The sequence below is a fragment of the Theropithecus gelada genome, chromosome 7a, assembly GCF_003255815.1.
Source record: "Theropithecus gelada isolate Dixy chromosome 7a, Tgel_1.0, whole genome shotgun sequence".
In the NCBI taxonomy this organism is placed as follows: Eukaryota; Metazoa; Chordata; class Mammalia; order Primates; family Cercopithecidae; genus Theropithecus; species Theropithecus gelada.
Window position 1 is genome coordinate 24169465 of NC_037674.1, and position 288358 is coordinate 24457822.

The 288358-nt window shown below is 39.8% G+C and overlaps 3 protein-coding genes and 1 pseudogene across 5 annotated transcripts; 2 read left to right on the top strand and 2 right to left on the bottom strand.

Annotated features, from left to right (window-relative positions):
* Positions 1–1093: 1093 nt before the first annotated feature.
* Positions 1094–142428, bottom strand: SHC4 (SHC adaptor protein 4). The gene is made up of 12 exons (XM_025389582.1): positions 141393–142428; positions 103587–103657; positions 69407–69470; positions 62448–62567; positions 50216–50269; positions 45922–45973; positions 35312–35435; positions 33562–33733; positions 28873–28933; positions 21057–21236; positions 12459–12712; positions 1094–3506 (listed from the first exon to the last, which is right to left on the bottom strand). Exons 1-12 carry the CDS (start codon positions 141975–141977, stop codon positions 3351–3353), a joined length of 1893 nt encoding a protein of 630 aa, XP_025245367.1. The 5' UTR covers positions 141978–142428; the 3' UTR covers positions 1094–3350.
* On the top strand, positions 55387–57997 carry EID1 (EP300 interacting inhibitor of differentiation 1). 2 transcript variants are annotated; one of them, XM_025389585.1, is made up of 2 exons: positions 56283–56445; positions 56515–57997. In XM_025389585.1, the coding sequence occupies exons 1-2, from the start codon at positions 56350–56352 to the stop codon at positions 56914–56916; spliced, it is 498 nt and encodes a 165-aa protein (XP_025245370.1). In that variant the 5' UTR covers positions 56283–56349; the 3' UTR covers positions 56917–57997. The 2 variants fall into 2 exon arrangements, with proteins under 2 accessions (XP_025245368.1, XP_025245370.1); XM_025389583.1 differs by having other exon boundaries at positions 55387–57997.
* Positions 142429–150766: 8338 nt separating the features above from the next.
* On the top strand, positions 150767–152319 carry LOC112627957 (annotated as a pseudogene).
* A 14985-nt stretch (positions 152320–167304) lies between these two features.
* SECISBP2L (SECIS binding protein 2 like) lies at positions 167305–225953 on the bottom strand. 2 transcript variants are annotated; one of them, XM_025390499.1, is made up of 18 exons: positions 225666–225953; positions 217305–217483; positions 215082–215406; positions 212628–212763; positions 207808–208037; positions 207504–207528; positions 206728–206843; positions 198465–198599; positions 196612–196692; positions 195882–196049; positions 195594–195735; positions 191555–191724; positions 190647–190779; positions 188129–188291; positions 179826–180046; positions 178786–178940; positions 175331–175550; positions 167305–171594 (listed from the first exon to the last, which is right to left on the bottom strand). In XM_025390499.1, the coding sequence occupies exons 1-18, from the start codon at positions 225687–225689 to the stop codon at positions 170912–170914; spliced, it is 3306 nt and encodes a 1101-aa protein (XP_025246284.1). In that variant the 5' UTR covers positions 225690–225953; the 3' UTR covers positions 167305–170911. The 2 variants fall into 2 exon arrangements, with proteins under 2 accessions (XP_025246284.1, XP_025246285.1); XM_025390500.1 differs by lacking the exon at positions 198465–198599.
* Positions 225954–288358: the final 62405 nt, after the last annotated feature.

The following is a 288358-nucleotide window of genomic DNA, read 5'->3' on the forward strand; positions in this document are numbered from 1 at the left end:
TGTAGAACTGTGTGTGGCATTCCCCTATTATTCTTTTGATGTTTTCAGAGTCTGTAATGATAAATTCTCTTTCATTCACAGACTAAAACCACTTGTCCCATTAGTAAGACTATGGCAAACTACAGACAATTCATTTGGAACACTAATATGTCGATATTTAAATATTTTCCACAGATGCAGATGGTATATTTCACATATGTTTGACATAGTGATTTCATATTATAATTTTTGTCGGTCTATAATTCCAATCATAAAAGGTAACAGGGTCAGGTTTGTTACTTTTCCATATATAATTACAAGTAATAAAATGGCAAAATTAGTAGAAGGAATTGCAAGAAACATGAAGGTGGGATTAAAAGGATCTCTGTAAGATTGAAATGCATTTGAAGTTGTTCTTGAGCAAAATAACCAATGCTTCAAAATACAGCTTGAGTTTTAATAATAATAACAAGTTGACATTTTTGCTGTAATTCATTTATGGTTACCTGAAAATCTGTACTTATTTCTCTGCAAATTAGCTTTGCCTTCCTGGCTAACCCAAAGCCACTCTAATGTTTTTAGAAGCTTGACTCTCTTCAAAGTCCTCTGTGCTGGATGTACTCCATTTATTTGCCCTTCCAGATCTCCCCCTCTAGTCTTTTCCATCCCCTCTGTTCCCAGGAGGCTGACCTCTAGAACTCCATCAAGGAGCTCCCTTGCTCTCTGTCTTCAAGTTGCTTGGGCCAGTGGACAATCCCAGCAGGAAATAGGGGGAACAGAAGAATGTTGGGTTATTAATATCCCTCACTGCCTCTTAGTTGAGTCAGCAGGGCTGACTGCATTCCTCCACTACAGGCCACAGCTCCTAAAAGGCAGCCCTTGCACACAGCTCCCTCTCCAGATTCGGTTAGCTGTTCTTTCCCTTTTTCCCTTAATTGGCCCCAGGGCACTGCATTCTCCCTCCTGATTTCCCTAAACTCTGTCCACACGTTTGTAAATAGTCCCTTTATTAAACTCACCTTGAATTATCCAGTTTGATTGAATCAATGTGTTTCCCTGATACATTTTACAAATGACAGTTTCCAAATCCCAAACATCAGACATATTCTGTCAATTGTCACAAAGCAATAATCATTTATTTTTTAAAGTCATTTACAGGTATTTGTAGGCAAATGGATTTCCACTTGAAGACAGATAAAGAATGTGAGATTAAAATAGCATGCAGACATTCCTTTTATTGTTTCCTTTTGTTTTAACTGTGTCTGTGGTATTTTTAAGTGCCGTATTTAACTACTATACTATTACAGTCAAATACTGATTATCCATGTGTACTGCTGACACCATTTACAGTCATTGCATCTATTTGTATCAGGAACTCTTGCTACCAAGTTAATACTCTGCTCAGCTAGACTGAGACCACAGCCCTGCTCTGTGTCGGATAAAAGTGGTTAGACTACCCATACATTTCTAATGTCTATACCCATGCTGATCCCCTTTTTAAGGACAAATGATCAAGACCTAAGGTATATGGAAAACTGGTGAAAAGTACATTAATTCTAGTTGTATAAGAGGAAACAAATCCATCTAAAAAGTTAATGGCAGTAGAAATAAAAATCATAAGCCTTTACAGTAAAATATTAGAGTATGCTTGGTTTCTAATGATTTCTATCCAAAAGAAGTTCTATTTAAAACTTAGCAAATATATCACAATCACAAAGACTAAGTTGTATCTACATAGCCAAAATGAAATGGAGTTAAGGCAATATCCAGATAACTCAAGATTTCTTAAAACAGACAAAAAACACACCAAAAAAAAAAAAAAAAACCATTTTTCTTGCAAAGGCAAGAAAAGGACAGAAGTAGTTTTCTGCTACTCAAACCAAATCCACTTTTATCATCATTCCCTATATTATTCCAAAGTTTCAATGTTTTAGACCAAATGGTTTGGAGTCTCAATTTTGTGAATGTTGATCTCAGGTGTGCCATTCATTCTGTGAGTATGGACACAGATTACAGAAAAGCTTAATTTTTTACCTTAACTGTACAGACTGGTTATCAATAACGACCTCGAACAAATGAAAAACTTGCTTTGTAGAGACTTGTACTAAGTTAGGACTGAAGTAGTCCTCCAAATTCCCCTACCCCATTTAGCTCATTTTATTGCCAAGGAAACTGGAAACCAAACAGATTCAGCAACTTGCTGAAGGTAACAGTGATAAGCCTCAGCGTCATGCTTTTCTGTACACCATGCTTAATCACTCTGTTAGTTTATCAGTTGGTCTACATGTGGCAAATCTTTCCAAGTGCTTCATTCAATATGTTTTTTTTTTTCTTTCTGCATTTTGTCTGATCATATGTATACAAGGTGCTAAGGATGTGAGAAACTATGATTCAGTGTCAGCCAATCAAGAAGAAATTTTCCTATAATTTCAAATAAATTCTGTACTTTTACTAAGAATGAAACAAATTTGAATAGTAAATATGAAAAATACTGGTTTTGTTTGCCATCTTTTAAATCCAAGCACTCATGAGGTTTTTTTTTGTTTTTTTGTTTTTTGTTTTGTTTTGTTTTTTTATAGCAGGAAGAGGGGAAGAATATAATGAAATCAGAAATGACTCATAGATTTGGCCTCTTCAGCTTGTCACATGCTGTACCTGAACAGTCTGAATAGCAAACACTGAGAAATGCTAGGCTAGAGAATTTGGGCCCCAATCCTTTTAACCAGCAAATGGGACAGTCCAATGAAACAGACAGCCACGTGAGTGGCTTTTGATTTGATTCCACTGACATCCACACAGTTCAAATTCAATGTCATATTTATTTTAACATTGCAGTGAAAAACGCTACTAAACAGAAAATGTAATAAAGTCAATAAGGCTCAAGAAAAATGCTTATTTTTTGTAGCAAGAAAAGCTTTTTTTTTTTTTTTTTTTTTGGCAAATGGTTCTGTAGTCATAGAACATGAAGATACTTAGAATTAATCTCCCAATATGAAAATGTCCCCAAATTATCAAGTTGAAAGGCACATACCACTGCCCCAGCAGTTCATTCAAGTTGTCGTTAGCATGTGAAATTTTAGTTGTGCTTTTAGCTTGTGATCAATGCAATATGGCCTTAAAAAGTGACATCCGTGCATACATATAATTTCTTTTAAAATGACCAACCCTCTTCCTCTTTTCTGATTTTCATTACTGAAGATCAATTTTTGTTAGTTCTTCATTTGATAGAGGACCTGGTCCATGATGGTCTCGGAAAGATGCACTTCACAGTTTGTGCTCTATTTTATCTACAAACAAAGTTTCAATTATCTTTGTGTCCTAATACAAAATGGGGTTTCTTGAAATATCAGTGTGATGGTGCTTTAATACTGTCATTTGTTGGAATGCAAAAGTGCTGGATTATTATCTTTTCTCACTGGTTGTTTAAGGCTTACTTCACTTCCAGAAGAGATGATTGGCAAACTGTTATCCATATGGTATCTGATTAGGTGGCCGACGTTATCAAATACATGATCCTTGGTCCTCACCTTGAAAAAGAAGTACAAATATATTTAGGTTAAATTATAGTAGTTCTCCTGAAAGATATAAACAATCAGGGGGGAAATGCCAGATATATCCCTAAAGTAGACACTTTGCTGAAGAAAAGGTCCTTTTTTTTTTTTGTGGAGACAGTCTCACTCTGTCGCCCAGGCTGCACTGTAGTGGCACGATCTCGACTCACTGCAACCTCCGCCTCCTGGGTTCAAGCAATTCTAGTGCCTCAGCCCGAGTAACTGGGACTACAGGCACGTGCCACCATGCCTGGCTAATTTTTTTGTATTTTAGTAGAGGTGGCGTTTCACCATGTTGTCCAGGTTAGTCTCAAACTCCTGAGCTCAGATGCCCACCTTGGCCTCCCAAAGGGCTACGAGAAAAGGTGCTTTTAAATAGTTGACTCTGTATTCCCTGGTCAACGATTTCCTCGTTCCTCATTACCATTGTAAAGCAACCAACCATTCCAATAGGTTAGGAAAATGGTAGGCACTTGTTACCCAATCCAAATTTGCAATCAGCCTCTTTGCAGTATTATCGCTTGGTATATTCTGTGTTACTATCTCTATGACTATTTAACTGGTTTGCATACAAGCATGAATCCCAGGATTGTAATTATCTTCTGTTAACCACAGTGCTTCCATATCACCTTGTCCCTGTCGGAAGCAGGCCTTTCTGGAGAAGTCCTACCTCCTGCCTCTCTTTGGAGGCTCAGCATTCCTGTGTTCTCCAAGAAGCCTCCTCAGACCTTTCTAATAGGCATTCATGTCTCCTTCCCACAGACTTCATGGTAGCTGATTCACAGATATTTGTTGCATGGAACTTACTTTCTGTATGCCAAAGAAATTCAATTTTCTTATGGCATGCCTTCTATGGAATTCCCTTCCTAGTACCCTATGCATAGACAGAAGACGTACATTACTGTCCATTGTGGCTCCACCAGTTTGGTGGCCTGGTTATATATGTGCTCCTGTTTGGAGGGTGGCTAGTAACCATCCAGGAAAGGGAAGATATGCAACAAGGCAGCACCTTGTTATGTATTTCTGCTAGTTCTCCTACAAGGGATTCTTGGAGTTCTGTCCAGATGGTTTTTGTCATATTAAAATCATGCGTAATTACTGGAATAATTAACACAATTTGAATATGGACTATGACTTAGATAATAGTATTGTATAAATGTTAAGTTTCCTGATTTTGATCTTTGTACCATGACTGTGGAAGAGAATATCTCTGTTCTTAGGAAATACACATTCAAGGATTTACAGGAAAGGACACAATGGCACCAATTTGCTCTCCAATGGCTCCAAACCTCAAAGAGGTTTTCATCTCATTCCCATCCCATACCAGATCAGCTGACCAATCCTGCCATTCTATGTTCTTAATGCCACGTTACTCTGCCTTCTTCTTTGTATTTCTTCTGCCTCCATTTTGCCTCAGGCTTTCATTACTTTTTACCTAGAAGCCTCTAATTACTTTCTCTGTCCCTGGTCTTTCCCGTTCTCTTTAATCAATCCTGTATACAAGTGTCAAATTAATCTTTCAAGTACAGAGATTGTAAACAGGCCACTCTGACCGAATGCCCCATACGCTTTAGTTTGCTAGGGGCTAGGATGGGGGAGGGAGGGTTATGCACAGAGAGTTTGAACCATTTTGAATTAAAAATAGGGAGATTTCCTATAAAACTCTGGTTTTATGACTTATTTGAAAAAAATAAAATCTGGTCGCACTGGGCCTCTGCTCTGCATGACAGCAATTGATTGGAGCTGAGTGGTGACTGCCCCCTTACACAGGATAGGTGCCTTTTTTTACTGTACCTTATGCTCGCTCTATCCCCTGCCCAGCTTTATTCACTTACAGTACTGGCCTAGCCCTGCAAACACTTGTGTTTGTAACCTCACCCACACAAGATTTTTTCCTTGTGGTAAGAAACATATAACATGAGATCTGTTATACATGTATTTAACAGATATATATATATGTATTTATAATATAATTCAATTAGTCAAGGATTCGTTTTATTTATTTATTTATTTATTATTTATTTATTTTTGAGACGAGTCTTGCTCTGTTGCCCAGGAGGCTGGAGTGCAGTGGCACCATCTTGGCTCACTGCAAGCTCCGCCTCCCGGGTTCACGCCATTCTCCTGCCTCAGCCTCCCGAGTAGCTGGGACTACAGACGCCCGCCACCTCGCCCAGCTACTTTTTTGTATTTTTAGTAGAGATGGGGTTTCACCGTGTTAGCCAGGATGGTCTCAATCTCCAGACCTCGTGATCCTCCTGCCTCGGCCTCCCAAAGTGCTGGGATTACAGGTGTGAGCCACTGCAACTGGCCAATATATGTGTTATATAACAGTTAACAAGACTGTACACTTAACAGATTTTTAAGTGTACAGTACAGTCTTGTTAACTGTTAAGTACAATGTTATACAGCAGATCTCTGGAACTTTTTCATCTTGCATGAATGACTGAAACTTTTACCCATCAAACAGCAACTACCCATTTCCTTGAGAACATTATAGCATGGGACAGGATTGCCTTCTTTTCTATGGTTGTTCTATAGTGTTCCACTGTATGGATATACTATATTTTCTTTATCCATTAGTTCTTTGGTGGATCTTTGTTTTCACCTCTTGACTACTGTGAATAATGCTGCAATAAACATGGGAGTGCAAATATCTTTTCAAGATCCTGCTTTCGGTTATTTTGTATAATTACCCAGAAGTGAGGTTGCTAGATCATATGGTAGTTTTATTTTTAATTTTTTGAGAAACCTCCAAACTGTGTTCCATAGAGGCTGCACAATTTTACACGCCCACCAATAGTGCACAGGGGCTCCAATTCTTCACATCCTTGCAAACACCTTTTATCTTCTTCCTCTTTTTTTAAAATAATGGCCATCTTAACAAGTGTGAGGTATTATCTCACTGTGGTTTTGATTTGCATTTTCCTGATGATTAATGATGTTGAGCATGTTTTCATATACCCGTTGGTCATTTTTTGGTCTTTTTGGAGAAATCTCTATTCATTCAAGTCCTTTGCCTATGTTTTAATTGGTTGCTTTTATTTTTTTGCTATCGAGTTGTAGGCGTTCCTTACATATTTTGGATATTAACTCCTTATCAGATACATTGTTTGCAAATAGTTTCTCTCATTCTGTAGGTTGCCTTTTCACTAAGCTGACTGTTTTCTTTGCTGTGCAGAAGCTTTTTAGTTTAACGTAATGCCACTTCTCCAGGGTCCCTTTTATTGCCTGTGGAAATACCACTTTTCCTTCTGCCTCTAGTTTCATTCCACTGATATGCGGCATGATGCCAGCCTCTTAAATTTGTCAAGACTTGTCTTGTTATCTAACATGATCTATTCTGGAGAATGTTTTGTGTGTACCTAAGAAGAATATGTATTCTGTTGCTGTTGGATGGAATGTTCTGTATATGTATGTTAGATCTATAGTGTTGTTCAAGTTCTTTTTTTCCTCATTGATCTGTCTGGTGGTCTATCCATTATGGAAAGTGGGGTGTTTAATCTCCCTACTATTAATGTTTTGCTATCTATTTCCCCCTTTAGTTCTGTCAATGTTTGCTTCATATACTTGGGTACATTGATGTGCATATATATTTATAATTATTATATCTTCCTGAAGAATTGATCCTTTTAACATTATATCATGTCCTTCTTGGTCTCTTTTGACATTTTGACTTAAAGTTTATTTTGTTTGATATAAGTATGACCACTCCTGCCCTCTTTTGGTTATCATTTTCATTAAATATCTTTTTCTAAACTTTCACTTTCAACCTACGTGTGTCCTTAAATCTAAAGTGAGTCCTTGCCAGGCGTGGTGGCTCATGCCTATAATCCCAACACTTTGGGAGGCCAAGGCAGGTGGATCACCTGAGGTCAGGAGTTTGAGACCAGACTGGCAGACATGGTGAAACCTCGTCTCCATTAAAAATATATAAATTAGCTGGGCATGGTGGCAAACCCCTCTGGTCCCAGCTACTCGGGAGGCTGAGGCAGGAGAATCACTTGAACCCAGGAGGCGGAGGTTGTAGTGAGCTGAGATTGTGCCACTGCACTCCAGCCTGGGCTATACAGCAAGACTCCATCTCAAAAAAAATAAAATAAATAAAATAAAATAAAGTGAGTTTCTTATAGATAGCATGTAGTTGGATCTTGTTTTTTTTTTTTAAATCAATTCAGTCACTCTATGCTTTTTGATTACAGAATTTAATATATTTACATTTAAAGTAGTTAATACTAGAGAAGAATTATTACCATTCTATTAATTGTTTTCTGAATTAAAGCTCTTTTTGGTCCTGTTTTTCCTTTCTTGCTGTCTTCCTTTGTGTTTCATTGATTTTTCCTAGTGAGTAGGCTTTAATTCCTTTATCATTTTGTTTTGTGTATCTTCTAGAAGTATTTTCTGTGTGGTTACCATGGGGCTGACATAAAACGTGGCTATAACAATCTATTTTAAACTGATAATAACTTAACTTCAATCACATACAAATACTCTACACTGTTATTTCTCCACACACAATTTTATGTTATTGATGTCACCAATTACGTTTTTAAAGTTCGTGTATTCATTAACGTATTTTATAGTTATATAGTTATTGCTGCATAATAACATTTTGGTTAACAACAGACTGCATATACAATGGTGATCCCATAAGATTATAATGAAGCTGAAAAATTCCTGTTGCCTAATGGCAATTGTCCTAAAGAATTGACTAATGAGTTGTTGGAACTGAAACAGGAAGGCATAGCTGAAGAGGAGGCAAAAGGAAAGGAAAGTGCAGGCAAAGAAAAAGAAGAAGAATCCCCTCAAAAATTAACAATAAAGAGTTTAGCAGAAGCTTTTTCAGACCTTAACAAGTTTCTTGAAAAGACTAAAAACATGGACCCCCAACACCAAAAGGTTTCCATTAATAGAAAAGAATGCTCATGTTGCATTATCTGCATATGAGCAAATCTATGATGAAAAAAGAAACAAAGCAAGCAAACTGCCATGGTCATATTTCTGAAAATAGTGACACTTTCTCAAGAGACTCAGGCAGGTCCTTTAGGAGATATTCTAGAATAAGGCATTGTTATCATAGGAGATGACAACTCCATGCAAGTTATTGCCCCTTGAAGACTGTGGAATAAAATGTGGAGACAGAAGACAGTGATATTGATGATCCTGCCCCTGTCTAGTGCTAGCCTAATGTCTGTGTTTCTGTCTATATTTTTAACAACAAAAAAGTTTAAAAGTAAAAAATATAAATAAAAAAATTTAAAATAGGGAAAACCATATAGAATAAGGATATAAAGAAAAATATTTTTGTACAGCCGTATAACCTATATTTTAAGCTAAGTGTTATTACAAAAAAGTCAAAAGATTAAAGTAATTTAAATGTTTACATGTTTACAAAGTAAAAAAATTACAGTAAACTCAAGTTAATTTATTATTGAAGAAAGAAAATTTTAAAAAATAAACTTAGTGTGGTCTAAGTGTATAGTATTTATAAAGTGTGCAGTAGTGTGCAGTAATGTCCTAGGTCTCTACATTCGCTCACCACTCACTCACTGGCTCACCTGGAGCAATTTCCAGTCCTGCTAGCTTCATTCACAGTAAATGTTCTATATAGGTGTGACATTTCAAATCTTTTATATCCTATTTCACTGCACCTTTTCTATGTTTACATACACAAATATTTACCATTGTGTTACAATTGTCTACAGTATTCAGTACACTAACATGCTGTACAGGTTTGCAACCTACAAGCAATAGGCTATACCATATAGCCTATGTGTTAGTAGACTATACTATCTAGGTTTGTGTACATATATTCAAAACTGTTTGCACAATGAAAAAACCATCCAGCAATGTATTTCTCATAACATTTCCCAATTGTTAAGTGATACACAACTTATTTTTCATACTTTTGTCTTTTAACTTCTATAACCAGAATTATTTACACACTGCCATTACAATATTACAGTATTCTGTATTTTTCTATATATTTACCTTTACCAGCAAGCTTTGTACTTTCATATACTTTCATGTTACTGTTTAGTATCCTTTTGTTTCAACTTGAAGGACTTTAGCATTTCTTGTAAGGCAGATCTAGTAGTAACAAACTCCTCATCTTTTGTTTATCTCAGAAAGTCTGTATTTCTCCTTTATTTTTAAAGGATGGTTTTGGCCAGGCACGGTGGCTCATGCCTATAATCCCAGCACTTTGGGAGGCTGAGGCAGGTGGATAACCTGAGGTCTGGAGTTCAAGACCAGCCTGGCCAACATGGCAAAACCCCGTCTCTACTCAAAATACAAAAAATTAGCCAGGTGTGGTGGCGGGCACCTGTAATGCCAGCTACTTGGGAGGCTGAGGCAGGAGAATCGCTTGAACCTGGGAGGCAGAGGTTGCAGTGAACCAAGATGGCGCCATTGCACTCCAGCCTGGGTGACAAGAGTGAAACTGGTCTCAAAAGAAGGAAAAAAAAAAAAAAAGAAAGGATGAGTAGTCTTGGTTGGCAGTCCTTTTTCTTTTAGCATTTTGAATATATTGAACCCACTGATAGTCTTATGGGGGTTATGATAAATGTGCTGATAGTCTTATGGAGGCTCTCTGGTACATAATGAGTCTCTTGCTGCTTTCAAAATTCTCTGTTTTTGACAATTTGATTGTAATGTTTCATGATGTGAATGTCTTTGGGTTCCTCATAGTTGGAGTCCATTGGTCTTTTTGAATCTGATGTTCATTTTCATCCCTTACTTGGGAAGATTTCAGACATTATTTCTTTAAATAAGCTTTCTGCCCCCTTTTCCTCTCCTTCTTCTCCTTCACTCTCTTCTCCTTTTTGAAATCCAATAATGCATAAATTGGTCTGCTTGATGGTATATCATAAATCCCTTAGGCTTTCTTCACTTTTTAAAATTTTGCTGTTGTTGTTGTTGTTCCTTTTTCTGAAGAATTTCAAATGACTTCTCTTTGAGTTTGCTATTTTTCTTCTGCTTAATCAAGTCTGCTGTTGAACCCCTCTAGTGAGTTTTTCAGTTCAGTTATTGTATTCTTCAGGTCCAAAATTTCTGTCTGCCTCTTTTTTATATTTTCTTTCCCTCTGTTGATATTCTGACTTTGTTCATGGATGGTATTATTGAGCTCATACAGCATCTTTACCACACTTATTTTGAATTCTTTGTCAGTTAATTCATATGCCTCTGTTTCTTTAGGATCTGTTTCTATAGATTTATTTTGTTTGTTTGGGCCATGTTTCCCTGATTCTTTTTGAGTTTCATAACTTTGTGTTGGGATCTATGCATTTGAAAAACAGCCACCTCTCTTTTTCCTTACAAACTGGCATCATACAAGGGAAGAATCACACCAACCAGCCCAAATAGAGGTCCTGGGGGTCTCTAAAATCTTCTGTGGGAGGATGTGACTTTTCTGGGCCTATGTGTTCAATTTTTCAATTACAGAAGTTTGCCAGTTTTTCAGGAACGTGTAATCTCTTGCTCCTTCTGATGTCTGTGGCACTGCAAGTTCTCTGGTTCTATAGCAGCAAGCCACCCCACTCTCCCTGTTCTCCGTGGTCACAGGCATCCAAGGTATGCCAGCTTCCTTTCAGTGCCCCAAGCGGCAGGACAGATAACTGGTTCATCAGGCATCCCTCCAAAAAGTTGGAATTCTGGACATACTTCACTCCCCTCCCTCCCTTCTGAAGGAGAACCTTCAAGTTGTGTACTTTCTCCTATTTCTAGTGAGGAGTGCCAGCTGCAGCAAGCTACCCTGTGCTCTTCTTTGTTCTCAGTGGCTCCTGGCATCCAAAATATGGCAGTACCATGAGCACTCTATGTGAAGTGAGACAGAAAGCAGTCCCTCAGGCAACCCACTGAAAAGCCAGAACATGGCATGCAAGCTCTACTCTTCTCTTTCCCCCATCCCCCCAAGGGAGAGGTCATGAGACATGGAATTCCTTCCTGACACTGAGCTATGCTGATGTGGGGAAGGAGTTGATGCAGATAAAGTGAAATTGTTCTTCTTACCTGTTTCAACATGACTGTTTTCAGCTCTATGCTCACCTGAGGTACTACAACTTTTGAAGTGAATTCTGTGGCTCTCATAAAGGTATTTTGGTCGATATAGGTTTGTTAATTCTTTGTTTCTGTTGGGGGAATGAGGGCTGGGACTTCCTATTCTGCCATCTTGCTGATGTCACCACTCACATGGGCTTTGATTGCATCATTTGTCTCAAAACTGCCAATGCCTCCCCACTGCCTGGTAAATTAGGCATTTCTGCCCCATATGGATGGCTCTAACGTGCCTTTCCCAGGATAATTTTCTGTCTACAGGCATCCTTTGCTACTGTCATTCATCTTCTCTTGGCTTAATACCATTCTATGACTCTGTCTGCACCTATGGTTCCTTCCCTATACTCCAAATGTCCCTCTTTTGAAATCTTGCCTTCTTTCAAGGTTTGCTTTACATGATGGACCCTATAAGGAGCCTTCTCAGTTTGCCTCAACCAGAACGACCTCTCTGTTCTGAGAAACACCATAATGCTTTGGTTGAACCGTTCTTATCTCATTCAGCTTTACATTATAATTATTTAAGCACCTGTTTTATGAAATTATCAGCACTCTGAGAGCAAGGACTATGTATGTGATACTGAACAACAGTCAGTTGCAAATTCCTTTGCTTCGATATAGCAGGTATTCATTTAATTCATTGAATTGAACTGAAAAGGGCAGAAAGAGTCTGTCCTCTGCTTGATACTCCAGGGTGGCCTCCTACCCTAACCCCTCCACTACCCTCTAGTTAGCATGTCCTGCTCCAACTGGAAGGTTCCAGAAAAAGCAAACACTTAGCCTTGAGCACTATTCAATACCAGGTTTTGGAAATGATTCAGGTTATGCTTAATAGAACAACATCCTGTGAAACCTCTAATGAGAAGTCAATGATACCTTGCCTTCAGGATCCACCAGAAGAAGATGTTTTGCTTGGCCTCCCTGTAGTCCACTCAGCACATATTGGCCAGGGGAGGTTGCACTCTCTCGAACCAAAAAGTCCCCATCCTTTACCAAGAGGCTCTCTGCCGCCTTCCTGCTCAGCTTGCCATGATAGCATTCTTCACTCCACAGCTGCTGCTTAATGTGTGGCAAAGAATGTGAGCTGGCAGGCTGGGCTGTGGCACCCGGCTGAACAGTTTCTGGTGCCTCTGAAGTCAGAACACAAAGAGAGACATCATCGAGTTACCGCTTCATCCATCCATTCATTCATTTATTCACTCAGCAAATATAACCTGAGGTCCTACTGTGTGCCAGACATTGCTTAAATAATACTGCTTGGGGAAGAAATGAGATTTTTGTTTTCAGAACTCCCAACAGGCTTTAATTTAATGGTAGATCCAAACATTGCCTTTGGCTTCTGTTACCAGGGAAGCCTTGCCCAGGTGCAGGAGTTTTTCTTTCAGATGGGAAATGGAACAGACCCACGAGAACTGCTTTTATAACTGCAGAGAGAGGCTCTTTATGTCCCAGGGGTTGCATGTTAAAGAGAAAAAAGCTTATGCTGTACCTGGATTACAAATAATTTCTACAATGTTTCCAAACGCTTTGAAAATAGCTATAATAACTTTAGACCATCCCCACTTTTTAGCATTTAGCTCTTGTCCCCCTTTTTTAAAACTGAATTACTAATGTGTGTCTAGTCATTCTTCTGACCCAAAACTTCAAAACTTTGCTAAACCTCACAGCATTCCTAGTGAAGGACCACTTTGTTGTTTGTATCATTCACCTGCCTGGACAAAGAGAGTTGATGAGGTAAAAGAAGACAAATCATCAGGGAGGAATAACCCAAGGCAGCTCCCCAAGGCGCTGCCTACTAAGTGTTGTCCAGAGTTGAGAGCACTGGGGATGGGAAGGGACCTCCAATTAGCAGTTTATAGTACTATCCACACTCATAATAGTGGTAATAGTTACTGCATAGTTCTCATTTATCAAGTATGATAGAAACTGCTAAATGCTTTACATACATTATGTTGTTTAACTCTCACAATTAGACAGGCAAGGAAATGAATCTTTAGAAAGGGTGGCCGGACAGGATGGCTCATGCCTGTTATCCCAGCACTTTGGGAGGCCGAGGCAGGTGGATTACCTGAGCTCAGGAGTTCGAGACCAGCCTGGGAAACATGGTGAAACCCGGTCGCTACAAAAAATACAAAAAAAAAAAAAAAAAAAAGCCAGGCATAGTGGCACATGCCTGTAGTCCCAGCTACCTGGGGGGCCGAGGCAAGAGAATCGCTTGAACCAGGGAGGCAGAGGTTGCAATGAGCCAAGATCGCACCACTGCACTCCATCCTGGGCGACAGTGAGACCGTGCCTCAAACAAACAAAAAGGAAGGTTCAGGGACTTAAATTTACACTGCTAATAGTTGTAGATCTGAAATTTGAAACAAGGTCATCTGACTCCAAAGCCTAGATTCTTAATTACTAAACTCTAAGGCCCTTGCCTTGGATGTGAAAAGCTTTCTTTTAGTAGAATCTAGCCACTTTACTTCAGTAGTATCCACAAAGATCCCTTATTTGGGTCAGCCTTCAGCATCTCCAAAAGTAATAACGTAAAACTCTTATGTCTGAAACCAGGTTCTTATGTCTGAAACTGGCGTGTTTAATAAGGCAAATTTACCAGGAAAATAATCATAGAAACTAGATTTTGTTTTGTTTTGTTTTGTTTTTAAACGCAAAGGGTCTTTTAAATAGAAACCAGTCTTTATCTTCATAAACTCAAAGAAGTGTTTATATGTCCTTAGGTAAGGGTCTTGCAAATGAGAAATTCTCTTGACTATGAGTTTGTATGACTACAATTTACACATGATCATCCCATGAAGTCACTGGTGGACCAGTGTCCTGTAGTCGTAATTCAATTCTATCAATACATTACAGTTTTGTCCCTACTTGAGGGCTTCTTTCTGCACACAGTTATAATGCAGTATTCACAAACAGATCTTTTAAAAAGTATCATTCATCTAAATCTAATGGCTGGAAACATTCTCTTCTACAATCAAATCTTTCTATTGTTGCCAGAAATAGCCTGACAAAATGTATGCAGATTTGATGAATAATACTTGTAACTGGCCTTAGTGCTGCCTGCTTTCAGGCACAATGGATAACTTCTAATGAGTCGCTATATGTGTGTTTGTGTGTGTGAAAAAGCGTGTGAGTGTGGGAGGAATGCATGCACACATTGTGTGTGGGTATACACATCTTAATGTGTGATGGCTTTGGTTTATTCTGAGATTATGGTGAAGAGCTTTTGGACAAAGACAAAACAATAGAAAAACAGACATTATATCATCTTGAAAAGAGGCAACGGATCATGGGCCAACCAGAGGAAATGGACAATGTTTTCCTAACAGTTTCCCAAATTAGCAGAAGGACAAGGTACTCCACTGGGAGATTTCAATCATCCAAACATTTGCGGAAAATCTGATTCTGCCAGAATAGATGACAATTTGTTTACTTTGTTTAATTTTAAAAGTTACACATACTAGCTTTTTAAAATCTAGCAAAGAGAAAAACAAATAAAATTAATTACCTATGGTCTCATCACTAAATAAAACTGCTCTTAACACTGTGGTACATTATCCATTATCTTGCTCCTTTTCTAATGCATAAGTTGACATTGACAATAATACTTATAATCTAAATATGGTTATTTATATATAATTTATGTATAATATTTAATAAATTGTTGAATTGATATAATCATATTTTCTCAGAAGGAGTAGTGAAGGTTAAGGAAGTAATAAGGAAGGCCAATCTAGATTTAACTGAAACCATAAAAAAGTGATAGGAATTATGAAAGACAGTAAATCATATCATCTTGGAGTTCCCATTGGCACTTAAAGACATATTGTTCACAATCAGACCTTAAAGAAAGCACAGTATAGATATGGCTATCCACATCCAAATGGATCCAACGGGCAAAACCTCTAAAAGGGAAAATATGGTTTAAGGAAGAGAAAAAAATCTAACATGCAAAATCTGGATTAAATAATTGAAAGCAATCTCAATGAGAAAGAAAGGATGAGACATTTAAAGAAACCAATATGAACTGTAAAGATGGCACACTGATGAATCCCATTTTTAAAAAGCACCTGTAAAACAATTTTTATAGTATTAATTATTATTTTAGCAAAGCACTGGAAAAATTGGTATGTCCTTCAATAAGGTACTGATTACGTAAATCATGATGCACTCATACAATACTATAGAGCAATTTAAAATAGTGAAGATCGTGTGCTTATATAGACAAATTTCTAAAATAAAGAGTAAAATAAGGAGGTATACAAGGGGATTATTATAACTGAGAGCTGAAACAAGAAAGTGGAACGTTGTCTTGTTTGACATCAGCTGAGAATGTGCATATTGGGTGACTGAAAATTTTTGTTGCTCCGTGCACGGCCACACATGACACAAAAGGACCATGAGTATTGATTTTGGACTTACAACTAAATTTTAGCAAGTAAGCTAATTCTCAAATATGGAATCTGTGAATAATGATAATTGACTATACCGTTTATTAGTATGGATTATTGGGGGTATGAAAACTCTAAAATAAAAATGTATTTGCATTGAGAGGAAAAATATGTTCATTTACACAAAGTATCTGAAAATTTGGTAGAAAAAGATGTTAACATGAAATGTTAAGCATAAATGAGAGAGAGGTTCAGATAGTACCCAGAGAAAAATTATTTGTAATGTAAAGAAAGAATTAAATGTCTGTTAGACACGTTACTAGGGCGTAGCAATTAGTATATAGTAATTAAGATGCTGGTTGAGAAAAGGCAAGGGGCCTAATAGAAAAAACATAATAAAGATCCCAGAAACAAATTCACATATATACGAAGAGTTTGATATAATAGAAAGTAGCATCAGGGAAAAGAGGAGACTACTCAATCAATAGTGTTTGGAAAATTGACAAACATGGATAAAATTAAGTTAGATCTCCAACTTCACATAATCTATAAAGGTCAAGGGGAATAAATATTTTATTGTGAAAATAAAACGATGAAGCCAATATTTTAAAAAATAGATGTTGGATAAAAAAGCGAAAATTTAATCCAAAGCAAGTAGAATGAAAACATAATCAAGATAAAATGGAAATCAATGAAATAGAAAACAAAAAACAACAGAGAAAATTAAACCCAAACCTGGGCACACTGGAAAGATCCATAAAATTAATAAACCTGAAAGAGGACTGATCAAGTAAAAAGGAGAAAATTACCAATAACAGGAAAGAGAGAATGGATATCACTATGGATGTTTTGGGCAATAAAAAGACAATAGAGAAATATTGTGGAAATCTTCATACAGAACTGCCTATAAGCTAATAAAATGGAATGCTGCTAAGTTTTCAAGGAAACTACATTGCCAAATAAATCACAATCCCTTCTTGTCCACGGCTTCTGGCCCCTGAAGCAAACTCTAATCTCTCATGACCACAGTGGGAAATAGGCTGTAAAAGTGGCAAAGCCCCCGAGAAAGGCACATTCTCCAATATCTACTTTAAGTGTGCACGTGGAGAATAATGGCAGCAACAACCCAGATGGCATGGTCTGGGTCCACAGATGACAGTGGACACCAAAAGTCCTCTCATAAAGCCGAACCAGTACCCAAGCAAATTGCTTTCTCCACTTCCAGCTCAGTCTTCAGAACTCTGGCCTGGCCAGATTTGGTCATCGCTGTGGACCAGTGGCTGCTGTCCCATGCTGTTGCATTCCTCCCTTTTGAGAATGTGAGTTTCTACTGCTATTATCTTATTCCTATTCCCCCATTAATTTGGGGTATGGAGGGTGGCAGACAACTTGGCAGATAGTAAGGATCTTCATCTAATCTTAGATGCTGTAATTGTATAAGTACTTGCAATGTCTTCCTTGGGGAGAGGGCAAATATGTTTTATGTGAAAAGAAAAGCTCACGAATATTTGAGTGGCAGATAGGTGTACTGTGGCAGAGACAGTTAGTCATCTACCAATATCTATCCTCCCTTTCATTACATCACAGAACTCCTAAGTTTAGCTAGGCACCCAGCTAGAGTAATTTTTCTAGCCTTCCTTGCAGCTAGGTGTGGCCACATGTCTATGGTCTGCCAATGGCAGGTAAAAAGAAATGATGTCTGCCTCTTCTGGTCATGTCCTTTAAAGAAATATATATGTGCTCCTCTTGCTTTTCTCCTTTCCCACTAGCTGCATGCAAATGTGATGATAAGGGCCCAAGCAGCCACTTTGGACCAGAGATGGAAGCCAGATGTTGAGAATGACAAAGCTCCCCTACCAATCCCGTGGCACCAATCTTTGAGCTTTTAGGTAAAATAAATAAATGTCAGCCCTTTTTACACTACAGCATTTGGTGGGGGCGGTATTTGTTATGGCAACTGAGACAGAAACTAACAATAAATCAAAATAAAAACTAGTACCGGAACTCATGGTATCTTTGTGCCATGTTTGGTGAGACTGTGTCGGAACCTTTTTTCTGTTCGTAGTGTGACAGGATGAACTGAGGAGCCCTATGAGCATGCCTGAGAGATATTTAGTAACTCTGGATGTGTTTTTGTTTGGTTTGGTTATACTGAATTATCAAAAGCTTTTTTTTCCGGCTAAGGGAGGCTAAATATGTCTAAAGAAGCTAAAGAGGATTTTCGAGGGAGGAAGGAAGAAAACAGAAGGATCCATTATGGGGGAAGGTTAAAGGTGAAGTTAAGACATTTTATTTAAAAAGTATGTATAAAGCTATCCCCACTCCATCTCTTTATTACTAGACAGGCGCTTTAACCAGGTAAGCCATGAAGCCTCACTCCATCTCTTTATTAAATGTTCTTAAATCAACATAATTTAAGGTTTTGGAGTGGATTTGTTTTGGAGGGAGCAATGTTGAATTTAATCTCAAGAGGGCAGCAAGGAGCCCAGAAGGGCTATGGTACATTAAATCCTAACAGGAAATAAAGAGGGAGAGCGTACCAAAGGCCTAAATTATTCAATATGTTGCCACCAAAGCAGGGAAAGGGAGAAAGGTGGGGAAAAAAAGGCTAGAGTCAGAGAAAATACATTTTGACATTACAATTTTGGACAAGGCACACTTTATTTATTTTCAATGAATGACAGGAATTTTGTTATGTATTAATTTTGCCATTTCATATTATTGAATGGCCTATGACAAAAGGCAAAGTTCCTTTGCTTGGATTATGAATAATTTTAACTTTGGAGACTAAATTATAAAGGAACTGGAGTTGTGAATCAAAGAATATTCCAAATCACGTAATTTGGGCCACCCACTAAATAAGTTCTCTGATAATATGTGTGGCTCTGAAAAGTCCATGAAATGAAAAGTATCAAGAATATACACTTATAAAATCTAAGGTCCAGAAAGGGTTTTTTCCCAAAAAGTTGTAACAAACATTACCTATCCACATAGGACATTGCCCATTGCACAGATGAGTAAGCTTAACAGCAAAAATCTAAATTTGTTTCACATCTCATCACCCGCCACATAAGATGTCCTCTGTGGTAGCCACGGAGATGCACTACCCAAGTCTCCCTTCAAGGAAGCACCATTGCCCCAGGTGTCAGCAGTCAGCCTGCAGCTAACCAGCCCTTCTGGCTCTGCCTCAGCTGCCAGGGTTTGACCTTCCTGGTGTGGCCCACATCCCAAGACTGAGATAAATGGGGCTATATAGGGCCAGCCATTTGGGCCCAATGTAGGACAACTCTGACAGACCACATGGGCTTTTTGGTGTTGGCCGAGGCTTTGTCAGTCCTGCGTTGTAGTCCCATCTCCCATTCCGGCCAATCCTACTTCCTCTCCATTGCTTCCTGATATTGATCATGTTACAGACCCTGCTGCCAAGCTTCATCTTAGCATCTGCTTCCAGAGAATCCAGCTTGGTTGGATAGGGTGTCAGGAGTGATCTTAGAAAGTCAGCATAAAGAGGGACCACTTGTCACCTGGCTGACAATGAGGACCCCTGGTTCTTCATCTAGACAGTTAAGACGGTCTGCTGAGGTCCAGGCTCAACAAAATCTTTTCAATTTTGTCTTGCATTGCAGCCACACTAGCTGGAAAGCTGTCTTTGGAAGTTCTGGAGAAATCTCCTAGACTATTAAAAGGATCTTCTCAGTGACTGGTTCAAACCAAATTTGACAGCATGCCAATCTCTGAACACAAGAAGCTTCAATATTTTATGAAAAGCATTTTTTGTTTGTTTATTTTTCCATTGATTATAGACTTTTGGCTTGTTTTATTTTTACTTATGTTCCTGTTTATGCATTTACCCCTGATAGTAATTTGACAGGAAAGATGTTTGTCTTATTGTGTTTTACCCACAGTACGTGGGTGAAGAAAGAAGCCAACTTATTTTAGTGCTTTATAGATGACTTATTAAGGGGTTTTGAAATGAATAAAATTAATGCTATCCCTAACAGAAACAGTAGCCACTGTGATTCATGCAAATAAACAAATTCAAAATTATCTCCCGGCCTTGACAGCCCTTCTTTCAGCAAAAGTACACAGCAGAAATCAAAAGTTGGAAGTAAATTTAAAGTATTTGAAAGGATTATTCAAAAATCAACATTTCCAAACCTTGAAACCCTAAACAACTCCACAAAGCTCTAATCAATATTAACTGTGGTGAAGGATAGAGGTAAAGAAAGATAACTCAACACCTGAAAATGAGACCAAGAAAACAGCCTCCTTGAAATGCGAGATAGTACAATTAGTTAAACAGTAACCCTCAAAAAGATAAATTCAAGGCCGGGCATGGTGGTGCCTGTAATCCCAATGCTTTGAGAGGCTGAGGCAGGCAGATGGCTTGGGCCCAGGAGTTTGAGACCAGCCTGGGCAAACATGATGATACCCTGTCTTTACAAAAAATACAAAAATTAGCTGGGCATGGTGTTGTGTGCCTGTAGTCCCAGCTGCTCCAGAGGTTGAGATGAGAGGATCGCTTGAGCTCAGGAGGCAGAGGTTGCAGTGACCTGTGATCATGCCATTGTACCCCAGCCTGGGTGACAGAGTCAGACCCTGCCTCAAAAAAAAAAAAAAAAGAAGATAAATTCAAATCCTAATCCCTGGTACCTGTGAACATGACCTAATTTGGCAAAAGGGTCTTTACAGATGTAATTAAATTAACAATCTTGAGATGAGATTAGTCTCATCTCATCCAATCATTTCATCTCCTCCTAAATCCAGTGACGGTTGTCCTGTAACAGGAAGAAAAGGGAGATGATGAAATAGAGACACAGGGGCAGTCAATATGAAGACAGTTGCAGAGATTAGAGTGATGTGTCTACAAGCCAAGGAACATCATGAATTGCCAGTAGCCACCAGAAGCTAGGAGAGATGCATAAAATGGATTCTCCTCCAGAGGTCCCGGAAGGAACCAACCATGCTGACACTTTGATTATGGACTTCTGGCCTCCAGAACTGAGAAAGAATAAATTTCTGTTTGTGGTAATTTGTTACAACGGCCCTAAGAAATGAATACAGACAGTGAGTAGCTACTTACTTCCGCAGTGCCAAGGGCTCCCCAGTGGTTGGGCTGAGCTTTGATTTCCAGCAGAGCCAAGTGTACTTTGAAGAGCCTGTGTATTAATGTAGCAGGGGTCATCAAAGAGATCTACTCGGCACGTGTGCTTCAATAATGAGGTATCTCGCTGGGACTGCACCCCTCTTGGATGGACATTACCTGTAGTGATTAGTAGTGATCAATACATTATGTTTTTTGCTTTGTAAATAGTAAATAGAATCATGTTTGAGTCCAGAATTCATAGAAACCTAAAGGCCATGCCCCACCCTATACAATGATTGAATATTAACTTTTAGGTTTGACCTGGAAAATCAAAAGAAGCACCAGTCTCTGAGAGAAAGCCACCCTCTCACTGGGCTTCTTTCCCCTCTCGGACCCAGCCCCCAGCCAACCAATTACATCAACAGCAGACAGAAGACGAGCAAGAAGATCTAAAGAGGACTGACCGGCCATGGAAGAAAGACGGCTGATAGTCTCAGCAAACAGCACAAACCCACACTCAACACTGCTCAGAGGGGTTGCCCAGGAATCAGGAAAACACACATGTCATATTGAACTTGAATATCTATAATTAAACTCCTTTTCAAAACTGATTAATTTTAAATCCTTATTTCCTGTGAACTAAATTAATTTATAAATAAGAAGTAAATGAATGAATACAATAAAATTCTTAAGAGTAGGAAGTCTGGCTTCTTTCTATGCTCAAAGTTTGCTCTTGCCAACCTCAGCCTTGCACCAATTGCTGATGTTTAATTCTGTTATTCAATGAAAAGAACTCAAGCCTCAGGTTATCTCCTCCTCCTCTATTAATCTGTCCTCTCCCCTTCCATTCTATTCTACACATTGTAGCTCAAATAATCTTTTGAAAACTGCAAATCCGGTCATATTTCTCAGAAGTTTCATATACCTCTTCAATTGCTTCCCACGCTCTTTAACAAGCTGTAGGCCCTGCTGTGTCTACCCAGCTACCCTTCTTCCTCTCTCCTCCCCAGCCTCTGCCTGGGATCACACTGGCTTTCCTGCAGTATGATCTCACATCGAAAGGCTGTCTCCTCTAATTAACATGTTCTTCTCTCCTTTTCTCCATCACCGTCATCCTTCAGATGTTAACTTAAACATCTCTATCTTTAGGAAGGCCTTCCCTGACCTTCCAGACCAGACTAGATCTCTGCTTTCCTAGCAGTTTTCACTAGACCTCTGATATGGTTTGGCTGTGTCCCCACCCAAATCTCATCTTGAATTGTAATAATCTTCATGTGTCAAGGGCAGGGTCAGATGGAGATAACTGAATCATGGGGGCAGTTTTACCTATACTGTTCTCCTCCTACTGAATGAGTCTCAGATCTGATGGTTTTACAAATGGGAGTTCTCCTGCACAAGATCTTTTGCATGCTGCCATGTAAGATGTGCCTTTGCTTCTCCTTTGCCTTCTGCCATGACTGTGAGGCCTCTGCAGCCATGTGGAACTGTGAGTCCATTAAACCTCTTTCCTTTATAAATTACCCAGTCTTGGGTATGTCTTTATTAGCAGCATAAGACCGGATGAATACAACCTCCAAAGTCCGTATCATGTGAGTAATTCATTCTATTATTTAAGTTCTATTCTATTATTTAGTTAAACAGAATATGTGCCAGCCATATAGCTAGCCAGCTGTGCTCAGGGTCATCATGAGGCTGCACCTGAACTAGTGACATTCCTTTGCCATAATGAAAGACAACATTAGTCCTTCTATTGCTTTAGTCATTAAACCTTTTCAGTGTGGTCCAAGGACCAACCACATACTGAATTTCACATCAGGGTGAATAATGCTATGATACTTGTAACTCATAGTATGGAAACTAAGAATACACCAAGATGGAAACTAAGAATACACCAAGCAGGAGAAGCCCAGTCAGAAGTCTGCAGTCTTACCACCTGCTTCTCCTTTACTCCTTGTCTGTCAGCTGTGACATGTCATCTTGAAATGTGCCATGCTCTGTATGTGGGGTATCCTAAAACAAGAGTGAGGTTTCTACAAAGGGAGGAGTTGACAGGGTGCCTCATTCGTTTTGTACATTTTGCACATATAAGACAGTTTCCATTTGCTTAAGTGGATTTATAAGTTATATTATCTAGTTTAAACTAAACTTGCTTTTACAAATGGAAAGCGGCTAAAAAATTACTGCAAAGAAATGAAAGATTAAGGATAATTCTTTTAGTACAAGCTCCTCCTTAGCTGCATTATGAGCTTATAAACAAGAATGATCTAATCAGATCAGAGCTTTGGCACCTCAAATGTTCAAATTATCAGCAATTAAATCTATTTTCTTTTTCAATAAATGCTCTAAATGCATACTAGACCTTGAGATATTATCTAATGATAGCATCCAGCTGTTGTAATTAGCAAGTCTTGGTAAAAAATGTTCATTTATCATCTACTCTAACTTTAAATTTTCCTATATTTGTGTGTTTTATGATATATGCATATTAATATATTAGCACATGTGTATACAACTTATACATTATTAAATAACCATTTATGTAGGAATGCCTGTTCATAAAAATTTACTGAAAGTGAAATAAAATCTAAAGTGCTTGAAAGTGGCTAAGTCAGTTTTGTTTTTTTTTTTAAGTTAACATCTCACCCTGTCACCCAGGCTTCAGTGTATTGGTGCAATCACAGCTTACTGCAGCCTCGAACTCCTAGGTTAAAGTGATCCTCCCACCTCAGCCTCCAGAGTCACTGCAATTACAGGTGTGAGCTACCGGGCCTGGCTAGAGGTCAGCTTTTAAATTTCATATGGACCTGAGTTCAAATCCCTGTGGTATCTCTTACTATCTGAGTGGTCTGGGATGAGTTAATTAACCTAAGACTCAGTTTTCATATCTGTAAAGTGTGGGTGCCTGGCTTAAAATACTGTTGTGAGGACTAAGTGAAATAATGTTGGTGAGACACTGAGCATAGTGCCTGCCTTATAGCAGGTATTCGATAAATAGTTCCCACGGATGCTCAGTTATTATTTAGTCATTGATGCTGGGCCTCCATACATGATGCTTATCTCTTACTGCAATATCCTCCCCCTCCTTTTCTTTACCTAATTCTTATTTATCCTTTAAGATTCTGCTCTGAAACCATCTTTTTCAGGAAGCCTTCCCCTGAATCCTTCCCTCCCCAAGGTCGGGAATGGTGCCACTTCATGATATACTGCAAGAATCTGTTTACTTCTGTCTTCCCCTTGAGACTGCAAATTCCTCGTGTCCTTGAGGAAAGACTAGAACCCATCTAGTCTGTGTATCTTCTGCACCTTCAGTGCTTGGGATGAAGCACGTGCTCAAAAGAAAAATGTTTATCAGCTAACTGGACAAATGACTGCATGTCTATCCAATCTTCCTTTGTTGGCATATTTAACCCCACCACGTTTTGAAGACTCTGGATCAACCCATAGCACAGGGTGATAACGCATCTGCCCCTCACAAAGCGTTAGCCTGAGCTAACCACATCAATTGTACCATCCCGTAGGATGACACCAAAAGCATCAGTGTTTATGTCCAGCCTCTCTTGAAAACTGCCACCTGTAAGTGCACAATAGCGTACTGAAAAAAAAAGAAAGAAACTGCCATCCGTTTCTTTTTCATATGTGCCATCATATTTAAGTTGGTAATGTTGCCTTAAATTTAAAAAAAAAAAAAGCCCACCCCAGACCCAAATTTAAAATCATTCTAGGCTGAAGTGTATGGTTCACGAGGGCTTAGACACACGTGCCAGCTAGTATGCTTTCCAAAAGTTCTTTGTGCCAAGTGTTACTCCAAGACCCTAGCCAACTTTCCTAAGAGAAGATTTGTAGAGGAAAATAAATACATACAAAGTGTATACACTGTAAGTAACAACATTTTAAAGTGTAAGCCCTTAGGGTTTGTGGGAACTTAATGTCTTTTTGATTAAAAATATCAACATTTCAATTTTAACTGGAAGGTCAGGGAAACATTATTCTATTTTGCTAATTATTGTTTTCCATGAGGGATTTTTTCCACAAGTATGAAGGATAAGGATCTTTTCTATGTCTAGTGATACACAGAATTAACTCTTTCAACAACCAGAGGCTACTGCAGTATTTATAATACACTGGAATTCACGTTTGAAGTCAATATTTGAATAAATGAATCTCTTGGGAGGTTACTGAAAATTTTTCTATAGGTATCTCTCAAATGCCTATATATGAATCTCTGGGAAAAGCCACAAAAACTACATATTTGCTATTCTGGCAACTGTTCTTAAATTACTCATTGGTAAAGAATTTCGGATTACTTTAAAAACACATGCCCAAGTAGGCCAAGTGCAGTGGGTCACGCCTGTAATCCCAGCACTTTGGGAGGCCAAGGCGGGCGGATCACCTGAGGTTGGGAGTTCGAGACCAACCTGACCAACATGGAGACACCCCATCTCTACTAAAAACACAAAATTAGCCGGGCATGGTGGCGCATGCCTGTAATCCCAGCTACTCAGGAGGCTGAGGCACGAGATCGCTTGGACCCGGGAGGCAGAGGTTGCAGTGAGCCGAGATGGAGCCATTGCACTCCAGCCCGGGCGACAACAGGGGAATTCCGTCTAAAAAGAAAACAAAAAACAAACAAACAAAAAAACATGCCCAAGTAATCACAGACAGGTCTCAAGGTAGGATTACCTGATTTATAGGTGCCTAGGGATAAAATGACACTGTAGTAGGAAAATCCCTCCTGCCATAGTAGGAGGGAGACCTTACACGTCATGGCCACTGGGACATGGGTTGAGTCCTTCTATCCCACCATGGTTTTACTAGTTAAGGTTTGGAGAGATAGCCTCTGAGCATTCTGGTTCCTCACTGGAACTCAGAAATGGCTTTTTTATGGAAACGATGTTGTAATTCAGTGATTTACGGGGGAGCAAAGTATCTAGGTGAGGGACTTCTCTTAACTGCAAACACCATCTCACCTCCTCAAGATTCTGAAGTTCCCAGTTACAATCATTATCTTAGAGCCACCATTAAGAAAAGTAGTATGCAATAGAACTTTCTATTGTTTTATCTGTCACTACAAAATATACATTTAAGCTTCAATATAGGCAAACCAGAATAGTAGAATATAGTACACTTGTCTAAGAGTCAACCATCATGGCTAGGATTAATTCTATAAAAATATATCCCAGGCTCCAAACAAACTTTTATTAAAGTTTGTTAATGTGTTTGGATCTTCTCATAGTGGCTTAGGGAAATATATATGCAAATAAGAATAAGGGGTTATATTGTTTGTTGGTATAAAGAAGAAAAAAAACTAAGACAATCTGAAACAATAAATTAAATTATATGGCAAGACTACACTTACAAAAAGAAAAATCTTGAATAAACGTGGAAATACTTTCATATCCATTAATTCCTTCATAAATTTATGTTTTTGGAGATGGGTGTTTTAATAATTTTTTTTAATTAATCAAGTTGAGAACTCTTGGGGGAAAAAAGAAGGGAAGCCATGTCCCCTTTTTCTTGTGGTAGTATTGTGATTTAGCCCATTCAACATAATTCTAGAAATGTCCATTTCTAGACTTTCATTCGTGAGTTCCCTTCAGAAGCTGGGTTATTGAGGACAGGACGGATGTGGCTATGCTGACTATTTAATGGAGAGGAGGGAAACAAGCTGCGAAGGGAGGTGTTTGGGCAGGACTGAACATTATGAAGATCCTTAGGACACTGCTGTAGGTTCGACACTCATCCTTCTCTCTTTACTCCTGAGCTCTCTCTCTGTCCCAGTGATCTGGGAACTGGTCTTGGCATGCTTAGTTCTGGTGTCCATTTACTTTTTTTCTCTCTCTCTCTCTCTCTTTCCCCTGCTCTCTCTTCCTCTCTCCCTATGTCCCTTTCCTACTTGCTTCCTACCTCCCTCTCTGTGCCTGGATAATTCCCACTCATCCTTCAGGCCTTGGTTTGATTGTCACTTCCTTAGAGAGAGCCTCTACAGCCCCCCAGATTAAGTTAGGTTTTCCCATTATTTCTTCCCATAGCATCTTGGGCTTTGAAGCACTCATCATACTTGTAGGCATTTGTTTAAGGTGTGTCTTCCTGGCTAAACTGCAAACTACAAGAGTGCCAGTTGTGTCTCTAGCTCTAGCACCTAGCACAGTGCCTGATCCATGGGAAGTCCTCAATAAGTAGTCATTAAATAAAGAGTTGAATAAATTAAGAATATATGCATGAGATAAAATAGGACATGGAGGTATTTCCAAGTGAGCTTCAGTACAGGGGAGAACATGGTTGCAATACCACAAGGCATGCGTGATACATTCCTGACTATTAAATCCTTGGGTTAAGAACCTCCAGGATGAGGGAAAGGAGAGAGGAAGGAAGTATGGCTGCCAGAGAGCGTAACTTTTAAGAGATTCATACTTACCATTAATTTAATTTGTTTAGTAATGTTATTAAAGATTGGTTTGGAATTTTAAATAACTTTAAAGAATGGCATGGAATTTTAATTTCTATCATAAGAAGGCATGCTTTTACAGAACTTAAAATACTGCCTTAGCCCTGGCATGGTGGCTCACGCCTGTGATCCCAGCACTTTGGGAGGCCAAAGGAGGCGGATCACTTGAGGTCAGGAGTTTGAAACCAGGCTGACCAACATGGCGAAACCCCATTTCTACTAAAAATACAAAAATTAGCTGGGCATGGTGGCGGGTGCTTGTAATCTCAGCTACTCAGGAGGCCGAGGCAGAAGAATTGCTTGAACCCGGGAGGCTGAGGTTGCAGTGAGCTGAGATTGCGCCATTGCACTCCAGCCTGAGCCACAGAGTGAGACTCTGTCTCAAAAAAATAAATAAATAAAGATAAAATAAAATAAAATAAAATAAAATAAAATAAAATGCTGCCTTAGTTCACTACTCTGTTTACAAGATAGAGGAAGGTGGTAATCATACCTATACCAGAAAGAATAAATCTTCATATATCCTTCATGATATAAAAATAATAAAATTAATATATTACATTGGTGTAATTCCATAAGAAATAAAAAAGTATCCTTGGAAGTGACTGTCTTGTAGATGGCAAGTTACTGCTAATTTAGTTTGAGTTCTTAAATATGGTTATCCATCTCTATTCTCCACTGCATTATTTACACAGTTCAGTCATCTCTCCCTCTAAAACTGTAAAACTTTCCTTCCTGAAGAAATAAATATGATCAACAACTAATAGGAATTAAAATGACTAACTCACAGTATAATTTGTTTTAATTAAAATATATTTCCAATCTGATAGTTGATGCTGTGGAAATGTTTTGTCCAACATCAATGATCACATGCAGTAATAAAACATTTAATACTCTGGCAAATATGGGGTGGACAAGCTCCTAATTGAGACTCTCACATTTCAGACATCCTTTCGTTCCCTGTACCATGCCAGAATAAAGGTTTTATCTTAATCCTAAAGGATCTGACAGGCATCAATTTTCACATTAGCTTACTCCTGATCTTTGAAGTAGAACTCCCTTGGGTTTCGAGCAGAGAAAGCACCTTTCCAGAGAGAGAGCTTTCATGATGTCAAGGCAGTAAAAGACTCCATAAAGCAAAACCATCAGCATGGCAGATTGCACAAGAGCAAGGGAGAACCATGAACCTCCCTAGTGACACATATGCAACATTCTGGGCTTCTCTGAGAAGCCTACAGCCAAAGGATTGTGTGTTTAGTGGTAGATACCTGACTTTTCAATGAAGTATTTAAGAGCAAGGGCCACACGTGTCCATAGGACTTACAAGGAATAAGGAGGGTGGCAGATGGAGAAGGGCATTGTACATACCTATTGCCCTGCTTTGTTCTAAACAGTTCTCATATACACTGCTGCACTTGGAGTTTCCAGGCTGCATGAACAACAAATTATGAAACATTTACAAACATAGTACACATTCATAAACTTAAAAGAAAAAATTAATAATACTCCCAGAAGAATATAGCAGACTTCACTTTCTGACACAGGAAATGTTTGACAAGTAAGAAAAGTAAACTGATATTTTGGGTGAACAGTGTACACTTTTCATGGTTCATCACCTTGGAGCTGCAGAGTTGGTTCTGATTGGGCTGCGGGATTCTAAAGGCTACCAGTGTCCTGTGTCCTGAGGGTTACTGCTTCTGCTTGAGAAGTCGCATTCCAGAACTCAATCCAAGTCTCAGCCAGAAAGTGATTTTCAGGACATTGCGATAAACATTGGCCATGTAGCCAACCTCTATCTAACTTTGAATTGGTAGACTGGATCTCTACTCTACTCAGGTTTGTGCCAGGCTCACGTCTCACCCTTGAAAATCTCATCCAGAGAGCTTCGATCATCCCTGTACATACAATCTCATCAGCAATATACTGGAGGGAGGGATCCGCTTGATGCCTTTGAGATGGGCAATGTCTTTGGAAAGATTAGTTTGGCAGCACTGTGCAGGAGGGTTTGAGGGAATGAGATTGGAGTCAGGAAAGGGTCTTTCAGAATCATCTAGGCAAGTGAGGACCAGTACTTAGAAAGAGGCAGTAGAAGTGGAAAAGTTTGGATAGACTCAAAACATATTTTCATGGTAGAATACTAGGTCTTGAAGACTGAACTGATATGGGGCCCAAAGTGTGAGAACAACAGAAGATTGTAGATTAATGAAAGATTGTCAGTGCCATTAATAAACACGAGTAAATCAGTAGAGGAATCAAGTTTGGAGTCAGGGAGAAAATGCTGAGTTCAACCTTGATATAAGTAAGCAATGTAGTGCAGTGCGGCATTACAGCTACAGAGATACATAAGAGCCAAAGACAGAGAAGTTAGAGGAAGTGTGTACACAGGTGGCCTGCCAGAAGCAGGGTAGAGCCTGGGAGAGTGCTAATGTGGTGGTATGGCAGGGCTTGTGTTTTTACTGGAGGAGATGAAATAAATGATAACGTAAAAAGGTACGACTTACTTTGAAACATATCAAAAATAAGATGGATCAATGGATGATAATCAGCTATATATGTAATAAAGCAAATATAATAAAATGTTAATTGTAGAACTGAGATGGTGAGTTTGTGAGTGTTCACTGCATAATTCTTTCAAATAGTCTATACGTTTAAAAATACTCATAATAAAATGTGAAAAAATGAAAGGACAGCAGCGACTAGAGATGCAGAAAGAGAATGATAAGGTGGAAATGTTTTGGAAGCTTACAGAAGAGGTCTCAAAAAATAAGAGGTGGGGCCAGATGTGGTGGCTCACACTTGTAATCTCAGCAATTTTGGGAGGCCGAGGCAGGCAGATTACCTGAGGTCAGGAGTTTGAGACCAGCCTGGCCAACATGGCGAAACCCTGTCTCTACTAAAAATACAAACATTAGCTGGGCATGGTGGCATGCATCTATAATCCCAGCTCCTTGGGAGGCTGAGGCAGGAGAATCACTTGAACCCGGGAGGCAGAGGTTGCAGTGAGCCGAGATCACGCCACTGCACTCCAGCCTGGGTGACAGAGTGAGACTCTATCTCAAAAAATAAATAAATAAATAAATAAAATAAAAATAAAATATAAAAAAATTAAGAGGTGGAAGTCTTAGACATAGCAATCAGGCAAGAGAAAGAGATAAAAAAACATACAAATAGGAAAAGAATAAGTCTATTTTTCTTCACTGACTATATGATTCTATACCTAGAAAACACTAGACTCTGCCAAAAGGCTCCCAGAACTGATAAACTTCAATAAAGTTTTGGGACACAAAAGCAATGTACAAAAATCAGTAGCATTTCTATACACCAATAACATTCAAACTGAGAGCCAAATGAAGAGCACAATTTGACTTACAATAGCCACCAAAATATAATAAAATAAAATACCTAGGAATACATCTAACTAAGGAGGTTAAAAGTCTCTACAAGGAGAAAAAGAAAACACTGCTGAAAGAAATCACAGATGACACAAATGAAAAAGCATTCCATGCTTATGGATTGGAAGAATCAATATAATAAAAATGGCCATACTAGCCAAAGCCATCTACAGATCCAGTGCTATTCCAATAAAACACCAACATCATTTTCCCCAGAAAATGATGGTTCATATGGAACCAAAAAATGAGCTCAAATAGCCAAAGCAATCCTGAGCAAAAAGAACAAAGCCAGAGGCATCACATTATCTGACTTCAAACTACACTATAAGCCTACAGTAACCAAAACAGCATGGTACTGGCACAAAACCACACACGTAGACTAATGGAACAGAATAGAGAACCCAGAAATAAAGGTGCACACCTGCAGGCATTTGATCTTTGACAAAAATAAGCAATGGGGAAAATACTCCCTATTCAATAAGTGGTGCTGGGATAGCTGGCTAGCCATACGCAAAAGAACGAAACTGGGCCCTTACTTTTCACCATATACAAGATGTATTAAATATATAAACCTAAGACCTCAAATTGTAAGAATCCTAGAAGTAAACTTAGGAAATCTATTCTGGACATCAGCCTTCAGAAAGAATTTGTGACTACATCCTCAAAAACAATTGCAACAAAAATAAAAATGGACAAGTGGGACCTAACTAAAGAGCTTCTAAGCACAGCAAAAGAAACTATCAACAGAGTAAACAGACAATCTACAGAATAGGAGAAAATATTCACAAACACTGTGCATCCAAATAGGTCTAATATGTAGAATCTATAAGAAACTTAATTCAACAAGCATAAAACAACCCCACTAAAAAGTGGGCAAATTTCATGAACAGTCATTTCTCAAGAGAATACATACAAGCAGCCAACAAACATAGGAAAAGATGCTCAACATCACTAATCATCAGAAAAGTGCAAATCAAAACCACAATGAGATACCATCTCACACCAGTCAGAATGGCTATCATTAAAAAGTCAAAAATACAGATGCTGGCGAGGCTGCAGAGAAAGGGGAATGCTCATACACTGTTGGTAGGAATGTAAACTAGTCCAGTCACTGTGAAAAGCAGTTTGGAGAGTTCTCAAAGAACTTAAAACAGCACTGCCATTTGACCTAGCAATCCTAACTACTGGGTATACACCCAAAGGAAAATAAATTGTTCTATCAAAAAGACATATGCATGCGTACGTTCATCGCAGCACTATTCACAATAGCAAAGACATGGAATCAATCTAGGTGCCCATCAATGGTGGATTGGATAAAGAAAATATGGTACATATACACCATGGAATACTATGCAGCCAGCCACAAAAAAAGAATAAAGTCATGTCCTCTGAAACAACATGGATGCTGCTGGAGGCCATTATCCTAGGTGAATTGACACAGAAACAGAAAACCAAATACCACATGTTCTCACTTATAAGTAGGAGCTAAATATTGGGTACTAATGGACATAAAGATGGCAACAATTGACACTGGGGACCACTAAAAGGGGGAGGGAAAGAGGGGGGCAAAGGCTGAAAAGCTATGTTACTATGTTCACTACCTGGGTGATGGGATCATTTGTATCTCAAACCTCAGCATCGTGCGATATACTGATGTAACAAATGTGCACACATACTCCCTGAATCTAAAATAAAGATTGAATTTAGTACCCATGGACGCAAAGACGGGAACAATAGACACACGGGGGCCTATGTGAAGGTGAAGGATGGGAGAAGGGTGAGGATTTAAAAACTACCTACCAGGTATTATGCTGGGTGACAAAATTATCTGTATGCCAAACCCCCATGACAAACAATTTACCCTTGTTACCAAACCTGCACATGGACCCCTTGAGCCTAAAATAAAAGGTGGAAATAAAAAAAACTAAAACTGAAATAAAATAAAATAAAAGTTGAAATTATAAAAATAAAAACAACAACAAAGAAGAGGCATCAAACATTATAAAACAGACGCAGAATACTGAAGAATAGATTTAGCAATTAAACCACTGGTGACCATTGGAAAAGTAACTTCCATCAAGTTGTCAAGCCGAGCTCAGCTCTTCCAGTATAGTACACATGTTAACACAAAGACAGGGACGATGCTTTCTAGAAGTTTGTGGGTGAAAGGAAGATGACAAGGAGGTGGAACATTATTAGGTTGGGTTGAGGGAGTCCAAGTTTTTGCAGGCAGAAGGAACCAATAGAGAAAGAGCGAAGACTGAGACAGAGGTTACTGGACAGAACTAGGACACAGAGTTGGCAGGAGAGGATTGGATGAGAAGCACAGGGAAAAGATTAGCTTTGGAGATAGTTGCTAAGGAAGAGAAGCAAGGAGAACATGGGCAGACTTAGAGCTGTGGAGGGGTGAAGCTGAGGATAACATGTTGGATCGCCTCAGTCTTCCAGTGAAGCGAGATATGAGATCATCTGCTGAGGCTACAATTGGGGGATTAGGAGTAAAAATGATCTAGTGCAGCCTCTGGCAGTTATTCACTCTCCAGCTCTGTATTTGAGGAAGACAGGACTTTCTCTAAACTAGCATTTGGAAATCCTCAAAGTAAAGGCTCTAGTGATCAGGGCAGAATTGCACTGCTGGGTCCAGTAACAATAAAACATTACATACCAAATAGCACAACTTTTCACACCGTATGGGGCAGTAAGCCATTTGTTCCGTGGCTTGAACTTTGATCCGCATATCGGAAACACCACCGGCTGGTGGCTGCTTCCCTGGAATTTCATTGTAATATTCATGATCTTCGCTCTCCTCGGCATGGCTATCAATACGCACCTCCTCACTGGGAAGGAAAAAAGAATCCTCAAAAGGCTGAGCGAAAATTCAAATACTGTAAGGGATGCAAGGGGATCAGAACCAAGCAAATCATCCTGAAAAACTTTGCATTCATGTTTTCAGTTTATAGCCGTGCTTCAGTGATGTTAAACATCTGGATGGAAGCAGTCAGATGGCTGAGTTGTTTAGCTTTCTGTAGACAAAATGGGGTAAGCCAATAGAAAGTGCCAAAGGGATGCTTCTGTGTCTCCTCCAGTGATAAAAACAATGATAATAACAATATATGAACTCCCTAAATGTAAGACATTTTTGTCATAAGATTATAAAAATATAAAGTATTCTTGAGTATCTCCAGCACACTTTGATTGTTCCATTTTGGAAATGTTTTGCCCACATAAAATTTAAATATTGTTCTTTGGGTACAGGGCCCGTCCCAGTTTATTAATCCAAGATGAAAAAAAAAATAAGAGAGCTATGGCCAGCTATCTTGTCTGCACAGAACTGGAGGGGTATATGGGATTAATAAAGAAATATTAGAACCATATGTGGTAAGTGGGTAGATTTATATAAACATGGAATTGTTTTAAAAATTGAAACAGGGCAAGACAAACAAACAAACAAACAGACTTTTCTTCCAAATTGGAATCAGGGATAGTTTCTTACAAAAAAAATAAATAAATAAATCAAGTCTATTTGGATTGAACTGATTCAACTGACAACTCACACAGTTTTGTTGGGTTCATTACATGCCAATAAAATGACAGCACTAAGAGAGAAGTGTTATCCTGGGAAAAATTCAGCATCAAAGCCTCCTGGTAACCCCCTCTCCTTTGCTACCCTAGACTACATCATAAAAGGAGATCTCCAAACTGAGTATTTGTTGATACACAAAGTGACAAACCAGAGGAAAATGCATTTTAAAGTACCAAGAGTTTTATTTCTCCAGCATGAATTGTGTGAGCCAGAGGCATCACTGCATTCCACACTTGGTGGAGTCTGACAGGCCTGAAAGGATTCAGCTTTCATCGCAGACTTTCTGTGCCTTAGAACAACCAAATTCTTGGGTCCCATCATGTTCCACTCCAACCACAGTTTAGCTGGAGCCTATCTATTTACGTTGCAAACCAACTGACAGGAATTCCTACAAGAGACATTTAATTCTTATTTGGTTCTTTGTTCTTGCTGTTTTGTTTTTTTTTTTAACTGATATGCAAAGGATCTGGGGTTGAATCAAATCTAAGAAGTTTATTGATGTTTATTATTTTGATTTCAATTAATTAATTCAAAGCTCTTTATAGTGCCAGAATAACAGAGATAATCTCTTCTTACTTTTAGTGAAAAGGGATCTACTCTTTTGATCTTGTTACAAAGCAAGAGGATATAACTGGATAAATATGAATGGAAGGAAAATATTATTTTGTACTGAGACTGTGTCTATTTGTAAGAAAAAAATTACTAATTTTATTAGCTCATTTTAAAATGCCACATGAATGTTATATACACACACAAATAAATATATACAGAAAACTGCACACATATATATATATATATATATAGTCAAATTATTATAAAACTCTTGGCTGACCTTTCACAAGACGTATCTAAAGAAGGATTTTTCAAGTACTGTTTAAACCGGAGTTCAAAAGCCTGCCCTATGGTATTTATGACGTCTTGGGCCATTCCACTGTGGCATTCCAATATGTGACAGGCTGCAAGAGGACATACAAAAAACAATATTATAATAAATTTTTAGAAAGAGAAGATTACATAAAATCAAAATACTTCAAAACCATTAACTGATAATTGAATAAAAAGGAGCAGGACTACAAGTTCTCTGCAGCCATGAAACAGTATAAAGAATACTTCACATTTCACATGAATCAAAGAGAAGAAACATTCACATTTTACATCAAAATATATCCAACACTTACAAATTGGGGGCTCAAGGCAGGGATTTGGGGGCCACATTTTCACAAAAGTACACTGATTTGACTAATAATGTGACTAATGTTTAACTGCTAGCTCTTGAATTCAATGTAAATGATGCTTAGGGCAGTAATCTACACAGAGGGCGAAGTTTGAGGTTTCATCTTTGTCCTCTTTGCATGGTATGTTTTGGAAGATTGAAAAAATATGACTTTCCAAATCGCTTCCAAAAGTGGGGAATGAGCTGTTGGTAAAGATAGGGGCTTTGGAATACCAACCTCCTCCCCTGCTGTCACCCCTTTTCCCTGTCATTGCTACTACAAAGCACTGAAAAATCCCCGTCTTTGAAATTCCACTAAAGAACTATCTTCAATAAGCATCAAAATCAGCATTGGGTGAAGGTGTCATTACCAGAAGATAAAAGAGTTTATATTAGATACTTTTTCTGAAACACAGTCACCGGGAACGTGCTAGTTTTCACACAAAAATAAACAAGTTGGGGCGCTGGCAGGCCTCCGACTATCATAAATGGGTAAGCAAATCTGCTGCTGCCACTGAAAAGAGGAGCTTGTGGTTAGGTACTGTAAATTAAACTCTCTACCATATGTAACATCATTCCTGCCTTGGTGAGAATATGGCCTTGCAATATGAAGATATAATGATTGAAGTTTCCTAACGATGACCTAGAAAGAGTTCTAAGGATGGTTCAAAGACAGAGGCAACATGTCTCACGATGAAGTTTTACAAAGGAACACTGGGATAACCCGAAGAATTGAGAGATGAGGAAAAGTCCAATAACAGTTTAATATACACAAGAGTGTTGTAAAAATTGTCAGCTATTCGCTGAGAATAGGAAAGCAGGGGAGAGGCAATGGGCTTAAAGGAGTGCATGGAGAATCAAATACCAGGGAAAGTATCTTGGGTCTCAGCATTTTGAAAACAAACCTGGAACACATTACTAAAAGGGATATCTGAGGAGAGGAGAGACAGCTGTCTTTACAGACTGATTTAACTATGCTAACTTGGAAGCATGATTTTATGCTTTGCATTGTCTTGGAAAAAATTCATATTTATTTGAAGTAAAAGGCAATTCATTCACATCTAATAGAATTTGTAGAGTTGATAACAGTAAGTTATAACAGAACCTGTAACAGTGTTTCTTAGCCTTATGTTAATAATCATCTCAAGGAATCTCAGATATTCTCATTCCAAAACTAATTTGACTTCTACTTAAAAATTTTGTCTGAACACTTTGGAAAGGTAGGGGTGTGTGTGTGTGTGTGTGTGTGTGTGTGTGTGATGGTGGTGTGGTGGTATTACTAAATCAAACAAGGCTAAGGTGTCAAATCTTCATTCTTATAAAGTTGCCCCTTTAAAGTACAAATTGGATCCTGAAATAGACTTAGGAGCTAATTCCAGTTTTGAAACCCAGTTAAGAATATCTATAAATTTGTATCTTTCCCACCAAAGGAAAATATTTGGTCTATCTTTAGACTGCCATTTTATATTGTTCCTATATTTTTCTCCACAGTAGCTTTACATAGTGACCAACAGATAGAAAGTGCTCTAAATATAGTTGTTGAATGAATAAATACTGATTTCTCTGAATCATATGAGTAGTTCCACTGTATGAAATTGTCTTTGAGTTATTTGAAGTGAGAACTGCAGTGGGTCCCTGCAGTGGGACATGTTCTTATAGCCACTAGGTGATATAAATTATTTCTTTGGTCATTTGTGGAAATAGTGTCCTTTTTGCTAGTCAGGCCTCATATCCCGAGACCTAAAAAGTACCCTTGGAGATAGATGTATCCTCCAGTTGAGCCAAAAGAAGCTGTGTTACATTATAAGAAAAGGTAATTCACTAGTCCCAGATACTTGGGAGGCTTAAAGGAGAGAGGAGAGAGGTTCACTTGAGCCCAGGGGTTACAGGCTCTAGTGTACTGTGGATCACACCTGTAAACAGCCACTGCACCCCAGTCTAGGCAACATTGCAAGACCCTGTCTCTAAAAAAGAAAGAAAGGAAGAAAGAAAGAGAGAGAGCTTCCATAATATCAAATATGGCTTAAATGATAAAATATCTCCTAACACTAATATGCTAGCAACCTAACCAAATAAATACTTTTTTTTAAAAAAAAAAAAAGGAAAGGTAATCCTTTTGTTTTTAATCTCATAAATTCTCAGTCCAATCAAAAATGAAGTCAAGGCCAGGTGTGGTGGCTCACGACTATAATCCCAGCACTTTGGGAGGCTGAGGCAGGTGGATCACTTGAGGTCAGGAGTTCAAGACCAGCCTGGCCAACATGGTGAAACCCCACCTCTACTAAAAATACAAAAAACAAAAAACAAAACGGCTGGGCATGGTGGCAGGTGCCTGTAATCCCAGTTAGTTGGGAGGCTGAGACAGGAAAATCGCTTGAACCTGGGAGGCAGAGGTTGCAGTGAGCCGAGATGGCGCCATTGCACTCCAGTCTGGGCGACAAGAGTGAAACTCCATCTCAAAATAATAATAATAATAATAATAATAATAATAATAAAATAAAGTCAAAATAAAAAGTCATATCAAAATGGAAACAACAATTTTTGCAATTTTATTTTTTCTTAGGATTGAGGAGATGTTGAGAGATAAAGATGAGGAAGACAATGAGAGAAGCAGGATACTTAAGTATAAATAAATGAATAAATAAATAAATACAAAAAACTAAACTGTACTTCCAGTGAGGGAGATGAGAGAATAGGATGTTCAAAAGAACTCCATGAAAAGATTCAGACCTGAGTTCAAGTTCCAATTATGCCACTATTTATGTGACCTTGAACAAGTCACTTTATGGCAAGGTTCTTGTCTGCCAAGACAATGCCCTGAGTCATCTTTGAAGTCCCTTTTTGTTTTACAGAAATCCTATTCTTCCTCTGTCACAGAAGCTCAAACTCTCTGAGGAACAGGGTGGCATGTGGGTACACAGAAATGAATGAATCAATCAAACACATCAACCAGCCTCTACCGCTTCTGGCGTACCTCTAGAATCTTTTACTTCTCTCAACTTTTCTGATTCTGATGCTTTAAGGTTTGGGTCCTGTTCATAGGCTGATGCTATCAACATAATTTTCTGCTTTTCTTTGGATTAGCCTATTACTACCATATTACGTTATTTGTTATAGAGACAGGTGTCTCACTATGTTGCTCAGACTGGACTTGAACTCCTGGGCTCAAGTGATCCTCCTGCTTCAGCCTCCCAAGTAGCTGGGACTACAGGCATGCCCCACCACACCCAGCTCGAGAAGACTGGACAAAAATAAAGGAACAAACAGTGGTGTCTGTCTGTCTCCAGGCAAGAAGCAACAGCAGACAAACAGACTGACCCCATGCTGATGTTCTGCCCAGTCTCACCACCTCCAGGGAGCACACGTACTTTCACGGTTCCATTGTTGCCACTCATAGATATGCTATGTTGCTCTATGGAAATGGTTTTTTTTTAGGTTGGTCATGGGACAGGATAGAGGTGGGCTTTGAATCACATATAAATATGCCCATTTCCCAGGATTAGAACCAATTCCAAAAGCTTGGCCAAGAATTGCCCAATTTTCAGCTAAAAGGAAACAAGAAAGACATATATATATATATGTCTATAAATAAAAAGAGCCAAGTTACAAAAAAGAGGGTGCCTTTTCAGTGATGTGGCAACTTTGTTACCAAGGCCTGAGCTTGGCTTTCCATGTCGGGAACCAGATGAAAGTCTGGTTTTTTTCATCCCACCTGTAGCAGGATGGGCTCACACTTCCAGCCCTGGGTATCAAGTACTACAGTAAGATTCAAAAGAACCTGAGATATATATTAGTCTGTCTTTTTTATTTAGAATTAGGTAGTCGAATTAGGTAGTCATAAACAAGAGGATTAGGTAGTCACAAACAAGAGGTTTACAACTATTCTTAAAGGATAACAGACCCTTCTTTACTAGTTTTTTATATATATATATTTGTGTGTGTGTGTGTGTGTGTGTGTGTGTGTGTGTGTGTGTGTGTGTGTCTTTGAGACGGAGTCTCGCATTGTTGCCCAAGCTGGAGTGCAGTGGCGCGATCTCGCCTCACTGCAAGCTCCGCCTCCCGGGTTCCCGCCATTCTCCTGCCTCAGCCTCCCGAGTAGCTGGGACTACAGGCGCCCGCCACCTCGCCCGGCTAATATTTTGTATTTTTAGTAGAGACGGGGTTTCATCGTGTTAGCCAGGATGGTCTCGATCTCCTAACCTCGTGATCCACCCGCCTCGGCCTCTCAAAGTACTGGGATTACAGGCGTGAGCCACCGCGCCTAGCTATATTTGTTTTTAATAAACAGTTTTTTGGTTTTGTTTCTGTCTTTTCCTTTTTATGCTTAGAAAACTAGAAATTCAAAAGTTCAGCTTTTCAGGTCAACCACTAGATGGTGCTATGGGATCAAAGCAGGGAATCCTCCATACTTTAGAAGAAACAACCTCAAAGAGGCAAGCCAGTATTCAGTTGATAGCGAATTAATACCACCAGGACAGTCGTACGCATACTTTATAACTATAAACAGAAATAAAAATAAGTGGATTAATTTAAGTTGGTTTTACTGGTTTTGGGTTTTTTTTTTTTTAAAAAACTTTCTTCAGAGACCCAGAAGCATGGCCTTCCTATATCCAGGTAGTCCAGGCAGTCCAGTCCCCTTCACAGACTACATTCAGAGAAAATATTAAAACATTCCTGGACTGCCACACATTTGGAGTAAGACAATGTGGATTTCCTCATTTACAGCAATTACAGAAGCAGAGTGTATTAATCACTAAGTAAACTCAAAACATTCTTACTGGAACTTACCTTTTCTACAGAAAAGGCCTTTGATAAAACGAAGAGTTCACTAAAAGGTCCTAGCCAAGATGGCAAAAGTGGAAACTGCCCTGATTTAAATGCACTAATGCTAAAAGCGAATCAAGCAAACGGAAGAGTGGGAAGCGTCAGGATTGTCAGCATGAAGCCCAGTCTCCTCTGCTCATCTCCACTTAATGTCAACCATACTCTCCTCATACCTGCAATCTGGCTCCTGCCTTTATAGGTCCACAGAAATTGAGCTTTCCAGAGTGACCAGTGGCCTGTTAATTGCTGGGTGGAATAGCATCTTCCCACCCTCATGCCCCTTAACTCCTTTCCAGTGTGTGACCATCTGAGATGTCTCCTTCAGAAGAAACGCTCTTCCCCTTTGTTAGGTAATACTCATTTCTTGATTTCCTCCCCTCCCCTGAATACTCCTTAGGCAAGTCGCTGTCTCCTGTGACTTTTCCCACTCCCTGACATCCTTAGCCCTCTTCTTTCTGGGTTCTGCTAAGAAGTTGTAGTTTTTTTCTGAACCTGCTGGCCTGGCCTGCCTCCCTCCCCTCCCTGCCAGCCCCAGTCCCAGCCCCAACCCTAGCCCTGGACCTACTCTCTGGGCTTCTCTTGTCTGCCATTTTATCCTGGATGAACCACACTTGCTAGTTAATTTTATAACATCATCTTTCTGATTTCACTATTTTAAAACATTTATTCAAGGGTTTAGGATTTTTTTCTTTTTATAAATGTAATAAATATTCACTGTAAGAGTTTTAGAAAACAAAAAGGCACCAAGAAGAAATAAAAATTACAGAAAATTTCACTATCCAGTGGTTATCTCAATAACCACTAGGAACATTTTGGAATATGTCTTTCTCATCTTTTTATAATGTGTATCTACCCAGAAAAGTCACCTGGGATTATACTACACACAATCTTCATAATATGTTTTTTGCATTAACAGCATTGTGAATATTTTTCCTATATAATTACTTATTTTTCTACTACTAGCTTTAATTGCTGCATCATAGTACATTCTATGAATTCATTTAATTTGCTACTCATGAATACTAAATTAATTTTGTCTTATGATATAAATAATATACAAAAATGATCTCTATTGCTTAATCTTTGTACATATCCTAATTATTTCCTCAGAAGTAAAACTACTGGTTCAAAGGCATTTACATTTTTAAGACTTTTGATGCAAATCATCAAATTGCTCTTTAAAATGTTTGAATTTAAACTCTTTATCAGCAGTGTTCAAGAATAACTACTACTCTAAACCACATCTTATCTTTTTTCAATGTTTGAAATTTGGAGATGAAATATGGTGTCTAATTATAACTTGTGTGTCTTTGATTGCTAGTGAGGCTAAACTTTTTTATTTTTCAAATGTTTCTTGGTGCCTTGTCATGTTCTTTTGTGTGCTCAGGACATGGAATCTGTCCATCTACTTATTGGCCGGGTAAACTTAGGAAAACTGCCTTATTTTTCTCACCTCCAGTGTTTTCTCCTATAAAAAAAAAAAGGAATGATATGTTTACATACCCCCTAGGGCTGCTGTGAGGATAAAATGAGATAATGCAGACGGAGTACTGAAAATGCCTGGCACATAGTGAGCATGAAATAAATGGTAGCCATTTTTCTTTGCCTAATTTTTTACTAGATTATTTGTTTGTTTTTTCTATTTATAAGAATCCCTGTTTCTTTAGTGGCAACACCACTCCATATCACACAGAATAGTAATAATAGCTACCATTTATTGCTTAGGTGCTATAAGCCAGGTATTGAGACATTTGCATTGCATACAATATCTCATTAAATCCTCGGGAACATCTGATTCCTATTTCTTCATCAATCTAAATATCTAAATAGTCATCAAGTACTATTAGTTCACAAATTTGATCCAAACTGTTCCTTCCTCCTCCAGTGCCATTTAGAACATTACACGCTGCCCGGGACTAATGAGATGTCCTCTAAACTGAACTCTGTAATTCCAGATGGCTTTGCTGCTTTCCAATACCATTTTTGTTTCGTTTCGTTTTTGAGACGGAGTCTCGAAGTCTCGCTCTCTGTCGCCCAGGCTGGAGTGCAGTGGCCGGATCTCAGCTCATTGCAAGCTCCGCCTCTTGGGTTCCCACCATTCTCCTGCCTCAGCCTCCTGAGTAGCTGGGACTACAAGCGCCTGCCACCTCGCCTGGCTAATTTTTTGGGTTTTTTTTTTTTTTTTTTTTTTTAGTAGAGACGGGATTTCACCGTATTAGCCAGGATGGTCTCAATCTCCTGACCTCGTGATCCGCCTGCCTCGGCCTCCCAAAGTGCTGGGATTACAGGCGTGAGCCACCGTGCCTGGCCTCCAATACCACTTTTAAAGACACAACTGCCAGAAAAATGACCATTTAGTAATTTCAGAATAGCAGAACCCATAATAATTTTTTTAAAGCTCAAAATATTTGATGGCTCCAGTGACCTCCTGGCCAGTATTCAAAGCCCCCCACAATCTGTCTCTGGTCTAACTTTTCAGCTGTGGGACCCCTACTTCCACTCTTTCCTTTCTCTGCAACCCTGCCTTTACACACACATTCACACACCCTGCAAACACTTGGCTGTAAGCTCTCATTATACTACTCTTTCACCTGTGTCTTTTTTCACTTAACTCCACAAATCCCAAGCATCTGCTATGTTTCAGGCACTGTTCTCTAGGCATCTCTCTTTCTCTATGCAAATCTTATGGGTTATGTTTCTCCCTCCTACTAAATGATATACCATGGTGGGATTTTCCTTCTATAATCATTAATAATTATTTGTGTATTCAAAAGCTGTGTCATCACCTCTTTGCAGGTACTGTTAGTTCAAGGGCTCATGTTGGGGGAAAAGATTTAGTACTACAGGAGTGTGTGCAAGCAGGAGGTATGTTGAGAACACAGTGTCTTCTCACAGAGATTTTTATAGCCAAGCTGTATGAGAGAGGACGAGGAGACCAGAAAAGGAGGAATAAGTGATAGAGACATATTAACTTTTAAAACCAAGAAAGCTACCCTGTTTCTAAGTTATCTTCTTGGACACACCCATTTTCCTACAGGAAAGAAAGATGTAATGAGGGAGGAAAGAAGACTATGCTTTCCACATGTTATGTAGATGTTATTATTCCCACTTAAAAGATAAGGAAATCCAGGTTTGAGGTTGTGAAACAATCTGCCTAACGTCATACAGTGAGATGATGAAATAATGATGATTCCAACCCAGGCTTTTTGTCTCCAGCATCAATCTTATTTCCTATACACAGGCTGATGGCTAAAGAAAGAAAAAACTGAAACCTTGATTTGGACCGCTTCTATCCTTCACCTCCCAGCCAGGACCTCGCTCAACAGTTCTCACGAATGCCTTCTCAAAATCCCCATGCCAGGATCCCCAGGGGTCCTCTTCAAGCAGCTCGCTCTGACAAATGACTCAGGCACCAGAACAGGAGCTTTCAAAGTGAATATGCTGCATCATAATTTTCTCTGCCTCTCTTGTTTCACTTAAGCAAAGGGAGAGCTTTGCAAGCATGTGGATCCTTCTTGGCCATTACCCTTAGCAACAACATTAATCTTTGAACACTTCACCATCATTTACTTAAGAGCAATGACATGCCCAGAGATATTCCATGACTGATGGCAAAGTTACTAAACATCTAGATTTCCCGATGCATTTTTTTCTTCCTTTCACCCTGTCATTTCCATGTTAAGACAAAAAGTGTTGTTGTTCAGAGGCCTTCCCAGAAATAGCAAGCAGTTATTATTTAGGGAAGTTCAGGCAAGGATTAGAAGAAGTTGCCCTTTTCTGGCATCCTTTGTTGCGCCCTGCTCCTACAACCCCACTGTCCCATTCACTAGTTCCTGTCTCTCCTGCTCACTCTTTGACCATGATTCATTCTTCTTACTTAGTTTAGAGTGGGTCAGTTTTAGTAGAGTATTTTATAGTGTTTATCCTCCGCCGTTCCTTCTTTTTCATCTTTTTGCTGCCACATTCTTTTGGCAAACATTTGCTGAGGATCTACTGCGTGCCAGGCTCTGTGCCAGCAGCTGGGCTTCATAATTTCATTTCTGACAATCACAATAGCTTCCAAATGGATATCCCTGCCTTAAGTTTCTCCCCGAATCCATCTACTACATCCTGCTGCCAAACCAATCTGTCTAAACTCTACTTTGTAAACAGTACTCTCCACCCATCTGTCCATGGGATTAAGTCCCTACTTATTAGCTCTCTTGTATCTGTCCTACAGATGCCTTTTAGACTTTTACATTGTGAGGTCCAGGGTGTTCTATTTATTTACTCCCCGGCATGCCATGTGCATTTCCACCTCGGTGTCTCATAGCTCTCTAAATTTTCAAGTCCTACTCCATGTCCACTTAATAAATGTTTGGGGGCAAACTCCATCCCTGGGACAGCAGAGGATGTGGCCTAACTAATACGTTCTAGTTAAGGAGGAGAACCAACTTAACACTTCTACCTAAGAGGAGTCTGAATGTCCCAGCCTTAGGGATGAGAAGCAATACTAACCATGTGACCTTGCTAAATCCTGAAACAAGAATTCCCATCAAATCACTCTTCCATTCACTCAGTCATTCGATAAAATAGTTTTTGAGTATCACCTATATGCTAGGCATCGTGATGAGTGCTAGGGAACAACAGCGAGTAAGAGAAACAGGTTCCTGCCCTGATAAAGATTTTAGCCTAGGAAAAAGGACACATTAAACATACAAACAAGTGCAATATGTGAGTAAATAAAATATTAGGTTGGTGCAAAAGTAATCGCAGTTTTTGCCATTAAAAGTAATGGCAAACTGTGATTGCTTTTGCACTAACCTATAATGGAAATGTGGAGTGTTAATGAAAAGAGAAATAAGTATTGTGATGCAGCAAGGTAGGATATGCTACTGGAGACAGGAGGTGCTATCAAAGAAGGTCTCTGAAGAAGAGGCATTGAAGCAGAAATCCAAATGGTGAAGTCAAGCATTCAAAGAGATACTACAGGCTCTTGAACAGCAAGTATACAGACTCACACACACAAACACACACACACACACACACACACACCCAAAGCCAATGCAGGTCAATAACCTCACTCCTCACCGGCTTTGGTCTTATGTGTAATTCTTTTGTTCAGTGGGGATGTGACAGCCAGCCCCATCTATCATAACCATAATAGCTTCTCTTTTGAGTACACAAACAGCTAAGCCTTTGGTTTGCGGATCTTTAAAATGATTTAAATTTCATCTATATAGTTTTTCTACTTTGCTGTGCTAACAGGGTGATTTATTTCCAACTCAAATTTGCATAATATTTCTAAAATCCAACATAGCACCCTGGTGATACTCATCACTCTGTACATTGAAAATAATTGTTGGTTACTTTTTAGAGTTGGTATATACCAGCTCTTTAAAAAATCTGTAAGTTGCTTTCCATACCTCGTTGATTAACTGGATCTTTAGCTACGTAGGCAACATAGTCTGTAGTATCCTATAAAAAAGGGAAAATGACTGTATTTAAAATGGATGAACTGCACTGTTGAAAGAAACATATATTTCGGACATGATACTGAGGCAAGGACTTAAATACAAATGTTTTTATTTAAAGAGACAAGAAAAGCATTGTAAAAGGGAACATAAACAAATATACACTACATAGTTTAACAATTATGGAGTCCATGTTCTCTGTCCATTGGGGAAAGAATCAGAAAATTAAAAACTTAGAGGCAGACTGTCATTAAGAATAAAATAGAAAGCAGATAGGGAATATGTTAGGACATATTCTTTAAAAATGGCTAGGGACTATGATGCTATCCTAGATTGAAAGTTGAAGTATCAGGGATTATGCAATCACAAAGGTGACATAAACTAAGATAGGGCATCATGATTTCCTGTTGTCCGAACATATACCACATATATCAGAAAGTAAGTTGACTAAAGAGACATGTTGGATTTTGTGGTTGTTAGCTTGCTTGTATGCAGTGCAAGTTAACTTAAGGGACGATAAAGTGAAAATACAATGAATTTATTTGATCAATATACAGAAAAAGAAAAATCATTTTTTAAAAAAAGAGAACCCCTGAAAAACTTAAGAAGTTCAAAAAGAGATGCACTGCTGACTTTGTAAAAACAAACAAACAAAATGCCACTTGGTAATCCCAGTTTTTATTGAAAACAATAAGCTGATGAATGATAAGGTTTTAATAATTAAAGATGCTTTTTGTTATCTAAGTTCTCGGGAAAAAAATACACACAATGCCATTTGCAGATCAGAAGTATGACTCTCTAGAGGGAAGATGCAATCAACTGGCAGGAAATAAAAGCCCATGTTTGTAATACCCTCAAGGACAATCACTTAATAACCCACAATGAATCACACAGGAAGCGGATCTCAGGGTCAGCATAACTCGTCTTGGGCAATTAAAAAAATAATAATAACACATACCTAAGTAAATTTCTCTTATGCAAAAAGAAAAAAGGTTTTAAATATCCGCTAAATAAATAACGCCATATCTATGGGCTTTGTTTTACGTGAATTTAGAAGGAAAAGCACAATTGCTGGGGACTTTGCCACTCTTATTCAAGTGACGAGGTGGTCTGATGCCAGTCATGCTGTCTGGTAGGTCCAATTATGGGAAAGAGGCTGTGAGACCTCTCCAGACCTCAGTTTCCTCATCTTCAAAACAGCCTCCAACGCTGGTATAGTTCTAAAATTCTATAGCTGTAAACATTTGGGAGAATTTACAGAATGCTAAAAGTAAAGCACAAATAGCAGGGGAAAATATGTTTAAACGTATTTAATTTTTGACACATTCACAATGCATTTTTTAAGTGGAGAAAGTATATATAGCCATAGAGACATTACCAACAAATGTTTTCAGGGCTGACGGATAGAAAACAAGTTAACTGTTTTTGCAAAGAGAGTAAAAATGAGGGCGAGCAAAGGCCAAGAGATGAGAAGACTATTCATTATTTTTGAAATTTTGGAGGAAATCTTGGAGAAAGATTACTATGTTGGACCACAGGGACTTTGAAGTCAGCTTCCTACCCTTGTATGTAGTTCGCCCTAAAGCTGTAAACTATCTCAGTTAGTATCCTAAAACAAATATGGGCATGTGTTAGCAATAGTGGTAGTAGTTACTTCTTGTGACAGTGTGCCAGGCACTGTGCTAACACTAACCACGCATCATTTCACTTAATTCCCACAACACTGTCAGGCAATAGGGATTATCCTCCATTTACACATGAGGACTCTGGAGTTTAGGGAATTTAAATAAGTCAAGTCTACTTGACTCCAAAGCCTGGCAGTACATCACACTGCCTCCCCGACCTGATGGTAAAACTTCATAGAGATGATTTCTAATGCCAGTGCTTAGGGTGGCTCCAGACTTCTATTTTACTAGACAGGTGCTTTAACCAACTAAGCCATGGCACTGCCGCCAGATTTCTATTTTAAATTTGAATCAACAGGCTTTCTCACCAGCTTCAGAGAGCACAGAGGTGCTCTCAATGCAGCAGGTACAAACCTTCCCCATAGTTGCCACAAATTATTTACTGTTTGTTTTTGATAGGAACGGTGCTTTGGTCAATTTAAAGAACTAAAGGCACGTGAAGAGAGTATGAAAAGATTTAAGATTCTGGAGAACAATAATAGAAATCATTCAGGGCATGCCTTGAGTAAATGAGTGTTTGCACACCAATCTAACATGATGACAACCCTGGAGAAATTTAGGGCAAACACCAATAATTATTTTTCATACTACACGTATAAACACTACTTTAAATCTCTTAAGAAAAGTATTTGAATTCCTTCATGGATGACTGAGCTAGGAAGACGAGAAAGTGCTGGTATTTTTCAGCCCGGATTCAGTTGACCCTCTCTGCCAGCCATCATCCTTGGTGTTGCTAATGAGGCCAGATTACAAGGCTGGATGGAAAAGAGTCCAGATAAGCTCTTGGGTTCAAATAGCAGCTGCTAAGCACCTGACACCTTGTATGTCCCTTATTTGCTAATGGGAATTCACAATTAGGCATCTGTGGAATTTCTTGGGGAAAAGGTAGAACTCTTAACATTTGGTTTACTTTTAAAAATGGCAGCATCATAGAACTAATATATAATAGTTATTTGAAAATAACTACACCCCAGGCTAAAAGATGAGGAAGTAGTAATGCCTAAAGGGGAAACTGAATAACCATTAATTAGAAAACAAGAGTTTGAAATCCTATGAAGGCTGCTTTTCTTCCATGTGCTTCGTGAGCCAAGATCATGCCACTGCACTGCAGCCTGAGAGACAAGAGTGAGATTACGTCTCAAAAAAAAAAAAAAAAAAGCATGTCTTGGTTTGACATGCTTAAATACTTTGGGTCATTGGTAGCCAATGTGAAGACAAGTAATTATTGAAGTGTTTTTAAGAATTGGCTAATTTAAATAGCATGTAGCTACATATTTTATACACAGGTAAGTTACACCAACACCCAAGTGGAAGAACCTGCTTAAATACTTTAGATGCCAGTAAATGAAGCAATGATTACAGAGTAACTTCAGAACTTTACTTCCTTTTACGATATACAATTATTTCTCCCCCATTGAATATTTAGCAAAAAGTTTAAAACAAATTAAAACTACCATGATATCAGCTGCCAGATTTAGTTTTTAGCATCCTCATATTTTCTTGGGTTTCTAGGTTATCATCCTATCATTGATGACTCTGCATTTTATTCCTCGATTAGAAGTGAAAAGTAAATGTGGTGGATAGAAAACAATCAATTGCTAAACTGAATTTTATTGGTTCGTTCCTGAAGGATATAATTTTTTTAAAAGAAATGCTTTGCAGAAAAGAAGGTAATACATTCTAAGAACAAGGTCTGTGTATGTTCCCCTGTTTTCTTGACATTACTGATGTTTAACCATTATGAAAGTCATACTCTGTCCTCTTCTAACCTTTCATCAAAACATATGGAAGGTTAGAAGAGGAAAGAGTACAATAAAAAGACCGATAATGTCACAGAGTGGCAAAAGTATTCTTCTACTCCCTCAGTTTAAACAGATTTGCTTCTTGCTCAGTTGCAGGCTCCCTAGCTTCAAAGCCCTTCTCCTTTTGCTCTGGTCCAGAAATGGTGCAGTAGGGAGTCAAGGAATGACACTCCATTCTGCAAAGTAGGCTTGGAGAAATCCTGTACAATTTCCAGGAAATGAGTACCACATGACCTCTTCTTAGTAGAGAAGAACTACAAGTTCTCTCTCCCCAGCTCAGCATTTCCTCCATGAGCTCCTGCAAACCTGGTTGCTCATTCCAGATTAGACTTAATTGACTTGGTTGATATACCAAGTCCAGTTGATTAGTAAAGTGTGCCAGAAACTCTGTGTTGAGAAGAAATTCTAAGGCAGGATTGAGCAACACATGTGTGACATACTTGCTTTTCATGACCTAGACATTATCAACAAGAAGCTTATTAGATGATAACTCCATGGCTAATAACATAATGGAGCACTACTAGTTTCATCTACTAATCCAAACATTTTAAAATTTAATGATAGGAAATATTTTGCCCAAGGCAAATTTTTTATTACCTGCTACATGTAGCTATTCACAGACTGTAATAGTATGTTAGGAAAAGACATGTAGTGGCTAATATGGTTTATGTAAAAGTTTTTTTTTTTTTTATCATCCAGCCCCAAACGTCAAGAAGTTATTTTAACTCATAAAAAGAACTTTTGTGAATCCATACTTACAGGATCTCCTCCAGAGGCAAACGAAATAGACTGCATATGATGATTTGCAATAATCTGAAAAACATAAACATGTATGCTAATATGAAGTAATCATTATTTCTAGTTATATACAATGTAACAGTAATAGACATACATTTGTTTGTTTTGTTTTTACCTGATCAGCATCCCTTTGGAAACCACCCCACCTACGCTCTATAATAATCTCATTTAAACCATGAGATTCTGGTGATTTTGTGATGCCCATCTCACTGCCCTTGCCTACCCAGGTGGAACATTATCTAGGGCTAGCCAATCAGAAAATACCATCTCTCTGGATACAGCAGAGCCAATCAATGTCTTTTGAGAAGAACTGAAATGAATAATAGGAGAGAAAGCATCTCTCTCTGCCATTAAAAACTATGTAAGCCCAAAGCTTCTGGGGGCCATATTACGCTGCCATGTGAGAAAAGTCTGCTGGAATATGAAGTTTTTCTTCTGATGAAAATCAGAACTGAGAACTAAAAATAGGAAAAAAGTCTGCTGGTAACATTTGTTCCATCACTTTAACCAATATATTTCACCTGTCCCTTTATATTTTTGTTTATTTTTGCAAAAGTTAGTTTGAATTTGATTTCAGTCATTCACTACTAAATGTATCCTGAGTAAGGCACTAACATTAAGACTTCTAATATGAATAAGAATCGCCAAGTAAACTGCATTAATCAGCTAAGAAGACTGTCCTTTATTTGAGAGTCTAGGATTGCTTGTTTGGAAACCACAGTATAATGACCATTTGCAGAGCCATATTTGTCATGCTATTTTGAAGGTTCATTAAAACACCAACTATGCACCTATTGACTAATCCTGTTTTCAGAATTGTGTGACAGAATCTACCAAAGCTGATTATATGAGATGACCAAGCAATTCTATTCCTAGATGTATATCCAACACGATTGTGTAAATATGTGCAACAAAAAATATTCTCAAAGAAGATAATAACTGCCCTGTTCATAAAGCCCTAAACTGGAAACAATCCCAATGATGACTATTGTAATATTCAAATGGTGGCATACTATATAGCAACAACATGTTTGTTGAGCAAAAGAAGCCTAATACAAAGAATATATACTGCATGGCTTAATTTATATGAAGTTCAAAACTAGGCAAAATTATGGTATTTGAAATCAGAATAGTGGTTATTTCTGGAGCACAGGAAGAAAGGGCAAACGGTTTTCTGGGATGCTGGAGTTTCTTGATCAGAGTATTGGTTATAAAACTGTTCATTTTGTGATAATTATTATGGACTTATTATCTGTGTACTTGTCTACATTTATATTTCAGTAAAAACAAAGTCAATATACAAAGATCAATGTCATTCCCATATATCAACAATAGTTGGCCGGGCGCGGTGGCTCACGCCTGTAATCCCAGCACTTTGGGAGGCCGAGGCGGGCAGATCACGAGGTCAGGAGATCGAGACCATCCTGGCTAACATGGTGAAACCCTGTCTCTACTAAAAATACAAAAAATTAGCCGGGCATGGTGGTGGGCACCTGTAGTCCCAGCTACTTGGGAGGCTGAAGCAGGAGAATGGTGTGAACCTGGGAGGTGGAGCTTGCAGTGAGCCGAGATCGTACCACAGCACTCCAGCCTAGGCAACAGAGTGAGATTGTCTCAAAAAACAAACAAACAAACAAAAGCCAATTAGACACTGTATTTGGGGGAGAAAGGTACACTTTGTAAGAGTACTTTAGTATAAAACCAATCAGAATCATGTAATGCTTTTTGGAAAACTTCATTGAAGAGTATAAATAAGACCTGAACAAATAGAAAGATATACATCACTTTCACGGATGAGAAGACGGTATGACAAAGGTGTCAATCCTACCCCAGATTAATTTATAAATTCCATGCAATCCCAATAAAAATGCTTCTAAAATTCACATGGAAGAATAAATGTGCAAGAGAGCTAAAGCAAATTTTAAAAGAACAAATGCATAAGAATTCCTTTATCAGATAAGAAATATTATAATATCATATTCAAGATGCCCCTAAATTCATATGAAAGAATAAATGAGCAAGAAGAGTTAGGGCAATTTTTTAAAGAACAAAGACAAAATATTCCTGATCAAACAGCAAGATATGAAAGTGTAGAAATTTCACAAGAATTCAAAGTCTAAAAATAGACTCATGTATTTAAGAACTTTTAGTCTATGATAAATGTGACACCAAGCAGCAGTCAGCCAGAAATTATGTGTCCATGGTGAGGAGAACTAGAGCAGAGGCTCCCAACTCCCCTGGCCACAGACCAGTACCAGTCCGTGGCCTGTTAGGAACCGGGCTGCACAGCAGGAGTGGGCAGTGGGCGAGCGACAGAAGCTTCATGTGTATTTACTGCTGCTTCCTGTTGCTCACATTACTGTCTGAGTTCTGCCTCCTGTCAGATCAACGGTGACGAACGGTGACTTCAGATTCTCATAGGAGAATGAACCCTTTTGTGAACTACGCATATGAGGGATCTACGTTGCATGCTCCTTATGAGAATCAAATGCTTGATGATCTCAGGTAGAGCTGAGGTGGTGATGCTAGCGCTGGGGAGTGGCTGCAAATACAGATTAACAATAGCAGAGAGGTTTGACTGCACAGAGACCATAATAAATCAATTGCTTGCAGACTCATATCAAAACCCTATCAGTAAGTAGCAAGTGACACTTAAGCTGCATCTGGTGGCAGGCTACATAGTGGCAAGTGAGTTGATGTACTTCAGTTTGTACAGCTGCAGCTGATGGCAGGTTTTAAGTCAGAATCTGACGATTTTAGTTTATGCCTGGCCCGCCCATTATCTTATTTACCACTTCCAGCCATGTCTCTTTCCTGCACCGTGCACTTTCTCAGTCACAGTTTTGGTAAGCCCATTAGCTAACCCTAGCCAAAATGAGTAAAAACCAAACTTCGCTGGAGAGTTTCTTTGAAAAGGGAGAAAGATCCACGATGAGACTGCAGAAGACTTTAAGGCTGCCAACAAAAAGAAAGCTGCATTTAAAAGAAAATACCAAGAGTCCTACTTAAAATGCCAGTTCATTACAACAGGTGATTCACATTCTCCAAGCTCACTTTGTATAATACGTAGCAAGTGGCTGTGTAACAAACCCATGAAGCCTTCTAAACTACTTTGTCACATGGAGACCAAGCACCCTGCATTAATACTAAGCCTTTGGAGTTTTTCAAAAGAAAACAATGTGAACATAAAGAATAGAAGCAATTATTGAAGGCTACCACTTCCTCAAATGTATCTGCACTGGGAGCATCATTCTTAGTGGCTAACCACTTTGCTAAAGCTAAGAAGCCCTTTACTATTGGTGAAGAGTTGATCCTGCCTGCTACTAAGGACATTTGTCATGAACTTTTAGGAGAGGCTGCAGTTCAAAAGGTGGCATGTGTTCCTCTTTTGGCTAGCACCACAACTAGATGAATAGATTAAATATCAGAGGATAATGAGGTACAATTGTTAGAAAGGATTAATGAGTCACCGTGGTACACAATCCAGGTTGATGAGTCTACTGATGCTGACAACAAAGCAACAATGCTTTTTTGAGTATGATATATTTTTCAGGAGGATGTGAATGAGGATACATTATATGCACTTTTGTTGCCAACCAGCACCACAGCTGCAGAACTATTCAAGTCTTTGAATGATTACATATCAGGAAAATGGAATCAGTCATTTTGCATCGGTATATGCATGGGTGAAGCAGTTGCCATGACTGGATGGCATTTTGGTTTCACTAATCAGGTCAAAGAGGTCGCTTCTGAATGTGAGTCTATGTACCGTGTCATCCATACAGAAATGATGGCTAGTTGGAAAATGTCACCTGAAGTTAACCACATTTTGCAGTATGTGATTAAAATTATCAACCATATTATACATGCCCTTCACTCACATCTGTTTGCACAGCTCTGTGAGGAGATGGACGCAGAGCACACATGTCTTCTCTTATACACAGAAGTGAGATGGCTTTCTAAAGGTAGATCACCGGCCAGAGTTTTCGAGTTAAGAGAGCTGCTGCAGAGATTTCTTTTTAGAAAAACAGTCACCATTGGCGGCACATTTCAGTGACACAGAATGGGTCACAAAACTTGCTTACTTGTGTGACGTATTCAACCTGCTCAATGAACTCTGTCACTTCAGGGAAGAACAACAACTGTGTTCAAGTTGGCAGATAAAGTGGCTGCTTTCAAAGCTAAACTGGAATCATGGGGGTGACAAATGAACACTGGGATTTCTGACATTTCAAACATTAGCAGAGATTTTGAAAGAGACTGAGCCAGGGTCTTCTTTCTCCCAGCTGGTGCATGATCACCTATCTCAGCTTTCCAGAGATTTTGAGCATTACTTCCCGTATTAGTCAGGGTTCTCTAGAAGGACAGAACTAATGGAATATATATATACACATATATACATATACACACATATATATACACCTATATATATGTAAAGGGGAGTTCATTAAGTATTGACTCACACTATCACAAGATCCCACAATAGGCCATCTGCAGGCTGAGGAGCGAGGAGAGCCAGTCCAAGTTCTAAAACTGAAGAACTTGGAGTCCAATGTTCGAGGGCAGGAAGCATCCAGCACGGGAGAAAGATTTAGGCTGGGAGGCTAGGCCAGTCTCTTTTCACATTTTTCTGCCTGCTTATATTCTAGCCAAGCTGGCAGCTGATTAGATTGTGCCCACCCAGATTAAGGGTGGGTCTGCCTTTCCCAGTCCACTGACTCAAATGTTAATCTCCTTTGGCAACACCCTCATACACACACCAAGGATAAATAATTGTATCCTTCAATCCAATCAAGTTGACACTCAGTATTAACCATCACACTTCCCATCCACAAAAGACAGAATGGATCTGTGACCCATTTGTGAATAAGCCAGGTGAATCCACTTTGTCCATGCTAGAAGAGGATCAACTGCTTGATATTGCAAATGGCGGTGGCCTTAAAAGTATGTTTGAGACAACTTCAAATCTCCATACGTTCTCGATTAAAGTCAAGGCGGAATATCCTGAGATTGCCACAAAAGTACTGAAAAGTCTCCTTTCATTTTCAACATCCTATCTTTGTGAGGCAGGATTTTCCGCAGTAACAGCAACCAAAATGAGATTACAGAATCCACTGGACATAAGGAACACACCTTGGGTGTCACTGTGTCTCATCACCGTCTAGTTGCAGGACCGTCTAGTTGCAGGAAAACAAGCTCAGGGCTCCCACTGATTCTACATTATGGTGAGTTGTATAATTCTACGTAACTACAATGTTATAATAATAGAAATAAAGTGCAGAATAAATGAAACGTGCTTGAATCCTTAAGTATACACAGTCATATAATTCATAGAAGTATATACAACTTAAAAGCAGAGGCTTTTAAGTTGAAGACAGGTAAAACATGTTTTTAAAAAACACACAAAATAGTATTTTGCTATGAATACATAAAGATACATGTAAATGCAAATAAAAAGAATTTAAAGAGTACACGCCGCGTTGGTAATAGTGGAAAAATACCTACTCGGAGAAAAGAAATGGGACCAAGTATTTCTTCGCTATAACTAAAAAAAGAAAAAGAAAAAAAGGACAATATATATGTCGTTTGTGAATTTAACTTTTTAAATGACAACACTAAAAGGACAAAATGGATTAGTTCTTAATATGCTGATCTGTGGTTATGGATGTTGTCTGGTTTGGAAACGTGGATTTAGAAGTCATCAGCACATAGATAAATTGCCCTGGGGAGGAGGAAGAAGGGAGGGGAGGCACATTAATGTTAGGAGGGCCATGTAAAGTTATTTTCCAGTTTGCTGCATCACAAGCAGCAGTAGGGTTAAGTAACACAGAAACTGTTACGCTCTTGCCTACAAGGTCCCTAGATACCAAGTTCGAATCGACGGAAACGTAGCTCAAAAAGCGCCGCCCACACCCCGGGAAAAACATTGAGCTACGCCAACCACAGTGGCGCGCCAAGCAGGAGGCGGTACCTGAGGACCACGCCTGCGCGCGGGGTTACGCAAGCGCGCAGCCTTTGCGCACGCGCACAAACGCACGGCCGCGCAGCATCTATCTTGCTGGAAGCTTTTTGCCAGAGGTTGAGCGGTTTGCATAATGTCGGAAATGGCCGAGTTGTCAGAGCTGTATGAAGAGAGCAGTGACCTGCAAATGGATGTGATGCCTGGCGAGGGTGACCTACCGCAGATGGAGGTAGGCAGCGGGAGCCGGGAGCTATCCCTGCGTCCCTCCCGCAACGGGGCCCCGCCACAGCTCGAGGAGGAAGGCCCAATGGAGGAGGAGGAGGCCCAGCCAATGGCGGCGCCAGAGGGGAAACGGAGCCTTGCTAACGGGCCCAACGCTGGGGAGCAGCCAGGCCAGGTGGCGGGCGCAGACTTCGAGAGCGAGGACGAGGGCGAGGAATTTGATGACTGGGAGGACGACTACGACTATCCCGAAGAGGAGCAGCTTAGTGGTGCCGGCTACAGAGTATCAGCCGCTCTTGAAGAAGCCGACAAGATGTTTCTGAGAACAAGAGAAGCAGCCCTGGATGGCGGGTTTCAGATGCATTATGAGAAGACCCCGTTTGATCAGTTAGCTTTTATCGAAGAGCTTTTTTCACTGATGGTTGTCAATCGTCTGACCGAAGAACTCGGCTGTGATGAGATTATTGATAGAGAGTAGTTACATGCTGTTAAAAGAGGAGGAAACTACTTGAGGAGGGACCCAACTTTCCGCTATCTTTTGGGTTCATTCCAAATAGTTTTGTGCCATTGAAAAACTTGACCTTCAAAAAAATTTGTTTTTCAGAATCGAAGACAATAGGACAGTGACTGCACAGTTGTGAAAAAGGAGGAGAATCATTAAAGAAAAAGGAAAAAAGATTTTAAGACTGTTGAAATCTGTTATCAAGAATGTCCTAAAACACCTATGGCTTTGACTTTGTTATTGATCCAGATTATTTTCCTTGCATTGGGGAAAATATCTTTCATATTTGTTTGCTGTAAAGATGGTTTTGCAAGAATAAGTCATGACCAAGACAAACTGCCAATACAAGAGCCCACTGATATTAATTATATAATGAGAAAAAATGTATCCAACTAGGACACATATCTTTTGAGTTATTTGGACTGAAAGTTTAAGAAAACTTGGGAAATTCTATTTTGTGATCTAGTCAAGCCATAGTTATCAAAGGCTAAATTTTCAGTGTAAGATAAATGAAGTATTCTTCATTATTCCAAAAGGATGAGTAAACTCAAAGATGTATCACGTGTGCTCTGTATCTTAAGATGTGTTTCCAAGAGCGTCTGAAATTTTGTTTGTACATGTATCTTGATCATTTATAAAGCCACTGTGATCTATAAATCAAGAAAATTCATTGTCATAACCATTTTTAAAAGTCAAAAATTAAGACATCTTTAAAAACTTTCAAATCTAGACACTAAATGTGTATGAATGTACAAAGAAACCATTGCTCACGCTGTTATATACTAGAGAAATTTTGTTTTGCTTGCTGTTTTAACTTGACAGGTGAAATACTTTAGTTGAACTTCATATTGTAAGAACTGTTAATAAAAAGTTGTCAAGTAAAAAGCCCTATATCTAAAAAGACTTTATGAACAGTTATTCTATCAACTTTTAAAGGTTTTAAACCTACCCAGAAATTACCTTGGTATCTGAAGTTTCCCTCTGTCTCCTCCTCTAATTAAGCTTGTTATTTGTTATGCACCAGCATTGGAGATAATAAAATTTCTTGTTCTGTGTATTTTGTTTGGCTAATAATATTGCATACATACTTTATACTAGTTTTTATTGTATGTGTTAACCAGTATTAAGGGAAAATAATCCAGCTTCAGCTATCTAATTCACAAATTAACTTCTGGAAATTAAACTTTGTAAATTAAGTTTTTGCCCTACAAGAATTTGCTGGTCTAGGAAAACCTGCCCTATCAATGAGTATGTTGCCATGGTTACCTTACTAAGATGCTGAGGTTCTAGGAGAGTAATGATTACATCAGAAGGCTATGTTCAGCAAAATGAGTGTATCAGCAGGTTTTATCATGATCAGTAAAAAGGTTCCAGATGCTTCTGCTCCATTATAGCAGTAAAGAACGAATATCCAATGCAACAGGACAATTCAGAGCCTTATTTATTTTATGGTCATCCTGCCTTTTGGGAGAGAGATCTGTAAAAGATAGGACTGTGACAAGGATGATCAGAATTGTTCAGACACTAGCTGGGTTGGGAGGGAGAGATGGTGGAAGTAAAGTGTTGGTTCTTAGACTTCTTAATCCTACCACTTCCACTGCTATCTCAATTAGCCTGTAGCTACGGGCAGATGAGTGTGGATAGATAATTAATTTCATGCGTGATGTAAATTAGTTTGGATGGGGGTATGCTAGTGCACAATAAACTGGCTGGTTGTATTTACCTCCAGATGTTTATCTTTACTAGGAAAGGTAAACTCTTGGGAAAAAAAATCTGACGTCCACAAACTAGAAGGTTGTGATTCTGTTTCTCTCTGGGACTAAGTAGGGCACAAGAGTTGGGGGTGGGAAACACTCCCTGTTACATCTGAAGGCCCATCTTAGGGAGAAAAACCTGGGCTCTGCAATTGGCTCGGTTGTTTTTCAGTCTTAAAAATAGGCAGTAAGCTGAGAGACAATGAAAATTGTAAATACTTATTTGTATTTATTGAGGATAGAAAATTAACATTTTAACACCCCTTTTAGGGGTGTAAAATCATTTGTATTTCCTTTACATGCAGTTACCACAGACAAACCAGACTACTTGGTTAAAATTTGGGTTCTACTATTTGTTAGCTCAGTAACTGGGAAATTAATCTCTCGGACTTGGGTCCTGAACTGAAAATAGGGACAATTGGATGTACCTTACAAATTGTGAGGACTAAATGAAGATGTGTGTGAGAGTGTGTGTGTGTTTGTGTGTGTGTGTGTGTGTGTGTGTGTGTGTATCTTCATTTAAGGGAACTAGAGAAAGGAGTTCTGGGGAAATTCTAACTGATTTTGCAAGATAGGGGATTTAAAGAAGCTTTTGAGTACACAGTGTGATTAGGGAGAGTTTTGCAAATTTATCCATATGTATTACAAATGTTCGCTTAGATCAGATATCCCATGTTGGCTATCTTCAGGCCACAGATCTATTTTGTTTGGTTCATGCTTATAATTTTAAGAGACCAACATCTCAGTACAGAGATAGCAGCTAAAAATCTAGATTCTTACCTTTTTATTATTTTTTTTTTAAAGTAAAAGATCTGGGAGCCTTTGACCTATAGACCTATGTAGCCAAAAACCAAACAGACAAAAAAGCAAACAAACAAACAAAAACATCTGATTCACCTTTAGACAAGGAAGGTGTTCTGTTTGCCAAGTGTCAGTGTTATCTCCCCAACATAGAGGCCAGGTAGCACTTGATATTTATCATTGGGCTTGCACCATTGTTTTTTCTTGTGTTTGCACAGCTTGCGTTACCTACTTGGCCTCTAAATATCTCAAGTTGCCTCTCCTTGTAGAGACTAAAGGATGTCTCAGTTTTTGCCTGTTTTACCTTAACTCTATTACCCTTCTGAATTCAGTATCTGTTAGAGTTGTAGAAATCAGTAAAGAATTAGTGGGAGTGTGAGCTACTGAGACTGACGTTTTTGCTTGAGGCCCTAAAATACTATATTAAAGTATGTCAATAAAGTCTGTCGCTTGAATTTTGAAACAAGGAAATACCTATAACTTACCCTTGCAAAAGTGTATTTTCCCATCCTGAAATATGGTAATATTTAAAAATTGCAAGCATTACATGTTTAATATTTTCTGCCTCTGGAGGTTTGTAAAATATTTTCTGGGAACGAATGGTTATATTCTTGATGTTCTCAGTGACCAAAGATAAATGTGAACTATCTGTTCCATAAATGCTATCATCTATGAATATATCCATAAACTTGAACCTTTGTTTTTAGTCCAAAGTATATCTTAGAAATTAAGTGGGGATGGGGAAAGCATTAATATTTCTTTGTATTTATTTTAGAACTTCCAGTGGTAGCGTTAAGGATTTAATTAATCCTTTTCTTGTGCTGTATCCACAAGGTCTCTAATCTTCGCTGTGTTCATTTCTTAAACATTTTAGTTGCCTTTCTCACAAGACATAAAGCTTCTTGAGTTGAGGCCTCTACAGTGGCACATCTCTCCCACCTTCCAGCCATTTCCCCTAGGCCTGCAGAAAAGCTCAACATAGTTACTAAAAATCAGCCCTCAGGTCTGAGATAAATGAGATCTTAACTTTGGTCCCCACTCCAGCAGTGGGCTGAATACAACCCCGTTCCATGGCACCAGTGCAGAAAAGATGTGGATTACTTTAAAAGGCACATCATATTACTACAGTTACTGGTAATGAAAATCACCCATTTTCCTCACCTCTGTTTTGCCTGAAAGGTTATGGATGGGTAGTAATACTTTGCCCTAAAGAAGGGTACTGAAGGGGAAAGAGAGACTGAGAATAAACTCTGCCCCACCACATACACCACAATCCCATTCTTCATAAATTCCTCATTCATTTCAGGAACCCCACAGAAAGGGTCATCTTAAAAAATGATCATTAGATTCTACCCAAAAGGCTGTCATTATGATGGCTTCAGCTTTGCCCACTCTTCCTGCCTTACAAAACTCCGAGATAATCTGAGGGCTCCTCTACTTAGTGAGATTTCATAACTAAAAGCATTGAACTTTCGTAGTACCATCCGTGTGAATGAAAACTAAAAATAAATTTTGCATCTACATATGTACTGAAGTCGAAATGTCAGAATGACTGAATGAATGTTTTACCACTCATATGTGTCATGTCTTCCAAGCACAGCCCAAAATGTTATGCTCTCTTTACACCAATGGCATCACCACTCTTGGAAGATCAATCAGGACCCAACTAGACAAGAATTTACTTGTAACTGTTTCATGTTAGCACTTTTCCTCTAAGGTGTTGTATACTACTGCTTAAACAGTGTATTTTATTCTGTTTTTTAATTTAGAAAATAAAATAGCCCTCAAAACCTGTACTTATATGTTACTGATAATTTTATAATCTTATAATATGTTCTTCCTATTAAGTACTGAGTATATGAAAAGGTCTCTGAGAATATTTGAGTAAATAATAATAATAGGTATTATGTGACTGGCACACACTATATAATTTACATCTATTATCTCATTGAATCCTCTAAACAGACCTATGAGACACTTAAAATCCATCCTCTCAGAAACCTTATAAATAAGTACCATAATCCTCATTTCACTGATGAAGAAAACTGAAGCCCAGAGTAGTAGAGTCACTTGCTAGTAAGTGGCAAAGCCAGCATTTCAACCCATATGTAACCTCAGAGCTTTTAGCATGTTATTATTATTAAGTACACATTAAACCTTGATCAACAGCACTCCACACAATAAAACCTTAACTGTAAAGAAACTTGGATCACAACATATTAGACAAAGAGGAAAATCAGATCCTAACACACATACATAACCTGATAGAAGGAATTTAGTTTAAAAAATTAAAAGCAAGCCAAACAAAATGTCCTTGTTAAGGTACATATTTAGCCCAATGCCTACGTAAATTCTACATTTGCTTCAGCAATGCTGTTCTTTGAGAAATGAGGTTCACAATGAAAACTCAGGCACACCACAGTATCATAAATTATTAAGGAAGAAAGCATTATCTTTTATACAATACCATTTTAGAAAGCTTCTCAACTACAAGAATTGGAAGAAAATATTTTCTGCTTAAATTTCAGTTTGCTAGAACACTAACCCTAACATCACCTTTCCCGTTTGTCCCTCATCTGCACCCTGGCCCAACACACAGTCTGTCAGTTGTGATAATGGAATTGCTATCCATTTGGGGAGGGTTGGTGGAGACATCAATGATCAATTTAAGGATATGAGTTGCTAAATGATATTTTCTATGTTCTTTGCACCTTAGTTCTTCATTCAAAGCCAATTAGGTAGGGGCACGTATGTAGGTGGTTACACGCCCCAGTGATGGGTTGGTAATGCTGTTGTTCTAATGATTGTTACGCATAAATCTTCAGCAGATTTTTCCCTTGTGCTGTCTTAAGTTGTAGGCATACTCTGTCTAAAACTTTATTCTTTTCATTATCCCCAGTCTTCTCTGGAAAAATAGATATGTTAAACTATAAATGACATTTGTGATCTTACCTGTTGGTTGTCAAGATTCATCAGTGTGAGACTGCATGTTGAGATGGTCAGTTTTATATTCATTCCTGAAAACTGAAGATTACTTTTGCCAAGAACTGTTGATAGGAACTTAACTGGAGGCTTTAAAAATTAAAGAAGAAAAACAAAACACTGTCAGGAATTTTGTCACAGAATGAATGTTAATGTTTTTTAAATGTTAAAAATGAGTCAAAGTCCAAACTCTTCCTTTCTATTTTACCTTATATAAATCAAATGAAAGGGAATGATTTTTATTAAATAAACATGTTTTTAAAATTAGAATGCAGCAAATTCTTTATTAAGTAGTGAAATTTAGGCCCTCAGAACTTTCTCCTAGTTTCTCTCCTCCCCAGGTGCTGGGAGTGGACTCCTGCTTGAATGTAAACAAATTCCTGTGAGAGTTTAGACCAGCTGAACTCTTGCGTCCTTTTCAATACTGCAAATCTAAAAGAAGAAAAATTTGACAATCCACTGAATCTAACGCCACAGAAGGCATTGATGAACTCTCCAATTACACAACTGCTTCCTTCTCTGAAGCCATCCCTGTTCCTCCCTCATCTTTCCCTTGCCAGAGTTAAAAAGTCCTCTCTACTAGTCTAATTGTTACCTTCAGATAATCATGATGCCTGAAATTCTAACATTGGGCATTCCTTTAGGTTAAATTGTTGTTTTCAGAAGGTCCTAATTGTTAAAATGAACAAATATTACTAGGAAGGCGTTAGCCCCTTCCACATTAACTCATTAATAAAGATGATTTACCAGAAATTACTAATAGAGATTTAGAAGAAGATCCTGAGGAAAGGGACATGTTTTTTTGTTTGTTTTGTTTGTTTGTTTTTTGAGACAGATTCTCATTCCGTCGCCCAGGCTGGAGTGCAGTGGCGCGATCTGGAAAGGGACATGTTTTGATAGAAGTCAAAATTCTGGACCAGGCATTTCTCAAGAAGAGGAGGTGTGGGGGTTTGGTGAAGAATCATGAGAGTAGGGGGTACCCAGGAATTATAAAGAAAAGCACTGGGGTCATATGTCCACAAAGGCATACCAACAGGGGGGCGAGAGGGTGGGCTGGTAGATTTCCTCAGGCAGAAATGCCACTTACCAACTGATGACCTTGGACAAATCACCTTTCTAAGCCTCAATTTCCTTTTATATAAAAAGTGGGGGAAAAAAACAGTAGCCACATCACAAGGGCTGTTGTGAAGATTAAATAATAACTGGAGAACATTTAGCACAGTATTTGGCTAGGTACATGAGAGCTATTATTATTATTATTATTACTTATTTTTGCCCTTCCCAACATTAAAAATTCTAAGAAATAATTTGAGAGATTTAAATGCTTTGATGGATGCTTGGATTAAGTCCTGAAATCCTCTGCTGGAAAGTGGACCAGTTGATGGAAATCAGTGATTCCTCAGCATATGAATCAATACTTTGAGGCAATCAGTGAAAACACAATTTGTTTCTGTCCTAGTTTTGCTCTCATTTGATTCATTCTGGAGCCATACCAAACTGTTAAACACACACTGTTGAAATTTTTTTTTTTTTTTTTTTTTGAGACGGAGTCTCGCTCTGTCGCCCAGGCTGGAGTGCAGTGGCCGGATCTCAGCTCACTGCAAGCTCCGCCTCCTGGGTTTACGCCATTCTCCGGCCTCAGCCTCCCGAGTAGCTGGGACTACAGGCGCCCACCACCTCTCCCGGCTAGTTTTTTTTTCATATTTTTTAGTAGAGACGGGGTTTCACCATGTTAGCCAGGATGGTCTCAATCTCCTGACCTCGTGATCTGCCCGTCTCGGCCTCCCAAAGTGCTGGGATTACAGGCTTGAGCCACCGCGCCCGGCCGCACTGTTGAAATTTAATGTACAGTTTTATTTTTAATTCCAAGCTCATTCTAAAATGTAGTGCAAACAATGTGAGGAAGGAGCCCTAAACCTCACAGCTATCACCACATCATAAAGCTGACTCTTGGTCTACTTTCTTTGCTTCTTACACGGCTCTGGGCAAAGCGAGGGATTTTGTGTTCCCCGCAGTGATTTTATTAACAGCAAGATGTTCATTTGCTTCTCTAGAGTTTCTTTTCCATGCTAGTTTAAAAAATATTATTAAGCGGCCAATGCGGTGGCTCACGCCTGTAATCCCAGCACTTTGGGAGGCCGAGGTGAGCAGTTCACGAAGTCAGGAATTCGAGACCAGCCTGACCAACATGGTGAAACCCGTCTCTACTAAAAACACAAAAATAAGCCAGGCGTGGTGGTGCGTGCCTGTAATCCCAGCTACTCAGGAGGCTGAGGTAGGAGAATCACTTGAACTTGGGAGGCGGAGGTCACAGTGAGCCTAGATCATGCCACTGCACTCCAGCCTGGGCAATAGAGCAAGACTCTGTTGCTCAAAAAAACAAAAACAAACAAACAAAAAATATATATATGAAATACAAATTAAATTATAACACTATCTCATAGTTGAAAAGCATTTTGTTATCTGTAAAGAACTTTTGTATAAGTCATCTTAATTTTGTTCTCACCATAACCTTAATCTCGTGGGATATGCCCAAAATGTATTTATTATATAGGAGACAAAGTCTTTCATGCCATTATTAGAAATGTCCTAACAGTTAAAAGACCCATGGAAGAGAAAGGAGTGGAAAGCACACAGGATGGGCAGTGAGGCAACTGGAATTCAAGTCCCAGGTGTGATCCAACTTGTCAAGGGACCTTAGACAACTCTGGAACCCCCTCAATGTCTTTGTTTACAAAACAGGAGTAATACTATCACTTCCATTCTTCCACCTCTAGCCATGGGAGGTCTTAGGAGAATCAAACTTAGTATTAATAATAAAGTATATGGAAATGCACAGTATACGGCGAAGTGCTAACAAACTGTAGTGATTATAATTACTACTTTCAAAATCAATTTTGGCAATTTTGCTACAGGATTTCTTCAAGAAAGAGATAGGGGAGAAACTGTAGACCCTGGCCTTGGGAGAGGTCATTATGGGAATGAGAGGAGAAAGGAACAGAAAGGGGAGGCTGAGGATGGGATACTGACCAACTTTTACAAAAGAGTGGAGGCAGACCTGGCAGAAGTGCTTATCCATATTTTACAAAGAGAAAAGCATTAAGATAGGGAAACATTAATTGACTGTATCTGGGTCAATTTATTGGTACTGACATAGCAGCCTAGCTCTTCTTACTCTATATGGCATAGTCTCTCAGGAATCCCCAGTTCTTTCAGTTATTCATTAACTTTTAGACTTCAAAACTCATAGGAGATCATATAAATAGATAAATCATTTATCCATTAGCACTCCAAACTGCTAATGATGCAGTATCTAACAGACCTAAGGAATCAAACAAAGATCTGACTATATTCAACTGGCCCTACATCGTTTTTTGGCTCTCTCCCTGCAGGGCAGATGCTTGGCAAAAGGGCAGATAACATCGTGATTAAGTGTGTAGATGCTGGACCAGACTACCTGGGCTTGACCTAGCTCCTCCACACACTGACTGGGTCACTGAGCAAGTTACTTAACCTCTTGGGGCCTCAGTTTCCTCATCTGTAAAATGGGGACAAACAATAACACTTGTGGCTAGGTTTTTTGTGATGATTAACAAAGTATAAAAACCACAGCATTCCAAAACTTATGGGATGCAGTGAAAACAGTGAGTGCTAGGAGGAAAAATCATAGACATAAACACTTTTATTAAAAAAGCAGAAAGATCTCAAGTCAAAAACCTAACACTGTAACTTAAGGAACTAGAAAAAAACAAAACCCAAAGCTAGTGGAAGCAAGGAAATCATAAAGATTAGAACAGAGATAAAATAGAGAATAGAAAAATAGAGAAAATTAATTAAACCAAAAGTTGGTTCTTCCAAAAGATCGGCAAAACTGGCAAACCTTTAACTAGATGAATTAAGGCAAAAAAGAGAAAAGACTCAAATTACTAAAATCAGAAATGAAAGTGAAGACATTACTACCAATTCTACAGAAATAAAAAGGATTATAAGAGACTACTGTGAACAATTGTATGCCAACAAGTTGGAGAACCTAGATACAATGGACAAATTGCTAGAATACCTATCAAGACGAAATCATAAAGAAACTGAAAATGTGAATAGGCTTGGTGAGAATATGGAGAAATTAGAATCCTTGTGCATTATTGGTGGGAGTGTAAAATGGTACAGCTGCTGTAGAAAACAGTATGGTAGTTCCTCAAACAATGAAAAAATAGAATAACCACATGATCCAGCAATTCTACTTCTGGGTGTATACCCAAAATAATTGAAAGGAAGGTCTCTAAAAGATTTTGTAACTCACGTTCATAGCAGCATTATTCATAATAGCTAAGCTGTGGAAGCAACCTAGTGTCCATCTACGGAAGAATGGATAAGCAAAATGTGGTCTATACATACAACGCAAAATTATTCAGCTATAAAAAGGAAGTAAATTCCGACATCTGCTATGACATGGATGAACCTTGAGGACATTATGCTAAGTGAATTAAGCCAGTCATAAAAGGACCAATACTGTATGATTCCACTCATATGTAGTATCTAGAGTACTCAAAATCATAGAGACAGAAAGTAGAATTGTGGTTGCCAGGGTCTGTGGAGATAGGGGACTGGAGAGTTACGGTTTAATGTGTAGAGTTTCAGTTTTGCAAGATGAAAAGAGTTCTAAAGATGGATGATGGTGATGGCTGCACAAAAATATGAATGTACTTAATATCACTGAACTGTACACTTAGAAAGGGTTAAGATGAGGCTGGGAGTGGTGGCTCATGCCTATAATTCCAGCACTTTGGGAGGCTGAGGTGGGTAGATCACTTGAGGCCAGGGAGTTAGAGACCAGCCTGGCCAACATGGCAAAACCTCATCTCTACTAAAAATACAAAAATCAGCCAGGCATGGTGGCACATGATTGCAATCCCAGCTACTCGGGAGGCTGAGGCATTGAGAATTATTTGAACCCCTGGGAGGCGGAGGTTGCAGTGAGCCGCTGGACTCCAGCCTGGGTGACAGAGTGAAACCGTCTCAAAAAAAAAAAAAAAAAAAGGTTAAGATGGTAAAGTTTATGTTATGGATATTTTACCACAATAAAGTGGAGAGAAAAGAAAAGAAAAGAAAAAGAGGTAAAGTGCTGGAAAGAGTCCCTGGCACATATTAAGTACTCAATACATGCTAGCTATTGGAGGAAACCAGCTGCTTTTCTGTTTTTCTCTGCAAGTGTACTTTCCGGATAGATGATAGCCAGGTTTGCTTTGTTTTATTTTGGGATGGGGAATCCCTGCTCCTTAGATGAGAAAATCTTGCCTGTTAGTTGGAATCATCCAGTTGAAGCATTCTAATTAGAAATTATGAGAAGCAGGAAGAGGTTAGAGATTACTTTGGAACCATGGGTTCTGTGAAAGAAACTAGTCATAGGGAGTCCTTAATAGAATTTAAGAGCCATTTGTCAGAATGTTTCATATCATGTGGGTTCTCTGAGTCACTCTGGGTGACACTGGTTCAGCCCTATGTAATATAATGAAGAATGATAACCGAAAACAGGGCAGAATGGTATAGAAATAGAACCCTAAGCTGGGAATCTGAAGACTTGGCTTCTACAGCTGGCTCTGACCTTAATCACCCTAGTGACTCAGACAAATACCATCTCTTGTCTCAGATTCAGTTTAGTAGCTGGCAAAATGAAAATGTTAGACCAGAAGATCTCTTTAAAAACCCTTCTCGGCCAGGTGTGGTGGCTCACACCTATAGTCCCAGCACTTTGGGAGGCTGAGGTGGGCAGATCACGAGGTCAGGAGATTGAGACCATCCTGGCTAACACGGTGAAACCCTGTCTCTACTAAAAATACAGAAAAATTAGCCAGGAGCCAGGCTTGGTGGCAGACGCCTGTAGTCCCAGCTACTCAGGAGGCTGAGGCAGGAGAATGGCGTGAACCTGGGAGGCGGAGCTTGCAGTGAGCCAAGATTGCACCACTACACTCCAGCCTGGGCGACAGAGCGAGACTCCGTCTCAAAAACAAAAACCAAAAAAACAAAAAGCCAAACAAAACAAAAAAAACCCTACACTTAAACAGTCTGCAATTCTATATGATTTATATAGTTATCTTAAGAGCTTTTGCATCGGCCCTTTGGACTTTTCAAACTAACAAAATATTCTAGGGCTCATAGCTTAATAGCAATAATACTAGCTACCATTAACACAGAAAGTGTAATAGATGCCAGACGCTGTGGTAGGTAGTATGTAGACATCACTTCATTTATTTCTTACATAACCCTGTAAAGTAAGTGCTATTTTCTCCCATTTTACAGATGAGTAAACCAAGGATCCAAGAGGTTAAGTGACTTGTCCAAGAGTACACCGTTTGTTGGTGGCTGAGGCAGGACTTCAATCCAAGTCTGTCTAACATCAAAACTTTCGCTTTCTTTCCACAGGGAAAGCTACTCTACCCATGCGTTATTACCTCACCTTTACCACTATCCATATTTATACTAGAAAACAGGCCAGGAAGCCTAAAAGGTCTAAAATGTTGTAATGCAGAACACATACATTATAAAATGTGGAAACTGGAAGGCACTAAACTGGTCATTTAGTTCAACTCCCTAACTCCACACTCCACAGGAAATAAGAACGGAGTCTCAGCAAGATGAGATTCCATGCTCCCTGGTCAGTAAGAGCCAAGTCCAGCACCCTACATTTCTGACATAAAGCCCAGGGGCTTTCTCCCCTCTGCAGCTGGAGGCATCGCCACGTCAGACAGCGTCAGGCAACTCGGAAAGATTTGAGGGACAAGAGTAGCTTTGAGTGCAGCTCTGATATCATGCCACCTAATAAAGGCCAGGCTGGACTTTGGGTCATACGGTGGGATGAACTAACAGCAATTTTCATACTCTCTTTGCCATCATGAGGGACACATAAGCAAGAAAACCACCGCAACATTTACCTTTCGCTTTTTAATGGCTCCATTTGCCCCGGGGACAGCTTCACACAGGCGACTTATTGCTTCCCTAAAGAACAGAAACCATACAAATAAAGACTTAGCATACTACCTCCACACAGTAAGTGTTTAAGAAATGTTAGAAATTATCACGACCAAAAAGTACACATACATAATAGTGAGTCCAACACACATGATATTCTCCCAGCCCCACAGGAGGAAATGCTGTACTTACTCCTTCTGCAGGAAAACCTAGCAGCACCCTAATAGTGAGCAATCGCTTCACAACAAGGAGCTCCACTGTTCGCTTTTTTCATCTCTGTTTTTCCTTGGATTTTCAGATTTTGGTTTTTGTGTTGTTGATTTTTAACCAAAAAGGAGGGGCAGGGCATTGTCATCTGGAAATACTTTGCAGTGTTACCTCTAGCAAAATCATCTCTGTAATGTTATGAATAAAAAGCTTCATAGTATCTCAGAACTAAAGACAATTAAATACAAAAATAACCTGACACTAGAGGAAATTTAAAAGGATCGGGAGAATGTTGAACTTCAAGGTGGTCTCAGATGGAGTTTTATTGACTAGGTTGCTGCTACAAGCCATTGAGCTTTCATGTAATTTCACAGAAGAAAAGAAATCAATATCGAATTTCCTCCTTTGCTTACTTTTCTGCCCTTCCTATATATTGCGCTTCCTGAGAGAAAGGCACCGCTAAAATAAGTAGTTGCTCCTTAATGGAAGTGGTGAAGGAACTGGCGCCCTCCTTTCCAGAAATGCAGTTAAAACTAAAAGCTTTTGTCTCTGGGACTCTGAGCATTCATAACTGCCCAAGCTTTCACTCTGTGTAATTTGAACCTTAGCCTTGTGGCTTTGAACACATATATTAAACTTTTCACAAGGCAAATGAAAATCTCTTCCGGATTCCCCAGAGATCATTGTTTAAATTAATAAACTATATTCTCACACACACGCACACCCCAACACACATACACATGCAACACTATTATAGTTTTTATATATATTATATTTCACAATAGTATTTTCTATAGTTTAGATTCCCAAAGGAAGTGGGGAGACGTCAGAGAGAGGAATGCAAACCCATTTTTGTTTTGTTTTGTTTTTGTTTTGAGACAGAATCTCGCTCTGTTGCCCAGGCTGGAGTGCAGTGGCACAATCTCAGCTCACTGCAAGCTCCGCCCCCCAGGTTCACACCATTCTCCTGCCTCAGCCTCCCGAGTAGCTGGGACTATAGGTGCCCAACACCACGCCCGGCTAATTTTTTTGTATTTTTAGTAGAGATGGGATTTCACCATGTTAGCCAGGATGGTCTTGATCTCCTGACCTCGTGATCTGCCCGCCTCAGCCTCCCAAAGTGCTGGGATTACAGGTGTGAGCCACTGCGCCTGGCCATGCAGACCCATTTCAAAAACTACAGCTATGATAGGTTGTAGTGCAGAGCAATATTCTTCTAGAAAATACTTTTGAAAGATAATTAGAATTCCCAAATATTCTAGGCATTATTTTGCACTTATAAATGTATGTTTTAGCTCAGATAATTTTTTCCATATAAATGAAACTCTTCTTCAAGGTATTGTCTTGTTAGATTTTTGCATAATTATCTGCAATCAAAGGATAGAATGGATCTTTGGTTAGCACATATTCTCAGGATTTCATATTTATTGTTTCTCTAGGATTCTATCCTTTGTTCTCCGGAGTCAAATAGAAGGATAACACAGAGAGTTGGGCTCTCTGGCTTGGTTGGTTGATTGATGTTTTGAGTCATCTTAATGATTACTCAGTAATTGATAAGACTCATAATTAATCCAAACTGGCACTGATACTGCCAAAATAGCTAGGCCAGGCACCCCACTATATTGACAGTATTTAATAACGAGGTATTATAAGATAGGGCAGATCCTTTACTCCATGAGAGCGATTTGGATATTTTGGTCTAAAAATACAAAAAATTAGCCAGGCGTGGTGGCAGGCACCTGTAATTCCAGCTACTTGGGAGGCTCAGGCAGGAGAATCGCTTGAATCCGAGAGGTGGAGGTTACAGCAAGCCGAGATCGCGCCATTGCACTCCAGCCTGGGCAAAAAGAACGAAACTCTGGTCTCAAAAAATAAATAAATAAATAAATAAATAAATAAATAAGTTGACTATAAATGATGTGAACTTAAAGTAAAAACAAAGGTGAATATTGATGCTGCCAAATATAATAACAACAACAATAATAATATAACAATAATTATATGCTAACTATAGTAACTTTTTATTAGAAGTTGTTACTTTTATATAGCAACTCGTAATTTCATAAACTGTTTTCCCACACATTTGTTTTTTTGATTCTCACACCAAGGATCAATGTCTTCTAACAAAAAGTAATGCAGTGAATCTAAGTTGAAGGGAATACTTTACAGCATGAATACCTCTCAAGGAGGTTTTAAAAGGATGAACCTTCCTGGAAGGGAGGGGATTAGAATTTCTCGACAGACAGAACAACATAGGTGAAGACACCAAAACACAAAGTATCATGATATGAGGGGAATTACAGGTACTTTGATGTTGCTGGAGCATAACATATGGTAGAACAAGAGTGAATATGAACTAAGAGATAAGAGTCTAAATACTGTTTCTGTGAAGTGCCGGACAGTAAATATTTCAGACTTTGCTCTTTTGCAAGTACTCAACTCTGCTATTGTAGTGCAAAAAGCAGCCTCAGACAATATGTAGACAAGTGAGCATGGCTGTGTTCCAACAAAACTTTATAGAAACTGGTGGCTGGCCAGATCTGGCCTATGGGCCACAGTTTCTTGACCCGTGGATCCAATAATTCACACAAAAGGAGAGAGAAATCATTCGGTTTTTTAAGATGGGAAAATATTCACATTCATTATAATTTTAAAATTGAAAATTAAAACAACAAGATACTTCACTCATTAAATTAGGGGAAAAAAATACAAAACCCAGTGCTGGAAAAGATGGGAAATATTCTGCTTTAGGCATATTTATCCATTGCCAGGGGCCTCGGTTAGTATTAATATAATCTTTCTAGAGAGTAATTTGGTAAAGGTTGACAAATGTCAAAATTTCTCAGAGCATGGGCGGGGCGTGGTGGCACACACCTGTAGTCCCAGCTACTTGGGAGGCTTGCTTGAGCCCAGGAGTTCAAGGCTGCAGTGCCACTGCACTCCCACCTGGGTGACAGAGCGAGACCCTGTCTCTAAAAACAATTTGTTTAAATAATTTATTACAGCCTTTGACAAGGTGGGGAGAAGCCTGTATTGGGATAGCATTGAGTATATAAGTAAAAGAAACACTTAACATAAGAAACCAACCCAAAGTCTTGCGATATAGAGATAAAACATATCAAAATGGATATTGCCACTTGGACTATAGAAATATGAAAAAGTCTACAGAAATTAGTGTGAAAAAGTAGAACTTGTAACAGTATGTACACATTAGTAGCAGCTATATCAAATTAATCCTGTGTAAATAGTAATGTAGAAAAAGCTTATGAACTATGGCTTGGTTTTAGGTGTTTTTTTGTGTGTGTGGTTTGCTATTTCGTTTCTGATTCTACTGGTGTTTAGATATAAACAATGTAAACAATGTTATGTTTTACTTTCATTGTGCACTTGATTGGATAAGTAATCCTTTAAAATATTGAAAATAATGCACAGTAAGTTCCTTCAGCAGGAGTTTTGCTAGTGTGAGGCAAAGGTGTTGAGATGTGAAGGCACATCAAAAATGTCCCAATGGAGAGGTGACAGCCATAGAGAGATGGGACAATGTTCATGTTATGGATACTAACAGGTGTTCTTTATTTCTCTCTCTGCTCCCATTCCAGCTTAGCTTTTAACCCCTCCATCTTTGTAGCCACTAAATCCATATTTCCTTTTTCAGTTTTTTTTAATAGAGCTACCTGTTTCTATTCCCAAAAGTTTCAAAAAGATAAAAAATCTTGAGTGCATTTAGTAAAGCCTTTTAGAATGGTACACCTTGCAGTAACAGCGAGCCCAAGCTTCAGTGAAAGAACAGCCCCCATTTATATTTATTTATTTAATTTTTTGTTTTTGTAGAGATGGGGTCTCACTCTGTTGCCCAGGTTGGAGTGCAGTGGTGTGATCATAGCTCACTGCAGCCTCAACCTCCTTGGGCTCAAGCAATCCTCCCACCTCTACCTCCCATGTAGCTGGGACCACTACAACTGGCAAGCACCACCATAATTGGCTAATTTTTTCTTTTCCTTTTTTATTTCGTGTAGAGACAGTGTCTCCCTATGTTGCCTGGGTTGGTCTTGAACTCCTGGGCTCAAGTGAGACTCCCACCTCAGCCTACCAAGGTTCTGGGATTAGAGGTGTGAGCCATAGCTCCTGGCCAGCCCCTATTTACTAAGCACTCTCTATGGTCAGGCTCAGAAGTGAACACCTTATGTACATCATTTCATTGAGTCATAACAGTATCATTCCAAGGTACGGACTTCACCCTCATTTTACCAATGAGGATACTAAAGTTCAAAGAATTTAAATAACTGTGTACAAATAAGGCAATTGACAGTGGGAGAGACAGAATGCAAATCCACTTCTGACTTCAAAACCCACAAGCACTGGGAAGGAACCACATTGCCAGATGGATGAAAAGGAGGGAGTCGTAGGCTCTAGAGGCTAGGGGAAGTAGTATATTGACTGTCCTTCCCTTGCTCACTCCCCTAACACAGTGAGGGGAGGCTCTTTGGCCAATCGCTAACACCAGCATGGCTGGGGTAAACTACCCAGGCAAAAGGACAAAGTGGTAGGGGCTGACTCTTCTTAGAAAAGACTTACTCAGATGCCCCTGCCCTTCCCCAGCCCTCTGCTGTCTATGCGCTGGCTGCCACCTCCTGGAAGAAACGAGCATCTGGAGCCAGGCTCTGCCCACATGGGCAACATACATGAGTACGCACTCACATGCTCACTCAGGACTGTATATTTGAGGCGTGTGAGGCTTTACAGAGCCCCCAAAATCTCTTGATGTACAAAACTCTGCTCAAAAGAAAAAAAGGGGAAAATTTGGGCTTATGAACTTGCTTTAAAAAGTAATTATCAGCCAGGCACAGTGGCTCATGCCTGTAGTCCCACCACGCAGGGAGGCCAAGGCAGGAGGATCCCTCAAGGCCAGGACTTTGAGACAAACTGGACAACATAGTGAGACCTTGTCTCCACAAATATATATATATATTTTAAATTGCCAGGCGTAGCAGTGCACACCTGTGGCCACAGCTACCCAGGAGCCCAGTGCAGGAGGATTGCTTGAGCCTAGGAGTTCAAGGCTGCAGTGAGCTAGGATCATATCACTGCACTCCAGTCTGGATGACAGAGCAAGACCCTGTCTCAAAAAAATAGTACTTATTAATTTTTTGAATTGGAGACTCTAAGATGAGCCATGCCTCTCTCCAATAAAAGGCCTATTTGTACAAACTTTTCTTTTCTTTTTTTTTTTATTTTTGTTTTTTTGGGACAGATCTTGTTCTGGTTGCCCAGGCTGGAATGCAATGGTGTGATCTCGGCTCACTGCAACCTCCGCCTCCAGGGTTCAAGCAATTCTCCTGCTTTAACCTCCCAAGTAGCTGGAATTACAGGCACCCGCCACCACACCCCACTAATTTTTGTATTTTTAGTGGAGATGGGGTTTCACCACGTTGGCCAGGCTGGTCTCAAACTCCCGACCTCAGGTGATCTGGCCGCCTGGCCTTTCAAAGTGCTGGGATTACAGACATGAGCCACCACGCCCGGCCGGTACAAACTTTTCTATTCCGTTTAAGAAGGTCCACTCCTCACCCCAAAGCTCCCCAGAACATTCTGTGGACCTCTTAGAAATCACAGATCCCAGGTTAAGAATTACTGCTTTAAATTAACCTCTCAAATTCCACTTGCCTTGCTGATAGCAGCGTTAACAAATCTGAAATCCCAGCGAGGAAAGGCAGATAGATGCCTGCATTCTGTTGCTTTTGTTCACAAAGATCTTTTCTTCCCCTACTACTGGGACCAAGACATTAACTGTAACATTTTCAAGAACAAATAGTACTTTCAGTGCTTTTCTGGAGTCTCAGCCACACCCTTGGGCCAACTTTACAAATGCTGAGGAAAAAGAAAAAGACAACAGAGCTGAGCGCGATTTCTCCTGGGACCGAGGGGGCCCCGCCATTCTTACAGCCCCCAAATTTCTGCAGAACCTTTTTGGAGCTGAGTGGCGGTGAGACTTTCTCCAGCTAGCAAACATTCAGTAAGTGTCTGCTTTTAGAGGAGCAGAATTTTTGGGCTTTCAATGGCTAAAGATTTCCATCTTGGGAGCCTGTATTAGAAAGAAAGAGAAACGCCCCAGTGCACCAACAGTGGCCACTTTGTTCATTGTTTCGCCACATGAGAGAGAAGGGGAGAAGTGGGCTGATGTAAGAGAATGAGAATGCCGTTGAAGATTTGCTTTTAAGCATATAAAACCCTGCCTACGCCATAAGACCAAAAAAAGATATTTTGTCTGTCTTAACAGAGTCCAAACTAATCATCCAAACAAAGCCACCTTTCTTCACCAACTCCTGGCCAGTACGACACTGAAGTTATAATTCTTCTGTGTCTTTAACCCTCAAACAGTTAAGCTCCTCTGGAAGCAATGTCGCCTAACACACACACACACACACACACACGTGCACACACATACACTTTTTAAATTTTTTTAATTTTGGAAGGCACTATCACGATCCAAGACAAAGGGGAGCATTTAATGGGAGGAGAGGCTGTGGGGCAGATTTCTTCTGGTGAATGTCAAGATGCAGTTCTTCAGTCAATAGGAAAGCCAGAAAATGTGCAACATGAAACCAGGCAAAGGGGCCCAGCTGGAATGATTAAAGGCAATGATCCCCACATCCCCCACCTTTTGACACATACACACACACACACACACACGCACACACACATCTATAGTCACATATGCAGTGAAGGAGTAGTTCCAGTTTTGTCCCTGCAAATAGGAATGAGAATAAAATTTTAATCACAGCAAGAGCCTTTCCAAAATAAAATGTCAATGATACTCAGCTAAGACAAATTCACCTGCCATTTCCCAAAGGACTTTCTTTTACTTTGCATCTCCAACGTAAGTCCTTCAAGAAATCAGTTACCAAAGTCTAAGGGACATGTTGCGCCCTAAATGTCTCGGATTGCCTTCTTGTTACGAATGAAGAGACTTAGAGTAATTCAGACTGCACATCCATGTGGTATTATGCTGTTCTGATTGTTCTAGGGAAACCAGTACCATCTTTTTTTAAATCTTTGCCTCCAGGACAGCAAGGCTCAGTGATCTATGTGTTCAATTTTGTCCAGCTTAGTGAAATTAAAGACATCCAAGAATTTGTGAAAGCCCTCAGACTGGACACTTTAGAACAGGAGCCTGCCTCTGCGGTGATAAGCACACAATGAATGCAGTCAATGCCCATAGACCAGTTGAAAATGGAAAGCCTCAAATTTGCTTTGTGCTATTATCAAGGGGCATCACCCGTGCACTCCAGGAGGGTGAACTCAGCTCATAAAATACATCCTTTCACTTTAGAAACAGGCACCGCGAGTCCCAGGATGGTCAAATAAAACCTTTGAGTACTGCCCACAGCATTTATCCCCACACTGACTTAGTGTACCACTCTGTTCACCTGAATTGTATTTAAAGTCTGATTCTAAAATACAATTGCTAGCCAACCCAGCTCAGTAACCATAGGAAATGGGTTTGTCTGTCTACTTCATGATTCTGCCCTTTGGCTCTGATGCAAATGTGAACCCATTAATCACACCGGAATGAGGTGAAATATCCTCTTGTCTAGAGTATCACATCTCCCCTATAAATCTCACTAGTTAACGGACATTAAGTGCTGGTTTTCTACTGTCCCCAAAGTGATTTCCTGTAATACAATCATGTATCTCAAAATTCAAACACCTATGTCCACAAGCTGATAGCTTATAGGCTTAAGGAAATGACAATAAGAAATAGAGTTGGTTTCATATAAAATACATGGGAATTTGTAAATTCAAAAGATTGTTCTCCTTTAGGATAAACTGGGCTTCTTTAAAACAACTCTGTTTTTGACAAAATATTCAAAATATTATGAAGGTGTGTCTCTTGGAGTTAAAGAGTGCACTGATGCATAGTGGGGTCACTTACGAGCCAAAGCTCATTAAAAACAAACAAACAAAACAAAAACAAAAACAGATCTTACTTAGTCACCCACTTTATTCACTCAAGGTCACTCTAAACAATGTATATCTACTTCCAAAAATTCTTCAGAGAATAATTGGAATTTTAAAGACATTTAAAACAGTTTGGCCAGGTGTGGTGGCTCACACCTGTAATCTTTGCACTTTGGGAGGCCAAGGTAGGCGGATCACTTGAGGTCAAGAGTTCAAGACCAGCCTGGCCAACATCGTGAAACCCCGTCTCTAGTAAAAATACAAAAATTAGCCAGGCATGGTGGTGCATGCCTGTAATCCCAGCTATTTGGGAGGCTGAGGCAGGAGAATTGCTTGAACCGGGAGGCAGAGGTTGCAGTGAGCTGAGATTGTGCCATTGCGCTCTAGCTTGGGTGACAGAGCAACACTCCATCTAAATAAATAAATAAATAGTAAAACAGTTTGTCATACAGGTGTCTATACCATTGAGCAAGACAGCAATTGCTGTAATGAATATATTATTTCTACCACTGTTTTTTTTTTTTTAAATAACTTTGGTTCTTTTAAAGGCTATTTGGCATATATGTTGTAAATCTTATTGGGAATTCAATTTTTTTTAATGTGTGTGCACCTCTGGAAGGAAGGAACAACTGGCCTAGCCAGTTAATCCACCTTGACAAATTATTTGTCAAGGACAACTTCAGCCTGCACATCCACAGAGAGTACACCATTAGGTAAGTGGTGATCAAACTGTAAAGTTCTTAAGAATCACCTGGGTACTGGTTAAAATACAGATTTCTAGGACCGTTCCTAGAGGTTTTGATTCTGAGGTGAGGCCTAGGAATCTACAATTTCACAAACCTTCCAAGTGATTCCGATACAGAGTTCATGAACCACACAGCTGATTAAACCTTCTCCTCAGACTCACTGCACAGAGTAACTGGTGCTGTGCTCTATAGCTTAGACCAGATGGTTGCGTTAGAGGGTGTTAAGGAATTAGGTCACCTATTCCTAGAGGTCAGAATAGGGGAGGTTACACTGCCTATATGTTTGATGATATTCCATTCTGGGAAATTTTGTTTTCAATGTAGTCGCTCTATATTCTGGGATACATATTTGGTATAATCCTCTCTTCTCCTCTCTGCCTCCCCCATCCTCATCTCCTCAAGAAGAAGGGCTTTATGGCTGGGTGTGGTGGCTCACGTCTGTAATCCTAGCACTTTGGAAGGCCAAGGTGGGCAGATGACCTGAGGTCAGGAGTTCAAGAGCAGCCTGGCCAATATGGTGAAACCCCATCTCTACTAAAAATACAAAAGTAGCCGGGAGTGGTGGTGGGCGCCTGTAGTCGTAACTACTGGGGAGGCTGAGGCAGGAGAATCGCTTGAACCTGGGAGGCGGAGGTTGCAGTAAGCTGAGAAGGTGCCACTGAACTCCTGCCTGGGCAACAGAGTGAGATTCTGTCTCAAAAAAAAAAAAAAAAGAAGGGCTTTTACCAGAGGCCACATGGAGGTCCTCAACATCTTTGCTTACATCACCCCTTGCACATACAAGCAGTGAGAGAGTGTCGGCATTATCTCTCTTATCTGGAGGCAGCAAGGACATCCTGGAGGCAGCAAGGTCTAATCCATTTGCCCCTCAAATGCATTCAACACTCTAGGCAGTGGTTCTCAGCCTTGGCTGCACATTGGACTATACCACCAAGAATGTTACGAAGTACTGAAGACTGGGTCTCAGCTCCAGAGATTCTGACTTAATTGGTGCAGGACAGGGCTTGGGGATCAGAAGTTTTAAGATCTCTTCCAAATGCTTCCAACAAGGCTAAGGTTGAGAATCACTCTAGCAGCAGTTGGCAAACTTTTTCTGAAAAGGGCCAGGTAGGAAATATTTTAGGCTGTGCAGGTTACGCAGTTTCTGTTACAGCTACTCAATTCTGCTGTTGTAGCTAGAAAAACAGCCATAGGCAATACATAAACAAATGGGTGTGCTTGTGTGCCAGTAACACTTATGGACACTGAAATTTGAATTCCATATGATTTTCATGTGTCACAGAATAGTCTTTTGGGGTGTTTTTTCCAACCATTTTAAAAATGTCAAAACCATTCTTGGCTGACAAGGTGGCAAAATCAAAATCAAGTAGCGGATGGGATTTGGCCTGCAGGCTCTTGTTCTCTAATTCTTGCTCTAAAGCAAACCAGAAACCAATGTGAGAAGATTTGGTGTCGTGGTCAGCTATTACCTAGTGCATGGTGCAAAGCTTATTAGAGTGCAATCTTTTGCAAGGATTGTTTATACATATTTTGAACTTTGTCTTGTTCGGTTTCTTGCTACAAGAAGTTGGGTATTATAAGACAAGGGGTCTTTCCCTATGTCAATATAAGAATTATGGAACTCCTTTTACACTGTAAATTATTGTTTTTCCATTCTTTTCTTCTAACAGCACTCAGTAGAGGCAGACGGAAACAAATTATTTTTTCCTTTTAATTATCATCTAACCTTCATTAAGTGATACTATGTAAATGAAACAGTGCAAAGTGTTTGGGCAAGCGTTACAGAAATAAACAAAAGTGCAAAATTATAGTAACTGTTAAAATTTGATGGCTTTAATTTATCTATAACTCTGCTTTCTTACAATAATAGAGAGTGAGGAAAAGTTAGTTAAGTAGACTCTGCAGTTAGATAGCCAGAGTTCAAAATCTAGCTGTCTCTTACAATCTCTGTCACCTTGAACAAGTTTTTAAAGCTCTCTATGTCTCAATTCCTTAAATATAAAAGGTAAGAATAATAATAGTGCTTTGGACAATACCTCAGTAAATGCTAGCCATTATTATTGCTTTATCCTTATAATGGCTATCTACTTTAAGAACTGGGTCTAGGCTGGGTGCAGTGGCTCATGCCTGTAATCCCAGCACTTTGGCAGGTGGATCGCCTGAGCTCAGGAGTTCGAGAGCAGCCTGTGCAACATGGCAAAACCCTGTCTCTACAAAAAATACAAGTTAGCCAGCTGTGTTTGTTTGCACCTGTAGTCCCAGCTACTTGGGGAGGCTGAGGTGGGAGGATTGCTTGAGCCCAGGAGGTCAAGGCTGCAATTAACTGAGATTATGTCACTGCACTCCAGCCTGAGCAAGGAAGTGAGACCATGTCTCAAAAAAAAAAAAGAACTCGGTCTAACCTAATTTTTACAACACCTACTACCCAACAAAGTATGCTCTGTGTTATAACTGGAATGCTATAGTTAATATGTTATATAGTAGGTCAAATTATTTCTATCATGTGTATAGTAATGGATAGTATACGTTTCTATAAAGGCAGAATGCATGTCTGGCTTTCTTCGGATATTGCATGGAACCTAGTAGGCTGCCTTGGAAATAAACAATGTATTCAATATATGAATGTTAGGTAGCTCTATGTCATCAAAACAAAGTGTAACCCTTGTCTCCCTGTAGAAATCAAATCCCCCTTCAGGACAGAGGTATTCATTCCCCAGTTGCTGGAGTGCTCACTTCTCGTGGATCAGAGCTGAGTTCCTTCCGCAGAAATTGTGCTCTCTAGGGGAAGTTGCCTTGCCCATGTTATGTCCCCTCCCCAGTGGCAACAGGCATCCAACAACCCGATTGGTCAATATGGGGTTCCAGGGCCTGGTCCCTGTCCCTCAATATGGGACAACTCTGAAGGGCCATCCTAGCTCCAGAACTGCCCACGGAGCCTGCTGTGACTTCATTGGTTTTCAGCCTCTCCCTCTGCCAGGCCCTGCTTCCCTCATTCCCTTGACGGTTGATTTCAAGAGCCCTCCCAGTCAGTCTTTTGCATTCAACTCTCCATCTCAGAACCTGTTTCAATATCCAGCCTGAGACCTGCTAACAAGCTGCAAGTGTAAGTTAGGCCCCCTTACACTTGCATACACTTAACTAGATGATGTATTTCAAGAATCTAGTTTGTCACAGACAACAGTGAAAAAAATCATTTTCAGAGAATTTCTCATAAGAGACACATGATCTGGATCAAAAACACCCACTTTTTAATTGTGCAAACATACACTACAGTTCACATTTCCTAAAGTAAGTGCAGCTCTCAAAAACTACAACTCAATCACATATAATTAAAGGGACCAGAGCTGTGCACTTACTCTATTAGGCATTTCTCAGCTTCCCTACTGAGAATACCAGCAGGAAATGGAACCAATCTGCCTGGCAGGTAGAGAGATGCACCAATTGTCCTGCATTGACTTTGGCACAAAGCTCTCCTTTTATCAATGAAAAGACTGTCTCTGGATGAGATTAGTTTAGTGGGTTTTTTTTGTTTTTTTTTTTTGTTTTTTGTTTTTTTTTTGAGACGGAGTCTCGCTGTCACCCAGGCAAGAATGCAGTGGCGCAATCTCCGCTCACTGCAAGCTCCGCCTCCTGGGTTTACACCATTCTCCTGCCTCAGCCTCCCGAGTAGCTGGGACTACATGCTCCTGCCACCACGCCTGGCCAATTTTTTGTATTTTTAGTAGAGATGGGGGTTTCACCGTGTTAGCCAGGATGGTCTCGATCTCCTGACCTGGTGATCCGCCCGCCTCGGCCTCCCAAAGTGCTGGGATTACAGGATTTATGAACACTGAAATTTGAGCCACCGCGCCCAGCGAGATTAGTTTTTGATGAATTTTGGGTGCCTCCCATCTAACTCACTCTTCCCGAAAGGAATTACATCATTATTTTTTTCTAGCTATTTAGGATGTAGCGTAGTTGAAACTCACTGCTCTCACATTCCCTGATATTCCCATTTTCCTTTCTTAAAAGCAAAAACAAAACAACAATTAAAACTTGCAGATGCTTTGGGGGATTTTCTGGGGAACCACCTGCTCACAAATAAGGAGCGTCCATGTAATCTGTGGTCCAGATTACATGGAGACCTCATTTTGAAATCACTGGATTCCCTTGCACATGTGGGCATCAAAATGCAATCCCCAGACCAGCAGCATTAGCATTGCCTGGAACTCATTAGACAGGCAAATTATTGAATCAAAAACTCTGGGGCTGGGGTCCAATATTATGTGTGTGTTTGTTTGTTTGTTTGTTTGTTTCAGAGACAAGGGCTCACTGTGTTGCCCAGGCTGGAGTGCAGTGGCTATTCACAAGTGTGTGATCATCACACACTACAACCTCAAACTCCTGAGCTCAAGTGATCCTCCCACCTCAGCCTCCCAAGTAGCTGGGACTACAGGTGCATGCCACCAAGCCCAGCTAACATTCTCTGTTTTAACAAGCCTTCGCATACTAAAGTTTGAGAACTACTGTCTCACACATTTTTTTTCTCGTTAGAAATCACAAAAGGACATTAAAGTATCTTTTCCTACAGATTTATGAGTATCTTTATGAAGCCCTTTCAGAGAGAACTCACCAACAAGGAATCTGGCATCTTAAACCCAGGATTAAACATTTCCCTATTCTGTCCCTTCTGGCTTTCAGCACTTCCGCAAGATTTGTTCCTTAAAATTATTCCACTTTGGTCCACCCATAATGCAAAAGAGGCAGGGCAGATCTGATTTCCAGTTCCACCACCTACTGACTTGCTAGATGACTGTGGTAAATTTTTCCATTTCTCTAAGTCTCAATATTCTTATGGACAAAACAGGGTTAATAGTAATATCTATCTTATAAATGTTAAATTTTGTGATGACAAAGTTGATAAGAGTCACTATAGATTAATAATAAGCTGCTATTTCAATAGCCCGCTAATAGTTGAAACCATGTTTGATCTCTTCAACTAGAAAGAGGTTAAGGCTCATCCAGTTAGTTCCACGTGATTGAAAAATCCTTCCCTTCATCTGAATCAACTCGTGGACCCCAAGGCTGTCTGATCCAAATGAGTATCTTCACGGAATTTATTTTTATTCCTTTGTTCAAAAATATACCTGGCTGGGCACAGTGGCTCACACCTGTAATCCCAGCACTTTGGGAGGCTGAGGTGGGAGGATTGCTTGAGGCCTGGAGTTTGAGACCAGCCTGGGCAATATAGCAAGGCCTCATCGCCACAAAAAAAAAAAAAAAAAAAAAAAGTAGCCAGATGTGGTGGTGGTGGTGTATGACTGTGGTCCTAGCTACTTGGGAGGCTGAGGCAGGAGGATCACTTGAGCCCAGGAGTCTGAGACTGCAAGGAGCTTTGATCATGCCACTGTACTCCAGCCTGGGTTATAGCATGAGATCCTGTCTCTAAACACGACACACACCCGCGCGCACGTACACACAGATGGCACCCATAAACCAAACACTCTCCTGTTGAGCCAGGGACCTGACCTAATTGTCCAAGAGCTCCTTGTTTTGGAATTTGGCCAGGTTCAGCATGTCAAATCCTATGTTTTAGATTCTCTAGGTCTTTTCTGCTTTTCTCTAACCAGCAGTGACCATGGAAACTTCAAGACCTCCGGGGGTCATCTCAAGATCTGTGATCCAGGCCTGAGACGCTTAGAAACCTCTCCGTTATTCAACAACTAATTATCAACCCAACTATGTCCTAGGAACTATGGCTCTGAATCCTTCCAGCTCCAGGGACTGGGCTTCTGAAGAAAACCTTCAAGCCCAAAAATGATGGATGATGGAGCCCTTGTGGTTGTTGCACTGAAAAAAGACCTTAGGGAACACAATCCCTTCCAGGCCAGACACCCTCCAGGGCACACTGAGCTTTCTCAGGAGGCTGCCTTTCAAATGCAGCTCCTGTGCTTCGCGGAACAATGGTTCAAAAGGCCTATTCTTACTTACATTGTAAAATGATTAAGACTAGAGGCTGGCCACTGTATCTATCAAAATCAAAATTAGAAATCCAGGCTTAAGGAAAGCAAAAAGGGGCCACCAAACAAGAGATACTAGAATGTATTTTCATCTGATTCTGCATGGTAAAGAAGGCCTGGGAAGAAATCACTGGAGAGAGCTAGTTCATTCAGCAATCAGGGCTAAAAATACACATGCATAGGCTTTAACATTCATGGGTTTTAATCTCTGAATTAATTTGTTTCTCTTCAAACACTTGAAGCCATCCATTACCATCTATATTTCAACATGGACAGATATATAACTATTCTTTCTTAGGCTAGGGAATGTGTATATATTGCCTGATTGAGGAGCTGTGTTTGTGTAATAATATCTGCACATCTGTATGTTTCTATAGATTTATATGGATAAATTAGCAGGCCCCACTTTTAGCCACAACATATTTTTAGAAACCACTTCATAATGTAGATCATATTTTCCATGGAAAAGATGTTATATTTGGGAGTTTCATTCCTGACCAAGGACTCCTCAGCAAATGAAATATAGAAACTGCCAACAGCTTGTCATGGAATGAAAACTATGACTATTTTATATACCCCTATAAATATCTAAAACACTAAAACAATGCCTGAAGTCCTATAAAAGGGACCTAAATATATACAGTACCTATACATGGAGTCTCAAAGTTTAGAAATGTTTACCCACCACATAAAAATACAGCTCAATTGAACTATGTTCTACAATTAACTCACCGCTATAATAACATCAAACATTTGATTAACAATTTTGCAAATATTAGATTTTAGTAGAGCATATTTAGGGATAATTTAAATAGTCCAAAGAAATTGATCTAATGTCTTCTTTTCCTTTTGAGGGGGAAATCTATTTTTTACTATATCTACCACCTTCATTTTACAAGCTTCTTTTTCCACCTGATTTTTCTTGTCCTTGTCCTTCCCCCATTTCCCCCTATTCTTCCCCTCTCCTACTCCCCCATCTCATCCCCTTTTTCCTACCCACTCCCCTTCTCAATACAGGATTATCATGGAATTACCATATTGCCACAATACAGTGCTGTCCTGGTTAAAGATGTCTGGTCCTGGGTTAAGCCTCAATTGCCATATTTACTGGGAATTAGTATTTGGAACGGAGAGAACCAGAGATGGGAGCATACCTGCACTCCTGCTGCCAAGGTCTCAGAAGACCTGGCCCCTGTCCTTTATTAGTTTGATTGTTTACTGCTCCTCAGGTTCCATGAGCTGCCCCAATATCCTTTGAAGGAATTCCCCTTTTTGCTTAAGCTAGGCAATCATTTTCTGTTACTTAAAACCAAGAAGTAAATATGCCTAGGGCAAGCAGATGAACCGAAAATTATTCCCTCTACCTTAAGGCTCAAATCAAAGCAATTACTGCTCAGACTCAATGACCTAGAAAATGTGCCCAACAAGTGACAAAAACATGTTACAAATTAATATGCACCATAGGATCTCACTTTAGTTTTTAAACATGCAATTAGAAAAACCATACATCAAACTGTTACTATGAGTTGTCTCCAGTGATTTGCCTTTTTTAAAAGTTTATTCTACGTACCCATTTCTACAATAAGCCAGATTTACTTTTCATAATCAGAAAGGAAATGCAAAAAAAAATTAAGTAGATGTGGCCCAGATGATTGACCTTACCGATGATAATGGTCATGGTGATGTGTGATTTCTTTCTCTCTTTTTTTCCTTTACTTTCTTTTTTCTTTTTTTTTTTTTTTTTTTTTTGAGACAGAGTTGTGCTCTGTCTCCCAGGCTGGAGTGTAGTGGCGCTAGCTCAGCTCACTGCAACCACTGCCTCCTGGGTTCAAGCGATTCTCCCCTCAGCCTTCCCAGTAGCTGAGATTACAGGCGTGCACTATCATGCCCAGCTAATTTTTGTATTTTTTCTAAGTCTATGTTTTTTTTTTCATAAGTTATTGGGATACAGGTGGTATTTGGTTACATTAGTAAGGTCTTCAGTGGTGATTTGTGAGATTTTGGTGCACCCATCACCTGAGCAGTATACACTGCACCAGATTTGTAATCTTTTATCCCTCGTCTCCTCCCACTCTTCTCCCCAAGTTCCCAAAGTCCATTGCATCATCTTATGCGTTTGTGTCCTCATAGCTTAGCTCCCACATATTAGTGAGAACATACAATGTTTGGTTTTCCATTCCTGAGTTACTTCACTTAGAATAATGGTCTCCAGTCTCATCCAGGTCACTGTAAATGCTGTTAATTCATTCCTTTTTATGACTGTGTAGTATTCCATCTCATATATATATATGAGATGGAGATATATATATACATTTCAGTTTCTTTATCCACTTGTTGATTGATGGGCATTTGGGTTGGTTCCATGATTTTGCAGTTGTGCTGCTATAAACATGTGTGTGCAAGTATCTTCTTCAAATAATGACTTCTTTTCCTCTGGGTAGATAGAAGGGAAAGTTGAGGCTCAGAGAGGTAAGTGGCCATTCTAACACCACTAGCAGATACCCAGTAATGGGATTGCCGGATCAAATGGTAGTTCTACTTTTAGTTCTTTAAGGAATCTCCACACTGTTTTCTATAGTGGCTGTACTAGTTTACATTCCCACCAGCAGTGTAGACATGTTCCCTGTTCACCACATCCATGCCAACATTTGTTTTTTGATGTTTTGATTATGGCCATTCTTGCAGGAGTGAGGTGGTATTGCATTGTGGTTTTGATTTGCATTTCCCTGATCATTAGTGATGTTGAGCATTTTTTCTATGTTTGTTGGCCCTTTATACATCCTCTTTTCAGAAGTGTCTATTCATGTCCTTAGTCCACTTTTTGATGGGACTGTTTGTTTTTCTTACTGATTTGTTTGAGTTTGTTGTAGATTCTGGATGTTAGTCCTTTGTCAGATGTATAGATTGTGAAGATTTTCTCCTACTCTGTGGGTTGTCTGTTTACTCTGCTGATTGTTCCTTTTGCCATGCAAGAGATCTTTAGTTTAATTAGGTCCTAGCTATTTATCTTTTTTCTTATTGCATTTGCTTTTGGGTTCTTGGTCATGAAATCCTTGCCTAAGCCAACGTCTAGAAGAGTTTTTCCAGTGTTATCTAGAATTTTTATAGTTTCAGGTCTTAGGTTTAAATCCTTAATCCATTTTGAGTTGATTTTTGTATAGTGAGTGATGAGGATCCAGTTTCATTCTCCTACATGTGGCTAGCCAATTATCCCAGCACCATTTGTTGAAAAGGGTGTCCTTTCCCCACTTTATGTTTTTGTTTGATTTGTTGAAGATCAGTTGGCTGTAAGTATTTGGGTTTATTTCTGGGTTTATTCTGTCCCATTGGTCTATGTGCCTATTTTTGTACCAGTACCACACTGTTTTGGTGACTATGGCACTATAGTATAGTTTAAAATCAGGTAATGTGATGCCTCCAGATTTGTTCTTTTTGTTTAGTCTTGCTTTTGCTATGTGGGCTCTTTCTTCATTCCATAGGAATTTTAGAATTGTTTTTTCTAATTCTGTGAAGAATGATGGTGGTATTTTGATGGGAACTGCATTGAATTTGTAGATTGCTTTTGGCAGTATGGTCGTTTCGTTTTCACAATACTGATTCTGCCCATCCATGCACATGGGATGTGTTTCCATTTGTTTGTGTCATCTATGATTTCTTTCAGCATTGTTTTGTAGTTTTCCTTGTAGAGGTCTTTTGACTGCTTTGTTAGGTATATTCCTAGGATTTTTTTTTTTTTTTTTTTTGCACTCTTGTGAAAGGGGTTGATTTAATTCTCTGCTTATTTGTTGTTGATGTATAGAAGAGCTACTGATCTGTGTACATTAATCTTGTATCCAGAAACTGATGAATTCTTTAATCAGTTCTAGGAGTTTTCTGGAGGAGTCTTTAAGGTTTTCAAGGTAAATGATCATATCTCATATTGTCAGCAAGTAGTGACAGTTTGACTTCTTCTTTACTGATTTGGATGCTGTTTATTTCTTTCTCTTGTCTGATTGCTCTGGCTAGGATTTCCACTACTATGTTGAAGAGGAATGGTGAGAGTGGGCATCTTTGTCTTGTTCCAGTTCTCAGAGGGAATGTTTCCAGCGTTTCCCTATTCAGTATTATGTTGGCTGTGGTTTTGTCATAGATGGCTTTTATTACATGAAGATGTGTCCTTTGTATGCCAATTTTGCTGAGAGTTGTAATGATAAAGTGTTGCTGGATTTTGATGAATGTCTTTTCTGCATCTGTTGAAATGATCATGTGAATTTTGTTTTTAATCTTATTTATGTGGTGTATCACATTTATTGACTTGTGTATGTTAAAACATCCTGCATCCCTGGTATGAAATCCACTTGATCATGGTGGATTATCTTTTTTGATATGTTGTTGGATTTGGTTAGCTAGTATTTTGTTAAGGAGTTTAGCATCTGTGTTCATCAAGGATATCGGTCTGTAGTTTTCTTTTTTGGTTATGTCCTTTTCTGGTTTTGGTGTTAGGGTGATGCTGGCCTCATAGAATGAACTAAGAAGGTATGCTTCTTTCTCTATCTTGTGGAATAATGTCAAAAGGATTGGTAACAATTCTTCGAATGTCTGGTAGAATTCTGCTGTGAATCCATCAGGTCCTGGAGGTTGGTAATTTTTAAGTTACCGTTTTGTCTGTTATTGGTCTGTTCAGGTTATCTAATTCTTCCTGATTTAAGCTAGGAGGGTTGTATTTTTCCAGGAATGTATCCATCTCTTCTAGGTTTTCTAGTTTATGTGTGTAAAGGTGCTCATAGTAGCCTTGAATGATCTTTTGTATTTCAGTGGTGTCAGCTGTAATATCTCCTGTTTTGTTTGTTAGTGAAGTTATTTGGATTTTCTCTCTTCTTTTCTTGGTTAATCTTGCTAATGGTCTATCAATTTTATTTATCTTTTCAAAGAACCAGCTTTTTGTTTCATTTATCTTTTGTATTGTTTTTTGTTGTTGTTGTTTTTGTTGTTGTTGTTTCTTTGTTTCAATTTCATTTAGTTCTGCTCTGATCTTGGTTATTTCCTTTCTTCTGCTGGGTTTGGGTTTGGTTTGTACTTGTCCCTCTAGTTCCCTGAGGTGTGACTTTAGATTGTCTGTTTGTGCTCTTTCAATCTTTTTGACGTAGACATTTAGGGCTATGAACTTTCCTCTTAGCACTGCCTTAGCTGTATCCCAGAGGTTTTTATAGGTTGTGTCATTATCGTTGTTCAGTTCAAAGAATTTTTAAATTTCCATCTTGAGTTCGTTTTTGACCCAAATGCTTATTCAGGAGCAGGTTATTTAATTTCCATGTATTTATGTGGTTTTGAAGGTTCCTTTTGGAGTTGATTTCCAGTTTTATTCCACTGTGGTCTGAGAGAGTGCTTGATATAATTTCAATTTTCTTAAGGTTTTTGAGGCTTGTCTTATGGTCTATCACATGGTCTATCTTAGAGAAAGTTCCATGTGCTGTTGAATAGAATGTGTATTCTGCAGTTGCTGCATGAAATGGTCTGTATGTATCTGTTAAGTTCACTTGTTCCAAGGCATAGTTTAAATCCATTGTTTATTTGTTGACTCTCTGTCTTGATGACCTGTCTAGTGCTGTCAGCGGAGTATTGAAGTCCCCCACTATTATTGTGTTGCCGTCTATCTCATTTCTTAGGACTATTAGTAATTGTTTTATAAATTTGGGAGCTCCAGTGTTAGGTTCATGTATGTTTAGGATTGTGATATTTTCCTGTTGGACAAGGCCTTTACCATTATATAATGTCCTTTGTTGTCTCTTTTAAATGCTGTTGCTTTAAGGTTTATTTTGTCTGATATAAGAATAGCTACTTCTGCTTGCTTTTGGCATCCATTTGCATGAAATGCCTTTTTCCAACCCATTACATTATGTGAGTCCTTATGTGTTAAGTGAGTCTCCTAAAGGCAGCAGATATTTGGTTGGTGAGTTCTTATCCATTCTGCAGTTGTGTGTCTTTTAAGTGGAGCATTTAGGCCATTTACATTCAGTGTTAGTATTGAAATGTGAGGTTTAGATTGAAGAGCATTCATCGTGCTCTTTGTTGCCTGTGTACTTAGGGTTTTTTTGTTTTGTTTTTGCTTTTTAACTTGTATTTTTGTTTTATAGGTCCTGTGTGATTTATGCTTTAGAGAAGTTCTGTTTTGATGTGTTTCTAGGATTTGTTTCAAGATTTAGAGCTCTTTTTAGCAGTAGTGGTGACTACTCTCAGCATTTGTTTGTCTGAAAAGGACTGTATCTTTCCTTCATTCATGATGTTTAGTTTTACTGGATACAAAATTATTGGCTGATAATTGTTTTGTTTGAGGAGGCTGAAGATAGGGCCCCAATCCCTCCTAGCTTGTAGGGTTTCTGCTGAGAAATCTGCTGTTGATCTAATAGGTTTTCCTTTATAGGTTACCTGGTGCTTCTGTCTCACAGCTCTTAAGATTCTTTCCTTCGTCTTTGACTATGTGCCTAGGCAAAGATCTTTTTGTGATGAATTTCCCAGGTGTTCTTTGTGCTTCTTGTATTTGGATGTCTAGGTCTCTAGCAAGAGCAGGGAAGTTTTCCTTGATTATTCCCCCAAATATGTCTTCCAAGGTTTTGGAATTCTCTTCTTCCTCTGGAACACCAATTATTCTTAGGTTTGGTCATTTAACATAATCCCAGACTTCTTGGAGGCTTTGTTTATATTTTCTTATTCTTTTTTCTGTGTCTTGGTTGGATTGGGTTCATTAGAAGACCTTGTCTTTGAGCTCTGAATTTCTTTATTCTACTTGTTCAATTCTATTGTTGAGACTTTCTAGAGCATTTCACATTTCTAAAAGTATGTCCACAGTTTCCTAAATTTTTGATTGTTCCTTTTTTTTAAAGCTATCTACTTCCTTGAATATTTCTCTCTTTACTTCTTGTATCATTTTCTGGATTTCCTTGTATTGGGCTTCACCCTTCTCTGGTCCCTCCCTGATTAGCTTCATAACTAACATCCTGAATTCTTTTTCAGGTAAATCATGGATTTCTTCTTGGTTTGGATCCATTGCTGGTGAACTAGTGTGATTTTTGGGGGGTGTTGAAGAGCCTTGTTTTGTCATATTACCAGGGTTGGTTTTCTGGTTCCTTCTTATTTGGGTAGGCTCCGTTAGAGGGAAGGTCTAGGGCCGAAGGCTGTTGTTCAGATTCTTTTGTCCCACGGGGTGTTCCCTTGATGTAGTTCTCTCCCCCTTTTCCTATGGATGTGGCTTCCTGTGAGCCGAACTGCAGTGATAGTTGTCTCTCTTCTTGGTCTAGCCACCCAGTGAGTCTACCTGGCTCCAGGCTGGTTCTGGAAGTCGTCTGCACAGAGTCCTGTGATGTGAACCGTCTATGGGTCTCTCAGCCATGGATACCAGTGTCTGTTCCACTGGGGAACTGGGGGCAGGGACAGGTGCAGTGGACTCCATGGGGGTCCTTAGCTTTGGTGGTTTGATGCTTTATTTTGGGGTTGGTTGGCCTCCTGCCAGGAGGTGGCACTTTCCAGAGAGTATCAGCTATAGTAGTGTGGAGAGGAGCCCTCAGTGTGTGGGGCCCTAGAACTCCCAAGATTATATGCCCTTTGTCTTCTGCTACCAGAGTGGATAGGGAAGGACCATCAGGTGGGGGTGGGGCTAGGCATGTCTGAGCTCTGACTCTCCTTGGGCAGGTCTTGCTGTGGCTGCTGTGGGGGATGGGGGTGAGGTTCCCAGGTCATTGGAGCTGTGTACCTAGAAGGATTACCACTGCCTCTGCTGAGTCATGCTGGTTGTCAGGGAAGTCAGGGAAAGCTGGCAGTCACAGGCCTCACCCAGCTCCCATGCAAACCGAAGGTCTGGTTTAATTCCCACTGTGCTCTCCCCAGTAGCCCCCAGTCCATTTCTAGATGGAGAGCGATGGGGGCTTGAAAACCTGCCCCAGCTCCAGGCTACCTGCCTCCCAGCTGCAAAAGAAAAGGGCTTGATTCTTTCCCCACATGTGGAGTCTGCGCACCAGATTTGTGCCCTGCCCCAGGTTCTGGCCAGGAGGCTTCTCACCCTGTTCAAATTGTCACAAAGGTCAACTAGAGAATTCCTTCTCCCTGTAGAGTTTTACCCCCTGCTCCTCTGGTCACCCTCCCGTGGATCCCTGTGGTTCCAGGCAGGACTGGCCTGCTAGGGAGTCCAGCGAGCTCCCAGGGCCTTTCTGCTGCTTCCTCTACCCTTGTATTTCGCTCAGCTCTCCAAACTGACTCAGCTCCAGGTAAAGTTGGAAACTTCTCCCGCAAACAGATCTTTGGCTTCTCCAGTGGGTGTGTTTGTTCAGGAGCGGATGGTGTCCCTTTCCCACTTCCGCATCTGGGGCACTCACAGTTTTGGGGGTTCTCCTGGGTCCTGCAGGAGCAATCTGCTTCCTTCAGAGGGTCTGTGGGTCCTCTCGAGATGGCTGGTTTTCAATTCTTGTATTTTTGGTAGAGACAGGGTTTCACCATGTTGCCCAGGCTGGTCTCGCATTCCTAGGCTCAAGGGAACCGTCTGCCTCGGCCTCCCAAAGTGTTGGGATTACAGGCATGAGCCACCGTGCCCGGCGTGATGGTGTGCTTTTTAAAGACTTGAGCCCTTTCGCTTGATTGTCTCCCACATTAGTTCATTCACAGCCCACAAGAACCATTTCTTAGTTTCAATCCAAAGCAATCTCACTAGGAAACATTAAGTGTGGTAGGGATTTGGAGTGTGAGTACATAGGTGTGAGTCCCCGCAAAACAGCTATGTGGTCTTAGAATGGCCACTTACCTCTCTAAGCCTTAACTTTCCCTTCTGTAAAAGGGGAAATCACTCCTTTCGGGGTGATTTTGCATTGCAGAAGCTCTGTGCAGTGCTAACAAACATTAGCTATTATTAGCTACTCTTTCATTGTCTTGTTCTGCCGCAGCTCCTCTCTGCCAGTGTGGCTTTTGGTTGGGATTCCCTGTCAAGAAATTACAAGAGGCCACTACACACTCCTTACCAAATTCTCTTTGCTGTGTGACCTGCTAGAAAGTTAAGCCCCGAAGCCTCAATTATCCTTTTCTTATTTGCTTTGCACCCTTTTAAAAAAATAAAATGTATACAATATTGAATACTTCAGTACTCCAGAAATATAACTCATCTAGTAACTACACTTTTAAATATATAATAAATATACACAATACAAAATTTACCATTTTAATAATTTTTAAGCATACAGCTCAGTGGCACTAAGCAGATTCATGTTGTGCAACTATCACCGCCATCCATCTCCAGAACAGAACTTTTTCTATCTTCCCCAACTGAAACTCTATAAGCATTAAACAGTAACTCCTCCGTTCTCTCCTTCCCCTACTGCCTGACAGCTACCAGTGTACTTCCTGCTTTGGATTTGACTACTGTAGGTACCCCATATAAGAGGAATTATGCATATGATTGTATACCTTCTTCAGAGAAACATCTGTTCAAGTCCTCTGCCCAATAGGGTTCTTTATTTTTTGTTGAGTAATAGGAGCTCTTTACATATTATGGCTATTAATCCCTTATCAGATATATGATTTTCAAATATTTTTTCCCATTCCGCGGGTTGCCTTAGCAGCTATGTTTCTTGACTTTACACCTGTTTATTCAAACAAATAGTAACTATGTGCCTGCTATGTGAACGACATTGGGCTAATGACAGAGCAAAAAGGTACAGTTGACTTTCATACCCTCTCTGTCTGCATTTGACTTTGTCATGCTATCAGAACCATTCCCAATTGATTGGAAATTATTTTTTTAATGACTAGTTCTTTGAAGTCTTCTAAAAGGAATTTAGTTGGCCATTTCAGTTATCTCAAGTATCTGAAAAGTGAGATCTTAGATTGGGCAAAACTGGAGAGCAGTGAAACCTGAAACTAGAAGAGGTGGTCACTGTGCATACACTCACACACAACATCAGATTTCCAGCAAAGGCTTCCTGACATCTGCACGTGTGTGAAAGGAAATCCTCCTTCCACTGACACCAGTGCTCGCTGAGGGGAGATCATCTTCGGATGTTATGTTTTATTGCATGGTTTATTGTTCTAATCAGCTGATAAAGGCCATGAACCTTGACCCTGGGACAGCAGACCGTTGTGGGGGTCTTAACACCCTTTCCTGACCAATGAACAACGCAACCTGTTTTAACCAACCGTGGACATTCTGCCTTAGCTACAGTGCTTGTTTTCAATCCTTTGCACAATCACTATAAATTAGAACTTTAAAACTCCTGATTTTTTTCTCCTTAACACTCTTCTCAGTAAATTTCTTCACTGGGGAGTGTTCCCTTGCCTGCTAAATTAATAGACTTGGCCTTTTATCTCCCTCTCTGGTGGTCTTTATTTCACATGACATGTGGCTGCAATCCTACTCCAAACTGCAACAAGTCAACACAGAATCCACATACCATATGTTGTTCAACTACTCCAAGGCTTAGCGGAGATACTCTCACTTATCCATGCATTGCTGTAACTAATCCTGTTCCTGCAATCCTCAGAAAATTTAGACAAATGCCAGCCTGTTTCCAAACAAACATATCTTAATTTAGCTACCTAATATACAGATACTTGACCTCTCCAGAATGCTTTTCCTTCTAGAGTTCACGTTTCTTGAGACCACATGCACAAGACTTTATGTAATTGTTCAGCTGCATCTTGAATCTGCTTTGCAGCTGATGGTTGCTCACATACACACACGCGCACGTATACACACACACACCGATAAGTATGCATTTGTCATTAAAGGCATTTGTCACTGCCTTTAATGTCCTGTTGAAGCCCAGTAATCAAAATTTTCAACATAGTGAATGAAATTTGCAGAATCACTGCTCAGCAGCAATAACATTATACACAGGAAATTAGTCCAATTACAATATCTTCTGAATGATGATCTCTGTTTCCTTGTTGCTTTAGCTAGTAGCAAATCACCCGGAGTGCCTCCTTACTGTCTATAGCATCAGTAAAAACAAACAAACAAAAAAAAACACCACTCAGGGTTTCTTCCTTCACAGAATGGAATAGGACAGATACACCACCAGGCACAGGTAGAGATCAGCTAGAGAAAATGAATCTGAAGCCAGGACCTCAAAAGGGAGCACTTGCCACCCATTCTTTAACAGTTCCCCATTTTCCTTCACCGACCCCCAGGTGGCAATCACACAAAGGAGGAAAACCCACTCCAAGCCACTGCTTCTTAGTTGCCCCGTAAGCCTGGCTTGGACAGATCCTGTGCTGGGAGCCTGGCTGATTTTATTACTGAATACAAGTTACACGTGTAAGGCACTAAATATCAGAAGAGTACAGTGTAGTAAGACAGTGATCTGGAGGTCCCTCCTGCCAATGGTGTGCGCTGCCCCTCGGGGTGAATTATGTACTGTGATGATGAACTAAACGTTCCCTTTGCAATCTCCTTGGGGATCAAAATGTATTCTGTTCTTCAGGGTTGAAAGGCAAGCCCTTTCTCACCAGCTCCACTTACTGGGTTTACCCTGATGTGTCTATTCCTCCTTCAGCGTTTGAGGCAGGTTCCCACCTAGACACAAAGAGGTAGCCATCCTTAGAGGAGAAGGAAGATTTTTTTTCTTCTTTCTTGATGTGGATGCTTACTTGAGGGAAGGAAGCTGAGCTTTAGGTTTTAGTGACCTGATTTCTTGTGTGTGTGTGTGAGATTCCTGATTTAGGTCAGGTGTGTTTTTGTTGTTGTTGTTGTTGTCATTTTATTTTCTTTAACTGTGTTTTTAAAAACATAAGGAGAACTTTTTTTTTTTTTTTTTTTTGAGATGGAGTCTCGCTCTGTCGCCCAGGCTGGAGTGCAGTGGCGCGATCTTGGCTCACTGCAAGCTCCGCCTCCTGGGTTCACGCCATTCTCCTGCCTCAGCCTCCCTAGAAGCTGGGACTACAAGCACCCGCCACCTCGCCCGGCTAATTTTTTGTATTTTTAGTAGAGACGGGGTTTCACCGTGGTCTCAATCTCCTGACCTTGTGATCCGCCCGCCTCGGCCTCCCAAAGTGCTGGGATTACAGGCGTGAAGGAGAACATTTTTATAGGAGAGATTAAATAGCAGTGTCATTCTTAGCATGATCTTCACTTTCTCTCTTCTCTTGTTTCCTTTCGATACAGTTCCAGACATTTTAAAGACAACCGTGGCTAGAAACCTTTGTTTTCCTAATGATCTTGTTTCTCTTTACTATCAGTAAAAACCTCCTCCTTTGCCCTTTTGCATTGAATATTCTATTATTAAAAATTGAGATCTGGTCCAGAATCAGTCAAGGGGATGAATGCCTGGGTGAGAATTAGTGGAGGAACAACAGTAAAAGCCACTCAAGTGGCTCCCCCAGGGACTAAATCTGGAGTCAAGGTAGGGAAGCAAGATGAGAGCTTTGAAAGGAGTGAGATCCGGGGAATGGCTAAAGAAGTCAATGGCCTCTTGTCTTTTTATTTTCCTCTGCTCTTATTTGAGTACTTTCTGTGTTCTAAGTCTGTGGATTCAGCCCTCAAATGGTTGGCAGAAAGGTTCCTCATCAAGACAAGAATTCTGCTCTTTCTCCTTTGTTTCAAAGGCTCACTCTTAATCATGGCTCCTCCTCTATTACCAGGAATTTCACATCGCTGTCTCCCTGATATTTGGAATCTAAAGAAGGTGAGATATTTACAGTGAGTGAGACATCAGCCTCCAATTGTTTGTATTTGTAATGGTAATTACTCACACCAGTTTGTCAGCATTCACACCTGAATTATTCTATGTTTGGTGATATGTCAATGTCTAGAGATAGCTGTGATCACACAAAATACAGTTTTTTTCTTGTGAAATCCTAACTTAGTCCATGGAAAATTTTTTTGAAAAAACACAACAGAAGATCCCGTCCATCTCCCTCCCACCCAAATCCCCCATATGTTAACTGGATGGGAATATTTTATTTGAGTGCAGTATCCGTAGGACATCCTCTCACCTTGACTTTAAACTGGCTCATTCAATAATGTGTGTTTCTCAAGGCCATATGGACCACTGTCTCAACAACCTCTATTTCCCACCCAACTTCCCAAATACTTCTCTTCCTTCTGATTTTTCCTTTTTTGTCATTCTCCTTTCTTCTTTCAACTGCAATGTATTTTTGATGTTCAACCACTGTTCAGGTTGTTTTGTTACCATTTGTCTTAGATGTTATCATTAAACATTACTGTTGACTCGTTTCCACTTTTTTATTTAAATTTTTTTACATTCATAAAGTCTTTTCGTTTAGCTCATAGTCCTATTTAGTTCAAGACCTAGAGTTTCAAAGAAGAGTTTCAAAGATCACCCTCTCTTTCAGCAATATGTGAGCTCCTGAGAAAAAATGTGAAAGTAATTTATTTCCATACCAAACGTTATTTGAAACACCAAGGAATTCACCATTTAAGGAAGTCAGAGGTGAATTTCACAATATATTTTTTCTGTTCAACAAATTTTGATTTTTGCTAATTCTTTAAAGTGAGAGATAATCTATTTTATATCTTCTCTCTCTTTTATTTTTTTTGAGACAGAGTCTTGCTCTGTCGCCCACGCTGGAGTGCAGTGGCGTGATCTCGGCTTACTGCAAGCTCCGCCTCGTGGGTTCACTCCTGCCTCAGCCTCCCGAGTAGCTGGAACTACAGGTGCCCGCCACCACGCCCGGCTAATTTTTTGTATTTTTAGTAGAGACGGGGTTTCACTGCATTAGCCAGAATGGTCTCGATCTCCTGACCTTGTGATCCTCCCGCCTCAGCCTCCCAAAGTGTTGGGATTACAGGCGTGAGCCACCGTGCCCGGCCCTTCTCTCTTTTTTTTTAATTTACCCTTCTTAGATGGGGTTTTTCCTTCTCCCTACTGGGTCAGGGAGTGCCAGGTCTGCTCTACACTCAAGTAGCCACAAGTCACAGCATTTCAAATTCAACAAGCCCCAGGGAAATAGTTCAGGAAGCTGGGACGGGGACAGGATTCTGAAGCAAGGGACTGATGTTTGGCTCTGGCACTTGGAAATCAGCCTCACTGCTTTCAAGGCCCACCGTGGATGAGGTCCCCAGTCTACTGGTGGCTGGAATCTCCAGACTTCAAGTAGGACCACTTGACACCATAGGACATTTTAAAACTTGATCCTCCCCTCCAGTCAGCCTTTCCCCCTCCTGAGTTGGTGACCACTGAATGTTTTTGCATCCACTCTTGGGAGAAGATGCACACCCTCTCACACTCTTTTAAAAATTTATTTTAATTTTTTTTCTTTCTTTTTTTTTTTTTAGAGATGGAGTCTTGCTCTGTTGCCCAGGCTGGAGTGCAGTGGTGTGGTCACAATTCACTGCAACTTTGACCTTCCAGGCTCAGGTGATCCTCCCACCTTGGCCTATCGCATATCTGGGACTACAGGCTTTTGCTACTCTTCTTTATTTTTGGTAGAGATGGGATTTCACTATGTTGCTCAGGCTGATCTCAAATTCCAAGACTCAAGTGATTCTCTCACTTTGGCCTCCCAAAGTGCTGGGACTATAGGTGTGAGCCACCGTGCCTGACCTCTCTCACATTTTTATCAAACTCCCTGCCCGAATGTTGCCACCATGGACCCATGATGTCCATGGCCATCTTCCCTCCACCTTCAGCTCTCTTCTCTCAGACACTTTCATGGCTGGATCCCTTACTTTATTCAGGCCCTAGCTCAAATGTCCTCTTCTTAGATAGGACTTCCTGACCACCAAATCTAAAAATAAAAGACCACCACCCTCGAGCTTCCATAACTGCTCAGAACACAATCAGCCATGCCTGAATCATGTATAGACACATCTACAAGAAACAATATCCAGATACCATACCAGACATCTTCACCTGGCTGTGTACATTAGACATAAAGTGAATCCTCATAGCAGAGGGGAAAAAAAAACAGTCCACCTTTTACTATTTATGAAATAATAGGGAAATATAGACTTAGAAGTTTACAGAGATTTTATTAAGTAGATAAAAATAGATAAATGCCTGGGAAAAGGGGGTATCAATTAGTACAAATAGTCTACAGAGCCATCCAGCAATACATATCAAAAATCTTTAAAACATTTATATTGCTCGACCTAGTGATCCTAATTCTAGAATTTGGAAATACAATCAAGATAATGTTAATCACAGCATTACTTATAATGATGAAAAGTAGAAGAGTCCAGGCACAGTGGATCATGCCTATAATCCTAGCACTTTGGAAGGCTGAGGTGGGAGGATCCCCTGAGCCCAGAAGTTCAAGATCAACCTGGCCAACATAGTGAGACCCTGTCTCTATATAGAAAGAAGAGGAAGAAGAAGATAAAGAAGAAGAGGAAGAAGGAGGAGGAGGAGGAGAAGGAGGAAGAGGAGGAGAGAATGTTATGCAGTCATTAAAATTTTAGAAAAACAACCCATATGTCTATTGACTGATGGGTGAATAGACAAAATGTAGTACAGACATACAATAGAGTAGTATTGAGCCCTAAAAAGGAATGAAATTCTGGCACATGCTACAACATGAATTAATCTTGAATACATTGTGCTAAAGGAAATAAGCCAGACAGAAAAGGACAAATACTGTATGTTTCCACTTTTATAAGGTACCTAGACCAGTCAAATTCACAGACACAAAAAGTTGAACAGTGGTTGCCAGGAGCTGGGGAGGAAGAGGAAACGGGAAGTTATCAGGGTTTTGTCTTGTTTTGTTTTGAGATGGATTTTTTGCTCTTGTTGCCCATTCTGGAGTGCAATGGCGTCATCTTGGCTCACTGCAACCTCCACCTCCCGGGTTCAAGCAATTCTCTTGCCTCAGCCTCCCAAGTAATTGGGATTACAGGTGTGTGCCACGAGGTCTGGCTATCTTTGTATTTTTTTTAGTAGAGACGGGGTTTCACCATGTTGGTCAGGTGGCCTCGAACTCCTGACCTCAAGTGATCCATCTGCCTCCGCCTCCCAAAGTGCTGGGATTGCAGGTGTGAGCCACCGCGCCCAGCCAGAAGTTACTGTTTAATGGGTACAGAGTTTAATGTGTACAGTTTTTCATCTTTGGGAAGATGAAAAAGTTCTGCAGATGGATGGTGTCGATAGTTGCACAACAATGTGAATGTGCTTAATGCCACTGAACTATACACTTATAAACGATTAAAATTGTAAATCTTGTTATGTATATTTTACCATGGTAAAACATGCTTTAGAATCTTTAGTAACAGGAAATTGCTCAATATGGGAGACTTAGTATATAATGTTGTTCAGATTTTGTGTAAAATTCTTTGTAAGCTCATGTGTAGAAAAAAATACTGGAAAGGGATTTCAAACACAGAATGTTAATAAACACACTCTTTAGGAAAGATTCTGAGTAATTTTCTCTTTCATACTTTTCTGTACTTTCCAAATCGTCTAAGTAAACATGCAATATTTTATAACTAGAAAATAAAATAAAATTTAAAAACCCACCACCGAAATCTCTATCCTCATTTCCTGCTTTATTGTTGCAGTAAATAAGCACTTCTTTCTCCCTGAAAGTATATTGCTTATTTATCTGTTTCCTTGCCTATAGTCTGTTTCCCCAGTAACAATGCAAATTCCATGAGGGCAGAGGCTTTGTCTTATTCACTGCTTGATCTTTAATGCTTGAAGAGTTTCAGGCACTTTTTGGGTACTCCATAAACATTCGAGTGAAAGAGAAAGAATCAATGAATGAATGGGTGAATGAACAGAAAATTAGTCATCCTCAGTGTCTTAGTCCATTCCTGCTGCTAAAACAAAATACCCCAGACTGGATAATGTATAAATAATAGAAATGTATTTCTTACACTTCTTGAGGCTGAGAAGTCCAAGATCAAGGCACCAGTAGATCTGGTGTCTGATGAAGGCTCACAATGCTTCTTAGATGGGTGCTTCTTGCTGCATCCTCACGTGGTAGAAGGTGCAAACAGCTCCCTTGCACCTCTCTTATAAGATAACTAATCCCACTCATGAGATCTCTGGCCAATGAATTAATCTCCTCCTAAAGGCCCTGCCTCTTAATACTTTCACACTGGGAATTAAGTTTCAATATATAAATGTTGAGGGGACATATTCAGACCATAGCTCTCAGGTTAGGACAGTGAGAATTCTTTTGTCCTGTGCCCACCTAGGGTATCAGCCCTCTTTCTCTCATCTGTAGCCTGCTCAGGATTGGAAGAAAAATTGTCTCAAGATTAAGAATCATCAAAATGGAGTAAACCCTGAAATACGTCCACCAACAGGCTAACAGTTTGGAAAGTAGTCTAGATACCATGTCATTTGAAGAGTAATTGAAGGTACTGAGAATGTGTAAGAGAAGATTTAAAGAGGAGAAGAAATGTAGCTGTTTGCAAATACTGGAAGTGTAGTCAGGTGGAACCATGAATTTATTCAATAAATATCCACTGAGCCCCTGCCATGTGCCAGTAACTGATGTAGGTACCAAGAGTACTAAACACAGGATTATATAATATGTTTGACTCCAGAGGAAATACCAAGGATAGGTTGAGAGAGGTTTGGAAAGGCAGATTTGAATGCATCATAAGGCAGAGAGTCCAAATCAGCATTTCCTAAGGCACATTTCACGGAACCCTTGGATGTACATTTCTTTTATATGAGAAAAGGATCCTAGGCCCAATACATTTAGAAAATCTTGAAGTAAGGCCATGAGCGGTGCCTCATGCCTTAATCCCAGAACTTTGGGATTCCAAGGCAGGTGGATCACCTGAGGTCAGGAGTTCAAGACCAGCCTGGTCAACATAGGGAAATCCCATCTCTACTAAAAATACAAAATTAGCTGGGCATGGTGGCATGCGCCTGTAGTCCCAGCTACTTGGGCACTACAGGAGAATTGCTTGAACCTAGGAGGCGGAGGTTGCAGTGAGCCGAGATTGCATCACTGTATTCTAGCCTGGGAGACAGAGCAAGACTCCATTTCAAAAAAAAAAAAGAGAGAAGAAAAAGAAAATTTTGAGGGGTAGAGTTTTTTTCAACTACAGCAGCATAGGACTTCTCGGTCTTTTTTTTTTTTTTTAAGAGTCAGGGTCTTGCTGTTACCCACACAGGAGTGTAGTGGCACAATCATATCTGACTGAAGCCTTGAACTCCTGGGCTCAAGTGATCCTCCAGCCTCAGCCTCCTGAGTAGCTGGGGCTACTGGCATATGCTAACGTGCCTGGCTATGTTCTTTTTACTTTTGTAGAGATGGAGCCTCACTATGTTGCCCCAGCTGGTCTTGAACTCCTGGTCTCAAGCAATCCTCCAACCTCGGCCTCCTGAGTTGCAGGAATTACAAGCGTGAGCCACTGCGCCAGGCTCAGAGTCTTCAATATACTATTGTATACTGTAGTCTCCTAAAGAGTGATGTGGCTCCTTTCCCTAAATTTTTGGACCACAGGACACTTCTTTTTCTAGGCCTAGAATTTCATGAGATGAGCATTAGGGAGAGTTATTTTCTACATGACAACATTCACCTTCAGAACAGGAGGCCTGCAAGCATGGATCTAATGTGGCATGCCCCTGAGACACACCTTGGCACCACATCCAATGGATGCCCAAGTCTTCGTTCTGAACCATTCATATCGACCCAGTCCTCTTACCTCATCTCCCTCACCTCACATTTTTCCAGTTGCCAGTCTGCACTCACTCCTTCTTTCCATCCTTGCTTTGGGCTTAGCTTTAATGAACCATGCCATGTATTTCTGCTTCTGACTTGAGCTCCACATAACAAGGATTCTGATTTCTTCCCCTAAGTTCCCTGGGGTCACCCTGGGTAAAGCTTCCCCAGTTCCACTGTTCCATTTGGCTCACTGTACACAGAGGAGGGAGAACCAGGCAAGGAATAAGCAGGTTCTCACATCAGGAAGAGCTTGGGCAAAGCTTGGGCTTTCTCACGTTGAAAGTCTTACTTGGTTTGATTTTCTGCTACCTCCTTGACAGGTCTGATTCTGTAAACGCTTCCTGCCAGGCATAATTTTAAATACTCTTGGTACCTGGGAAACCAGCTATTTCTGTAGACTGTATCATTTTAATCGCCCTTACATGAAACACAGATGCACTGCCACACACTTGAGAAATCTTTCACACAATGAGATCAAGCCACTCATTGAAGGTCACTGGACGAAACTTCTATGCTCCAGTCACATGAATAAAAGTGTCTAATGACTTGGAAGGTTTGCATGAAATTCCCGTGGGAGAAATTATTGTGACTTTAAACCATACTCCTCAAAGCCCCTCCCATTTTTGGCTTCTTACCTTGTAACTTGGGTTCTCATTCCAAAATCCAGTGACCTCATTGATTGCAGCACTTCAATACAGCCCATGTACTAGAATAAGAAGAAAAAAAAGAAGAAGTAGGACAAAAATTCCAAGAAGCTGTCTCTTAGCTTCACAATGACTTTCGGGGAAGCAACTAAAATCAGCTTCTGCTATCAAGTTACATTTGTACCCTCCGCCTACCATTGATATTTCTGACTATTAATGGACACACGCCTAAAGCTTCAATTCAATTACAAAACACCAGTTAAATCCGAACCATAATATAGATAACACAAGTAACAAAGACCAATATGGGTTCAGTGGTTAAGAGCATGGGCTCTGGGGCCAGATCATGTGACTTTGCATCCTGGTTCTGCTACTTCTTAGTTATGGAACCTCAGCAAGTTAACTTCTGAGCCTCACAGTTTTGTCACTGGTAAAGTGAGGATACAATAGGAATTGTTAGAAGAGTGAAATTATTTCCTACATGTAAATAAGCTTTTAGAACAACGCTTGGTACATAGAAAGGCCCAAATAGTAGAGGAAGCAAAAATAAAAGTGAGATAAAGAATACAGGAATGTCAAATCTAAGTGGATAGAACAAGCATATAAATGCATAGAATGCCAAACTTAGTAATATAAGATCTTATCATCCTTTGCAGCTGATTTAAATATTAAGGGGGTTCCTGAAAGGACAAAAGTCATATGCCGCATCAGTGATGAGTATGTTTAGCTTGAACACCATGTATTGCAAAAGGAATTGTGACTTATAAAGCTGAAAGATGGCTTATATTTAGTGTGGCAGCAGTGAGGATCCATGGCAGGCTGCTGGCAACAGCATGATGCGATTAGATCTGTGTTGGAGGAGGCTTAAGTCAGCGGCAGTATGAAGGTGGGTTAATGGTGAGGGAATAAGTTAGGATGATCCTGTGGCGAGGGAAGTAATGACAGCCCACACTGAAGAGGGATGGTGTCGATAGGAAAGAGGGGACAGATTCAAGTGACATCATGGAAACAGATACTACAGAACTCGGCAGTTGATTTGATACGGAGAATAAGAGAGAAGGATGAGTCAAGGATGACTCACTCAGACGTTTCCAGCCAGGGTAGCAGAGGGAACAGTGATGCCATCAACAGAAACAGGAAAGCCAGGAGAAGAGAAGATGATGAATTGGTTTGGGAGCCATTGACTTAAGGCACTGGTAGGGTATCCAGGAAATAACAGGCTGGCAACTGAAAATTGGATTCTGGAGTCCTGAGAGGATTCAGCCTAGGGACGTGGACTTAGTAGTCTTCTGTGTAGCTTTGCCAGGTGAGGCTGTGAGAGTCAATCCTCCCAGCAGAGCTTGGTTGATGAGGGAGAGTGCTTATTTGAGAATTGCCTTACAAATGTTACTAGAGCTAAGAGTTCCGATTGAAAGTGATCTGTTGGCTCCTTGGAAATGATATGCTTCCTGTTTAGCTTTCCTTTGGAGGCTTTCCAGCCTCTCTATGCTTGTGAATGGCAAAAGCACTGTCAAAAGATGTCAGGAGCTGGTGGGGAGGGGGTACCTGCCCAGACACTTCTTGTATAATAGTATTTCTTTTTCTTTTTCTTTTTTTTTTTTGTTTGAGATGGAGTCTCACTCTGTCACCCAGGTTGGAGTACAGTGGCACGATCTTGGCTCACTGCAACCTCTGCCTCCCAAATTCAAGCAATTCTCCTGCCTCAGTCTTTTGAGTAGCTGGGATTACAGGCACATACCACTGCACCTGGCTAATTTTTGTATTTTTAGTAGAGACAGGGTTTCACCATGTTGGCCAGGCTGGTCTTGAACTCCTGACCTCAAGCGATCTGCCCACCTCGGCCTCCCAAAGTGCTGGGATTCTAGGCATGAGCCACCACGTCCTGCTGTATAATAGTATTTCTGAACAGATTGTGCAGATAGAACTCCTCAATGCACCAAGTGCTGCCTGGAGCCTGATGCTGGGAAGAGACTCCTGTTAGTCACACTCAGTTACACTCCTCTTGGAATCTCTACTACTGATACAAGAAACATTTTGGATATTTTACTCTGTCCCCATCACTCTTAACTTCCCAAGCCTTGGGTACCTTAAGAAAGTGGTGTCTAGAGATTTCTCTTCAACCATAAGGGTTATTAGGAGAAGAAAGCTAGATATAGGAAGTAGGTTAGAAAGCCCATCTCAGAACTGTCAAGAAAGGAGATTCCAAGCATCCAAGCTTCACGTCCCAGTGGTGTGAAAAGATTGTCCATATGTCTTCACTGACTGCTCTGGCTTTTGGTGCCTTCCAATGCCCTCTTCCGCCCCAGAGCCTAGGTCTTGCTTCCCTATTTCCTGCACTCCTGGCCCTGGAAAGAGTGGACTCCCCACACAGGCTGGGGAGCAGGCCTGGATCCCCTCCAATACCTCCAGGAGGCCCTGTTGGTGAGGAGGTGGGTATCGCCTTTCCCTTTAGCTGTAAATCACCGACTGAAGACAAGGTGATACCAACTGGCCTATCAGTGCACACTTTTTGAAAAAGTGACCAAGCACCTACATTTTTCACACTCTGCCACAGTGTTTCTTCAAAACAGATTGATCAGATCATGTTCCTCCACCAGGTGAAACTCCTGGCATCTATGATCAAAACAAGCTCGTTACTATAAACCCCTAAACCCTGGGGTTCCTGGCCCCATCTCATCCCTTCAGCTTCATCAGTGTCACTGTCCCCTTGCACACTTTGCTGCCACATTGGCCTCCTTTCTACTCCTCAAATACACCCCAGCTCTTCCCTGCACCTGACATTCCCTCCGCCTGGCTCTCCTATACTGTTCTGCAGGACAGATCCCTTCTCATCTTTCAGTTTTCAGTTCAAATGGCACACCTCAGAGGCCCCCTCTTGCCACCCTTCATCTCAGCCCCTATTCATCACTGATTGATTATTGGTTTACTTGTTAATTTGCTTGTCTAGGACCTCTTTTTATTCCCTTGGCTATAACCACCGTAAGAGTAAAGATCATAATCACCGCCGTATTCCCTGCAACAGTGCCTAGGATCTGGTGGGCACTCAATAAACACATGCTGAAAGAATGAATGAAGCATCTTTTCTTCAATTCTATTGTACCTTTACAATGAGCGGGGGCTGGGGAGAGCCGAGGGACTGAGGGAGGTAAAGGCTTGGCTGGTCTTTCCACTCAGGAGTATAGGAGCACCAAGGACTCAGCCTCAGGTGCGACAGGCCAGAACACTGTCTTTGCAAGGTTTCTAGATTTCTCAGCAATGTACTTCATATTTGTTATTTTTGTTGTTCTTCATTTTGGAGTGGCAACACACAATCTAGACCGAGGAGGTTTTGTAGTGAAGTGGGAAGCTGGCAAGAATGTGCCCTACTTCTCAGGTGGGCTATAAGCTGTGGGTGGGAACAGCCCTGGATGATAGAGTTGACAGTGGGAACTTTAAAAAGAAAGGAGAGTAGGTTGCACGTCTGAACAGGAGCGGGACAAAGGGACAAAAAGAAACAACTGGAACAAGGACACTCGAGGCTGATCAAGTTTGAGACCCACGTGAGGACAGTGTCAAAGTGAAGGCTATTCTCAGCCCAGTTATTAGGTAAGTTGCCATTCATTTTGGTTATCAGTGAGGAGAGGAATTTTTAGTGTCTTGGGGGTGAGAGGAACCCCTTCAAGGTTTCGTTCTTAATCACACTTCATGGCTATAACGACCTTATCTGCTTTGGACTAAGGCAAGCCCAAGCATTGCTTCAGGATCCCCTTCCCTTCGTGTGAATCTCTGTTTTGATTCATACACTTGTCTGTCAGCTATGGCACAGGTGACTTCAGCAAGCCTCAGTATGATACAATGGAAGTTTCTGGAAAAACATGAGTCATGGCCTGAGATGATTGACAATGAGGATAAGTCCCCTTCCACTGTGGGCATGTGTCGAGAAAACCACAACTAATTTTTGCCACAATTACCCCAAAGACAAGAATGGAGTGGGTCTTCCCATTGACTCACACAATCCATTTCACTTAAAAACCACCGCTATGAGAAAGCGGGGAGGGGGCGGTGCATAAAAATACTCTGTCCACTTCTTTCTTTGGGTGTTTGATGACTGCATAAGCAGATAGTGGCTGAAGATCAAGGCCCGAGAGAGGAGAATTTTAGTTTGTTAGCTATAAACTGGAGATGACAATACTTCTCATTCATGTATTAAATGCGGATCTGCATAAGACATGGTCCCTGTTCTTAAGAAACCTGGCCCCTTTCAGATAGGACAACCATGAAAAGAGATGACTTATCTTTCCTTTTTATGAGGTTAGTCATTGTTGCTAACTTTATTTAAGAGATGAGGAAATTGAAGCCTATTAAAGAGAAGTGCCTGGCTCAGTTTCATTTATTCACTGGTACTGAATTAGGGTTTATTCTAGAGTCTGCAGTCCATTGCTAGGACCCTGTATAACAGAAAAAGTGAAAAGAGGAGTTGTCCTGCTGGCTGCCACTACCCTCCCTTTGGTCTACCCAGGAACACAGTGACACAGTGTTGAGACGGGGGGACCACAATGGTAACAGCAGATGTGAATCCAAATTGCTCTGGGAACTGCAGGAGGTGAGACAGAGGACACTCCCTAATTCCCTACCCTGTGGTGAGGAGAGGACACTGAAGACCTTTATTTGGAGCCATACAGGAACGGTGGGAACGCAGCGGTGCTCAGACAACCTGCCCATTCAGCCCCTGGCATGGGTTTACCTAACTCCCAGCTGGCTTCTTCCCTTTATGCCCCAAGGCAGTCATAATATTTTTGTACTGTCTGAGCTTCAACCACTTGCTCCCAGGGAGAGGTGAACAGCCTATTTATGGCCATGTGTATCTTGGGCTTTGCTCTCCGGAGAAGAAATTACTGGGGTTTTCAGAGAAAAGGAATGATAGTTACTTATGGGAAGTCTCATCCTAACTCTCTTACAGAATGATGACGGCAAGCACATTACCTAAAGAAAAAAAAGATACATATTCTTATACTCTTAGAAAGAAGGTCTGCAGGATAATAAGAAACTAACAGTGGTTGCTTTTGGAAATGGGAGAGAGGCAGATTTTTACTTTTTACTTTATACTTTTGTACTATTTATACAATAAGTATAAACATACTTATTTTTGAAATAAGTATGTAGTATTAGTTTAGATTTGAAAAATAAAATAAGCAAAGCTCACGACTTTGCCAAAAAGAACCACAGTTTTATTAAGTAGGGTGAAATCCCTTTTTATATGTGGTTTATTCCCTTTCTCAGAATATACCTGCCTCTTAGCTAGGAGTACGGGAGAATATTGTTCAAGAGAAGTTTAAGGCACAGGCCCTGCACTTGATAAGTTCATAATAAGAGTGCTAAGACAAGGAAGAAAATTACTTCAGCTACTTGAGAGGCTAAGGCAGGAGGATCACTTGAGCCCAGGAGTTTGAGGCTGCAGTCAGCTAAGATCGTGCCATTGCACTCCAGCCTGGGGGACAGAGCGAGACCCTGTCTCTAAATAAAAATAAATAGTTAACGAATTAAAAACAAACACTGAAGAACAGTATATAATCAACTGTGATATAAGGAGGGTCTGATCTTCATGCAATAAATGTTCAACAATGGTAGAGGCCACCAAAATGGCAGGAAAACACAGCAGGATATTTCTGCCACCTTTAAATAATTTTTAGTCTTTCCCATTCTTTAAAAAAATGGGAGAGTAAGAAACGGGGACATTCCCTTCATAACCTGGAAATATTGTCTCTACTTCCTTCCTTTCACTCATGCCTCAACTCACAATAGTAAAGTTTCTGACCTCAACACTCTAGTGAAATTGCCTGAGCAAGCCAACTGCTTCCTCAAAGTTCCTTTAGTGAACGGTTTTTGTTTTCCTACTCATCTATCGGGGTCACCTACCGCTGTTGACCTCTACTCAACCCCTTCATTTTCCTCTGAACCTTTCTTCTTTAGCTTTCCTGAGAACATTTTCTCCAATTCCTCATCTTTCTTCTCTGACTATTCCTTCTCAGTCTCCTTTGCTAGTTTCTTATTTTTTAAAAAACAATGGTTCCTTCTCTCCCTATCCCAGTGGTTCTCAACTCTGATTGCATATTAGAATCACTTGGGAAGTATTAAAATTCTGATTCCTAGGTTCTACTCTAGTCTAATAAAATCAGTCTCTAGCACGTATACTTGTTTGCTTTCAATTACTACCTCATGCTCATGCCACACACATTTTTAGCCCAGGTTTTCTCCCAACTTCAGATGTGTATCAGCATGTGAATATTCTAATTGTATCTCAAATTCAGTGCATTCAAATTATTCCTCTACTTACGTTTCTGATCTAAACCAATAGTATCACTATCCACCTAATTACATAAACCAGAAAAGTCAACTCTTTTTTTTTTCAAATCCATCAACCAATCAAGAGGCAAGCCCAATCCTTTCAATCTCCCTATCATTGTCATAACTTCCCTGTCTTCTTCCCTGAACCCTGCACACTACCCCCAACATTTACTATCCAAGTTTAGGCACATTCTGTTTCTCAATTGCAATACTGGGGTCTCACATTTATATTCATGGGCAAAGCATATGAATTCAACTGCATCCACTTGGCAGGCAGAAAGTGAGAGATTAGTCCCTTTGTTCATCTCCTCAGTCTTTCAACCCTACTTGCCAGAGAGTAGGGTAACTATCTGCCCCAGAGAAAGAGTATCTGAATTTATAGAGAGTTAAATAATGTCTTGTGTTTCTTTTTGCAATAATAAATGTCTTGTTTCTGTTTGCATTTTTGGAGACATACTCTGCCCCAGAGAAAGAGTATCTCTCCATAAATGCAAACAGAAACACAAGACATTGATTCTGACAATTGATCGTCCAGATGCGCGGGTGTTGGAGATTTCAAGGATGATCCAGTGTATTCTTTATTCTGAGTTTTATTCTACTGTTGACTTTAGAATATGGCCCTCCCTAAGATGGGGTTTCTGGTGTCCCACCTTTTGAATCTCTTTCCCAGTGCAGCCAGCACGTTACTAAAACACATATATGGCATGTTATCATTCCATCCTATCCCCCAATCATTCTCACTTAAAACACTCCCAAGACTCCCATCCTCAAAGCAGAGCTTCCCAAACTTCAGAGAACTTCAGAATCACCAGGGAAACTTACAAATCAGATTTTAAAAATAAAATTCCCAGGCCCTGAGAGATTCTTCTTCAGTAAGACTGTGAAACTGCATTTTAATAAGCACTCAGGTCCTTCTATTACAGGTTGTCCAGGAATCACACTTTGGAGAAAACACCAGTCTTCAGGAAAAGAGCCAGCTTTCTTAGAATGATGTACAGGGCCTCTCATGATTTGGTTCCTGCTGAACTCTTTATCCTTTTCCTCCCCGCTTTTGCCCTCTCATTTTACACTCTAGTCATTTGCCTGAACTCACCATGCTTCAAAATTCAGAACAACCCCTTCCTTTACTCCTTCCTCTTGAAATGTCCTTCTTATCCATGTCCATCTGATTAACACCTACTAATTATTCACAAAGAAATGCAAAAGTTACTTCTTTTATGATATCTCTCCTCTTCTTCCCCATCTCTACCTGCAGCCTTGACCCTCTTTGGGCCCTCTTCTATAATCTGTATAAACTTCTAGCAGACCTTTAATAAAACTTACATTGCTAATATGGAACTACTTCTTCATCAATGTGTCTGTATCTCTTTTATAGCAGAAACGGTGTCTGTTTCTTCTTTATATCCTCTGTGTAAAGCCTGGATCAACAATATTCTTGAGATGAGAAAGTAAGATACAGCTTGAGGTAACTTTTAAGAAAGAATGGGATATATATATAAAAACAATCACATTAAGGATTTAGATAATATTAACTGCTCTTTCATATTGAATCTCTTCTAACTTAGATTTCCCAAAAGAACAATCATAAAGGCCAAAAACTCAATGCTTAATAATAAAGATATTAATGAGTAAAGTAAACTAGATATAAGAAAGTAGCTAGATTAGGAGAAAGTTGGAACCATATGGCCTATAAAAAGAACAAGGCCCAAACCAATCATTCCAGTCCCTCGTTACTGTTTGGGAAACCAGACCCTATGATTTTTCAAAGAAGTTCAGAAATCAGACTTTATTTGTAAGTTTTCCTAATTTTTAATTCCAGCAAGTCGCAATGAACAATCCAAAATGAAATTTAGAAAATAATTTCATTTGCAATATGTGATCAAAAAGAATAAAATACTTATGAATAAATTTGATAGGATAAACTTACACTTTGAAAACTGAAAAACATTGCTGAAGGAAATTTAAGAAAAGTGAAATAAACGGAAAAAACATTCCATGTTTATGGATCAGAAGACTTAATAACGTTAAGATAGTAATACTCTTAAAAGCTGATCTAAAACTTCAACACAATCCCTATCAAAATCTCAGATGGCTTCTTTGTAGAAACTAACAAACTGATCCTAAAATTCATGTGTAACTTCAAATTCATGTGTAATTTCCTAAAATTTCATGTGTAATTTCCAAACAATCTGCACAATCTTGAAAAAGAACAAAGTTAGAGAACCCACATGTCTCAATTTCAAAACTTACTGCTCAGCTACACAATCAGGATAATATGGTACTAGCATAACGATAGACATACAGATTAGTAAAACAGAACTGAGTCCAAAAGTAAACCCCTGCATTCACTGTCAATTGAATTTTGATAAAGGTGACAAAATAATTCAATGGAAAAATGACATTGTTTTCACCAAAAGGCACCAGAGCAATTGTATATAAAAGTTGGACCTCTATCTCATACGATAAGCAAAACATAAACTCAGAATGGTCACAAGACCTAAACATAAGAGCTAAAACTGTAAAACTCTTTAAAGAAAACAGGCATAATCACAAGACCTCAGAATAGGCAATGGTTTCTTAGATATGACACCAAAAGCACCAACAACCAAAGGAAAGAAATATATAGGTTGGACTTCAGAAAAATTAAATTATTTTGTGCTTCCAATGACACTAAGAAGAAAGTGAAAAAACCACTCAGAGAATGGGAGAAAATATTTGCAAATGATATATCTGCTAAGAAACTTGCATCTAAAATATATCTTAAAAAACTCTTATAGCCCAATGATAAAAAGACAACTCAATTTTAAAATGGGCAAAAGATCTGAACAGACATTTCTTCAAGAAATATATACAAATAGACAATAAGCACATGAAAAGATGTTCAATATAATTTACCATTGGGAAACGCAAATCAAAGCCACAATGAGGTACAACTTCACACCCTCTGGAATGGCTGTAATTTAAAATACAATCCAGCAAACTGAAAATAAATGTTGGTGAAGATGTGGAGAAATTGGAACCATCATACATTGCTGGTGGGAATGTAAAATGGTAATGCCACTAGGGGAAACAGCTTGGCAATTCCTCAAACAGTTAAACATAGAATTACCTGTATGACCCAGCAATTCCACTCCTAGAAATATACCCAATAAAATGGAAAGCGTATGTCCACACAAAAACTTGCACTTAAATGTTTACAGCAGCATTATTCATAATAGCCATAAAGTAGAAATAACCCAAATGTCCATCAGCTGATGAATGGACAAATAAAAGGTGGTATATCATGCAATGAAATAGTATTTGGCAATAAAAAGCAATGAAGTATTGATACATGCTACAGCATGAATGAACTTTGAAAATATTAATTCTAAGTGAAAAAGTATAATCATAAAAGACTGATTTTATTTTATTTATGTGAAATGTCCAGAATAGACAAATTTGTAGAGCTAGAAGGTAGGGCTATGTGGTTTTTAGGGAATAGAGTGTGACCTCTAACAGGTACAGCATTTCTTTGGGGGTTGATAAAAATGTTCTATAATTGGTGATAGTTGCATAACTCTGTGAATATACTAAAAAAAAACCATTGAATTGTATACTTTAAATGGGTGAATTATATGGTATGTGAATTACATCTCAATAAAGCAATTACCAAGAAGTAATAACAACAGAAAGAATCCAAATAAGCAATATCTGCAGGCAGTGTGTGATCCTTGATATAAACTATTCAGGAAATATGTATGAATGGATGAATAATGGATAAATGAATGAGGCATCAGCAGTTACTACAGTTGTTTGAAATATTCTCCAGCCTTGAGGTAGAGTGTATTGCTCTTCCTTTGGGCTCCCAGAGCATCTCGGTCACACCACTAGGTTGCAGTCACCCAGTGGTGCTGCAATTTATCTGTTCCAATGTCTATGCCTCCTGCTGGACTATGGGCTTCTCAAGGGCAGGGAGTGAGTCTTAGTCATCATTATGCCCAGCACCTCTTACAGTGCAATTAAATGATTTATTTGAATGAACTAGCCAAGAAATGATGTTCAGGAAGTCTCAAAATAACCTGCATCCTAACTGGACCATCTGTAATGTGTTCCTTCTTAAAGGGGTATATTGTCAATTAAAATAATCCTGAAGTTAAGCTGGCCAAAGCCCTCTTTGTGCCGGGTTTGAGCTGGAATGTGGATCATGTAAGAAGGGAATGGAAAATCCTTCCCCTTTTAGTGTAACAACAATCAAATGAAAACCTGGGCAGGGTTTTGAAGCAGTGGGGTTAGGGGATCTCCTGCCCTGGAATTTGAGAGAGAGCTCAGTGAGATGGACAGAAAGATGGGCTGCTTGGAACACATCTTTAAGAAATAGGTGCAAGTGGTCTTGGCAAAGACTGACTTTTCTTAGGAAAAATCTTACAACACCTTTGAATGCTGTAATAATACCATTACATAAATATATATATATATAATCTATAGCATCAAGGAGCATAGAGCTGCTAACACTTTCCCCTTCTCCACTATTCTCTTATATTTGCTTTTCTACAGAGCACTTACTACTGAAATTATTATGTATTTTTTGGCTTGCTATCTGTCTCCCCCACTAGAAGATCAGTAACAAAGAACAGGGAGTATTGTATCCCCAACACCTAGAACATAGTAGACCCTCCAAATATATTTTGATTGATTGAATTGAATGTGTATTTTTAAAATATAAACATCTATTTTTGCTGAAAGCTCCTCCTTCTGCTCCAGGTTTAAAGCCTGAAAATGTGGATTTGTTCAGTCATTCCTATTGCAGACTCAGCAACCAGGAAATTTCAACCCTGTAAGTCATTAGTCATTACAATGATGGAACCTTCTAACAGTAAGTTGGGAGTTCTGTTTGCTCTTACGAAAGGAAGATCTCCCTTCTCCAGGTTCCTGCCCAAGTCAAAAGGCAGGGTTGTGAAGTGAGCAAGGCCTTTCACTTGGCCCAATCCCTCTCCTTCGATGTCTTTCCCTGCTAAGTGGACTCCACCCCAGCAGATGGAGAGAGTCTCCATTGTCTCCATCCCCAAGATTCTATTCCCAGTCCCCCTAAAGTAAGCTGAACCAAGATTGTGCCTGCTTCCCCTTTGCCTTCTGCCATGATTGTAAGTTTCCTGAGACCTCCCCAGCCATGGCTCCTGTACAGCCTGCAGAATTGTAAGTCAATTAAACCCCATTTACAAATGACCCAGTCTTGGGTAGTTCTTTATAACAATGTGAGAACAGACTAATACACTGGGAAATGAGCTGGCTACAATTGTCCAAATAAATCTTTCAATTTCTCTGAAAATAGTACTGGTCATCTGTGGGCAAGGAAAGTATGACAACCATCTGCATCCCATGAGGCAGCTATGCGCTGTCTCATTCCAAAAGTCCTACTCCCATTGAAAATTCCTTACACAGGGGAATTTCTTTAAACTAAGAGAGGTTTCATCTCTGCCTACAGACTTGAGCACAGACAAAGTCACCCAGCTGGAGGTCATCCCTGTGGCAAAAACTATACTGATAGCATTTGAGAGCTATGATTTCTCCTTGGAATAACTTTGCACCAATGTGTTGGGAGCCACAAATGGCTCTTTCTGCTGCTGGGCATGGCCAGAAAAGTTGTGCTGTGTGATTGATTGTGTGCCTCTGCACAAATAGAGATGTGTATTCTGTTTAGTCTCAAGAGTATTATATCATTTGATCCTCATAATGAAACTGTGATGAGACCTGAATAGGTAGGTGATCTCCTTTTATATTTATTTTTATTTTTGTAAGATGGGGTCTCATTATGTTGCCCGGGTGATCTCAAACTCCTCACTTCAAGTGATCCTCTCACCTTGGCCTCCCCAAAACCTGGGATTACAGGTCTGAGCCACCACACCTGGCCCTGATGCCTTTTTACAGGTGTAAAAACTGATTCTCAGAGGTTCAATGCTGTGCTCAAGAGCCACAGGGCTGATTAATGGAGAAGAACCCAGATCTTTTGATGTTTAAAGCTGCTGTTCCATGTCATCTCTCTCACCTAAAGAAGTTTACCATCTAGGGGATACTCATACCCTGCATATATTATATATGGAAGATAGTACTCCATCACACACACACATTGATAGATAGATAGATAGATAGATAGATAGATAGATAGATAGATAGATATAGATAGATATAAATGATATACATATAGATCTATCTATCCATATCATGAAGAGAAGAGGAGTGGTAAGGCCAGACACCCCCTGTATGTAGCAAATGTTTTACATTATCTAATAACTTATAGTGACTTGACAAAATATCGTTGCATCCAGTACCTAAGACAGTAAGTATTGTGCTCAGTTTTATACTATGTCAGCCATTCTGTGTTCTCCGAAAACAGGAACTGCTTTGTACAAAGGTGAATTCTCCTTGACCAAAATGTTCCCAATATATTCTTTGCAGAAATTCCTTGAGGGCTTGTATTTTATATTCAATTTTAATGTTGCTATTGAGATCTAAAAGTTGCAACCAATAGCTTTAACCCAAGTCTTTTGCGGGGAGGAACAAGTGTTGGCACTGTAGCCAAGCCTCCTAAGAAACTTTTAAGCTCTTTATCACCATGTAGGCCTAATCCTAGGAAACCAGGAATGCTACTCTGTGTTGTTGGAGAAAGTCTTTAACCTGGTGGGACTGGTTCTCCATAATGTAAATGAGAGTTGGATACTGGCTTGCAAAAGTTGACCCTATTCAGATTAAGATGCTTTTGTAATAGCAATTGACTACTCTCTCCTGATAGATCCAGCGAAATCCCAGGTTGTGTCAAAGTATTAATCCATTCAGAAGAGAAGAAGCCTTAACAATGCAACTTACAGGAAGAACAACTGAATAATTGATCCCAGCAGCCGTTTAACTGGAGACCTATGGTTTCAAAAGGCAAGCTTTCTCCTATTCCCTGGAAGGCCCTTATTCCTCTGAACACTTTATCCTCTATTATTTTCATTTCTCTATTTCCCTCACTCCTTTCTTTTATATTGTGGGAGTCATTAGTGCCGTGGCACAAATATTTCCAATTCTTCACCTTCCCAGTACACATTAGCATTGCACTTCTCCTGCCCCTTTGAAGTTGGGTACAGCACCTGATTCGGCCAATGATATCACTGTGGGAGTGATTTGTCACATCTCCTTTCTCTTGCAATTGGGGAGGCACAGATAGAGAGCCACCTTCAGCCTAGGTTGCTGAGTGAGAATGACATAGAGTGGATGCCCCCAGCCAATGTGCTACGGACCATGGCATAAGCAAGAAGTAAACCTTTTTGTCTAAGCCACTGAGATGTTGGAATTATTTGTTAACATAGAATGACCTGCCCTATCCTGACTGATACAATAACCATGAAAGGGGAGAAGGAATATGGCTTAGAGTCTAGGAGCAGGGGCTTAGACAATCAGAAATGCCTGGGTTTGAATCTCAGCTTTGTACATACTAGCTGTGAAACCTTGGACAAATAACTTTAATTCTCAAAGCCTCAGTTTCCTCATCCATAAAACAAGAATAATAGTTTATGTGTTTCATAGGGTTATTGTGAGGATCCAATCAGGTAATGCATGTGTGGTGCTAAGCACAGGGACTGGCACATAAAAAGGTCTCAGCATATGTTCATTATTATAGTGGGATGACTATACTGCTGTTCCTGATTGTCTTCAGTTCTACCTGCCTTAGTTTGGGGAGCTGATAAACGAGCCTCAATTACTGTGAAGGGACCTTAATCAACAGCGCTTTATAGGAGTGTGATGAGCACTGGGATGCAAGGGGCTATGGGAGTGTGTCAGAGAGGCTCCACATATGCTGGGGCGAGTTGTGAAGGACAGGCAATGAGAGGTGGCGGGGGGCGGGGAAGAATTTCCAGACAATGGGCACAGCACGTGCAAGAGGTAAGGCCGAAAATAAGGGGTGCTCCAAAAATACCAAATACTTCAATATGACTAATGTCCAGGGATATGGCTGAGATATCAGCAGGGGCAACATTATATTAATCATCCAATTAACCATCTGCCCACATAATTCAACGAGCTCTTGGAGGGCAGAAGCTGGTTCTCATTTTCCCTTTTGTTCTTGGAGTCTAGCACAATATGTGACACGTAGTAGGCTCTCAATACACTATGCTGAATATCTGAGGATGTGTAACCAAGTTTCAGGCCACCCTCGCTTAGATGTAATGCCAATTTCTTCTTATTCTTTCATGAGTTTCCCAACTACGCTTCCACCCAGCCCACTTCTCAGACCCAAATAAATAAAAGCTAAAAATACAGCCCAGGTCATGAATCATAAATGAGATGGAAGAGCAGTGACTCACAGAAGTTAATCTGCTTCCCAGGAGAGTCTTGCTGGATGTCCTTTGCTCTGAAAGGTTAGGCAAAAAGCCAGAATCATAGCCGTGCAGACAAAGCTAATCTAATGACTAGGCCTGCCATTGGAAGCCCATCTGGTATTCCAAGGCTCCTAGGCAGAGATGCCAAGAGGCAGCAGCCCTGTGCACCCCATCATGGGGCAGCAGAGGGATGGGCCCAGACACAGATGCTAACAAGGGTGCTCTAGGTGTCTGCTAAGAAAATGGCACGGGGCCCTGTCGATTTTCTCAGAGGCCCAACATGTCCACCATCAAGTTGGTTATGGTTACTGCTGTAGCCAAGGCAATGCCCTTGCAGGATGGTTTAGTGAATGACCTAGCAATTATATTTGGTATTCTTGTCTAGTTAAGTTGAGAATATGATATAACCTAATAGTGACACTGTGTTTATGGTCTCTCCTGCCAACACATAATCCACTTACTATTGAACATTTTTGGGGTATTGTGACCTTCATTCTCAATTATAAGCTCCTCCAAAAAATTAAATAATTATATCCTACCCCCTAAAATCACACAAACCTGACTCAGCTTTGAGTACCCAGGACCTCAAGTTTCTATTTAATTAAATATTTATTGGAGGAACTCTGTGTATTCACAAATAAGAGCATCTGCAAATACTGCCATAAGGTAGACAAACAGCAGCTCCATCAAACTCTTTCTTCTATTCCATTTTCCTCTTGACTCAGCAGTGTCAAAGGCCAAAATTTTTGTCATCAGTTGCTATGTCTGGTCAAAGATGATGTCCCTAGTGGTGGCATCAGTATGATGATGTCCCTAGTAGCAGCATCAATCTTCCCAGTGCTCTAGGACTTTGCATGTCCAATGTGTGGTCATGTCTGGAGACCATGTGGGCAAAGGACCTCATTGACGTCACTCTCTCTCTATGTCACAGCCTGAGGTCCTACATGAATGGTCAATGTTCGTTATACTGAAACCATGACTCACATTAGTCATTCTCCCACATGGTGATAAACTGCTGAATTATGCTGTACTAGTTTTCAGCTTTTATGACTTCTTTGAAAAAGCGGCAGTCAACAATACGGCTTTGCAGAAATGTTAATCAGCTCAAATGGTAATCATTTCTCATTATACTTCTTTTTACATGAAACACAAGAGTTGTCTGTACCTCGAGCAGTGAATTCTGACTCCTGATAACATGACTAAAAGCACACCAGGGCTTGAAGGGACCTTAGAGATGATCTATTCCAACTCCTCTACTTTTTGTGGATAAAAAATTAAATGGTTTATCTGATGTCACTCAGCATTTAAAGGGAAGGCAGAGAACAGTCTACTAAAGTCACAAAACAAAAGTCAGAGATGTACAAAGAGAATCAGAAGAGTATGACATAGCAGCAGCCAAAGGTACACAGAGCTCCATGGAGGAAGAAGTTGTTGACTGAATTCAGGGCAGTGGAGAAGGTCAATAGGCTAAGGAACTGGAAAATGTTCATAGGAGTTTGGCAACTGTTGGCTTTTGTGGAAGAATGTCAGTGGAGTAATCGAAGTAGAAGCCAGGTAGCAAGAGATTTAAAATTTGATATGGAGATGAGGCAGTGAACCGGTGAGCACAGTGCTTTTGTTTTTGTTTTGAGAAATTGGTATTTTAACAATAAGGGAAAGATAAGCTTAGGGGAGGGTGTTATTTTAAGGGTGGAACAGATTTGAGCATATTTGTTGATAGAAAGGTTGACAGTAACAGGAGAGAAGAGAAATGATGGCGAGATCACAGTCCCTGGGGAGGCAAGAGTGAAGACTACCCATGAAATGTGAAAGACCTGATTCTAATAAATTATTTTAATTATGATTCAGATTCTCTCAAGTGTTCAAATTAAGTAACTTTGAAAGTTGAAGAGACAGTTGCCCTTTTCACATGTCTGGATACCTTTTGGGGAATCTTCTTTTGGTGTTAATTTAAGGGGTACAAGTGCAGTTTGTTTCATGGATATACTGGGTAGTGGTGAAGTCTGGGCATTTAGTGTAACTATCACTCAGATAGTTCACATTGTATTCATTGAGTAATTTTTCATCCTTCACTTCCTTCATACCCTTCCACCTGTCTGAGTCTCCAATGACTATCAATTTCAACTCTATGCCCATGTGTACATATTATTTCATTCTCATTTATAAATGAGAACATGCAATATTTGACTCATATTCTTGTAAATAATCAGGATTGAGCCTGATTTTATGTAAATGGCAATGCTATGAGGATGGACAGAAGCAGGATCCTGTGACTTCAGTAACTGTGGGATTGCTTCAGGATTACATCACAGGGTCATCACGATCAGAGCTAGAATGAGGTGACCTGTTAGTCAGCATTTTTTTAAAAAACAAAAACCCTAGATTCATAAAAACTTTGTGATGGACAACACTATTTGTCCCAACCCCTTTATTTTCAAAGCATTTAAGTGACTTGAACAAGATCACACAGCAGCACAAAGCTCTAAGCAAGCATAGAAATTTACTAAGCTATTCAATCACAAACATCAGGTTCCCATTAAAATCAAACATAGATTTTTGAATCAAACTCAAATAATGCCCTTATAACTTAAATAACCAACACCTTCAGGATACAATGTAAATAGGATCCTAGATTCAAGTTACTTATTTTATAGCTTGCATTCTTTTAAAAAAAAATTCAGCGTTTTTAGCTAAGGAGAAAGAAAGGGCACAGGGAGATCTCTATTTTCCTTTAAAGTCTGCTAGCATGAGTGAATTATTATTAATTATTGGTTATTATTATCCAGTTATTTTTTACATTGCTTGAAGTTGTCATGATAATCAATTACTTTCTAGAAAGTAATGACTTTCTAGAAAGATACATAGATTGAGGTAAGTAATCAAAAATTTAGGAATGCTGAAGAGTCTAGGAGATGGGAGAGGTCAGTTGGTTAGAGCTAATGAGAAGTCTAGTTCAGGCTTGAGATTTTCATAGAAGTTAGGCAGCTTCTTTTCTTGCCCATACTGACTACACACCAAACCTTAAACCATTGCCCTGAATTCCCCTGACCAATGGCATTCATGAGTATACCAATGGAAACCAAGTGTAGGTGATACCACGCTGGCTCTAAGCCAGCCATTCCCATAATACCTAAAGACGGACTGCTGATAGCATCACTTCCTTTAACATTGTTCTGAAACCCCATATCCTCCAGAAAGTCTCACCAAAGAACTAAGATAGACAATTCAACCATTACCAAAAACAATCCTCTCAAGAATGTTTATGTATGTGGGTAAAAACACCCAACATCTACTCTCTTAGCAAATTTTTCGTCTGCAATCTAATGTTACTAACAACAGTCCTCATGCTGCACATTAGATCTCTAGACCTATTCATCCTACATAACTGCAAGTTTGGGACCCTTGACCTATACCTCACTATTTTCTCCCGCTCCCTGGCCTTGTAACCCCTGTTCTACTCTCTGCCTCTATATATTCTAACTTTACAAGATTTCACATGTAAGTGAAATCGTACAGTAGTTTTCTTTCTACATCTGGCTTATTTCACTCAGAATAATGTTCTCTAGGTTCATCCATGTTGTCACAAATGACAAGATTACCTTCTTTTTTAAGGCCGAATAATATTTCATTGTATATATACCACAATTTATTTATCCATCCATCCATCAGTGGACACTTTGGTTGTTTCTGTATCTTGACTACTGTGAATAATGCTACAATGAACATGGGGGTGCAGATAGCACTACAAAATGATGATTTCATTTCTTTTGGGTATATACCCAGCAATAGGATTGCTGGGTCATATGACAGTTCTATTTTGAATTTTTTGAAGAACCTCCATATTGTTTTCATAATGATTGTGCCAATTTACATTCCCACCAAGAGTGCACAAAAGTTCCCTCTTCTCCACACCTTCATTTATTGTCTCTTGTCTGTTTGATAATAGCCCTCTTAATAGGTGTGAGATGATATCCCATATAGTTTTGATTTGCATTTCCCTGATGATCAGTAATGTTGAGCACCTTTTTATATAGCTGTTGGCCATTTTTATGTCTTCTTTAGAAAAAGGCCTATTTATTTTTCAACAATCTAAGCCTACAAACTTTCAAATGGTAAAGGGATAGACTCTTGCAAAGCTCTGCCCAGCTCTGTGTGCAACACCATGTGGTGTCCACCTCTGTTGCATCCATCTTAAAGCATGAGAGCCTAGGCAGCCAGGGCAGAGACTCTGGGTGTCCTACCTACATCTTTTGCTCCTTTTCCTTTGACTCTTTCTTCCTTACTAACAGATCCCCAAAGTACCTAGCTTAAAAACTGCCATTTCTCAGCTTCCCTGGAAGCCAGGAGCCCAAGGAGATGTGAGAGGATGTTATTGGGTAGGATTTCAAGGAAAACTATTTAAAAGGGGGCTGACGCAGCCAGGAGGTACACCATTCGTATTTGACATTCCTTCTTCCTGCTGCTTGAAAAATGGGTATGATGCTGGGTGCTCCAGCAGCCTTATTGCAATCTTGAATGAGCCCAAAGATGGAAGCCATGTGTTAAGGATGGCCAAACAGAAAGCTGGAAGAATCCTGGGTTATTGATGACCGAAGCCCTGGCCAACCTACCTAAATGAACAAAAAGGGAAACGTCTATCTTGTTTAAACTCCAGTTATTTGAGTTTTGTAGTAATCTAATCTGAAGTGATAAGGGGGATCTTTTAAACTGTGCTTTCAGATGGCAGCTGAGGAGCCAGGGTTCCTCTGCAGCCCCCTTCCTACCAAAAAGGAGCTCTGTGAAAAGATTTCTTACTAGAATCAGTTCAGCAGCTCTTAAACAGACTTTCCTGTATGTCAGCAAAAGTAACGTTTTAATCCCCATTATCTGAAAGTAGAGTCTTTATACAATAACATCTTACTGAAAGTATTACACCTAACAACTTCAAATGTCCTAAGCATTGCTAAGAATACAAAAATAAGCACCCAAAAACATCTAAAAATACTACTAAGTCAACACTAACGTTTATGCTTATGTTCTTCTCTTAGGAGAGCAACCCAGTCTTTCATTCAGAGCCCATTTACCCTTGGTTTCGATAACAGTGGTAACAGGTTGTCCTCTCCAGAGCTCAAGAGACCAAATTGAAATGTTGGGTCCTCCCAGAGACAGACTCACTCTGGAAAGCAAAAAGTGATAGCTGACTGAACAAAAGAAATCTGAAAAAGTATAAAAATATAGACAGATGAATTCAAAAAGCTCAACCATTTGGGAACCCAGACTTCAGGGGCAACCAACCATTGCATTCCATGACTGTTAGAATGAAGGCTCCATTTCCATCAGAAAAAAAAAAAAGGAGATTGAATTCCAATCAGTATCCACTTCTGGGTGTACATCCAAGAAAGTTAAAAACACATGTCTGCACGCCGGGTGCGGTGGCTCATGCCTGTAATCCCAGCACTTTGGAAGGCTGAGGCGGGCGGATCATGAGATGAGGAGATCAAGACCATCCTGGCTAACACGGTGAAGCCGTCTCCACTAAAAATACAAAAAATTAGCCGGGCGTGGCGGCATGCGCCTGTAGTCCCAGCTACTGGGGAGGCTGAGGCAGGAGAATCACTTGAAAATGGGAGGCAGAGGTTGCAGTGAGTCAACATGGCGCCACTGCACTCTAGCCTGGAAGACAGAGTGAAACTCCCTCTCAAATAAAAATAAAAAAAAAAAAAAAAGCATGTCTGCACAAAAGCTTACCCCTGAATGTTCATTATAGCACTATTCATAATAGCCCAAAAGTAGAAGCAACTCGAAGGTCCAGTAACTGGTGAATGGATAACAAAATGTGGTATCGCCATACAATGGACTATTATTCTGGAATAAAAAGAAGGGAAGAACTGACACATGCTACAACTTGATGAATCTCGAAAACACTGTGCTCAATGACAGGAACCAGACACAAAAGACCACATATTATATGATTCCATTTATAAGAAAGAGCCAGAAAAGACAAATCCATAGAGACAGGAAGTAGATTAGTCTCTGCCGGGAGTTGGAGGGGAAGAAGAGGGAGTGACAGCTAATGGTTCCAGGGTTTCTTTTTGGAGTGTTAAAAATGTTTTAAAACTAGACAGTGGTGATGGTTGCACAATTTTGTGACTATATGAAAAACAATTGAATTGTACACTTAAAAAGAGTGAATTTTACAGTATGTGAATTATAGCTTAATAAAACTGTTATAAAAATAAACCATAGAGCTAGAAAAAAACCTGACATTTACCTCCCAAATTTTTTTCAAACAGAATCATCTGTCTATGGAGAGAAAGAAGCATATACTCTTCATTATAAAGAGGTTTCCATGTAAAATACTACATTTTTAGAAGACTGACATCTAAAGGGAGAAACTTCAATTATCTGAAAAAGTCAATGATTGCCTGGTGATGTCAACTAAATGAGCTTTACTGTGTCAAGATTCTTACTGGTGAGTGTTGACAATGTCTGTGGGCATCTTATTCAGAAGAAATAGCTCCCTTCTCCCTCTTATCACTTAAACAGTTGGGTGATGACTCACAGAGTTTCTGCTCTTTCACTTGCTTAGAGTTGCTCAGTGTGTGTAGGAAGCATTAACTCACTAGCAGGTGAGCCACCTCAAACCTTTTTGGAAGTCAGCAGGGTATAAATCATAAATAAATATATTCCCCATGACTGTGCACATTACGCTTCCTGGAGGCCTCCAGAATCAATACTCACTGCTTGCCAGGGCCCAGGGGCCTCCCACAGCAATGCCCACGTCCTTCCTCATCCTTCCTCTTCCTTCTCCCTCCTCTTTCTCCTCCCCCCTCTCTTCCCCCCCTCTTCCTCCTTCTTTTCTTAAGTGATAGCCTAGTTGTAAAATCGATTCTTATATTTTCTGAAGAGAAATTTGGAGATTTATCACACATCCCAGGCCAGAATCTCTTTCACTTCTTTCATGTTGAGATTTTCACTGGATGACTGTTCCCCACTCCCTGCTTATCATCTTTCTTGCTCTCTGGGCAATGCATTTGGAACATTCTCTCCCTAGAACATTCCTATCACTGGACTAGGCACAGTGATATGGTGTTTGCCTTTATTTCACAGAACTTTGCAACTTATTGCTGCTTGTCACAAAAGATAAAAAAAAAAATTCAAGATTTAGTGTTGAATAAGAGTTTCTTTGTTTTTAAGTGAATAGTAGATATCTATTTCAGATGGATTAACGTTTTTTTAAACTCACCTCTGCATTTGAAAGGGTTGAGAAGAGACACTTGACATAACTTAGACAGGTCCTGAGAGTCCAGCATTATGTAGATAGGCTGGTGAGCGCCTATGAGCTATATAGAATGCTTATGCTGGGGGGGGGGGGGGAGTTAGTGGATGAAGCTTCAGTTAGAGCTACTCTGAAAATTTTTAGTCTTTTATTTCCAACTGTCAGTATTTCCAAGATACATATTTTTTCAAATCAAAAACTATTTCTAAGTATGTCTTCATTTGGCCAAAATGAGTATCTTTAACATCATTTCAGAAGCCAAAAGAAAATCAGCATGAAAACAGACCAGCCTCTGGCCAGGGTCCTCCAGCACCTCTGGGTCTTGTCTTTCAATAGAGGAATGGCTAGAAGTGTGACCCCTTCCCCAAGACACTCTCCTGCCACTGATGAATCAACAGGTACTGACATGCAAGGGTGCCCTGATCCACAAGAGAGAGAGAGGAAAAAAAAACACACACATTGCAGACGAGCATGCACAGTATAATTTTCATCTGTGTCAACAATTATATTTGTGTGTATATACAAATATGCAACACTTAGGAAAAAAGTCTGAAAGAATACAAAACAAGCTGTTAATAGTGCAATTAGCCCTCAAAAAGTCATTGCTTGTTATTCTTTTTTCTTCTCCTGACTCCTCTATTTAAGAAATACAAGTGAGAGAACAATCTCATTCACCAGGATCCTGGAGGCCTTTGAGTCCCTAGAAGCATTGGGTAAATAAGATCTAAAATATATCCACTTTGTGGGTAAAGTATCTTGGTTTTTGACAGTGTATTTCTAATAGTTAACATCATCACACCTGAGAAAGATATGTATTTTTTTTTCCAAATGACAAACAAAAGCTCTTGAAAAAAATTACACCTGCTTTTGTAACACCTTTTATTGCAATTTGTTTAATGTTTACAGTATGCTATGGAGATGCAAAGGGCCCTCTAGAAGATTGAGGTTGTTATCAAGAAAAACAAAAATCAGGACATCTTCACTTAGTCTTCAGCTGATAAAAACGTTGACAACAGTGGGAGAAACTCAAAACTCACACGTTTTGGCTTTCTTTATAAAGGGAAAGGCCATAGATGAGTTTCTAAATTTAAACCTCTATCCCCAGAGATACCCTTGTAGTTGCTGATTCAGTTTCATCTCATGAATACACAGGGTCTTGGATATTATTCTGCATGGGTAGCCAAGATATCTGTTATATTCCTAGCTGTGTTTTTTATTTCTAGGTTGCCCTGGGACACTCTCTATATATCATTTTCCCTGAACAGAAACCACTGTGAGAGTAAGTAGTAAGCACAACAGCATTTGTTAAATGCTCTTTGCTCTTCAAGGGCAAGATGTTGTTGTCAAGTTTAGTAGAAAGGCAATTGAATGTAAAATGGGCTCATTGATTAAAGCTATACGACATAGCATGTATATGTGATGATAGGAAACGCATCATGAGACATATCAACAAATCATGTTGCTGAATTGTTAACACAAAATTCAATACCATAAAACTCTGCTGACTGATTTCCAGTTGACAACTTGCTTCATGAAGCCAGCAGGCTACCAGTATGTCTATACTTTTGGCTGTGACTATTTGAATTGTGGGCCTACCAAGAATTCTGCTGTGTTTGTGCAATTGCAATTGCTGTATATGGCACCTGTATATTGCAATTGTAATTGCTATTGAAATCACATAATTGAAGTAGATATTCAACACACTGGGTTGGGCGCCGTGGCTCACGCCTGTAATCACAACACTTTGGGAGGCCGACACAGGAGAATCACTTGAGCCCTGGAGTTTGAGACCAGCCTAGGCAACATAGCAAGGCCCAGTCTCTACAAAAATTTTAAAAATTAGCCAAGCCTGGTGGTGTGTGCCTGGAGTTCCAGCTACTTGGGAGGCTTAGGTGGGAGGATGGCTTGAGCCCGAGAGGTTGAGGCTGCAGTGAGCCGTGACTGTACCACTGTATCCCAGCCTGGGCGACAGAGCAAGAACTTGTCTCAGAAAAGAAACACACACACACACACACAGACACACACAGATAACATATGAGTGTGGATTTGGATAAGGTAGCCATTCTATAAAAATAAGTCAACAGCTTTGGCAAAACTTAGGAAAGCAAGTTGCTTTTAAAAATAGTATTAAATTAAAAGTAGATAAGACTATTTTAAAAGACATATTTAAAAAATGAAACTGCTTCTGTAGTTTCAGATTGCTTTGAAGATGTCTCTAACTGCTCATCTCACTTTAAAGAAACTGAAAGGAGGAATGTGGATTAGGCACTAAGGTCAGAATTTATGCAAGAAGGATGAAAAGGGATGTGAATCATTGTATCTATAAAATTCAGAGAAAGAGCCTTGACCCTACAACACAAACGCACATTTATGTACGTTTAATTTAAGGGTCAAAAGTATATATGTAACATTTTTATTTTCCTTCTACAACGACAAGTCTCAATAGTATCAGAGAAGACGTCTTCTACTATATAATATTAAGAAACACTCCATTCACCACCTAAAATCTCTTTGCCTTAACAGGATGGTTGTTAGATAAGTGTCTCCAACTGCTTGGCTTGACCAAAAAAGTGTACACCAGCCCAGATGTTCTCCCTAACTCTGCCTGCCTGCTGGTCACCTCCCTCTCACCTAGATAACTCTGCCACCTCGAACTCAACATGTTGGGAATGGAGCCTCACCTGTTCCCTCTCAACACGGCTTGTCCTGTAGTCCTGTGTCTTCCACTGGCATCTCTCCCATCCCATCCTAGGCCATGCATCTCCAAGTTTTAGGCAGGCTGGACTGAATTCTACCCTCTCCCGTTACCCTCTTCATCAAATTATTCTTCCACGATATCGCTATCTCTTATGTCATTATCTCTATCAAGACCCTGATACACACACTTCCCATCTTGACTATTGCTGTAATCTCCTCTTAATGGGCTTCTCCACCTCCAGGCACTTCGTTCACCAGTGCAAATCCTCATGCCTCTGCTCAGACACCTAAACTTCTTAGGCTGATACTTAAGACTTGTTATAATCTGACTCAAATCTCAGCATTATTATCCACCATTCTTTGCCAAGCAACCTTTACTCTGGCTCAACTAAAATTGGTGACCTCCCTTGTGGATAGCCTATAGTTCCTTATCTATGTTCCTCACTTAGAATACTTTCAAAAAATTATGTATATGTAAATTTTTTGATATTATAATTTTATAATTATAAATATGAATTATATAATAATAATATATATTATATATAATTATTATATAATATATATTACATATAATTTTATAATGTATATAAATTATAAATTATACATATAATTTATATAATATATTAACATGCAGATTTATATTATGTATAATTTTAATATATAAAATATAAAATAGGTTAAATATGAAATAATATGTAACATAATATGTTAACAATATTAATATTCTGATATTAATATTGAAATATTTATTAATAATAAATAATATAAATATAATGAATATAAAAATACAATGTATTTTTAACATATGATAAATATATATTAAACATAATTTATATATAATATATTAGATATATAATTATATAATATGTTTATTTTATATTATATAATTTTATGTATATTACTTTCTATTATATAATTGTACTTATTTTTTATATATTTATATTATTATATATTTACTTTATATTATATAATTATATTTATTTATATTATTATATATAAAATTTATATATTAAATTTCATATGTATTTTAGATAATATATAAAATTATATGTATATATTCCCTATGGTTAAATTTCTAACCGATCACTAGGGACCATCTCAGAGGCCATCTCCCTAGGAAGCTTTCCTTGACTACTCAGCTAGAAGACATCTCTACCAGATAGAAGACATATCTACTTCATCACACTGATGTATCTGACTGTTTTCTATAGGCGTATATCATTTTCCACTTTGTATTATGATTATTGATCTCCTAGTTTCAAATGAAAGCTACAACAGCAGAGTTTCCCAATCTGTGTGCCACAGAATATTAGCTCCATAAGAAACTGATCAAATAAGTTTTAAAATGCTGCATACTAGAGCCCACACCTTAGAAACTGCAGTGGGGATGGAGGAAAATGGGAGTGTGTGAGGAATGTGCTAAGGGTGGAATTGACAGTTCATGATAAAAGGAGGCTGCGTGTGGCAAGACAGGGTGAGTGGTCTCGAATGGCTCCCAGACTTCTGACAACAGGGAGGCACTAGTCACTGAGTGGGCGGAGGTGACAGTAGAGGTGTGGGATATCCAATGGTGTGCTTGGGTTGTGATGGTTGGCGTTAATATCCTGGAGGAGGGTAGGAGTAGGAAGACAAAAGACCAAGCCCTGTGGTTCTTTCTCAGTTCTCATCTTCCTTGAACCCTCCATGGGTTTTGACATGGTTTTGACCAATCTCTCTCCTGGAAATTCTCTCCACCCTCTCCCTAGGTGACCTGTCTTCTCTCCATCCTGCTCCTCATACTGCCCATTCCCTTCCTCCCTTTCCATAGAACACCTAAATCCTAAATCCTGCTCTACCCTCTCCTTGTGGCAGCCTTGTACATTCCACGGGCCTTGATGACAACAACAACAAAAATAATTTCTCCCCAATCCTAACTATTCTATTTTTTGCTGGAGATTTCCACCTGGATGCTTTGGGTTCACCTTGAACACAGCAGGTGCACAATGGGATTCATCCCCAGCCCCATCCATCCTGCCCCCTCACTTTCCTGCCTGTGACCCATTTCTGAAGGGGTGAGAAGCTGGTAGCTTCTTCCTCCTTTAGGTGTCCCATCTTTCCCCTCTCTTCCTAGTGCCACCGCCTTTGTTACCACTCTGTTTTTCTTCTGGTTGCCTTTCTCCAGGCCCCTCCTCTTGCATCCTCTCTGAGCATTGCAGCCCATGTAAACTTCCTAAAGCATATCTCTGTGTTTCTCATTCCCCCCTTAAAAAAAATATCCAGTGGCTTTATGTTGAAAACCCAGCTTTTCAGGTACTATACAACCTTGTTGTATCAGTCCATCTTATTTTCCCTCTGATTTCCTACATATGCCTCTTGCACTCTTCAACCAAGTCAAACCGCTCACTGCTCCCCAAATACATCCTCCACTTTCCCACCTCCATGCCTTCACTTTGCCTAGGGTCTCTCTCCATCTCAGCCTATGGAAACGCTACCCATTTCTTAAAACTCAGGTAAGATACCTCTTCCTCCATGAAACTTTCTCTAATCATCTCAAGTGGAAGGTGTGCCCTTTCTTCTCTGAACTCCCATAATCCTTCATTGGTATCACGTTGGTTTCATTTATTGTAACCTAACATTTATTATAGTAATTTATGTGGACATCCTTGCTTTACTTTCCTACTACACTTCCTTATGCAAGAATTATGTTTCATTCACATAATGTAGTGGAAAGGGCACTGGCTCGGGAGTAAGGAGATGTGAAATTTAGTCTTTGCTCTGCTGCCGATGAGCCCTGTGACCTTGGAGAGCTTAACTCACCATGAAACAGAACTTTGTAGTCTAATGTATCAGATGAGTTCTAAGTCCAGGGTTAAAGGAACCAAGCTGAGAGGGACGTGGGAGGGACAATGGCATTTCAAGGAGCCAGGATTGGCATTAGGTTAAAAAAAATTAAGTTTGAATTATGCATTTCACCACTTCCCAATAAATGATTCATCTATATAATAAATTATTCTCTGATGATATTGAGAGTAAAAATCCAATTTCTGGGGTTATCCTTAAAGCACATGGGTTTTTCAAATCTCCTGCCTTCTGGAATGTCAACCCCTCTAACTAGAGGAAGTTTTCAACCCCAAGACAGGCTCTGCTCTTAAAATTTACTTGTAAATTAGTTGTTAAAAATATTAATGCATTTCCCTGTGGAAATGAAGGTACTGGTAACAGTAGGATACCATGATTAAGATACAAAGCTATTTGCACAGCAAAAGAAACTATCAACAGAGTAAACAGACAACCTACAGAAAGGGGGAAAAGTTTTGCAAACTATGCATCCAACAAAGGTCTAGTACTCACCATCTATAAGGAACTTAAATTTACAAGAAAAAAACAAACCCATTAAAAAGTGGGGACAAGACATACATGAACAGACACTTCTCAAAAGAAGACATCCATGTGGCCAACCATCATATGAAAAAGTCTCAACATCACTGATCATTAGAGCGATGCAAACCAAAACCACATGCCATCTCACACCAATCAGAATGGTTATTAAAATATCAAAAAATAACAGATGCTGGTGAGATTGTGGAGAAAAGGGAATGCTTATACACTGTTGGTGGGAGTGTAAATTAGTTCAACCATTGTGGAAGACAGTGTGGCGATTCCTCAAAGATCTAAAGACAGAAATACCATTCAACCCAGCAATCTTATTACTGGGTGTATACCCAAAGGAATATAAATCATTTTATTATAAAGACACATGCGTGTGTATGTTCACTGCAGCACTATTCACAATAGCAAAGACATGGAATCAACCTAAATGACCATCAGTGATAGACTGGATAAAGAAAATGTGGTACATATATACCATGGAATACTATGCAGCCATAAAAAAGAATGAGATCATGCCCTTTGCAGGGACATGGATGGAACTGGAGGCCATTATCCTTAGCAAACTAATGCAGGAACAGAAAACCAAATACTGCATGTTCTCACTTATAAGTGGGAGCTACATGATGAGAACACATGGACATATAGAGGGGAACAACACACACTGGGGCCTATCAGAGGGTGGAGGATGAGAGGAGGGAGAAGATTAGGAAAAATAACTAATGGCTACCAGGTTTAATACCTGTGTGATGAAATAATCTGTACAACAAATCCCCATGATGCAAGTTTACCTATGTAACATGTACCCCTGAACTTAAAATAAAAGTTGAAAAAAAAAAAAAAAAACACTGTGTAAAGCAAACTACAACAGTGGAGTTGACATGTTGGACTCCCATTTCAATACTGACGCTTGCTACTTACAAGCATCAAGGCCAGATAATGGACCTCTCTTGGTGTCAGTTTCCTCCCCATCCACCCACTCCACAGGGTCATTGTGAGGTAATTGATGCAAGCTTCCTGCAACATACACAGAGCTCAACAAATCATAGCTATTATGTTAATGAGAATGTGATGTTGTGTTCCTATATTTCCAAACAAATGCTAATAAAATCTCATATTTCCATCCCCCTCCACAGAAAAAGAAACTAAGCTAGCCTGTCAATGCCATTTAGCCCGAGCGCCCCTGGGTTAAGGTAGAATCTGTCCTAATGTGGACATTCTTGATATATGAGTTGCTCATAGCAACATATGGCTCATGTGGTCCACGTTCATCCCATGACCTGAGATCCTGATATGGAAGCCACAGGAGTACTGTTTGGGTGGAAAGTGGCGTGAACTACAATTTTTAGAGAATCTGTAGATTTTAAAGAGGGGAAAGAAGAAAATGAGAACATTTAGAAGTGGCTTAGATTAGATTTACAGGAACCACTGAGCAGTTGTTTATTTTTCCATTTAATATTGCCTCCTAATCTACATGCCTGGTTCATACACTTCATCCCACTGGCTCAAGGTTTCTCAGCATCAGCACTTTTGACGCGTTGGGCCTCACAATTCTGTGTTCTGGGAGCTGCCCTGGGCCTTGCAGGCTGTTTAGCTGCATCCTGCCCTCCAGCCACTAAAGGCCAGTAGCACTCACCTCCCCTCCCAGTTATGACAATCAAAAACGTCTCCAGACATTACCAAATGTCCCTTGCGTAGCAAAATAATTCCCAGTTGAGAACCATTGCTCTGACTGGACTCAGCAGACATTCCCAAATCTTCTCTGCTGCAGAATCACATAAGGAGTTTGCCAAAAATGCAGGTTTCTGGGCCCCAGCCTCAGACATACTGGTCCAATAAGTCCAAGATGGGGACTGGGAATCTGCATTTTTAACAAGCATTTTTAACTGATACAGGTGGTCCTCAGCAAACTTTGGGAAACGTTACAATAAAGAGTCAGTGAAGTAAATAAACATCTTTCCAAAATGCAGATGCTTTTCGCTGTGCTGCACCAGAGGAGCAGGGGACTAGCGGATAAACATTAGGCAGCTTTAGAGAAGGCAGGCAGGCCCTCCCTGGTGAGCAGCACAAGGCAAGACTTAGGGAAGAAAGCTCTGCCAGGGTGGCGCTGCTGGCCAGGAGAAAGTATGCCAAAGGAATGCGGGGAAATGCCAAAACCAAGTTTAGTCTATCCTGAGTTTTTGGCCCAGAGGCACCCCTAGGTTACTGAAAATCCATTCTCGTCCTTCCACTTGGGACCTACTATGAGACAGGCTCTGTGCTAAGCTTTTTACATACAGTTTGTTATTTTATCCGCTCCCTAACTATGAGAAGGCTTATCAAGTTTTAGTTACATTTCTCTGGGAAATTTCATATCTCAAAGAACTGATGTACAAATTAACTCTTCACCCACAATCTCTTCATGAAACAGGAACAGCCTGTACTAATCCTAGAGTTCTACTACCCTTAAAAACTCTTTGTAACATTGTTAAATGAGAAAAAGCTCCTGAGCTGAGAAGGCAGGATCCCTGTCTTGGGTCTCACGCAGCCCCCAGTACTCTTTGTCCCTTTGCATAAAAGAAAGACGTCCCAGTATGTTTACCCAGGAAGAAGACGTTCTCAGCTTCCTTCCCACATATTCTGAGTGGACAATGAAAGACAAAGGGGCTAGAAATGTCTTCACATTCCAATGCCACTGGTGGGTGTGCAAACCTAGCCACCTTCAGATGCAGATGCATGATGTAAGTGAGTGAAGCTGGGTGGGGAGGGTGGGGCAGCCTGTATGCATCATTTAGATCACCCTCCTGGTGATGGAACTGTCATATTGGGATCCAGGCTTGGTTCGGTCCCTCCATATGATAACACTGTATTGGCTTCAGAGTAATATGAACGTGGAAATGAGAGGAAGCCATATTGGGGAAATGACCGTAAGGTCATTAAGGTTGCAGCAAATGAATGAAATGGGAGCCAGTCCATACATGTGGTAACAAGTCCTGGCCCAACATGAACCCACAGCCATCCACAGGGACCTCCTTAATCAAAAGGTTGAAACTGGCCAAGCCAGTGCTCTTTGGGCTCCTTGCCACTCTTCTATGCTCCCTCTTTTCTTCTCACTGCTATTTTAAGACAATTTTCCTATTAGAAAGAAGTTTTTGTAATTATCTTTCTAAAAAGCACACCCAGCATTTTAATCATGTAGAGGCATTTGGTGTAGCACATTTAGTTCAGAGAGTGGGGGAAGATGAAGCAAGATGGAGGTAGAAAATACAGTGCTGTACACAGAACTAGGAACTCTTGTCTGGGTTCCACCACTGGTAGATGTGTGGCTGGGGGCAAGTCACTTCACATGTCTGAGCCTTAGTTTCCTCAGCTGCAAAATGAAGTGTGTGGACTCACTGATCTCTAAGACTCTTCCTTGCAGTTAAGGCTCTAGTGTAGAGGGGCATGGAAGGACTGGACCAATCAAGGGATATGTGAAGGTCTAGAGAGAACAGGGGAATGGGTCAAACCTGCCAGGTTTTCTCTAAGTTCTAGCAGAATCTACTTCCACATCTACTCCAAGAAAGACATAGGAAGGAAAATATAATACCCTCAAAGCCAAGGCAACAGTTTTAGCTGGAATTGTTTCCTTCCATCCATACTACCTCCTTCTCAACCACCAATAACTTAGAAAAGAAGGAAATTTACAGAGGCAGAAAGCCATTTCCCTTCACTGTGGGTACCTGAGCGACCCAGCTCTGGCTTCATTGTGTAAACCATGGGACTGTCTTTCCAGGAGTCTCCTGGAGTTACAAATCTCCCTCTTTCAAGGTTAGAGTTACCAGGCTATGTGTGTGGCAAGGCCTTTTTTACTTGGCTCTTTTGTCCAGAGAAAATAGAGAAGGCTTAATTTCTGTCGCTTCTGCAGTCCTCCTGTTGGACACCAAGTCTAGTCCGACCTAACTGGCCAGACACGTGAGGAATGAATGCCATGTTCCCACAATCCCATCCACTATCACTCACCTCTTCCAACCCTGGCCTGCCCCTGAGCTAGCCCACGCTTCACCCCTCCCTGGAATCCTACTCTTGGATGCTGTTCTACCGCCCTCCATCTCTCTGAAACTTACTGCCTCCACCCATGCCAGTATAACACCCTCCTTTCTGCCTTACTGGTGAAGCCAGCTCAGTGTTAGCAAGAGGGTGCTAAAATAGAATTGAATGCATCCCTGAAGGACATTCTTTCTCTTCTCTGCTAACACAAAGCAGATAAACATTATTTCCTCAAGGTAACTCTTTCTAACCAAAAGAGATCCTAATAGTAAGGGGGTTCAAACAGGCAGGAAAAAATACCTGGCGCCTCAGGATTTTAAGCAGCATTTGTTCAAACTTCTTCTTCTTCTTCTTCTTTTCTCTTTTTTTTTTTTTCTTTGAGACAGAGTCTCGCTCTCTTGCCCAAGCTGGAGTGTAGTGGCACGATCTCAGCTCACTACAACCTCCACTTCCCAGGTTCAAGCAAACTTCCCACCTCAGCCTCCCAAGTAGCTGGGAGTGCAGGTGCACGTAAACATGCTCGGCTGATTTGTGTATTTCTAGTAGAGATGGGGTTTCACCATGTTGGCCAGGCTGGTCTCGAACTCCTGACCTCAAGTGATCTGCATGCCTCGGCCTCCCTAAGTGCTGGGATTACAGGCGTGAGCCACCGTGCCTGGCGGAAACTTCTTTCTTCTTTTAAATATGAGAAAATGAGGCCCACAGAGGTGAAGTGACTCACCCAAAGTCACACAACTTAGTGTCAGAGCCCTTACTTTAATACAAGTCTTCAAATTCCTAGACCTGTCATCTCCTATGGAAAAGCTACTTGAGGTAGACATAACATTTGGTACTGTGGACTACATCTAGTCTAGACAATAGATGATTGATAATACTAGTTTACTGGCTCAGTGATAAGAAACCTTAGACAGAAGATGGATGGTAAGAGTATACTGTGGGATTTACAAAGGAAGTAAAGAAAATCTTTCAACACAAATTTCTATTTGCACACAAAGATGATGAGCTTGATACCCAAGAAGGCCTATGTGAGCAAACACATTGCAATAAATGTTCTTGGGGACTGTTTTGGGTTGAATTTTGTCCACCAAAAAAGATACGTCCAAGTCTTAACCCTCAGAACCTGAGAGTGTGACCTTCTTTGGAAAGAGGGTCTTTGCAAATGTCATCAAGTGAAGATGAGATTAATCTAGATGAGAGTGAGTCCTAATCCAATGACTGATGTTCTTATAAAAAAGAGGGAAATTTGGCCATGGACACACAGAGAGAATGCATGTGAAGACAGAGGCAGAGACTGGAGTGATGCACCTACAAGCCAAGGAGCACCAAGAATTGCTGGCAATTACCAAAAGCTAGAAGAGACAAGAAAGAGCTCTAAGAATCCCCCCCTAGAGCTTTTAGAGACAGAGTGACTTGGCTGATAATCTTGATTTCAGACGTCTAGCCTCAAGAACTGTGAGAGAATTGATTTCTACAGTAGTAAGCCACCCGGTTTGTGGTACTCGTTACTGAAGCCCTAGGAAACCAATACAATCTAGGAAACAGTTGGCTGGGCTGGGCTGAAGTGAAGAGACTGAAATCACTCACATGGATATGACAAGGCAAGTTCCGTGGGCTGGTGCTATGATGAGGCTATCCTGCACAGTGTGGCCTTTCATCTATGTTACTCCATTCCCATACTTCAGAGATTGCCCGTCCTGCTTGGAGTCAAGTGAGAGGTTGGGAAGAGGAGAAACGTTGGAGTGAGACACACCTGGATAGGAATCCTCAGTCTGCTACTTACTAGTTGTGAAGTATCCTGTGGATCACAAACACCTGGGCTCTCAGTGGCCTCACCTGGAGAACACAGCCTTCCTCAGGGGGTTGTGGTGAGGGCCACTGCAGTTACCTGCCACAGCTCGTCGGGGTTGGTTTCTTTGCCTCTGCTTTATTACGTCTTTGAGCCAAGTTCAGAGGTGGAAAGGAAACTGACATTTTAAACACCTCCCGTATGAGAAAGGAACCCTTCATTCATTAAACACTGGTGCTGCGAGGGCTTTCAAGCCAATTCCCTCATTTAAAGAGGAGAACACTGTCACGGTGTAGATTTTCCACATTCCCCACTACATTGGGCACCTGGGAGACCTTTAAATGAATGTCTGCTGATGGATGAATGGACTTGGAAAGGCCTCTAAAGAAAACAGACTTAGTCTTATGAGGAGAATGAAGTCATATTTGACACCATTTAATGGGCTTTGCCCACCTCACTACTTTGCCCAGACTGGGATCTCACTGTCCTATTCCTGGCTCAATATCTTTCAAAGAATGGTTAGGCCCCCTTCCCTGAGAGACCTTCGGGGGGTCCAAAGTCTGAGTTTAAATTAAAGTTACTCAAAACAGGTGCTCAAGATTCATAAAGTGTTTTCAGCTGTATAATTGATTCTACATCATAAGACCAAACGAGCCATTTTTTAAAAAGAATATTTAACCCAAAGTCAACTCTAGCTTAGTGCAGATGGAAAATATAGTCCTTATTGTAAAGAGAAAAGATGCAAGAAAACAAAATAAAGAGTAGCTATAACAATTCCACTTTTTACCCAAAAGGAATAACTTCCATTCCCACCCAAGCTACTGCCTTTTTCACTTACCCCACTTTATCGCTCTCCATAGCACTTATTACCATCTGAAATAGTATATTTTTTCATTTATTCAATTGAACCTATCTCCACTCACTGGAGTGGAGATATATCACAATGAGTCAGACCTCTTTTGTTTACTGATGCTTAGAAGTGATTCGTTTTGTTCATAGATGCCCAGTGCCTAGAACAGTTACTGCTGCATAATTGATTCATAATGCAATTTGCATATTTGTATTATTTGTTGAATAAATGGATGAATGGATTAGTGAATAAGTTGGGGCAGGGAGAGGAACAGTCACATGATATGGATAAGAAGGTAGAATATTAAGTGGCCTTTTTCCTGTAAAATTTGCCCCTAAATCCACCAGCCCTGTGTCAACTAGCCATTAAGATCATCTTTCTCTCAGTTCTCTCCTCTGAATCCATTATTACCAAGCAAGGTTTGATTTAAATGTTTTAACGTGCTTTTCCCTACAGATGGGAATACAGAGTTCACAAGTTTGGTTCATTTGGTATGATATTTTTACTGTAAATTAATAGCTTGGCATTCATTTTCAAAATTGGTTCACATCTCAAAAGAATTCTGAGTAACAGAACAACAACCAGCATGGAAACTTGTGGTGAAGACAGGTGAGAATGGCACACAGGAGATTTGGGCTCTAGATCTCACTCTGCTTTAACTCACCTGTGTGGCCTTTGAAAAACCCCTTCTCTGGGGTTTGGTTTCACCATAAAGGAATTGACCTTGATAACTTCTGAGTCTCTTCCATCTTTCAAAGTTAGGATTCTATAAAACTTAATAAAGTAAGTTCTTTCACGTATTTTGACTTCATAAGAGATGTCATTAGCTTGTATTGGATGTCACAGATATTGGCAATCTTGTGAGGTTCATTTGGGTCATGGGGTCGGCACTTTTTCTGGGGTCAGTGATTATTGCCATAAGAAGACAGACGGTGGCCACATTAAAAATCTAAAACGCCAGAGGAGCCAATCCCTAGGGAAACTGGAGATCACATAGCAACTCTTTTCACATTTAAAATTGTACAGGTGTGTGGGTGTGGAGAGGTTGCAGGAGGTACAAGAGGAAAGGAAAGCTGAGGCAGAGGCTAGAGGATGTGTAGGTGACAGTAAGGCAGGTGCAGAGAGCCCAGGTTTGGAGAGTCACTCGTTTTCCCATGAGGGCCTGGCACACACCTAATCTTGACAAATGAGAATATGCCTGTGAACTCTGAGTAGAAACATGAAAGTATTTCCATTATGTGCCATGTCACTGTGGGGGAGGGCAAGAGCTGCATGTCCCATACATTTATTTGCTTTAGAGGTTTTAGTTACCCATTTGCCAGGACTGCCCAAGCCTGCTCTCTCTGTAACCCTTCCAGTGTTTACTATTTGGCCTTCCTTGAGATCCTAATTGTCTGTTTGTAATACAGTTATTGGGCTAGCTCTGTATACCTTCAGATCAGACATCTCACCTGAGTGCTAGTCTTATATGACTGTCTACCTACATACTAGCATTATTTAGAGATCATTACATTAAATTTAATATGTCAAAAACAAACTTAAAACGAGTCCACTTCCTAATTTTCTCTGCTTCAGTCATTGGCATCACTGACGTCATTCCGAGACTTCAATTTGAAAGGCTTTTCTTCACCCTTTACAACTCTCCATCAATAATCTTCACGACCCCAATAAACAACAATGGTAACAAACCAATCTACCCACTGCTCAATAAATGTTCGCTATTCTATTATTTATATTAGGATCTGAAATAATCTGCTTAATCTCCCAGGGTTGTTGAGGTTTCTCTCATTCTTCTCTCACAGAATGGCTTACCATTCACCTCCTTTCTCTCCTCTCCACCTTAATCAGTGTTCTCATTCCCTCATACCTAAACTCTCAGAGTATCTTTCTTACTGCCCTCCAAGTCTCTAATTTTTCCCTGCTTCAATCCATGTCAAATAAATCAACCGACTGGTCTTTTAAAAATTACTTTCAGCAAGTCATGCCCTACAAACCTAGGAGGATTCGCATTTACCAGTCAGAGTGTTTATAATCTCCTCATTCGGCATTTAAGAGCTTCGGTCAACTTCGGTCTCTCAAGCTACTCGTGATCTCTATTTGTCTTTATTCAACTCATACTTGTTTGAGAACTACCCCAGCCCCTCCCTCAGTCCCCCAGTATTCTCCAGCATTCCCCTTGCTTTTCCATAAGGCCCAGCCTGTGTGGTGCTCCCCTGCAGCCACCACAGTGACTTTGCTCCTATTCTTGGCCTACCAGGAATTTCCTCCTTTCTGCCAACCCGGATTTGACATTTCTTCCAAGATTCATCTTCTCCTGAGGGTTCCCCATGTGAATGAATCCCAGATCACAAAATCGTTCCTTTTTTCTGAATTCCCTCAGCATTCTCATATTAGCTATCTATTGCTAAGTATTATTATCTTAGTATTTCGCATGTATTCATTGATCTCCCTCATTGAAATCTGAGCTCCGAAAGGGCACAGGCCAAATCTTCATTTGCCCAAATCTTGATCGAGCAAGGACAGATGCAAGGCCAGCAAGGACCTTGATTTTGCCCATAGCTCATGGACAAGGCCTAGTTGCTGCAGCGTAGGCAGTAAAGGCAATAAATGTGCACTGGAGAGCTAAGACTAGCTCCTAGCACAAGGTTAGAGACTCAGACATGTTTTGAGAAGTGTTTGCTAAATGCTGAAATAAATTTTTAAAGAATAATTCAAGCCCCTTAAACACCATGTGTTTCTATAGCACAGAAGTCTTTACTGTATTCATCCAAAATACAATGGCCAGTATAACCTACCAACTCTCAATCACTGATCAGATTTGAAGTCCTTGACTCTTTTTGGCCAGAATACTAGGTCCAGTGGGGACAAAGTGGTGCCATCAGCTGCCTCTATCAGAACTTGCCTCTACACCTGCCAAGTACCCACAGGTTCATGTCCTACAAGTTAGCACCAGTTCATGTCCTTGAACCAAAGGCTGCCTGACTCCAGTACAAGTCAGATAGTTGTAGGGACATTTGTAAACCCAGCTCCCCTCCCCCTTGGTCCAGTCGAATCATGTCCTGTCCAAACACAGAACCCGGGTAGGTAACGTTAGACCCCTTGCAGAAAGCAGAGAAGATGCCCCCTTCCACAGAAGTTCTTAGAAAGAGTGCAGAGAGGAAAATGGACTTACCCTCACACAGTAGTTCATGCCCATCCCCAACAGGTGCTGTAGAAAGTGCCTGTCCTGCCTGCTCCTAAGGGGTGGCTCCCCAGGGCCAGGAAGCGGGCACGAATCAGGGGTTAGGGCGGTTGCCCTGTGGCCCACCAGGTCCGGCTGCGGTGGAGGTGCAGTCCCAGACCTACTTAGACTGGTTTCTGGGGAAGAGGGACTGCTGGAACCTGGGTCCCGGCTTTCCTGGAGCTTCAGCCGAGGCACCTCTTTGGTACCCAGGCAAAAGTTTTTCAGACTCAGCAAAGTGGCCGGGTTGGCCAGCTTCATGCTCGCCATGCGGGGGATCAAGGTGCACAGTGGGGTGGGGCTCTCCTGCGACGGCAAGGCGGCATCTTCAGCCGGCAGGTGAGGTGCCAGGGCGGGGTGGGGAGGCTGCGGTGAGCCCTTGTTCCCGACCGAGCCTCCGGAGCTACCTTCGTCCAAGGACGTGATCGACTCGTTCCGAAAGCGGCTGTACTTGGCCCTGTGCAGCATCCCGGGGTGCCCGAAGAGTCCTACATACAGCACGAGTCCTGCCAGGCTGTCCTGGCTGCGTTCTCGCATAGCCTTGGCAGTGCTGAAACAGGATACTGTTGCATAAATCGCCTCGTCGTCTGGTAGATAAACGGTGCAGACATCAAACGCCTCAACGCCCGATGCAACTCGCAGCAGCCACCTCTCCAACTCTGCTCTCGAGCTCGCCCACCTCGGCTCCCGGCCCCTTAAGGGTGACAGCCCAGCGGGGAAACGCCTCCCCTGCTCTGATTTCAGTCCCTCCCTGGCCCAGGCAGAGGCACCAGTGTTCTCGCCTTGGAATCCTTGTCGGGAGAGCCTAGACCCAGGCTCCCGGCGGCGGTGGTCGCTCACGGCCAACTCTTAGGCACAGAACCCGGGCGAGCGCCGGCCAGGGGGCCCCGACGCATCACTAGCCTTGCAGGAGCCTAGTAGAAATATTTAGCACCCCACTCCCACCCTTACCCCAGCGTTCTGTTCTGCACACAGGAACTTTCGAACCTGCTCCCTTCGGCTCCCACAGGGCGGGGCAAATGACTGGCCTATTAACCCTTTATTTGTTCCAGTGATTGTTCATTTAAAAAGAAAAAAAAAATTGTATCTATGAGCCAAAGGCCCTTCTGCCTGGGTTCGTTGATTCCGAAGGCTGCCCTCTCTTGGAAGATCTTGTCTTGCATCGTTCTGGGCCACCAGCCAGGAGTACTACTGACGGGCGCTGCTCCGCATTGTTTCACTGACTTGTGATGGGTCCGTGTTCCTCAGATCCCCTCCCAGCCTGCCTACCCTCGCTCAGAGCTTCCCTCCCTCCTGGGCTCCTCTCGGAGCTTTTTTCAGAAGCCCATTTGCAGCCGAAAGCTGAGATGTGCAGGATGATACGCAGCGTGTTGAAATTTTTATGAATGAACTTTGCCGAATGAATTTCTCTGTGTGTGTGCAAGCTAATAAATCTGTGAATGAAGCTGAGAATAGCTGTAATTGACTGACGGTCTCAGAGGTGCTTGGTTTTTATCCAATCAGGAGGCAGCTTGATGACTCATAGACCATAAATATACTAAACTAGTAGCCGAGAGAAATAAAGCTAGCGGGAGAGGAGGGACACATTTTATTTTGTGGTATCTGATGAATGAGTTAAAAGGAAAGGCAATCTTTACTACAGATCATTAGCTGGGGAGCAGCAGGTTAAAAGATCTATTTTCTTTCTTGTTGAGATGGCCGGGAGGGCAGAGCAGAGGAGCTAAAAATTAGACCCATTGTTCCAGGGATATTAGGACATATGGTTCACAACTCCTGTGGGAAGCCATGATGCATTTTTCTTAGAAACATAGTTCTTTTTTTATTGATTGTTGGTTCCATCTTCCGTCTGGTGCAACTTCCTGTACCTATCAAATGTATCCTGAAGACATGATGACAACTGCAAAGGCTTAGCACACAGGAAGCCAAAACCAGAGCTGGGAAAAGAAAATGCAGGTTCTTCAGGAATGGAGAAGAGGAAACTGCTGAAACACCGGGGGTGTGGGGTGTCAGGGTAGGGTGGAAATCACACATAGGAAGAGATGAAGAACTCTCAGAAAAGATTGCACTACTCCGTGGTTCAAGGCTTTGTCATCTGAAATTGTTCGTTAATTAAAAAATTAAGACAAACTGGCAACCAAAGGAATCAAGGGTGCCACCTTCATTATCTTATTGACCCTAACGCTGCATTAGGCTCATGTATATTGATGACTTTGGGAGCCTGAGCTCCCTTGGGATCCAAACTCAGGCTCTGAATTAAATGGTTGAGAGTGACCAGTGAAAGCAGCATCCTCCTCTCAAGCTCCCTGCTCCCCCAGGGAGATAATGCACCTATCTGCATCCCTTCTGCCAAGGCTGTTCAGACGTTTCTTTACCTGGAAAGGCTTTTCTGCGTCTTCATAAATCTTCCCTTCAACCCTAGCTGACCTCCTTTTCCCTCCCCTACATCTCCTCCTGCAAAACTGAGGGAAGTAGCTAAATCAGTTGGACCCCACATCCCTAGGGCTGAGGAGACAGGCTCTGGACAAGATTATTTACCTCTTATTCCTCCTCATTCCTCATCTGCTTTCTTCCTCTCATTTTTCTTGCCTTCCCCTGGGTCCCTGCCTTGCTTCTGCTATGCTGTGATGACCTCATCACATGCTTCCTTTAGAAAGTTACTTTACCTCTCCGTGGTTGAATGTCCTCATAGGTCGGCAGCAGCCACCTAATGGGGGTGTTATGAGGGCTTATGAATAATCCTCATCCCTGTAAAGTCTTGGCCCAATGCTCCACACAGTGCCTATCTCACTAAGTACCCGTGGGCAGTATGAGAAAATGGCCATTGGAACCAGAGCTGCCTCCCCCTAAGATCATACTCTTACCCCTCACACTGCAGAGTTTATATCATTCTAAGCAACTAAAAAGAAAAATTAGTACAACGTGGGAGAAGCCAAGAAAGCCAACATTGTCCAAAGAAAACAGTTTTTTAAATCAGCTGGGCCTGGAGAAGGCTGGAAAGGACAGGGGCCTGCCTGGCTGATAGGAATCCTCACAGAGGATTCCTGCAGGATGGGGTGTCCAGGGGAGCCAGCTCATCTAGGTAGGCACGGTGCTGGCCAGACTCCAGGAGCTCAGACCAGTCTACATTCCTCAGAAAGCCTGAGTCCTGGGCGGGTTGGGGGTTGCGAAGTGGGACTAGGTAAGGTAAGAAAGCAGTCATGGCCATTGTGGGCTCTTTCTCTTCTGAAAGCCTGGAGACTTCGGCTCTCCTGGGTAGCTCTGCCACAGCGTTTTATGAGGATGAAAGAGACCAGATCCCCAACTGGGAAGTGGGCAATAGCCTCTAGGCTGAGCCTGCCCAGCTGGACCATTCTCTCAGTCCTAACAGCCCAAGAGAAGGCTCATTGATTGAATTGCTTTTCATTCTAGGTAGATGGCTGGGCAAGGCAGATGGTTTGCTTTTTTCAAGGCATTAGAACATCCTCTTCAATTAGTAATGATTAAAACAATATTAATAAGAGCTACTATCTGTGGAACACCTGACAGTTTACCTACATTCTGGTTCAATTATTATAACAAATTGTGGAGGCTGGGATTGTGTTCCTCACTGCCTTACAGATATGAAAATGAGGCTGAGAGAAAGGGCAGTGACTTGTTCAAGGCGCTCCAGCTGTTGAACAATGATCCTGGGATCCCTCTGGGCCTGACTGCAAAGCCTGTGCTGGCAGCCACTGTACTCTGCCGCCTCCCAGGGACCAGAGCGCTCAAGTCTAGTTTCCAGGCCTATGATGGCTACAGGGCATCCTACTGCTTCCTAAAGCTCTGAGAAATGGCTAGGCAGGAAGAAGAGCTGGGGATTTGGGGAGGTTCTAGGGTTGTTTGGAAGCCTACCCCTGAGCTGGCCCTCACAGATCAATGAGATCAGGCTGGCAGAATATTTTCCTATCTATGGTTTTCCTGTATCTACCCCTCCAAAATCCCCAGGGAAAGTGTATTTAGCCCAAAGATCATTTATCAGAAGATAATACTAGACTAGATGTCTCAGGAAACTTTGATAACTGGGCCACTACCTACAAGCAGTATGCACTCACAGCAAAATGTAATTGGATGAACATTTATCTGGGAATTACAGAACCAGCTGTGGGATTTTGAGTAAGTTACTTAACCTCTCTGAGACTCAGGTTTTGTATATGTAAAATGTGCACAATAATAATCAATAATATCTGCTGAGCACTAACTCTAGAGCAGGTCCTGAACAAAGCGCTTCACATTTAAGCCCCCCAGCAAGTCTATATAGCAGGTGCTATCCGTCATTTACTGACTTGCCCAAGTCACATAACCAGGGAGTGGTATGTGTGGTGTAGAACGAAGCACTGACTCACTCCAAACTATGCCCTTAACCACCGTGATATGATCCAGTGTATATAAACCTGACTCCTACTGTATGCTCAATAAATGTTAGTTCTTGCTCCTTTCTCCTCCTTGGATAGCATACCTATAAAATTCACCCTAAATACCTCACAAGTAAAAACATGAATAATAGATAAGAAGAGCCATTATTGTCATTAAATCATCTGAGAACCATGAACGCCTCATCTTTGCCCTTGGAAAACAGAGTTCTGCTTAGAGCCCGGTGGTATGCCTCCTTTACTTTGAGACATCCCCCCTCCAAGGGCACCTGCTAGGAAACAACATGTCAGTTTCTTAAGAGACATCCTGTGCTGGCTGAGCTTCTTGAGTAGAACAGGCAGTTTCAAGGAAGACCTGGGTCAGGCTTTGCCACGCTAGAATTAGCCAGGTCCAGGAGGAGGAGAGAAGAGAACCTGGCAAAAGTGCCAGCCCAGCTTTTGAAGATAATCCAATGTGGAATTTGGGGTAGAGGAAGGTTGTGCTAGAGGATATGGGGGAAGAGGAGAGAGAACAAGGCAGAGACATAATAACTCTGGGGGGCTGTAGGCCAATCGCTACTTTGGAACAAAGTGGAGCAGGTGGTATCTGAGTGCTGTAGCACAAGGACTCTTACTCCATCCCTCCACTACAATTTCTATCATACAGAAGACCTACTAGCGAAGGATTTTCACTGAGCAATACCCACAATGCGTCTAACAGCCCATCAGTTGGGAATGAAAACATTGCTGAAGCTCTATTTTGGAGAAAAAATTCCACAAGAAAATATTATATAAAGTTCTTGGTAGAGACCAAAATATCATTTTCAGGATGGGGAAATGAGATGGTGAAGAAGAGTTGTATCTCCAAGGGTAAGGGCCTAGCCTCCCAAAACTCGAGGCAGGATCATATCCCCCAAAGTTGTCATTGATTCTGGAAATAATCACCTTTTGCTTCCTGAACCCAGTGTTTTCTGTTTTTTCACAGTCTCCAGCCCTATAGATCGACAGTTTTCTGATAGTTGCTGTTGATCTTACACTCCTAGAACTCGACCCAGCTAAAAAAAAATGTACAGGAAAATGGGTATTTTCCTATCTGTTGAAAAGAAAATAATGTACCTGGAAAGGCTATGTAAAGAGTTAGACAGCATGCAGATGAAAAGTAGATGAACTACTTAGGGTCAGGTTCAGTTGAAAATAAAATAAAAATTAAAAATTACAATGGATTAAATAGAAAGTTTATTACTCTGGAGGTGGGAAATCCAGGGGCAGTGTCAGCTCTTGGCTAGCCCTAAAGTATAGTCCTTCTCCTCATAGCCCAAAATGGCTGATGGAGCTCCAGATATTTTATCTGCACTCCAGGCAGCAAAACGGATGAAAGGACAAAGAATAATATGCTCTCTCTCTTTAAAGAAACATTCTAGATACCCTACACAATGTTTTAATTTATATTACATTAGCCAGAACTTAATCACATGCTGTACCTAGCTATAAAAGAAGATAAAGTCTTCTTCATCTGAGAATGAAAAAGTCTTTTGTCTGGGTGCATGGTTGCTGCACAAAAATCACAGTTCTGTTACTGGGGGGAAGAAGATAAAAATAGATATTATCTGCCATGGTAATATTTTTAGAAAACCTTCTACTTTATTAAATTTAAACCTAGCATAGGATTAAAATGTTCTTGGCCAATGTGGTCCAATTTCCCCCTTTTTCATACATGCACACACACATACACACACACACACACACACACACACACACACACGATGCTTATAAATGACCCAAGTGAAAACAGGCACTGTCAGAATAGAAGCTTACCTCTGCATAGCCAGGGGACTGATGGAGTCTCTAGGCCTTGCCTCTGAAAGGTGGTCAGGTGCTTCCAGGGGCCAGCAGCAAGAAGCAACAGAAAGTGCATCCAGGACATGTCAGATGGCAGGCCAAGTAGTTAATTGGGGCCAGGAATATTTTATAAGGAGTGAGTGGGTGTTAATGCAGTCCCAGTACAATCATCAGGTGTCTGATTTAGGAGCAGGATTTCCACTCTAACTGTGTCTGGCAAGAGAAAAAGGCAAAGATAGAGTCCTGATAGGTTGGAACTCTGACACTATGAATTGGCTAATCCAATCCTTTTCCAACTTTCTTTTCCTTTGCCCACTTCCACCAGGAGAAGGCTTCCTTGCAACTGCAGGGAATAGGGGCATTTGATACAGTTCTGATCTATGAGATGCAAGTGAAAATATGATGGGAACTTCTGGGAAAACATCTGCTTCCTAATTAAAGGGGCACACAAAACTGGAGCCCACTCTCTTCACCCCATGTCTTCTTGTCTTGAATGTGGATATGATAACTGGAGTTGTGGTAGCCACACATACAACTGTGGTTCCTCCTGCGACCATGAGGGAAAGACCAACCAAATGATGAAGCCAATGCTTTTACATCACTGAATCCCTGAACCAAGACCAGCAATCACCTCTAGATTTGTTATGTGAGAAAAATGAACCTCAATAGTTCAAGCAACTCAAGGAGCTGTTAGCTGTTAGTTATTACTTACGGCCCAACACATTGCTACCTGACAAAAATACAATGGCAAGAACAGGATCATAAGAAGAACAGGGCCTCCAGGCATGAGACACAAGCACAGTTATGAGAGGAGACTATGGAGTCAGGTGGGAAAAGTCCAAAAGCAGTCAGATCAACCTGGGTTCAACTCTGGATGTTGACAGTATGGTAAACAGACTAAACACTCCCAAAGATGTCCACACCCTAATCCCAGGAAAATGACAAAAGAAACTTTGCAGATGTGATTAAGATTACAGACCTTGAGATGGGGGAATTATCTGCGTGGGCCCAATCTAAACACACAAGTCTTTCAATGCAGAGAACATTTCCTCATTGTGGTAAGAGCTAGGAGATTTGAGACATAAAAAAACGGAGGAAAAATTTGAAGCATGAGAAGGACTCACCCTACTGTTACTGACTTTGGAGATAGAAGAAGGGATCATGAGCCACGGAAGGGGCCATGAAGACAGGGTCCTCAGCTGACAGCCAACAAAGAAACAGGGATCTCAGACATAGAGCTGTAAAGAATTTAATTCTGCTGAAAGTCTGAGTAAGCAAGAAACCAGATTCTTCTCTAAAGTCTCCAGAAAGAAATGTAGCCCTGCCAGTACTTTGATTTAAGCAGGTGATTGGAGAGACCTGTGTCAAACAACTACCCCAATCCTTACAGTAGCTAGATAATAAATGTGTGTTTTTTAAGCTAAATCGGTGGTAATTTGTTATGGCAGCAATTGAAAACTAATACAGATTTGGCACCACAAGTGAAGTACTACTATAACAAATATAAAATGTGAAGTGGTTTCAAAATTGGGCAATAGGCAGTGGCTGGAAAAATTTTGAGGAGCATGACCACAAAAGGCTAAATTAAGAATCAATATCATTGTAATAGCCAAACTGCCCAACACAATCTATAGATTCAATGCTATTCCTATCAAAGTACCACCATCATTTTTCCCAGAATTAGAAAAAACTATTCTAAAATTCATATGAAATCAAAAAGGAGCCCAAATAGCCAAAGCAACCCTAAGCAAAAAGAACAAAGCTACCCAACTTCAAACTATACTATAAGACTACAGTAACCAAAACAGCATGGTACAGGTACAAAAACACACACATAGATCAATGGAACAGAATAGAGAACCCAGAAATAAAGCCACACGCCTACAGCCATCTGATTTTTAACAAAGTTGACAAAAACAAGCAATGGGGAAAGGACTCCCTGTTCAATAAACGATGCTGGGATAGCTGGTCAGCCATATTCAGAAGAAAGAAACTAGACCCCTACCTTTCACCATATACAAATTAACTCAAGATAAAAGATTTACATTTAACACTTCAAACTATAAGCATCCTAGGAAACACCATTCTGGACATCAACCTTGGGAAAGAATTTATAACTGAGCCCTCAAAAACAATTGCAACAAAAAGAAAGATGGACAAGTGGAACATAATTAAAGAGCTTCCACAGCAAAAGAAACTATCAACAGAGTAAACAGACAACCTACAGAATGGGAGAAAATATTTGTAAACTATGCATCTGACAAAAGTCTAATATGCAGAATCTATAACTTAAGCAACTGAACAAGCAAAAGAATCCATACAACTCTATTAAAAAGTGAGTAAAGACATTAACAGACATTTCTCAAAAGAAGACATACAAGCAGCCAAAAAACATGAAAGGATGCTCAATATCACTAATCATCAGAGAAATGCAAATCAAAACCACAATGAGACACCACTCATACCAGTCAGAATGGCTATTATTAAAAAGTCAAAAAACAATAGATATTGGCAAGACTACAGAGAAAAGGGAATGCTTACACGCTGTTGGTGGGAATGCAAATTAGTTCAACCACTGTGGAAAGCAGTTTGGAGATTTCTCAAAGAACTTTAAACAGAACTACCATTAGATCCAGCAATCTCATTACTGGGTAGGTATCCAAAAGAAAAGAAAACATTCCACCAAAAAGACACATGCACTCATATCTTCATTGCAGCACTTCATTCACCATAGCAAAGACATTACATCTAGGTGTCCATCAATGGTGGGTTAGATAAAGAAAATGTCATACAAATATACCATGGAATATTATGCTGCCATCAAAAAAGACAAAATCGTGTCCTTTGCATTGACATGGATGAAGTTGGAGGTCATTTTTCTAAGTGAATTGATACAGGAACTGAAAACCAAATACTGCATGTTCTCACTTAAAGTGGTAGCTAAATATTGGGTGCTCATGGACATAAATATGGCAAAAATAGATACTGGAGACTATTGGGGGAGACGCCAGGAGTGAGGCAAGGGTTGAAAAACTAACTATGGGTCCTAGAAGTAGCTTCTCCGTTCGTTCTCGAATCTCTGCCTGGTTCAGCCTGCCTGCCTCCACTCCTGCCTCCACCATGTCCATCAGGGTGACCCAGAAGTCCTACAAGGTGTCCACCTCTGGGCCCCAGGCCTCCTAACGGGATCATTAGTACCCCAAACCTTAGCATCATGCAATATACCCTTATAACAACCCTGCACATGTATCCCTTGAATATAAAAGTTAAAAAAAATTATTGACTAGGCTTGTTGAGCTTCTCCCAAGTGAGCAGCAGCAGCTTCCGAGATGTCCTGGGCACCAGCATGGGTCTGTGTGGAGGCTATGAGGGGCCAGCGTATGGGAGGCATCACAGCCATCACAGTCAACCAGAACCTGCTGAGCCCCCTTAACCTGGAATTGGACCCCAACATGCAAGCCACGGACACCCAGGAGAAAGAGCAGATCAAGACCCTCAACATGTTTGCCTCCTTCGTTGACAAGGTACGGTTCCTGGAGCAGCAGAACAAGATGCCAGAGACCAAGTGGAGCTTCCTGCAGCAGCAGAAGACGGTTTGGAGCAACTTGTTCTCGGACAACGTGTTGGAGAGCTACATCAACAACCTTCTGTGGCTGCTGGAGACCCGGGGCCAGGAGAAGCTGAAACTGGAGGCGGAGCTTGGCAACATGCAGGGGCTCTGGAGGACTTCAAGAAAAAGTACGAGGATGAGATCAATAAGCTTACAGAGATGGAGGATGAATTTGTCCTGGTCAAGAAGGCTGTGGATGAAGCTTACATGAACAAGGGAGAGCTGGAGTTTCATCTGGAAGGGCTGACTGACGAGATCAGCTTCCTCAGGCAGCTGTATGAAGAGGAGATCCCAGAGCTACAGTCCCAGATCTTGGATACATCTGTGGTGCTGTCCACGGACAACAGCGGCTCCCTGGACATGGACGGCATCATCGCGGAGGTCAAGGCGCAGTACGAGGAGATCGCCAACTGCAGCCGGGCCGAGGCTGAGATTATGTACCAGATCAAGTATGAGGAGCTGCAGACACTGGCTGGGAAGCACTGGGATGACCGGCGTCGCACAAAGACGAAGATCTTTGAGATGAACCGAAACATCAGCCGGCTCCAGGCTGAGACTGAGGGCCTGCCTCAAGGGCCAGAGCAGAGGGCTTCCCTGGAGTCCGCCATCGCAGATACTGAGCAGCGCGGGGAGCTGGCGGTTAAGGACGCCAACGCCAAGCTGTCCGAGCTGGAGGCCGCCCAGCAGTGGGCCAAGCACGACAGGGCACATGGCGCGGCAGCTGCCTGAGTACCAGGAGCTGATGAACGGCAAGCTGGTCCTGGACATCGAGATCGCCACCTACAGGAAGCTACTGGAGCGCGAGGAGAGCCGGCTGGAGTTTGGGATGCAGAATACGAGTATCCATAAGAAGACCATCCGTGGCTATGCAGGTGCGCTGAGCTCCGCTACCAGTGCGTCACAAGCCTTGACCTCAGCTAAGGCCTGGGGCTCCAGCTTTGGCTCTGGCCGGGCCTCCAGCTCTTTCAGCTGCACCAGCTCCCTCAGGGCCGTGGTTGTGAAGACGATCAAGACCCGCGATGGGAAGCTGGGGTCCGAGTCCTCTAATGTCCTGCCCAAGTGAATGGCCACAGCAGCCCTGCCCAGCCTACCCCTCCTGCCGCTGCCTCAGAGCCTGGGAGGGAGGTCGTTATGCAGGGGAGCACAGGGAACAGGAGGCCCACCTGAGGTTCAGCCCTGGCCCTCAGCCCACCCGTGGGGAAGTTTACCGCCCCGGGGACCTGCCTTGCCCATGCCTCCAGTTACAATTCCATTTTTCCCCCCAAAATAAAACCTCAGTTAGCTCTGCCAAAAAAAAAAAAAAAGAAAAAAAAAACCTATAGGGTACTATGCTCAGTACCTAGGTGATGGGATCATTAGTACCCCAAACCTTGGCATCATGCAATATACCCTTATAACAAGCCCGCACATGCACCCCAGAATATAAAAGTTAAAAAAAAAATTGAGCTTGTTAAACAATGCTTCAGTATTACATTGAAAGGACATGCTGTCTACCTTTTTGCCTTATTCTTAAATTTTTAGTGATTTTTAAAAACCTATCACTAAAGGAGACCAAAATGAAGGAATTTCAGGCACCAGTCAATAGATGTATATGGATAGATACATACAAGTAGAAATATTAGAATTCTAACATATAATTCTCCCCTAGAAACCACCTATATGAATGACTTTGTTGATTAAGTAAATAATGAACTTAGAGAGGAACTTTCCTGAAAGGCTAATTCCATCTGATGAGCTCAGTGATTTTTCAATCAAAAATAAAATTTGACCCACTAGGTGTAGTCTGGTGATCCAAGCATAGCCAAGACTTTCATTTGCTTTTTAGTTAGGTTTTCTCTTGGTAGAATCACACTGGCAACATGGTTAGACAGAAGCAATCTGGAATAAGAAAAAGCCGCTGGGAGCAGACAGACTTGAATTTGATTCTAACCATTCCATCAGCCGATGGTCTGTAAACTTTGGCTTCCTCACCTGCAAGTGCGTAACTCTAAGTATCAAAAACAATGGAGCACTGTTCCCAAACCACTGATTGTCTGTAAAAATGTTTTCTCCAGTTTATATAGAAATGATAATATTCGTAAAATACATGGGGGAAAAGGAGGACCTTATAGTGAAGTTATATTTAAATACTGCTTTTTAAAAAAAGTTTTGAGATTGTCCTTCCTATTTTCTGTGTGTGGTAAAATGTCTTTTCTGTTATGAAGTAACGGCAAACATGGATACTAGGTAGTATCTAGGATACTAGGTAGTATACTAGGTAGTATCTAGGATACTAGGTAGTATACCAGGTAGTATCTAGGATACCAGGTAGTATCTAGGACACGAGGTAGTATACCAGGTAGTATCTAGGATACTAGGTAGTATACTAGGTAGTATTTAAATGGCTCTATGTGGCAAAACATAAGTTAGCAACCCTATGTCTATCTCCAAATGATTTTGGATATGCTCTGGGAATCACTGTAAGGGAGTCTGTGGATTTCCTTTGTGAACTGAAAATACATGTACAAAGTGAGCTATTATTACTGTAGTCTCCCAAAGTGCCATTGCTTGTGTAGTGATGAAAATATCATCCAGCTGGTCCTAAAGATTCCTGAAGAACCCACACCAAAAAAAATGCTTTTTCCTGGGAATCTAACTGGGACAGGCCTCTCACAGAGAGACACGTCAGGGTCTGCCTCTGGGTTAAGCCCCAGACTTCTTTTTAAGAAGAGGAATTTTATCTTACAAGACTTTTGCTTTTAGTGGGAAAAGTGAATAGCATGGTAGGATTCTGTCTTTATAGAGACTAAGGAACCTCTCTGGCTTAAGAGTAAGTGATGAGAAGGAGGAATGTGGTTTGCTGCAGGAAAGCAGGATAAGAGAAGTGAGGATCTAGTGCAAATTTGGGAACCTGTGTGGGGCTGGTGGAGCTGGAAATGGCCAAAAGGGGCAACACAGTAGTGTTTGTATGTGGGCTGGGAGAGCCCAGGACTTCTATCATGATAAATAGTGCTGAAATAATCCCAGGGAGCCTGGTCAGCTTCTTGAGTTGATCACATGTTTTAAATTTCTTTTTTTCATTTTGCATAGAAGTACTCCATAAGTCAGTTATGAAAACTAAATTCATCCATATCCTAATTTAGCCACAATCCTTATTCATATTTTAGAGACAAAAACCACCTCAGGCTGCTTTTTCTCCTATAAATAATTGCTTTTTCAAACAAAAATAACATAATATTGTGCATACGGTTTTCTACCTGCTTTTTTTTAACTTAAAAAAATCTCCATATCACTGAATACACGATGTTACTTTAAAACGGCTATATAGTACCATTGTGCAAATGTGGCATAATTTAACAAATCGGAGAGGGGGGATTTAGATTCCTACACACACATACAATAGGACAGTGATAGCCACTGTTGCTAAATCCTTCCATACAAAATGCTAATTGCAGACGCCAGATAGCGGGTATATAGGTGTCTGTTGTAACATTCTTCCAACTTTTTAGCATGATTGCAATTTTTCATAGAAAGATTTGGCTGAAGAAGTTTTTCTTGACATATCCTCTCACAGATCCCAATCTAATTATCTCAGAATCAGCTCCCAGAGGTAGCATTGCCGGGCTCGCGGCTGCCTGTTTTCCGTCTGAAAGGCGGGCCAGGGATGAGTTTCCCGGATGAGCTCCTGCTGCGTGGGCTCCCCGCGGGCAGGCGCAGCGCCCCCTCGGTGCGGCGGAGGGAGCTGCAGGCCGCCGGGTCCGCGGCCGCCGCGGGCTGTGCCCCTCTAGAGAAGCCCCAGCTGGCGGCGGGAAGAGCCTCTGGTCCGCGCTTTCACCCGGCTGCCAGGCGCGCAGCATCAAAGCTGCGGGCGCCCCGAGAAGAAAAGGGCCAGTGTGCATTCCCTGAAACTCCAAAGCCCTTCTCCAGGCACAGCGACTCAGGGGGAGAGGAGAGGGGGCTGGAACTGCGCTTTCACAGTGTGGGCAGTCAGGCCCCGGGTGCTCCGTCGGGACAATAGGGCCTCAGTGCTGGATACTAGGCGGCCCGGGGGCCTGGTGGGAGCATAAAGGGAAGCTGTGTCTCCGCAGCACTCAAGTTCACCTTTGTCTTCGGAGTCCAAGTCAAAGAAGGCTAAAGAAGGAGCCTGCAGGCTCTCCTCCCTCGTCATGGGTCTGTTTGATAGGAAGGGCCAAGTTCTTTCCCCAAGATGCTGGGAATTCAGATGAAAATAGAAATGGGCTTGCCTGCTAGCTGGGACAGCGGTCAGTGTTTTGTCGAAAGTTGTGTCCTCTGGCCAGGACCTACGAGGAGGGGGACGCCAGTACAGATTACTGGAGCCAGCGGTCCGGAAGGCGCCTGTGCACACGTGTTGTATAGCAATGTGAACTTGCCCTGGTTGGGGAGAAGTAGCGGGTGGGAGGTGGACAAGTTTTTTCCCACCAACTATCTGCTGTCCAGACTCGGCTACTGCCTCTTCCCCCAGAGAGAGAGGCCGCCCTGTATTCTAGCAGATAGCAGCGACCCACTGATCAGTGGTGGAAGGTGACAGGCTACGGTCCTTACACTTGGCCTTGGCCAAGTTTTCTCCTGGAGTTGACACAAGATCGGCTGGCCGGGGTCAGGTCTCTATTGCCACTTAAGGGAAAACAAAACCTGGCTCTTGGCTGAATTGCCTAAATAATTCCAACGGCTTGCACCAGACAGAGGAGTAGCTGTGATGAAAAGCAATTCACAACAGCTGCCCCGCAACACACGCACATCCACACAACCCAGTTGTACATCAATTTCCTAATCCTACTCTTTGTTGTAGAGGGTCAAGATAGTTAAAACAGCAACAACAAACAACTAAATCAAACACACAAACCTTTTTTTTCAACTTTTCTTTTAGGTTCAGGAGTACATGTGCAGGTTTGTTATATAGGGAAATTGCTTGTCACGGGGTTTGCTGTACTGATTATTTCATCACCTTGGTAAAAAGCATAGTACCCAATAGATAGTTTTTTTAAAAATTCTCTTCCCCTTCCCACCCTCCACGCTCACACAGGCCCTGGTGTCTTTTGTTTCCTTCTTTATGGCCATGTGTACTCAATGTTTAGCTCCCACTTATAAGTGAGAACATGCAGTATTTGGTTTTCTGTTCCTGCGTTGGTTCTTTTAGAATTTATGGCCTTCAGCTTTGTCCGTGTTGCTGCAAAGGACATGATCTCGTTCTTTTTTATGGCTGTGTAGTATTTCATAGTGTATATATACCACATTTTCTCCATCCAGTCCACCATTGATGGGCATTTAGGTTGATTCCATGACTTTGCTATTGAACACACAAACTTTGAACTCTTGATCTGAGTTTTGTTCTGACTTTACCACTTACTATGACTTTGGACAACTAACTTAACCTCATTCAATTGCGTTAGTTTGTGAAACAGGCATATGAAATCTGCTTTATAGAGTTGCTGTGACAATCAAAAGAGAAAGCATACGTGAACATTCCTAGCATGGTAGTAAGCTTTCAAACAAAGGTACCTATTTATTTGTTTTTCAGATAAAGATATCTTTTATTTGTTTTAAAATTTTTGATTATTCCTAATATTGTTCCAAATGGATTTGAGGCTACTTACACAAATACAGAGAGTGCGATGATGTAATAAATGAATACTTTCAAGTTTTGTTCTGTATACTTCTGAGTTCTTTTCATTATTTACAACAAGAATGTGTTATTCATCCATTAACTTATGAAATAAATGAATGTAAGAAGCAACTGATGGGAAAAAACAAGAAGGAACTTAAGATGAAAGCAGTGGTGATAGTATATAAAGTGTTTCACAGAAGGGCAAGTAAACTTTCTAAAAGTTTAGGCTGTCAATTTAATTCTGAGCTCCCAAGCAAACATGTCAAACAGGGGAACATGATCAGTTTCATAATTCATGCTGTTCACTGATGAAACCAAACCTGTTTCTCAGGGTCACAAGCTATTTCTTTGGAAATCTCTCTTGAAAGTTTTTGTGAAAATAAACACTGCAAGAGAGATTAATTTAAGCAGTTAATTGAGGAGAACCCCAGAGAGAAAGTCTTGGGTAAAATACCTGTGCTCAATGCCTTTAGGTGAAGGTGGAGGGTGGAGATTTAGGATGTAGTAGCTCTATTCGTCTGCTCAGACTACCATGACAAAGTGATACAGACTGGGTGGCTTTGACCACAGAAATTCATTTTCTCACTGTTCTGGAGGCTGGAGTCCAATATCAAGGTGCCAGGGTTGGTTCCTGGTGAGGCCTCTCTTCCTGGCTTGCAGATGCGCCTTCTGGCTGTGTCCTCATATGACCTTTCTTCTGAGCATGCTTAGAGAGAGAGAATTCTGGTGCCTCCCTCTCTTGTAAGGACACTGGTCCTGTCATATTAGGGCCCCATCCTTATGACCTCATTTAATCTTAATTATCTCCTTGGGCCTATTTCCAAATGCAGTTACATTGGAGGTGGGAGCTTAAACATATGAACGGAGGCAGGGGACACAATTCAGTCCGTAACAGGAGCCAAAGTGGGTATAGGGGAGTGTCACTAGAACATAGGGAAGGAGAGAAGTCCACACCTGCCATGAGGACCTTATTTCCTCAGGACACAGCCTAATTCTACCTGGTAAAGAATGTGGAGAGCTAAGAGGCTCTTTGTCACAGGGTGAAACTTGGGCAGAGTCTGACAAGGGGCCAACATGTGGCATCACTGCATGTCAACGTGAGGACCCTTCTGACCAAATCCCTGGTTCGGAAGCAAATGACCTCTGTGACCTCGGGCCAGTCACTTAAATGCTCACGGCCTCAGTTTCCTTATCTGTAAAATGGGACTGATAATACCTACCTAGTTTACCTGAGAAGGCAGAAAATTGAGCTACAGTGAGGAGTAGCAGTAGTGAGAAGTAATTCCCAATCTCTCCTGGCCCACCCACCCCAATTGTACATAAATGTTGTATATAAATATCATGTACAACAAATAAAAGGAAATGGTGGATGTCAAAAGTGCTGGGTAGACTAGAAGCTGCCATATAAATTAGATGTAAAGAATATCTTCAACAATGCCACCCATGACAGCAGTAGAAGCTACACGCTCAGCATCTTGTCAGTTCCACACCCTCCTTGTCTGTGGGTGTGAGAGGCGTTGCCTGGCCAAGGTCAGTGCTCATCACAGCTGTGGCAATGGGAGGCCCCCCAAGAGGACTGCCCTGTGATCTCTGGGTTGAAAAGAGACTTTCTTCCCCTGCAATAACAGGCCCAACGACTTCTACCTCTGCTCGTAGTCTCTTCCTCTCTACCCTCCAATCTCCCTCATAAACTGAGACGTTGGGAAGGCAAGAGCAGATGGAGGTGGAACCTCACATCTTCTTGAACCAGATCAGATCCGAAGCCAGGCACATCCCCTTCTGTCTATCATGGCTGTGAATGAATGATCAGATATGTAGTGAGACTTTGAGGTCTGTCCAGCCACGGGGATAGAAGCTCCTCAAGGACCAGAGTTGCCGTCTCTGCTCTGGCCCGGGGTGTAGCATAGAGGCTCGGGCACAACAGGGCTCAGCATACATCTGAGGATGTGTGAGCAAGTGAGTGAATGTCACCTACGAAGTGCCCCAGGTCCTTGACGTCTTGGTTTTAGTGACTCTTCTCTGGAGAGCCAGGTGATAAAAGGAGAATGAGAAGGGAATTGCCATTTCTGCCTATGCCTTGGAAGAAGTTCTCTGAGCCTTGATTTTCTCTTCTGTGAAAAGGGGGTAACACAGTTCACAGAGGGAGTTTGAGCATTCAGTGAGAGGATGCGTGTGAAACATCAACTACAGGGCCTGGTACATGGCCGTTCTCATGTCATCGCAAGGCTTGCCCTCTCCATGTGCCACCTTGGTGCCTTGTACATGTTTCTACAGTGGCATTTCTTCTATACAATTCTGAAAATCACCCTTTATTGAATGTCTATCACGTGCCGGACACTGTTTTAAGTGCTGTGCATTCTTTCACTTGATCCTCACAACTCTATATTATGATGCCTATTTTACAGACAAGGAAGCTGATGCTCACGGCAAGTTGAATAACTCATTCAAGATGAGATTGCACCCCAAGAATGTCTTGCCTGCAGGTAAGAGTCTATGTATGCTCTTACCCTCTTTGTGAACGACTTCCCAACCATTCTGCCGTAATATATATAAAATATAAAATATTTAGTATAACATAAATATAAAAATAAATAAAGTAAATTTGTTTGTTTAGATCTCCTTCTCCAATCTTCCGTTGTAAGCATTTTAAGAGCCGACACCTCTTTTCTCCAGTACCCAGGAGACTATCTGGCACATCATAGGCATACAGTTAAGTAGCCACCATTTATTGGACACGCTATGTGCTAAACATGTCACAGACACTGTCTCACTTATGTATTAGAAATCGTTATGTCCATTTGTCAGATGAGAAAACTAAACCCAGAGAGGTTTTGTCACATGTACATGATCAGTGTTAAGTCTGTCCTAGATCTGCCTGACTGCAGAGTGCCTGTGCACTTAACTGTAAGATCCACTGCCCACCTTCCACCCAAATAAGCATTATTGATCCCTTTGGAATGTAACTCTACATGGGCTGAAGTGGAAAATACATATGTTTAAGAGAATAAAAGCTCTCTCATTTGTGTTTATACACATGCACACATACAGATGTATTTCCATACACATATCTATTGTTGGGATGTGCCTAGATGGGCTCTGGAAGGCTGCATCTCTAGCTGCCTTTGGGGAACGAAGTGGAGAAGCAGGAAAGGGACTTGCTTTTCACTGTACATCTTTTGGTATCTTTGGAATTATGAACCATGTGTAGATATTGTCTATTCAAGAACAATAAAAAATTTTCAAAAGACTGCTCTGTGTTTGTTGGAAAAGATACTGGATCCAAGAGACTCGGGTTCTGATCTTGCCTCTGCCACCGGATACATTTGAAGAATAATCAGATTTATTTTCAGTTTCTTTATCCATAAAATGGGTATAAGAATCACTTCTCTTACCTCCCTCACAGGGCCACCTGAGATCATTTACACAAAAGCATTTTTCAAGGTGTGAACAGCCTTGCACATGGAATACATTATTGTACTATAGTTGGATCATTATGGTCAACTCCTTGCTCCACCCACTCTGGCAGCCTGAGGACCTCGTAAAGAGCCGCATGGCTTTGAGCAAGATAATGGGCGTTTCCAGGTTAGAAAAGAGGTTTGGAGGCTTTTCAGACATCTGCAGACAGAGGGCCGTGGAGCACCAGTGTTACATCTTTTGACAAAGTGTTTGCATTTCCTCTTCCATCACCATCACACACCTACAAAGAGCAGTCTCTCTCTTCTTGAGATTTAAGAACATTCTGGTCAGAAGATGGCCAGAGTGGGGGCAGCTCCTTTCCAACAATTGGAGATAAACATGGTGAGGATGGGAGACACGTGATGGTGGTTGGTGGTGCTGCCAATTGCTGATTTTTGCTTGGGAGAAGGAAGATTCTAGGTGCAGAGAAAGCGCAGCATCTGCGGTATCATGGGGTGGCAAAGTTTAGCAATATCTGCCTCAAGAGTTCTATGACCTCAACTCAGCAAGCACAGCTATTTTAGCCAGAAACAAAGCTTCTCTTAGAGAATGTGTTTTGCAAAAGTAGAACTGGGCCTTGGAAGGAGCCCGAGGGGAATTCTAGTTTCTGAGTCTCAGGATGGAGGGACAAGAGCACAGCCTGGGGATTGGTGGATCTGGAATCCCAGCCCTAATATGCCTCCACAAAGCTAAGTGGCCTTGGCCAGATTCTTTCACTTCCCTGGGCCTCAGTTTCCCCATCTGTAAATGAGGGGCTTGGACTGAATCATCTTTACGATTCCCTCCATATTAAAGATCCTCTAACCTGGGAACTCTGTGTTGGGGAAACACGCTGCCTGCCCTGTGTCTCTATTTGACAGACTTGGGGAGTGTGCTGCGTTTTCTTACCCCCGTCGTTGTATCCGGGGGCCATAGCCGGGAGAGTGGCTGTTCTGAGACATCAACACCCCAGCAGGGGAAAGTGCTCCTGACCTGCCTTTGCACCGGGAAACCTTGGTCCTTGATTCTCACACTGCTCTACTGGAGTTTGGGTAACAGAAAGACCGTGTGTGTGTGTGTGTGTGTGTGTGTGTGTGTGTGTGTATGTATTTATATGTGTGAGTAGGAGGGGCCAGGTAATTGGAAATGTGTACTTATTTTCCTGAATTATACACTTTTCTCCTAGAAACAAGGGGGATTCAATAACAGTTTCAATGTATGAAGCTGAAACGCATTTGTAGCAGCATAGTTTCCTCTAACTGTGGGTTTTCCCTATCGTTTCAGCTCCAACGTGAGTTATGGTTAAGGGTTTCTAGGACTTAGCTTGGGAATATAATGAGCACTTTAATATGGCTACTCTGGAATAACGTTCTATGTTTCAAGCAATTTAGGAACTCTCACTGCACAGCCATGTGTGAGATGGGGCAGCCTGCGTGTCTGTCAACTCTGCCAGGGCACCTAACTCAACCCTGGCCCAGAATCAGCATCAACCAACACTGATTCGATTAAAATGTAATAGAGGGTCCACGGATTGTGGCTTAGTAAGTCTCCCTATGTCTTTGAACAGTAGCGGGACCTTAAGAAGGGAGCTGCTTCTTTGTAGCCAGGGGCTTTGTGTTTCATGCTCTCCAGAATTACAGGAGCTGCTCAGGCATTTCCAAGCCCCTGTCCAGTGATTCTCCTGAGGAACTTGGTTCCAGGGCAGCCATTTGCTGAGAGGTGGCTGGAGTATCCTGCAGAGGCTTTCTTGTGTCTGCTTCAGGGATGCTACTCAGCAGGGCAGGCAGCTGGACTCCATGTCACTGTGTCTTAGAAAACTCAGTCCCTGCCACCTTTGCTTGATTCAGTTGTGTGATGGGGCCAGACCAGCGAATTCCTTTGGCCTCCTGTTCACACTTGAGTTGTGCTTTTCTTGGAGTGTTCACTGAGCAGCCCTTGCCAGAGGTGCCTCCTTGCCCTTTTGCTCCTCACACGCCTGCCCACATGATGGGAGGAAACAAGTGGGAGACATGGGAGGAGGTACTGGCACGTCATCAGAAGCTCCAGGTCAAACTCTCTTCATTCTCTTCCCCAGGTGGTTGAAAAAAACACTTTTTTAAAATAAGGCCTATTGTATCAGGAAGACCTGGATGTCTCTGGCTAAGCCAACTCTGGAACATTAGAGAATGTATAAACATGTGCCAGAAACAGAAGTCAAGAGCATTTGATAACTCACCATATGAACACATGCCCACCTAATTGGGGCCCTGAACCTATACGAGACTAATGCAGTCTACCAGGGTTGAGTTAGTGCAGGGCCTCTCAACCTCTGCACTGTCGACATTTCAGGCCAGATACTTCTTTCTTGTGGGGTGGGGTCGCTCTCTTGTGTACTGTAAGGTGCTTAGCAGTATCTCTGGTCTTGACCTGCTAGATGACAGTAGCCCCTTCTTCAGTTGTGACAATCAAAACTGTTTCCAGACATTGCCAAATGTCCCCTGGGGGCGAAATCGCCCCTGGTTGAGAATCTCCGAGTTACAGCAGTCCAGGCATTCCTTATGTGTCTCATCCTCCTGGACCTTCAGAGTTCATGCAACATAGATTTTGTTGCACATTACATGAAAAACTAGTTCCCCAGGATGTTCATAGTTCCTGCACAGAAAAAATGCTCTGTGACTAAATTTGGAGAACTCTGGGTGTCATGGTCCAACATGTTGAGGAAATGCAGCCTGATATATAATAAATCTTTCCTTTATGGAGAGTCAAAATACATTAGGATATTGGAGGCTGTAGAATGTCGGACAGTAAGGAAACCTGTTCAACACTGCCTAACCCAGATTTAGCTTTTTCTTGGCCAAAAATGACTTCAGAGATTCCTCTCTTAAAAGCCAGGCACCCCAAACCATTTGAGCCAAGCTCTCTCAATCCCAAGTCCAAAATTTCCAAGGATAAAACCCATTGGCTCAGCATAGATCAACTGTTTCAGGTTTTCCAGACTAATCAATGGTTTCAGGGTCATTTAATTGCCTGCTCCTGTTGCAATTAAGAGATTATATCGCTGGTGGGTGTGTGAGGCATACGTGTTGTTCCCCGAAGAATGGATGTACCAACCAGACAAAACAGCAGATGCCTAGTTGACAGTACTTTAGTACTGATTTCCTTTCAAAGTTCTTTTTTCTTTCTTTATGCTTTTTTTCTAAATGCCTGAGCAGCTTCATCATCTTGATTCGTGTTCGAATTTCTTGGAAGCTGGTGGCAACTAACCTAAATTGCTGCAAAAGTTACAAGGACATGGAAACATTTTTTAAATTCTGGAATTAAAAGAGACAGTTTGTTTTGTCAATATTTCCACAGACTAGGCCACTGCAGGGGCCACTGCAGCTGGCCAGGGTGAAGTTGGCTGTGGATACAGGTCCAGAGTTTTCACTACGTTGTATTCCAGGTAGTTGCCCCTTTGCTACCGTTTATAGGTTTGCTACCATGAACTGGCAGGTGAAAAATAGTGTTTGAAGAGGTGAAGCAGCCCTGAGCAGACCAGGAGCACCATGATCAGCTTACTCAATTTCTATTCCGAGCAAGGAATGTCATTACTTTAAATACTGTGTTCTGGTTGCTAAGGAAACCAAATAAGTGGGTTGCTAACACAATCTTAGAACTTTCTATGAAGATTAAAGCACTTTGCTCTAGCTAAAGAGCAGATGGGAGAGTCATAGATGGAACCCATATTTCTCACTACGTGGGGGAGGGTTAGGCCAGGGAAAAGATGAAGAGTTTTTCATTCGTGGGAAGAAGATAAAATTTGTAGCTCTTGGCTATTTAACAAATAGTCATTATTTGCTAAATCGATCAAGATAGGGGTTTAAATCTGGTTTCCAGTTCCATTTCCACTACTAATTTTTTTGTTGTCAATGTATTGAAGTCAGTGCAAAGTCTGGGAAGTCAGTTATGGGATAGAAAATAGTTGCGTTTTAGTTGGCCCATTCCTTTTGGTTATTCTTATAAAATATTTTAACTACATAAAAAGCTCTACACAATTAAAGAAAAGTCATGTTGATTAAAGCACAGCATGGGCTAAAAAAATGCAAAGTGGTCAGTCTTGCTTTGTTACTTTCATAGCCTCTCTACTTTATGCATACCTGCATACCACGCACCTGCACCACTCTGCTTTCTCCGGCCTCCAGTTCAAATTTTAGCAGGGGTTGGAGCGGTAAGAACTAAGGTGATCGGCTTAATTGCCATGACCCATTCTGGGGACAGGACCCTTCCAGGCCACCTTGAGGGTGCTGGCAGTCTTTGGCTATGGTAGCCTTAGGAAAGTGCCCAGCTCACATCCAACTCATGACCATCCTTGACCAAAAAATGGCCTCCATTTCTCTAAAGAGCCAAGTTATGATTCACCCAGTACATCCCCCGATAGAAGAGGAAATCAAGAACCACAGATTCCAGGGGCTTGCCCAATATTAGAGAATAGAGAAACAAGAATTCAGGCCTTCCCAAACCCCAGTACTGTCAAAGCATCCAGGCTTGCTTCTGGTGGTGCTCCTCCTATGCATCTGCATGTCTTCTACCCCTGGGCAGAGCTTGGTATGTTTTTTAATGTGTAAAACCACAATAAATGTATCATCTCTAGAGATAAAAGAACTGGGGGTGGGAATCACATGAGTGTAAAATGTTGGACATCATCTCAATTTTAGAGATTGGCAAACCATTTCTGTAAAGGGCCAGAGAATAAGTTATCTCAGGCTTTGCAGGCCGTATAAATCTCTCACCTCTGCATTGTAGCACTGAAGCAACCATGGACAATATGTAAATAATGTGTGGCTGTGTTCTAACAAAACTTTATTGACAAAAAGAGGCTGCTGGGCAGAGTTGGCCCACAGGCTATAAGGCAATAGTTTGCTTATCACCTTATCTAGAAGATTACATCATTTAATTGGTACACTTTATTAGGAAAAGAGAAAATTAAGAAAATAGTTTTATCTTTCTTGGTCGTCATGGTGTTTTGAGTATTTGTAAAATAGGAACACAGTAATTTCTTACCTTTCTAATTACAGATGTTACAGGATTTGTTAGAAGTTCGCCATTTTCCTTACAATGTTGGCTTTAAGAAGGGGGAAGCAAGGAAAAGGAACAATGAGAGGGATGATGACTTCTAATATTTCTGTGATTGAGAAGCCAATATTTTAGAAGTTTTCTTTTTATCCAGAGCTAACAAACATTAACTGCTTTAATTTCAATTCATTACTCCATTCTCAAGCTGAGGGTTTACAAGGGAATGAAATTCTCTAACTCAGTTAAACAGAGAGAAGGCTGAGAAGTGAAGGGTGAAAACAATTACCTGGAGAAATCCGCACAAGGAAGTAGGAACCGCCTTACTCACATCACTCATCTCCTGGTAGATGAGGATGCAACTGACACTGCCTCCAATCAGAGGCCTACCACGGGAATGCTGTGGCTATTATCTGCTCCCTCTGGGTAATTCAAAGCCATGGCTAGATGAAGCACTCATTCCTTCCACAGAAACCTATTACACCAGCCTCCAAAACCATAGCTCACCAGATCACAATTCCATTCTTTGGTTGGTTCCTCAGCAATTACATGAAGAACATCATGCTCAGCCAGAAGCTCCAAATTTCACGCAGCTCATTATCTTATTTGCTCCGATCCTCTGCTTCCAACTGAAACCTTAGATACAGGTACAGCCAGTTTATGGTCGCACAATTATCCAACCCATTTCTGCAAGAGTAAGGGTCACCTTGCTTGCCACATGGTTGCCAAATAATTACTCAAAGTGTCAAAATGGAAGGAGTGGGAAGGGAGAAATACAGAGATTGACACGGGTCCAGAACTGAAACACTTCCCATTTCCCAAACCATATTTGGCTCTGCAACCACAAGGCTGCCACTGATGCCTAACACATAAGTCAAGTGTAATATTTCATGACAATAACATCAGAAGAACCCAAATTAAGCCAAAAGTACTGACTGAATTGCTAATCTAGAAATTTCACGTGACCTATTCACCATGTCTAAATGTTCTTTCTAAAATGAAATGACACGCATAGGCACGGTTCCCAGTTCTGAGCTTAGACTCAACTAAGCACCTTTAATGGCAAGGCCCATAGTTCACGTTACTTCTCCTTCGCCTTTTCCTGCTTTAAAAAAAGCATTAATATTACATGTAGCTTTTGACTGTTTTCAGGTGTGACGCACACCCTCTTCTGGTCAGTTAGGAGAAAAACTGATCACTATCGGGAAAAAATTAGGGAGTGGTACACGTACTGGTTAAAAAGGAAGTATCTGATAACAACTGATGAGGCATCCTCCTTTTCTTTGTGATCACCAAAAAATTCATTTATGAAAATTAGTATCATTACTATTTTCTGGCAGATTAATGTACTTTTTCAGATTCCCTACATGTCACTGTGACACAGTGACAAGGTCTGGGGCTACTTAGGGAAAGAGCGATGAGGTAAGGCCCAATAACTTCAGTCCCCAAGGCCATCTTCAGTCCTCCTGCTCCACATTCCTGAAGACACCTGAAGGTGAAGGAAGCATGCTTGCTTTGCACACCCTAGGCACTTTGCGCCAAGACATAACAAAGTACAGTGACTGGGGCATGGGCTTTCGCATGGGCTGGGTTAACATCTCCATGACTCTTCCATCATCTGAAAACTGAGAAACAGTAACCAGAATCTACTTCACAGGATTGTTGTAAGGATTAGATGAGTTAATACTGGGAAAAGACAGTGCCCAGCACAGGGGAACTAATATAAAAAGGTGAAGGAATCTACAGAAGCCTTCTCCTAACACCAGGATGGTTTCTGGCTAAATGCCTGGGCCCGTGCCACAGATCACACCGACCACCCCAGATGGAGATTTTTATTCTTAACTCCTTCGTGCCGATTTTAAAGCCTTTTCTGGCAACCCCATGTGACCACCAATCAATACTTGAGCTGGACTCTTTTTTCTGTCTTCCACATGTGGGGAAAGTCATGAACTCTTCAAGTATCTCTTCTGAAAGGACAGATTTCATTTCAATAATCATTTTATTAGTACAGAAGAATCCCCACTAGTATTTACATAGTGCAAAAAAGCTGTTATTACCCCCCAAATGTGATGTAACAATTATCCTTCATAGAGCAAAAGATGAAAATCCCTTCATGTTATAACTCACACTAATTTTGCTAGTTTTTTATTAGAGCATTACAATTAAGACATTAAATTATAAACTTATGTGGTATATTTAGAAATTAAATTATAAAATAATACAAATACTTTCAAGGTGTGATGTGCCAACAAAGTTTAAATTTTTCTCATTAGGATTCAGATTTCAGATTAGGAAAACAGTTTGGTTGATTCTGTGATGTATGTAAAGGTTGGAAGGGATGAGGGAGGAGGAAGATGCCTGTAAATAAATTATTTCACAGAATTTTTTTAAATCAAAAAAAGATAAACATTTTTAAATGGGTTAATGTTCTAACCTGTTGGCCCAACATACAGAAAATACATGACAAGGGTGTTTTTTTAAGCAAACAGCAGCTTTACAAACAGTAATACTTCTTTATACATATATTAAAGTAACAATGTGTTAAGATTGAACAGTTGTATGTTAAAGAGTTGAAAATGAATGTAGCATTCACTACTCATTTGCACATTTCAATTCCCACCCCTCCCTCCTCCCCCAGCTTATTTAGAAATCAGACAAGTACATATTTGGATATTAATTTCTCAGTATTTAAACTATGTGAATTCCTTTTGACTAATTCTTTTCGAAATACTGGAATCATATAAAATACCATCTCTGCAAAAACAACCTCCAGTCAAAGCCAGTAAAAACTTCTCAATGTATAACACACATTACTTTTCCATGTTTAGTCAAAAGAAATATATTACATCATTTACAAACATATTTAAACCAAAAATTAAGCTAATATGAACATTTGTCTTTTGAGAAGTAATCTTCACAGCAAACAAACCTACTGAAGCAGAAATCTAACTTTGGAAGTGTAATTCATATTTTAGTTAATATACTTATATACGGAAATAGAAATCTATTATTAATTATTGCCAGTAAAACCACCTCTACACATTAAGAAAAAGAATCACTATGTTTTTTTATTTCTTGTGATGATGAACCCTTACTCTTTCCACTGGATCTCTTTATAGGTCTTCAAAGAGCCAAGCACGCCCACTTCAAAAAATACATAAAAACTTTCCTGATTTTCACAACTCCTCCAAAGTCTGTAATTCAATATTCCAAAATTTAAAGGAAACAAGTTACAAAGACGTGATTAATATTTATTTAAGCATGCTCTCAAAATGGTAACATTGCCTTTACTAATTCTTGGGTTGTCCTCTCGAGGTGACCTGTCTCATAAAAAGGCGATGGTGCCTTGGATTTGCTGGCAGAAGAGGCACTGCATATGCGAGAGCATTTACCGAACATAGAAATAAACACTTCTGAAGTCCATAGCAAAATTAAAAGTTACCAGTGTTCTGAAGATTTCCTCAACTTCTCTTTTGATACAAATGTCAAAAATCTAAAATGACAATTCATGTTCAGAAGAGATATAAAATATAAGAAACCTGTGAAAAGCCATCATCTCAAGGTCAAGAGTTATCTGAATCACTGACATCGAGCAAAGGAAATTTACACCATAAAAAGTATGAAAGTTTTGAAATTCACTTTTAAGACTGTCAGTAGTTCAAAACCTCTATCATTTCTTTAAATCAATGAACACTTCCAAATGTGTAGAGACAGTAAGATCTGCCACATATAAATCCATGAGTACTATTTCAGAGGCTTCATTCCTTACCTGCTGTGTTCCTTTAAGTATTGGATATTTAGTGCCTAGGAAGTCTATACTGGAGAACAGTTTAGACAGGACAGTATAATAATGTCCCCTTTTAGCACAATAATAAAGTTGATTGACTAACATTTTCTACACAGCAATGCTCCTAAACTTTCACAATTCACAAATACTAAATCACCAACCAAGAATCCAATCTCTCCAGTAATTAAATGCCAGCATTATAAAACATCAAAACTAGCACAGTAGTCCCAATGAGTTCAGTAAAGAATCTGCCCAATTCTTCTCTCCTGCCTCTGTGAGGCAAAGCCCTGCCCCAGATAATCAGGGCAGGGAAAATACCCCTTCCTTCTCAGTTGTGTGCCTGCTTATGGAAGCTTGTAAGTGGGAAACTGGCATACACACACACACACGTGTGCATGTGGGGGGGGGGGGGGGGGGGGGGGGGGGGGGTGGGGAGTTGGATGGAAGACACAAAAAATACAGTTTGTCATTCTTCCACCATTACATAAACTTGTAAAGTCACTAAAGTCCAGGTGGTGACTGACTAGCAAATAAAACATTTAGCTCATTTATTGTCTCCTAAGCAGGTATACAAACTCCTAGAGAAGGGCAGAGATAAGTAATAGTGAATAGAGAATTAATACCTACATATCTGTATACTCTAAATCATCTAATAGTTTCAGCACAATTAGAACAACTTTCTCTTATCTTCTAAAACTTCCTCATCTAAGCCTTGATTATCAGGATACATGTCACAAGTTGTGCAAAGTTCCTTTCCCTGACCTCCTGACAGTAACCACGGTCATTGCTATGTGGAAGGTGCTCAAGGCTAGGTGCAAAATAGGTATCTTTTAAAAGGTGAAACGGTTTTGCACTCAGGACAAGTTTGGATACTCAATCAAATCCATATCTCAAATCAAGAGTCCTGAACCAGAAGCATGCAAGAGAACACACCAGTAGAAGACTTTGTTTCTGAAGAGTTTACATGTAAGTGCAGCAGTCATACAATCGGTTACAGTTATTCACCTGTCAAAATGTGCCTAACTTTTGTAAATAAGTCTATGTACAAGAGCATTCCTGAGGTAAGTAAGAAGCAAATATGAGAGAACCTGGAGGTCCTATCACGGGTGACTGTTCACTATTATAGACAGCATCTATCACTTTCCACAAATGAGGCTAGCTAGCTATAATCTAAGATGGTGGCTCCACTGCTAGCCGAAGTTTTGAAGACTCTGTTTTAGCCCATCCCAACATTAATTAATTACAATAATCAGTGACTTCTGACTAAACATTTGTGGACCACATAAAAGTTGCATCGATTTTTTAACATACAACACTGGTGGACTTAGTTACCCTCAGCCTTTTATTTAGTTTTCTGACTCCACCCCCAGTTCTTTTTTAAAGAAGCCCAAACAACTTTTTGGTCAAATTAGAGCAGAGGAGGTGGAATCCTGAAGCAAACACTGATAACTGCTTCTATCCTGAGAACCTTGTTCTTTAATTTTCAAAATAACTTTAAGTAAGCATTTGAAATTTATTTTCTTTAAGATATGGTCTTCTTTTTATCATTATTTTTGATTACAAAATAAGCTGAAACAGATCTGAATTTTCCACACAGTTCTTAGAAAGAAAGACACCTGGATGCTAATCAAAAGCTAAGCTACAGATCACAACAAAACAAGTAAAAGCTACAAAAATATTTGTTGGGAATTAAATACGTATATTAAATACTGGACAGTGCAAAATGTTGAGATGAAGCATAAATGGTAATGGCTGCAACCCTTCCACAGCTGGAGATAGAGAGCCGACATTTCCTGAGAGTTACGTAGTTTGGGTTGTGTAATTAGAATCAGAGTGCTCTTTGTTGAGCAAGCTGCAGTTGCTGGACTTCTGCTGCCCAGGACTGGCCTGCTGGTCAGCAGTCCATGCCTCACTGTCCATCCCTGGCTCCAGCACCTCGGGCGTCTCTGCTTCCTCTTCTCCACTTTGCTCTACATTGTCTTCCTCAGAACCATTAAGGGTTTTTCCAAGCTGAAGGGTTTCCATAGTTCTCTGGGTCTCTGAGACCCAAGACTCAATTCGACTATTGAGCTGTACTTCTACAGATATGGGTTCATGAGTGTAATCTTCCTCCTCCTCCTCATCTTCATCATCTTCTTCTTCAAGCATGCCAGGTACAAGAGTGCTGGTGGTGCTGGTGATGGAGGAATTCAAAAGGTCTCGGCAACTGCCATCCAAAGAGCCAGTCTCTGTACTCTGCTGTGAGGCCCATTCCAGGTCATCTGGCTTCACTTCCTCTTTATCACTTGCTGTGGATTTCCCAGCACTTGTAGCTGAGGTAGTACTGCCTGTAGCCACTAATGATGGCTGCTTACCAATAGGGGGTGTGTCAAATGGAAGTTTACTGGGTTTTTCAGAAGTGCTGTGCTTACAGGATACCTCTTTCTCATTTTCTGATGTTTCCAGTCCATCTGAAGTTTCCACCATGTTTCTCCAATTTGTTTCTACAAATATCAAGCAGATATTTTAAAACGTTCTGGAACACTGTTTCAAAATCATGCAACTCTTTAAAAACCCCCAAATAAGAAAGAACAACAAAATATATACATTTGTTGGCTTAGAAACTGGAAAAACTACAAATTTAGTTTGTTTAGTACTAGTTTGAGAGAGAGAGAGAGAAAGTGTGTGCGCGCACGCTTGTGTGTGTGTGTGTATTTCAGATGGAGTCTTGCTCTTTTAGGCTGGAATGCAGCAGCATGATTTTGGCTCACTGCAGCCTTGACCTCCTAGGCTCAAGCTATCCTCCTATCCTGAGCTCCCCAAATGCTGGGATTACAGGTGAGCCACTGTGCCCAACCTAATTTAAATGTTATAAAGGGAAAATAATTCCCAAAAATGTACATTCAAGATAAAGAAACAGGGAGGTACAAATAAGTATTAATGCTTCAGAATGCAAGAGCTCTTATACCAATGGGAGCTCACTGGCACTCATAAATAAAATCCATACATTCATGAAAATCAATGAACTGCCTAACTTTTTTGTGGCCTAGAGGTGTACTGGGCTCAAGGACCCACAACCCAAGAGATAGAAGAGCCAAGATGTCCAGCAACAATAGTTCTGATTTCATATGTTTGTACCATGCTCACTCAGCAAGTTACTTAAATTATCTTTTGGCCTGTAATGGGACATGTGTTTCCAATTATAAGCAAAGAATCCATCTATGCATTTCTAACATCTGTGAAAGGTTGTTTTATAACATATATATATAGCTTGGCTTGCAAAGTGATTTTGGAAGACAAAAAAAGTATTATATACTAGAGTGGTGACAAACTAAATTATTTCTCATGATAGGAAATCAGTTGAAGGCAAAAAACATACCAATAATCAGTAAAGATCTCTCACCCTTCAATTTTTTCAGTTTTTTTAAAAAATAAAAATTCTATCATATTGACATTACAGCTACTATTTGCAGTTTATAGGTGTCAGTTGTAGCAAACCTATTCACACTAATATGTTCACTATGGTTACCATCTATGGACGATATATTGATACAGAGCGTATTTTGGGCACTTCAAGTCAGGATACATTGTCTGGGAAAAAATTTCTTTCCTGAAGCTTCTTTAGCATAGAATGAGTCCTTTCCACTCTAATTTCTACCTCATGAAAAAACAAAGAAAGAAAGAAACAAACAACACCTCCTTCTATATTCTCATTCTCAGCTAATGACATTATCATTTACACGATCTCAAAGCAGAAGAAACCTTATAGTAACCCTTGGTTCTACTTTTCTCTCCTATTAATATTATATCCCTTTAGTCCACTGAATTCACCACTATACCATGACACTGGTAGCTCAAAAACTACTAAATCTGTTTACTACTGCCTTAGCTCAGGCCTTCTTTTTCTTGCTGTTCATTTGTAGTATCTTCCTAACCAGTTTTGTGAATTGATTTTATCATTGTCTAACTGGCTTTTTATCACCCTAGGATAGAATCCAAAGTCCTTGGCGTGGCACAGCAAAGGCCTCCATGATCTGGCCCTTACCTATCACTCTGGTCCTATTTCATTCTGACCCTGAACCTTGGGCCACACGCTCCCTGCTCAGTGTCATTTAAATTCTCACTGTTCCCTAAAGTTGGAACATAAGCTATACTCTTTCTGTAGATGTGTTTTCCTCCTTTCCCCTTCAGACTCCCATTCATCTTAAACTACTCTTAAATGTTAGTTCCTTCATGAAGTTTTTCCTGGCTCCTGAGACAGGCAATCGCTAACCTGAACTCCCACAGCACTTTTTACATATACAGTCAAAAGCTCTCGTTTTGTGTTTGCTGTTTCACCTTCCTCATCCCTCCTCACTTCCACTCCAGCTCATCTCTGTGTCCCTATGACTGGCATATAGTAAGTGCTAGAAAAAAAAAACAAAAAAACCAAACAAACAAAAAGTCTAGTAACTGAAAATGTTCCTACATATATTTAATTACATATTTAAAAAAACTCCGAAAGACATAAAATGTTTTAAAATTTTAGATGCACATTAACATTTCCTTTCAACAGTTTTTTTTCTAAAGAGAAATCCGAGACCCCGAGATTAACTGATAACACCTAAAACCTTTAGGCAGAATATAGAAAAACCAAGGCTTCAATCTTTGAACACTTTGAATCTGGTGCTTTCTGAAAACATCACCTCCATCTCTGAGACCTTCTTTTTATACTACCTGTGTTTATTTGTGCCCGTATGAATACCATTTGTTACTCTGTCATCTGTCCAAACCCACAGCTTTATAGGTTTCTCTTATGGCTTGCCTTTGAGATGTGGCATTTCACTATATAGAGAGGATCGCGCTCATTTACAATGTTAGCACTTTCCCTTTATCTTCTTAATTTTCAACTAGTATCACTCCTGCAAAAGAAACATGGCTGCCTCTAAACCAGTATCACCTGTCCCTGGCCAATAGTTTCCTAAGGGCCCACAACAACTTGTAAATTGCCTCTGCTCTGAAGCTTTATTGAAAGCATTCCAAACATCTAACTACAATCACAGACAGGGAGGCCAGGAAGGGGAGTATGGGAAGAAAATGAGGACTCACTCTTTTTACATGTTAAATTTTAGGTGGCAACAAGCTATTTGATAACCTCCCAGAGAAAAGAAAAAAAGAACGAACAAAGAGTCAAATGAAAGAAGGTGGCTATACTATTTAAATTTTAAGAAAAGAAGAACAAAGAAAGTTACATAGGGAAAACAAATCATAAACTAAACCAAGAAAGAGAATTAAAGAACTCAAAGTTTTATAGACTATAAGGCAAAGAAACGACTGAGATGTAGACTTCAATAAACAAATGTTAAACATTAAGTACTATTTTTTAGTCTGTATCTCTTTTTGATTACAATCAGACTTTACTTAAGGCAAATATCATGTCTAGGTTTTACAAGCTTAGAGTGAATAACATTCAGGTCTGTAGTTTACTTAGTAAATACAACATTAAAATTTTTTTGGCCGGGCGCGGTGGCTCACGCCTGTAATCCCAGCACTTTGGGAGGCCGAGGCGGGCGGATCACAAGGTCAGGAGATCGAGACCACAGTGAAACCCCGTCTCTACTAAAAAAAATACAAAAAATTAGCCGGGCGCGGTGGTGGGCGCCTGTAGTCCCAGCTACTCAGGAGGCTGAGGCAGGAGAATGGCGTGAACCCGGGAGGCGGAGCTTGCAGTGAGCCGAGATCACGCCACTGCACTCCAGCCTGGGCGACAGCGCGAGACTCCGTCTCAAAAAAAAAAAAAAAAAAAAAAAAAAATTTTTTCTTTTTAAGATTAGTGCAGTAGTGAGAAGCGGGGAAAGAGCAGAACAAAGGAGATCAATCTATAACTGACTGTGAACAAATTAGATAATTCACTACCTTCAGACCACCCCTTAGGAAATATAAAATTTTAGTAACTGAGCATAAAGTATTGGAATAAAACTTCCTAGTGTTTACTTAGTGACAGGTCACAAGTACGGTGTGTTTTGCTTTTTAAAGCCCCCGAGGCTTTTTTAAAAATTTGGAACTGTGATTAAATTCCAGTGTCTCATAAGAAGTCTCAGTCCCAAATATTCTCCTGATTTTTAATGAACATGTTTAATGCAATGTTTTAAACCAAATTTCGAGCAACATTTGACTAGTCAAGAATAAAGATAGAAATAAAAGGCAGAATAGAAATCATCTCATAGTTTAGGTCATTTAAAATAGTATTCAACAACTTACCATATTCCTTTTCATTTACTTCAGAGATGGGTTCAGAAATGACACTGCAGAAAGAAATGGCACTTGCTGCAGAGGGGTTCCGAGAATGTCCCATGTGGTGTGGCACCTTCTTCACATTCTTCAAGGCTTCCTCAGCCTGCTCCTGTTCCATTGCTGCAACCATATCTTTATATGCTTTCCTGGCTTCCTCAGTGAGTTCTACTAACTTATTAAACAGGCTCTGAAAAGAAAGAGTATTTTGATTAATCCATTTTTTGTTATACTTTTTATTCCTATTATGGATAATAAATATCTCTACTGTTTGTTTCAGGGTCAGACATACTTTCAATGGGGATAAAATCCAAATGGTATGCAAACCACAGAACCTTATGAAATTACTCTATAACTTATATTTACTGTTTAATTCTCACAAGTCTGAGGAAATTTCTTGATTCCAACACTAGCCACTAAATGTGATATATTAAAAGTTCTTACAACATTCAACAAGTGCACTCTTCCTTTAGTGTCTGCCACTACAGAGGGTACAAAGATGACTGAACATCAACTCTACTCTCAAGGAACCTTCTATGTGGCTGGAAAAAGATGGTAAGAGACACCTATAATCCAAGGCATAATACCTTAAATGCCTTGAGAGGTGTAAAGTGTTACGGCTTTTAGATGAGACATCAACTCTAAACTGCTGGGCATCACTGAGGAAGTCATGAAGGGAAGATGACATCAGCATTGGCCTGGAAAACGGTACAATTTTGAGGGGTGAAATCAGGGCCTTCAAAGCCAAATATGCAAAATCATTAATAAAGCTACAGACATAAGAAAAGTATAAGGCTTGTTAGGGGAGCAGTAAAGAATCTTATCTGGGTTACAATATAAGGGAATGAGTGTATTCTGAGTGATGTTCAGGAATGTAGAAGGAGATGGCAATCTCTATAGGAATTAAATTTTCCTGTATTGTTTATTTTTTGGAAGAACTAGATGACAAAAGTAAGCTGGTGATAATATGGATAGCTAGGACCTTGAAGATGATGAAAATATAACACAAGATAGAAAAGCATGACTACTGGGCCAAATGCAAATTAGAATATAGGGCCTGGAAGTAGAATATGGAGCTAAAAAAACCAGAAGTTCTTTCATTGCTGAAACAAAAATAGGAACAAAATAAATAATTTCCGTGAAGTGGTAGGTACACTGAGCATACTCACATTTAATGAGATGGCAAAATTCGGCTGGGCATAGTGGCTCATGCCTGTAATCCCAGCACTTTGGAAGGCCGAGGTGGGTGGATCACCTGAAGATAGGAGTTCGAGACCAGCCCTGACCAACAAAGAGAAACCCTATCTCTACTAAAACTACAAAATTAGCCAGGCATGGTGGTGCATGCCTGTAATCCCAGCTACTCGGGAGGCTGAGGCAGGAGAATCACTTGAACCCAGGAGGCAGAGGTTGCGGTGAGCCGAGATCATGCCATTGCACTCCAGCCTGGGCAACAAGAGTGAAACTCCACCTCAAAAAAAATTAATAATAATAAGATGGCAAAATTCATATAGCATTAAAGTTGTACTTCAATAACTATGATACCTAATGATGTCCAAAGATTTAAGTTTCCACAGCCACCAGAAGGCCAATCTATATGACTTTTAGTTATGCCATAATTCTACAGCATCCAACTCCTGTTAAATGACCAATTTAGTATCACAATGCAACATACAACATTAAGTAAAGAATTTCAAAGAATTAAACATAACCTGGACATTTTTGAGAATCTGTTTAATTTTATAGTAAGTATAAACCTTGAGATGAAAGCATGGCAAAAAGTGCTACATTGCTGTAGAATAATACGTCTCTGAAAATTCATCTCAAGAAGGAAAAATATAAGTAGCCTCCTTTATCCAGCTGCACTTTAAACTGTTTAAAATAGCAGGTATAATATAGGATGCTGCTAATTGTATTAATTTTGAAGAGTGGTGGGTGTTACCTACTGGTAGTGTAAAAAAATATATTCAGGATTTATTATTTTTAAAAAGGAAGACAGATTCTATTAAAAAAAAAATGACAGCCCCTATGTGGTTACATGTAACAGGCTTGACAAATATTTGCAGTGTTTAATAAACCATGCATTGAAGTGAAAACAGTAAAAAGAAAACATGCAAATGGATATGTGAGTTTAACATTGGTTTTACAATATAAAAAAAGAAATAAATTGTTAGGAATAAAAGAATATAAGGAAAGAGAAGAAAAACTGAAGAGAGATGCTAAGATCAAGGAATAAAAGCCTTGAATGTGAGGGTAAAGATTGGAAGCTTAATTCAAAGATTAGTTGTATAAGATGGTAAAAGTAACAGGTGCACTACCATTCACTGTGAATAGACATACTTGATAATATACCAAGCTGGTCTGGAACTCCTGGGGTCAAGCGCTCCTCCCACCTCAGCCTCCCAAGTGACTGGGCTAACAGGCAAGAAATTCTCACATATAGTCTAGCATAGTGGGCAGATATACATCTATCTCACAATTTCATTCAACAAACATTTATTGCCTGCTTATACTCAAGCAATGTGAAAGGTGTCAGGAATATAAAGACAAAGGAAGGGGGCTGTCACCAAGGAATTCACAGTTAAAGGGAAAGAAACATACATAACCTACAGCAAGGCAGTGTGTTATGCTAAACGTGACAAAAGCATGGGCTATTGTGGGAGCACAAATATTATTTATATGCTCATAGAGCAGGTGGGTAGAGAATTTCATGGGTGGTGGGAAAGAAACAGAATGGACAGGGGAATGTAGGATATGCAAACATGGTGACTGGATAGACACACAAAAATAGTGTGGTTGGCAAAAACAGTCTGTCAATGATATCACAAAGTACTTTAGAATCACCTTCGTAAAAAAACAGTCTTAAACACTACATTGATGAGCATTATGCTAAATTAATAACCATTATATTATCAGCTCCTATAGATAAAGATCAATATTAGCAGATTGCCAGAGAGATGATGGTTGATAGTATCATGGGTACAACTATTGTGACAATTGGTTTAGAAATTCCATTTTCTAAAGGAAAATCCCTTCCAATTAAAGGATTCTTTTGTCTCCTGATTCCTAGTAGCACAAAATATACCCATCTAGAGACTGAAGAAATTACATTACATAATATCAGATATCTTTAACCAGCAGTAAAATAAATTACCAAGTACTATGCAGTTGAGCCCGGAAGAAAAAACCACTTTGGCAGAAATAGGAACTAAAACCTTTTCAAAATGCTTTAGGATTCATCTACATAAATCTTTTCCACCACTAAAAAAGGAAATGTAATACTCAAAAAATTTCCACTCATTCTTTGAGGGTTGTCAACTCACTCCTTCAAATGCTTAAACATAACACTGGCATATGTCAATTGAAAAATGTGCTATCTGGGGGATGTGCTGGAGAGCAAGAGTGTGTGTCTTCTAAATTCTTACCTCAGCACCAAAGTAGTTGAAGATTCCCACTACGCTAACAGGAACCAGCTTGTTCACACAGCGTCCTAGTGCTTTCCTTCCAAGGGCAAACACAAAAGGAATTTCTTGTTCCCGTGCCATGGCTATAACATTATAGAGGGCCTCATCTAGACCACCTGAGAAAATCAACACACACAAAGGCTTTTAGTTGTTGCCTACATGGAGCTACTTGCACACCCGACAGCTAAAGCATAAAACATTGCAGCAAAGAATTCTATGAACGCTTGTAGCACTTACGCTGTTACACACATTATCCTATTTGATTTTATACTACATATGGAAGTATATATGTATTTTCTTTCTCCCCTATTAAATTCCAAATTCCCTCAAATCCAGTGTTTTTCTTTCTCCACAGGGATTAGCATAGCAGCAATCAAACTGCAATTCAGCAAATATTTACTATAAAGAAATTAATTAAAATTGTTAATGGCTGACTCGCAAATCTTTCAGTTCAAGAAAAGATCTCTCACAATGCAATGAGATCGATTATACATTACTGGTCTCACTGATATTCCTCGCCATGCATATGCCTACTACTTCTACCTGCTTTGTCTACTATGGTCACCTAAAGTTGCCCATCAAAAAGGACAAATAAGGATGCATGATGTAGTTCAAAGTACTTGTGTGCTGGTTTGCATAAGTGCCTCTAAATGAAACTGCTGCTGAGAGACAAATCACCACCATAAAATTTTAAAAGCAGAATATATTTGCAGAAGAAATGCATTCTGGCTAGACCTCCATCTGATCACAACAGAAGGGACAGTTGGTGGGCCAAACTGAAATCTTCCACTGGTGTTCATACATGAGGATTTTATTTACAATCCAGTCTCAATTCTACTACTTAATTTCAGGTATTGAAAGACTGCATTTTCTTTTCTCATGCTCCAATATTCTGCTTTATACCTAAACTCTGATGAGAAAGACATATGGCTTCCACTTTATATTCACTGAATATCCTACAGCTATACTATCAAAACACTTCAAAAGCAAAAAGCGCATACCTTTTGACTGGATTTTTTCACAGTTTGGAGAAATTATAACACACTTGATCTTGTTTAACTTCATATGTTTGGTAACTTCTCTTAGACCCATAACGAGTCGTCTCCTTGCTTTTGCTCTCACAGGATCTTTTTGGTAGATGCGTTCCTGGAAACTGACAAGCTCTTGGAGAAGAAGAGTCACACATTCATCAATCTCTTTACAAAGAACCTGATTACAATACCTGTAAAGAAAACCAAAATGGGTAACTCCATCCTAATTTTTCCCCTATAGTTATAAAACTACCTTAAGGAAATATCTCTAAGAGAAAATATATCTGGCAAGAAGTTTTCATGAAAAGTCTTTTAAAGAAGTGTTTAAAACTTCTTAAATTCTTCAGTCAATTACAAAAACAGAAGGGTGATACAGATATTCCTTGTTTCTGCATTTCAAATAGGCAGATTTGATTCCGAAATTTTTTTTAAGTATTCAATAAATGCTTGCTTTTATTATGACACTGGTTTTATTCATCACTTTATCCCCATCACCTAGAAAAAGGCACATACTAAGCACTTAAAAATATCTGATAAATCAACAAATATATTTGTTGTCTTCCACGTTGTATTCTTTTTTTTTTTTTTTTTAATTATCCTTTAAGTTCTGGGATACACGTGCAGAATATGCAGGTTTGTTACACAGGTATACACGTGTCATGGTGGTTTGCTGCATCCATCAACCTGTCATCTACATTAGGTATTTATCCTAATGCTATCCCTCTCCACCTCCCACCCCGACAGGCCCCAGTGTGTGATGTTCCCCTCCCCGTGTCCATGTGTTCTAATTGTTCAACTCCCACTTACGAGTGAAAACATGCAGTGTTTGGTTTTCTGTTCCTGTGTTAGTTTGCTGAGAATCATGGTTTCCAGCTTCATCCATGTCCCTGCAAAGAACATGAACTCATCCTTTTTTATGGCTGTATAGTATTCCATGGTGTGTATGTGCCACATTTTCTTTATCCAGTCTATCACTGATGGGCATTTGGGTTGGTTCCAAGTCTTTGCTATTGTGAATAGTGCTGCAATAAACATACGTGTGCATGTGTCTTTATAGCAGAGTGATTTAGAATCCTTTGGGTATAGACCCAGTAATGCGATTGCTGGGTCAAATGGTATTTCTGATTCTAGATCCTTGAGGAATCGACACAGTCTTCCACAATGGTTGAACTAATTTACACTCATACCAACTGTGTAAAAGCATTCCTATTTCTCTGCATCCTCTCTAGTGTCTGTTGTTTCCTGACTTTTTAATGACTGCCATTCTAACTGGCATGAGATGGTATCTCATGGTGGTTTTGACTTGCATTTCTCTAATGACCAATGATGATGAGTTTTCATGTTTCTTGGCCGCATAAATGTCTTCTTTTGAGAAGTGTCTGTTCATATCCTTTGCCCACTTTTTGATGGGGTTGTTTTTTCTTGTAAATTTGTTTAAGTTCTTTGTAGATTCTAATATTAGCCCTTTGTCAGATGGATAGATTGCAAAAATTTTCTCCCATTCTGTAGGCTGCCTGTTCACTCTGATGATAGTTTCTTTTGCTGTGCAGAAGCTCTTCAGTTTAACTAGATCCCATTTGTCAATTTTGGCTTTTGTTGCCATTACTTTTGGTGTTTTAGTCATGCAGTCTTTGCCCATGCCTATGTCCTGAATGCTACTGCCTAGGTTTTCTTCCAGGTTTTTTATGGTTTTAGGTTTTATGTTTAAGCCATTACTCCATTTTGAGTTAACTTTTCTATAAGGTGTAAGAAAGGGGTCCCGTTTTAGTTTTCTGCATATGGCTAGCCAGTTTTCCCAACACCATTTATTAAATAGGGAATCCTTTCCCCATTGCTTGTTTTTGTCAGGTTTGTCAAAGATCAGATGGTGGTAGATGTGTGGAGTTATTTCTGAGGCCTCTGTTCTGTTCCATTGGTCTATGTATCTGTTTTGGTACCAGTACCATGCTGTTTTGGTTACTGTAGCCTTGTAGTAAAGTTTGAAGTCAGGTAGTGTGATGCCTCCAGCTTCGTTCTTTTTGTTTAGGATTGTCTTGGCTATATGGACTCTTTTTTGGTTCCATATGAAGTTTAAAGTAGTTTTTTCTAATTCTGTGAAGAAAGTCTATGGTAGCTTGATGGGGGTAGCACTGAATCTATAAATTACTCTGGGCAGTATGGTCATTTTCACAATACTGATTCTTCCTATCCATGAGTATGGAATGTTTTTCCATTTGTTTGTGTCCTCTCATTTCCTTGAGCAGTGGTTTGTAGTTCTCCTTGAAGAGGTCCTTCACATCCCTTGTTAAGTTGGATTCCTAGGTATTTTATTCTCTTTGTAGCAACTGTGAATGGGAGTTCACTCATGATTTGGCTCTCCGTTTGTCTATTATTGGTGTATAGGAATGCTTGTGATTTTTGCACATTGATTTTGTATCCTGAGACTTTGCTGAAGTCGCTTATCAGCTTAAGGAGATTTGGGGCTGAGACGATGGGGTTTTCTAAATATACAATCATGTCATCTGCAAACAGGGACAATTCGACTTCCTCTCTTCCTATTTGAATACACTTTATTTCTTTCTCTTGCCTGATTGCCCTGGCCAGAACTTCCAACACTATGTTGAATAGGAGTGGTGAGAGAGAGGGCATCCTTGTCTTGTGTTGGTTTTCAAAGGGAATGCTTCCAGCTTTTGCCCATTCAGTATGATATTGGCTGTAGGTTTGTCACAAATAGCTCTTATTATTTTGAGATACATTCCATCAATACCTAGTTTTTTGAGAGTTTTTAGCATGAAGGGCTGTTGAATTTTATTGAGGGGCTTTTCTGCATCTATTGAGATAATCATGTGAGTTTTATCATTGGATCTGTTTATGTGATGGATTATGTTTATTGATTTGCATATGGTGGACCAGCCTTGCATCGAAGGGATGAAGCCGACTTGATCGTGGTGGATAAGCTTTTTGATGTGCTGCTGCATTTGTTTTGCCAGTATTTTATTGAGGATTTTTGCATCAATGTTCATCAGGGATATTGGCCTGAAATTTTCTTTTTCTGTTGTGTGTCTGCCAGGTCTTGGTATCAGGATGAAGTAGGCCTCATAAAATGAGTTAGGGAGGAGTTCCTCTTTTTCTATTGTTTGGAATAGTTTCAGAAGGAATGGTACCAGCTCCTCTTTGTAACTCTGGTAGAATTCAGCTGTGAATCTATCCGGTTCTGGGTTTTTGGCTGGTAGGCTATTAATTACTGCCTCAATTTCAGAACTTGTTATTGCTCTATTCAGGGATTCAACTTCTTCCTGGTTTAGTCTTGGGAGGGTGTATGTGTCCAGGAAATTATCCATTTCTTCTAGATTTTCTAGTTTATTTGCATAGAGGTGTTTATAGTATTCTCTGATGGTAGTTTGTATTTCTATGGAATCAGTGGTGATATCCCCTTTATCATTTTTTATTGTGTCTATTTGATTCTTCTCTCTTTTCTATTAGTCTGGCTAGTGGTCTATTTTGTTAACCTTTTCAAAAAACCAGCTCCTAGATTCACTGATTGTTTGAAGGGTTTTTTTGTGTCTCTGTCTCCTTTAGTTCTGCTCTGATCTCAGTTATTTCTTGTCTTCTGCTAGTTTTTCAATTTGTTTGCTCTTGCTTCTCTAGTTCTTTTAATTGTGACGTTAGGGTGTTGATCTGAGATCTTTCCCACTTTCTCCTGTAGGGATTTAGTGCTATAAATTTTCCTCTAAACACTGCTTTAGCTGTGTCCCAGAGATTCTAGTACATTGTGTCTTTGTTCTCATTGGTTTCAAAGAACTTATTTATCTCTGCCTTAATTTCGTTATTTACCCAGTAGTCATTCAGGAACATGTTGTTCAGTTTCCATGTAGTTGTGCAGTTTTGAGTGAGTTTCTTAATCCTGAGTTCTAATTTGACTGCACTTGTTTTGAGAGACTGTTTTTTATGATTTCCATTCTTTTGCATTTGCTGAGGAGGGTTTTACATTCCAATTATGTGGTCAATTTTAGAATAAGTGCGATGTGGTGCTGAGAAGAATGTATAATTTGTGATTTGGGGTGGAGAGTTACGTAGACGTCTAATAGGTCCGCTTGGTCCAGAGCTGAGTTCAAGTCTTAAATATCCTTATTAATTTTCTGTCTTGTTGATCTGTCTAATATTGACAGTGGGGTATTAAAGTCTCCCACTATTGGCTGGGTGCAGTGGCTCACGCCTGTAATCCCAGCACTTTGGGAGACCAAGGTGGGTGGATCACCTGAGGTCAGAACACTAAGACCAGCCTGGCCAACATGGCGAAACCCTGTCTCTACTAAAAATACAAAAATTAGCCAGGCGTGGTGGCATGGGCCTGTAGTCCCAGCTATTCAGGAGGCTGAGGCAGGAGAATCGCTTGAACTCGGGAGGTGGAGGTTGCAATGAGCTGAGATAGTGCCACTGCACTCCAGCCTGGGTGACAGAGCAAGACTCCATCGCAAAAAAAAAAAGTCTCCCACTATTGTTGTGTGGGAGTCTAAGTCTCTTTGTAGGTCTCTAAAGACTTGCTTTATGAATCTGGGTGCTCTTGTATTGGGTGCATATATATTTGGGATAGTTAGCTCATCTTGATGCACTGATCCCTTTACCATTATGTAATGCCCTTCTTTGTCTCTTTTGATCTTATTGGTTTAAAGTCTGTTTTATCAGAGAGGAGGATTACAACCCCTGCTTTTTTTTTTTTTTTTTTTTTGCTTTCCATTTGCTTGGTAAATATTCCTCCATCCTTTTATTTTGAGCCTATGTGTGTCTTTGCATGTGAGATGGGTCTCCTGAATACAGGACACCAATGGCTCTTGACTCTTTATCCAATTTGACAGTCCGTGTCTTTTAATTGGGGCATTTAGCCCATTTACATTTACAGTTAATATTGTTATGTGTGAATCTGATCCTGTCATTATGATGCTAGCTGGTTATTTTGCCCCTTAGTTGATGCAGTTTCTTCATAGTGTCGATGGTCTACAATTTAGTATGTTTTTACAGTGGCTGGTACTGGTTTTTCCTTTCCATATTTAGTGCTTCCTTCAGCAGCTCTTGTAAGGGAGGCCTGGTGGTGACAAAATCTCTCAGCATTTACTTGTCTGTATAGGATTTTATTTCTCCTTTGTTTATGAAGCTCAGTTTGGCTGAATTTGAAATTCTGGGTTGAAAATTCTTTTCTTTTAAGAATGTTGAATATTGGTCCCACTCTGGCTTTTAGGGTTTCTGCAGAGAGATCTGCTGTTAGTCTGCTGGGTTTCCCTTTGTGGGTAACCCGGCCTTTCTCTCTGGCTGCCCTTAACATTTTTTCCTTCATTTCAACCTTGGTGAATCTGATGCTTTGTGTCTTGGGCTTATTATTCTCGAGGAGTATCTTTGTGGTGTTCTCTGTATTTCCTGAATTTGAATGTTGGCCTGTCATGCTAGGTTGGGGAAGTTCTGGATAATATCCTGAAGAGTGTTTTCCAACTTGGTTCCATTCTCCTCGTCACTTTCAGGTACACCAATCTAACGTAGGTTTGGCCTTTTCATATATTTCATATTTCTTGGAGGCTTTGTTCGTTCCTTTTCATTCTTTTTTCTCTAATCTTGTCTTTACAATTTATTTCATTAATTTCATCTTCAATCACTGATATCCTTTCTTCCGCTCGATTGATTCAGCTATTGATACTTGTGTATGCTTCACGAAGTTCTCGTGCTGTTTTTCAGCTCCATCAGGCAATTTATTATGTTCTCTAAACTAGTTATTCTAGTTAGCAATTCCTCTAACCTTTTTTCAAGGTTCTTAGCTTCCTTGCATTGAAGTAGAACATACTCCTTTAGCTCGGAGGAGTTTGTTATTACCCACCTTCTGAAGCCTACTTCTGTCAATTTGTCAAACTCATTCTTCGTCCAGTTTTGTTCCCTTGCTGGCGAGGAGTTGTGATCCTTTGGAGGAGAAGAGGCGTTCTGGTTTTTGGAATTTTCAGCCTTTTTGTGCTGGCTTTTCCTCATCTTTGTGGATTTATCTACCTTTGGTCTTTGATGTTGGTGACCTTCAGTGGGGTTTTTGTGTGGACATCCTTTTTGTTGATGTTGATGCTATTCCTTTCTGTTTGTTAGTTTTCCTTCTAACACTCAGGCCCCTCTGCTGCAGGTCTGCTGGAGTTTGCTGGAGGTCCACTCCAGACCCTTTTTGCCTGGGTATCACCAGCAGAGGCTACAGAACAGCAAAGATTGCTGCCAGTTCCTTCCTCTGGAAGCTTCGTCCCAGAAGGGCACCCACCAGATGCCAGCCGGAGCTCTCCTGTTATGAGGTTTCTGTCAACCCCTGCTGGGAGGTGTTTCCCATTCAGAGGCTCGGGGGTCAGGGACCCACTTGAGGAGGCAGTCTGTCCCTTAGCAGAGCTCAAATGCTGTGCTGGGAGATCCGCTGCTCCTTTCAGAGCCAGCAGACAGGAACACTTAAGTCTGCTGAAGCTGCGTCCACAGCTGCCCCTTCCCCCAGGTGCTCTGATCCAGGCAGATGGGAGTTTTCTCTGTAAGCCCGTGACTGGGGCTGCTGCCTTTCTTTCAGAGATGCCATGCCCAGAGAGGAGGGATCTAGAGAGGCAGTCTGGCTACAGCGGCTTTGCCAAGCTTGATTCGGATAGATTTTATGTAAAGGATAAGTTAACCTAAGGACTATCAGAATTACTAATTATTAAATTCCTAAGGATATAAACCAAATGACAGCTGCTATTAGATAAAAACAAATGATTTTGGTAAAGAGTTACTAAAGATGCTTCTAGTAGGAAAGATACACGATTTCTAACTGAATGTCCTATTACCAACAATTCCTCCTCTGGGCTCGGATAGATTTCCGGGCATTGGCTTTCTCAGTCATAAAAATAAGGAGCTAGGTAAAATGGCCTCAAGGGTCCCTAGAGCTCCGAAAATTTATGGCTATGGAGGATGAACTCAATAATTAAACTGAAGCCAAAACCAAAGAGGTCATGAGGTAAAAATCACATGCCTCTACATCAGACAAAGCAAATGAATAGGGCTCTCTGTGAAATTATGTATGACTATAACATGAGAAACAGAAAGTCAGAAGTGTTAGGCCACTAAAGTACCTAATTTCTGGGATAAAGAAATCATCTAAGTATATACTTCTCCTGTATGCTCTTTCCATCTTTTCTAGTAATCGTCCCTCATGTCTACCATAAGCAGGTACTTAATAGGGAGAATTGGTGTGTCTTACCTATGAATAACCAAGGCAAGCAAATTTCTACTTTTAAATTATATTATATAGTGGGAAAATCTGTGCCTGTTCTTCTTTGGTGCAAAACAATTTGCAGTGGAATTTTTTGTATTTCTGTGAAAAATAATTAAATAAGTACAAGTATGACACTACTTCAGAAGAATATATATAAATGGAGAGACTGAGGAACATTTAACTGTCAAAGTATGCCAAATTCAAGAATGCAATCAGACTAGAACATCCCAAAATGCAATTTTCTTCATTCTTTTTTTCCTTTTTTCCTTCAAGCTGTTCATTTCATACATAACATTTTATCCCCCAAGTGTTTCATTTGCTCCACATCTGTGATTTGACATTTAATTAGCTTTCCAAAGTTAGGCAAGAAGTATTTGCTCAAAAACAATGGTATAAGGAAACGGAACAGAATAAACCAAAGTAATTTGGACTCAGATTATACTTTCACCCTGGGATTCTTTCATATGTCATTTCTAAAGGTAAAATTAATTCATCAACATAAATGTTAAAATCTTAAAAATCTTTCACAGCAATAACTGTTAAAGCTATCCACAGATGGGGTATCATATTCCGTGATCCCCCAGTTATCTCAATTTAAGAACTTAGAAATACTTGCACAAATAGTTTTATGTAATAGGTTCATTTCATATAACAGGGTCTTAGAAACCTATTATTAATTGATTAGAGTGATCTTTTGAAGGGACAATAATATAAACAAAAAAGCAAAAGCAGTTGTAGGAGGAAAACTGATAGTACAACATTTAATATATAAGATGTTAAGAGTCTAGATTTCTAAAATAGAAATACTATCTGATATAAAGAGAATATACTTACTGTCAAATCACTCTCACGTGAATACTAACAGCAGACAGAGGCAATGCTTTAAATAAATAAACTCAGCTGTTAAACAAAATCCGAAAGGAGTTAAAGATCTCTAGTGTTTTGTCTGCTCGACTCACTGAGTAACAATGACAATACTAAATTCACAACTACAATCAAGATCCTTAAACTATTCAACCTCAATAATGAGCATAAAACTTACTCTCTAAATCTTTTGCTGTGGATTTTGGTTATTGTTGAAGATGCCATTGGACTGCCTATTCCAGAACTAGCTGGAGAGCCTTGTGACACAGGTGTCATACAGTACGGAGAGTTCTGACTTGCTGGAGAGAGTGAAGTATCACTGGGCATGCTCAGTCCAGTATCTGTGGAGATGTGGAGTGAAGGGAAAAAATTTAGAAACTTCAAATGCTGAAAAGCTGTACGTTGATCAATGTAATTTAGAATGGCCATTGTCTTTTGGGTCATTTCCAAATTTTCCAGAAGCTAATAAAGTGGGCATTTTTCATATCATAAATAAACATGTTCCATACACTAAAAAAATTAAATTCTCCTATTGTCTGTTGAAGTATACTCTTAGCCAGGTGAGGTGGTGCATGCCTGTGGTCCCAGCTACTCGGGAGGGTGAGGTGAGAAAATCGCTTGAATCTGGAAGTTTCAGGTCAGCCTGAGAAACACTGTGAGACTTCCATCTCTTTAAAAAAAAAAATTTCTTCTCTCTCAAAAGTTAAGCATAGCCCAGAAGTCTCCACAGGGGCGAAGAAGAATATACATTATCTAAAACATGTATTCCTAGAGAATTTACATTAAAAAGCAAAAATCTGCACCTCTTAGGCCAGGCCTGGTGGCTCATGACTGTAATCCCAGCACTCTGGGAGGCCAAGGCAGAAGATTACTTGAGGTCCAGGGTTCAAGACCAGTCTGGCCAACATGGTGAAACCCCGTCTCTACTAAAAATGCAAATAAATTAGCTGGGCATGGTGGCACATGCCTGTAGTCCCAGCTACTCGGGAGGCTAAGGCAGAAGAATAGCTTGAACCCGGGAGGTGGAGGTTGCAGCGAGCCGAGATCGCGCCACTGCACTCCAGCCTGGGCAACAACAGAGATTCTATCACACGTACACACACAAAAAAATCTATACCTCTTTCCAGATCACATTACTCACTTCCTCATTTCTAGTTTTCCATCTATTTCTTAGAAATCTTTTTTTTTTTTTTTTTTTTTAACAATCTAAAACTTCCCATTATTGCTGGCATTGACAAATTCTACCTCACCCTCTCCACACCACTCCTGATTCTCCAGGCACCACTCCGGTTTCTCTCTTATTTGGTCTTTGCTTCTGTGTTCAAGAAGCCACATTATTAAATGCCATTTCTTGACTCTACTGTCTCCTTCGTTTAGTTACTGCTTCTTTCCCAAACAGCCAAACTCAAGAAATTAGCTCGTATTTGTATATCTAGTCCATTAATTAGCAAAGTTACACATGGTTTTTTTTTTTCTTTCTTTCTTTTTGATACAGGGTCTCACTTTGTCATCCGGGCTGGAGTGCAGTGGCATGATCTCCACTCATTGCTGTCTCGACCTCCTGGGCTCAACCAATCCTCCCACTTTAGTGCCCCAAGTAGCTTGGACTGTAAGCGTAAGTCAACATGCCCAGCTAATTCTTCTATTTTTTTTTGTAGAGACAGGGTTTCGCCTTGTTGCCCAGGCTGGTCTCGAACTCCTGAGCTCAAGAGATCTGCCCATCTTGGCTTCCCAAAGTGTTAGGATTATAGGCGTGAGCCACTGCGCCCAGCCCACATGTATCTTCTTACCTTCCTACTAGGCTGTAAGTTCTTCAACAGCAGGACCTGTCTACTATATATATATCTTTATTACATTCCCCAACGTCCTCTTGCTACTCTAGTTACTAAAATACATGGGGTAAGCATTCAGTAAACATTTGCTGAATGAATGGATGGATGATTACACCTAAAAACAGGGAATCATTAAACTGAGAATAAAAGCGAACCCTAAACAAACTTCTCTGGTGAACAATCCTTAGAAATCAACTCATTTTTCTAAAAACAATGAAACATTGTTGCTTAATCTACATGTAAACCAGATTTAAATGTGTTGCAAAAACTTGGGCAATAAAGATATACTAGCAGAAAAATCTTTCTTCTGTGGTGGTATAAATATTAGAAGAAATCTGTGGTTTTGCTAAGTTACCAATTGGAATCATGTGTTGCTACTTAATGTATGACACTGAATCTTACTGACCAACTAGATTCTGCTTTGCAATTGCATTCATTGTGGCATTGTGGCATATGTATTAATTCCACAAAAGCAAGAAAATCAACAAAAATGACTCGATGAAAAATAGCCCCACAAAGAAAGATAGCCAACAGTGTTCTGGACGTAAAAGAAAACAAAATGAAAATACTTGTGACAATTCCAGAGATCTCGTGCATTCGTGAGATCTTAATTTTGAGGGTTCACTACAAATTCAGGATTTAAGCCTCAAAAATGTCATAGGCCTACTATATAACATCTGTCCCCTTCTCTTTAACCATCTCCCTACAAAAGCATCTTTAAAAGAAACCACTCTAAAAAATAAAGAGATTTATGTAAAATATGGAGCACATCTTTCAATCAGGAGCATAACTAGTGATAGCTTACATATCTATTAAAATATTTCAGACCATTCCATGAGAGGGGAGAAAGGGGGACCTCCTTACCTTCCTGGGAAACAATCTCCTGTGGCAAATCATCAATAAAATCTAAGTGCATTTCTGTTGGTTCCTCAGATCCCAAAAGATTATGGTCCACAGTTAAGCGCCCCTTCTTTTCCTCTCTTTCTTTTAAAATAACCTAAAAGTTATACCAGTCTTTAATTACTGATAACTCTTCAACTATGTACAAATGATGACAATATACATTAAACACAGGTATAGTAGTTCACTTAAACATGAACATGAGAAGTTTGGCTAACTGGCAAAAAGGCAAATGTTATTTCAGACACTGTAACTTGAAGGAAGTACTGCACACAAAATAAAGAAAAGCAATTATATTATAGAATATACAGCTATCAAACCATACCCATCTGATTCTTTAAATCCTGGGTGACAAACTAGTTTCCAAAAAAAAAAAGGGTAAATTAAAAAGTTTAGAACCCAGGTCATACAGTTACACTTGATTGACATTCTACAGTTTTCAATTATCTGGAACCAAATTATCTCATTTTGAACCTCTTAACAATGGTGAGTTAAATAAAATATGATGCCCAATTTATAGATGAGAAGGATGAGAGTAAAATGGTTGCCTAAAATGACATATAGCACTGAACTTAGTACTGAAATCCAGGGCTTCTGATTCCTGGAGTCTAATGTTCTGGGATACTAAATATTTAACTTTTTTTTAACTTTATAGAAATAATTCATTTTCCAGGGTCCCGTTCTACACAGAAAGACAGTCATGATACTGATGATATCCTGAGCTTCTAATTAACACATTATCGTCAAGATTCATGTGTATGAATACTTCTCACAACAATCTGTTAGCTAAGACACCACAACCTACTTTTACAAAACAGATTAAAATCCTTATTCATCTTATAAAATAAATATCCCACCAGATTTTGGTTTACCTTTTTAAGTGCTGTGGGTCGTTTTAGTTTTGCTATTTCCTTCTCTTTTCCTTTTTTTGCTTTAGAAGAAGCAATGTCCACAGAATTAAAGGATGTCAAACAGGGCTGACTTTTGGTTAAAGGTTTTCTATTAGTAGAGTCTTTAGTGTGAAAAGAAGCTGCAGTAACCACTAAAAACAAAGAGGAACATTAGTTTCACCATTAGGGCCAATCCCACATACTTTCAAAATTTCCAATGATAACTACAAAAACAAGAACATCCTCCTCCCATGGAAAAAACGACATCATAACAGTAGGAGCACTACACATGGCTAGGCAGTGTCCCTCAGATACAGCTTTTACCTATCCTTTAGAGACTAAGCCAATGCAATGAACCAATTTAGAGGTCCATTAGAGGGATAAATAATTAGTTCTACTCTACTGTACAACCCTCAAACATGGCAATTCCTTGCAACTGGTCTTCAGTCAGAACCATTCTACCTTTGAAACTTTACAATGCTGTACTCGTTCTTATTCCTACTGAATCTGGTATTTGTCCTTATGTAAGATATCTTATCTATCACTTCTCTCCTTATTTCAGTTGGTCAGTAAAGAATGATGATTTTACCCACTCAGCTGTACTCAGTCCCATTCAGTAATTATTTTTATTTATTTATTTATTTTTTGAGACGGAGTCTCACTCTGTCGCCCAGGCTGGAGTGCAGTGGCACGATCTCGGCTCACTGAAATCTCTGCCTCCTGGGTTCAAGCAATTATCCTGCCTCAGCCTCCCGAGTAGCTGCGACTACAGGCACATACCACCATGCCCAGCTAATTTTCGTATTTTTAGTAGAGACAGGGTTTCACCATGTTGGCCAGGATGGTCTCAATCTCTTGACCTTGTGATCCATCTGCACCAGCCTCCCAAAGTGCTGGGATTACAGGCGTGAGCTGCTGCACCTGGCCTCAGTAATTCTTTCATGTCTGGCTGATACCCTCAGTTTACACTGACTTCTTCCAATCCTTTACTATTCCTAAATCCCCCACCTCAATCCTCTCACTCTAGCAGAGCTTTCCTGCCACTTCCCTGAGAAGATGCTATCCAATACAAACTTACAAACCACCTGAAAGGGGGTGGCAGACATCCTTACTCGTGTCCAAGGCTCACTGACTGTCTCTATTCTTAATATCCTATCTCAGTTTCTCTAGGATCTAACTCTATTCCTACACCCTTGCATCTTTCAAGTTCCTCCCCGACCCTTGACTTTTTTCTTGATCCCCTAATAAGATGCTAAAATTTTTCTATCTAAAACTAAGAAAGGGTTTTTTAAAAAGACAAACCAACTAAACCCTTCCCTTGACTGACTTCCCTTCAAGCTAAGGTGCCATCATTCCCCTTTCCTTCCCTATTAAACTTCTAAACAGTTTTTCTCTCATTATCACTTTTCAAATTATTACAATTTGACCTCTGCCCAACCCATTCTCCTGAAACTTATTGTCAAGGTCACATATAATCTTGCAATTGCCAAATATAATTCTCTGACTCTTCACTCTACTCTAGTTTTCTTCAGCATTTGGTACCAAGGACTACATCCTTTTCCTCAAAATTCTATCCTTGCCTTCTGTAACATTACACTCCTTTATTTTTCTTATTCTTTCTCAAATCTGTTTCTTGTTCTTCTTCCTCTCATCCTTTAAATGTGAGCATTCCACAAGGCTTTGTCTGTGAACATCTTTTTCCTAATTTTTCTTTCCCCCAACAATCTGATTTCCACAGCTTCAACAATCATCTGTATTTGAAACTCACTGACTTGTAACCTAAAGTATACATTCATAACTATATGCTAAATAGGAACCACCAGAATCTCCCGTGCTAGCATTTAAAATACAATAGGCAGCATCTGCTCTTCCCAACAAAATTCTTCTATAATTCCTATCTTGTGTAGTAACATCGCAGCCCTTATCACCACCACAGTCATCCAAGACAGAGAGTTTGGAGTCATCATTGACCTGTTTCCAAATCCATCATATCCCTATAATCCTTCTTCATCATGATCAGTTTCATCCTTTTCTTGAACATGTGTATATATGGGTATACATATATTAAAAAAGATATATATAAAACAATATATAGTTATATAATTTCTAATAATTATATATTAACATTTAGCAACTGCTAAATGTTTATATATGTATATTAACAGTATGTGTATATACAAACATATATTTAGCAGTATATACTGTATATATGTATATCACATATATAGTGTACTGTATATAGTATATATGCCATATATAATATAACATATACAGTATACTGCACATATAACATATATACATTATATACCACATATGTATATAATATATACGGTACATACACTGTATATATGCATATAATATATACGGTATATATACTGTATATATGTACATATATAAACAAATACATTAACAGTTACTAAATAAATCGAAGTTGTAATAAGCCATCTGACGTATCACAGGTTAACAATCTCGTCTCCATAATAATATTAAACATTTATTGAGTGATTATAACCCGGATACTCTAAGTACTTTACATATATCATCTCATCTAATTCTCAAGACAATCCTGAAGCAGGTACTCTCACATTAATGTGAGGAAACTGAAGCACAGGAAGGTTAAGTAACTTGCCAGTGAAACACATGGAAGAACAGGATTCAAACAAAGGCAACTGGATTCCAGAGCCCCTGCTTTTAGCTACTAGGCCACACCCCTCCAGAACACTGCTAACTCAGTTTTATTCCCTACTTTTCCTCTTCAGTGAGAGATTACTGCCACTCTCCCCAGCTCAACATGCAAGTCTAAAGCTTTATACACATTCAGTACTATTTGTAATAATAGTTACTCAAAGCAAAGGTTGACAGTGGACTGGTAACTAGATAGGTTTAAACATTTTGCACACAGGTTAAAATTATACATTGTAATTTATCTTTCTAATAAGTAATAGTGCCTTCACATAGGATCAGAAGAAACACAAAATTCAATTTTGCCTCTCAGCATCGGTGCTGGTACTGTACATTGGTACCTTTCCTGTTCCTTTGTTCTATTCCTCACCCTCTAAAAAGACAATGAAAAGAAATGAGGGAACATGGAAAAGCTGAGCTCTAAATCTGACAAGGTTTGTTAAAATAGAAATTACTGTTTCAGTAGAAAGCCAGATCATTTTCCCATATACACACACACAATCTGATAAAAACCCTTGTTTGCAAGTGAGTTTTAAACTGGATAATGTAAGAAAGCCAGATTACTTGTGATTTTTTAAATTTCAATTTTGAAAAAGAAAAAAATTTGGGTGAGTCAAAATGCATACCAACTGACATTTATGCAGAGATCTAAAGAACCTGAGGGAAGCAAACTATGCTGATACCTGGGGAAAGAGCGTCCGAGGTAAAGGGAAGAGCAAGCCCACAGATACTGAGCTAGGATCAGGCTGGGTGTGTCTGAGGACTGCTAACATGGCTAGAGCAGAGTGTGTTAGGACAAAATGGTGACAACGGCAAAAAGGTAATAGGGTCAGCTAAAATATGGCTTTAGTTAGGAGCCTGGCTTCATGCCAAGTGAAATGAAGCACTATTAGAGGATTCTGAGCAGTGAAGTGATATAATCCTGCTTACATTTTAAAAAGGTCACCTCTTTTAACACAGACTAGAGGTTGGGGGGAGGGAAAAACAGGTAGTAGTAAGGAGGCTACTCAGTATAGTATTATACAATAATGGGGGCTACTGTGGTGGCAGGAAATCTGGTGAGTAGTTAGAGTATGGATACGTTTTGCAGGCAGGACAGACAGGATATGTTAAAGGACTAGGTGTGGAAAGAAAAGGAGCATGGAGAATTTCAAGGTTTGTGGTTTAAGCTGACTTACTTAAAATACACACACACACACACACACATATATATATATACACACACACACACACACATACATATATACATACATATATAAAACTTTTAAAATTTCAATGAACAACATCTAACATATATTACCAGAGACAAACAGCAAATTGCTCAGACTAATGACATCACCTGTATATGACAGAGGTCTGGTGTTAGTAATTTGCCGTGCTTTCATTGCTTGCTGTTGTTTTTCCAGAGCAGCTAACATGTCCCCCAAATCTAGCTGCACAGGTGTTTTATTCTTTTTTCCAGCTGCTTTTGATAAAGCTTCCTACAAAATACATATAAAAAATTAATGCTTTTGTTACAGTATCAAAGTGTGGCATTTTAAGATGACTATATTTATCACTCCTTCTATTTATTCCATCGAACCTAGCAAGTAAACTATCACATTTGTTCATAAAAAGGAATATGTACCTGTAATTTTTTTTGCTCCATACTTATTTCTGAATATTCTTGAGCTGTGGCAAGGGCTGCTGCTAAAGCTTTCTTCTTCTGACTTTTTGCACGTTTCGGAACTGAGGTGGTAATGGGAATTGGAGTCTGAACTATATTGATTGGTGAGTTTTCAGGTAAATCATCCAACTATGATAACCAGAAAAAAACATTTGTTAGTGACCCCATAAAAGTCAATCATAAGGAAAAAGGATCCAGAATGTGGGATGTTCTGCAGTATGACTGGACTAGACTCTTCAAAGAATTCAATGTCATTACAGAAAAAAAAAGAAAGAATTCAATGTCATAAAGAACAGGATTTGACAGTGGGACCATTTCAGACTGGGAAATAATAAAGGGACAAAACAGCTTAATGCAGAGGGTGATGGTTGCCTGGATCCTTGAATGAAATAAAACAAAATATCTCCAAAGTAAAATTTTGAAACAATTGGGAAAATTTCAGTACAGACTGTATGTTGCATGATGATATCATTTAATTAATGGTACTTTAGTAACAGAACTGTGGATTTCATAGGGAATTATCTTTGTGCAGGCTATGCTGGAAAGAAATACTAAAGATAGGTACTAAACACCATCTCCTGCACACTCTGCTGCTCCATGTGCCTTTACACTTATCTTTAATATTTCCCTTCAACATAGCCATTGTTCAAAAGATGTTATATTTTGCTTTTCTTTTTAAAGAGTCACTTACAACTTTAGAAGAAAGTTTTTGTTGAATATTCTCATCCTTAGCATTTCCATTCTCATTTAGTTCTTGAAACCCATCTTCATCCTGAAATATTTCACATTTTAAGTAAAAAGAGTTCAAGGCAAACTCCTAAAAAAAACTTTTTCTAATGCTTAGAAGTATTGAAAAATGAGGAAGTTATTTCTTGTATTCTACTACTGAATTATTCAAAGTCAGTCTTAAAGAGGAAATGTCATTTCTCACATGCTAAAACATAAACAATTTAATTATTCAAGGATGGCGGCATATCCACACATCTCCATTTTTTGGATTTCTGCACCTACTATTTCATTTTTATTAATAGTTCTACCTTCAGATGGGTGGGTAATTGAAAAGAAATTCAAACTGGATTTTATCACATTCAGATAATTTGAAAAAGTGTTTAATAGACAGCTTCATGTAAACTTTATTAATATATTCCTTGTTCTGCATTACTCCACATGATTGTCAATAAGGTTTAAAAAATTTTCCATTGAAATTAAGTTCTTAATATCTTCCTTTATCCTGAAAATTATATCTAGTATCTTTAAATATAAGTATAGAACCAATAGTACAGGTGAATACATGTACTACTATTGCCAGATCTGGATATGTTGAAACTATTCTTGATAGAGTAATTGAGATACTCTCAAGTCCTTTGACTCAATTACTAAACTTATCTAACATATTATTGATTTTTTTTTTTTTTTTTGAGACGGAGTTTTGCTATTGTTGCCCAGGCTGGAGAGCAATGGCACAATCTCAGCTCACTGCAACCTCTGCCTCCTGAATTCAAGTGATTCTCCTGCCTCAGCCTCCCAAGTAGCTGGAATTACAGGCACCTGCCACCATGTCCAGTTAACTTTTTGTATTTTTAGTAGAGATGGGGTTTCACCACGTTGGCCAGGTCTCAAACTCCTGACCTCAAGTGATCCGCCCCACCTTTGGCCTCCGAAAGCGCTGGGATTACAGGCATTAGCCATCACACCCGGCATATTATTCATTTCTATCCTCTGACCTCAAGTAAGTTTTCCAGTTTAATCTCCATCTATTAACTCATTTAATAGAATTTATGATCCAACCAAAATGAGCTACTCAAATGAGTTTCCAGAGATATGTGGTGAAAAACATCTTGACACATACAAATTCTACTTGTTCTTTAAATTCATTTCAAATGTTACCTACCCTGCCACAAACCCAAAGTGACCTGTCTCTGCGCTCAACACTAACCACACTCAACTAAGTATTAGGTGTGTATATGCCTACGTTCTCCTACTACACAGCAACGCTCCCGAAGATAGCAGGTCTGTTCACCTTTATGTATCATTCAGAGCACCTTACTGCACACATATAGACCACCAATAAGAATCTGTTCGATGAATAACAGTGCAATTAGGATATGAGCTGTCTATCAGAGAAAGTAAAACATCTTTCCTCCTCCTCTAAAACTCTCCTGGCTGACAGCACAACTTAACTAGATTGAACTACTCAAATCTGAAAAGCCTTTCAAATGAGTTGAGTAACAACAAAAATTAAGTGAAAAAGCTCCATACTAAATAAAGTCCACATGAAATCAAGTTCTACCTCTACACATTACCTCAAAATGGTGAACACACAGGACAAAAATTTATAAAAATAAACATCAGTAAAATTAATGTTAGATTAAATATATATAACTAAGACAAAAATGAGTTAATACTTCTGAGTAATTTATAATTTAATACTAGAATCACATGTTAAGACATAAAAAGTATTCATAATGTTCACAATGTAACACATTAATTTCTTAATGGGAACATTTCCTATAACAGCTTACAAATAGAGTTTGAAAAAAATACCTCAAAATATAAAGACTCAGAATTAGGATCGCTTCTATGGGATTGACTAGAGCTTAAATGCTTATTATCTGGTCTCTTTTGCAAATTCTGTCTTCTTTCTGAGGAAGTACTGTGTCCTCGGCATCTGAATCCAACCTAAGTAAACCCCAGAGGCGGAAAAAAAAATCTAATTATTTTTAAATAAATGTTTCACTCAAGTATATAACATACCGGCAGAAAAGTACGCACAAGTGTACAACTCAATAAATTTTCACGAAGTGCATCACTTATTTTAAAGATCAAGTTTCTGACAAATAAGGTACTTATAAGTAAAATAGAAAAATGAGACGATTAATGCACATTACTTTTTTCCCCTTGACATGAATATTTATTAGCAGCTTTATTCACAAAAGTGAAAACAGGAAACAAACCAGATGTTCTACAGTGGGTGAACAGTTAAACTAACTGCGGCAGATCCAGATCATAGTATAGAAGTCTGTATCAACCACAAAAGGGAATAAACTACAGTACTGATAAACTCAACAACCAGAGAACCATGGAAGTGAAAAAGGCCAATCCCAAAGACTGTACAAAGGCATACAAAATTATTGAAACAGCAGAATTAGAAAGGGAGAACAGGTCAGTGAACTCTAGGGCATAAGGAGCAGTTGGTGTGGCTATGAAAGCCAATAGGAGGGTCCTTGTGATGATGAATCTGTTCTGTGTCTTGACTGTATCAAGGCCAATATCTGGGTGTGATATTGCACTTTAGTTTTGCAAGATATTACCACTGGGGGGGAACTGCATATTACTTACTTTTTTTTTTTTTTTTTTTTTTTTTTAGAGACGTGATCTTGCTCTGTTGCCCAGGCTGGAGTGCAGTGGCTTGATCATAGCTCACTACAGCCTGAACACCTAGGCTCAAGTGATTCTCTTGCCTCAGCCTCCCAAGCAACTGGGACTACAAACACATGCCACTATACCTAGCTAATTGTTTTATCTGTAGTTTTGTAGAGACAGGGGTCTCACTATGTTCCCAGGCTGGTCTTGAACTGCTGACTTCAAGCAATCTTCCCACCTTGGCCTCTCAAAGTACTGAGATTAAGGCATGAGTCACATGCCTGGCCTTTTATATTACTTTTTAAGTTAGGATCTTACTCTGTCACCCAGGCAGGAGTGCAGTAGTGCCAACAAGGCTCACCGTAGCCTCAACCTCCTGGACACAAGTGATTCTTTCACCTCAGCCTCCCAAATACCTAGGACCACAGGTGTGCACCACCACACCCAGCTAATTTTTTTATTTTCTGTAGAAGCAGGGTCTGCCTATATTGTCCAGGCTGGTCTAGAATTCCTGCGCTCAAGGGATCCTTCTGCCTCGCCTCCCAAAGTGCTGTGATTACATGCATGAGTGACCGTGCCCAGTTACTCTTTAACTACTGTAAGTTTTCTCATACTTGCAGTTTATTTTTTTATAAAATAGATAAAACAATTAGGAAAATTATTTAATAAAAATCTTGTTTCCAAGATTTAAGAGAATAAGCTTTTCATTCAATCACATAAATTAGTATTATTATCGTATGTTAGGAACTAAAATGTTTCTATGTCCCAAAATTGATGTATTAAAATCCTAACACTCCCTCTGCCCATGAGATGGTATTTGAAAGTGCGGCCTTTGGAAGGTGATTAGGTTATGAGGGCAGAGCCATCATAAATGGGATTAGTGACCTCATATAAGGAACCCCAGAGACCTCCTTCACCCCTTCCACCACGTAAGGACAAAGCTAGAAGACAGTCACCTAGGAACCAGGAAGCAGGCCCTCACCAGACATCGAATTTGCCAGGGCCTTGGACTTCCCACCCTCCAGAACTGAGAGAAATAAACTTCTGTTGTTTATAAGCCACTGAGTCTACAGCATTATTTTATAGCAGCCAAAACAGACCAAAAAATCCCATTAACAAATCTGCAAAATGTTCAATTTTCATGTGGGCAAGAAAAAAAACATTACGCATTCTAAGACTCTTAAGACATTTCAAGTTCCCTCTCTTAAGTACCAAATGCAGCTAACAGAAAATGCCTCTCTTAACCAGGACACTTAAAAGATATGAAAAATATGATCTTCAGTAACAGCTACTCCAAAATTCTAACAACTGCAAATTGGAAGCAGACCTGAAGAGAAGGTGCTGGTACGCAGGCCTTGGATTCTGAAATCAAACAGATGCACACAAAGACCTGGAACCACCTGAATTCTTACGCTTGCTGTTGTAAACCAGAATTAGTATATATGCATTAATGGTGTTACAAATAGTAAAACTATTTCCTTTAAAAACAAATGCAATCTGATTCTTACACTTCGAGACATAAAGCACCAGGATTAAATTAAAACCCCCAAACTAATGGTCCCAACAAAGTTCACGTGAACCAAATGTGCAAGTATTCCAATAAACTCATTAATGAATCAATAACCTCATGACATCTAAATACTTTTTGTCAGCTCTTCTAAAAAAGAGTTTTGTTGATAGAAAGAGGGTATACTGAACAAAACAAAGCAGAAGCTACAGCTCTGAATATATATTAAGATTCTTAAATGAGTAGCACAAAATTAAAAATTTTAAAGTTTTCATACCCCATTTACAATAATAAAAAGGAAAAAATATTAGAAATTACCACTATGTACAAACTTATTTAAGGAAAACTTTGCAACACTTCCATTTGTTGACTGACTGATTGATTGACTGCTTAACTGAGACGGGGTCTCTCTGCTGCCCAGGCTGCAGTGCCGTGGCGCCATTATAGCTCACTGTAACCTGAAACTCCTGGGCTCAAGCGTTCCTCCCACCTCACTCTCCCAAGTAGATAAGACTATGGGTGCATGCCACCATGCCTGCCTTACACCACTTTTCTAAAGAACACCAAAAAATGATTCAAGCCAGGTGCGGCGGCTCACGCCTGTAATCCCAGCACTTTGGGAGGCCGAGGCAGGTGGATCACCTGAGGTCAGAAGTTCAAGGCCAGTCTGACCAACATGGTGAAATCTGGTCTCTACTGAAATACAAAAATTAGCCACGCGTGGTAGCAGGCACCTGTAATCTCAGCTACTCAGGAGGCTGAGGCAGGAGAATCACTTGAACCCAGGAGGTGGAGATTGCAGTGAGCTGAGATTGTGCCACTGTACTCCAGCCTAGGCAACAAAGACTTTGTTTCAAAAAAAAAAAAAAAAAAAAAGATTCAAAAATAGGAAGACATACTGTTTTTGCATAGAAAGATGACATATCATAAAAGGTAGCTGATTCTAAGTTTATAGATTAATTTAAACACCAATGGAACAGAATAGAAAGTCCAGAAATGGATTCCAATATATTTGGGAACTTATTAAGTGATAAAGGTAATTAAAGTCAGTGAAGAAGGGACAAACTTTTCAACAAATGGTGCTGGAAGATTTTAAAGTCACTTCGAAAATACAAAGTAGGATAATATCTCACATCATATACCAAGAAAAACTCCAAATGGAATAAATATTTAAATGTAAAGAAACAAGGCCATGAATACACTAGAGGAAGAAACAAGCAAATTCCTTTACAGCCTTGGAGTAGGGGCAAAGCTTTTCCAACTATGATTTAAAACACTTTAGAAGCCATCAAAAAAAAAGGACCAATAGAGTCAATTTATAAATACAAACTTCTTAACGTTTTTTTTTTTTTTTGAGACAGAGTTTCACTCTTGTTGTCCAGGCTGGAGTGTAATGGCACAATCTCGGCTCACTGCAACCTCCGCCTCCCAGGTTCAAGCAATGCTCCTGCCTCAGCTTCGCTGGTAGCTGGGATTACAGGCATGTGCCACAACGCCCAGCTAATTTTGTATTTTTAGTAGAGACGGGGTTTCTCCATGTTGGTCAGGCTGGTCTCGAACTCCCAAACTCAGGTGATCCACCCACCTCGGCCTCCCAAAGTGCTGGGATTACAGGCGTGAGCCACCGCGCCCGGCCTTAATGTTATTTTAAAAATAAACTCTGCATGGCAATAATCATGATAATAATGAGCAAAGTAAAAAATAAAAAGGAAAACCTAGCAAAATATTTGCAACTTGCGTTACATATTAAAGACTCCAAGTAACTTCAGGAACTTGATAAAAACTTGATCAAACTGATTTTAAAATGTACCTCAAAAAAGAAAGAAATAGATCAAGATTCAAAAAATGAGCAAAGTATAGGATCAGGTAAGTTCACAGGAAAAGAAGTAAATACAAATGCTCCTTAAACACATGGAAGAATGATCAACTACATTAAGACATAATTTTTATCTAACTGGCATACACCCCAAATCCTGAAAACACACTGTATCTGAAGCTGTATGATACTAGGCACTTTCCACATTGTTGTTGAGGATGCAGACTGATACAATCTGGTGATATTTACCAAAACAACACATGAATTTACCTTTTGACTCAGCAGTCCCTTATCTAGAAATTGATTCTATACATACACATTTCTAAATGACACAGCAGCATGTTTACAACAGCAACAGTTTGCAAACAACTCAAGTATCCATTGATAAGGCTACAGAAATCAACAAGGGTATATCCACACAATATTACGAGTTGTCTAAAAGGAAAAACTGTGGAAGCCCTTTACGTGGTAATATGGAAATTATGAAAATGTCTCCAAGATACACTGTAAGTGAGCAAAGCAGAGAACACAGTAGATATGCTCTTTTTTGTAAAGAGAGAACAAAAATAAGATATATACATCTATTTACTTATAATGAAGTGAAAAAACTCTGGAAGACTACAAGAATTTACTCAAAGTGGGAGAGGTATAGGGGGAGAGGAGAAGTCAAGGAGAAGCAGGGGTGAAATGAGACTTTTACATTGTATATAATCTTTTTTTAAAAATCTCGTTTACTTTTCAACCTATTCTATAAAATAAAGCCGTTTTAAAAGATTTCAAGTTTTTGGATTCTTTCCATCATTTAAAATTAGACGTATACCAGACTAAAGAAATGATCTATGTTACCCAATGTTAAAACACTGGTAAGGATGTTTAAAACTCCTGTAATTAAACAGCATGGTACAGGTGCAAAAATCTCATAAACTGAACAAAACAAATAGCCCCAAAACAGCATATAAGAAATCAGTAGGCCGGTCGCGGTGGCTCACCCTTGTAATCCCAACACTTTGGGAGGCCGAGGTGGGTAGATCACAAAGTCAGGAGTTCGAGACCAGTCTGGGCAACATCGTGAAACCCCGTTTCTACTAAAAACACAAAAATTACCCAGACATGGTGGTGGGCACCTGTAATCCCAGCTACTAAGGAGGCTGAGGCAGAAGAATCACTTGAACCCGGGAGGCGGAGGTTGCAGTGAGCTAAGATCGTGCCACTGCATTCCAGCCTGGGCAACAAGAGCGAGACTCTGTCACAAAAAAAAAAAAAAAAAGAAAGAATAAAAGAAAAAAAGAAATCAGCAAATCACTAAAATGGAAACAAAAACCAGGGAAAGAATGTTAGGACAACTGGTTAACTACTTTGAAAATCCACTCCATTTTGTTTTACCATGGAACAAAATAAATCTCAGATAAAAATGCCCTGAAATATTATATTACAAAAAGTAACAGAACATACAGGTCAATATTTATTTGATTTCTAAAAGATGTCTAGAGTCTAAAAACAATCAGAAATTGCAAACAGGGAAAACATTTTGACTTAAAAAGATTCTGCATCTCAAAAATCAAACAAGTACACTTAAGTAAAGTACAAGGATAACAGCATCAGAAGTAGAAAGCAAATACATTGTCAAACATCTGGCTCCAGTTCTTTGGTGCCATATATATTTGCAAAGTTTTCTTTTTTGTTCTTTTAACATTCCTCATCAGTTCTGAGAAAGAGATAAAATGTTTTTCATCTGAGTATTATTTCCTCTCTAGTGGGCTACTGATAGCAAAACCAATAGTACTGAAACTGTAAACACGGGTAGGACTAGCGATTACAGTCTCAGCAGAAAATTTCAGCCCATATGTAAATATTACGTAGAATCTGTTTATCTAATCTGTATAAATGATTCCTCTTTTAGCTCTTTTGTTTTTAATCAAATAAAGTTAGACTGCCTCACCAGCTTGCCACAAATGATTTATTTTTGCAATAACCACAGGGAAGAGTGAATTTTGTTTTTTTGACAGCCTAATTAATGTTAAGGTACATATGAAGTACAGGTTGAGTTATTCCTTATCTGAAATGCTTGGGACCAGAAGTGTTTTGAATTTCAGATTTTTTCAGATTCTAGAGTATCTGCATATACATAATGAGGTATCTTGGGGATGGGATCCAAGACTCAACACTGAAATTCACTTGTGTTTCATATACACCTCATATACATAGCCTGAAGGTAATTTCATACAGTATTTTAAATAACTGTGTGCATTACACGAAGTTGTGTTAAGTACTTATGTACAGAATTTTCTAGTTGCAGTGTCATGGCACTAAAAAAGTTTCATATTTTTCAATTAAAAAATGGGCAAATGATCTGAAGAGTCATTTCTCAAAGGAAAGCATACATGAAAAAATGCTCAGCATCACTAATCATCAGGGAAATGTGTATCAAAACCATAAGGAGGTATTTTCTCATCTCAGAATGCCTATTCTATTCTCGAAAAAAATGCTGGTATGCTGGTGAGGATGCAGAGAAAAGGAAACTCGTATACACACTGATCTTGGGAATGTAAATTAGTATGACCACTACAGAAAATAGTATAAAGTTTCCTCAAAAACTAAAAAAAGAACTACCACATGATCCAGCAATCCCACTACTAGAGCCAAAGAAAAAGCCATCAGTATGTTAAAGAGATATCTGCCTCTCTTGTTTATTGCAGCATTATTCACATTAGCCAAGATATGAAATCAACTTCAGTGTCCCTCAGATGAATGGATGAAGAAAATGTGGTGTATATATATAGAATGGAATACTGTTCAGCCATAAAAAGAACAAAATCCTGTCATTCACAGCAACATGGATGAGCCTAGAGGACAGTATGTTTAGTGAAATAAGCAAGGCACAGAAAGATAAAGAACACACGTTGTCACTCACACGTGGAAGTTAAAAAAGTTGATCTTACAGAAGTAGAGCGTAGAATAGTGGTTAGCAGAGGCTAGGAAGGGTTGAGGGAGAGGGATAAGGAGAGGTTGGTCAATGAATGCAAAATAACAGCTACAAAGAGGGAATAAATTCTAGTGTTCTATAGCACTGGTAGGGTGACTACAGTTAACAATAATTTATTGTATATTTTCAAATAGGGGACAGGATTCTGAATGTTCCCAAAACAAAGAAATGATCTATGTTTGAGATGATAGATATGTTAATCACCCTGATTTGATCATTATACATTGTATACATACATCAATATATCCCATTATACTTTACAACTATGTACAGTTATTACGTGTCAACTAAAAAGAAAAAAGTTTCAGATTTTAGATTTGGATTAGGGATCCCAATTCCAAATCCAAATGCTCTAAAATCTGAAACTTTTTCTTGGATGCTCAACCTATATTCCATTCCAGGGAGGCAAAGGAACAGGCAAATAGTTGGCATATTTAACCCATTAGTAACTTGCTCCTATTTAAGTTTATTCACAGATGAATATATCCATATAGTCATATGATAGTTTTAATTCCTTAATAGAGTTAAGGAATCCAAGAAGGCCATCTAAAAAAATGAAAAGGAAAAATAATGACCATTAAACAACTCCCTGATTTTACAGCCAACCAAAGCAGGAAGTTACAGTTATTTGCAGTTCACGGCAGTGCACAGCCCCCTCTCCTGTACTGCAGTTACACCTTGTTCCTCTGGGCCTCAGGAATCTGCCCTGACTACCTCATGGCAAGCCATTACTATGGCACTGCCATTAGCACAAAAGGGTATTTACAGTCAGGTAAAGACACGTGGACAAGGCTACCATCCCTAAGATCAAAGAATCAATATTTAAAGCACAATATGCTTTTGAATTTTTATGTGGGAAAAAGACATGGCAAATGAAACAGGATTAAAGGGCATCCTTTTTTAACATTATAAAATATTTAAATATATAGAAATGTAGAAAAATGGTACCATATACACCCACTCAACACTTTGCCATTTTGTTTCATTATTTAAGTTTATTAGCTAAGCCATTTTAAAGTTACACGATAGTTCACTTTCAAATCACTCAATGTGCATATCCACTACACCACTGTACCTAACAAATCTAAAATGACTCGTCTCATACCTAATTAATTTTCTCCACCGTAATTCGAATTACCTGTGAATTATTTCTTTGTTCAGTTTGCCTTCCACCTCTAGAAAATGTCTGATTTTTTTCCATCCAAGGTTTTTTCTGAGTTGCCTGGCAAGTTACATTGGACCAATTTACACCACCTATAACAAATACAATTTTAAATTATAATTTACTTATAAAAGACAGGAAAACCTAAATTGACCTGACTTCATATATTGAAATTCAGTCACTAGAAATGCAATACTGAAAATTTTTCTATACACCTTTTTTTTTTTTTTTGAGACGGAGTTTCGCTCTTCTTTACCAGGCTGGAGTGCAGTGGCGAGACCTTAGCTCACTGCAACCTCCGCCTCCTGGGTTCAAGCAATTCTCTAGCCTTAGCCTCCCAAGTAGCTGGGATTACAGCCGCTCACCACCAAGTCCAGCTAATTTTTTTGTATTTTTAGTAGAGACGGGGTTTCATCATGTTGGCCAGACTGGTCTCAAACTCCTGACCTTAGGTGATCCACCTGCCTTGGCCTCCCAAAGTGCTGTGATTACAGGCGTGAGCCACCTTACCCAGCCCTATAAACTTGTAAGTAGTACTACAGTTCTTAGTAATACAAGTGTCCTCTTACAGAATATCTCCAGCTGGCATTTTCTCAAGCTGATCAGCAAAACTGTACTTCCAAATTACCTTGAATCTCTGCAAGATTTCTAAGTTTTGTTTGCAATATCAGCACGCCTCATGCTTAAAAGGAAAACTTTGATAATGGACAAAGTAGAAAGTATAGCAAAAACACAATGCAGAAAATAAGTACCTGCACACATAGATGATTCCACATGCTAAAAAAAGAAACAAAAAGACAATTATACTCTACTTGAGAACCAACATTATGTACTTTGCTAAATGTTTTATAATTTAGTGTGAAGCATGCATATCACAATATTATCATACTTATTCATAAATGAACATTTTTATTAATAAAATACAAAATACATTTGTAACTATCCTATTACTGTAGTAATTGTTAATGAAAACAGATACTTAAGCTTTAGCAGAGGATGCAAAATAATAATACTGATATCAATGACCAATAAAGAAATCAAGATGATGCCACATACATTCATGGTCCCAGAATCAGGATTTCTCACAGCCCCTGCTGCAGGCTGGTTGTTGCTGTGTTTGGGACTGCAGTAACCACTGTCACTGTCAATGTCAGCTTCACTAGCCCCCTGCTCACTAGAAGATTCAGCAGTGGGGTGGGATGCTCTTCTTCTCCTGCCCTTGGACTTCCAGAGCATTGTGGCAGTGGTCTCTGAGAGAGACTTGTTAGCGATATCTGATGGGAAATCTACAAAGGCAAGGAAAGTGTGACAATTCTTTGTGATGAGCAAATTGATAAATTCTCATTAAATCATCATTAAGATTGTAAGAAAATAGATACCAAACTTCATAAATGAAGAAATAGGTGACAACTTTTTGAAAAGTTCATTAAAAGGTAAGATGTTCCTGGTAAGTTGGTTAATGTTTTTTGTTTTTCTTGAGGCAGGGTCTCAGTCTGTTTCCCAGGCTGAAGGGCAGTGGCACAATTTTGGCTCACTGCAACCTCTGCCTCCCAGGCTCAAGCAATCCTTCGATCTCAGCCTCCCAAGTAGCTGGGACTACAGGCATGCACCACCACCACACCGGGGTTATTTTTTGTAGAGACAGGGTTTTGCAGGGTTTCGCCATGTTGCCCAGGCTGGTCTCAAACTCCTGAGCTCAAGCGATCCACCCGACGTGACCTCCCAAAATGCTGGGATTACAGGCATGAGCTACCTCACCCAGCCTGTATGTTTTTATTATGAAGACAGACTAAAATATATCACTAAAATACTAAAATCACCATCAACCATTTAGGAAAGAGAACGTCATCAATCTTTTGAAGGTTGCTGTGTGTTCCCCTCCACTACTATACCATTTTCTTAGCCCAGAGCTTACCATCTATTCTGAATTCTGTGCATATCATTCCTTCACTTTTCTTTATAGATTTACCATGGATTTCTGTATTTCTAAAACCTAAATTATATAATTTTCCAGTTTTCAACTTTATTTTAAAACACCACTTTGCCCATGTGACTTCTCACCCCTGCCACACCTCAACACTGGCTTTGAGATTGTGGTGCATGTGTTATAATTCATTAATGCCACTGGAATCTAGAATGCCTTTACATGAATATACCTCAGTGTACTTATCCTTTGCACCACTGATGAGACACCTGAGTTGTTTCGGAGTTTTGCTACTAAGAACACTATTACTGTTGACACTGATACACAGACACATGAATGAGCATACATGTATATGTAAGTTTCTCTACGGTGAATACTGCCAGAACTTAGGGGATGCACATATCCAACTTTACTTGATGCCCAATCATTTTCAAAGGTACTTAATAGACAGTTATACTCCAACAATAGTATATTCACCCAATGATCCATATATTCATTAAATACTTTACATTATCATCCAGACTGTACCTAATCTGTTGGGTATAAAATGGTGGCTCATTGTGGATTTTAATTAGTATGTTCCTGCTTAATAATGAGGCTGATCTTTTTTTTTTTTCTTTTTTGCTTTTAGCCACAAGTGTTTTCCCTTCTGTGAAATTTTTATTAATATTACTTTTGAATTATCTGACTTCTGCCATTTTTCCGAGTTGTATTTCTTATTTCACAAATTATAATTGCAGCAAGACATTCCAAAAAACAAAAAACCAGACTTTCTTTTTTTTTTTTTTTTTTGAGATGGAGTCTCGCTCTGTTGCCCAGGCTGGAGTACAGTGGCCGGATCTCAGCTCACTGCAAGCTCCGCCTCCCGGGTTCACGCCATTCTCCTGCCTCAGCCTCCTGAGTAGCTGGGACTACAGGCGCCCGCCACCTCGCCCGGCTAATTTTTTGTATTTTTTAGTAGAGACGGGGTTTCACCGTGTTTGCCAGGATGGTCTCGATCTCCTGACCTCGTGATCCACCCGTCTCGGCCTCCCAAAGTGCTGGGATTACAGGCTTGAGCCACAGCGCCCGGCCCCAACCAGACTTTCTTTGAACAAATTACAAGTTTTCCTTTTTCCACATTTCTGCCCATTCATAATTTTTATACAACACTGATTTAATTTTGAGTTGTACTCTGCTTAATATGACGTCATGTTATGACAAGTCTTCATAATTATAAGATGACTCCTTATTATTCCACTGAGCGGGTGTCCTGTACTTAGAGTAGTGTCCAAGCAGGACTTGTTACCTGCTACTAGTGGACACTATGAAAGCTTCAGTACTTTTGCTGCACTGCGGCAATATGCACCTTTAATCAAATAGCCCCCTCTCTTTCTAGGGGGAGGCTCCATTTGGACACATTCATAGGAATGAAATGGCTGGGTCCAAAGAAAAAATCCTATATTCCTGCAAAATTGTTTAGCCTACCAGCACAGTGTTCCATGGGACCCAAGGACAGGGTGGGATCATTCTCTTATCGATTCATGTTAATTCTTTATACATCTCATGCTAATCCTTTGTCAGTTATATACATGGTAAAAGTCTTTTCCAAGTTGGGGCCTATTCTTTCACTTACTTTTAATAAACAGAAATTCTTAATTTTAGAAACAGTTCCCTCCCTGCAGTCATAAAGTTATCTGCCTATATTTTCTTCTATCATTGGGCTTCCCTACGTCCTTAATCAATCTGAAATAGATTTGCATGGGGCACAAATCGGCAACGCTCTTTCTGTCATCTTCCATATACACGTGTTTTCATACACATGTGGGGTCTGTTTCTAGGCTCTCTGTTCTGTTTGACTTTTGTATACTGCATTGACAAAATAAATCTATAGGAATTAAGACGGCTGTATAAGTTTCCATATCTAGAGGAAAAGTTCTTTTCCAGGGATGTCTTGGGTCTTCTGAGACCACTGTTCCTTTATTTTAGAATTAGTTTATCAAGCTTCCCCAAAATTACTTTGAACATGATATTTAGGTTTTTCTTAATGTCCCATAATAAAGACCTATCACTTTCTTTTTTATTTTTCTTTCAAGACAGAGTCTTGCTTGGTTGCCAGGCTGGAATGCAGTGATGCAATCTCAGCTCACTGCAACCTCCGCCTCCCAGGTTCAAGTGATTCTCCTACCTCAGCCTCCCAAGTAGCTGGACTACAGGCACCTGCCACCAAACAGAGCTGATTTTTGTATTTTTTAGTAGAGATGGGGTTTCACCATATTGGCCAGGGTGGTCTTGAACTCCTGGCTTCAAGTGATCTGTCTGCCTCGGCCTTCCAAAATGCTGGGATTACAGGTGTGAGCCACCACACCCAGCCTAGTCTTACTATTTTCTGCCTACACATCCCATACGTCTTCTCTAAGATTTCCAGAAACTCTCTTTTTCAGTGTTATTGTTAATGACATCTTTGTTTTAAATTTTGTGGGTGGAAAACTGAAATGCAATTAACTTTTGTATATTATATTAGATCCAGCCATCTTATTATAAACTCTTTTTAAATAATGAGCTTGTGTTCAAATGTAAAAATTTGTTACAAATGGAAAGACATTCCTAATAAACTATAATATTTAATTTGATCTCTGCTTGATACCAATTAATCCTCAGAAATTAAAAACTTAACTGAAGAATAAAAATACTGATAGAATTACAATCCTTGAACTTGAAAACTAAAAATAAAAATACTAATAGGATGTACAATATGTAATATTCTATCCAAATTCACCTTTATCTTTTCATTTTCTAATTACTATGCCTCAGAGTGTCTTTGTGGTTAAAATAACAAGCAACATAAAGAAGGATATTTTAAAGCCTTCCCAGGGTTAAAAGCACATAGCAACGGGTCACTATGACTAAAGACAACCAAACCAGAAAACTTTGTAATATATTACATTGTGATTCTTTTCCATAGCCACTCCAAGTATTTGTCAGTCTGTTAATCTCAAAGATGCATGCCTTTATGCTTTAACCACACAATAACTGTACTATCAGCAAGACTTTTTAAACTGATTTTCAGATCCTTTCTCTGCTCCTAATAGATCTAAGCAACCGTAAAAAGAAAAATAGATCTCCAAAAGAAAAGGTATAACCTAAGTGAAAAAAGCATAAGCCATCTTATTCATTTCAACTCAGACCTCATTTGAATGGAGGCTGTACAGAGATAGAAAAGCTAATTATGACTTTGAATGGATCTTGGTCTTGGATCATGAACAAAGACTGTTTACTAGTGTCACTGACTATGGATGAGAGGAGATAAACATCTACTCTACAGATAATAAACTGAGATCAAGGATACAAAGCGAAATTTCATAATATAAACTGCAAAAAATAGCACATTGTAAGAATATTAATTCTTGTCTATTACCAGGTGAAAGCTTTTTTATTTAATGCCTGTACAGTCCTCTAAAAATGTTTGACAAAATGATATTTGACTAGTTCAAAATTTGTACTTAACAGGATATAGATGACATACATAGGTTTGGTTCAGATCTACGCCAAAATATGCCATAGAAAATTTGCTAAGTTCTTTCTATGAAGATGTATAGGATATTAGGATGTTTTATAAAGGGTTTTAATCTAGTTATAAAAACATGTACAATTTTAATTTCAACCAAAATGAGCTCCTCAAATTTCTATAGTATCTGCAAAATTCCATCTCTGGTTCCTGAACTACTCCATTATTACAAAAGGAAAAGGACACCTTAAACCCGCCCAAAATTGTACACAAGGCAAGCAAGCAAATTGAAAGAACATTAAGGATACAGATTGCTTTATCCTTCCTAGAGAATTTCACAAAGTGGCAGGACAAATGAAAGGATGAAAGTCTACAATTCTGACAAGCGGTACAGACCACAATTATAAAGTGACAAATGAAAAAAGATCAAAATCAGTGATGCACATGTAAGAACCCTTGCCTTACCAGTTTGCTGTGAAGCATCTACCAGAAGCACAATTTTTGATCGACTATCGGGACCTGCTGCACTGGTTTCTTTCTGAGTAGCTACATTTTTCACCAGCGGCCTTTTGCTTTTTATATGCTGTTGTAAAAGTTGTTGCTGATTTAAAAAAAACAAAAAACACACAACTATTCAATGTACTAAACATTATAAAATACACACCTATTACAAAATACAGCTAAGTATATGTTCAAAATTCTTGGCTTCCATGGGGCAATAGTATTAGGGTTTCATGAAATACCTGCAGCAAAGCATAATAGGCTAAACAATGTATTATACACACATTTATACACTTTTTCAAATAACAGCATAAGTATGATTAATAAATGAATTCATTTTTAACTGCTACTTGTATTTTTTATTTTCTCAGTCAAAAAGTAATTAATAGCAAGGGTATAATAATGTCATATAAGCGGTATAATAATGTCATATAAGTATGATTAATAAACGAATTCATTTTTAACTGCTACTTGTATTTTTTATTTTCTCAGTCAAAAAGTAATTAACAGCAGGGGTATAATAATGTCATATAAGGGGTTGTAAATTTCTTTAAAAAGGTAACTTATTGCAAAGTAAATTTTAGTTTCAGAAAAGCAATGACATGAAAAATGATTTCTGCTTCAGAATTCAAAAAGAAAATATAAAAAAGTTGATCCTGTCAGGGCACAGTGGTTCACACCCATTATCCCAAACTCCTGGGCTCCTAGGCTGGAAGATCACTTGAGGTCAGAAGTTTGGGACCAGCCTGGGCAACATACAGACCCCCGATCGCTACCAAAAAAAAAAAAAGACATCAGTAGTCTCAGCTACCCAGGAAGCTGAGGCAGAAGGATCACTTGAGCCCAGGAGTTTGAGATAACAGTAAAAAATGATGGCTCCACCGTACTCCAGCCTGGCTGACAGAGCAAGACCCTGTCAATCAATCAATCAATATTAAAAAACTGATCTCTTCCTTTACTTTTAAAAATATAAGTATTCATCACTTCATAGCAACTTACACAATAGAACTCTGAATTTAACTTCTTGAACTTCCTAAACTGACGTGCTGGGAATGTATCCTGAGAAATCATGTTCCTTCAACATCTGGAAATTTTATACTACTATCTTATTTCCAACACTTTTTTTTTTCATTCTGAGTTCCCAAAAGGATATTCCTTGACCAAGAATGTTTCCATGAACAAAAACTAAAAGCTTTTGAAAGCAATCTCTGCTGCTTGTATTTCAATTTTTAGAAATTATACGAGGAGGCAGCAAAGACTTCACTGAAGAAATTGGGCTAATGGAATCTAGGGAAAGCATCAACTCCTTGATGATGTACTCGTAAGATATGTCTAAGATGTACCTCTTCTATCAGCTAAAAAGTGCTAACTTAGAAACATGTTCCTTCTTCCCATTAGCTTTGACAATAAGGCTTCAACTGTAAAATAGCCTTTTAAGTTAAAAAGTTAACTAAAATTAAATCTTAATTCTCTTGTGAGTCTAAGCCTTCATTTCTTTTTCTTTTTTTTTTTTTTTACTTAGTCAAAAGGTTGGTACTGAATAACTGGTTTCACATATTTATCTTTCATTTTCTTCAGTCCTAGGAGACCCTTATTCATATAAAAGTAAAGCATCTCTTAAATAATAAACTGCTATTCCTACTAAAAATTCACAGATTAAAAACAATAAAGTTGAAGGGATCTAATGAATCACAAATGTTCTTTTCCATAATGTCTCCTGCTAACTTTTGAATATAGCTTTTGGGGTTTGTTTTTTTTTTTTTTGAGACAGGGTATCACTCTGTCACCTAGGCTGGAGTGCAGTGGTGCTATCTCAGCTCACTGCAGTCTTGACCTCCTGGGCTCAATTGATCTTCCCACCTCAGCCTCCCAAGTAGCTAGAGCTACAGGCATGCACTAACATGCCCAGTTAATTTCTGTATTTTTGTTAGAGATGGGGTTTCACCATGTTGCCCAGACTGGTCTCAAACTCCTGGGCTCAAGCGACTAGCCTGCCTTGACCTCCCAAAGTGCTGGGATTATAGGTGTGCACCACTGCACCTGGCCAATTGAAATATCTTGAAATGAATTAGCCATTCATCACAGCTAGCACAAGATCCACACTAATCACTTATGAAGGCTGGTGTTACCATGCAATTTTTATCCCTAAATTAATTTGTAAATATTTCTGCCTTATGTTATGTAAAACTCTCTAAAGGGAACATGAAAATGATTATCAATCACACCACGATTAAGAATGAGGAATAAACAACACAAAGAAAATTATTTTAAGAATTACATACCCTTTACCATTTCACAATGGGAACAGTATGTTTTATAGCAAATTCAGCATTAACAGTCAATCAACCCAAGTAGCAACTTACTTATACTAATATAAGTAATATCAAATTTAAAAGCCAATCAAGACCAGACACTTACTTTTGGGACCACTGATCCTCTGTTACTGTTTCTGTTTCGATGACTGGACAATGGGAAGACCTGTCCAAGCTGACTTGGACGCTCAGTGCATTCTGTGGTGATAGCATTTACAGTATTTGCAGCTTGAAAGGTGTTGGAGTAAGGTGTAGGAAAAGGATGATAGAAACCCATAACCTGGGCACATGGTGCTGGCATCAGCTGATAATATGTATACTCTGTAGAAACAGGTGGCTGAGCAGATATAATGGGGTAGGCAAAGTATGGTCCAGTAGGGTTTGGATTGGGTTGCTGCCATCGTATATCATTGTTATATAAAGGAAACTGTCTGTAAAACCAAATCAAAGAAGAACAAATCTACTGAAAAGTCTAAAAAATCCACTAAAGCAAAATCTCTTATACTAATAGAAGACAAAACAGTACAGAACAGTGGCTTTGTGATAATTTTGGGAAAGGAGACAAACTATCATCATCTTATACATTTTTTTGCTACAGAGATCATTATGTACATGTAGTAACAATGTAAACAACAGTATAAACGAACCCAACCTGATGGTTTTACAGTATTCCACGTACCAGTATAGTTTGTAACTCTGCCTTCAACTTCCTCAAGATATTTCTGCCTAAAAGTTAAACACCTAGCTACTGGATCTACCAACAATGGCAGTCCAAAGTTCCCATTCAAGGTAAACAACTGTGACAGCCTTCTGTAAAGAACAGAGTAAAGTGACCATTGTGTAAGGTGACCGTTACAAAGGGTGATTTAATTCCTCCACCTCTCATTCTTCAGCTCAATCCCAGAGCCTACTCCTCCTCCTCTCATACTCCCCTAATCACTTGGCCAAGTCCAGCTCTTTTCCTGGCTCCCCTCCTGGCAACAGAAGCAGGCTCTGGGTCCAAGGGAAAGAAGAGAAGAGGCAAATCTGTTCACGGACATCTTCAGCGGTGGAGCTGCTTCTAGTGTAGTTCATATAAAACACTAGCAAAATTCTTCCTATCCCAGCAGCCCCCCACCAAATCAATACAGGGTCCTAGGGAGTAGGGAGCTGAAGCATAGAGCTTTTCCTCATTACTCCCATGACAAAGCAAAACAGTAAAATGTTCACGGCCATATTCCTAAAAATATTTTTAAAATAATCTGTTGGCTGGTTTACTCATGAATTCACAAAGATCATTTGGTAAACCAAGAAAATCAGTTAAGTTTATCATACTGTATACGTGACCATTTTTTCAAATAGAAAAATAGTATTATTAAATTTAGTTTCATGAATCAGTTTGCACATTATCCAATATAGGCAAAGATATTTAATATAATACTAACTTCAGTTGAAAATGATTCCTTAGTTCCTACTATTTGTCTAACCCTCAAGACTCTTTATTAAGAGTCTCAGAATATTAACTTGAACACTTAATATCTGAGTAGTTGAATGGCCTTATATACCATACATCCACAATTTCTCAAAGAATGTGCACTGGCACACTAGTGTGCAACAATGGTTTAGAGATGGGGTAGAAATATTGATTGCCTCAGCCCTCAGGAATGACAGAGCCTATAGCCAGTCACCAGCTGTCTCATCGTGTGACATAACTTGAAAAAGGCTGAAAGTACTTTTATACAGCAATAAAATAAACTCTACCAATGAAGTGCTCATCACTCAGACAGTGTAAGCAGGGTTAGAATGGCTATCATGACTATCATAAGTAACACCCTAACCACTAAGTTACACATGACCTAATTGCGGGCAATTTTGCTAAATCATCCTGTAACTATATCACAGACATAAATTTAAACTAAAATCTGAGTCTAGAAATATTAATATATACTAACCATGACAGCTTCAAAGTTAAGGACTATTGCTTGGTATTTTCTTTTACACCAGAGACTGTCTTGGTAGCTATGAGATTAGATGTTTAATCTCAAAAAAAAAAAAAAAAAAAAAGGTGTTGTTCACCTCTGAATATTTTATTTCTCCCTCTGAGCTGACTTACTTCAAATAAATTTCAATGACTTACTGAAGGAGACATAGCCTAAGAATTCAATTTTCCCTTAGAAAAAATAAGAAACTAATCCATATTAACAATTTCCAAATTTCAGTATCATTTTATTTATTCCTCTTAATAGAGAAACGATTAAAGTCTAAAAGTTACAAAAGAAAAATATTAAGTGCACTTTGTCAGCTTTTATAGCCACCCCCACGAAAAAGAAAATAAAAATAAACAAATTACCTATTAGACTGGTTTTCCTGCACAAATGGGTAACAGGTAATCAGGTAGCTGGGAATTGGAGTTGGTTCTACACCAGAAACACTTCCGTTATCATTTGGGAGAGCCATCGGGATCATAAATGTATCAGGACTCTTCTTCTGGGGAATAAATGGCTCTACCTCAGCTGACAGCTTGACATTCTTCAAAGAGAAAGTAGAATACATTAACAACAAGCGAGCAAGCAACTTCCTACAAATTCACAATTTAACAACAGAAGAGTCAGTCCTTATAAACAGTAATTAGGTCTCTTCTCAGCATTCATAAAACATCCAAAAGGAAGAGCAATGTCAATTTTAAAATAACTGAATAATGATCAAGTTATTTAGACAAAGCCACCAAATAAGGAAAATAAATCAAATGTTACATTTCAATGTAATTAAAGCTGTTAAAACAATCAAGAAAATACAGAAGTCATACATCAGGGTCTAAAAATGAAGTTGGTAGTAAGAGATGTAGCTCTTCAGACAATGTGTTTTTAACTCATTTTGTTGGGGGAAAAATTGAACAAAATTATGAAGGATAATTAATACTCTATATTTGTTTCAACAGTCTTAAAAGTTGACTATTTCTGTCCATTTCTGGAAATTAGATCGGTATCATTAAAAGAAAAGAAAATGTCTAAGATGAAAAAATACTTAACATTAAGAAGAAAATATCTGCACAGTTACACTGGGGAAAAGATGAGTACTTCAGTTTCCCAGTACACATCTGAGTAAACTAAAGTAATCCAAGATATGTAATCCATTTTAGTTTACTTTGTATCTTTTCTTATAAGAAATCTATACAGCTTTAAAAGACACTTAAAAAAACAAAACAAAACAAAAAAAACCCTGTAGTATTTAGAGATGCACACATGGGCGACAAAACTGTAAAGAAAAGTAAATAAAATCCATAAAAGTCAGGATAGGACTTATTCTTAGCAAAGAGAGTTGTGATTAAGAGGCATCTGGAGAGCTTCCAGGGTGCCTGGCAAAGTTTTATATTCTAACCAGGATAAAATTTACAAGGTGTTTGTCCTGTAACAATTCATCAAGCTGTACATTGGTTTTATGCAGTTTCTATATGTTATAGTTAACAACAAATTTAACATTTTAAATTATTTTTTGAAATCCTTAAGTACATTCTGTAAAAAATCATATAAATATAACATCAAATGATATGAACATGTTTTAATGAAACCAGTAAGTGAAATGCAAGTTAATGTTTTTAACTACTCTAAAAAATTACCTTAAAAGCCACGGCCCTAGCCAGAACTCTTCCCCAACAAACCCACTAGGGTGATAGTTATTAGAAGCTCCCATCAAAGCATAGTTTTAAGAATAAATTTCATGCTTCTCACAAAAGCAGTTAGTAAGGAATCCAAGTAAAAAATCTGAAGATGAGATATGCTCATTTGTTTCAGAAAAATTAAGTTATCTAAAAAGTTCACTGTAAATACTCATAAATGCTTGTTAAAAGGGATGGGGATGGTAAAATCTGAACTGTACAGCAGTATTAATTCAGTATCCTTCCTCCCCACCTGATTTGAGGTTTACATTTGTACAATTAACCAAATCAGAAGTAGATATGCTATAATAATAATATAAATAGTAGTGAATTGAAGTTGGTTTCTTAAAGATTAACATAAGAGGCAAAAACATCTTCAAACTCTAATGATACAAGCTAGTAATTTTCACTCTGTGATATTCATTAGAACCCAAACTCACTTATATAGGACACAATATATCAAAACAATAAATATTTCCCCAATTAGGAAAAAGAAAAGCCGACTTACAGCAATAATACAAAGATAATGGAAGCTTGCTTTATACAGTTCACACATATATGCCGAAGAAAAGAAACTGAAATCACGTTTTAACTGCACTAAAAATATAATTTTTAGGATTTTTTTTTAAGGGTCTCACTCTGCCATGGGGTGGGGATGGGGGCAGGGTGCAGTGGTATGATCATGGCTCATTGCAGCCTCAATCTCCTGGACTCAAGTGATCCTCCTGCCTCAGCCTCCCAAATAGTTAGGACTACAGGTGCACATTACCACACCCAGCAAACTTTTTAATGTAGAGATGGGGATTTGCCATGTTTCCCAGGCTGTTCTTGAACTCCTGGGCTCAAGTGATCCTCCCACCTCGGCCTCCCAAAGTGCTGGGATTATACGCATGAGCCTGGTCAGGATTTCTTTTGAAAACGAAAAAGTCCTTTACGACATATGAGAACTCACTGAGCAGTTTTATAAATCTGAGCTAGTAGACTTTCAGGGTTTTTTTCCAGCACGGTATATGGGTACATCAAATTATCAGTCTTAACCACACTAATATAATTATAAATAAATAATTTTAAAATAACACTTTTCCTGACCTCTCCCCCAGAAAAACATCAACTCATAAATTACCTTGGTAGCAATAAATTCAAATTCTTGCTCAGGTCGAAAGTTGCAAAAAATTTTTACACCCCACTTCATTTGTACTTTATAAAAGGTTTTATAAACTTAGGCAACCTACTGTTTAAAAGGTATTCTGTATAATTCAAAACTAATGTCTGTACATACATACAGTATGTGCCTTTAAATATTAAAGTTTGTATTGGCTTATATTCTAAGTGCAATTCTAGATATCAGAGCTCAACAATAAAACTCACAAACACTAAAATGATCCTTTGTTTTTAGCACAAAAAAAAAAGAGAGAGAAAGAGAGAGAAGCTGCTATAGTCAACAGCTGCACAAACAGAAGATGTCACTAGTAGGAACAGACTGGCAAACTTTCTCCTATAGCTACAACTCTGTATGGTTTCAAAAGCTGTTTATTGTGACTTTGGTGCCTTCAGTAATATACATCAAAATGCAGCATCTGCTGTTCTCAGGACTGAAAAGGAGTGTTAAGATCCCAAACTATTCTTAAAAGTCCACATACTAAAGCCCATATAAATAACATGTTAAATAAATAACAAATTCTGGCAGTATTTTAATTATATTAGTATAGAAATCAAAGAAAAATGCCTTGCATAGTGAACAACAAAATGTATGAAAAAACTAGACTGGATACATTATAGAACGTTATTCCTCAGTTTGAATTTCTGTTTTGTCTCTCTACTTTCGCCAAGATCTATTTTTTAGGAATAAGAACGTTCATAGCAGGGAGTTGTCTTCACAAAGGAAATAAATATGGAATAAATGTTAACCACACTTAACAAAGTCTAATCATTCTTGTATTATTTGCTTCACAAAAAAGCACGACTATCTACATAGTAAAACTATCATCTTTCAGAACTTATTTCAGAATTTTCCCAATTAATGAAAAAAATCATAGTCCCAGAATCATCTTTGTAAAAATATTTAAGCAGTTTCATGTTCATTTTTAATTTTGTGTATATTAACGTAAATGTCTACAAACAAAATGCCTTTGATATAAATAATCTAGAAAGTTCAAGATTCTGTCAGAGCATGAAACAAAAATATTATTTAGAAGAGTTTATTAGACAAATGTATTCAGATCATTAAGAGCCTACATAATTCAACAAATGTGCATTTAGCATACATTCCGGAAAGAGTGCTGTGCTGGACTGGGTTAGGGAAAATGGGCAAACATTACCACAAAGCACACGTCGGCAGAGAATGTACACTAAATTCCTCAGAGATGGAACCTCCAGATGAATGCAAATAATTTTCCCAGATTAAGCAATAAAAAACTGACACCCACTTAAAATCAAAACAGAAGTTGGAACATAACGAGACACTCTCCCACAGTGAAACTCCAGAGTATGTACCACACACCCACAGAAAAAATATGACCATGGAAACCCTCCATATTCTTTCTATGTTAAAGTAAAAATAGGATATCTCAAACTTTAAGATATTTTATATCTCATGGCAAAAGATAAAATAAATGTCCTCTCAAGCGAAAAATGATTAATGTTTAAGAGATAACTACTAGCTGTGCTGTTTTTTGATTAAAATGCCAAAACAAAACACAGTACTTATACGTGTAAGTTTTACAGGCTCCAGACAATAATGAGGAAGAAAAACCAAAGAATTTAACTTAGATTCTGCCCATACTGGGCAGAATGTTTTGCAACCCATATTTTCCTTTTTAAAAAACAGACCACATCTAATGTTTTTTAAATCTGATGGTTACTTTTTTAAAAAAACAGCTTTCTAGATTTAATATTAGTTTCTGAATTATTTATTACTTTGTTTTTATTATTTTCTCTTCTGATTTGATGGAGTTTCCCCTCTAACTTCTTGCCTTGGATGCTTAATTTTCATTCTCCTTGTAAACTGTTTAACAATGAAGGCATTTATGACTATGCATTTGCCTCAGAGTATAGCTTCAGCCACATTCCATAGGTTTTTTGTTTGTTTGTTTTAGAGATGGCGTCACACTATGTTGTCCAGGCTGGAGTACGGTGGCAATTCACAGGTGTGATCTCACTACTGATCAGCACCAGAGTTTCTACATGCTTCATTTCTGACCTGGGCCAGTAAACCCTTCCTTAGGCAACCTGGAGTTTCCCCACTCCAGGGAGGTCATCATATTGATGCTGAACTTAGTGCAGACACCTGATCCACATAGCACACCACAGTCCAGAACACCTAGCTAGGGTCAAGCAATGCTCCTGCCTTAGCCTCCTTAGCAGTTGGGACTACAGGTGTATACCACCATGCTGGGCCCCATAGGTTTTTCATATGTGGTATTTTATTATTAACACATTTTTAATAACCTGTCATTCTATTTTTTATTCCTTTTTGACCTAAGAGCTTGAAAATGTCTTTTTGGCCAGGAGCAGTGGCTCACGCCTGTAATCCCAACACTTTGGGAGGCTGAGGCGGGTGGATCACCTGAGGTTAGAAATTCAAGACCAGGCTGGCCAACATGGTGAAACCCCATCTCTACTAAAAATACAAAAATTAGCTGGGTGTGGTGGTGCACACCTGTAATCCCAGCTTTGGAAGGCTGAAGCAGGAGAATTGCTTGAACCGGGCAAGCGAGGTTGTAGTGAGCTGAGAAACTGCCACTGCACTCCAGCCCGGGTGACAGAGTGAGACTCCGTCTCAAAAAGAAAAAACAGAAAATGCTTTTTTAAATTTCCAAATGGCATTTTCCCTGAATGTATATATTAACACTTTCTTTTTATTATGAACATATTATTTTTTAAATCTGATAAGACAGGTCATTTACTTATATCCTTACGTAAGGGCCAACTATACGTATTACTGAATAACAAACATTTTAAAATAACTTATTTAGAATACATTTCATTTGGAGTACTGACATTATTTAAAGTTTATAAATTATTTAAAGGAAACAATGAAAAGCTAGACAATTTTGTATCCTTTATAAAAGCTTTACAATTTTGTCAAAAGCATGTTGCATGAAATCATATGTATTCACTAGTTTTTCCAAAAATTAAAGACATTAATAACCAGTAATTTTATAAACTCTTTTAAAAGAACTATCTAATGCTAATGTACTAAAAATTAAGCCACCATTTAATTTATTTGTGATAACAGAAAAGAGACTGTTAACCTCAAGTGTCCTGTCACTTCTAAGCCCACTATTTATTTTTTAAAATCTCAATAAATTTCCTAAAAATAGAAACAGTAAGCCTTTATAAACAAAACGAACTCCGTGACTTATTCTTCACATCTCATAATGCAAGCTTTTTTTTTTTTTCTTTTTTTAAGGGGAAAAAATGCATTATATACGAAGCAACACATCTTCTGAGAACATTTAACTCTGGCAGTTAAAATTAAGCTAGCTATTTTGATTAAATACAGAAAATACCCTATAAAAAGTGCTGAAAGAGGATACTCCTGAGATTTTCTTCTAGTTATAAAATTCTTTCAAATAATCATTATTGCAATTAAGATTATCCATCTAGCACCATATTCCCGGTAATTTACTTTTTACAATCTTGATCAGCACACATACAATTTACCTTTTCTATAAAAAGATTTTATATATTTAAAAAAGGTAATTCACAAGAACAAGAACATGAATGCCTTCAGGCAAAAAGAAAGTTTATTTTCTTTTTTAGTTACACTTGTAAAGTACACAAGGATTTAATTAGGTTAAGATAAAATACAGAAAGTCTATATTAAGTACTACTTTTTAAAAATCAAACTTCTATGAATTGCTAACTACTACAATACTATAATGAGTAAGTTTTAATGCTGTAGGCATTTAGGGAAATTCTGGGTATGTCAACACTGGTCAAAAGGGAAAAAAAATTCTGTGAGGAAAAATGGAAATCGGCACATATTACTATACTTTCCAATGACTTTTATCTACCTAAATTCACTTCAATAGTGGAAATACAAAAGTATAATCCAAATATCCTGGAAAAGCCATTACATGACTCTATGGTATAATCAAGAATTCCAAAAAACTGAGAAATCTCAGTTCCCAATCTACTATTAAGTTAATGGTTCTTAGCCGTCCTTTGAGAATATGATGAAAATAATGGATTCTTGCCCTAGAAAAAGACATATAATGAAGCATACTCCTTCCAGGTCATTCATGGACCCCTGAATTAACTTCCTATCGCACAAACGAGGTGAAAACATCACTTTTCTATATCTATTCTCTGAGTGTATAGGGGAGTGGAGGATTTTCAAATTATTCTTTCATTTAGGGTTAGGTTGGGGAAGAGGGAAGAGGTATTGGAAGAAAAAAAAGTCAACAGAAAACCTTCTTCCATGTTTTTTTCCTAGTTCTTAAATTTCTACAAGGTTTTAATAGGTCGTGGACTTCGGAAAGGTGTGGGATGAAAGAGGAAAAGTCTCTCTAGTTTAAATAATTTGCTCACAGCACTTGCTGCTAGGATAATCACAAACAGCTATGCTAAAAATTACCATCTAAACAGTTAATTATATTTCCTCTAGGATGAAAGGAACTCTTCAGTATACATAAGGTAGCATTACTGGTTTTAGTCCTGGCATCCTAGTGAAGGAACAAAATGTTGAACCCTTTCATTAGTAACACACATACAAGGAAATGATTCAAGGAAAATTCGTATTCATTTGTCAGGCTTTGAAATCTCAGGTATTTTTGATAGATACCTTCAAAAATGTTTTTAAATCAAACTAGATATAGGCTGTATACAGAATACTTCTGGGTCACATAAACGCCTATGTGTATTTGCCAAGAGGCTCTATATCAATTTCTCTTTGGTAATTCCATGTATCGTTTTACAAAACTCATTTGTGTCTTCAGAGTTATATTCACATAAAGCTTTAAAAAAAAAATAATAAGTCTTGTGTAAAAACAAGTATACACAACTAGGAAGCTGTGCTTTGCCTGCTAAGAGTCCGATTTCAAAATAAAAACCGGCTACAACTACATATAGACACATACAGGAATTTGGGAAATCTTATCTCATTAATTCAGGTGCTAGTTATCCATCTGTAAAATTAAAAGGCAGAAATTACTAGCCTCTCTTCTTCCGTCATCTAGTCATCAATGGGCAAGGCCTTCGAAGAAGGGAATAGAGTGAATAAACTTGGGCTTCAAATTAAGTCGTTTCGCAGAGATCTTAAGAGTGGAAAATACTGGGGGAAAACTATTGTTTTCGATTACTTTTAACACTGTTATTATCCCTGCCTGCTAGCACCTACTAGCATGGATAATCAGGAATTTGATGCAATTAAAAACAAAACAGAACACTGATGGGACTACTTTGCGAATATGAAAACGGGTTCGAAAATAAGCTTATGCTTTACACCCTTAAAATAGAAACTAGCTTAAAAAAAAAAACCACTAATTACCATTCTTTGCAAAATAACTGGATAAAAGGACAAGGGGAAATCGTAGTATCGTTTCTTAAAAGAAACACCTCCGTAAAACCACTGCAAAAACAATGCTTCGCTCCATTGAACATAGATCTAAAAGGCCCGTGACTTCCCTTCATCTGTAATTACCACACATTCTCTTATAGTCTTTCTGGGTGAGAAGCCTTCAAACGCCTTTCCACCTTGAAAACACATTCCAGAGCTGAAGGGAATGGGGGAAGTGGGGAGACTGCTGGAAGTTATAAGCCCTCCTCCCAGGAGAGCAGGGACAACTTGGAGCCTTCTGACCCCTGCACCAAGCCGGGGAGAAGCGGCAACGGCGAGCCCTCCATCAGGGAAGTAATCAGGGTTGGAAAAGCCCCCAAGTCCCAGGCAGCAGCTGGAACAATGGAGAGCCGGGAGCTGCCAGGATCCCAGGTAAGGGGATCTGCGACCGCAGGACCGGCCCTCGGTCCCCACGTTCGGAGACCTGGGCCTGGCCTGAAAGGAAGCGGCGACCCCAACCCCCGGCTCCGCGGGCCCAGCCCAAACCCGCGTACCTGCTCTGTAGGGGCTCGGTCCATGGTGGCTGCAGCCGCAACAGGCCCGCGCTAGTCGGTGTAAATAGCGCCTTGGGCCGCTTTCTCCATGGCCCCCCGCTCGGGTCCAGACTGGGTTCCGGACCTCCGCCCCTATCTGGCTAGCCGCGACACCGATTCGGCTACGCCACTGGCCGAAGAGGCGGCTCCAGCTCCGGGAGATGGAGGAGGCGGTGGCAGCTTCGGGGAGGGATCATCTGGGACGGAAGCCGAGGAGGGCCCGAATGGGCGGGAGGCGTAGTTAGAAATGGAGGCGCACGGAAGGGAAAGGAGTGGGGAGGAGGCAGAGAGGGGCAGTGGGCGGAGTGACAGCAAACGGCCTCAGCAAGGGTAGCAGGAACCCGGCCTGGCCTAGAGGCTGAAGCCAGGTGGAGGCGCCCAGGAGCAGGTGCCCCGAACCACACGCCACCCCTGCGACTGTTAAAGGAGAAGTGTCAGAAGACCACCTGGGACCCAGGTCACACGGGCCCTCAAAGACCTCTTCAGGATCTGAAACCACCTCTTAAGAGATGTTGGAAAAGCTTTCATCTGCCCACCGTACATCTGCTCCTTCCTTATGTTACGCAAATAAAGGGAGTCATGACTATAAAGGAATGAGAATATTCTGAAAATAATGGAGTCTTGCCCTAGAAAAATGCATATGTAAAACGCATACACAGAATGATTGGAAGAAAGGGCTCCTCACAAATATTTATTGATTAGTTAATTCGTTGTCCAGGTTCATGCCCACCTCTAGGCTCACATCCAGGCTGACCTCGCCCATCTCAGAACTCCTAATTTTATGCAGGATCTGTATAACACCACCCAACAGGTAATTATTTTATCTTCAGATCCTTATCTCCTTAAGGGCAGACACTGTCTTGAAACTGGGCACTACCGTTAGCATGGCAAATACCTTCTGGGCATCTCCTCAGACACACCTTCCAACACCCACACCCTCCGTGAAGATTCAGCCAACCGCGGATAGAAATATTTTGGGGAAAAAAGAAATAACAAGTACAACAATAAAATACAAGTAATACAGTTTAACAACTGCTTATACAGCATTTACATTGTATTATGCATTATAAGTAATCTAGAGATGACTTAAAGTGTATAGGAGGATGTGCATGGATTATATGCAAATACTACACCATTTTATATAAGGATCTTTAGCACGCATGGATTTTGGTATCAGCAGGGATCCTGGAGCCAATATCCCCCTGGGATGTTTAGGGACAACTATATAAGCTAAATTACACTTCAGTGAAGGAAGAGAGTTCAGGTGGCTGCTGTTTGGGGCACTGGTGTGGAGATCCACAGCTAGGAATGGGAAAGAGATTTTAAGAAATTCGCTTTGTCATGCTTCAGGAGACATCAGTAAAGACTAATTGCCTTTTCAATTAGTCTAGGTTATTAGTCTGGTTATTAGATTCCAATATGAGGCTTGTTATGTGAAGGTCCCTTGCTGTACTTATGTTGACACAGGTTGAGTATCTCTAATTGGAAACTATGAAATCCCAAACCCTCCTGAATCCCAAATATTCCAAAATTAGAAACTTTTTGAGCACAGACATGACATTTAAGGGTAATGTTCATTGGAACATTTTAGATTTTGGACTTCCAGATTAGAGATGCTCAATCAGTAAGTATAGTGTAAGTCTTCCGAAATCCCAAATCTGAAACGCTTATGGTTTCAAGTATGTTAGATAAGGGACATTCAACCTGTATTATATATTGGCCTGCTGAAAGGAACTATATTGTGTCAGCAAGACTTATATCAAGGCTGGCAATAGAAACAGTTTGAAAGGAGAAACATTCACATTTACACATTTATATTTAGATTTAAATATATTTATTTAATTTTAGTAACTTTTCTACCTCCTCAAATTTAATATAAATGCATGTGTATTTGAATTGCAAATGTACGTAACATTTGTACATATATGTGCAATTAAAGTAACGTTAGGTCCCTAGTGCCTATCACACACCTAGTTGGGATTCAATGAATGCTGAATGAATTTAGGGTTGGTTGCTCAGAAAAATTAAGTTATTTATAAGGAGTAGTTATGTAAACTAACAGATGACCATTTTTCTTCACAATTGAAAGATAAAATAACTCTGAATTTTCAGATTGTCTTCCTACTGCTGGTCTATAGCCATAATATACCCTCATCTGAGTAAAAAGATAATAGCAATACACTCATAAAAATACTATAGTACTTTTGCTTTTCTTCCTTCTTCTGAGGAATGATCTGAGGAAATTTAAGCAGGATTCCCAAGGATCTTTCCACATTGTCGGATTTTTTATGACTGTAAAATCATTTTCATTGAGAATCTTCTACATACAAGACATTCGTTAAGGGAGGCTGAGGCAGGAGAATGGCGTAAACCCGGGAGGCGGAGCTTGCAGTGAGCTGAGATCCGGCCACTGCACTCCAGCCTGGGCGACAGATCGAGACTCCCTCTCAAAAAAAAAAAAAAAAAAAAAAAAAAAAAAAAAAAATTATAAGAACAAAATCATAAGAATTATAAGAACAGAAATGTCACAATGCCCTTCTCATTTAACATAATCTTTAAAAAGATGGCAATAGCTAGTAGATAAAAAATTAAAATCTGTGAAAAAAGGAAGGCATTTTAAAAATACTACATTTTACAGATGATATAAGTGAATGCAAATTATTTTATTCACCAATAAATATTTAATGTGCGAGGTACTATGCTAAATACTAGAGATACAGCAGTTTATGAGACACCGTGAGGGCTGAGACCATGTTTGTCTTGTGGGCAAGACATGCATAGGACAAATCGTTATAAGTGAGATGAGTGTCATGAAAAAGGAAGTACAATAGGTGTTACCATGGTAAGGGATGGAAGGTCAAGGAAGGCGTATTTGAATAAATAGCATCCACAGAAAGACCTGAAGGGTGAGTAGGAGTTATGATTAGTAAAGGAGAAGAAGCAGGAAAATTGTTTCAAGAAGAGGAAATGGCAAATGTTAGCATTCTGAGGAAAGAGAAAATTCAGCCTTTAGTACTCACACAAGCTCATCCCTTGAGATGAGGGTTCAGAATGTGAGGGATAATCCAATAGATGAAGGCCTCTGAGAAGCTTGGAGGGGATAGGATACAAATACCAGGGGGAAGAAATAGACCTTTGATGGGAGTAGGGGCATGTTATCTACTGTAACAGAGGAAAGGAAGAAAAGATTGATATGGCTACAGATTATATACATTTATAAGTTTCGTGCCGAAAGTTGAGGGAATGCCTAATGGCTTCTGTTGTCTCAGTGATGCAGGAGGCAAGGTTACCTGCTGACAATAAACAGAAGTGGAGTTGTGATGACTAGGCACTCGTCAAAATTCAGCAAACATATAGTTAAGATAGGTACATGTCATTATATGTACATTTTATCTCAAAAGAAAAAAATATAACCAAATATTGAATTCTAGCTTTAACAAATGCGTACACCTATGTAATTCAAATCTCTATCAAAACATAGAGTGTCACCATTACCTCCAGTGACATTTAAAACTTCTCTACTTATATCAAATGCTTGTCTTAGACATTGTTGTTATTCTTACTACCTATACCAAAGCCTAGCATGCAGCAGGTGCTCAATAAATATTTATTGAATAAATGAACTGTAATATGATATTAAATCAGGATTCTTTCATCCAGGGTTAGGGTTTTGTTAGGCATGTGCATTTTATTGAAGGAGCAGGATTCACTAGGGTGCAAGTAGAATTATTATTTATTGTCCTGTACCTTCAAATTACCTGAAGACTATTTCTTTTTCTGCCTTGGATGAAATCTCATGAAGGTCACACACACTTTATTCCACGTCAAAACTTCTCCTTTTCCCCAGCTCAGTCCTGCTTCAGGCTGGAAGCCTGCGGTAAAGGACGTGGCTTGGTCCACTTCAGTTTTGTTTTCTACGTTTTATGTCTCCACCTCCTCTACCTTAAACACTCTCTGATTAGGCTTTTAGATTTCTCCAGGTTTGAACTCTGAGGGGGAGGGTGGCAGAGCTTCTCAGATGTTTAATTACTACTTTCCTGCATGTTTACATGCAGCAAAGTCATCTCAGAGAGTCACTTATGACCCTAGCCCTCAGCCCTTGGACTTCTGAGGGTTTAAATCTCAACTTGATCACTTTGGGGAACAGCAAGGTAGCCTTATTTGCTGGATTCCCTTTTAAAATGGCTTCAGGCAGAATTCCTGGGATCCCATCAATCCCTGGAATCATTTTGCTACCCTTGATTTATCATATAACTATCCATCCCTCTCTGCCTTTATCCAGCTATTAATTCTTCTTATTTTTGGTGCATGTCAAAGTAGATTGCAGACTTCAGTACACTTTGCCCTGGGAAAAACTCATATAGACACAGTAGGCAAAAATGCAGCTTGTTCTCACTGTTTCTCTCAGATCCTTGCATTCTACCACACTCCAGGCAACATGTATCAAGTTCTCCAAGTGTTTCCCAGAAAGCTTCTCTCACATAGCTTAAGGTAAGCGGAAGCATCTCCTTTTACCCATGGGAGGTGTGGGTATGTATAAGGTATACAAAACAGTACCCTTCCTGAGTCATTGTCTTAGTCTGTTTTCATGCTGCTGATAAAGACATACCCAAGACTGGGCAATTTACAAAAGGAAGAGGTTTAATGGACTTGCCGTTCCACCTGGCTGCAGAGGCCTCACAATCACGGTGGAAGGTGAAAGGCACACCTCACATGGTGGCAGATAAGAGAACAGAATGAGACCCAAGTGAAAGGGGTTTCCCCTTATAAAACTACCAGATCTCATGAGACTTATTCACTACCATGAGAACGGTATGAGGGAAACTGCCCCATAATTGAATTATCTCCCACTGGGTCCCTCCCACAACACGAGGGAATTATGGGAGCTACAATTCAAGATAAGATTTGGGTGGGAACACAGCCAAACCATATCATTCTGCCCCAGCCTCTCCCAAATCTCACGTCCTCACATTTCAAAACCAATCATGCCTTCCCAACAGTCCCCCAAAGTCTTAACTCATTTCAGCATTAACTCAAAAGTCCACAGTCCAAAGTCTCTTTTGAGACAAGGCAAGTCTCTTCTGCCTATGATCCTGTAAAATCAAAAGCAAGTTAGTTACTCCCTAGACATAATGGGGGTACAGGCATTGGGTAAATATACCCATTCCAAATGGGAGAAATTGGCCAAAACAAAGGGGCTACAGGCCCCATGCAAGCCTGAAATACAGCAGGGCAGTCAAATCTTGGAGCTCCAAAATGATCTCCTTTGACTCTATGTCTCACATCTAGGTCATGCTGATGGAAGAGGTGGGTTCCCATGGTCTTAGGCAACTCTTCCCCTGTGGCTTTGCAGGGTACAGCCTTCCTCCCAGCTGCTTTCATGGGCTGGTGTTGTGTCTGTGACTTTTCCAGGTGCAGAGTGCAAGCTGTCAGTGGATCTACCATTCAGGGTCTGGAGGATGGTGGCACTCTTCTCATAGCTCCACTAGGCAGTACCCCAGTGGGGACTCTGTGTGGGGGTGCCCACCCCACATTTCCCTTCCACACTGCCCTAGCAGAGGTTCTCCATGAGCAGCCCCGCCCCCTGCAGCAAACTTCTGCCTGGACATCCAGGCATTGCCATACAACCTCTGAAATCTAGGCGGAGGTTCCCAAACCTCAATTTTTGACACCTATGCACCCTCAGGCTCAATACCGCATGGAAGCTGCCAAATCTTGGGGCTCACACCCTCTGAAGCCACAGCTCAAGTTGTACCTTGGTCCCTTTTAGCCACAGCTGGAGCGGCTGGGATGCAGGGCACAAAGTCCCTAGGAGGAAGAAATGGACTGCATTAGATGGTTGACCACTGAAGAGGTGATATCTGATGTGAGATTTGAGAAGTACAAAAAGATAGGGGAAAGACAAGCAAAGGCCCCAGGAGGGGAAACTCTTAAATTGTGGAAACAGAAAGGAGAGACCAGTGTAAATAGTGAATGGCAGGAGGGAGAGAGTAGTATGGACAATAGATAGAATGGAAGTCTAGACCAGGCCAGATTTTGTACTAATTTGCAAGCTATGGTAAAGAATTTGGATTTAACTTTAAGTCAAAAAGCCATTTGGAGAATTTTAAAGAAGTGCACTGAATTCACATTTTGTCTGAATGTGAATAGCGAAATGTTAAAATTAATATTTCTGGAATATAAAAACATATCTAAATGACTATTGAAAAATTGGATTATTACAATATTATTATTAAAAGGTTTAGTAGTGTTCAAAGAGAAACTTTAGACAAGTTCAATTTAAGAATTTAATTAAGCAAAAAATGATTTGCCAATTGAGCAGGTCCCTAGAACCAGAATAGGCTCAGGGAGACTCTGGGGCTGATACATGATCCAATCATATTTATAGAAAGTGAGGTACAGAAAATGGAAGTGGGGTACAGAAACAGTTTGATTGGTTATAGCTTGGTACTTGTCTTATTTGAATATGGTTTGAACAGTTGGCCACCTATGATTGGCTGAAACTACATGATTAGTACAAGAGTAAGTTACAGTCTGTGTTTACACATCCTGTTAGGTGACAGTTTACTATATGTGTAAGGAGGCAGCTTTAACTTAACAATTCACCCTTTTGGTCACCATCTCAGTATAGAGGGTGACCAAAACTTTAGGCATTAATGTCAAGGGTTAGAGCAGAGAGGACTTCCTTATTAGAATCTCCTGTTTTCAGGAGAAAAAAAAAAAAACACTGATCTGTTTTGGGATCGATCTGCTTCCATAATGTTTCACTTTGATTATGCAGCATTTAGCATGAGTGACCCCATGTTGGTTTGGTTTGGTGTGCTGGGGCCTACTGCAGGAGCTCTGTCTAGAGCAATGGCTTCCTATAATTTTGAATAATAATCCCACCCTTTTGCTCAAGTTCTTACCTAAGTGAGTGTAGCCAAGATTTAGGGTTTAGCACTTCCAGTTGCCATCATTTTGGATTTCTAGTCACAGCACGTCATTCATAGGTGACAGTGTCTTCATGACCACTCATTTCTTTGAGTTTTTGTCATTCCAATAAAAGGGAGATCATTTGACTTTCTACAGATGGCTATATGCAAGCATTTAAAATTTTGGAGAAAATACAGTGCACCAGGGATACTACTCTTACAATTATCAGAAGGATGATACCAAGAGTTGGGAGTATGCTCCCTAGCCAGGGTCCTTATGAACTAAGCCAACTAAAATCAAATAGATCTAGGAATAAGCCTGATAAAGAATCTTGTTTTAACCAACCAGCCCATTTGTTAATCCCCTGCAAGTGAGTCTTTATAAAACCTGATGTATTCATACAACAAGAAGTGTCAGTAACTGCACAGATCCTTCCCTGTTCAGTCGAAAATAATCTAGAATAATTCAGTCATCTAGCACAACTTTAGCAAGAGAATTTTTAAATTCTGTTGTGCAACCATAGCCTTTGCAGTAAAATCTTCTATAAAGTCTGTTACAAAGCACACATTTCTAATCATTGTCTGATTTATATTTACCCCATGCCACAGAAAAGAAGACCTAACAATGACGCCCATCCAGAAAGGTGAAGTCCTCCCGGCAATGTTCTCTTTAACCTATGATATATGTTAAGAAGAGTGGACCAAGGTTCTGTTTTTAACTGGTGGTGGAGCAACAAAGGTACCGTTAAAATTCCTAGTCCAGCTGACCACAGTGGCTCATGCTTGTAATCCCAGCACTTTGGGAGGCCAAGGCGTGAGGACTGCTTGAGCCAAGTAGTTCAAGATCAACCTGGGCAACATAGTGAGATCTCAATTCTACAAAAAAACAAATAAATGAAAAATATTTTAAAAAATAGCCAGGCGTACTTATGCGTGCCTATAGTCCCAGCTACTCAGGAGGCTGAAGTGGGAGGATTGCTTGAGCCTGGGAGGTCAAGGCTGCAGTGAGCTATGATTGCACCACTCCACTACAGCCTGGATGACAGAGTGAGACCCCGTCTCAAAAAAAAAAAAAAAAAAAAAATTCCCTAGCACACATTGGCCCCTCCTCTTCTATTTCTTAAGGCAGGGGTTCCCAACCGCTGTACCATGAACTTGTACCAGCTAAGGACCTGTTAGAAACTGGGTCACACAGCAGGAAGTGAGTAGTGGGTGAGCAAGCATTACCACCTGAGCTCCGCCTCCTATCAGGTCAGTGGCAGCATTAGATTCTTATAGGAATGAGAACTGCACTGTGAACTGTGCATGTGAAGGATCTAGGTTGCACACTCCTTATGAGAACTGAATGCCCAGTAATCTGGGGTGGAACAGTTTCATTCCAAAACCATCACCCCTACCACCCAACACCCCCAGTCCATGGAAAAATTGTCTTCCACGAAACCAGTCCCTGGTGCCAAAAAGGTTGGGGACTACTGCATTAAAGCATAAGGTTTCCCCTGTGTAAAGTTAGCCATAAAATCCTCCACACATAAAAGTATACCCTATGGGTACACCCAAAGCACCTTTTCCAGTTCTATTGTTCATAGAGGCATAAGCAAGAAGATGTAAGCGTCACATGATGGCAGGGCCTTGATCCATGATCTTGAGAAAGTTCTTCATGTCTAGGATTCTGTGTGCTTCTGGGGAGAAAATTCCCAGTTAGCTTTACCTTAAGGTATACAGTAGCAGTCCCAACCTTTTTGGCACCAGGTACTGGTTTTGTGGAAGACAATTTTTCCATGAACCTGGGGGTGGGGGATGGTATTGGGATGATTCAAGCGCATTACATTTATTGTGTACTTTGTTTCTGTTATTATTACAGTGTAATGTATAATGAAATAATTATACAACTCACCATAACATAGAATCAGTGGGAGCCTTGAGCTTGTTTCCCTGCAACTAAACCAGGGGTCCCCAACCCCAGGCTGTGGACTGGTACCAGTCTGTGGCCTGTTAGGAACCAGGCTGCACAGCAGGAGGTGAGCAGCAGACAAGCAAGCATTACCACCTAAGCCCTACCTCCTGTCAGATCAGTAACAGCACCAGATTCTCCTGGGAAAGTGAACCTTATTGCCTATGAGAGGGATCTAGGTTGTTGCTCCTTATGAAAATCTAATGCCTGTTGATCCCAGGTGGAACAGTTTCGTCTCAAAGCCATCCTCCTCCTCCTCTCCTCCCCCGTTCATGGAAAAATTGTCTTCCATGAAACCAGTCCCTGATGCCCAAAAGGTTGGGGACCATTGAACTAGACAGTCCCATCTGGGGGTGATGGGAGATAGTAACAGATCATCAGGCATTAGATTCTCATAAGGAGTGTGCAGCCTAGATCCCTCGTGTGCACAGTTCACAATAGGGTTCACACTCCTGTGAGAACCTAATGCTGCTGCTGATCTGACAGGAGGTGGAGCTCAAGCGGTAATGCCAGAGATGGGGAGCGGCTATAAATATAGATGAAGCTTCACTTGCTTGCCCACTGCTCACCTCCTGCTGTACAGCCTGGTTCCTAACAGGCCATGGACCAGTACCTGTTAGGGGGACTCCTGGTATGCAGTCCTAAGAGTCTGGAAGGATGGTTTAGAGTTATGAGGCTATGGATTCAAGGTTTGCGTTCCCAAAGTTTTGCTGCAGTGTGGGTGGCAAGGGCAGTCTTTCTCTTCACTTCCAGAAGACCCAATATCTCGGTTCTATATCATCAATGGTTTAATTATCCTGAGTCAATGAGTCATTAAAATTTCCTTTGCCTGACTAAAATACACTTTGGCATAATGCATTAAAGCCTTACAGCAATTAGTTATATCAGAGTATAGGAGTGGAAGAGATATAATGTTCTACTATTAGGGGGATAGGCCTTCCAGTGACTGTTTCAAAAGGGCTCAACTTATGTTTTCCTCTGGAAGTGGATCTGATTGCCCTCAATCTTCAATACTTTGGACCAAGGCAATCCAGTCGATTCATTTAGCTTTGCCTAATGTTATAATACCTTATATAACTGTTCTACAACCTGTCCAGTGAAACAGGTACCTCCATCACTGGAGATTTCTTCAGAATTCCCCATGAGGGAAACACATTTTAAAATAACCTTTTAGCTACTGTTACAGCGTTGGTCTTTTTGCATGGGAAAGCTTCTATGTAATCAGAAAACGTGTGTAGAAAATGGCAATTGAATGAAATGCCCCCATAAATGTTCAAATGGCTCATCATGTAGCAGAAATGTACCTGAAATTTTGATATTTTCCCTTAATTACAAATTTGACAAACTAAACATTGATCATAAGCCATTTTAGCAATTTAAAATAGTCACCACACACACACACACACACACACACACACACACATAATTTGAATCATTTTATCTCTTTCCTAATGAGTCATAGGGTATACAGCTCTTAATAATGGAAGCTATAAGGACTCAGGAAGGGCCAGGCAGCCATCCAGGCTCTCCATGAGTTCACACTTAACATTGGATTTTTATCATTCTTAAATAGCAATTTTGTTGCACAGCACTGTTTGTTGAATCTGTTATAGGTAATTTGCCTTGGGCCATGGAGTTCATTTAAGTTGAATTTCTTAAGAATTTCAGTTCTGGCTCATTTTGCATAACATTTGGCAACATTTTTTCTTGATATTCAATCAATTCTTGTCCTGCTTGGGTTAGCAGTTTTATGAATCAGTCAGTTTCTTCATGAGGGTTCTAGGAATTCTTACCCAATCCAAATGATATGATCCTAAAGTTATCAGAACCCTGTATTCAAGAATGCTTCTCAGGGTCCTTTCTATCCTTTCCACGAGCCTCCTTGAAGGCGCAATACTCTAGGATTTTACTTGCTTATAAATAGCTTTTGGAAAATACACCAGAATTAAGCAATTAACTGGAAGCAAGACTTAAAATGGTCGTGGTTAAAGACACGATTGACAAGGAAATTTGGTTATTTCTGTGACCTATAATTATTAAACATACTAACTGTAACTATGACTGATAACATATACCAAGACACATCAGAATTTTAGGAGTCTCATACAATTTCAGAACATATATTAATAACATATCCTTAAAAATATAACATGAAGAAGGTTAAACATCATTTCTTATTTGGCAGTAGTCAAACTTCAGAAGCTTGAAATAATGCAGGAACAATTTCTTAGCATTACTAGTGTTCCTACAGTCATGATACTGCACATTGCAATTTTAAATATTAAAGTCCACTATTAACCAAAGTCAGATGAGGAACAAGATTATTTTTGGCTAGCTCTGCTAGTGTAGGATACTTCTGATAGTGATGTCATCGTCTGTTATTAAGCTTCCCTTCCTTTCTAATAGAAACTAAGTTTTATCCTCTCTTCTACTGCTGGACTTGAAGATTTGGCCAATGGACATGATTCCATTTCATTGAAGCCCACTAGAAACTGAAGTTTGTGCTGTGCTTGAAGAAGATGCTTTGTGGATATTTTCAGATGCACACCTAAGATTGTTATTCTCATTTAAAATTTTAATTTCTAATATGTGTTTATTTTTGCATGCCTTTCATTATCAAGTTGTATGTATATTGGTGGCTCAAAAGGATGTAATTTTCTTTCTAAATTTATGTAGCCCATCTTTTGTATAATCGTATTAATTTTCAATTATTTTCTTATCTAACTACTTGAAAGTTCTACATTTTTGCATAAAATTAACAATTTTCACAATTACCATTATTACTGAAGTTTATATTAAACCATTAATAGAATTCCAACATGAGGAAATACATCCAAAATGCTTACCCATATTTGAAAGTACGTATTCATATATTAACACTAACTCTGACTAACATACTTTGTTCTTATAATTTACATAGTTATGCTGATTAGATATAATGGTTACCCAGTGAGATCACCTGATGGGGAGGCCATACCAAGTTTAGACTTGCCAGAAGGTGAAATAGAAATTTGACAATATGACCTTCCAAAAGCCAAAGCTGAAGGTGAAACTAAAAAGCAAACTTTGGCCAAATACTGAGGCCAGGACACAGCTGAACTGGAGTATATATCTCTCATTATTTGCAGGAGAGTAACATGATCTTATGGCAAGAGGGTGGTTAGGGTGACAGAACAGACCATGGAATCAAACCTGAGTAAAGATAGTATGAATCAAAATTACTAGAGATAGTATCTTTATGTTTTCAGCATATAAGATGAATCCACCAAAATTCCTATAAACTAGTGGCAAACTGATAAGAAAAAAGATTCCATTGATAGTATAAGTGTTATGATGGAAAGAGCACTACTAGACTAAGACTTGGTAACGTGGGTTTAAATTTTATCTATACCCATTTCAGGCCATGTGCCCTCAAAAGTCAGTTATGCTTCTCTGGGCCTCAGTTTCCTCATCTGCACAATGCACGGGGTTGTTCAGGGGTTCAAGTTGAGGAAACAAATGTGAGAACACATTGCAAGCCCTAGAGAAGTGGCTCTCAATCTGTGGCACTTTTAAAGCTAGAATGCTCAGTCCCTTCTTAGACCGATGAAGTCAGAATCTCTGGAGCAGATAATCTCCCAATCAGCCATAGTCAGCCATAACATTTTAAGTCAGATCATGTCACTCCTCTCTTCCAAGGAGCTCCAATGGAGCTTCCTATCTCAGAGTAAAAGCCCAAGTCCTTAGAGTGGCCATTGAAGTCCCTGTGATCAAGCCCCTACCATGCCCCTGACCTTAATTCCTATTCCTCACTCACTTGCTGTTCACTTGCTCACTCTTTGCTGTTCCCTTGTCATTCTAACCACACTCTCATCTTGAGATCCCTTGGCCTTGCTGCTTCCACTGGCAGGAACTCTCTTCCCCCAGTTAACCCACATGGCTCAAGCTCTCACTTTAGGCCTTTTCTTAAATGTGACCTTGGAGTGAGGTCTTTCCTGACCACCTTCTTTAAAGCAGCGTGCAATACAGAGTGATATAATGGACTATGGAGACTCAGAAGGAGGAAGGTGGAAGAGGGGATGAGGGATTTAAAAAACTACATATTGGGTAAATTATACGCTACTTGGGTGATGTGTGCACTAAAATCTCAGGCTCCATCACTCTATAATTCATCTATGTAACCAAAAACTACTTGTACCCCCCAAAGCTATTGAAATTTTTTTAAAAGAACAAAGAAAAAAAAACAGCATGCAAACACACACACTCCCTCTCCTTTCCATAGCACTTAACATCATCTAAAATGTTGTATATTTGTCTTTTTGTTTATTGACTGTCATTTTCATCTCAAATATAAGCTCCAGGAAGGCAGGGATTTTGTTTGTTTGTTTTGCCCCGTGCTTGGTGTTTCCAGTGCTTGGAACGCTGCCTAGCACATAGCAAGCCCTCAGAACACATTTATTATTGCTATTCCAAACGGAAGCTCTGAGCATTCACCTTAATCTACCAACTTCATTGATGGGTCACTGCCTATCCCAAATGTATTCTGTGCTTTCCCATCTCCCTGACTTTGTTCATACATTTTTTTTTTCTAATTAGTGTGTCCTTTTTATATTGAAAATCATTTCCTCCATTTCCTGGATGAAATAGATCCTCCTCAGAATTCCTCTAGCTTGTTGTGCCATATCCTGTCTGAAATTAGTGTACTGTGTATAATTATTTATGTAATTATTTCCTTTCTAAGAGTGTACACTACTTGAGAAATTACTCACCAGTGTTTTTTGAATGAACAAATGAGCTTGCCTTTAGAGCTGAGTCAGACATATTTACCAGAAAAAGGAAGACAGGTAATTAAATGGTGGGTTTAAATGGAAAACTCCCTAGCTCCTTTGAGAATATTAGAGGCATGTAAGTAAAATGAAAACAGAAGATGATAACATCAAAAAATGATTTTTGGATGGTAAGATCAACTACATAATTAGATGTCTTGTGAACAATCTAGTTTAGGTAATAGTGAGTTGAAAAAGAATGAATAAATGCATAAATGGACGTGGCGAACCAGACAAAAATTGGACATGACATTCATTTTTAAGGCAGTGAGGTCTTCAGACCTTTCCAGCTAAAAACAGGAAATAACTTCCCAGATTTATTATGATGTCCTTGAGATTGTTTTCTTTTTTATTTTTGAGACAGAGTCTCATTCTGTCACCCAGGCTGGAGTGCAATGGCACAATCTTAGCTCGAGACTGTGAGCCAAGATTGGCTCACTGCAACCTCCTAGGCCCGAGTGATTCTCCTGCCTCTGCTTCCCAGTAACTGTAACTACAGGCTCATGCCACCACACTGGGCTAAATTTTGTATTTTGGTAAAGACAGGGTTTTGTAATGTTGCCCAGGTGGTCTCAAAGTCCTGAGTGCAAGTGATCTGCCAGCCTCGGCCCCTCAAAGTGCTGGGATTATAGGCATGAGCCACTGTGCCTGGCCTATTAGATTATTTTCATGAACTATTTCAAATCTCAGTCTTTCTCTAGAGGATGCTGTCTTATGATAGTGAAAACTATAAATCATTTAGAAGTACTGTACAATCTGAAATTGAAAAATCTCCTTCAAAACTCAATGTTTTCTGGCCAGGCATGGTGGCTCATGTCTGTAATCCTAGCACTTTGGGTGGACTAGGCTGGCAAATCACTTGAGGCCAGGAGTTCTAGACCACCCTGGCCAACATGGTGAAACCTCGTCTCTATTTTTAACATTTAAAAAAAAAAAAAACTCAATGTATTTTTACTGTGTCTTTAGAAACCTTTGCAAACAAGCTATCTAGATTTTTCATGTCAGTGACTCATATCCACAGCTCCCCAAACCTAACATTCTTTCTGGAATGTCCTTTCTAAACCAGTAGGCGCTTCCTTCATCAGCAGGCCCTGATTCTTAGAATCAAAATGTATAAAGCTCAACCTGTGAATGTGTAATTCTTGTTAACCGTGATGTGTCATCAAGTTTCCTTCAGGCTTCCAATGATAAGCAAGATATTGCCAGTTTCCGAGGGAAAATAACAAGTGCTAAATAACTAAAACTAGCAGAGATACCATCTCTGAAAACATTCCTGCTTCAAAGAACACTATGACAGGAAGCATGCATTATAGATGACAGAATTTGTTTTTTTTTTTTTCCTAAAGAATGAGTTTTAAATGTTTTTGCATAAATAGCATCAGAGCAATAACAACACAATAAAAAGAAAGAAAATCTACCAACTTAACTTTCTAACATAAGAAACATATTTCTTAGTTTCTGTTCATCTATGTGCGTGTGACATGATTTTTAATCTATGTGACCTGGAGGTTCTCAGGCCTATTGTGCAATGGAGTGTCTGCCCATTCTCTAGAAATGGGGAGGAAGAAATCACTGCCTCCTTCTCTGGGGCCTGTATAAATGAGGTGTGGAAGCTTAGGAGGAGCCTAAAATAGTCAAGGGGAATGTGAGAGATGAGGCCCAGAACTAACCTGACGGTATGTATCACTTGGCTTAATGCATGATGTGGGAGCTCCAGAGATCCAACACTGACTCCAAGACAGAACAGGGTATACCCACGAGAATATCATTTCCATCCATTTAAAGGATAGCTGGAATCTTCATGTTGACAAATATATCAACTAAATCCTCCCTTACCAAATTATCTAGGCCCTGTGTTATCTGGGTCCTGGGGGTAGTAGGTAGTATAAGATAAATATTGAGGGAAATAAGAAATTGTTTATAAAAATATAAAACCCTAAAATTGTTTTGGAGATACAGAGAAGGGCACCAATACTATCGTGTGGAGCTGTAATCTTAAAAGACCCATCGATACCAAAGTCAACCAGAAACTATACTTACTTATAAAACCCCAGCCTCTTCTCCAGTCCATCCTTAATCAGAGTTGGCAGAGCTCTCAAGGAAGACAACTGTTGCAATCCTGGTCTTGTTGCTTCTGGCTGACCTGCCCTGCTTCCTCACATTGACTTGTAACAGGCAGGCCATTCACTCGCCAGCTGACCATGGGGTCTCTAGATTTCCAGCTGTGCCAAACTCTAACAAGTTATAATTCACAGTCTTTGAACTGGTCAAGGACTCTAAAAGAAGTAATAGGAACTACAGCCCCTGGCCATCGAGAACAATGAATGATAAGAGGCTGTTCACAATGACCTCTTACCAAGTAGGAATAATAGCTTACACTGATTGTTCCAGAAACAGTGCTGAGCCCTTTACAGAAAACATTTCATTCAACCTTCACAAGCACCCTTGAGGTCAAAAAGCTATTGTCCTTTTTTCTCCAGGAGAAACTGAGAATATATATATGTTATATACCTGGTATAATTACCATGTATATATGGTAATTAGCTTACACAAAATTCCTGTATAGATAGAAGTGGCAGAGCTGGAATTTGAATACAGCAAGCAAAAGAACTTGTACATAAGGAAACAACTCCTTCCTGTTGGTGAGACTAATACAGGAGACATTTCATAGTTTAGCTTGGAGCTCACAGGCTGTTAGGTCCTGGGCAAGGCCTCCTAAACGGTTCATCTCATCATGTGTGCCCTGAGTTGTACTATTTGCTCCTCATGCCAGCCAGAAATGCCCTGGCGTAGAAAATAACCACAAACCTAGTGAAGGTGAAATGGGAGAAGTTCCCTTGTCTCCCTTGTAGGGCATGCGATGGGGGTGTGGCCTGCTTCTTCAGTGTCCCCCTGCTCAAACCTCTAGGGGATCATACAGACACCCCACGGCAGTGTCTAGGGGTGAATGTTTACAGCCGAAGCCCCAGTGGGCATGTGTTACCATGTGCTCTTTTAGTTTAGCTGTCCATAGGCAGCTTGTGTTAGTTAGCTCAGTGAGACCCCTGCCTTATGGCAAGAACAGAGGGCTTTCTGTATCCCAGGGTTCTTGCTTTGGTGTACGGGAAGAATTGGATCACATGTGGGCTTGGAGAATTAGTGCAAGGTTTTATTGAGTAGAAGTAGCTCTCAGCAAATGGGGGAGCCAAAAGGCAGATGATTTTCCCCTGGATTTGGGCCACTCGGCAGCCCCGGCTCTCCTCGAACTGCCCCAGTCAAACTCCTCCTCTTTCCTCCAGTCCATAGCCTACCCACGTGGCGTCTGTCATGTGCTCTTCCACCAGCATGCTCCCCTCCACGTCCTCTCGCAGTCCAGCGGCTTGTGTCGTCTTTGACCAATGTGCTCCTCTCGACGTCCAGCGGTTTGTGTGCCTGCCTGCTATGGTCTTGTCCTGGGCCTCATCTTTCACATTCCCTTTGACTATTTTAGAGCTCTTCCTAAGCTTCCCATCTCATTTTTACAGGCTCCAGAGCAGGGGGCAGTGGCTTCTTCCTACCCCATTTCTAGAGAATGGGCAGACACTCCATGCACAAGCCTGAGAACTTCCAGGTCACACAGATTATAGGCACAGGATGGGGGCATGGTGAGCCAGGGAGGTCTTGGGAAACGCAACATTTGGGCCTGAAGGCAGGAGTGCCTGTCCTCACCAAGGTTCGTGAGCACCCGCAGGTGGGCAGAGCCCTAGCCAGGGACCCGCCCTTCCCTTCCCAGCACTTCCCCGCTCCCCTTCCGTATCAATGTGATTCGTCTGGGACAGAAAAGGGAACTAAGCCTCCAGGAGAAAGGTCCTTGTGACAAGTTCGCAACCTGATTACAGTATGAGGAAATGATTTTGGATGTCCCAATCAGCTGGGATTAGAGAAGAGCAGCTGCTGCTTCAGCAAAGCTGCTCCACAGGTATGGATGTCCCCATGTCTGTTCATGTATTTTCCCAGGGCCCAGGAAAAACCTAGTGTCTCCTTTGCAGGCAATAAATGTGCCCATTGCAAGTGATGGTAAGATGGGGTGTTTATCAGGGGGAAAGCACAGGGACAAGAAATATGCAGAGGAAATAAAGAAAGGAGAGGAGAAATAAGAGCGACAAGGGAGAAGAAACAAAAGAGAAGCCACACAGGGCAGAGCCCTGTATGTGAAGCTCTTCGTTTCTCAACATACCCGTTACCAAAGCCTGACTGCAGCGCCAGCACCAGGGAGGTGTTCTGATGGAATTGCTCACATGCTGACCCTTCTCTGCTGCTCTGTCCCAGCCCATCAAGTTTCTCCTTCTTTCTCTCCTGCTCTTCCTTCCCCATTCTGCCACTCTCTTTCCTTTTTCCATCTCTCAATCACTTACTTTTTTCTTCTCTATTTTCTCACCCTGTAAATGCTTTACTCAGAAGCAGGCAGCACTGGAAGAGCTGCTAGCCCTGGCTGTGGGGTGTGGCTCATTACTATGTTGTTGTACTAGGAAATGGACTGAGTGAAATCAAGCAAGTGCGAAGCATTCAGCACCCTTATTCTCATTGCGGTCAGGTCCTAGGTCAGAATTTGATAACATCCTAACACTTTCAATGGTATAACTCAGTCCTGAAGTCCTTGCCTACTCCACCCAGGTCCCTGTGACAGCCTTTGATCTTTATCACATGTAACATTTTGCAATCCCACTGCTGTAGGGGAAAGATGTTTATGTGCAATGGGAATCTGTGATTCAGTGCTGTTACTCTGATTTCTTCTGAGATCTTTGCTGGTGTTTGGGCACTTTCGTGTTCTTGAAATTGTATATTGGTGTGATTAGTTTGGACTCAGTTTCAAGAGCATTAAGATAATCTCTTTACTGCCAGAGGAAAGTATGTTTTGAGGGAATATATTCAGAGGGATAAGATGCAATGCCTTTATATATAAAGTTGCACAACATTAGGTGGTGAAAATTCACTTTCTAGCACTATTAGGAAGTCATTCATTCATTGGACACATACTTAAATATATCAGAAGTTATATATGCTATGAATAAAAATAAAACATGGTAAAGGGATAGAAAATGTAGGGAAGGCTATTTTAGATAAGGTGGACAGGGATGGCCTTCCTGAAAAAGTAACATTTAAACAGAGCCCTGGAAAAAGTAAGGTAGTGAGCCTTGAAAACATCTGCGGAAGAGTAATGTTCCGGGTGAAAAGAACAGCAGATGTGATGGCCCTGAGGTGGAAATGAGCTTGATGAATTTGAAGACTAGCAAGAGGGCCAATCAAGTTAGAAAAGACTCAGGAAAAAAAGCAGTACTTGCGAGGTCATAAAGGTATGCAGAGCTTGGTAGGCTCTATTTCATAGTTGTCAATGTCTTGTAAATGTGATGAGAAATCACCGGAGGATTTGGGCAGGAGAATGACATAATCTGCTCTATGTTTTATAAAGATTACTCTGGCCTCTGATTAAATAGTAGACATAAGAGAGCAGGGAGAGAAGCAGGAAGGCTGTTAAAGTAGCCAAAGTAAGAGAGGGTAGGAACTGTCAGGATTGGGATATATTTTGTAAATAGAGACAAGAGGCTCACTCTGACTTTGTCTCCTTTAACTGGGTCAAGTTTGTGTGGCATTTCCTCCACCAAGGTTGCTGTTCACCAGCAAGACCCCGTCATTGCACTCATTCACTTGAAAACTAGACAGGTATATTTCTGCAATTAGAAAAACATGACGATGCTTTGGGTGTGAGGGAAAGAGAAGATTCAAAATCATCCCTAGGTGTTTAGCCTGAGCAACGGGTGAATCATGGAGCCATTTACTGAGATTGGAAAAGTTTGGGAGGAAGGTAGTAAATCCAGTGCTCAGTGTTGAACATATTACGTTTGAGATGGCCTAAGACATCCAAGTGGAGATGCCAAGTAGGCAGTTGTAAAGCAATTCTGAAGCTCGTTGAGAGGTGCTATTTGCTAACTAAAACGCAAAATAAATTCAGCCCCTGGCAAGGGCACTGCACTCTCTATCTGGCAGAGCCCTGTTCTCTGTTTCAATTCTATAGGTCAGGGACTGTTAGATGAGATGTCAAGGGATCACCTGGTTTATGGGGTTCACAATCCTATCCTCTGATACTGCCTCTTGAGCAATTAAAATCTGACATTTAAGAAGGGCTCGTTGACAGGCATGGTGGCTTACATCCGTAATCCTAGCACTTTTGGAGGCTGAGGCAGGTGGATGGCTTGAACCCAGGAGTTTCGAGACTAGCCAGGGCAATGTGGTGAAACCTCATCTCTACAAAAAATACCAAAAAACTTAGCCAGGCATGGTGATGAGCACCTGTAGTCCCAGCTACTTGGGAGGCTGAGGTGGGAGGATCACTGGAGCCCAGGAGGTTGAGGCTGCAGTGAGCTGTGTTCATGCCATTGCACTCCCGACTGTGTAGCAGAGTAAGACTCTGTCTCAACAACAACAACAAAAAGAAGAGCCTAAACTAGTGAGACTATGTGCTCCTTAAATATTGTCCCTAACCTAGGCAGAAACTCTGGACAACAGAGGCAGCTGAACACAAGGAACGCCTGTTCCATAATATCTGCAGATCAGTTTCAGGCATCCTAACCTTTTTCAGAGGATGTGGTGAGTCACAGATTTAAAGATATGGAGTGTTGATTCTGAATGAGGAAAGGCCACCTTGGAAGAGCATACTATTCAAATGCTGATGGATGGAAGCCCAGAACTTATGCCATGGGGTCACATCACCTGACATGATGAACTGGATTGTTGACAGGGCACTGAGATCCAAGAGTTGCATCATACTCAGAAAAATTGAGGATATATGCCTTAGGATACTTTAGAGTATATATAACAGGATAAGTGAATAAATGAAGCATAGCATGACATTTCAATAATCAATACAGGCTTTGCTCACAATATTTTTTCATGAGATGTTTTGCCAGAATTACCAAATTAGCCAAAACTTCTTTAACATTATAATGCTCACATAGCTGATCTTGCAAGGACTCCTTTGTGAAGACAGTACCATCTATCCTTTCTAGAGGTAACACCTTCTGAGAAGGAACATAGAGACCTGGGTACACAGCATCTGTACCATGAGAAAGTCTGATTGAAGAAGGTGTCAGTAGATTTCTCATGATATTTCTCCAGACATTGAAAGCTTATAAGGCTCACTCTGACTCTGACTTTGTCTCGTTTAACTGGGTCAAGTCTATTTGGCATCTCCTCGACCAAGGTTGCTGTTCACCAGCAAGACCTCATCATTGCACTCTTTCACTTGGAAACTGGACAGGTATATTTGTGCAATTACAAAAATATGTAAAAACTTGCTTATCATCTCAAACAAGGTTTCTTTACATCAGTTGCATGTACTACCATGAACTGTGTCATTTGTGTCCTTGGCATTATTAACAAAGGCATAGGCTCTCAATCAGTGATATTAGAGTTTTGAATTCAGCCTGCCACTTATTGCTCTGGTGGGTAAACTTGGGTTACTGTAAAATTAGAATGATAATAGTACCAACCTTATAATGTTATGAGAATTAAATGAGGTAATACCCTCAGAAAGATTAATAGAGTATCTAGAATATAGTAAACACAATAAATGTTCGCTATTATTATGACGATGATGAACATTATTAATTTAAAGCCTATTGGAAAACAGACTGTTGGAACTATAGATCCAATACAAATAAGATACTTAAGTGGACCCATCATCAAGTTTCTGCAGTCAGTTAACACTATACTATTTGTAATTTTAGAGAATAGAGTTTAGTATAAATCTTGACCCAGTTCAAGGTTGTCAGTGATTTTTTTTTATTGAGGTGAAATTCACATAACATAATATTAACTTTTGTTTTTTTGAGACAGGGTCTTGCTCTGTCACCCAGGCTGGAGCGTGGTGGTGCAGTCATGGTTCACTGCAGCCTCAACTTCCTGGGCTCAAGTGATCCTCCTGCCTCAGCCTCCCAAGTAGCTGGGACTACAGGTATTCACCACTGTGCCTGGCTAATAGAATTAACCATTTTGAAGTGTACGATTCAGTGGCATTTAGCACATTCACAATGTTTTGCAACCATCATCGCTATCTAGTTCCTGACCATTTTCATCACCCCTGAGGAAGACCCCCTATCCTTTAAGCAGTCACTCTCCATTCCTCTCTCCCCGCAGCCACTGGCAACCACCAAACTGCTTTCTGTCTCCATGGATTTACCTATTCTGGATATTTCATGTAAATGGAATAATACCACATGCAACGTTTTGTTTCTGGCTTCTTTCATGTACAGCAACTTACTATTGAAGATGAAGCTGCAGACTCCCAAAAGAATCTCCATCCCTTCATCTCTGATAGGCTTGGAATTTTCCAGTGCTTCTAATGGAGACTCTGATCTCCAGGACCTCAGATTCTGTCCTCTGTTAATAAAGTACTTGAATCAACAGTGGATGGGTTCTTGGGAAAACTTCAGGAAGTTCTAAATTATTTGAATATATCAAGTATCTGAGACAAAGGATGCCCTTTAGATCTATAGATCTTGGCAATCATGCAGTTCAACCCTGTCATTTTATAGAGAAGGACTTTGAGGCATAATATTGTTTTCTTTGGCTACTGTAAGACACATACAACCCTTGATGCGCTTATTTTTAAAAGTTCCTCTTATGAGGTTATATAATGTTCTAGTGCCTAATGAAAGACACAGTCCCCAACTTCAAGCTGCCTGCAGTCCACTGGAGGAAAAAGACAAATGATCAGACATTAAAATGCAATATATAGGGAGGTCACTTCCAAGATGGCTGAATAGGAGCACCTCCAGTCTATAGCTCCCAATGAGATCAATGTAGAAGACAGGTGATTTCTGCATCATTTCTAGCTGAGGTACCTCATTCATCTCATTGGAACTGGCTGGATAGTGGATGCAGCCCACAGAGGGTGAGCTGAAGCAGGGCGGGGCATCACCTCACCCGGGAAGCACAAGGGGTTGGGGGATTTCCCTTTCCTAGCCAAGGGAAGCCATAAGTGACTGTACCTGGAGAGGCGGTACACTCCTCCCCAAACACTACACTTTTCCCATGGTCTTTGCAACCGCCAGACCAGGAGATCCCCTCCTGTGCCTGGCATGGCAGGTCCCATGCCCACGGAACCTTGCTCACTGCTAGTGTAGCAGTCTGAGATCAACCTGAGACATGGGAGCTTGGTGGGGGAAGGGGTGTCCACCATTGCTGAGACTTGAGTAGGCAGCTCTGTGCTCACAGTGTAAACAAAGTGGCAGGGAAGCTCAAACTGGGCAGAGCCCACCGCAGCTCAGCAAGCCCTACTGCCTCTCTAGATTCCATCCTTGGGAGCAGGGCATAGCTGAACAAAAGGCAGCAGATAGCTTCTCCACTTAAACATCCCTGCCTGACAGCTCTGAGGAGAGCAGTGGTTCTCCCAGCATGACGTTTGAGCTCCAATAACAGACAGATGGCCTCCTCAAGTGGGTCCCTTACCCCCATGTAACCTGACTGGGAGACATCTCCCAGTAGGGGTGGACAGACACCTCATACAGGCAGGTGCCCCTCTGGGACAAAGCTTCCAGAGGAAGGATCAGGCAACATTATTTGCTGTTCTGCAGCCTCTGTTGGTGATACCCAGGCAAACAGGGTCTGGAGTGGACCTCCAGCAAACTCCAGCAGACCTGCAGCTGAGGGGCCTGTCTGTTAGAAGGAAAACTAACAAACAGAAAGGAATAGCATCAACATCAACAATAAGCACATCCACACCAAAACCCCATTTGTAGGTCCCCAACATCAAAGACCAAAGTTAGATAAAACCACAAAGATGGGGAGAAACCAGAGCAGAAAGGCTGAAAATTCCAAAAACCAGAATGTGTCTTCTCCTCCAAAGGCATACAACTCCTCCCCAGCAAGGGAACAAAACTGGATGGAGAATGAGTTTGATGAGTTGATAGAGGTAGGCTTCAGAAGGTCGGTAATAACAAACTTCTCTGAGCTAAAGGAGCATGTTCTAACTGATTGCAAGGAAGCTAAAAACCTTGAAAAAAGGTTAGACGAATGGCTAACTAGAATAACCAGTGTGGAGAAGAGCTTAAATGACCTGATGGAGCTGAAAGCCACAGTACGAGAACTTCGTGAAGCACACATAAGCTTCAATAGCCGATTCAATCAAGTGGAGGAAAGGGTATCAGTGATTGAAGATCAAATTAATGAAATAAAGTAAGAAGACAAGATTAGAGAAAAAACAGTGAAAACAATCAAAGCCTCCAAGAAATATGGGACTATGTGCAAAGACCAAATCTACATTTGATTGGTGTACCTGAAAGTGATGGGGAGAAAGGAACCAAGTTAGAAAACACTCTTCAGGTTATTACCCAGAAGAACTTCCCCTACCTAGCAGGACAGGCCAACATTCAAATTCAGGAAATACAGAGAACACCACAAAGATACTCCTCAAGAAGAGCAACCCCAAGACACATAATCATCAGATTCACCAAGGTTGAAATGAAGGAAAAAATGTTAAGGGCAGCCAGAGAGAAAGGTCGGGTTACCCATGAAGGGAAGCCCATCAGACTAACACTGGATCTCTCTGCAGACTAACAGTGGATCTCTCTACAGGCCAGAAGAGCATGGGGACCAATATTGAACATTCTTAAAGAAAAGAATTTTCAACCCAGAATTTTATATCCAGCCAAACTAAGCTTCATAAGTGAAGGAGAAATAAAATCCTTTACAGACAAGCAAATGCTGAGAGATTTTGTCTCTACCAGGTCTGCCTGATAAGAGCTCCTGAAGGAAGTACTAAACATGGATAGGAAGAACTGGTACCAGCCACCGCAAAAACATGCCAAATTGTAAAGACCATCAACGCTATGAAGAAACTGCATCAATTAATGGGCGAAATAGCCAGCTATCATCATAATGACAGCATCAGATTCACACATAACAATATTAACCTAAAATGTAAATGGGCTAAATGACACAATTAAAAGACACAGACTGTCAAACTGGATAAAGAATCAAGACCCATCAGTGTGCTAGATTCAGGAGACCCATCTCGTGTGCAAAGACACACATAGGCTCAAAATAAAGGGATGGAGGAAGATCTACCAAGCAAATGGAAAGCAAAAAAAAGCAGAGGTTGCAATCCTGGTCTCTGATAAAACAGACTTTAAACCAACAAAGATAAAAAGAGACAAAGAAGGCCATAATATAATGGTAAAGGAATCAATGCAACAAGAAGAGCTAACTATCCTAAATATATATGCACCCAATACAGGAGCACCCAGATTCATAAAGCAAGTCCTTTGCGGTCTACAAAAAGACTTAGACTCCCACACAATAATAGTGGGAGACTTTAACACCCCACTGTCAATATTAGGTAGATCAGCAAGATAGAAAATTAACAAAGATATTCAGGACTTGAACTCTGCTCTGGACCAAGTGGACCTTATAGACATCTACGGAACTCTCTATCCAAAATCAACAGAATATAAATTCTTCTCAGCATCACATTGCACTTATTCTGATATTGACCACATAATTGGAAGTAAAGCATTTCTCAGCAAATGTAAAAGAACAGAAATCACAACAAACTGTCTCTCAGACCAGAGTGCAATCAAATTAGAACTCAGCATTAAGAAATTCACGCAAAACTGCACAACTACATGGAAACTGAACAGCCTGCTCCTGAATGACTACTGGGTACATAACAAAATGAAGGCACAAATAAAGATGTTCTTTGAAACCAATGAGAACAAACACACAACGTACCAGAATCTCTGTGACACATTTAAAGCAGTGTGTAGAGGGACATTTATAGCACTAAATGCCCACAAGAGAAAGCAGGAGAGATCTAAAATCAACACCCTAACATCACAATTAAAAGAACTAGAGAAGCAAGAGCAAACAAATTCAAAAGCTAGCAGAAGACAAGAAAAAGCTAAGATCAGAGCAGAACTGAAGGAGATAGAGATACAAAAAACCCTTCCAAAAAAAATCAATGAATCCAGGCGCTGGCTTTTTGAAAAGATCGACAAAATAGATAGACCACTGGCAAGACTAATAAAGAGGAAAAGAGAGAAGAATTAAATAGAAGCAATAAAAAGTGATAAAGGGGATATCACCACCGATCCCACAGAAATACAAACTACCATATAAACACCTCTATGCAAATAAACTGGAAAATGTAGAAGAAATTGATAAATTTCTGGACACATAAACCCTCCCAAGACTAAACCAGGAAGAAGTTGAATCTCTGAATAGACCAATAATGGGTTTTGAAATTGAGGCAATAATTAATAGCCTACCAACACAAAAAAGTCCAAGACAAGATGGATTCACAGCCGAATTCTACCAGAGGTACAAAGAGGAGCTGGTACTATTCCTTCTGAAACTATTCCAATCACAGAAAAAGAGGGAATCCTCCCTAACTCATCTTACGAGGCCAGCATCATCCTGATACCAAAACCTGGCAGAGACACAGTGACAACAAAAAAAGAAAATTTCAGGCCAATATTCCTGATGAACATTGATGCAAAAATCCCCAATAAAATACTGGCAAACCAAATCCAGCAGTACATCAAAAAGCTTATCCACCAAGATCAAGTTGGCTTCATCCCTGGGATGCAAGGCTGGTTCAACATATGCAAATCAATATGTGTAATCCATCATATAAACAGAAAAAACAACAAAAACTACATGATTATTTCAATAGATGCACAAAAGGCCTTCAACAAAATTCAACAGCCTTTCATACTAAAAACTCTCAATAAACTGGGTATCGATGGAACGTATCTCAACATAATAAGAGCTATTTATGACAAACCCACAGCCAATATCATACTGAATGGGCAAAAACTGGAGGCATTCCCTTTGAAAACTGGCACAAGACAAGGATGCCCCTCACACCACTCCTATTCAACATAGTATTGAAAGTTCTGGCCAGGGCAATCAGGCAAGAGAAAGAAATAAAAGGTATTCAAATAGGAAGAGAGGAAGTCAAATTGTCTCTGTTTGTAGATGACACGATTGTTTATTTAGAAAACCCTATTGTCTCAGTTCCAAATCTCCTTAAGCTGATAAACAACTTCAGCAAAGTCTCAGGATACAAAATCAGTGTGCAAAAATCACAAGCATTCCTACACACCAATAATAGACAAACAGGGAGCCAAATCATGAGTGAACTCCCATTCACAATTGCTACAAAGAAAATAAAATACCTAGGAATCCAACTTACAAGGGATGTGAAGGACCTCTTCAAGGAGAACTACAAACCACTGCTCAAGGAAATAAGAGAGGACACAAACAAATGGAAAAACATTCCAAGCTCACGGATAGGAAGAATCAGTATCATGAAAATGGCCTTACTACCGAAAGTAATTTATAGATTCAATGGCATCCCTATCAAGCTCCCACTGACTTTCTTCACAGAATTAGAAAAAACTACTTTACACTTCATATGGAACCAAAAAAGAGCCCCCATAACCAAGACAATGCTGGGCGAGAGAACAAAGCTGGAGGCATCACACTACCTGACTTCAAACTTTACTGCAAGGCTATAGTAACCAAAACAGCATGGTACTGGTACCAAAACAGAGATATAGGCCAATGGAACAGGACGGAGACCGCAGAAATAATACCACACATCTACCCACCATCTGATCTTTGACAAATCTGACACACACAAGCAATGGGGAGAAGATTTCCTATTTAATAAATGGTGTTGAGAAATCAGGCAAGAGAAAGAAATAAAGGGTATTCAAGAAGAGAGGAAGTCAAATTGTCTCTGTTTGCAGGCTAGCCATATGCAGAAAACTGAAACTGAACCCCTTCCTTACGCCTTATACAAAAATCAACTCAAGATGAATCAAAGACTTAAACGTAAGACCTAGGACCATAAAATTCCTAGAAGAAGGCCAGGCACGGTGGCTCACACCTGTAATCCCAGCACTTTGGGAGGCCAAGATGGACGGATCACGAGGTCAGGAGATCGAGACCATCCTGGCTAACATGGTGACACCCCATCTCTATTAAAAATACAAAAAAATGCCGGGCGCGGTGGCTCAAGCCTGTAATCCCAGCACTTTGGGAGGCCGAGACGGGCGGATCACGAGTTCAGGAGATCGAGACCATCCTGGCTAACACAGTGAAACCCCGTCTCTACTAAAAGATACAAAAAAACTAGCCGGGCGAGGTGGCGGGCGCCTGTAGTCCCAGCTACTCGGGAGGCTGAGGCCGGAGAATGGCGTGAACCCGGGAGGCGGAGCTTGCAGTGAGCCGAGATCCGGCCACTGCACTCCAGCCTGGGCGACAGAGCGAGACTCCGCCTCAAAAAAAAAAATAAAATAAAATAAAATAAAATAAAATAAAAATACAAAAAAATTAGCTGGGCATGGTGGTGGTTGCCTGTAGTCCCAGCTACTTGGGAGGCTGAGGCGGGAGAATGGCGTGAACCTAGGAGGCAGAGCTTGCAGTAAGCAGAGACCGCACCACTGCATTCCAGCCTGGGTGACAGAGTGAGACTCCATCTTAAAAAAAAAAAAAAAAAAAATCCTAGAAGAAAACCTGGGGAATACCATTCAGGACATAGGCATGGGCAAACACTTCATGTCTAAAACACTAAAAGCAATGGCAACAAAAGCCAAAATAGACAAATGGAATCTAATTAAACTAAAGAACTTCTGCACAACAAAAGAAACTATCAGTATGGCTGGGCGCAGTGGCTCAAGCCTGTAATCCCAGCACTTTGGGAGGCCGAGATGGGCGGATCACAAGGTCAGGAGATGGAGACCGTCCTGGCTAACCCGGTGAAACCCCATCTCTACTTAAAAAAAAAATACAAAAAACTAGCCGGGTGAGGTGGCGGGTGCCTGTAGTCCCAGCTACTCAGGAGGCTGAGGCAGGAGAATGATGTGAACCCAGGAGGCAGAGCTTGCAGTGAGCTGAGATCCGGCCACTGCACTCCAGCCTGGGCGACAGAGCGAGGCTCCGTCTCAAAAAAAAAAAAAAAAAGAAACTATCAGTAGAGTGAACAGGCAACCTACAGAATGGGAGAAGAGTTTTGCAATCTATTCATCTGACAATGGGCTAACATCCAGAATCTACAAGGAACTTAAACAAATGTACAAGAAAAAAGCAAATAACCCCATTAAAAAATTGGCAAAGCATATGTACAGACACTTCTCAAAAGAAGACATTTATGTAGCCAACAGACATATGAAAAAATGCTCATCATCACTGGTCATTAGAGAAATGCAAATAAAAACCACAATGAGATACCATCTTATGCCAGCTAGAATGGCAACCATTAAAAAGTCAGGAAACAACAGATGCTGGAAAGGTTGTCAAAAAATAGGAAAACTTTTATACTGTTGATTGGAGTATAAATTAGTTCAACCATTGTGGAAGTCAGTGTGTCAATTCCTCAAGGATCTAGAACTAGAAATAACATTTGACCTAGCAATCCCATTACTGGGCATATTCCCAAATTATAAATCATTCTACGATAAAGACACATGCACACGTATGTTTATTGCAGCACTATTCACAATAGGAAAGACTTGGAACCAACCCAAATGTCCATCAGTGATAGACTGAATTAAGAAAATGTGGCACATACACATCATGGAATACTATAGGGACATGGATGAAGCTGGAAACCATCATTCTCAGCAAACTGTCACAAGATCAGAAAACCAAACACCGCATGTTCTCACTCATAAGTGGGAGTTGAACAATGAGAACATGTGGATAGAGGGAGGGGAACATCACACACCGGGGCCTGTGGCAAGTGGGAGGCTAGGGGAGGGATAACATTAGGAGAAATACCTAATGTAGGTGATGGGTTGATGGGTGCAGCAAACCACCATGGCATGTGTATACCTATGCAACAGAACTGCACGTTTTGCACATGTAACTGAGAACTTAAAGTATAGTAATAATTTTAAAAATGCGATATCATAGGTGCTGTGACTGAATGACGCACAGGGTGCCGCGAGAGCACATATGAAGCTATCCAGCCCCACGGGACGCATTGTAGGAACAGTTCTCATATAGATGTTCCCAACACATGATGGTTCAACTTAAGATTTTTCAATTTTATGATAGCGCAACAGCAATAGGGATTCAGCAGAAATCATCCTTTGAATTTTGAATTTCAATCTTTTCCTGGGCTAGCAATAATCAGTTTTATACTCTTACATGGGATATTCAACATTTTATTATAAAATAGGCTTTGTGTTAGATGATTATGCTCAACTGTAGGCTAATGTAAGTGTTCTGAGCACATTTAAGGCAGGCTGGGCTAAACGATGATGTTTGGGAGGTCAGGTATGTGAAATGCATTTTTGACTTAGAATATTCTCTACTCATGATGGATAGATTAGGATGTAACCCTACTCTAAGTGAAAGAGCATCTGTACTCTATCTGCCTTCCACAAAATAACAAGTCATTGCAGTGCTAGTGGAAAAGCAAATTTTATGCATCACAAAGCAATATTTTTTAGAATGTGAAACAGTTGTTGGCTTCAGAGACTATGCTAATTTATTATCAGAAAAAGAGAGCACTGTTACCATAGGTGTTTCTCCTTATATTGCTGGTTTCTGTTTGGACACCAATGCCATGTGGCATTAAGGTACAGATTGTTCCTAAAGATAATGTTTCCTGTTGAATGGAACTACACAGTTACTGACCAGGAAATCCTTGCTGGTATTGTGGGAGTTAGTCTATCTGACTAAACTCTAACAGCTTAAACTCACCACAGGCTCTGGGGGGGATTCTATTCTAAGAGTAAACATGGTCTCTTAATTACATTCTGTCTCAACTCTTTGCTCCAACCATAACTTTATCCCCATTGTTTGCAACATACAAGTGTTGTCACACTTGACCTTGTCATCTATGCTCAATATCAATCCCTAACTGGATATCAGCTGATAATATTACAAGTCCTCCAGCATTATGGGCACACCCATTTTCATAATGGCAAGTACAAATGGCTCTGAGCACCATCTCTCATCTCTCTTCTTCCTCAGGGACTCTTGGGTCTTTCACTTCTGCTAGTCACTTCTTCTGACATCTTGTTTTTGCTGAATTATTGATCCTTGCTCTTGGTCTCACCTTCTGTAAGTGTTTCTCCTTTTCTGCACCACATCACCGCATGTTGGACACTTCTGATCTCCATTTCCCAAAATACTATTGACTAAGCAATATCAAAATACTTGGAGACAATTGAATGGTTTCTATTGCAGAAAACGAAAGCAAATAATTTAAAATGGAATATTTCAGTACGTTCCAAAGTCCTTTTGTCCACTTATCTCTAGTCATTTTTCTTCCCCATTTCTATTTTTTTCTTCCCTAATTTTTCCCAGAACTCAAATGTCCTCCCATTCTATTATTATGCAGAGCTCAGTATCTTTTGCTTCTACCCCAAACTCTGCTACTGACCAACTTTTGTACTTACCAAAATGGCCTCATAAATAAATAGCCATTTGCTTTGGAACACTACACTTGAACAGCACAAAGTACCTGTAGAGACTTTACAACTTGTCTTTGCCTTAGCAAGATTAAATGATCAGGCAGTGGTTCTTAGAGTCCCCCAACCAACAGCATTGGCATCCCCTGGGAACTTGGTAGAATTTCAAGGTCTCAGGTCCCACCATAGACCTACCGATTGCTAAGCCCATCCACAAGCCCTCCAGGTGATTCTGATGCATGCTAAAGCTTGAGAACCCCTGACTTAGGCAAACTTTGAGTTTATGTATTTGTAATAGGCACATATATAGAGATCCTACTTCATTTTTAATGGTTGTATGAATTTAATGATTCCATGCTCATGGACATTTAGGTTGCTTCCAATTTTTGTTTTTGTTAGTTTGTCTGTTTGTTTTGGGATGGAGTCTCGCTCTGTCGCCCAGGTGGGAGTGCAGTGCTGTGTTCTTGGCTCACTGCAACCTCTGCCTCCCAGGTTCAAGTGATTCTCCCACCTCAGCCTCCCAAGTCGCTGCGACTACAGGCTCCTGCCACCACACCCAGCTAATTTTAACGAGGCTGGTCTCAAACTCCTGATCTCAAGCGATCTGCCCACCTCGGCCTCCCAAAGTGTTGAGATTACAGCCAACTTCCAATTTTAATACATGAACAAACACTAGAAGTGTGCATGGAAAAATAAAAACAATTATGAAAAGATCTAGCTATTTTTTGATAAATTTTTTTCTTAAAAAATTCCTCCAATGTTAGAATATTGTTTTAACAATAAATACAAATTGGAAGAGAGAACAATGTTAGGTGAACTAAAGAAGGGAGGGAGGGATGGATTCTCCATAAAGGGTAAAGGGAACCCACTGCAGTAGGCTGGAATAGCCATGAGACCACAGACCATGTCCAATGTGCTTACTTCTGTATGCCCAGTGTCTTCAATGGTGTCTGACACAGAATAGGCACTTAGAAAATATTAAATGAATAAACGGATTAATCAAATGCTGGTGAGGCTTCAGCTCCTATGTCTGGATTTGCTACAGTTCATGCTCTAGGACTTGAGCTTTTTGACTACCCAGGGCTGTAACTGTGGCTCTACTTTGTGCCCAGGTCTCAACTGGGAAGACACTCATGACAGTAGTGCAGTAAGGAGCTGGGTATGCATTTCAGCACAAATCTTTGTTCGTTTCTTTCTTCCAAAAGACCCTACCTATGACCTTTCAGTAGGCAGGGTCAATAATCTGGTTCTACAACAACTCAATAATGGAAGATACTAAGGAATTAGTTAATTTTTATTTAGTTTGAATAATGGCATAGTAATTATATGTCTGCTTTAAAAGGGTCTAGGATTTGCTTCAAAATCATCTGGATAGGGGAGTTGAAGAATTGGGGTATAGATCAAATAAGATAGGCCATCAGTTGATAATTGCTGAGGCCGGGAAAGTGAAAACATTTTCCAGTACATGGGGGCTCATAATGGATACAAATTGAATACATACATATATTTATTTATAAGGAATAGAATAATGATAGTATTATTCTTAAAAAAAAAAAAAAAAACCTTCAAGTCAGCAGCAGGTGCTCTCCCAATGAGCACAGCATGGCTGTCACACCTGTTGCCAACTCCTGGGTACATGTCTCTTGTTCCTTTTGGTTACAGTAGAACACTCTGGATCCCAATCTTTCTTACATTTTGATGTACTTAGTGACATCAGTTATCTCTTTCTATCCTGTATCAATGTCTACCTCCCGTCTGGAGATTTACACTCAGACTTTAAATATAACTCAATTATCTTCCATAATAAAAGTCACGTAAACATCCCATCCCCTCAGTTCAGACACTTCCTCCGGCGATTGCTTGATTTTTCTTTTATCCAGAACAGCCAAACGTATCCAAAGAGTTACCTATTTTTCTCTTACATTTCTTTGCTTCTGCCTCAATCTACTGGAGTCTGGCTCTGTCCTCATCATTCAACCTTAATGGTTGCTGTCATAAAATTTCATGTGCATATTTCAGGTGTAAAATAGCAGCTCTAGCCCAAATACTTCTCCTTAAAGAGACTCTAGTATTCAAAACTTACTGACTTCTATATTTGGATATTGTATGGTTCTATTCAAACTCAGCACTGTATGTCCAAACAGAGCTCATCGTCTTCCTCCCAACCTGTGGTCCTTTCAGTGAATAACCAGTTGCCCAAATAGCAAAAACCCTGGCAACATTTGCTTTGTTTTGTTCTAAACAGCTTTACTGAGGTATAAGTTATAGACCACAATAAACCGCACATGTTTACTGATTTGTTTTTCTGTCAGTATAGATTAATTTGCAGTTTTCAGAATTTTATATAAATGGAGTCATGCAGCATGTACTTTTTTGTCTGATTTCTTTCACTAAGCATAATTATTTTGAGATTCATCCATGTTGATGTGTGTATTAATAGTTCATTCCTTTTTATTAGCATGTAGCATACCATTATATGGATATATCATAATTTGTTTATTCACTTGCTTGTTGATGGCCATTTGGGTCATTTCTAGCTTTTGGATATTGCAAATAAAACTATTATTTCATGTACAAGCCTTGGTGTGTACATATGATTTCATTTCTCTTGGTTAAATTTGCAGGAGCAGAATGTCTAGGTCACATTGATTTTGTGTTAACTTTTAAAGAAACTTCTGGGTGTTACTCTTGACTTTTTGTGGCAGTCCTAGTTGGCTGCCTTTCCAGCAACCATCTCATATTCCATCCTCTACTTTTCACTGTCTCTTACACTGCAGAAGTGGAAAAGGTGACATTTGCTTTCCCAGAACCCTTTGCATCTGTGGCCAGGGCGTGTGGCTGCACCTGGCTGCGGATACTTGAAGAAAACTCCGCTGGGAGTGAGGGGTGGAGAGGGAGGTTCTGAGAAGCCACGAGGGGATGTAGCAGAAGGACTCCCTGGCACTCCTCTAATAGCGTCCTTCCCTGTAAAGGGTGGCGTCTTGGAACCAAGGGGACATTCCCATGCGGAGCTTGTGGCCCCCATCCATACCACTCTCCGCGTACCCAGGACGCAGAACTCCTTAGGCTCATCGCCCCGACCCCTGCCAGGGACTCAGAGGGCCTCTTCCAGTCCTTTCCCCGACCGACGGCAGGCCCTGCCGCTGGCGTGCTTATCCCTAGACACCGAGGGAGGCCAGTTGCAGGAGGAGATGCGCTAGGGTGGTCACACGCATGCGTGTAAGGTGCCTAATGGCGCAGGTTGCTGCACCGTGTGGAGAAAGTTTTGGGAGAGTTCTGCTTATACTGTTAGGAGCAGAAAGTCTGCTTGTGACACCAGAAAGTGAAACAGATATTCCGAGGCTACGAGGGGCACAGCACCGCCAGTATGCTGAGAATTGTCCTTAGAGACACCCCGGAATCCCCCAAACCTTCCCTTCCAACAGCTTTGCCTCTGGTTTATATCATTTTTGTTTTGTTTTTAGAGACAGAGTCTCCCTCTGTCACCCAGGCTGGAGTGCTTTGACACGATCATAGCTCACTGCAGCCTCAAACTCCTGAGCTCAAGCGATCCTCCTGCCTCAGCCACCTGTGTAGCTTAAACCATAGGCCCTCTCCCCCACACCAGGCTAATTTGCTTTTTAAATTTTTTTGTAGACACAGGGTCTTGCTCAGCTGGTCTTGAGCTTCTGTTCCTTGCACTGCAAAGCGTCCTGACTGATACTCTCTCCCTCCCTCCCTCCTTCCCTCCCTCCCTTCCTTCCTTCCTTCCTTCCTTCCTTCCTCCCTCCCTCCCTCCCTCCCTTCCTTCCTCTGGCTCTCTCTTTCTTTCTTTTTCTTTCTTCTTTCTCACTTCTTTTAGCCAATCACCAAGTCCTTTCCTTCCTATTTCCTTAAGAGTCCTCAAATCTATCCACTGTTCTCAACCCTTCTGCCCTTGTCTCAGGAGAGACCACTGTTATCTTCGCCTGAATTACCACAGATTCTGAAGGTTACTCTCACAGCACAGACCTCGAGTCACTGGGGTCAAATGCCAACTTGCTCCTTATGAGCTTAGTGACTTCTCCGTGCCTAAGTTAAAAGTGCTTTTCTGCCAAGATTACTGTGAGGACAAAATGCAATCAAATACATGGAGCATTTAGCACAGTTTCTGGTTCTAAAAAATGTTTTTTTTCTTTTTCTAACTTCCATAAAACCACTTGCATTGATTTTTTTGTTTGGAAAAGCTTTACTTCTACTTACAAAAAAAAAAAAAAAAAAAAACTTAAGCGTAAAACAGCCTTAGGCAGGTCCTCCAGGAGATATTCCATAAGGCATTGCTATCAGAGGAGATGACAGCTTCATGCGTCATCTGTCCTTGAAGACCATCCAGTGGGACAAGACGTGAAAGTGGAAGATGGTTATGTTGATAATTCTGACCCTGTGTAGGCCTAGGCTGATGTGTATGTTTGTGTCTTTGTCTGTAATGAAAAAACTTAAAAAGTTAAATAAATTAAAAAATGTAAAAGTAGAAAAAAGCCTACAGAATAAAGATATAAAGAAAGAAAATATTTTTGTGCCGCCGTACAATGTTTGTGTTTTAAGATAAGTGTTATTACAAAAGAGTCAAAAAGTTGAAAAAAGTTTAGTTTGTATATAAAGTAAAAAAAAATTATGTTGAGCTGAGGTTAATTTATTACTGAAGAAAGAACAAATTTTGCATAAATTTAATGTAGCCTAAGCGTACGGTAGTTTATAAAATCTATAGTCGTGTACAATAATTTCCTAGGGCTTCTCATTTACTTACCACTCACTCACTGACTCACCCTCCTAGATCCAATCATAATAAGTGTCCTATACAGGTATATCATTTTTTATCTTTTATACCATATTTTCACTGTACTTTCCTATGTTTAGACACACAAATACTTATCACTGTGTTACAATTGCCTGCAGTATTCAGAACAGTAACATGTTATATGGGTTTGTAGCCTAAGAGCAATAGGCTACAGGGTATAGCCCTGGAGCGTAGTAGGCTACACCATCTAGGTTTGTGTAAGTACACACCATGCTGTTTGCACAGTAAAAAAAATTACCTAACAATGTATTTCTCAGAACATATCCTCACTATTAAGTGGTCCACAACTATATACATATTTTATGTATCTAATATATGTACAAACATTAGGAACCTAAGCACAACCCATTGAAATGAGTCAGTTTGACACTCATTTGCCTCCTACATGCTAGGGTGGTGGGAATGTGTCTGTGGAGAAATCATCCCTGCCTTTGTAGAGGCAGACATTAAACAAATAATTATACAATACTACTAATAATTATTATTATTTATATACATTTGATGAAGTGCTATGGAGCTCAGGATCTTCCATAGAAAGTAAAATTTAAGGTGATGCCTGAAGGCCAAGGAGGAGTTAACTCAATAAAAAGGCTCTTTAAAGAGCCTAGATTCCAGAGGGAACAGTACGTTCCAGGACCCCAAGGCAGAAAGGAGAGGAGGTGCAGGCAGACCAGGCTAGTTGGAATACAGTGAGTAAAGGTGATAAGACTCAGCGGGGAGAGAGTGAGCACAGGGACAACCATACAGGGTTTGAAGCCACAATTATGGTTGGAGGCTGCATCCTAAGAACAGTGGGAAACCATTGAAAGATATTAAGTAGGCAACTGATGTGGTCAGGTTTGAATTGAAACAACAACAACAACAACAAAAAACAACCCTGGATCAGAATGGATCAGAAGGGATGATCTGAAAGTGGCTTGACCAGGGAGGAGAGCATTGCTATATTCCAGGTAAGGTAAATAGAAAATGCAAAATACTTAGCTCTTTGTAGACATACTCCAAGTGGCTATGGGCAATGCAGAAGTGGCAAAAGAAAGAGGAAAAGCATGTGGAAATGGCACGAAATATGAGCAGACAGTTCATGGCATGACAAAGCTGAATAAATTGATAGAGATTTTGATACTAATGCTTTTTAAAATAATACCACTTTTGTAACAATAAGTAATAATAAAACAATAACCATAGTGGGTTAATATTTATTGAGTACTTGCCATGTGCTAGATAACTGTTCTATGTTCTTTATATAAATTAATTCATTTCATCCTTGTTCCAGTTATTTGTTGCTTCAAAACAAACCACCTTACAATTTAGTGCTTAAAACAACCACAACAACCACAATATATATTTTGCTCCCAAATCTGCAGCTTGGGCATAGCTTAGGGGTTGAGGGGAGTTCATTGCTACTCCACTTGGTGTCAAAGTGTGACAAAGTCTGACTTCCAGCTTACAGTCTGAGAGCTGGAATCTGAATCTTGCTCACACACATGCCTGTGATTGATGCCAGTTGTGTGCATTCTTCTATTACACTGAACACACCACATTGCAATGATTTTGCTTAAATGTCCAATTCTCTGCTAGACCTTGAAATAAGTCTTATTTAACTTTGTATCACCACTGTTTGGGGCACCATCCACACAGTGGGTGCTACGATCTTCACTAATAGAATGCTTCCTTCCCCAAACCCTTACAGGAAATTCTCCATCTTCTATTTGAACACTTATGGTGACTGGATTTTTATAACTTTGCAAGACTACCATTTCATTAGAAAGTTTTCTTTGATCCTCAGCCAAAATCTGCTTTGCATAACTTTTACTTAGTTGTTGTAGTTAGGATTCATAGAACTGCACAGAATGAGTCTAAGTTAACTTCCATAAGACATCCATTCCCTCTAAGCTAAACACCCTAGTTCACATTTCTGGGCCTCATGGATATGGTTTCCATGATTACCTCATTCTAGATGCATTCTCAGATTGTCATTGTGGTTCATAGAGGTCCAGAACAAAATGCCTGGGGAAATATTAATGGTGAGCCTGTGGACAAAGGAACAAAGTGGGAGAGAAAACCATTCTGAAACTGTCATAAGCAAGTGAGCTGAAAAAGGAAGTGCAGGATGGGAGTGTGGATTGAGGACACGATGAGTTGGAGACCTGATTCCATCATGGGCCTTCTCTGGAGAGGCTGCCTCTCTGTTGAGAAGTGGAAGGAGAATGTCTAAGAAAGTAATCTGAGGCACTGACTGAGTGGAAGTGGAGAAGGAAAAACAGGAAAAATGGGGAGGTCATTGAAACCTAGTTGCCCGCTTCTATCTGAAAATAACCTTTTTCAAAACATAGTTTATATTGATCATGTATGTAAGAATCTCATAACCTGTGGGTTAACATGCAATGCCAGAGCTCAGCTCCATAACTATGGAATGTGCATTCTTCACAAACTCTAAGGTAATTTTTAAATGTGTTGAAAATCTTGTTTTAAAGAATGAGGTAAGGTGGGAACTACTTATATGCAGGTTTAGAAGACTGTTTTTGAAATTTTATGTTTTGCAAAGCTAAAGACTCTCATGTTCTTCAGAAATTTCCTGGAAATATAAAAAACCCCAGCTTAAGTGTTCCGTTTGCATAAGTTCCAGCCCATAGGTCCTTATCCCAACCCATAAGGGCCTGAAAAACCATTTAAAAAGAGCCTCTTTTGTCAAAAGATCCTATCACAATAACTCTTAGAGTAAGGCCTCCCATCTGCAACCCCTTCCAGCCCTCCCCCAGAAAAATAAGCAGTTGAAGAATTCAAACTCATGATACATTTTTTCCATTCCAAGTCCACAGTTTTATTGAAATATTAAATCCCTTCTCCTTTTCCACTGATGGATTTGAAGACAGATTTTACAATAAATTTTTAGTTAAATAATGAGTAAAAAATGTGAGGTATAGTTGTAGCAAGTACTTTTTGCTTAGAATTAGAAAGAGGCTAAAATGAAATTTAGGCAAAAAATATGGTTTTTGCTCTTTTAGGAAAATGTTTTAAGCACCCTTACAGAGTGTCCCAGGGAGATATAAGTGCATATTTTTTAATGAAGTTGCAACAAGTGAAAATCTAACATTATTACACAAAAATATAAGGACACACTTTTCGTATGTGAAAAGATTTTGCCTTAATAAAATAATTCAGCAATAGCATTTCTTTAAATTTCTCCTTTGACCCTTAGCCTATCTCCCAGAAGCATTTATTTACAGAGCAGAAGGAAGATCAATAAGAAACAGATTCTTTTAATGAGATAATGTCAAGTGAAGAGCAGGCTGAAATGGGGAAAAGGCATTGGTGATAATTTTACCACAAATCACTGGGGGGAAAAATGGATTTAAAGTGGATTCACCTACAGCCTTTCAGAAGCACTGCTTTAAATAGAAACACAGACTACTTCACTCACTCACTGACTCTTCAAATGTTTATTAAGGTCGCCTATTGTATGTCAACTGGAGATACAGAAGTTGCCAAGACAGCCACACAGTTCCTCCCTTCAAGATAGAGCTCATAATACCAGGGATCAAGGCATTTAGTTATAATTGTGATAAATATTATAAAGGAAGAGTGCAAAATGCTTTGAGAATGAATTTGTCATCATGACAATATTGAGCCAGAGGTTAATCTAAATGAGGGGACAAATTTAAACAATTTTCCCCAAGCTTCAATGTGGGCTTTCTTCTTTAAATTTTTGAAAATGGTTTGGGAGAGTGATTTTTTAAAATGTGTATTGTGAGCTAAAGGTAGAACAGGTAGTGAGTCCTGTCAATTGTTTGCAGTCAGCTACAACTTGAACTCCTTGTTCTACTCTGTCCCCACTTCTCACTGCTGCACTTGGCTAGTTAAAAAACAACCACTACCACCACCACCGTCTTTTGTGTGTCAAAGCCTGGATGTAAAACTCAGATGAAGAGGTGACTTACTGTTTTCCAGTGACTTTGCTTTGCTGGTGAAATTTCCTACAAGATCCTTCTCTGAGGGCAAGGACATTCACATTTATTGAGTGCTGATTCTTTTGCAGGAATTGGATCAATTTTGCTCAGCAATCCTAAGATGGTGGATTTGCAAATGAGAAAACTGAGGTTCAGAAAGACAAAATAATTCATTTCAAGTCAGCTGCACCTGTTCCTGTCACTACAGTAAGCTAGAAAATGGAGGAGGGGAGAGGGTGACAGATAAAACACAAGTTTCGCTGACAATTAGTTTATTGTTAGCAAAGCTAATGGGTTGAGCCAAACCTAATTACAGCCAACAAAATGCTGCCTTTTTATTAAAAGTAAACGCAGAGTCTACAGGTGAAAGAATAACTGGAGTTTCTTGAGCGAGAAATAGTAGTTGAGATTTTGTGTGAAAAATAGTTTGTAATAAAATTAGATTGTACTAAAATGCATGAGGAGACCGAGCATTGTACTCAAGCACTTTTTGAGATGTTTATTTTACCTTTAGCAAAGTTTGCAATAGATAACAAGATAAGATTGTAGAGAATTTATTTTGTGAAATAGAAGAAATTGTGCAATGTCAGTTTACACAACCAACTTAAAGTTTTTAATTCTAAGCAAGGAATGAGGGGAAAAGCTAAAGTAATTAGACTAGAGAAAGTATAGAAAACCAGAGATAAGCTGAAAATATAATGTTTGTTAACAAACAGTAAGGTGAAAGATCAAGATTCGCTTCCTCCCAGATAATCAATCAAGAACAGAAAGCAACAACTACCAAGATTGGCAAATTCTAGTCTTAGCTCTGCTATGTCTACCCAGTGAAGACCAGATAGATGTCAGTTAATCAAAAGAGTTTGAAGATTGTATAAACATCTCAAAACAATTGGTGAGAGTCAATCCATTTTCAATTCAAACCCACCAGGGCCTCATCATTCAACGTGACCCACAGGAAGGTAGGCTATGGTGGAAACAGATTGAGATTCACCTTGAAATTTTATTCTCCACCAAACTGTCACCATTTTTATTTAACTTATTGTGTGTCAATAGAAGTGAGGAAATGCTAAGTATATATTTGTATACCTAGAAGTATATATTATATATTATTAATATGTTTTAGAAAAATATGTATATTTGCACAACATTATAAGAAAGGTTCACTTCTATATACAAAAGAATACAGTTTTAGAGAGTCTTCAACAATACTATTCTGTTGAACTGGCTATAAGAAATTCTTTCCAATGATAATTTTGCTAGCAAATTGTCTTACAAAAGGCTGATTTTTCTATCTAAACATGCCTGATGGTGATGAGCTCATCAGCATTCTTTTATTCTACTACCAAGTAGCAATGACCTGTTACTCTTTCCCCTTTCTCCACTAACCATCTCAGTCACTTCCTAACCAAAAGCAGATCTAAACTCTTAAGCCATTCACCAAACAAAATAATATTGTAAAAGGCTTAGACAATTAAAAGAGAAAATAATTTGAGATTAAATTTCATATAGGACATAACCTACTTTCTTCTGTATAATTTAATAGCTTTAATTTATTTACTAGATATCATATCAAGTCTGCTCAGCCTCTAGTTCCTATCAGTTTGTGTAAGAATTCTAGTAATTCATCCAGAACAATAGAATCCTACTTCAGTAAAACAATGTGTATATTATTTTAAATATGCATGACATATTTCTGAATACATTTAAATGAATTTGAGTTCATAGTTTTTTCTTTCCTAATGTAATCTTTTCTTTCCTTTTGACATGGACTCTCCTGATTGCCTTTTCAATTCTCCTTCAACAAAAAGTAAGAAATGAGTAGCAGAAGGAGGTAATTGATGATGGACTTTTAAATATCCCAGAAAGCAGCAGTCTACATAACTTTTTTTTTTTTTTTTTTTTGAGATGGGGTCTTGCTCTGTCACCCAGGCTGGAGGGCAGTGGCATGGTCTCGGCTCACTTCAAACTCCGCCTCCCGGGCTCAAGCGATTCTCCTGTGTCAGCCTTCCGAGTAGCTGGGATCACAGGTACACACCACCATGCCCGGCTAATTTTTGTATTTTTAATAGAGACAGAGTTTCGCCATGTTGGCCAGGCTAGTCTTCAACCCTTGACCTCAGGTGATCCACCCACCTCGGCCTCCCAAAGTGTTGAGATTGCAGTCATGAGCCACCACGCCAGCCCAGTCTACATAACTTTAAACAGATGTCCATGAATAAGAACAGCTCTTCAATGTGACAGCACTAAATCAGAACTCTTTCTGTTCAGTATGGAATGATAAATTAATTGATTTAAAATGATCAGATTACTAATAAGAATAATAATGATTAAATTATTGACTTACACCAGAATTTTAGGTGGTTTGCAAAAATACATAAAATTCCCATGACAGAGTTGTAACAAAGAAATATAGTAAAAAAATTAATAAAGCCAGCCATGAGATTAGTACATGTGCCTTAAAGTCCCACATACTTGCCAGAGCTGGGTCACAAACGTGAGTCTAATCTTTCTTACAATCGAAGGGCCAAAGTCAGTTACCTGATTCACAGGATCTGTGAGACAGAAACTGGTGAAACACAGCCACACAGATCTGCCTGGGAGGCTGACACTTCGCTTGAATCGGACGTGATAGGTTGACTGAATGACCCTCAGTCGACATTGGGACACGTCAGTGATCCAAGGCCAAATGTCCTATGCCATGGCAGCACAGCTGAGATAACACTGGTGGGGAGCATTTTTTTTTTTTTTTTTTTTTTTTTGAGATGAAGTCTTGCTCTGTAGTCCAGGCTGGAATGCAACGGCACAATCTCATCTCACTGCAACCTCCACTTCCCAGGTTCAAGAGATTCTCCTGCCTCAGCCTCCTGAGTAGCTGGGATTACAGGTGCCCACCACCACACCCAGCTAATTTTGTTTTGTATTTTTAGTAGAGACGGTGTTTCACTGTGTTGGCCAGGCTGGTCTCAAACTCCTGACCTCAGATGATCTGCCCGCCTCAGCCTCCCAAAGTGCTGGGATTACAGGTGTGAGCCACTGTGCCCAGCCAGGAGCATTTTTAAAGCACGTTTTACCAAGTTACAAAAGTGAACACACAAGAAAACTCTCCATAAACACCCATAGAAAGCCTAACCATTAGCAATAGATTTGCTGGTGAAGCTTTTAGATTAAATTGTTTGTCAAAGGTATCCCTGGGTAGGTACCTGAATGAAATTCTTGCTGAACGCAGTCATTAAGTTTCAGCCAGTTGTATTTTGAGAGGTAGCTACCAAAATGGACCACTTTGGCCTTGGAATAATTGGCAGTTCTATGCAAGCACGGCCCTGCCTAGTATCTCACGACAGAACCAGTTCATATGCAACCAAAGAAAATGTAATCTCCTGTCTTCCATAGCTGGATACTCATGCTGAAGGAACAACAGCCCACCACTTTGAGGTGGGTGCAGGAAGCTGTGTGTGGTTGCTGGGTATGTTAGTGTTAAGCCTGCATTCAGAAGAGATAACGTGTACAAGCTACAGGCCTGAGGAGCGGAGAGACAAGAAGCCGAGGAGGGGAGTTACAATTGCAGGCATTGTGTTGAGCTCAATGCTATGTGTGACTTCTTATGGTGCTTGGTATAACAGATTTTGTGGGGGTGCTATGAAAAAGCTTTTCATCCTTTGAAATAATTAAATAAAAAGGAGGATGGTCTGGCACGCGGCATAACTCTGGGGAATTTGTCTGCTCTGGAAAAAAGAGGAGACAATGTCCTGAAAATAGGACATTGACTAGGATATGACTTATGAAATGTTAAAGATTTTCTTAAATTCCACTTTAAGGAATTTGCAAATCCTCGGTTTATAATTTTAAACAATGACATTCAAGTAGGATGGACAAATGCCTTCAAATGTCTAATTTAAAGAGGTGGCACGGGGGATGAAGTCAGGAAGACCCTAATACTGTAGGACAAAGAACTAAAGGAACAGGAAAGAATCTTCTTTTTACCAAATGTCGACGGTCTAACCAAGAATATAGGTTAAAAAGAAGCAAGAGTCAGAACTGAATATTTTGTTTGCTTGTTTTGAATATGCTCTGGGTGGAAGAATTCTAGAACTTCACTTTCTTTTTTTTCTTATTTTACTTAATGGTTCCAATACTTATTTAAGTATGTATGTATTGGTGAACCTGAGTTACTTTCCCTCCTCTATGGTCTGGAAGGAAAGGATTGCTTTCAAAAAATTCAAACAGGGCTGAGTACGGGGTGTCACACCTGTAAGCCCAACACTTTGGGAAGTCGAGGCAGGAGGGTCACTTGAGCCCAGGAGTTCGAGATCAGCCTGGGCAACAAACTAAGACACCCCCCACCACATCTCTACATCAAAAAAATAAGAAAATAGCCAGGCTTGGTGGTGTATACCTGTGGCCCCAGCTGCAGGGGAGACTCAGCGGGGAGGATCACTTGAGTCCAGGGGGGTCAAGGTTGCAGTGAACCATGTTTGCACCACTGCACTCCAGCCTGGGCAATAGAGGGAGATGCTGTCTTTAAAAAAAAAAAAAAGGAAACAGATGACGTCCATGGTTATGTTTTTCCAGTAGTAAAAATACCATCCCTAGCTACAGCGTATCTTAAACTGTGTCATGTGATGCTCTGGGTTGATTGGTTTCTTAGCTGGGCTAAAACTAAATATGGCTTTGTTGTAAAACAGATTCTTTCACAGTCCAGCAGGCATTTGCTGTAAGACTTTTATTTAATAATCTGCACACAGCCTTAAGTTCAAAGTAATGTGGATAAATAAAAGTCAAAAAATTTTCAACATTGGCTGGGCGCGGTGACTCACGCCTCTAATCTCAGAATTTCAGGAGACTGAGGCAGGTGGATCACCTGAGGTCAGGAGTTTGAAACCAGCCTGGCCAATATGGTGAAACCCCATTTCTACTAAAAATACAAAAAATTAGCCGGGTGTGGTGGTGGGAGCCTATAATCTCAGCTACTCGAGAGGCTGAGGCAAGAAAATCACTTGAACCTGGGAGGCAGAGGTTGCAGTGAGCCAATATTGTGCCACTGCACTCCAGCCTGGGCGACAAGAGTGAAACTCCATTTCAAAAAAAAAAAAAAAAAATTTCAACATTAAAAGAAATGCTTATGTTAAAAAGATTATAAATGTTTCATCTTTTTCTTTTTTTTTTTTTTGAGGTGGGGTCTCACTCTGTCACCCAGGCTGGAGTACAGTGGCAAGATCTCGGCTCACTGCAACTTCCAACTCCTGGACTCAAGTGATTCTCCTGTCTCAGCCTCCTGAGTAGCTGGGATTACAGGTGCATGCCACCACACCTGGCTAATTTTTGTGTTTTTAGCAGAGACGAGGTTTTACCCTTTTGTCTAGGCTGGCCTCAAACTCCTGACCTCAAGTGATCTGCCTGCCTAGGCCTCCCAAAGTGCTGGGATTACAAGTGTGAGCCCCCTCTCCCAGCCTTCATTAGTTTTTAAAAATGTCTTTTATCTGATTAACTACATACTTTGATTTTAATTTGTTATATTTCCATAATTTTACTGATATGTAGCAATAATTAGGCCATAATCAGTTCACTTACTCAAAAATATTTGTGGAGGGTCTATTATATACAAGGCACCATGCTGGCCTTGAAAAGCAGGGTTGGGTGCTGGGGTAATGGTTAGCTTACTTTCCTTAAATCATAGGGAGTTAGATAGTAACACAACTGCTACCAAAAAAAATCTCTTATGCAAAGGTTGCCATTTACAGAGCAGCCCATTCCTCTGCCTATAGCAGTAATTAAAAGAAGTTATTTCTCATTATGGCCCAATATCTACTTCCCACTGGGCTCCTATTTTAATTTTTAAAGTAACACCTTGCAAGGCCAATTTCTCTTTCTCTGAATATATTTTAAAACTTGAAAACTGCTATTTTCTCCCTGCTAAGTCTTCTCTCATCTACACTAAAAATTCCAAGTGATGCAAAATTTTCTGGAACCCAGTATAAAATTTTATATCAATTACTGCTAAATTTTACTTTATTGCTTTTCAGCTAGTCCACTTTATGGAAATATTGAAATATTTATTCTAGATTCCATGTATTAGACACCTCTTTAAGTTTATCTTCCTGCCTTTGAAATATACTGAGAAAACATTTAAGAATTTTAACAGTAGGAGTCATCTTTCTTTTCCAGTTTAAAATAATAATAAAAAAATAGGATAGTGAAGATAAAATGATTTAATCTATTTAAAAAATGTCTCAGCTGGGCATGGTGGCTCACGGCTGTAATCTCAGAACTTTGGAAGACCAAGGTCAGAGAATCACTTGAGGCCAGGAGTTTGAGACCAGCCTGGTCAACATAGTGAGACCCCCATCTCTACAAAACATTTAAAAAATTAGCTGGACTTGGTAGTGCATACCTGTAGTCCCAGCTACTTGGGAGGTTGAGACTGGAGGATGGCTTAAGCCTAGGAGTTCAAGGCTGCAGTGAGCCATGATTGGTCTATGGTACTCCATCCTGATGGACAGAGTGATATCCTGTCTTAAATAAATAAACATTTCTCATGTGAACCCATGTGAAGTATTTAACTTTTATTTTTAAATGACACATAAAAGTCATATATATGCACACGTGTTTTAAGTATCTGAAACAGATTTTTAAAATTCTAATAAGATAATGTAAGTAGTGACAGATGTTTTACTGTCTAAAAATATTTCCAGAATAATCAGATTAAGCTCATGAATTAGAGATGATTTCTTTTAACTTCATAAATATTAGTTTGGTTTGTCAAATAATAAAATAAGTTCAATTTTTCAGTGATACAAATTTGAAATATGCTATATTATGGCTTTAAATAAAACCTCCAAATATATATATATCTTTTCTATATATTATATATATTTTAGATATATGTATACACACACACACACATATATATATATATATATATACACACACACAATTTTTTTTTTGAGTCGTGGTCTTGCTCTGTCACTGAGGCTAGAGTGCAGTAGCGTGATCATAGGCTGCTACAACCTTGAACTCCTGAGGCATGAGCCTCTAGCTTTTCCTCCTCCCCTCCCCTCCCCTCCCCTCCCCTTCCCTTTCCTCCCCTCCCCTCCCCTTCCCTTCCTTCCTAGAGACAAAACCTTGCTAGTTGACCAGGCTGGTCTCAAATGCCTGGCCTCAAGTGATCCTCCTGCCTCTACCTCCCAAAGTGTTAGAATTACAGGTGTGAGCCACCATGCCCAGTCCATCTATCTTTAGGTTGTGAAGAGTATGCTTTAGGATTTTTCCAAACAATACTAATATACCTTTTTTTTTTTTTAAGACAGGGTCTCACTCTGTCACCCAGGCTGGAGTGCAGTGATGTGATCTCAGCTCACTGCAGCCTTGACCTCCCAGGCTCACATGATACTCCCACCTCAGCCTCCTGAGTAGCTGGGACTACAGGCACTCACCACCATGACCAGTTAGTTTTTGTATTTTTTGTAGAGATGGGGTTTCACCATGTTGGCCAGGCTGGTCTTGAACTCCTGAGCTCAAGCAATCCATCTGCCTTGGTCTTCCAAAGTGCTGGGATTACAGGTGTGAGTCACTATGCCTGGCCAAAAGCACTTTTAAAATAAGCAGATTAGGTTACATAATCTTTAAGGTCACTTCTAGTTAAGAGGGAGAGAGTAGCAGCTGTATTTGGTATTTTCACAAAGAAAATATTTTCCGGTAGAAGAGGCCAAGATGTGAGAAGATAAGTCAGGTTGTCCTACATAGCTATAATCTCAAATTGACTTTTTTTGGGGATATAATTGAAAAAACAGACAAAAACTCTGAACAAGAACAACAAAAGTTAACTTTATTTGCTCCCTTATGCCCCTGCTATTTTTTTCTCTTCTTTTAGCTCTTACAAGCACCCAGAGTTTTCATATTTCCCTGGATTCCTTTTGTCACAGGAGAAAAGCACGTCTCACAGAGCAAGTTCTCTGAACCGAGCTGAATGTGTTGCCTCTCCAGAATAATTCATCATTAAAAACCACAGAATGGCATCTCTTGACAGGCAAAGAAACATTAGAATACACGTTGTTAGAGAAAAATCATTCTCCCCTTTCTCTTACACTGCTGTTAGCATTTTAATTTCTGCTAAAGATTTTTCCTTTGCTTAGGCTTTTTCTATGTGTATAATATATGGATTCCACAACTTGGTTTTCCACAGACTTTTTTTTTTTTGAGATGGAGTCTCACTCTGTAACCCAGGCTGGAGTGCAATGGTGCGATCTCAGCTCACTGCAACCTCTGCCTCCTGGGTTCATATGATTCTTGTGCCTCAGCCTCTTGATTAGTCACCATGCCTGGCTAATTTTTATATTTTTAGTAGAGACGGGGTTTCACCATATTGGCCAGGCTAGTTTTGAACTCCTGACCTCAGGTGATCCACCCACCTCAGTTTCCCAAAGTGTTGGGATTACAGGCGTGAGCCACTGGGCCCGGGCCATTCCACAGCCTTTAATGCCTATGCACTAAACCGTTCAGGGACAAGTAGCATGTATTCTTAACCACCATTTCTCTTTCTTAGCCCTGGGAGTTGGGTATCTCAGAGTAGCCTGACGGTTAGATGAAGCAATAGAATGATACGGAGGAATCAGTTCTCACTGTTGAAACCTTATGTTCCCTGGGAGGCAGATGGGGTAGAGATTTTGAACATGGGGAGAAGTTCATAGGCCCCATCCTCTAGATATTAAAAGACTAGCCCATCATGGTCAGTTTCTCTTTTCTTTCTTTTTAAAAATAGCTTTATTGAGATATAATTCATGTATAACACAATTCAACTATTTAAAGGGTACAATTCAGTGATGTCTAGTATAGTCACTGCGTTTGTGCAGCCGTCACCAGAGTCAATTTTATGACCTTCATGGTCAATTTCTATGAGTGATGAGAAAGTGACTACTTTTATTTCACAAGGCATTTGAAATCTGTACCCATTCATTACCTTCATACAATTATTTATTTAAAATGACATTTCTCACACCAAGACTGATGGGTTAACACGCTCTAACTCCAGTCCTACCTCTGGATAGGTAGGAAGGTTAACTAGAGTTTCTATATACCAGCACACAGTTCCTTTGGGTCACCATGTGAGAGAGCATTTAGCAAACAGTCTTTGCCCTAGGGCCGGGTTCACTTCTGGTTCCCGGTGCTGTGTTTCCATCTACCTTTGTTTCTGCCAGGAGTTAGGAGAGCTGATGACTTCTTTCTGCTTCAGACCCTTTGGCTTCCAGACTCCAGCCCACTCTTGACTATAGGTTACCCACTGCCACCCTGGAGCCTGCTCTGTTGCCTTGGCCACTTTTCCTAGGGCTCTTGGCCTTGTTCCTGACCTCTTGCTGCACTGGAGTCCTCACCCTCTATTGCAGATCCCAGTCCCTGACACTGGCATGGCCTTCTCACCAGAGCAAGCAGGCCCAGCCAGTTTCATTCTATTGTAACCCTTGCCCTATTTTGAAATCATGAGTGATTCTCTGCACTTCAGCAGGGCTCACTTCACCAACTGAAGATAAGGAAGCCCCTATTACCAAGGTCATATTTCTAAATTCAAGACTTGTAAGATAGACTGAGAACCAGAAATAAACTAGAATGAAAAATCTAGTTTAGCCTTAGCGACTTTTTTGTACAAATATATTCAGCATGTGTTATTTATAAAATTGAAATGTCCAGCAATAGAGGGTAGTTGAATGAATTATAATTTATCCCCATGATGAAATATTGCTCAGCAATTGATATTTATCAAAAGGCTTTGATGAAGGTAAATGCTTATCATATAATAGTCAGAAAATCAGGATATAAAATTGCACACAGAATGATATCAACTGTGTAAAACACACACATTTTTTAAAAAAAGACCAGAAAGAAATAGCTAATTTTTAATCTCTGGATAGGTATTATTTACTTTTCTATACTTTTCTGTACTTTCTGAGTATGCATTCCTTTTACAAGCAGAAAAAAGGTAATATTAACTTAAAAAAAACAATTTTAGGCTAAGCGTTATGATTCCAGTGCTTTGGGAGGCCAAGGTGGGAGGACTACTTAAGCCCAGGTGTTTGAAACCAGCCTAGGTAACATAGCAAGACCCCTGTCTATAGAAAAAAAAAGTTTTTTCAAATTAGCCAGGCACACACCTATAGCTACTGGGGAGGCTGAAGCGGGAGGCTCGCTTGAGCCCAGGAGATACAGGGAGCTATGATCACTCCATTGCACTCCAGCCTGGGCAACAGAGTGAGGCTCCATCATAAAATTCATTCAAGTGTACAAATCAATGTTTCTTTTCTTTTCTTTTGGAGACAGAATCTTGCTGTCACCCAGGCTGGAGTGCAGTGGCGTCATCTCAACTCACTGCACCGTCTCCCGGGTTCAAGCGATTCTTGGGCCTTAGCCTCCTGAGTAGCTGGGATTACAGGTGTGCACCACCATCTTTGGCTAATTTTTTTGTATTTTTAGTAGAGACAGGGTTTCACCATGTTAGCCAGGCTGGTCTCGAATTTTTGACCTCAAGTGATCCGCCCGCCTTTGCTTCCCAAAGTGCTGGGATTACAGGCGTGAGCCACTGCACCTGGCCAAATCAATGGTTTTTAATAACTCTCTCAAGTGGCACAGCCATCATCATAAATCAGTTTTATAACATTCTCTTCACCCCAGTAAGAATCCTCACGCTCATTTATAGTTAATACTCCTCCCCCTCAGCCACAGCACCAAGCAACCACTAATCTACTTTCTGTCTCATTACTTTTCTGAATATTTTATGTAATGGATTCATACAACATGTGGTTATTTGTATCTGGCTTCTTTCACTTAACATAGTGTTTTTGAGGTTCATCCAGGTAGCATGTATCAATTTATTTTCTTTTATCGCTCTGTATTCTAGCATATGAACAAACTACATTTTATCTATTCATTCCTCCATTGATGGACATTTAGGTTGTTTCCATTTGGGGGCTATTATGAGTACTGTTATGAACATTTGTGTACAAGTTTCTGTGTGTACATATGTTTTCATTTCTCTTGTTTGTAGATACTCAGGTGTGAAACACTGGGTCATACAGCAACTTTGTGTTTAACTTTTTGAGAAACTGCCAAACTGTTTTCCAAAGTGGCTACATTAACATTTTTTTCTGACCCTTTTCTGTAAGTAGATATTAGCTTCTAGAACTCCACCCTAGAACTCAAAGTATACCTCTTGGCATTTAGATAGACAGCTGGATCCGGCTTTTTCATCCTCTTCTCAGCAGATTTAACTGGTGAGTGAGGAGACAGACTATTACAAAAGAAATAACCATACTTGTATTGGCCTAAGACATCACCTGAGAAATTATTGATGATTCTTGTTCATCTTTCATATTTCCTTAAGCTTTCAATAAACAACAGACCCTTTGCTTGGCTTTTCCGGGCTATGAAAATCTCTATCATAAATAATTTGAGTGTTCAAGAAGGAAGTATACCTTTAGCCTACTTGTCTGCCCCTTTGGAAATTTTTTATAGTTATCCAATAGGCAGCCTCACCTTGAAAGACTCTAGTTTACTGTAGATAGAATCTAATCATGAAGAATCTAATGAATGTTGACTACGTGCCCAGCACTCTGCTAGGAGCTGTGGATTGCAGAAAAGAAATCCTCTGTTGTCTTTGCCCTCAAGAAAGTTACAATTTGGCTGGGAAGATTGAAAAAACAAGCACATGTTAAATAGAACAACTGACGTCTGAACAGATTGAAGGTGACAGTACTAAGGTTTGGGATAGTAAACCAGAAAAATTAAATCAGACAGGAAAAGAAAGGCAGAGGCCCTGGGATTCATTTAATTTGTTTTTCTTGAACAGTCAGGCATTGTTCTAGTCACTGGCAATACAGCAATGAATAAAGTTGACAAAATCTCTACCCTCAGAGAGCTTACATTCTAAAGACATGAAAATAAGAAAAAATAAAGTAAAATAAATAGTATGACAGATGGTGGCCATGGAAAAATAAAGCAGAAAGTGGGATGTGTGTGTGCAAATTAAAATAGGCTGGTCAGGGACCATGTCTCTTAGAAGGTGACATATATGAGCAAAGGGCTGAAGAAATGAAGGAAGCAGTCATGTGGCTGTCCAGGGGAAATAGTATTCCAGACACAGAAAACAGCAAGTGCAACAGTCTGAGGAGGGATGTGCCTGGCAGGTTGGAGAAACTGCAAGAAGACGAACATGGCGGGGGCGAAATGAACAAGAACGTAAGTAGTAGGTGATTGGGTCAGAAAGACAATAGGGGAACTTTTTGGGCAGGGTCTTGGGGGCCGTTTTAAGAATATGATCTACTCTGAGTGAGATGGGAATCCAATGGGAGGTTTTGGACAGGGGAGTAAGATATTTGGACAAGCTTTAATGGAATCACTTGACAGCTGTGCTAGGAGTAGACTGAAGATAAACTGAAGGGGAAAGGCACAGAGACCAACTGGGAGGCTGTTGAAATAATCTGTTGGCATGGTCCTATTTTGAAGCAGGAGCCACCACGAACAAAAGCTAGTATTCAAGAAACACTGAAGAGTCATACTTGACTGCAGAGAATGCCAAGTTGGCGATGATGGGTAACTATGGTAGGATTGGATTTGGTAGGGGGTATAAAGGAGTCTAGAGTCAGAAAAATAGGGAGTTAACCTAGTATACTAGTCTGGTAGGGTTGCCACAAAAAAATAACATAGTCTGGATGCTTTAAACAACAGAAACTTATTTTTTCACAGTCCTGGAGGCTAGAAGTTCCATATCAAGGTGCCAACTAATTTAGTCCCCGGTGAAGGTTCTCTTCTTGGCTTATAGATAATTGCTTCTCACTGTGTCTTCACATGGCCTTTCCTGGGATGGCATAAAGAGAAAAAGATCTGGTCTGTCTTTCTTTTCTTACAAGGGCACCAATATTGGATTGGGAACCCACTCTTATTACCTCATTTAACCTTAATTATCTTCTTAGAGGCCCTATCTCCAAATACATTCCCATTAAGGGTTAGGGCTTCAATGTATGAATTTAGGGGGGGGTAGGGAGAGCAACATAATTCAGCTCATAATATGTAGGTTATCAATTAGAGAATTTTGGGGAGACAAATCTGATATTGGCTACTAGGATGAATTGAAAGAGAAAAGTTTAGGGGACTAATCTGGAAGCTGTATGTAAGGATCAAGACAAGAGATACTGCAAGCCTTGACTAGGGCACAGGTTAGCTAGTGAGGGAGAAAGACAGCCTTAGAGAAATTCCCTAGCTCTACTACCACATTTCTGTTACAGAAAAGGAATTTTGTGTCTTTATTAGCACTTATTTATCACATTTATTGAACATATACCAGAGCATATATCAGAGAGTGAATTGGGCACACAAATATGCCATTTGCTCATCCATACACATACACACCAAGACACTCCACTGTATGTACTTTCACTCAGCCTTCCCCACTTGCACATGCCTATGAGCATCTATGAAACAGTATTTCAAGGATGCAAATGCAGAAGAAAAAGAACACGCTTACAACATAAGTTTGTGAGAGAAAAGACTGGGTAGATAGGAAGGAGAATTGGGAGTATGACAGTTAAGAGAGACAATTGAGATTCAAATTTCTTAAGCCCAGGAGAAGAGTCAAACTCACCGGGTAAGGTGAGTTTCTCTGTAACATATTCTGCTACCGAGTTACACTCATTTTCCACTATTTTGTGGATGTAGGTCATACTAAAAGCCAGTGTTTTGTAAACAGGCATACGTTGCCTACAGAGTTGGTATTCATTTGATGGTTATCTTCGTTCTAGTTTCAGAAAGAGACTACCTGGCCTATGTGAACTCCCCACTTTTAGTTTAATAGCTAGTGTCTGCTGACCTTTCTTGTACTAGGGTGGTCTGAGCTGAATGAGGACAGGGTTTTCTAAAAGGGAGATACAGAAGAAACAAATAGAAGGTAAAGGCAATATGCCGTTTAAACTAACACTGCAGATGTGCTGAGTAGGGTGCAAGGGCAATAGGTGGGAAGACAAGGGACAAAATACTGCACAGGAGAAGCTAGGTAGCACAGAGGTTGGAATACAGTCTTGGAGTTACACAGATCTTGGTCTCAAGCTCAGCTTCTCCACTTAGTGATGTGGTCTTGAACACATTATTTAACCTTTGTGTGCCTTTGTTTTGTTAACAGAAAAGAAATCAGAAAAGAACAGTATTTACCTCATAGGTTGCAGTGAAGATTAAATGACATATATCAAAAGCATTCATCATAGCTTGGCACACAGTAGGCATGAAAATTAACTGATGGAAGTTGTTTTTCTAAAAGCCCAAAGTGGAAACATTTGCAGTGCTAAAAATAATAAGCATTAAGCTTTCTGTTTACAAATCTAACTAGATTATAGGTCTTGAGAATGGTGGGAGTATCTTGGTCAAAAAAATTTTTGTGAAATATCCCACTGGTAAAATGAGTTTTCTCACAATCCCATTCTTTGTGAGACTGAATATGGAATGCCACAGAACTAGACAGGAATCTCACTCCAAGTTTGCTGACCACCAGATGCACGATGACATTTTCCCAAGATATTTGCTAGGTTTTTTTCCCTCCAAATAATGAGTCATTATTGTAAGATATTGTTTATTGTAAAACTCTTGTGTTCCTGCCATACATACTAAAACAAAAGGTCACTTTAAAGGCACACTATGTTGTAGTCAAGAATAAAAGAATACAATGTTGTGAAATGTCATACTGTATGAGATGGGCCCTGTCTTGCTGTGCCTTCTTTATATCTATTTAAGATATACACATTAGATACAAAGCAAGTGGCAGAACATTTAGTTGGACCCCGTTTATGCAAAAATTATATGTTTTTATATGCACAGAGTTTCTGGAAGGACAGAAAAAAATCTACTGATAATGATTATATCTAAGGTCAAGATTCTTTTGCTTTTTTTTTTTTTTGGAGACAGAGTTTCACTGTTGTTGCCCAGGCTGGAGTTCAATGGCGCGATCTTGGTTCACTGCAACCTCCGCCTCCCGGGTTCAAGCGATTCTCCTGCCTCAGCCTCCCGAGTAGCTGGGATTACAGGCATACACACCCGGCTGATTTTGTATTTTTAGCAGAGACGGGGTTTCTCCATGTTGGTCAGGTTGGTCTCAAACTCCCGACCTCAGGTGATCCACCCCCCTCAGCCTCCCAAAGTGCTGGGATTACAGGCGTGAGCCACTGTGCCCAGCCTGATTCTTTTGCTTTTCATGATATATCCTGTGTACCTTGAGTTTTTTTTTTTTTTTTTTAACCAATGAACATGTATTATTTGCAGAATAATTTTCTAAGCCATATGAAAATGCATACAGAAAAAAAAAATTACACTGCCAGATTAATAGTAGGCCTCAAAACTATAGAAGTAATTTAAGGAGAAGGCATAAGAAATGTCATCTGAGATTGTCTTTCAAGATAAAAGACAAACATAACAGATAAAAAATAAATATATGTGTGTGCACATAACTATTAAAACATTATGACACGCCGGGCTCAGTAGCTCACGCCTGTAATCCCAGCACTTTGGGAGGCTGAGGCGGGAGGATCACCTGAGGTCAGGAGTTCAAGACCAGTTGGATCAACATGGAGAAACCCCGTCTCTACCAAAAATACAAAATTAACTGGACGTGGTGGCGCATGCCTTAATCCCAGCTACTCGGGAGGCTGAGGTAGGAGAATTGCTTGAACCTGGGAGGTGGAGGTTGCAGTGAGCTGAGATCACGCTATTGCTCTCTAGTCTAGGCGACAGTGTGAAACTCCATCTCAAAAACAAAACAAAACACCACATTATGAAACCTACAGGCTAATTCATGTAGAGAACCAGGATCTCTTCATGGGTAATCCCATGAAGAATTACCTCCAAGTATTCCCAGGGTTATTCCATAAATGTGGGGGTTTGAGCTAGAGCATTTTCGCTAAAACGAGGGAACCCATGGAGTTCAATCCAGAAGAAACTTCTGACTCAGAGGTTCTAGCCACATTTAGTATCTGGATGTATCTATGCTGCTACACCCAATTCTGCTCAGCACCTTTCCTTCACTGAGTCAGAATAATGACTCTAGGACTGTAGCTGTATCATAGTAGTCATGGAACCCCCACTCCTATATTGACTGAAAGCACATTTCTAAGCACTTTGCTTTTTGTCCTGCGCCCTCACTCTGACTCTTGGATATTATGATAAAAAAGCCAAATAACTTGCTATAATTAAATGTCATGCACTCTTATACAAAAATGGACATTTAACTAGTGAAAAATTAAAATATCTTGATAAGAAGTCTGTTGATATGGGGGTATAGCCATAAGTGACCTAAACCAGAGAATGAAGTCACTAAGAGCCCTCCCAAAAGCTTCAAACTAAGGTAGGAAAAGCTTTCCAAAAATTAAGGAAAAACCTTCCAAAAATAGCAGTTTTGGCGAAGACAAGACAAAATGCCATTTTATTGACAGAGTCCTCTCTAAATTATGGAGATTGTTGTAACCTCCCCTGCAGGCATCTTCAGTAAATATTTTGCTCTACAAAATAAAACAATCCAAAAACTTGTAGCTTCTCTGCCCCAACAATGATCATTTTTAACTGCTCTATGGACAGTGAGTGAACCTATATATATGGGTAGCATGAGAAGAGTTTATGGAGCATGAGGCTTTACTTTGTTCAAGCTTACAGAAAGAAATCACTGGCCAATATAAATTTCCTGCTTTCAACTAACGTGACAGTGTCTGTTATATCCTTTCTTATGGTCTGGGCTAAATGAGGACAGGACTCTGCAGAGGAGATTTAAAAGGAAGTTGCAAAAATATGTCTTCTGTCACTATGAATCTGTAGGTCTCATCTGGGTTTCTCTGTGTTTTTCAAAACCATCTTATAATCTATTCCTCTGTACCTGATTTGCCAGATAGAAGCACTATAAAAAACCAAACCCTCGCAATGGGCACGGTGGTCCAGGCATATAATCTCAGCACTTTGAAAGGTTGAGGTGGGAGGATTGCTTGAGGCTAGGAGTTCGAGACCAGCCTGGGCAACATAGTGAGATCCCATCTCTTAAAAAAAAAAACACAACAAAAAAACCCCCACAAACACTAGCCAGGTGTGGTGGTGTGCACCTATAGTTTCAGCTACTCAGGAAACTGAGTTGGGAGGATTTCTTGAGGCTGGGAGGCCGAGGTCACAGTGAGCCATGATCACGCCACTACACTCCAGCCTGGGCAACAGAGTGAGACCTTGTCTCAAAGAAAAAAAAAAAAAAGAATAATAAGTAAAAAACCCAAACCCTTAAATATATTGATTCAAAGTCACAGGAAAGAGGAAACTGGCTGGATTCTGTCCCTGGCACAAGTATAAAATACAAATTATTAACAAGTACCTGGAGAAAAAACAAGAGAGAAGACTGATGTTAAGATTATTGAATTGTTTGGATTAGTTTTAGCTTTTGACTATTATAACAAATGTTCCAGTTTTCATCTAAGCCAAGCTATCTGCTCAGCCTTCAACCCCCCTTTTTTTTTGCTGCATTATAAGCAAATAAGTTATAATGGTGGTGGTGACGGCAGACCCCAAACCTGTGTCACTGGAGACAAGGAGAGAGAGCCGGGACTCTGTTAAAGAAAAGTGTGTAGGGCTAGGGTACAGCCTACCAGGGAAAGGTGAGAAACAAGTAAGGAAAGAAGGGAGGTGTCCTTTTACTTGGGTTAAGATAGCACAATGTAGGCCGGGCACGGGGGCTCACGCCTGTAATTCCAGGACCATGGGAAGCCGAGGCGGGCAGATTACCTGAGGTTGGGAGTTCTAGACCAGCCTGGCCAACGTGGAGAAACCCCATCTCTACTAAAAAAAAAAATACAAAATTAGCCGGGCAAGGTGGTACGTGCCTGTAATCCCAGCTATTTGGGAGGCTTAGCAAGCAGAATCACTTGAATCCAGGAGGCGGAGGTTGCAGTGAGCTGAGATCATGCCATTGCACTCCAGCCTAGGCAACAAGAGTGAAATTCCATCTCAAAACAAAAAACAAAAAACAACAAAACAAAACAAAAAAACAGATAGTACAATGTAGAAGACACATTAAAGTGGGGGCTTTAGGCGGCTAGCTGTGAGAAACCATGGAACGTCAATTTTTGAAAATGTTAGATCATTTTCTGCAATTAATGGTATTCAAACTCCATATAGTACTATAGTTTCATGTTTGACATTATATAAAATCTGACTTTCAGTTCCCAGCTGGAAGTTTAATGCATACCTGGATTAGTTGTACACTTGACTCTCATTGTTTTCAGATTTCATATCTGCAAATTCACCTACTCATTAAAATGTATTCGTAACCAGAAAATCAGTATTTCTGGTGCTTTCACAGTCATTCATGAACATACATTTGCACAGACTAATGAAAAATTTAAGTAACCCAAAGTGCACATTCCGAGCTGGGACTGATGCTTTGTCTTCTAGTTTCAGCTCTCAGAATATACGCAACTGTTCTTCTCGTGATCTATTTAGTGCCACAGTGTTTGCATTTCTGGGCTTTGTGTTGGTGACTTAGCTGTGTAATGGCCCTGAAAACACAGTGCTAAAGTGCTGTCTAGTGTTCCTAAGTGTAGGAAGGCTGTATCTTAGGGAGAAAATACATGTGTTAGGTAAGCTATGTTCAGGCATGAGTTACAGTGCTGTCGACCATGAGGTCAACCTTAATGAATCAATAATACACATTAAATAAGTTGTTTTTAAACAGAAACACACACAAAACAAAGGTATGTATGGCTGATTGACAAACTGGATCACAGGAATTTCCTATAAATGTTGGAAAATAACTTTATGGATAGGGATATTTGTTTCCTAGGACTGCTAGAACAAACTACCACAAACCTGGTAGCTTAAAACAACAGAAATTTATTCTCTCACAGTTCTGGAGCCAGAAGTCTGAAACCAAGGTGCTGGCAGGGTTACATTTTCTTTGAAGGCTTTACAATGGAAATTCTTCCTTGCCTTTCTCCTACCTTCTGGTGTTTCTTGGCTCTTGGTTTCTTGGCTTATGGCAGCAAAACTCCAATCTCTGCTTCTGTCTTCATTTTGACCTCTTCTCTGTGTGTCTGTGTCCAAATTTTCCTCTCCTTTCTCTTATAAAGAAATCAATCATTGAATTTAGAGCCCATCCTAAATCCAGGATGCTTTCATCTTAAGATCTTTAATTACATCTGCAAAGACCCTGCTTCCAAATGAGGTCACATTCTGAGGACTTAGTATACATGAATTTTGGGTGACATTATTCAACTCACTACAATGGGCTTACTAGTGGATTACACACAGCTAAGTGACAATATAAAACCTGGAAAAAAAAGGCAAATGAAAATCCAAAATAAAGCATATAAAAGCAAAAAAAAAAAAAAAAAAAAAAGAAGAAAATCAAAATTAAGGTTAGAGACACAGGATACAATGAAAAGTCTAATATATGCTTATTTGGGGTTTCAGAAAAAAAGAAGAGAGAAAATATGGCAGAAGCAATACCCAAGGACACAATATCTGATATTCTGCTATAACTGGTGAGAAATATCAATCTTTAGATTCAAGAGACCCAAAAGATGCCAAGAGGATGCATTTTTAAAAGTCTACATCTAGGTACATCACAGTAAAATTGTGGAAAACCAAAGACAAAGAGAACATTTTCAAAGCAGCTAAAGTTAAAAACACAGCTAATTTTCAAAGGCAAAACAATTAGATTGACGGCTAACTTCTCAAAAGAAACAATAAAAACCACAAGACAGTAAAATATCTTTGATGCACTGGAAGGAAATAACAGCACACTTAGATTTATATACCCAGTGAAAATATCCTTCAAAAATGAAGAGGAAATAAAGACATTTTCAGACCAATAAATACCAGAGGAATTTATTATCAGCAGATCTATATAAGGAAAATACCAAAGAGAATTTTCATATAGTTTTGAGCAAATTTACTATAATTTAATTTTTAAATGATTCAAGAAACTAGAAAAGGAGCCATAGAATATATATTTAAAGAAATGAGAATAAAAGTAGTCATACAGATCAAGGCAAAAATCAATAAGAGAACAAAAAACATAATAAAGATGAGCCCCAAACTGGAAATTTAGAAAGACTAATTAGATAGACATAATAAACAAATACAGAACAAAAAAGGGGAATAATCATAAATATAATGGATATTAAAAATAAAAAGAATATCACAAACTATATCCTAATAAATTTGAAGGCTGATGTAAATCAGGTATATTTCTGAAAACAAATAAAATGCCAAAATAGCACAAGCTTTTGAAAGGATGAATAATCATTAAAGAAATTGCAAGATTAATTCAAAAATCTTACTATCTTTAAAATGTCTCAGTCCAAACAGCATTACAAGTGAGTTCTTTCAAGAACATATTATACTTATGTGTATAACATGCTACATATTATACGTAAATATAATGATGTATCATATTGTTTATATTGTTGTAATAAACAGAAATAGAGTGAAAGCTGCCTATTCATTTCATGATGTAAAATAACCTTGATAACTAAACCAATTAAAGATGGCCCAAGAAGAGAAAATTATAGCCCAATTTTACTTAAAACCATAGGTGGCAAACCTCTAAATAAAATATTGGCTATTAAATGCAAAATTGTATTGAAAAGGAAGATATAATCATCAGTCTGAGTTTCTCCCAGAATGTTGGGATGATTTAACATCACATAACTCACTATGTGAACACACATGTTCATCTTACTAGGTTGAGAAATATTTAATATAGCTCATAAAACCTATTTTCATAAACCTATTTTTGATTTTTAAAGAGCTTTTAGAAGACAAAAACAGAAGAGAATTTTCATAATTTAATGAATGCTAACTCCTCAAAACTGGTAACGAACTTCACGCCTACTGGAGAAACTTGAGATGCTTATAAATAAATAAATATGTGTGTGTATTTTTGATATGATTATCCACATTAAAAACACAGGTGATTGGGAGGCTGAGGTGGGAGGATCACGAGGTTAGGAGATCGAGACCATCCTGGCTAACACGGTAAAACCCCGTCTCTGCTAAAAATACAAAAAATTAGCTGGGTGTGGTGGCATGTGCCTGTAATCCAAGCTACTTGGGAGGCTGAGGCAGGAGAATAACTTGAACCCGGGAGGCGGAGGTTGCAGTGAGCCAAGATCACACCACTGCACTCCAGCCTGGGCGACAGAGCGACACTCCGTCTCAAACACACACACACACACACACACACACACACACACACACACGTGAATCAAAGACCAACTATTGATAAATAAGGTTCAGCAAGGTTGGTAAACATAAAAATCAGTATGTAAATATCAATATTATTCTTCTATTTCAATAATAACAACTAGAAAATACTTTAGAAAATAACAGACCATAAGCTATAAAAATTTTGAAATTAATATAAGAAAGAATGCTCAAAATCTTTATCGTGAAAAAACCTAAAAATTCTCAAGTCACATAAAACGAAACAAATCTATCTCTGAATTTAATGTAATTCCCATTAAAACTCCACAATACCTTAAAGAAACTTGACAAACTGATGGCAAAATTGATACAGAAAAATAAAGATACATGAATACTAAAATAATTTTCAAAATGAGCAGAAAATTGGGTGGAGAGATTCTCCTATCATGAAGACATCACTCAGCTCAGTAATAAAAACACAACGTGGCACCGGTGAGGAAACAAATAGAACTAGACTAGAGAACCCGGAAATATACCCCTTGCCTTTGTAGAAATGGTAGTTAAAAAAGGTAGCATCACAAATCAGTGGGGAATAATAATTTAGTAGATGAAATTGAGAAAATGTGCTTCATTACAAAGAAATGAAAAGTTTGATGCTTACCTCAAATCATACACCATAATAAACTCCAAATAAAGATCTAAATATAAAAGGGAAACTTATATAAAAGAACACTTCTGTGTTGGAAAAGATTTCTTAAATGAGTTCTTAAAAAGTATCGGTGATGAGGAGGAAAAAGAATAGACTTATCATTAGAATGAAAGTTTTATGTTCAAGAAGGACATAAGAGACAATGCTTTGGAGAATAGTTGCAAATCTAAAATAAGACAGACAAGAGTTTAATATCTAGAATGTACAAATGACCTGACATAGATCAGTAAAAAAAAAAAAAAATAACAGATTGTGAAGAGTAGATAGTCCATAGAAAGGGACAACTAAACGGCTAATAAATGTATGAAGAGATGTACAAGCTCAAGAGTAATAAAAACGTGCATTAAAAATAACAATAAGATACCTAAGTTAAGTTAGATATTATCAAGGGCTGTCAAGGATAAAAGAAAACTGGACTCATGCACAACTGGTGGGAACATAAACAGTACAGCCATTTTGATGAGTTATCTGGCAGTACTTGGTGAAATTAAGTACTATGCCCTAAGACCCAGTATTTCCAGATATACACACCAGAATTAGTTTTCCACAGGTACATAAGGAGATACGGATAAAGTATTCATCACAGAATTATTTATGTAGTAAGGATTTGGAAGGAACCTCCACAGATGTCTATCACAGGATAAATAGGTAAATTGTGGCATGTATATGAGATATAAGTGACAAAACCACAGTCAGAAATAATAAACTAGATTTAAAAATAACATGGATAAAAGCATAGTTTAAAAAGGTAGAGTGTCAGAGGGACAGGTTCAAGAGGACTGAGTAGAGGCATTTCATACTTGTCTCCTCCACAAAGAACCAAAAATAGCAAGCAGATAATCATACTTTGAATGGATCGTCTAAGAAAGAAAA

What these genes read in the sequence shown, in the direction of transcription:
- EID1 (XM_025389583.1), top strand. Translation starts at nt 56,350, where the DNA reads ATGTCGGAAATGGCCGAGTTGTCAGAGCTGTATGAAGAGAGCAGTGAC.
- SHC4 (XM_025389582.1), bottom strand. Translation starts at nt 141,977, where the DNA reads ATGCGAGAACGCAGCCAGGACAGCCTGGCAGGACTCGTGCTGTATGTA. An exon ending in ATGAGAACCCAAGTTACAAG is followed by an intron (nt 69,471 to 103,586) that starts GTAAGAAGCCAA and finishes TCTGTTCTTTAG; the next exon opens with GGAAGCAATAAGTCGCCTGT. An exon ending in TTGCCTCTGGAGGAGATCCT is followed by an intron (nt 45,974 to 50,215) that starts GTAAGTATGGAT and finishes CCTTTTTTATAG; the next exon opens with GATACTACAGACTATGTTGC.
- SECISBP2L (XM_025390499.1), bottom strand. Translation starts at nt 225,689, where the DNA reads ATGGACCGAGCCCCTACAGAGCAG. An exon ending in GGAATCATCTATGTGTGCAG is followed by an intron (nt 206,844 to 207,503) that starts GTACTTATTTTC and finishes TATTTGTTATAG; the next exon opens with GTGGTGTAAATTGGTCCAAT. An exon ending in TCAACTACTTTGGTGCTGAG is followed by an intron (nt 175,551 to 178,785) that starts GTAAGAATTTAG and finishes CTTTCTTTTCAG; the next exon opens with AGCCTGTTTAATAAGTTAGT.